The sequence below is a fragment of the Sphaerodactylus townsendi genome, linkage group LG12, assembly GCF_021028975.2.
Source record: "Sphaerodactylus townsendi isolate TG3544 linkage group LG12, MPM_Stown_v2.3, whole genome shotgun sequence".
NCBI lineage: Eukaryota > Metazoa > Chordata > Lepidosauria > Squamata > Sphaerodactylidae > Sphaerodactylus > Sphaerodactylus townsendi.
Genome location: NC_059436.1, coordinates 5,837,054 through 6,109,786, shown reverse-complemented (window position 1 = coordinate 6,109,786; position 272,733 = coordinate 5,837,054). Strand labels below are relative to the sequence as shown.

Genomic DNA, 272,733 nt, shown 5'->3' with positions numbered 1-272,733 from the left:
TCCCTTTGAACTGCTATGTGAGTCTGAGAGAACCTTCTAGTTTTTGGAAAGGCCTAAAGTGACTTAGCCAGGTACTTCGTCTGAAAAGTGGTCAGATATGAATCCTTCCCATAGCACCTTTTTCTGTAGCGTAGCCTGCTATCAAATGGCTGTGCATTAGAAGTCCCAAAGAAGAAAGATGAAGGGAGCATACGATCTCTTCCTCAGCATTTCATATTCTAAAATGATGGATGCTTGGTCTTTGGCTTGTGTAGAAGCCTCTTCCTGGCTGTAGTTTCAAACTGCAGCTACTTGGCACTGAAGCCTCACGCCCAGCTTCAAGTAGGTGTCGTGACTGTAATATAGAGTGTGATTTGCAGTCTTTTGCTTGCCTTCACAACAGTCTTGAGAGATCGGATGCTTTTAATAGACAGGAGAATGAGAGCTTGGGTTACCAACTCTGGGTTGGGAAATTTTTGGTGATTTGGGGGTGGAGCCTGAACAGGGCTGGGTTTGGGGAGGGTGTGGTATACTGAGTCTTCCTCCAAAGCCGCCATGATTTCCAGAGGAGATGATCTCTGCAGTCAGATCCCACCTGGTGTTTGTCAACCCTAACTAGATGGAGCATACAGACTTACTCAATATCCCAAAATGTATGCCAGTGGTGGAGCTGGAGCCAAGAAGGCAAACCAAACGCACATAGGAAGTTATTTTTGTGAAGTAGTTCTGATGTTTGGCCCAATTCTAACCATGGTTAGAATTGGGCGGTATATAAGTGGAACAAATAAATAAATAATAAATAAATAAATGGTGGTGAAACCACTATTATTCAGTTCCAACCATGTGAGAATCTCCTCTTGCAACCATGCCATCCATGGCCTGACCATTTAGACCACAAATTCACCAGCCACATAATATGTGCAGAGAGCTAATTGAGCCACTGGTGGAGATGGGGATTCTTTAATCTGCCTTTGGGGCAGGGCTACGTTTTTCCTGCCACCCCTTTTGTTTTCTGTCAGGTTTGGATCTATGACACAACCAAGCCTCTTTCTGACCAGAGAATCCCAACGCCTTTTTTTAATTATTCATAAGAGCTTTCTCAGACAGTTCAAGGGGAGCTGGTGTACCATGTGTGCAAACTGATGGGATTTCATGTCCATGTAGGAGGGAGAAAATCGTTTGGTTTAGTATGGTCACAAACATCGAAAGCAGCTGTATCTTTTTCATCCTTCTGTATCAAAGCCAGTTTAAGAGTTGCAAGCTGATTGCAGGTTAGGGCATATGCCTTTTTTAATATAGTTTTGAGCTTTTCTAGTCCAAGAGGATTTTTTAAAAAAAAAAACTGATAATCTACATTAAAAAGTCCTGGGAGGTAAAAAAGAAAAAGAAAAACAAACTAAAACATCTGTTTCTTAGATAACTGGAACTGTAATATTCTGTTTTGGACAAGCACAGTGGGTATTGAACTGACTGAACAAGCTAACGAAGAATTCTGTTTGCAAAGAGGGAAGAATTTGATGCTTTAGGAGGGGTATCCCTGGCTCCATTAGTCTTGCATACAAAAGACAAGTTTATGGAGTGACTAGGAAGATTCAGGAGGCAAATCTAGGCATGGTTACTTGGCAATGAGTCACTTTGAATTCAGGGGGGCCTACTTCTGAGTAAATTTGCCCAACACTGGACTGTCCAATTGCCTTTTTTCTGACTGGTTTATCCCTTGTGCACATTTTCTGCTTCGTTGATCTAGATGCCAAGACTACATCAGTGACTATAAGTGATCTTTGCAATTGCTTCATTCCAATTTGCACTGTGTGTGTTTTATCTCTAGCACACCATAAAGCAATCAAAATAAGTGGTCTGTTGACCATCAAGCGAGAAATAATATCTGGGAATATTTTTTTCTGTAACAAGCATCTGTTGTAGTCGCATCTGATACGATGTTCAAAAGGGGACACTAGTCTGTCTTCCCCCAAGATGCAAACTACACATCTGTTGTTCAAGCCCTCTTTGTAGATGTTATTCAAGGGCAAATAGGAGAAGACAAATGAATCTCTGGTGCTTCTGCTGTTACCACTTTTTGTGTCAAAAGCCAGTTTTACACCTTAGGCTACATATGTAAAATAATGAAGGGGCAGAGCCCCAAAAGCGGCTTGTTTCCTTAATTTTCTCCCGCTGGGGACTCAAAGTGGCTTACAGCATTTTCCCCTCTTCCATTTTATCCTCTCAACAGCCCTGTGAGGTAGGTTAGTGTGGCTGGCCCAAGGCTACCCAGCAAGCTTGCATGGCAAAGTGGGGATCTGAATATCTCCAGAGCCGTTTGTTAAGGAGAGGGTATGGGTTATAAATCAAATAAATAAACCTGGGTCTCTTGGATCCTCGTCCTATATATTAGCAACCACACCACTTGATTGTTTCCTGTTTTGGATGCTCTGTTGCATTAAAAAAACCTCCCTGTAAAGAAGAAAGGGTCTATCCTCCCCCTTTGCTTGCTGTGCTGGTTTTTTCTATTCACAAATATTTTTTAACGTTGGCAAGGCTTTCCTACACTGTGGTTCTCCGTGTGCAATTAGAAGTAGGGCTGTTCATTATTCGTCACCTGATGCTGCCAGCTACTCTGCAGTTTGTGAACCAGGCGTAAAGCTAGCCCCTTTATGATGTCATTCTACATGGGAGAAACCTCTTCAAAATACATACACTGGCCAAGTGAAGAACACGTGTCTTATTTTATCACGCATGCTGCACTACAAAATTCCTACACTTGCCGCTTAGCTTCCTGACAGATGTTCTCTTGCATCTTGGTTTCCTGATATGGCTACCCATGGCAAAACAGATATGTTCTTCCACACTACACACCTATATGTTTCAGCCACAAAGTAGTCTGTGCAGAGGCTGAGATCAATGACATTTGTCTCAAGTGCTAATTATTCGGTGCTCTTCTAGGTTGTCTTGTTTTCAGGGAGACTTCGTGCCAAAAGTCTCAAGGACAGGTTTAACCCCGTGCGCTGAATTTGTTTTTACTTCCAAATGCTTTTATGTGGTCTAAGTAGCTTTTGCTACACTGTATATCATCCACACTTTCTTGAACAGGGAGCTAGCCAAGTGAAACTCGGTATGCAGGCACAGGATACAATCCTACATTTCAGATCTGAAACACGTCCTGATCCACCAACCCATTCTCAAGTGGTGGGTAGAAGTAGGGCTGGCAATAAGTCTGGAGGGAAATGCTGTGTCCCTTTCACAGAGGGTTAATGTGGTATAGTGTTCTAGGCAATATTTCTGCCATGCCATGAAAAGCTTCAACTCCGTTTCCACACATTTTTCTCCAAGCATGTTGACAAACCTAGAGAAAGGAAATGCATCAAACATATTTACTATTAGTGCACATGCAGAAAAAGTGTGGAATGCAGAGAGAATGTGGTTCAGTTATTTTATACTGAAGACATTTGCAAATCCTGTTAATTGCCAGCCATAGTCTTTGATTATCCAGGTGGTTCTTGTGGTAAGTATCTACTTTGGGGGCGGGGGGAATCTAAAATAATTTATGAAATGACGCTTCAGGAGCCAAGTCTATAGAGCTATCGTGCAAAGTTGAGATTGCAAGCAAAAATAAGCAGTAACTGCTATAGCCGAGCATGATGTTAGAGAGTTCAAGCTGCTTTATATGTTACCCAGAGGAAAACTTGGGTTTACTGTCAACCTCCAGAGAGCTGTGCCTGGAGGTGAGTTGGTACAGGGAGGTCTCAGTTCAAATCACTGTCTTCCAGCCTTCTGTGCAAAGTTGTTGTAGGTGTAACATCATGCAGAGCCCAATATATGTCGCTTTCTGTTACAGAACATAAGCTGTAGGATACAAATATCTAGTTTAGTTTGCTTTATTTGAGGCCTGTGCATTGGTAGTACATTGGTCCACCTCAGAGATGGATCTTCCAGTCTTCCTGGTATTAATCAAGTAGATGTTTTTAGAACAAAACCTAGTTACTCTTGGGCTAAACCAGTGCTACTTCTTAGTCATCCAAGATAACATGATCATTTCATACATTAGATATGCAGAAATTTTATTATAAAATATTCTATAAATGTTCTCTTGTCTGATAACAAAGTTAACAAGTTGGGCCAGTGTGGTGTAAGTACTTGGAATACGAGGAGTCCTGGTTTCAAATCCCCTCTCAGCTGCGAAGCTCAATGGATGATCCTGGATGAGTCACCCTCTGATATTCTAAACCTACCTCACAGGGTTGTTGTGAGGATAACAGGGGGAGGGACAAACCATGTCACCTTGAAAGAAAGGTGAGATACAAATGTGATAATGTAAATGATGCTTCATAGAGGCGGCCACAGCATGCATATTGGGCAATCTATCTCCTCGCAGCTGCGGACTTGCCAAAAATCAGTTTTCTCGTGGGTGGAGGCAACCACTTGCATGGAGGCAGTTGCCACACAGTGTGTCTAAATGCAATGGCTGTAGGGTGGCCATTTTGTGGCTCTCAATGAGACATATCTGGGGGAGCACCATTTATCTGATCAAACATTACCCCTTTTCTTGTCTTCCCCTTGAGTCTGGTGCTTCCTGGGCACTTGTGTAAAACGTAACCATGAGCAAAAGCATCTGTTTAGCCTGAATAACATTTAAAGTCTCAGCCACCGCAGACAACAGCTTCACTCCTTAAGTCCTTGTTTCACCCAGACAAATCCCAGGTTGCAATTCCTTTTCCAGCATCACAAAGCAAAGAATGTGCTCCCGCTGCCGCCAAGCATTATTTGGAAACCTGCAATTTGATCTGCTGCCAAGCGATCGGGCCGCCAATGCATTCAAGAAGTCCCTGTCAGAAATGTGCCTTGATTACTGCTGAATTCATCTTCTAATAAGAGCTCCGGGATGTACTTTATTAATCATCCTGTCTAACAGCCCACACTTGAGAGTTTTCAACATGATTTGATTTCTCCCTGTCTTTCTGAAAAGAAAAAAATATATATACAGCCAGGCGCACTGGGTAATATATGGCTTAATTTAGGAGTTCTGTGCTTTTGAATTACCATTTTCACAAATGTGACGGGCGTGTAATGCGCTCGCAGCATTTAGGGAGGGAAATCTCTGGGGTTTTGTGTTTGCCTGAAAGCAAAGACTTGGCTAAAGGCAAGGGGTTTATATATATACATATATATATGTATAAGTGTGTGTGTGTGTGTGTTTTCTGAGCCAGCTGCAAGTGGTCCCTTTGCCCAGTGGGGGCAGTTGTTCAAATGACACAGGGTGGGAGCTGGGCCACAGCAAAGGACGTGTTCCAATTCCTATTGACAGTAAACTGCTGTTCCCCTTATTGCATAACAAGAAGTTTCCTAGCTCTAGCCCAGGACTCTGAAAGACCTTTAGCGGTTGACTCCCGGCTGACCCCGATCCCCACACTCCCCCATGAATGCTTGCAATAACACCAGCTGTCCATTACTCAAACTCTAACTGAGGAGGAAAAAGCACTGATTATCCAAATACAGTCATTAAAGGGGAAATGTGTTTTTAGGGCTGTCAGAGTGATTAATGAGGGTTAGCGAGCTTCACAAATGCACTTGTTTAGTCTAACTGGCAGCCTCTATTTTTCTATTGATTTATTGCAGCAGTTGTGTGTATGTGTGTGTTTCGTGGGGGGGGGGAGGGAAGAGTCAGGACAGTTTGCAACTGTTTGCTGCTTAAACAGAAATCATGCAAAGATTTTTTTGTTTGTTTGGTTTGCAGGGATTGCTTTAAAAGACAGGAGGCCTCTCTTTTTTTTTTTCCTTTTTGGCTTCCTTGCAGCCGAAACTTAACAAAGGCCATGTTATCCTTTTGGGTTAGAGAAAAGAATGAGTTGGATGCTGTAGCCTGCAAGCTGTTCCCTCAAGGTGCAAGATCCTTGCTAAATATCTCAGTTAATTCATCATGAAGGGAGTCTGGCTGCAGAGGAGGTGTCTGCCACCAAACTCATGAATGAGAGCATCAAAAGTCTATTGTCTGCTAATGATGAATACTGCTCTGGTCTTTGTTACTTTTATTTAAAAGAGATGGATTCCTGTGGAAACAAATAGTGAAAGAAGACCAAGGAAAAGAGGTTCCAGCTAAGGGGGTTGGACTATCGCCATATGCGAGCAAGAACTTTAATAGACCATAGCAGCTGGCCTCTAGAAATCTGCGGGGAACAACTGGTTGACTGTGGAGGCTTTTGACAGTCATGCTTGACAAGAGTAAGCAAGTTGCTAGCCCTCATGGGTGAGAAACATGTTTTAACACAGTGAACAACAGTAGGCATTGAACAGAGACTACATTTTTTCATCACACCTGTCTAGAAGTTTTGGGAGGCACTCCAAGGCCATTTTATTCATGAGGGTGTTTAATGAGTTGTAGGCTACTGGCATTTTTAGATGGGATTATTTGGGGCTTCATTATATTTTATATGTTTTAAATTTCGACTTGTATGTTGCCTTGAACCACAGGTAGGTGGGGGTGTAGCATAAAGATTTTAATTAATAAATAACAATGGAAATTAAGGTGGCTGAGTCTGGCTTGAGATATACCTGGAACCTGAAGAAGGCAAGGTTTGGGAAGGGAGAGACCTCAACAAGGTACAATGCTATACAGTCCACACGCCAAAGCTGCCATTTTCCCCCCAAGGCAACTGATCTCTGGAGATCAGCTGTAATAATGGAAGATCTCTAGGCTCCACCTGGAGGTTTGCAACTCTAATACAACCCCTAAAGCATTTCAGTTCTAAATGACACTAAACATAAATTTCAAAGCCCAAATAACAGTACAGAGCAGCACAAGTGAAAAGGGTGGAAAAAAAACTCTCAAAACTGCATCTCAACTGCTAATTTTTATTGTAATGGAGTTTCTGAAAGACTGTCTTGCAACAGCCCTTGACTCTGACTAAGAACAGTTGCCTTTTTCTCAGAGGAGAAAAGCAGGCGGGGGGGGGGGGGGGGAGAAATGAGGACACCAAACTGCGGCCAGGAACGGGCCAGTGAAACCTGAAAGGACACCAGTGAAGACTGCCGAAGTTGAAGTCAAGCATCTCTGGGAGTCATGCTATAAGACTGACGCTCAAGGTCAAGACTTCATTCAAAATTGATTGTGTGAGGAGAAAAAGTTGTTCAGCTGTACAGGTACAAGCAACATCTAAAAATGAGAACAAAATATGTGAATACCTTTTATGAGGACCAAGCAACTTGGCATATAACACTCTGCAAGCTTTGGAGCTCAACAAAACTCTTAATCAGGCTGACTGTTGCAAAAATTTTAAAGGGCCATACTAGAAGCAGTGAAGTTTAGCTAAACCTGCCAGGTCTTCTGCCAGCAACTCTTACTGTGTGCTGCCACTCCCAGCGGTGATGGGAGAAGAAAACTGAAACGGTTTCATGAATGCTGTGACATCTTTTCTGGAGGTTACTAGAAGTTCTGCCATGTTACTCTGGGAATCAATGAAGACTCTATAGTTTTGCCACAGTTTCTGTCTATTCCTAGAGCAATGTTATGACATCACTTCCTGTTTTTCCTGAAAGTGACTTTAAAGTACAGGCGCCACCCCATGTCTCTGCCCCCCCCCCCCCCAGCTCCCACTGGTTGCTAGGCACCACCTGTCTGCCTCATGTGCTACTTAACAGGCAAGCACATCCTTAGAACTCATCATTTCTTGCCCCCCTTTATTGTATTATATTATATATTTAAGGCAGCAAGCAGTCAAAAACATTAAAGCAACATAAAACACACCCACACATGCATACACATAGATAAAAAATAAATGCAAATTATTTTTCCCTATTTATAGTTATACTGCCCCATGAGAGCTCTTTTATCTCATCAAAGGAGTCTCTCTGAAAATAGTTCTAATTTGTGACATTTCAGTTATTAGTTAAACAATGAGAGTTTGTTTTTGAAAGAGAAGCATTCCTGTTTCATAGTTGCCATGAGCAACTGTGATGGTCATGCTGGCAGGGGCTGATGGGAATTGCAGTCCATGAACATCTGGAGTGCCACCGGTTGGCCACCTCTGGGATAGAAGGCTGCAGCAGTAATTTAGAGCAGAGTTGACCAAGGTCAAGGTGTTGGAATGGATGAGGAGTGACAGGAGTTTGGGACCTGGTCAATTAGGGAAAAAGTGGAATAAGTGGATACTACATAGGTTTGCAAAATTATAGATGGAAAAATATGAAAGATACGCTTTTGTCAATATTTAGTTGGAGGCTTCCACAGCTGTAATCAACTAGCTGTTGTGGGTATTTGGGCCCAGAAAAGTCACAACAGCCAGATATTTTTTTCTGCTTTTCCCAAAGTACTAGAACTTAAACAGCACCCCATAAAGTTTGTGGTCAGTAAACTCAAAACAGATCAAATACTTCTTCCTAGGCTACATCATTAACTTAGGGAATTCACTGCCACGGGATGCATGATGTCGTGGTAAAGAACAGTGGACTCTAATCTGGAGAACTGGGTTTGATTCCCCACTCCTCCACATGAAGGCTGTTGGATGGAAACCTGCTGGATGACTTGGGCTAGTCACAGTTCTTCTTCGGGACTCTCTCAGCCCCACCTGCCTCACAAGCTGTCTGCTGTGAGGAGAAGATAAGGGAGTTTACAAGTTGCTTTGAAATTCCTTACAGTTGAGAAAAACAGGATATGAATCCAAACCCTTCTTTTTCTTCACTGATGGCCACTAGCTTTGATTGCTTTAAAAGGGGGTAAGACAAATCCATGGAAGAGAGGCCCAATGATGGCTATTAGTCCTGAATATGAAACTTCCATATGCAGGAGCACTGTACCTCTAAATAACAGTTGCAACATCAGGGGAAGACACTGGCAACAGTACCCTCCTTGAGGGTTTTCTAGAGGCATGTTGTTGGCTACCGAGGACAACCAGATGTGCCATTAGTCTGATGATCGAGCAAGACTCCTGTTTGCATCATCGTTGGTGTAGATAGGTACATTGGATGGGTATATATTACAAATTGGCTGAGGAACATCTGGAAGTGTGGCAACCCGCCAAGTGAGGAAGACTTGCTATGACTCTCTTCCCACTTCTAACCTGAGTCTGCAGATGTGTCTAAGACTGAACCCTTTGGGCAGTCCTTCCCTATTTGATGTCCCATTTATAAGCTCCAGATGCGTTGCCTTCCCCTTTGCAGGATTGAAGAAAATCTCTCTTTTTTTTCAAACTGTTAGTCTAAGACAATGCACAGAGCAGCACTGAGTTACAGTGATTCTGTGCAGGCAGAGTGACGTGAGCTTTTCAGACAGATATCCAGGCATTAGTGTTTGGAAGAGATGTTATTTACAATCATGATGATGTATGGGGCAGCTATTTGCTCTCTGTTTATTATCATGGTGAATAACTGAGGAGACGTAATTCTCTGCTTACTAGAGAACTTCTCAACGAAACATTTAGCAGGCCACTTCACTTAGAAAGGATATTTCTTTAACTTGATTCACAATAACAGCCTTCCATAGCTTGTAATGCTTTCTGTAAGAGGTCACTGCCAAAAGCTGGAAAGAGAAGCTGAACTGTGACTTCTCATACTGAAAGCTGACAGAGTGCAAGTGGTGCAGTGGTTAGTGCATTGAACTGGGACTGGGGAGCTCTGGGTTCAAATCTCCATTCAGGCTCAAAGCTCAGGGAGTGGCTCCAGGGGCTTTTTGACACAATCCATTCAGTACGTCTTGAGGCAAGAAATGAAATATTTCCTCCATGGAGTTTCACATTGTTTTCATCCCCAAAGTTTTCTTTTTGGCCTCAAAACGTTTCAACGAATCCCCTTTTAAAGCAGCCTTTCCTGCACAGTTCAAATAAAACATTTTCAGAATGGAGAAAAAAAGTTTTGAGGTGGAATTCCACACAGTTCTCCCCCAAAACGTTTTATTTTCAGCCTCAAAATGTTTTAAATGAATCCCCCTTTCTAGCGAGTCTTTGGGCTGAAACCTTTTTTAAAAGGCTTCATTTGTGTGCTGTCTCTTAAGATGCCGTTTTGTTAGATCACTCTTAGCCTGCAGAAGCTCCTTGCCTTGTTTTTGGAGCATCTCAAGAGCATTTTTGATATTTTGGGGGGCTTAATCTTCACAGCAATGACTACAGAGGACTCAGGGAACTGCAGAATGAACTGAGGTCGATTCCCCACCCATCATTTGATGAGCGCTCCTCAGGGCAAATACCCCGGGGTCCTGCAGCACTCCCCACTGCACCAGCAGTGACAACACAGCAACAACGCAGTCACCCCGATTCTGCCGCTCCTCCCACCCCTCAGCACGTGTCATTTCGGATCCTGGTCGGAAGTACACCTTTTTGAAACCGCACACCGAACATGGAGCAGGGGGCCCCTCCAGTTTCACTTTTGAAGTGGGGAAAGGCCCTGAAATGTTTTGAAAACGTCTTCAGTTGCTGTACAACCTATTGACTACGTTTCCCACGCTTCTTTCCTTTCCTGAACTTTCTCCTCAGCACCATCTTCTGAGTTCACTCGGTTCCCCTTCGCCTGTTTATTTGCAGCATTTAGCTATTTGTTCTTCTATTTCCAGAGGGCCGGTCTTCAAAGCATCGAGTATGCAAGGAACGGAGAATGCGGCATGAGGCTGTGAAGCATAATTGAAGCATCGATTAGAACCCAGAGCCCAGATGAGCGTGTGAAAACCTGACATTTTAAATCAAATGAATTTCAAATTACATAAAGTTGCTTTAAGCGTATCTATTATATTTTCATCCCGGTTTTCAGCCCATGTTTTCTCCCAAAGCAATAGACAAGAAATAGACAAAATCTAATACTATGTAATCATTAAAGTTCAATCTAAAAATTCTCAGCTGAGCTGGATTCAGACCCCAAAGTGTCTGGCTGCTATGTTTTGTCAGCAGCAATTGGAAGCTGGAGGAAGAAGAGTCTCAGCTGGATCCTGGGATGGTGGAGAGGGACTGGCTACTTCTTGCCCTCCCTCTGAAGAATGTACCTATATTTAGATTTTCCTTCCCAAATTCACATTCAACGTACTCATATTGCAGAATTGCTGGCTGTTCGATCCTTGTAATATAGAATTCCTTCCCAGCATGAGAATCCCAGCCCATGCCAAGCCTATATTCTTACAGTCTCAAGACACCATCCTAAGCAGGTTTATTTGGGCTTTCTCCCAGGGAATTGTTGTTAGGATTTCAACCTTAACAACCCAATCCACAGTCCCAGGCAGACAGGGACAGGGCCATGGCTGCAGCACCCCACCACCTCCAGAGGACTTTCCAGTGGGGAGGCAGAAAATCCACACACACACACACACCCATCCATAGAACTTTGGGAGGTGTAAATCCAAGCCCTGGGCCACGACGTAACTGCCCACAAAGCCAGGAGTTCTGCAAGCCCCCTTCCCCCAGCGCGCCTCTAGCATGCCCCCACTGCATCAACGGGGCCAGTGGCATCTTCCCACAGGCTTGTTTGCTCCTCCACCAGGGAAAGTGCCCTGGAGGTTTGCTCCTCCGCCAGGGAGGGCAAATCTGCTGGTATGGACCCGCATCGCTTCCACAAGTCGTTTCCCCTTTCCCAGGATCGGGCTGTTAATTCCCCCATCCTTAAACCCAGCTAATAACATTGATCGGGGATTTTAAAATGTCAATGAATACAGCTGACATTTGTAAGTGTACAGTGAAAATGAAAAAAAAAAGTTTGCATCTTTGCAGCCACCAAAGAACTGAAAGAACTGAGCTGATGGTGACATCTTTTTCGCCACATGGGGGTGCATTCATCCAGATGTGAGCCTCAGCAGAACTGCAGATATTTCTAGCCGTGCAACTGCAGATCTTTTCGATAAACACTCACAAACGCACGCACACAAAGGACAAAGGACATTCATTCTTAAATGCTTTACTACCTGAGCTGAACCTTCCCCAAAACAAAGAGAAGAGGACCCCCAAACAGGTAGTGTTTAAAAGTGATTGGTGTGTAGACAATCATAGGTCAGCCTCTGTCTTTCAAACAGCTAGATGTGTCGGAGCTTGCACACCGCAAAAGGAACATATCTTTGATCTACAGAGAATTACCGTCCTTAAGATGCCCATTTACTTGTTTACTGGGATCTGCAGAATTGATAATCGTTAAATACAAGGGGGTTTCTATGCATGCGTGACATTTGCTGAATGCAGTTAAGCCATTTCTCAAAGGGAGGATTAAACAGGGACCAGTAGGGGCCACATTCTTATCCGTATCCCTGCCAAATGTAAAGCTCCGGTTCTGCCTACCTGTGTCAGTCAGATACTCTTTTCTAATCTAGGGAAACATTGTGGCTAAGCTAAATGCCATTGCAGTTCTGCAATTAGATATACGTATTTATTTTTCGGGGGGGGGGGATTTTCAATCATGGAAATGACACAGGGGCAGGAGAGTTAACCTCTGACCCTGTGACTGATCCAGACGTGGGAGGAAGGATGGGGGGGGGGGGTTATGGCGACACCCCATTTGGAGTTCCAATCAGTGAACTCCAGCACATATGAAACTGCCTTGCACTATCAAGCCATTGGTCCATCAAGGTGAGTACTGTCTGCTCTGATTGGTTGCAGGTCTCAAGTAGATATTTTTTACCTAATAGGTCTACTATCTGATCCTTTTTACCAGCAATGCCAAGCACTGAACCTGGTACCTCTGCATGCAAAGGAGATGCTCTGCAAATGGGCCACACCCTCTTTGTGTGTCATTTGTCCCCAAGAAGCACTGTTATTGCAATCATTGAGATGCTTTCAGTCCTACCCTGTTACCCAGAGAGCTCCACCCTGTTACCCAGATTGCTCCAGACCATGTTCTAGAATTTTGAATTTCAAACAATGACAACCTCTTACCAAAATGGCCACTTACAAGTGGTCTCTGGATCAGCCTGTAGAAACAGGATTTCTCCTTTCCCTTTCCTACCTGTGCACAGGCAGATACAGTGGCCGAAGCATACTGTCGCTAATAATACCACTTCAAGGTTCTGTGTATTGTGCTTTTATATCTCCAGTCATCCCTGGATGACCCCATTTTGCATTTTTTTGCATTACTGTTTCATGCTAATATTCCATAGGTTCTAACCCTATTCCCGCTGTATTTCCAGTCTCTAATGAAAATCCACTTTTGTTCCAACGCTTCCCCCCATCCAACTGTAACACAGCAGAACAGTGGCTGCATAGATCTCTATTGGAAAGTTGGGTGGTGGATTCAAAATCAATATAATGACAGCACTCTCATGGCCTGGTAAACAAAAAGGAAAACAATATTCAAGGAGCAAACAACATTCAAAAAGGAAAACAATATTCAAGGAGCAAACAACATTCAAGGCAAGGAGCAAACCGCACAAGATGGAACCTCTCAATTAATAGAGACCATTGTGGTCTTGCATCTATAGTGAGGTAGGTACCAGGAAAGCCTAAAGAGAGAAGGCATTTCAAAAGCAAGATGCTACCACTGAAAAGGCCCTGTTTCTAGTCACCCCCTGCTTCCTCCCTGCAAGTGGAGTCACACAGAACAGGGATAGTGAGGAGGATCTTCACTGATAAGCTAGACTAGGGGTAGGGAACCTGCGGCTCTCCAGATGTTCAGGAACTACAATTCCCATCAGCCTCTATCAGCATGGCCAATTGGCCATGCTGGTAGGGGCTGATGGGAATTGTAGTTCCTGAACATCTGGAGAGCCGCAAGTTCCCTACCCCTGAGCTAGACAGTTTGTGGGGAGGTAGTCCTTAAAGTACCCTGGCCACAAGCTATTAGGGCCTTGAAGTTAAGAGCCAGCGTTTTGAATTGTTCTCAGAAACATAGGCCCCTTCCGCACACGCAAAATAATGCGTTTTCAAACCACTTTCACAACTGTTTGCAAGGGAATTTTGCTATTCCGCACAGCTTCAAAGAGCACTGAAAGCAGTTTGAAAGTGCCTTATTCTGCATGTGCGGAATGAGCCCCAGATTCAGTTTCTGTACTAAAAGTGCACTCCTACAATCCCACCAGTCAGCTTTTCTCTGATGAGGAAAAAGCAGCCATAACATGGCTTCCTGTTCTTGTCCCTGTTGAGGCTTAAATGGGGGGGAGGGGAGGGCAGAGCAGGGCAGGGCAGGTCCTATCAGGGAAGATGCAGGAGAGGAAGGGTTAACTTTCTCGTCACCTGCTTCTTGGTGCTGATTCATCCCCTGCTTTTTGGTAGCTTTTTTAATGTAGGTCCTCTCATCCCCTGCTTCTGGGTGGTTTTTATTAGTAGCACCTAAAAAACTCATCTGGATATCCTAGCTAGAACTGTTTGGTTCTTAATTATTCCTGCTAATGCTTGCCTCCCAAGCTCTTCATTCTGGATTTCTGCAGAGTTTCAAGGAGGGATGTGTGAACCTGTAGAAGAAAAATGATCCTGTTTTTTAATTGGGGGGGGGGAGCAGAAAGAGCATCTTCAGCATGAACCAAGTAAGTTCCACATTTCCTGGCCACATGCTAATTTGTCCCAGGCACAAGCTGAACTCGCAGCAGAAGTGTCACTGGCACAGCAGAAAGGAATTGAAAAGCATTCTTCTGCTGGAATGGCTGAGCCCAGAGGAGGAGCAAAGGGAAGTATTTATTACTGCAGCGTTTCAAAAAGTGCCCTAGAAAGAGTACCAATTGCTGGTAAGCTTTAAATCTTCTCCTGGATGCTGACTGAGCTGCAGATTGGAATGGGCTCCTTCGGAATTGTTTGCTTAGCAGGAGTCTTTTAGCTCCGCTCCCCAACAAAACCTGCTTTCTTATTTTGTGCTGTGTCATTACCTTTCTTCACTCATTTTCTCCTGCTTAAATTTACCCATTGAGAGAGCTTCTGGAGACCCAAACATTACAGAGAACACAGGTTGGGTCCAAATAACATGTGGCTTGTGGGTTCTGCTCAATTCCCCCACATTTAATATCTGACTCAATCCACAACTGCAGCACATGTGGCTTCAGCCTTCCCCTCCACACCATTTTTCTGACCTGAAACAATCCATGGGGGTACCAAAGGTTTCCAGTGGTTGGCAGTGGTAAAGGCTGTTGGAAGTAGGCTGGCCAGGTCTTCCACTTAGGTGGGGCACTTTTTGCCAACAGCCCTCCCCTGCTTTTGTAGGCAGTGGGAGGAAATGCCAACATTCCCCTGGCTTCATAAACTGGAAATGCCATCAGTACATAGGGCAATAGTCTGTCATGCAACAAAAATTCTATGGTAAAACCATAGTTACGAAACACGCTAGAGTGTTGCCTCAATAAATTAGTATAGTTTCCAGTTCATATTGGAAGTGACTTCACAATGCCAGGGGACATTTGCAGGGCAACCACACAGTGCTCACTGGAATCCTCCTTTCAACACTATTTCAGTGTTGCAATGGGCTCCTGCAAGGAGGCTGCAGTGGGCTAAGCACTTCTGCAGACATTAGGCAATGCCCATTTGCTAGTCTCCCAATGTGGGGCTGCACAGAATAACCACAAATATAAAATACAGTGTCGCATTTACATGTGTAACTAGTTCATTGAGTGGGTTTCTGTGCAGACACGCATCTCTACCTCCTACCTTGCTATGTACTGCTACTTTTTACCTGTTTTTTCAGGTCCTCCTTGTCTAGCTATGGTGGTGGTAGAAGAATGAAGAGAATAGCACTCCTCCCCCTTCCATCATGTGACTATTTGGGTGGGAACCTTCCCCACCAAGGGGTGGAGGAATGAATGCTCTTCAGAGCAGAGTGAAAGCTTGTAAATCTTTCCGTGGCAGGCCTGTGCAAGCACAATCCCAATGTGGGGCTGCACAGAAACCCACTTGATGAAGTACAGTTGCACAGGTAAGTGCAATGCAGTATTTTCCAGCAATCAAATCACATAACTACAGCTAGTAGGAAATTGGTTGACCCAACCCCAATGCAAATGATGACATCACAGTTGAGGTACATGGTACGTGAACACTCCGGGTAAACATAATTTGTAAATTAATCAATTTGTAATTAATCAAAAGCTGTGAAAGGCATTTTGAACAAACCGTCTGATGAAGACTGGTTATGCTTCAGGAGGCACAGAATGCAGAGAGCAGCTGAGAGTTAGTTAAAGAAGAGCAACTGGAAAGGAAAACTAGCCTGTTCGGGCTAATGAGAGCTTAGAGAATCCCGGAAGGGTAGAATTAGGATTTTGAAATTGTTCCCCCTCCTCTGAAATTTCTCACAGGCCCCAGCATCTGTCTGCTTTACATAAAATGCAAGAATTGTTGTTAACACTCCTATCTGTATCACATCTCCTAGGATCTATGATGAGTTGCAGATTATGACTCCATAAATTCTGACATGTGAATCATGCGTTCTCCTTGGGATGCTTCCCCATGCAGAGGTAGTTCTATGCCAAAGACAATCCTTCCATTGTTCTCTGTCCTTCCATCCTGTCCCAGCCCCTGAAATCGTCTCAAGTACAGACTGTATTTTTCTCCTCCTGCTCATCCAGATTGGCAGTCATATTTTCTCCCGCTGGGATAATGCCTGCGGATCCCTAATTCATAATAAGAGAGGCCTCATAGCAGTTTACAGCTGCAAAGAAAATAAAAATAACCCAAGGCAAGCAAGTCAGATCCATAAGGCATGTACCTACAAGATGTCACACATGAAACCGGGAGATGTTTGCAATACCCCTCACTCTCTGAGCTCTTCCATGTTACATATTGCCAAAGGATCTCCTCCACCTGCATATAAAGCTGTATTATACCAAGTCATACCACTGAATGCATGAAGCTGTTTTATACTGAATCAGACCACTGGTCCATCAAAGTCAGTACTGTCTATTCAGACTGCCACAGAGGCATAGCTCTGGCGGGGGGGTGCACGACGCACTGGGCAAGTGCCCCTGTGGGGGCGTGGTGGGGGTGTGGCATGGCGGGGGCATTCCAGGGCAGGAGCGGGAGGAGGATGCATCAATGCACTGGACACTTTTGTCCCTTGCTACACCTCTGGACTGTCAGCAGCTTTCCAGAGACTCAGGCAGAAATCTTTCACATCAGCCTACTGTCAGATCCTTTAACTGGAGATGCTGAGGATTGAACCTGGGACCTTCTGCATGCCAAGGAGATCTTCTACCACTGCACCACAGCTCCTCCTCATTGGTCTATCAGAGTCAGTATTGGCTTTGCTAGCTTGCAGCAGCTCTCCAGAGTGTCAGCTAGAGGTCTTTCATATCACCTGCTTTGTGACCTTTTCAACTGCAGATTCTGAGGGCTGAACCTGGCCTTCATGTAATGGAGATAGTCTCCTGCTGAACCACAGCCTCATCACAATCATGACTGAGCAGAAACTGGTACCAGAAAGTAAGAACTATTCCTGGTAAATAGGGACAGTTGGATCATATACTGAGTCTACAGTGCATAGGAATAGGATCTATCTTGGAAATGAAGTTGGTGGTCAACCAACTCAAACAAAATGCAGACATAGCCATGGGCAGCCGTGTCTTCGCAGGCGCTGATCCAGGAGGAGGAGACTATGAGGTTACAGCAGCAGGATCAAAGCAATCCTCCCCGCCTGCGCAACAGTTCATACTATTGTATTGTCGAAGGCTTTCACGGCCGGAATCACTTTGGTGCTGTGTGGTTTCCGGGCTGTATGGCCGTGTTCTAGCAGCATTCTCTCCTGATGTTTCGCCTGCATCTGTGGCTGGCATCTTCAGATGATCCTCTGAAGATGCCAGCCACAGATGCAGGCGAAACGTCAGGAGAGAATGCTGCTAGAACACGGCCATACAGCCCGGAAACCACACAGCACCAAAGTTCATACTATTGTTTTTTCAAGAAAATAAAGGCCTACTCATAAGCAAAAGCTCATTTGAGGAGCATTATACATAATCTCAGACACCTCTGTGCTTAATTGCCAACACTTTTCAGAAATTTTCTAGAAAATCCAGGGTGAAACTACTGCTATCAAATACAAAACATCTTATTCCATCTGATTGAGTCTCTCCAGTTATCTACAGATGAAAACAGTTGGTGACTGTCTCAAGGTAGTATGGAAACTGCTAGGGTTGCCAGCATTGGGGTTGGGAAATAGCTGGAGATCTGGTGGTAGAGTCTGAGGAGGGCAAGGTTTGCAGAGGGGAGGAACTTCAATGGGGTATAATGCCGTAGAGTCCACTTTCCAAAGCGACCATTTTCTCCAGGTGAACTGATCTCTGTTGCCTGGAGATCAGTTGCAATCTCAACAGAATTGTTGGGAGGAAAGGCCTTTTTACACGGTCCTGAATAAACTGTGACTGGTTGGTAATGTCTCTACATCTATCAAACCTTGATTTTCAAAACACAGTCATCAAAATTTAGTGCCTCAGTGAGATAGAGTCACATCATGCCAGCCATTATAAGTTACTATTTACAAGTACAGTTTTACATGAGTGCTCAAAATGTTTATGGGTTTGTGTCTTGTACACACAGGGCAAGAGAGGGTTCTTATCATATGTGTCGCAGTCAACTTATAGCGACCCCTGGTGGGATTTTCAAGGCACGTGATTAAGCAGAGCTCGTTTGCCATTGCCTTCCTCTACAGAGTATTCCTTGAAGGTCTCCCTTCCAAGTACTGATCCTGCTTATAAGAACTAGTGATATTGGGCTATACTATACTATTCTACGTCCCAGATGGTTATTATGCTTCTTAAATATCACTGGAGAATTTGTGAGAGAGAGCCAGAGGAACAGAAAGTATGGCATGTGGGGTTCTAGAATACTGATCAGCCCAAGACTCCAACCACTCTTTAATCCTGCCCCACACCAGACTCCGTTCCTTGCCCTGTTTCCTCCTGCAGGGAGGCTCCTGTTTTGCTTCCCCCCCTCCTCCGCCACTCCATTTGTTTCAATGAACAGCCCTTTTATCTATTCTGTAGGTACAAATGAAGCTGTCCAATTTGATCAGGTCTTTGATATGACAGGTTGAGGGAGTCGGGGCCCCTTGAACAGAGCGAGCCTTGTCTGTCAGGGCTGCCTGACACTCCCCATAATAGCCAGATTGATGAGGTTCTGAAAGTAAGGCCCGGCACGTTTTCAACTCTATTTTGGGTGAAAACACTTCTTGAAAGATCTTGAAAGGAGCTGGCAGTTTAGTAGTTCAAATGATTAATGAGTGCTGGCTCTGCTGGGTGGATTTTCTTGGCCATGCTAGCAACAGTGGGCCTGTTCCAGCAGGCCAGAACATGAAGCTCCCTCTCCGCCCCGCTTCCAAATAACTCTCTCTCTCTCTCCTTTATGCACACCCCCTCCATGTTTTCCCGGAAATGACACTAAGGCAACAGGCAACGCATATGGAAAAAGTTAAATATAAATAATTGCTGAAAGAGAAGCCTTGCTAAGCGAAGTCAGTGAAAGAGGTTTATGGATTCAGAAACATGGGCCTGCATATGTAGAATGTATTTAAAGATGATGAATGTGATTCCCGTCAGTCAAGATCTTTTTCCCCCTTTCTAGGCCCGGGCAGGAGATTCCAAAGCCCTTCCCTTGCTTAAATTCTCTAAAACTACAACTCTGTACATTTTGGGAGATGAGTTGGTCAAAGCTTGGGTTTTATGGTCTCCCTTTGAGGTAGGCCTAGTATGGACTGCAGAAACTCACTAGCTTCCCAAAATCTGTCGCCGGGAGATCAGCTGTAATCCCAGGAGATCTCCAGCCACCACCTGGAGATTGGGGATCCTATTCAGCATATGTTTACCTTCAATGACAAGTTGTGCTACAAAGTACTGTACCTTATTCATCTACATGCATTCACAGGTCATGATACCTGGTGCCTTAAGAGGCAATCCTAAACTGTCTGCTCAGAAGTAAGCCCCACATTTTTCAGAGGAGCTTACTCCCAGTAAAGTCTCCTTAGAATTGCAGCCTTTACGTGCACAGAAACTAAAGACAAGATGAACCCCTCCTTATGCAGTCTCTGATGACGTGAAGTCAGGCTGTCAACATTCCAGTAAGGCATCTTCAGGAGATAAAACTGGGTCAAAGCAGAGGCTGTCTCTTGCCAGTGAAAAATACTAGACACACTGAATTGTCAGTAGTAAATATTTAGGACTTATGAATGGTTACCACTTGTCCAGTCCAGGGTCATCAATCTACGCACCACCAATTACAGGTCTTTCTGTTTGGCCACTCCTTTATTTGCAAGGGTGCCTCTTTATTTCAAACTTGTACAACCAACCTGTACACCACAAATCCAATTGTAGCTTACCAGCCATGTCTTTAAGCCCTCCTGAGTGCTTGACAATTTGAGTGTTCCATTTAGCAACCCAAAATTCTATTTTCCTCTGTAGTTGCTGGCAGCTGATTACAATCAGCATCTGGGCCTAAGTAAACAGTGTCACAAAAATACTTTCATAATTACTTCTTAGGGGGCCTTGAGTTCCACCAACACTCCCATTTTACAAAGGAAGTGCTGCTAATAGTCACAGTTTACTTCTTTTAAAAATAAACACAAACAAAACAAGCATCCAGCTCTCCTAGATTTGAGGAACTATTTAACAATGTGCAAGAAGCATTTTGATAGGATTGTCAGGTCTGCGTTGAGAAATTCAGGGAGATTTGGGGGTAGAACTTGGGCAGGGGAAGATTTGGAGAGGGAAGAATCTTGGCAAGATATAATGCTATAGTGTTCGCCTTCCAAAGCATCCATTTTCTCCTGGGATCTGATATCTGTTGCCTAGAGGTCAGTTGTAATTCTGGTATATATTCAGCCACCACCCAGAGGTTGGCAACCCTAAAGACCACGATGGCATGCTTCAAACTTGTGGACTGCCAAGCTAAGTGCTATCCAACAGCTAGTTCTTGTGGCCTGCGGAGTGTTTGACATTTGGAGTACTACATCACTGAGTAAAAATTCAGTTTTCTGCTGGAGAGATTGCCTGGTGATTGTAAACAATCTGAGCTATGTACTTCGTTCTAACCGTTATATAAGTACCATGACTTTTTAGGTAGCCTTGAGTACTCCAATTTCACAAAAAAAAGTATTGTAAAAATGTATAATTTACTTTTTTTAAAAAAAAAAAGTTGCCACTCGTGATTTTAAGGGAATATTGGACAATGGTAGGAAATTAGCAGTTTCAGGGCCATTAGACTCCCATGACTTTGGGCATGGCAACCACTGCTGTCATAAAGAATGTATAAGGTCTAATCCCATCCTAAACTATGGCGGATTCCGCACAGGCGGGGACAGCGGCATTCCACCGGCATTGAACCCCAGGGCGGTTCGCGCATTGAGGTGCAAGCAGCCTCAGAGTGCCGCTGCCCGCGGGGGTCGAAGGGCAGCATGGACATGCCTCCCTGTCCTTGCAGAGCTCATCAAAGAGAGAAGATGAGTGTAGGGAAAAATTGAGGCGCTGAAAGTGGTGCCTCCAAGGCGGCGCTGTTTGCACAGTGCTGGCAGGGAAATGCTATTTCCCAAATGCCTCGCTCAATGACAGCGTTACCCCGGGAAAAGCACAGCCCTGCCTCGATTCAGAGGTGGCAGCTGTGCAAACAGCACCCCTGGAATGGTGTTTTTACCGTTCCTGGGGTGCTGTTTTTTGCCCATGCGGAATCCATCTTTATTTTTCCATACCATTACAAATATTACCTATTTCTCAATAAATGTATCTGATTGTAAATTAACACTATCTGATTGTACACTAATGTTTTCAAGATTTCTATGCTGGTATGTTAACTTAGACATAAATGCTTTGTCCCAAATTCTCAAAATCCAGTCATGCAGGATGTGCTTCTTCTAATTTCCATTGGGAAGTGATACATTGCTGTGTTGATGTGAATAAACTAATGATTACTTCCCTATCTATGACTAAGATACATTCTTTAAGATAACAAAGCTATAAAAATGTCAGGGGCAATAAACGAAACAGCATGACTAAAAGTTCTAGAGAAAAACTGTATCCTGTGAGAGCATAAGTAATACTTAGAATGGGTTGCCAAAAAGATTGGATAACAGGTCACATCCAGAAAATTTGTATATTGTTTTATTCCTGTATTCATTTCTGTGGCTCCAGTCTGAAAGCAGTAGTGCCATAGCAGAAAAGGCACTACTTTTTTGGCTGCCTTATTTAAAAAAAGAGGCATACAGAACTTCTGAGAATGAGCTCAATTAAAAAGAAAGTGTGTATAGGAACAGGTAGATCTTTTAGTATTCTCATCCAGGAGACCTGTAGAAAGCAATTTGTCCACAAATTAGACTATTGCAGATTAGGCTGCCTTATTTAAAAAAAGGGGCATACAGAACTTCTGAGAATGAGCTCAATTAAAAAGGAAGTGTGTATAGGAACAGGTAGACCTTTAAGTATCCTCATCCAGGAGACCTGTAGAAAGCAATTTGTCCACAAATTAGACTATTAGACTATTAACAAAATAAGGGCTTTTTCAGGGGGGGTTGGTGATTCAGATTTACCAAATCACCAATCCACGTTTTAATCAGATGTGTGTTTATTCAGATAAATCAAACAGAAGTCTTTAATCAGAACTGCAGGCCAGAGGAGAGTGGGCATGCGGTTAATCCAACCTTGTTTGCCACAAACTGTGTCTTATCATTACAGTTAGGCTTGGAGATTTGGGTAAACAAATACCAGATTCGGCCTGAATCTGGGTGAATTCAGGAATATTTGGGCAAAAATCGGCCAAATATGTCCTGCCCAAATGAACGAATCAAATGCAAGGTATTCAGGCTTTGGGGGGGGGGGGGTATTTTTGGTGTTTTGTGTTTTGACCTGCAGGGGGCGCATGTTTAAAGCTATCAGCACCAAAATTTCAGAGTATCATCTGGAGACTGTCCTAAAAGTGCGTGCCCCATCCCCCATTGTTTCCAATGGGAGCTAACATGAGGTGGGGGCTAAAAATAAAAAAATCAAACGAACCCAAATTTTTCAGATATACCCGAATATTTGGGTATATCCGAATATGTTATTTGTCTTATTCTGGCATACAGATAATTTTATGCCCGAATAAATCCAAATCTGAATTTTACCAAAGTTTTAGGGTATTTACCAAGCCTAATTACAGTCAAACATATGAAGTAGCCATATACTGGGTCTGACCACTGATTTTTCTAGCTTAGTGTTCTGCTGTAGCTGGTAGTGACTCTTTAGGTTCTTAGGCAAAGATAACCTCAGCCCCTGAGATGCCGGGAATTGAGTTTGGAACTCTCTGCATGCAAAGACAATGCTCTGCCATTCCTATACTGTTGAACCATGCCCCTAGATGGAACATGCTCTTCATCAGTAGGAAGTCCTGTGAGCCACTTTTTCATGCACGCAGGAGCAATTTGATCCTGCTATTTTCATGCTGCTGGAAAAGGAGTTCTCTGCCCTTTCCTTTCTTCCCTTCTTATCTTCAGACGGATTTTCTTTGGGTTCTTTGATTTACTTACAGACATTGGACTCATTATTCCAGAAAATGCTTGCTCCAGTTTTGGGTTCTGCCATCTGCATCTCCTAACACCTGGGTCTTTACATGGCCCTGACAGATCTATCACTGAAGAGAGGCTTTTCACTGACCTGCTGAAATGGAAACATCCAAAGAAATGTTTTCTCTGTGCGTACACGTGCAGGCATGTAGAGATCAAGCTAAGCCTGGCTTGCCTTTGATCCGTATCCAGATCCCATTAGTCATCTTCATCGGGACATCTCTAGCCTAGTGTGCCTCAGAACGGCAGGGAGCACCCAGGGAAGGAAAGCTCTTCCCGCTGCTGCCTCCATGCAGAGTGGCTTATTCATTCATTCATGTCTGGCTTTCTACTTGAGTCTGCTCAGCCATTACCAGCTTAATCTATGGCTCACAGGGGAAGATTGTCTCCAAAGGGAACTAACTGCTATTTGGTACAGAATTCTAGCAGGAATCTGATAGAACAGGCCAGGTCTGGGAGATCTGGCACACACTGACAATCTTGAAAACAATTTTGTGTAGGGATTTCTGCTCAGCAGATGGAACAATGGTGGCATTTCTAAACACAGTTCATATTAAGTACCAGCATAGTATAAGGAATAATAGATTGAGTTGGGCTACCTGGGTTCAAAGTCTGTTCAGGCATAGGGCCTGAGGGTATACCCCACCCACCCCCAAAAGCAGCAGCACCATTTAAATTTAGGTTGCAGTGCTAGGAAAAAGGGTTGATACAATTCTTTGCCCTGGTCTGTTTCCCTGATCAAACCCCCCTCCCTCCGTGTACTTTAAGAATCAGTAGGAAAATAACTACAATAAATAGGCTCCACGTGTGTACCAGTCCCTAGAATGTGAGTCCCATGATAAAAAAATGCCCTGTTCGTTCTTATAAGGGCTAAGTTTGGGAATTATTATACCAACAAAATTGTGGATAATTAATCTAGATGTGAGACAGTGAAACTTATCTTTCTCTGTCTTATTTTGTAGATCATGGCCTGGCAATGATGTCTATGTAATGTTTTTAATTATTGAAATTTATTTTTTTGAAGCTGCCCAAGTAATATTGTGTTGTGATTTTTAGGAATTGGTTTTAAGATTTATTTTATAAATGTTTTTAAGCATCTGTTTATGAGAAGTCCAAGTCAAGCATCTGTTTATGAGAAGTCCAAGCCATGAGAAGTCCAAGTCATGCAAATAAACAACAACAACAGTAACAATAAAAAACAATAATATAGTGACAGGCACTATATTAATTGTACATTTCCCTTATTAAATTTTAAGGCAGCTGCAGGGGGTATGTTCAAGTCAGTAATTTGCATGGGGGTAAAGATTTAACTTTCTCTTTTAACTCAAATTATTACCGGTACTTCTTCTTATAGCTAAACTATATGTTTGAGGTCACGAATCTCCCCTGTCCCATATTCTTTGCCCCATACACTTGAAACCAATTCAAACACAGAAACAAACTGAATTGTAGGTAATGACCAAGTATGAGGAGTGGCATACTAATCATATCTTTTTTAAAATTCTTGCTCATGTTCACTGGAGACTCCTACCTCAGGAGCTGGTTACTGGCACTGCAGGAAAATTCCATTAGGGAAAATAAGGTTTTCGGGACCCTTAACATTCCCTTCATTCATGAGAGTCTATGTTGTGTGGTGGTTAGTGGGGTAGCCCAATTCAGATGGGGTGAAGCTCCGTGGCAGCTGAGGACTGCACAGCAAAGGCAGCGGCATGCCACCTCCAAAAGGACTTTGGGCAGTGCTGAAAGGAGGGAAAGTCACAAACTGTCCGGCCACCCAAATAGCCCCATAGGCTACACAGGCTTGCTCCACAATTTCTGGTGGTGTAATGGGGTGGGTTGTTCCTGGAGATGAACTCAACTTAAATTGCCTTCCACCAGACTGGCCACACCCTGGCCACAGACTTGCGTGCTCAGCCTAGCGTATCTCACAGGGCTGTTGAGAGGAGAATGATGAAAGCTGCTTTAAATCCCCATGGGGGAGAAAGGCAGGTATAAATGAAGTAAATATGAATGAATGAATGAATGAATGAATGAATGAATGAATGAATGAATGAATGAATGAATGAATGAATGAATGAATGAATGAATGAATGAATGTATTCACAAGTCAACAGTTTAAGAAGCAGTGGAAATGAAAATTTTATCAACATACGAAGGAAATAATAGCGAGAAGAGTGACTTGTAGCCCTGTTACCACTCTGTCTCTGATCCATGCCTTGCAGCACAATCATCATTTTAACTGGAAGTGCTGATGAACTCAAAAGGACTTACTCCCAAGTAAATGTGCCTAGGATTGCAGCCTTAAATAGAAAGTGCTCCAAGTCGACATTGCAAGTCCCTGTTGACCTATCAACTTTTGGCAGCTCTGGATATGACCACATTAGGAAAGCAGTGCTCAGTTGGGCATCTTGGTTGAGAAGGGGTGTTGTTGACAAGCCAAGAAGGGATTCAGAGGAGAGCTGCAAAGATGATAAAGGATTTCAGGCAAATCCTATGATGAAAGGCTAAAGGGAATGGATATATGTGAGCCGAAGGGGAGGAGATTAAGAGAAAACATGTTGACAGTCTTCTAATTTTTCAATGGACACCAGAAGGACGGGTGGAGGACAACTATTATCCATGCTTCCCATCAAAGACCAGTCAGGAACCAGTAGTTAGAAACTTCAGGGAGGATGCATTAGCTTGTGTGTTAGGAAGAACATCCTGGCTGAACTATGGAAGAAGTTTGTACTATCTTCTCTTTCAGAGGTCTACAAAAAGTGTTATATAAGGAATGCTATCAGGAAGATGGAAGGCTTTTTGAATAAACTCTCTCAATGAATTCACTAGGACTGCTAGGCTCAGTATCTGATACTCAGTCCCACTCTGAACCTTTTGAGTTGTCAACCTCCAAGCGGGGCCTGAAGTTTTCTCAGAATTACAGCCAATCTCAAGACTAGAGAGAGCAGACCCCCCTGCAGAAAATGGCACCTGTAGAGGCGCTAGACTCTATGGCAGTGGTGGCGAACCTTTGGCACTCCAGATGTTATGGACTACAATTCCCATCAGCCCCTACCAGCATGGCCAATTGGCCATGCTGGAAGGGGCTGATGGGAATTGTAGTCCATAACATCTGGAGTGCCAAAGGTTCGCCACCACGGCTCTATGGTATCACAACCCTGCTGAGCATTTCAAGACTTCACCTTGCACAGACTCCACCTCAGATCTCCAGGAATTCCCCAACCTAGAGCTGAAAACCCATGTTTCCTCTTAGGGTTGGCCACATTGCTGCAAAGCTAGCAGAAGCCCAAACCAGCAGGATTCTCTTCAGGGTCTAGACCAGTGGTGGCTACAATTCCCTGAGAATCTGGAGTGCCATAGGTTCGCCACCACGGATCTAGACTGTATACGGCAATGCAGTTTCCTCTGGACTTTTTGACAGGGCTGATTCAAGGCTGCCATCCCAAGCAAAATACACCCATCACCTCCTGGACCTATGCCACAACTGACTTGGAGTAGTGTTGCCAACTTTGAACTGGAATATTCTGTGAGATTTGGAGGCAGAACCTGGGAAGGGGAGGGACCCCAGCAGAATATAATGCCATAAAGTCCACCCAGAAGTTAGCAACCCTAATTTGAGCAAGTTGGCAGCAGCATGGGCCCAGGAGCTATTCAGGCTGCAGTTCTGTGTGCACTTATCTGACAGTAAACTCCATTGAACATACTGAGACTTACTTCTGAGTAGGCATGCATAGGATTGTGCTGGCAGTCACATCCCCTGCTGCTAAAGACTGGAAGTGACCTCTGCAGTGTATTGACATCTTCTTTGTTGGCTGGAGAATAAAAAGTAAAAATGCACAATTCATTTTGTTGCTCTGTCAAATCTGCACCGTGGTTGCATTGTGTCTTACTGTATTTTTCAGCAATGCACTTTATGGCAGCTTTACAGCACTTTTCAGCCTTAATGATGCAGAAATACATACATTGCTTTCAGGCTGTGGCTAGTTGCAGCCTTTAATTTAAAGGATATGGGAAGAGCTCATTCCCCAAAGCAGAAATGTAGGTATAGATTTTTTATGGGGGGGTTCAGAGGCAGGCCCCCACCCACCCCTGGGGGTGTGGCCACACCTCCCCAATCCCCGCCCCTGGCCTCATTGCTTATAAAGGCAGCTCTTTGAGGCCAGGAATGGCAGACTCCCCTGCCCCCCCTCCCCTGCCCCCCCCACCAGCTGGGCTCCCAGCCAGCAGCTCCTTCTGCCCTCCCCTCTGGACAGAGGCATAGCTAGGGAAAATTGAGCCTGGTGCAAAATCTGAATTTTGCGCCCTCCCCCCCCCCCCTGATGCTGGAATCCACCCCCAAACAGCATCACTTTCAATGGTTTTTATACAAGAGACCCCAGATTCTCCTTTTAAATCCACCTTAAAGGGAGAATCTGGGGTCCACAGTTAAAACAACATTGAAAGTGATGCTGTTTTGGGGTGGGTTATCCCCCACCCCAAAACAGCATCACTTTCAATGTTTATGCTGGGGACCTCAGATTCTCCCTTTAAATCCATGCTGAAGGGGGTGGATTTAAAAGGAGAATCTGGGGAAAATTGGGGGGTGCCTGCTGCCAGGGGTGCAATTGTTAAACTAGCAGCACCAAACTTTCAGGGTATCTTTAGGAGACTCTCCTAATGTACCACCCAGGTTTGGTGAAGTTTGGTTCAGGGGGTCCAAAGTTATGGACCCTCGAAGGTGTAGCCCCCATCTTCTATTAGCTCCCATTGGAAACAACGGGGGATGAAGGCACCCCCTTTGGGAGTCCATAGCTTTGGACCCCCTGGACCAAACTTCACAAAGCCTGAGTGGTACCAGTAAGAGACTATCCTGATGATACCTCCCTGGTTTGGTGAAGTTTGGTTCATGGGGTCCAAGGTTATGGACCCTCAAAGGAGTAGGCCCATCTTCTATTAGCTCCCATTGGAAACAATGGGAGATGGGACACCCCTTTTGGGAGTCCATAACTTTGGACCCCCTGACCCAAACCTCACCAAACCTGGGTAGTATCATCAGGAGAGTCTCCCAACAAACCCTTGAAATTTTGGTGTTGCTAGTCTAAAAATGTACCCCCTGAAGGCCAAAAACCAAAAAACCCCACTAAAAATACAAAAAACACACAAACGGGGGCGGAGCTTTGGACATGCAATGTGGGGGTTTGAACCCGAGAACCCCCCCCCCCCTTACCTACATCCTTGCCTGAAAGGGAGGATAATTTGATTGCTTTTCATATATGCTCCGGTTTTCCATTTGACTCATGGTAGATATTTATGGGGAGCTAAGTTGGGCCTGGGGACTCATTGCCTAGGAAGGTTCCCCTGCACCAGTTTCACATTAGCTGTGATTTCCCCGTTCCTGTGTACCTCATTCTATCCACTTACGTCTGGAGAAGGATCATACTGGGACAAGTACAGTGGACAAGGGTACATATGCTTTGCAGGACATGGCCAGGTTGGTTGATGCTGAACATAGAAGGCCACTTGAAGGAGATTGGCTCTTCACTTACTTTTCCCCAGACAGCTGAACTCTTCAGAGTGACTGGCCCTGTCAGGATTGTCAGTGAGTGATTAATGGCCAACAACCTTGAAATTGTCCTCATTGACACTTTGGGTATTGTTTGGCCTGATGCTTAATGAGTTCAGACATACTTTTGCAAAGCTCTTTACTGAGGCAGCTGTTTATTCTCATGTCTTCATGTGCTGATTGAGTGGTGCATGTTGTGTGTTTGAGAAAGAGAGCATGAGAGAGGGGGGAGGGAGAGGGGGGAGGGAGGAAAGGAGGAAAGGAGGGGCAGAGAAGACGAAGAAGATGTATATAATACAGCCTCCATTACACCAATCCACCTGTCCAGTTGTTAGGATCTGATCCTGGCTCATTGCACAAGGAACCTCATCCGGCCCTTTCTCTAGATGCAGATACTGAACAGGTGGTATCTGTTAGAGAGGTTCCTGAATTTTCCTCATCTGAATTTCTTCTCTGCTTTTGAAGCACTTTTGTTTTTGTTTCCATAACAGAGCTGATCTGTAGGGAGGTACATATGGATAATAGCAAATCAAATGTTGGGAACCAAAACTGCTGTTTTCATTCATATTGTGATATGTTTGCTATTGACAAAGTAATGGCATCCATATAAGTGAGTGTGCCTTATTCTGAGGCCTTTCTAGGTGGAGTCTGCCCCAGCAGGGACGGCTCCCCTTTTCTTTGCAAATAAAGCTATTAGAAAATCTCTTCTCTTGGCTGGCTATTCAATAAAAGGAATTCTGGGTATCACAATGGTAAAGTGTCTCTGTACCTCCCTCTTCCAGCCTTGGAAAAGACTCGGGGCATCTGAAAGGTGGTGATGAATGTGCTCCTCCTCTTCTTTGAGAACAAGATCAATGGATGGTATTTGTTCCTTTCAGGATCATTCTTTACTGGCCTGCAGAACCTGGCATCTTTCATGGATCCACTCTGAATGATTGCGCAATCCTAACCAAACTTACATTCTTCTCAATCCATTGAAGTCAGTGGGCTTTGAAAGGTTTATGTGTGCTACTAAATATTGTGCCAAGTCATATTCCAAAAATATATGGTGAATTATTCAAGTACATGGTGATGGCAGCAAGAGTAACGTATACAGCAAAACGGAAAGCAGAGAAATATCCAGATTTAAATAAACGGATGAGTAAATTTAGTGCATATGGCAAAAGTAACATCCTTTATAATAGTTCAATTCCAGAATTTCAAAAAAAATAGAAGGGAGGGAGGGAGAGAGAGAGAGAGAGAGAGAAAGAGAGTGAGAGAGAAAGAAAGAAAGAAAGAAAGAAAGAAAGAAAGAAAGAAAGAAAGAAAGAAAGAAAGAAAGAAAGAAAGAAAGAAAGAAAGAAAGAAAGAAAGAAAGAAAGAAAGAACGAACTCTTTTTTGGACTGCACCCAAGTCAACACCAGCACCATTCCATTAATTCAGATGGCCCCAAAAAAGCACACAAATGAGATCTGTGGTTCTGTCCATGAGGCGGATCAGTTCCTTTCACATGTTTCTGTTTCCACTGCAGCCCTTTGCTCTGGTGGCATCTGCCAGCAGTATGTTGGAACAACCCTCTGGCAAGGGCTGAGTTTATTGCAGTTTGATTTCTCTGTTAAAACAATACCATGAAACAAATGCATTTGGAAATCTGGGATGTGTTTGTACATTGGAGATTTATTACTCCGGTGGCTTCCAGGGGGACATGGCCTTTCATTCCCTTCCTTATTGGAACAGATCCGATTGCAGAGTTGAAAGAGATCAGCAGTTCTGATTTATTTGAAGGAGGAAGCTGGGGAAATGCAGCTTTCTGTGTTTCTGGCTTGGACGGTGCAGACACTCTCTGCCAGGAAATGCAGTGATGCTTTGTCTGCGTTTGTTTGGCCCTGGCTGGGCCCTAGACCCTGTGCCGGACATTTTAAAGGAAACCTGCCTTGCTTAACTGGTTGCAAGCTTTCCCAGTTTGCCTTCCCAGTTGACACTGCTTGTTCTTGATTCTCAAGTCTTCCTTTCTCATTTTGCTGGCTGCTCTTTGTGTATGTGTGTGTGTGTGTGTGTGTGTGTGTGTGCGCGCGTGCGCGTGCGTGTGCGCGCGCCCGCTTTTGCCTTGAGATGCATTATAAGGTTCAGTGGCCTGATTAGGAGCAGACAGCCTCATTTTTTATCTCTCCGCTTGTGATGAATCCTCCCCACTCGCCTTTTCCAAGCCCAGAAATTACACAAGGGCCCCAGATGCCAAAGCAGAGAGAACACAGCTGCTTGGATTAGAGTCAGAGATCGTGCTTGAGGACTCTCTTTATGCTTTTCCAACCTAGCCCACTCCTGCTTTTTCTCAGCTCTTCCCGCTCAACAATCTGACAAGGAGGATTAGGAAGCTCCGAAACCAGAACCGAGAAGAGAGCTGATTTTGGCTTCAACCAGCTGCATGCTGGTGATAGTCATCTTGACTGTTACTAGGCCCCTTCCGCACATGCGGAAGAATGCACTTTCTATCCACTTTCACAATTGTTTGCAAGTGGGTTTTGCTATCTAGCAAATTTTTGTAGCTGGATTTTTGTAGCTAGATTTTTCCAATCTAGCTACAAAGTGCATTGAAAGTGGTTTGAAAGTGCATTATTCTGCATGTGCGTTAGGAACCCTAGAGTTGCCAGCTCTGGATTGGGAAATTCTAGGAGATTTGGGGGTGGAGCCTAAGGAGGGTGGGATTTGGGGAAAGGAGGGACTTCAGCAGGATATGATGCCATAGAGTCCACCGTTCAAAGCAGCCATCTTCTCCAGGGGAACTGATCTTGATCACCTGGAGATCAATTGCAATTACAGGAGATCACCAGGTGCTATCTGGAAGTTGGCAACCCTACTCTTACCCAGTCCTTGCTAAAATTCATTTCCGGCTACATTATTCCACTCTGTAGGCTGACCTGGAAAACTGTTGGCAAGGCAGATGATGTTGAGATAGTGTTCCATTCCCTGTAACTTCAGAAATCTGTGACCTTTATGGGATAATGTGTGATCCAGCCTTTGTGTTCATTTTCCTTATGGTGTGGAGTTCTAATTCAACTCTCTAGAAAATGCTGCCGTGTTTCCAGAATTCATACAACTGTTTCCAGAAAACACCGAATTTATTTGATGACTCTTCAACAGTGTCGTTTGTTTCTCGCACGGATTTCTGGAATAGGCCTTCTTTTCTTTTAGTTCAGGAATAGGCCTTCTTTTCTTTTAGTTCACTGCCACTAATATTCTGAGATATATTGCCTCTGATCATGGAGATTCCATTAACCATCATCGTTAATGATCAATGATAACGCAAACTACCTTTATTTTAAGAACTTAAGAAGAGTCCTGCTGGATCAGATCAGCGGTCCATCTAGTCCAGCATCCTGTCTCACACAGTGGCCAACCAGTTCCTTTGGAGGGCCAACAACCAGGCGTAAAGGCCCAGGCCATCCGCTGATCTGGCATTCAGAGGTTTACTGCCTCTGAATGTGGTGTTACCTTTAGTCACTGACCGACATATGCTGCATGCATCTCAATTCTCTTTTAAAGCTATCTATGCCTTTTTCTACATTCTCTAGCAGTGAATTCCACATTTTCATCATTCACTGTGTAAAGAAATATTTCATCTTGTCTGCCTTGAGTCTACAGGCCATGAGCTTTATTTGATGTCCCCAAGTTCTAGTACAGTATTTTGGGAGAGAGAGAAAGTTCTCTTTGTTTACTCACTCCTGTGCATAATTTTACAAACCTCTGCATGTCTTCCCATAGTTGTGTCTTTTCTAAACAGAAAAGTCCCAGATTCTTCAGCCATAGAGAAGGTGCCCCAACCCTCTTCTATCCCTTTTCCAGCTCCAGGGTGCCCTTTTTGAGATACACTGACTAGACGTGCTCATCGTTTTCCAAATGAGGCCACACCATAGATCTATCCAGGGGCATTATAATATGGGCCATTTTATTTTCAACCTCAGCCCTGCCTCCAAGTAACTTGTTGCAATTTGTCTCCCTCCATTTTATCTCCCCAGCCTAAACTGAGACCGAGAACTACCATTGTCCTACTGCAGTAGTCTACTTATTACACTATCTTCTGGAGTCTTCTCCAACCCCCTTTTCTATGGCCACATCTCCCAAGCAGTTTTTGTTTCTCTTATGCTTCCCCTCTCCGTCTCTACACAGATGGGTTCTGTTTGCTATTAACTTCCCTCGCCTGCCCCCAGGAGCAAGTTGGAGCACTAATTCTCATGTGTTTTTTGGGCAAACCTACTTTCGTTCCCTGGATGAATTGTGGTTTCTCAGTGCCATTAATCATTTTCCCTGTACAAATGGGATCTGGAGCTGGAAACATTGCTCCTTTATTTACTGACAAGATGACCTGGCATCCTGGCAGCTGTCCACTGGACTGGCGTCTGGAAGATTAAGTGAAGGGAAAGCCTCAGGGCAAATTCCCCACAGCAATTTCCAAATCCTCCCCCCACCCTTCCCTTTCTAAGCACTGGGCTCATCCGGGAGGGCTTCCGCCAAGACCCCAAAGGCTCAGCAAGCCCCAGAGTACAGCTGAATCCCCAGCCAAGAGCTGGAAGTGCTCCACCAATCTGCCAATGTTCAGTCCAGGCACACTGCTGGAGAGATCTCTTGGATGGGAGGCCGACCTAATTCTGGCAGATTTATTCATCCAGGAGGCAGGTTGAGTGCTGGAGATATAGAAATCAGCAGTGGTGAGCTAGAGCAGTGATTCCCTGACAGAATACTTCTGCCCCTAGGTATTACTGAATGAGGGGAGAGATCTGAGACCCTTGTCAGAGAGAATCAGGGCTATGGACTCTTGAACACCTACCTGGCTCGATTCAAGAGTCAGTTGTTAAAGGGACTGTTAGCCTGTTCGTCAACCCATTTTTGCCTGCGGCAGCCATTTTGTGCCTGAATCCACCAGCCTATATCAGAATCCCAGAGATCCTTGCAGGCTCACAAAGAAGAAGAGGAAGAGAAGAAGAATTTGGATTTATAACCTACCTTTCTCTCCTCTAAGGAGACTTAAGGTGGCTTACAAGCTCCTTTCCCTTCCTCTCCCCACAACAGACACCTTGTGAGGTAGGCGGGGCTGAGAGTGTTCCAAAGAACTGTGATTAGCCCAAGGTCACCCAGCAGAAATGTAGGCATGTGGAAACACATCTGGTTCACCAGATAAGCCTCTGCCACTCAGGTGGGAGTGGGGAATCAAACTCGGTTCTCCAGTTTAGAATCCACCTGCTCTTAACCACTCATGACCCCCTCCCCATGATTTGCTGCATATTCAGTTGCTCCAGGTATCCTGACCCCCTCCTGCCCATCTTATAAGGGCTGGATGGCATCTCATCCCCACTGAGCGCCCTCCCTTCCTGTAACACCTCAGGTGCTGCCCTACATTTCCAGGAATTTCCTGAGCCAGAGATGGCCACCCTGTCACAAAAGGTTGCCAATCACTAGGTGGGGCCTGGAGATCGTCTGCTATTACAACCAATATTCAGTAGGCTATAGAAATTAGTTCCCTTAGAGAAAATGGCTGCTTTGGAGGGTGGACTCTGTGGCATTGTAGCCTGCTGAAGTTCCTCCCCTTCCTAAACCCTACCCTCCCAAGGATCCACCCCCAAATCCCCAGGTATTTCCCAACCCAAAGCTGGCAACCCCACTACCCTATGCTATGGAACCTGTGGTACACAAGAAATCTGAATTACAAGCTGTGCATTTATATTGCATCTCCACCTTTAGCTCCCGGAAAATAGCTCCGGTGGGATGAAGTAAGGGCCCTTTCTCCCTATCACCCTGGTTAGGAGCAAGTCAACACAAACCGCTCGTGCCATGCTTGCCGCAACAGCAAGTAAATAGGTACACAGCACACATGTGAGCAGTTTCTTAGTTTCCACTTCAGGCCTGTCAGAGGGTGATTAATGACTAACAGCCAGAGAGCTGCCTTGATTGCCAAATGCTGTATTGTTAATGCTGACATTTAATGAGTCTGGACATCCTTGAACACAAATCGGCACCATCATCCACAAATAATGTTTGATAGGCTTAATTTGTTAAGGTTCCCCCCCCCCTCCCCTTTCCCACTTCCTTCTCAAAATGGTGTCAGGGAAAGTATCCAAGGTTCAGACTCACCATCTTGTCAGAAGGAATAATAGCCCTTCTGTCCAAGCAGTCCGGTGGAAGGGACTGCGGTGAATTGGGGCTCGTGGCTTTCTCCTGAGGCCTCTGCAGAAACACAGAATGTTTCTTTGCAAATGGCAAAAGTCCCTTTCCAGGAATGGAGAGCTGTATTTGTGTCTGTTTCGTGTGAATCCGAGCAATGTGGGGGCACTAGATGCAACCATTGCTTTTGGCACTATAACCAGAGACCAGTAGGGAAGACAGTGACGCTTTTGCTAGGAATGTATGAAGAGATCATTTTTCATTTCTTTTCGGTTTTGCAGATGGTTGTTGGCCCTGACCTGGGTAGACCCCCCGGCTAGCCAGATCTCATCAGATCTCAGAAGCTAAGAAAGGTGGGCCCTGACTAGTTCTTTGATGGGAGACCTCCAAGGGATACCAAAGGACAGGCAATGGCAAACAACTTCTGAACATCTCTTGCCTTGAAGGTCCTATGGCCATGGTGGTGAACCTATGGCACTCCAGATGTTCATGAACTACAATTCCCATCAGCCCCTACCAGCATGGTCAATTGGCCATTCTGGTAGAGGCTGATGGGAATTGTAGTCCATGAACATCTGGAGTGCCATAGGTTCGCTACCACTGTCCTATGGGGTCTCCATGAGCCAGCTGTGACTTGATAGCACTTCCCAACAGCAGTCTAAATTTGAGTATCATCATTCAAAGCATTATCATCTGTCTCACTGAAACTAAGGCTTGAGGCAACATAGAGTGTCATAAAAACAGCATGTTTCCTCCTTATTTCTAATTGATAGTTGTGACCCCTTTTTATAAAATAAAAAGATCATTATCCATGTGCGTACATCCTCACTTACTGCGTCACCTCCAAATTAGTATAAGGACGTCCAAGAATTCAAGACCCTTGCTAAAACTCTTGAAATTCTGTCTTACCGGCACAAGTGGGAACCTAACGGTTGGCAGAAGGGCGGGGGGCCCCCCAAGAATTCAGCCCAGCCTGTCCCAAAGCCTGAAACCCTTCCTGCCCACAGCATGTGCATTTATGCTTTGTGTAATTCTACAAGCAATTGGGCTGCCAAGGAAGCATGGAGGCAAACTCCTGTTGCTGTTTTAGAGCCGAAAAATGTGTAGATGCAGCTGTTGTTGGGTTTGACGAATGCTCTTGGGAAGGCAGGATCAGGCCTGGCAGTTAATATGAAGGTGGGATGTGAATGCAGAAACACAATTTATCTTTTCCAGCCTTTTGCCCCACCCTGAGTTCTTCTGTTCTATAGTGCTTTGATTTTCTTGGTTCGCCAGGTGTTCCCTTTCTGTGCCAGCTCCCAAAGCCAAGAAGTCAGGCTAGCCTCATGGATTCCATTCAGGAATAAGCTTTTTAGTCAAGTTTGACTTTCCTCTTTTGCCTGTAAAACAGTAACTAACCTGCAGTTGTGCTCAATTTTATTTATTTATTTTTAAATGTATGCCACATGAAAATAGAGTATCAGATTCTTAGAAGGGGGAGTCCTGCTAAAAGATAGAATTGGGACTTGTTTTGATGGTTCTCAACGATTGTATCTCTAAGGAGGAGATTCCGAGTGGCTAGGATTGTCAGATCCCCCCTGGCTACTGGCAGACAATGGGGTGGGGAGGTAGAGTTGCCAGATCTGAGCTGGGAAACTCCTAGAGATCTGGGGATAGAGCCTGGGTAGGACATGGACCTCAGTGGGGTACAATGCCATCTAGTCCACCCTCCAAAGCAACCATTTTCTCCAGAGGAGCTGATCTCTGTAGTCTGGAGATGTGGTGTAATTCCTGGTGGGATCCCCAGGTCCCACATGAAAGCTGACATCCCTAAATGTCAGTGATTGCAAACCTATGGCACGGGTGCCAGAGGTGGCACTCAGAGCCCTCTCTGTGTGCACGCGCAAATAGAGTTCGTCATGTGGGGGGGCTCGATTATTAGCATTAAACCTAAGACATAGTTTTGGGGAAGCAGTATAGGTAACTCTGTTAAGCACTGTTAAACCCCACTGATTTTCATGCGAAGAACTAAAGTGCGATCCTTTACCTGGGAGTAAGCTTGGTTGCTGGCAATGGGGCTTGCTTCTGAGTAAACCCTCCTAGGGTCGTGATTCACCCATTGGAAGAGTTGCATGGCTGCTTCAAAGCAAAGCCAATAACTACCACCAAGCTTACTCCCGAGTAACGCACACCTTGGACCCAACCATTTTTTTTAAAACTGAAACCTCAGAATTCAGGTTAAATTGCCATGTTGGCACTTTGCGATAAATAAGTGGGTTTTGAGTTGCAGTTTGGGCACTTGGTCTCAAAAAGGGTTGCCATCACTGCTATATGTGGCTGTTCTGCCCAGCACAGGAGTGCCTGGCTGTTCTGCCCAGCACAGTTCCAGCCCCTATAACAATGATGGCGAACCTTTTTGAGACCGAGTGCCCAAATTCCAACCCAAACCCCACTTATTTATCGCAAAGTGCCAACCCGGCAATTTAACCTGAATGCTGAGGTTTTAGTTTAGAAAAAACCGGTTGGCTCCTTCTTCCTCTGCCCCACCCACTCGAGCAGGGGCCAGCCTGCTCTAGCCTCCAGCAAGTCCTGCATTCACCACTCTGTGCCTCTCTAGCATCTCTGCCTCCTCTGCGCCCCCCCCCCCCCTCGGGCAGCAGCCAGCCAGAGCACAGGCACGCCAGCTGAGTTCTCCCTGCTCACCATGGTGTGCGCACGTCGTGCTCAGTGGCCCAGGCCAGCCTAGTTGTGTGTGTGTGTGTGGGGGGGGTGATTTTCCGTCCCACACATGACGAACTCTGTGTGTGCGTGCCCACAGAGAGGGATCCGAGTGCCACCTCTGGCACCCGTGCCATAGGTTCGCCATCACTGCCCTATAAGGATATGAACACTGAATGTCCCATTTGCCCGGAGGGGGGCGGGAGGGGTTGGTAGCATCTCCAATACAATGAACAGTCTCAGAGGACATTAGAAGTTCCACATCACTTCTGTAGTTCGAGTGTTTTTAGTATTCTGGCTTTGAATGGCAACTGTTTGGAATGTATTGCTGGCTATTTTAAAGCTTAGTATTGCTGGTAAGTCTTTGAAGCTTTGATGCTGTATTCGTTTTACTGCTTTTACCCATAAAAGGGGAAAACGAAAACACTGGGCTAAAAATATTATTTATGTACTCAATAAAACCAGGCTTAAGTGCACATAATCATTACAACTCTGTGTGTATTAACCACAAGTGACACAATAACAAAAACAGAATATTATATTCCTTCAAGAACTCATATACAAATCAGAGCAGAAGCTCCATGAAATTGCAATGTACAGATACAATTAAACTGCCCACTTTGAAATAATATCAATACCTATTTACAAAAACTGTTTGATATGCTTCCGATATGCTTCCATTGCAAATACACTTTACAAGGGACTGGTGTGAAAAGGCTAGTTTCATGTTTAACACTTCATCGGAAGCTATTAATGGAGATCTCTGTCTTCATTCCGGTCATCACTTCTTGTGCAATCCTTGCATAACCTTCTCTGCTCCTGTACAACTAAATATAAAGTATAAAACAATCCCTCCAATCTGCTATAACTGTTGGACTACATTATTGAGATTCTCCGATCTGCTGAAGCTCTTGGGCTGCAATGTATACTGTACATTTGTTATCGAGCATATAAATAATATTTTCAGTCCAGTGTCACAGTTTTCCTCTACTTTGTATAATTCTATACTTTAACCCTCTATTTACATATTGTATATTTATTGTTACCTGACTTGGCTACCAGTTTTCTGGGAGAAGGGAGGCCTTACAAATGCTTTAAATGCATTGACAATCATTACAACTCTGGATCATATGGAACAATCCCGACATCAATAGCTGAACTCTGAATCATTCACTTTCAGCATTGTTCACACATTTTTTTCCCAACATTCCCAGCTGAGCATACGTACTCTCAGTTTCCACATTATACTGGAATGAAGTACCAGTAGCCACTACTGACTAAAAGGTTTGAGGCAACATAGATTGTATTGCACTTCTGATGAAAAAGTCTTGAATTCATTGAGCTGGCTTAGCAGCTGGAAATGTTCGAATGAAAATAACTGAATCATTTGTAATCCAATGTCGGTAAGAGAAGGAGAATTTATCAGTAGGGGTCAGCATTTGGTAAACCCAAACCAGAAAAAAAACCCACAAAAATATTTGGTTGATATTTTTTGAGGGGTGCGGAGGAAGTAACCAAAATAAAGGTGACAATTAAAGGGAGTCAAAAAATGGATCTTGAAAAATGCCAATTTGGGTGTGGGGTTGGCATTTTTTTTCAGGGCATTTGGCCTGCCACCTTAAAAAAAAGAAAGGAAGAAAACCCCTCTCCCATCTTGACTTACCTGCAACCTGGCTGGGTCCAACGTTGAACTGCGTGACATTTTCAAAGTCCACATGGACTTCAGAAACGGAGACTACAATTCAATGCTGCACCTGGGCAGGCCAAACCTGCAGTTCAACATTGGGCTTAGCCTGATTGGGTTCAGGGATGGCCTTTTCCACCCAGACACTTTAAAACAATCTGGGGCAGGAAATAAGGAGTTCTGCATTGTCATCATCCCTGAATGTTTTATTTGCAGCCTCAAAACGTTTTAAATGCATCCTCTTTTCTAGTGATCCTTTTAGCTGAAAACGTTTTTTAAAGGGCTTCATTTCTGTGCTGTCCCTTTACGAAGCTCTTTTGTGAGTTCATTGCTTGCCTGCAGAAGTCCTCTGCCCTGTTTTGGGAGCATTTCTTTGCTAAGAAGGGGAGAAACAGAGAACACTATGAAAGCTGGTTATGAAAGATGGGAGCTAAGTAGGCAGTGATTTGAAAAACAGAAACTTAATAGGTGTTGAAGACACAAACTGGGGGTGCGGGAGCCAAAGAGAAAGTGCAAGTACCTAAGCCATACTAGTCCCATTCCAGTTGGGTGACCTTGGGCTAGTCACAGTCCTTCAGAACTCTCTCAGCCCCACCTACCTCACAAGGTGTCTGTTATAGGAAGAGGAAGGAAAGGAGTTTGTAAGCTCCTTTGAGTCTCCTTCCAGGAGAGAAAGGAGCTATAAATCCAAACTCTTCTTCTTCCCTTAATCACCCTCTGTCTTAACGGCTTTTCAAGCGCAGCAACATAGTTACATGTGTTTGCTTCTGCATAGATTGGACTAGACTTTTGTTGTTTCTAAAGTCACTTATCACCAGATGAATCCAAGGCTCCTGGGAAAAGAGACTGGCTTTTCCCCTTTGCATTCTGCTTGTTCAGCAACTTATTAGTCTTTTGGATAGGTCCATAAATTGAAGGCTGAAGCAACTTCTATCTCAAATGATCATATAAACAAATGTATATAATTTGTCTGTGCTCAAGAAATGACAGTTTGCAGTTCAGTGTGATTCCCATGCAGGAAGTGTTTCAGTAACTTGCAGTTGGCTGCTTGTAAGTCATGTGTGTCCCACCGCAGTAGACTAGGTCTGCTTGATTTTCAGCCTGACTTGTCAAAGCAAATTAAACAAAGCTGATACAGCTCAGCCAAGTGATCCAGAATCCTTGAAGCATGCAAACTGAAATTCCATATTTGGCAAAGGAATCATATATTCCTCAACTTGGTGGGCCTTGGCACATCATGTGGGTAAAAAGGGAGGGAAAGAGGGCAGCATTTCCTGTTTCTGGGCAGCAGGTGGCCTTTCTCCGTGATTGCCCCCAGGCTCTGGAATAGTCTCTGCTCAGAGATCCACCATTCACCTACTCTTTATTGGTTTAGGCACATGACAAAGACCTTTCTCTTCACCCAGGCATTTGACTAACCTCCCTGGAAATCCCTTCTTCAGCTGCTGGTTTGGGAGGTGGCAGAGGTCTGGGGGAGTGGGGGGTGGGGTTAATTTTTGCAGTTTGTATTGTTTTGTTTTAATAGTCATAATGTATTTATGATGTTTTAGTGTGATCTTTTATTGTTTTGACCTATGTAAGCTGCCTAGAGACTATGGTATCCACTGGAACATCTCCCCTCCCCAGCCAGCTTTTATTAGCAAGGATGGACAAGGATCCAGGGGATTAGTACTAGGCTGCATCCTTGCAAGCAACTTGTCTACATTCTCGGACCTCAAAAACTGAAACTGATTCAATATGACCAGGACGCTGTTGAATGGTGGAATCCAATCCTGTGTGGATCTGAGTGACTTTATCCCAAATGCTTGCAGCAAAATCATCACAGCAGATCCCAGGGAAATGTTTCCAAAACCAAAGGGAGGAAAAAACAATGCGGAACTCTACAGAGAAAATATAGTATTTCCATCCTGAAAACATCGTAAATGGCATATGCAGAAATGTCTCAATTCGCTCAGCACAGCTATATCCCCAGAATGCATAATCCCTGTTTCTCTAGTAAACAGGCTCTGAAAGGAGTGTGATCCCTACCCATTTCTTGCATGGTGATGATGCCACTGATAAGTACAGCTAGCCAACAGGCCAATCAAAAGGTTTGAGAAGGTAGTAGTAAATTATTTTGATACAGAAGTCAGATAAATTCATGGGAGCTGTGCTCCGGAGCCTTCGTTCTTCCCCTCCCTCCGTTGTGATTGGATCATACATCCTGCTTCTTGTAGTCAAACAATACTCCTTCACGCCACTCCTCTTTATTAGGTTATTCTCTAACTCTAATCCCTACTGTCATTTCGTCAGGTTTTTGCCTGGAGCTTCTCTTCTGGATCATAATCCCTTCTGTCAGCAGCACCCCTTTGATCAGGGTGTTCTGGCTTCAGGCTTCTTCCCCGCCCAGGACACCTGCGGGGCTGCAAGCTCTCTTTGCAACATTCTCTCTTTAAGGATGGGCTCATTTTATAAACATCCACACTGAGTTACTGCTCACCTGTGGTCTTCTTAGTTGGCAGCCAATCATCACTGGGGCTAAAGGTTAAGCCCCATAATAGGCCGAAAACCAAGGGGAAGGTGGATCCTTAGAGAGCACTGCTGGTCAAAACCAACACTGTTGGAGTGAAATTTGAGTACAAGTCGTTTTCATTCAAAGGGATCCTAGATGGTAATAAGTTGTAAGCAATTTGAGAGTTGGGCCCTGAGCTGAATGGCCCAGGCTCGACTGATTCTGTCAGATCTCTGAAGCTATGCAGAACTGGCCCTGGTTAGTACTCGGATGGCAGACCACCAAGTAAATCCAGGGTTGCTGCACAGAGGCAGGGAATGGAAAGCCAATTCTGATCATATCTTGCCTTGAAAACCCTGCTAGGTGGCTGTGACTTGGTAGCACTTTCTTGGTAGCCACCACATGGAATGAACTGGGACTCCCAAGAGGTAAGTTCAGGTGTCTTATCTCCTTCACCACCATTATACTGTTGCTGCCCCGAGCCTGTAGACTTAATCCTGCTTCAAGAGCACCACCTTGGCTTTCAGTACCAGTCCAGCCACTTGACAGAGCATCAGCCAATTTCAAGAACCAGTCCCTGTGAACCATCCAGGCCTTATAAAGGTCTAGCCTGGTCCTCAGTCTGATAAACTTGCCTCTTCTGGCAATCAGGTTTAAAAAGAGGAAGCCACGTGGCAGAGTTAGAAGACATCAAGAGAAAGAAGGACCAAAGTAAAAGGTCGACCATCAAATTCAGAACATGGTATATTGCAAGCTGAGACAGAAGGCTGAAAATTGCCTAGGAGCTATTCTCTCTGATGTTAAAAATAACCCAAGGAAAAGTCTTGGATAACCTTAAAGACATCAAGACGCTATAACTTCTTCTTTTTTGGCTGCAGCAAACTAACAAGAACTTTTCCACTGGAATTTGGAAACTTCTGAGGTAGAATCCCTTCCCGGTTGTCATAATTCTAGAGGCTTCTCTGCATTTTAAACTTTTTTGATTGGAAAAAAGTTATCCAAAGAAACATAATGCAGGTCTGTGAAATGATGCATGGTGTAGACAAAGTGGGTCCATGCAGCTTCAGAACATTTCACTATCAATGCTAATAGTCATTTAAACAGATCAGCCCTCCAGACCATGAATTGTCCTATTCCCCGCCATTTATGGCTATCAGCATATCTTGTGACATTGATGTTGGAGATTACTGCACACAGAAGTGGCTAACACACTGATCAAAAAGGTAAAAGGTAAATGTTTATTAGGAACTACATTGAGGACAAATAGTGAAAGATAGCATGCTGCTGTCTTGCTAGCTAGAACAGTCTCTGCTACTAACTTCCAAGAAGAAGCAGGACCCCAATGAAGAGATGGTTTAACATTGCCTGTTTCTGTGTCCTGACTCTGGTATTCCCTGGAGATCTCCCATCCAAATATGGACCAGGGCCAACCTTGCGCAGCTCCCAAGATCAGATGAGATCGGGCTACCCTTGTTAGGGCGTATGTTCTTAGAAGCATTGATTTAACAATCATTCCACTGAACTCACTCTGGCCCCTTCCGCACACGCAAAATAATGCATTTTCAAACCACTTTCACAACTGTTTGCAAGTGGATTTTGCCATTCCACACAGCTTCAAAGAGCACTGAAAGCAGTTTGAAAGTGCATTATTCTGCATGTGCGGAATGAGCCTTTGTGTCAATAAAAAGGCAACAATAATTGGACTCCTGCAAACCAAACGCAAGCTGTTCAGTTGAGATTGTAAACCTTTATCAATCATTACAGTTTTGTCACTCCACACAATGGCAGAATGCACTATCCACAATCCTCCTGATACATACCATCACCATTTTAGGCATGTTTCACCTTCGGGACACTGGACTCACCCCCTCAAAAGTTTGGGTTTTTGAAAGTACGCACTGAAGCTGAAATATGCCCATTGTCCTAAAACAGAGAATTAGGGAACAATGTAAGCCACGTTGGTTTCCCAAGGGGTAAACTGCAGTCAAAAGCTCTGCTCATGACCTGAATTCAATCCTGACAGAAGTCAATTTCAAGTAGCAGGCTCAAGGTAGTTTTTTAATGTTTTTAGCAGGGGTTTTTTTTCAATGAGCAACAAAGAATGGGAGGGGGGAGAGAACACAAGAAAGAGAATTACAGTATACAAGCACATAAGATGAATCTTCATGAAATATCAATAATACTGAAGGAATTTTAAAAAACAATTTAGGGCAAGAAATAATAATATTTTGATGTAAGAGTTGGCAGCTCTTTTCTATAATCTTATTATAAGTTGATTTAAAATTTGCTTATCGATATTAGTATCTGTAAACTTAAAAATATGCCTGTGTTTATTCATTTATATATATTGAAATCATGCCAGCTGTATTTGAAGTTAAATAACACTTTACATGTTATTATACTTAAAACAAGATTCCCATTTCTCTTTAAATTCATATATAAGTCTTCTGTTTACAAAATTGGTTAGTTTCACCATGCAGTAATACTACCTTGTTTTGTCCTCCCAAAATGTTTTCCATTTTCCAAGGAGAAACAAGTAGTTCTTGCTGTGGTTATTAAGTAAAAGAATAGTTCGATGCTTTTTTGGTAGATTTTTGAGTAAAATACCCGACAACATGAAATTTAATCCTTAAGATTTTTTGCATTTCTGTGTGGATTAGTATCCAGAACTTTTTTTGGTCTTATTGCAAGTCCTCCGCATATGAAAAAAGAACCAGATTTTTGAGGCATTTCTAGCAAGTAGCCTTATATTTTTTTGCCCTTTCAAAAATATCTTCTGGGGTTATATACCATATGTAAAATATCTTTTACCAATTTTCTCTCAGCTGTTGACTAGTAGGAAATTTAATATTTTTTTGTCCATGATGATTCCCACTGCTGAAAGTCAATCTCCTCGTGAAGATTTTGCGTCCATTTTATCATGCAGTTCTTAATCTGTTCAGTTTTTTGAGTCATATTTAAGTAATAACTTATAGATTCTCCCTATTAAATGTTGTTTTTGTTGATAAATTTATCTTTCAAATTTTGACACTTTTCTTATGACACCTTCTGCTATCTTTAAATTTCTCCTTAATTTTGAGGCGATTTGGAAGTATATCATCCATTGAATACTTTTCCCTTCTTTAACTTCTTGCCATGGTTTGATTTTTCCATAGTTGTTATCATATCTTTGTATAATATGAAATCATTGTTCTTTCGGGTATTCATATCATAATAGGCTTCCATGGGAGACATTAAAGGTGAAGTTGGCATGAAGTAGTAGTTGGCTTCGGGTTGATTCAGCCTTCCATCCTTCTGAGGTTGGTAAAATGTGTACCCAGCTTGCTGGGTAGACAGCTGGGGAAGACAATGGCAAACCACCCCATAAACATAGTCTGCCTAGTAATCATTACAATGTGACTCCCTAGAATAGTAGTAACGACCCGGTGCTTGCACAAGGAACTACCTTTACCTTATGGGGAAGAAAGGCAAAGTGTAAATGAAGCAGAATAAATAACTTACATAAATATACACAACAAAGTGGCAATCACACATATTAAGAAGATCGCTTAAAGGTTCATCTCTTCTTGCATGTGCTTTGAGCACCCACATTATAATGACTGAACATTGCATATGTGAAGTTCAGACCCCCACAATCTGTTTCTTGGCCTTTGTTGCTGGTTTAGAACAATCATCTTTCCGCACATGCAGAATAATGCACTTTCAAACTGCTTTCAGTGCTCTTTGAAGCTGTGCGGAACAGCAAAATCCACTTGCAAACAGTTGCGAAAGTGGTTTGAAAACGCATTATTTTGCATGTGCGGAAAGGGCCAGAATTACTCAGTGTTGTAGTGACAGTAAAAGCCGCAACAGGCAGAATTCTTTTTAGGCTCTGTATTTTCCACTTTTCAGATTTCTACTAGTCTCTTGCCATGAATATAGACAGAGAGAAGGATGTTCTTTAATCCAGTGTAATGTTAAATTCTGTGTGAGATAGAAAAACACAAGCAATTGTTTGAAGTTTTCTAGTTAACAATGAACTAATTAGCATGCAGATAAAGCATGAAGAAAGAGAAGCAGGGGGCTGGTTAAAATCTGAAAAATTAAAAGAGCACCAATACATTTATTTATTTATTCATTCGTTCGTTTGTTTGTTTGTTTGCATTATTTATAGTCCACCTTTTTCAGACACAGAGCGGATTATACAAGGAAAAGCAATCTTTAGGATGATACGTTTAATAAGCTATATGATCGATGCTGGCTCAAGCTCCTTGGAAGAAGAGCAGGATATGTGGAGCAGCAGTGGCGTAGGAGGTTAACAGCTCGTGTATCTAATCTGGAGGAACCGGGTTTGATTCCCAGCTCTGCCGCCTGAGCAGTGGAGGCTTATCTGGGGAATTCAGATTAGCCTGTACTCTCCCACACACGCCAGCTGGGTGACCTTGGGCTAGTCACAGCTTCTCGGAGCTCTCTCAGCCCCACCTACCTCACAGGGTGTTTGTTGTGGGGGGGGGGGGGAAGGGCAAGGAGATTGTAAGCCCCTTTGAGTCTCCTGCAGGAGAGAAAGGGGGGATATAAATCCAAACTCTTCTTCTTCTATGTCAGGTAATTCCAAAAAATAATATGGCACAGTTCTGCCCTGCTTTTTTCTGTGGGACCCAGTGCACATCATTATATGACTAAGAACATTAACTGTGTGGTAGGATGGTTATAACAAGATTCAAAAGAGAAGCTATAAAAGGAGTGTGAATATTTCAAGATACAAAGAGCAGCCTAGATAGGTATTCATAACCTTTTCCTCTGATGGAAATTTGGCAAGCCGATGCATATCCGTGCATACACAAGATGATTACCACCTTTCTATACTCCCCAGACACATTTCTATTTTGATTACAAAGGGATAGCTGTGTTAGTTCCGTATAATAAAGTAAAACAAAAGTCCATGCTGGCACCTTAAAGATTAATAACATCTATTTCAATATGATAGATGTGACAGTTTCCTTCCCATACAGTAGTAGTAGTAGTAGTAGTAGTAGTAGTAGTAGTAAAGTCCAATGGAATTCAGTGGTATTTCTGAACTGAATAAATTGTATTTCTCCAGCTATCCCTACTTACCAGCACGGTCCCCTTCCTAGTATGTCACTGTTGCCTGTTTAAAGTGTTTGTTACTGTTAAATACTCAAATTCTCTGGGGTTTATCTCTCTCTCTCGAATCTCTAGACATTATACTGCTAAGTGGTGAACAGAACCTGTGTGATATGAACAGAGTCAGAAGGATTAGGAAGACCCAGATTCAAATTGTTGCTCACTTTTGATGCTCACTGAGGCTCATTCCGCACATGCAGAATAATGCACTTTCAAACTGCTTTCAATGCTCTTTGAAGCTGTGCGGAATGGCAAAATCCACTTGCAAACAGTTGTGAAAGTGGTTTGAAAACGCATTATTTTGCGTGTGCGGAAGGGGCCTTAGTGACTTTAGACTAGACACCATCTTTCATTCAAAGTTACATCACAGGGTTGTTGAGGATAAAATGGAGGGAGGAAAACGTGTATGCTGCTCAATGGAGAAAGATTATGGCTCATTCCGCACATGCAGAATAATGCACTTTCAAACTGCTTTCAGTGCTCTTTGAAGCTGTGCGGAATGGCAAAATCCACTTGCAAGCAGTTGTGAAAGTGGTTTGAAAACGCATTATTTTGCGTGTGTGGAAGGGGCCTTAGATTGTAAAAGGTTGAATCCTATCAGCTTTTCCAGTGCCAGAGGAGGCTTTTTCAGTGGCCAGTGAAAAGGCTATGCTGACAATCATTGGATCCACATGAACAAAAGCCATGTAGGACAGAGAATCAGGACACAGTGAGTGGAAATCCTGATAGGATGCAACAACTTATCTGTAGTTCATGTGCATAAAAATGCAAATGCATAAGCACTAAAGCATCTGTCTCATACACATGCTTCCTTTTTTCACATCTTGCTACAGCCTGAAAGGCAGTCTGATAAGCGGTTAAGGTCTCAGATTAGGACTAGGAAGACACAGGTTGAAATCCACACTCGACCGTGGTCCTTCCTGGGAGATTCTGGCCAGTCATGCACTCTCAACCTAACTTGCTGAATAGGGCTGTTGCAAACATAAAATAGAGGACTATTTACGACACCCAGGAGTTCTTTGGAGAAAGAGCAGGATGTAAATAATATAGGGTAGATGAAAATAGCCAAGTGGGAATAGAATCTTAATGGTAATAGGCTTTGGGTTGTGGCCCTTTGTTTTCAAATTAGGGTGTTTTGTCTATTTTCAGCCCATGATACAGGTAGGATCATCCTGTCAGTCATGTTTTTCAGTCAGCCTAAGGCTCAGGGCTGCCTTTCCCTTTGAATTGCAGAAAACTTACCCTTCCCTCATAAATTTTCTTTTTAAAAAATCCCCCTAAAATGTTCTTAAAATATTTTCAGAAGATAAGGGAGATAAAAGGAGCCCTCCTTCCCCCCTGCACCTGTCAAAAGAGCCCCTTTTCAACTCCATTTGATCAGGGTGCAGCGCACAGCGAAGCCACCTGTAAATAATGACTGTTTCCACAACACGTTTCATCTTCAGGGCGTTTTACAAACAACATATTAAATAATGATTAGGCACAGTGATTAGGGAAGATTAGAAGCGCGTCGTCTCCTGATTCCAGTAATTGGCCCAAACCCATTGGAATTGAAACCTGGCAGGAGACAGGAAGTGAAGGGCCTTTCCAGAAAAATGGGGCAATGAGGAGGAGGAGGAGGAGGAGGAGGAGGAGGAGGGAGGATTATTCCTACCACTTCTGCAGCTGTGGGCTCTGATACAGGATCCGTGAAGCAATATGCAAGGGAGGGATACTGGAAATACAGCAGGAGGGAAAATCAAGAGGGTTCATCATCCAAAATGAAGGGGGGGGGGGTTAGGAACAGAATGAGCCCCTTAGAGAACTGGGGAAGGTGGGAAGCTAGATGCGAGAGTGATATGGGAGCCAATATAGTGGTTGCAGAGCTCTGTTAGCATGGTGTAGTGGTTAAGAGCAGGTGGATTCTAATCTGGAGAACCGAGTTTGATTCCCCACTCCTCCACCTGAGTGGCGGAGGCTTCTCTGGTGAGCCAGATGTGTTTCCGCATTCCTACATTCCTGCTGGGTGACCTTGGGCTAGTCACAGTTCTTCAGAACTCTCTCAGCCCCACCGACCTCACAAGGTGTATGTTATGAGGAGAGGAAGGGAAAGGAGCTTGTAAGCCACCTTGAGTCTTCTTACAGGAGAGAAAGGTGGGATATAAATCCAAACTACTGCTACTGCTACTGCTGCTACTCTTCTTCTTCTTCTTCTTCTTCTTCTTCTTCTTCTTCTTCTTCTTCTTCTTCTTCTTCTTCTTCTTCTTCTTCTTCGAGTTTAGGAGAACGGGTCTCATATCTCCATGCAGACTTGAAGCTTGCTAAGTCTTAGCAGAGATGTGATCTTACATTATCCGCCCTCCGAAGCCATTTTCTTCAAGAGAACTGATCTCTGTAGTCTGGAGATGAGCTGTAATTTCAGGAGGTCTCCAGGTCCCACCTGGAGGCTGGCATCAGTAAATCTGCAAGAGAGGCCAAACATTTGGGGTTCAGGAGGAAGACAGAGGGGGCAGGCCAAGGTCTTTCGGTGATGCTGCCAGCTGGGTTTTAAAAATATTCAGCGAACTTGCTATTATCTGTAGGCTTTTTTTCACTGCTATTAAGATGTACTCATTTGTTTTATTTTTTAAAATTTATTGTTGCATTTTTATGGTTATCTTCTGTCATTAGTTGCCTGGGGAATTCAGCCAAATGAGCCTGCGGGACTGTAAATTGAGTCAATAAATAAATAATAAGTCAATAAATAAGTAATATTATGTGGGAACAGCCTTTCAGCAGAGGAGATGGATTTCTGTCCATCAGCAGCCCCTCGTGTGGAAGGGAAATATGTTTATCTCCTCACTTTTAATAGAGTGGGAAAGCAGATGGAAGAACAAAGATGACAACAGGGCAGGGTGTGTGAGATGCACAGGGAAACATAGATGTTTTCCAATTCCACCTTCATATGTGCAAATGGAATACTGGCTTTTGAAGGTACATATTTGTCACTGTAGGACATGGAGACTTAGGGAGGTACTGATGCCATCATCATGCCAGTTCTCTTATTATTAGGTCTTCAAAGCAGGTGACAATATCTCAACATACAATGTTAACCTCTTCTCTCCACCCTCTGCATCCATTCCCGGTATCTGAGCTCTCTACTGGGACATGGTCTTCCGGATCTCATCCCTTCTCCATATGTTAGAACGTTTGTTTCTCCAACTTTTGGTAACTGGCTAAAGAAGGGCCATTCAACATACCTCTAAGCAGGATGATTATGAGAGGACAGGCACTGAAAAATGGTCCCTGGAGCTCCCCCACCCCCAGCTGCTACAGACAGATTGCAAGACAATGAAGCAGCCTTCACCAGGCACCAGCCAGCCTCTCCCATCTTCACCACAGTATATTCAGCTCCCAATGGTGAGGCAACTGCTACTGGGCTCTAGGCAGCCACGTCATGGCCAGATAAAAGCAGGGAGGCCTGCCCAGAAGAACTCGACTCCACCCTGAGAAGATGCCGATCCAGGAAGAGAACAGACACGGTGGGTTAAATAACAGGCAAACAAAGAGTGTTGGCTCCCTGGCCCCTACCACTGTTTCCAGTGTTGGTGCCCCTCCAGCCCCGACTCTCTGCCTCCCTGCCAGGCCAGACTCTCTGAGGCCCCTTCTGCACATGCAGAATAATGAACTTTCAATCCACTTTCAATGCACTTTGCAGCTGTGCAAAATCCACTTTCAAATAATTGTGAAAGTAGATTGAAAGTGTATTATTCTGCATGTGTGGAAGGGGCCTGAGTTTGGAAGGCGGGGGGACATGTCTGCAACCAAGCCTCTGCTCCCAAGGGAATGTACGTTCACTGCAAGGCAGACCAAAAATGCATAACAGGCCCATGTTTTAAGGAACAAATGATGGCACCATGTAAATGTCCTAAAGGGACCTCTATGACATAAGGGCTCATTCACAGTTCCAAATTAAACACTGCTGTTTGACCTCTGTGCCCCTGCTCTAAGAAAACAGCAAATCCATGTAGGGAGGAACGGCTATGGAAACTGTTCTATGACATGTCAGTGGCACGACTGAAGAAGCAAGCTGGCTTTTCAGTTTTAAAACCCAAAGCTGAAAAGTGGCTTGCCTTTTCAGCATGTAATTAAAATCTTAAGACAACCTTTGGTTCTTCAATGGTATTTCTCCCCTTATTCTCTTCATTGGGGTCCTAAAATTCATCTGAAAATTCCCCAGAAACCAATGTTGGTCCCCAAACCTCAGCTGAAGAATCACAGGTCTAGTTGTGATATCTTATTCTTTTCTTTTGCATGAGGTGTATGTTGTTAGTAACAGCTACTAATTCTCCTTTTCCAACCCACCTCACTAGCACGGCCTTCATGAGCACATACCGATCCTCACAGAGGTAACCTTAAACTCCAAAGCAACGGGTGGGAGGAATGGTTTTTCCACCCCTATTTATGACTGTCAAGCAGTGATTAATGACCAACAGGCTGAAAATTGCCTTTAATGCCAGCTCCGTATTGTTGCTTGTGACAGTTAATGAGGTTGGACAGATTTTTAAACAGCACTTTATGCGGGGTGGGGGTGGGGGGAGAGTTGTCTCCTGCCGAGTTTAACACTGCCACCCGATTTCCTACACAAAGGGCAAAGAATGTTTGATTTCCCCCTTAAGACAATAGACAAAGAAACCAACTCACTGCCTAAGGTGATGTTTGTCCACCTGTTAGAATCTATTATCCGTCACACCTTTTTCATGTGCTCATAAAAGGCTCCAGAAAGGTAATGAAATAAAATATTGCATCTCTATTGAAAGTAGGGAGGGCAATTGTTTACAGGCCCTCCCTCTTCAGACAGGCTGGAGACAATGGTGTTAACAAGAATATTTCAAAGACTTTCTAACCTGGCTGGGTTCAGTCGCTAGTAAAAAGGGCCTGGTAGTTTCTCACTGGCTCCAATAGAACAAGGTGTGCATGTGCGTGTACGGGTTGGGTATGTGGGAGTGTTGATGCCGGGGGGTGGGGTAACACTGGGTTTTGAAGCCACAGCAGTAAAACCATGATTCATGGGGTTTAATCCAGGCTGTTGAAAGTTTTACAGATCTGCAGATGTTGTGGAAGCCACCCCCTCCCTTCAAGTTGCCAGGGCTGAGACTCAGGTTTGGAGGCTGATGGGCGACAGGTTGAAGTCTCAGAGCCATCAGCTGGCCCACACCCTTGATGCTTCTTTGATGACTTCTGTGCATATCTGCTTGTGGCGATCAGCAATCGGAGATGGGAGGCAATTATCCAGCACCAGCAGCTCACCAATATTTTACATGGATCGTATCATATAGTTTCTGCTGTTTGGGGTGTGTGTGGTGAACAGTCCATCACTTCAAAACCACACGATTGTGACAATGCACATTCGCAGATGCCATGATGTGCTACAATTCCCAGCAGCCTGTGAAAGCATCCTGAGGCAATAATCTGGCACTAGCAGCTCACCTACATTTTACATAGATCATGTCATATAATTTCTGCTGTTTGGGTGTGTGTGGTGAGCAGTACATCACTTCAAGACCACACAGTGGTGACAATGCACATTCGCAGATGCCATGTGCTACAATTTCTAGCAGCTTGTGGAAATTCTGCCCTTAACACTGAGACATCACCAGGCCATGATCCCTTTGTGTTGTCAGGACCCATAACGTGTGCTTCAGAATTTGGAATGTTGGAGACCTGGCAGCCCTACTGTCCTTCAGACAGTGCCTCAGATTGTGAGGAACCCAGTTTGGGACTGGGGCCACAGCAAGATGAAGAAGGGGTTAACTTTTTCCCTGTGTGGTTTTGTGAGCCAAAACTGACACTCCTCCTGTTTTTGCGAGGAAAGAGAGGGTGCCTGTCCTGTTGACCCCTTTAGGGCCAATACGAACCCTTGGAGGGCAGTCAATTACCACTGGCAAACACCACACTGGGAAGAATCCTTACCTTCACTTTGCAGCTACAATGTATTTGAGTAGACCTATTCATGAATCTTCCAGTGTCTCATCAGGTTTAGCCTTTAGACCAGATTCTCACTTAGTTGGAAACGTGCCATTGGGAAACAAGATGTGCCTATAATATTCCTATCTGCAAATCAAGAGTTCTTTTGCAAGCTGTACTCTCTGTACTATTGCATATTAAAACAAAAGCTCTTCACTATCTATTACTGACTCATCAAAGGCCTGCCTTTCACTCTTAAAGGTCAGGTCCCTTTGGTTGTGTGTGTGTAAAGTTTCACCAAATTGTAGCCAACTTAAGGTGACCTCAGTCAGGAGCTTTCAAGGCACGTGAGAGGCAGAGGTAGTTTGCCATTGCCTTCCTCTGCAGAGTCTTTCTTGGTGGTCTCCTTTCCAAGTTCTGTCACTACTTAGCTTCCAAAATCTGACAGGATTGGGCAATACCACGCAACCTTCCCTCCGCATTTTGGTCACAAAAATACAATTGTCCTACTATATGTTATGAAGAATTCAAAACACACCCCAGCAACTGCCATTCATGGAAAATGGCAGCCAATACATTGCAAGGTGCCTTAGTATTTATGAACCTGTAGTTAGATCCATGTGCAATACTGACAAGACGCACTCATCAGTCATTCAGAGACTGAACTTCTAGAGTACTGAAAGGGGCATCTGATCCCTGAAGAATGACAGTGCTAGCATATCAGCCACACTGCTGGAACAAATATGGTTGCAAGCTAGCAGCTGGTGGATGTCCAGAAGGTTGGGACACGGGTACCATCAGGGAAAACACTAAACTGACATCATGCTTCTCTAGCAATTGCAGGGAACTCTATGGTTTTACCACTGAATTTACAGCAATTCCCATGTGATGTCACTTCTGGGTTTTTCTTGGAAGTGACATCATGCCTCTGCTCAACAGCCATGTGCCAGTGGGTAGCAGGAACTGGGAGAGGCAACTTTCCACCCCAGCCCAGGAGTTAGCAAACCTGGGAATAATGACTCCCCCCCCCCCCACACACACACATGTTCAGATGAGGACAGCGGTGAAGATCCATCCTTCCTCTAAGGTGGCTTCCTCCACTCTAAGGAGCCTTCCTCCAACTTCAGTGGTTCTCCTGTGGGAGGAAGTGCCACTTAAATTGGAGGATGTGTCCTTAGGCTTGTGCAACTTTGCTCATGGGAGTGGCAGGATGGGCTAGATCCAGCCCACAATTAACAGGGGCAGGAATCAGGAAAAAGGAACTGTCCTTAATGGTAAATAGGGAAAGTTGGAGGATATGTGGTTAACAGTCATCAGGTTTAAAATAGAGATTGGGGGGAGAGGGGTATGAATGTGTCAGGTGAAAAAAAATAGCTTTCCTGTCCCAGGTTTTGACACACTAAGAAGGAGGCTAACTCTCTACAGTACCTAAAGGGAATGCTTGTTCCCATATGAGTTAGCCCAACAGCTCTGGTCATATATCAAAGCCCTATGGGGTTGGACCCATGCAGCATTTCTACTGGTAAAAAGGGGAGGACAAGCCTTCTTTGACTACTCAAAAAGGCTATGATGAAAATTGTGGTCACCGCATGTTCCAAAGCCATGTGGCATAAGAGCTATGGTATGGAGGGGAACCGAATGACATCGAGTGGAAAAGCTTGCTGGATCTAACCCTCTGTGTATCCCCATCTTCATTTGTAGGGTGAATGTCTACCAATGGTGGCAGCTTATATATGAAAGCCCTTCCAACTGCCTAATTGGCATCAGATATTTTCAGTTTTAGGTGCTGGGTCAAATTTTTCTTCTTCGCTCAGGCACTTGACTGCTTGATTTGCTTCATTTTATTTGTTATTTTTTCCTCCACTCCTCTTTCTCCAAAGGGATTGCATTTTATTTTCAAATTTAATATCTGTTGATTGCAGTACCCAGGAGCCTGATGGTTGACAGCGGTGCATAAATCTATCAAATAAAATCAATATTTTGAAAAACCACATACAACTCTAAAACTTGGGATCAAATCTTAAGATCTGGCAAGGCTAGCAACAGCTACCCTGGGTTGACTTCCAGATAAATGTCCCCAGTGTTCAAGGGATGGCCCCACACTTCTAACGGCGCCTTGTCAATTTAATTTCTCCCCTTGAATTATTACTAATGATATTTACCTTTGGACCAGGTCACATCTTGATATGATTAACCATAGATCCACAGATGGAGACAGATTTACAGTAATGAAAGTAGCCGAGGCCAGCCCCAGCTGTGAGCCAAATTTTTTTTCAAAACCTCTCTTTGCTCTCACGATTATAGGAATGCATTTTGCCTGAGCTCAGAGCAATTTCCTAGTTTACCCTTATTAAAACGCGGAGAGGCCGAGCCAAGCACTGTGATTTATGAAACACGTGCTAGATTCATTAAAAACCTTAAAAGATTTAATACATTTTTATCAAGGCTTTAAATCTGGGCGAGGGTTTAAAAACTTAATGCAGGGTGTATTTCATCCCCGGCATCTTTTTAAATACTTATTTAAAAGCTGTAAAATTTGCATTGACAAATATTGCTGATATTTCATTGCTTACTGTTATAGATTAGAACAGAATTCTTCTGACAGGTTTGGAGTGTGTGAGTAATAGCTATCTGTCTGTCTATCTAGCTGTCTGTCTATCTCTACAAGGATATGTATATTGTATGAGGATCAAATTATTCTCTTTATTGCCATTTTAAACATCTTTTTGTTATAATGCATTCAAACATTACATACATGGACCAACTCACTAATATATTTCTATAGTCAGTTGCTGATTTTGCTCCTTCATTTAGTCAAGCATGCAGCTTAATAGAAAGATCTTTTTTTAAAAAAATTGCCTACATATTTGTTAGCAAAAAAGCCTACAGATTTGTTAGCAAAAAAAAGATCTTTGTGCCAAGATCTTCCTGTGGCATGGTGGCATCTCCATTCTGATATCAAATCAGTATCACTGCTTGGATCTGGCTGCTTACAAATGCACCCCCCTCTTACAGTTAAGCTAAAATTTGGAAGAAATTTGAAATCTACTGATCTTTATCCGGGTCCCTAGCTCAGGATCTCAGTCTGAATTTGCTGCATCTTTTGATAGCTCAGGAGCTAGGGACACTCCAGGAACTTAATTTCTAAACTAGCATGGCAAGAACAAAACCCAGCCGGCCTATGAGAGTTGTGAGTTGAATCCTGAAGAAGCTTTGGTTGACAATATAGGATAGCTCATTATGGCCTTTATAGCTGACTGTTTGTTCCTGTTTAAGAATCAAGATCTTTCAGCTGACTGGACCAACATCTGCCAAACAAATTAATGTGTCCCTGGACTCCCTGCCAATATTTCCATGGAAGCTACTGATGTGATGTGATATACTTGATTCATCCTGCTCTGACAGTACTTCAGCAGTTGGGATTGGATCACATTAGCTCAGATTGGATCTTTTCCTCTTGCAAATGGATCTCAGGTCCATTTGTGTTGTGCCATCGCGATGTCGTTGCAATTCCTTTTGCCAAAACATTCCCTCATTCCGTGGTCTTCTTCTGCCAAACCATAAATGCCATAGGAGATTTGTAAGCAGGTCACCTGATCACACATGGGAATGGAACTGCTGTATAATAAGCCAGACTTATCAAGGTCAGTACTGTTTACTTTGACTGGCAGTGGTCTGCAGGAACTCAAGGTAAAAGTGGGTCACATCGCCTGCTACGTGATCTCTTTAAATGGAGATGTCAGGGTTGCTGTAGTGTGAAGGTGGTCTGGAAGTGTGTCATGTTCTAAGCCATGGTGATCCCTACTTCCCAGGGCTTCCTACTCTCTTTGGACTGGTTTGGTGACCCTGGTTGGCGTGCGTGGGGGATGATCCCTAGGTTCAGGTGGCCCCAGTTGGGGTGCGCTCCTCCATGCTGGGGACCCACCAGAACTGTCCCAGGAAGCCGTAATGGATAACCAGCTGCTGCTCTTGCTCTATGGAACAGACTCCCTGATAGGGATGAGAAAGTACCATCCCTTGAAACTTTTTGGAGGCAAAGTAAGCTGCTTTATTCACCATAACTTTTAATGAAGGGTTGCTGAAGACATTTAATGGGGGGGGGGGGGGAGGGAGAGAGAGACACGGACTTTTGTTTGTTATTGTATTAATTGTATATTGTATTGGGAACCACTGGGTAAGATAAAAGGTTTTTAATAAACGCACAACATAGAATGGTAAGCTGCAGTACTGCAGTCAAAGCTCTGCCCGCGACCTGAATTTGATCCCAATGGCTCAGGTAGCTAACTCCAGGTTGACTCAGCCTTCCACCCTCCCAAGCTCAGCAAAATAGCCCCAAAAGTATTTCCTAAATTCTTTTCTACAGTGTGTGTCCTCAGTTCACACGTTACCGCGCACACAGAAAGGAAATTAACAACTTTCGCGTCGGGATGGCGGCTGGTGCGCGAGGCTAAAACCGTACCACCAGGGCCAGCTCCTTAGCGACCTCTGCTGGAGGCAACGCAGGAACTGCAAGGCGAAAAAGCGGAGGGCGGGGAGGGCGGGACCATTTAGCTTGAAGGCGGCGAGTCGTGATGACGTTGATAGAGCGACACCCGGAAGTGGCGGGAGCAGTAGGAGAAGGAGGTGGTGGTGAGTGCGAGAGGCGGAGGCGCTTCCTTCCTGCCTCACTCGTGGCTGTTAGACTCCCCAGGCGAAGTTCGCGTTTTTCTCCCGTTTGTATTCCTCCTGTTATTCCCCCACCCCGCCTCTGTCAAATGTGTGCCTTGTGATGCTTCTCGTGTGGAGCCATGCCTTCCCGTGCAGTCTTAGGCGCTAAGCCTGTTTAATTATCTTATTCACTTCGTGCCTCTTTGAGACTCAAAACCACGTGCCTCGTTTATGGCGTAGCCAGGCAGGCTTATTTTCATGCTTCCTTGTGCCTTTTGCTAGTCGCCTTCTGTTCCTGAAAGGAGGTGAACCGTACATGGAACCCTACATGGAAGATGTACATCGGTCTTATCTGTTTTACCCATACAACAGATGAGGCTTGGAGACTCAAGGACATTTAGCGAGCTTAATGGCAGGTTGGAGATTCGAACTTATACCCTGTCCTTGCCCAGCAGCCTAACCACTGTACAATATTATACTGGCTGTTGTCAAGCCTGCTTTAAAAATAAAAAAGGTCTTCCTTCCTTGTCCCAAGCCCCTTTTGTTCATCAAGGTGCATAGCCCTAAATTAGGCTTTTTGTGCATAGCTTAGCTGTCTGCCTGCTGTATTTTCCTCCCAAGTGTTCAGGAGTTCATGGTGGTGTATCTTGTTCTGTCTCAGTCCTCACAACAACCCTGTAAAGCAGGTGAGTCTGAGAGCAGGGTGCTGGCCCAAGATCAGCAGCAGAATGAAGCCATTTTCAAGGTTCTTAAATGGCAGTCCCCTCAATTAAACATTTAGAAGCTTCAAATATGCTTCAATGTATGATAATGATAGCAAGGCAGTTTTTTGTAGGAGCACATATCTGAGCATGTTGGAAAGATGTTACAAAGCTGTGATGGACTGCAGGTGTGCTGTAGCAAAACCCATTTTATTTTGCATGTCCTTCTGCCCTGTGTGCTTTCCTTTCTCAGTTTGTTTGTGGAACTGTCAAGCCTATTTTGTTTTTATTTTGTGTACTTTAATGCCCTGTTTCCTGGTATTCTCTTTTTATATTCTCCAGTGTTTCTTAAATGAAAATAGGGATGTGGATGTGCTTGTAAAACCAGTTTTGAAACTAAAGATAAGGCCTCTCACCCCCTAAAATATATTGTTCTAAGCAGTTCTCTGCTTGCTGTATACTGTATTCATTCCTTCAGCAAAAGTCTGTCCTTTGGTAGCTTCTGAAACAGGGTGTGGCCTTAAATGGATTATAAACAATTTCATTTAGCTCTTTATCTCTTCCAAGGATCTCATTGTTTCTATTATAAAACAGCTGCAGTCAGGCACTTGCAGTTGCATCCAAGGGGAGGGGTGGCATAGAAATCTAATTAAATACTATCTGAAGAACTCACTTTTAATTGCTTACTATCCGGAGAGGTGGTTATGTGTGGGGAATAAAAGGAAACTATTGTACTTGGGTTTAAGAACAAGAATTGGTTTTTTGTACCCAGTTGTTCTCTACCAAAAGGAGTCTCAAAGCGGCTTACAATCACCTTTCCCATAACAGACAACTTGTGAGGTAGGTGGGGCTGAGAGAGTTCTAAGAGAACTGTGACTAGCCCAAAGTCACCCAACAGGGTCCATGTGGCGGAGTGAGGAATCAAACCCAGTTCTCCAGATCAAAGTCCGCTGGTCTTAATCACTATACTGGCTCCTGTGTACCTGAGTGCATATATTATAATGTGTATTAGCTTTAGTGTAAATTAAATTGCTGTCCTCTGTCCTGTGATGTTCAATATAAAGTAGTTCTCACCTGTCCCCCGTAGTTGCTCTGTGCTGTTCAGAAATGTGTAGGCCAGTCTGTGGTTTGTTTGGTGTTGAGGAGAAAGTTGCTAAAATCTTGAGTGGAATCTTTTAAAAGCTTCCCCCACACCCATGTATCCAGGTGATGAAAACATCTCTGATAGGTCTTAAGTAGAGTTGAGGTGTTAGTGGCTAGGAACTGAGGAAGTGCTGTTCTAAGTCAGCCATTAATATATTGCATATTAGGGAACCACTTGGCTGCTCGTGGCTTGACTTTCAACCCAAAGCTACAAGATGTTTCCAAATCTGAAGCAGTTGTAGGTGAGGACAGAGTAACAAAGCTTGATAGCAAGGTGTGCTATGTTATTAAAACATTTCACTTCAATCATACACACAAATACTGCTTTACTGCCGACGGAAACCCACAGCATCCTGTGTCCTCTATTTAATCACTGCAGCAACCCTGTGAGGCAGGTCATATTTAGGGAGAGAATCTGGACTGAGGTCATCCTGCAAGCATCATAGCTCAGTGGCAATTTGAAACTGAGCCTCCCAGATCCTGGTCCAACACTCTGACCTCTATACCATGGAGGCTTCCATTGAACAAAATTGATGTAACGTATATAACAAAACATTTAACATAAATGCTTATTTCTCAGTTTCAGCCAAACCGTGTCATTTAAACAGCCCAGACTTGGCCTTTGGCATTTCGGTATCTTTCCATAATTAACTGTTTCTAATCAATACTAAACAAAATAATCTTCATTTTCAAACAATTCTTGAGGGAAATGCTGCAGGCTTTTTTATTGATGATAAAGCTGGGGTTTTTTTTAATTTCTGTGGCTTGGTCTAAGAGCAGTGTTGCTTTTTTTATTGGATCAACATATTTACAAGCCATAGAAAGCCCGGTAGGTTATTGACTCCTTGTGCGTTAAGAGTCTGTTTTCTGAAATGGCTGTTGCAAAACAGCCAGCTCTTAGTTCTCTTCAGACTCGAGACCACAGTCTTATTTAGTGGATTAGTTACACCCTGTGATTCTCCCCAGTGGGAAATCCAAAGTACCTTACAATGTTGTTCTCCCTCCCTCCATTTTATCCCTCCTTGTGGAGGAGGTTAGGCTGAAAGAGAGGGACTGTCTGACAATATCCCCGCAAGCTTTGCTGGCAAAGTGGGGATTTGAACTTTGGTCTCGCAGATCCTGGACCAACATTCAACTCACTGCTGTCACTGCCTCTCAGTTGTGAAGCACCAGACACTTGCTGTTTCCAAAGCTGCTACAACTTGCTGAAATGGATGTGAGCTGTTAGGCAATAACTGTAGCAGATATGTATTAGGTCAGCTGTCTGAAACTGCTGGCACTGTGAGTAAAGCTCTTTTGAGATCACTGTATGTGCCAGCAAAGGTAACTGATTTTTCTGTGGGTTGTGTGAATTGGCGACAGGAGAAGAGTGGTTTTCACCCTTTGGGGACATGGAATTCCCTTTTGACCCCAAGCAGATGTTTGTAGCCTTTTTTGAGTTTTCAGTGGGAAGTCACTTGAATTTACAGTCATAAAGCCACAGTCTCTAAACCTTCCTGTGCTTCCAAGACATGCTCTCCATTGATTTAAGTACTCTTGCTTTATCGTTCTGCTGTACCTCTCAGTGTGAAGGCAAGAAGTACATGACACCCTTATTCTCTGCATGTGATCATTAGCAGGTCCTTTAAAAAAAAAGGGGGGGGGGACAGCAACTATATGGGGGCTTGCAACCTAGGAGGTAGGGATGCAAGATCTACCCGAGGGCAGCAGCATAAGGTCTGATGGCCACGTCTCCAGAAGACGAGTTGCTGAAGGCAAGGAAAGTGTCTTTCATGCTGTACAAACTTCCAGAAAGTTTGGGTTGGCGTTCACTGGATGCACAGTGCCAGCCTAGATTATATGAGTCTAATCTGGGAATTAAGGGGCATTCTTGCATATAATTTCTTCCTCCTTTATCGAACCCCTGCACCCAAGCCAACCCCCACAAGAACAACAGGTTTGGTGTTGTCACAGCATGCCAGAGCACTCCAGAACTAACCAGTGTTCCCTCTCCCATTTTTTTTTGTTTCCTAGGAGGTGTTCTCAGGGATGAGTCAACTGGGTGCCATAGCAGCTCTAGCTGCCAGCTTGGTGGCTGCTTCTCTCTTTTCTGCAATACACAAGATCGAAGAAGGGCACATTGGCGTTTACTACCGGTACGTGCACAGGCTGGGTAGAAGCGCTGCCATACGGGTGTGGTGAGCCAGTGCATGGTAGCAGCTACCTTGTCAGCCCAGGTCCTGGGTCCAAAGTTTGCTTGCCCTTGTGAATCACTGGGTGGCCTCATGCCAGTTACCTGTCAGGTTTGTGAAGATGAGTGCTGCAACCCTGAACTTGGAGGAAGGGCAAGATGAAAGTGTTACACCTGTTTAATACACAGGCAGAGGATTCATGAGGACTGAGGAGATGATGGTAAGGGCAGCCCCATAGTGGATACATTGTGGTAGTCCAGCTTTGACTTTATAGCTGCATTAACAATAGTTGGTAAGTTCAGATCCAATCCAAGTTTGCAGAAATCCCATCAGGACACAAAGTATATATCATGATGGTGAGTAGTAAGTCATAATTAAATAATTCAGTTCAAATGTAATTAATGAAAAATGTAGTAAGGATTATAATTAATGAAATAATTTACTTCAAACTTAATACAGAGCACAAACAGATTGGAGATTCTGAAGACTGAGAATGGGGCAATCTTTATGATACTGCAAATAATCTGAAAAGGGCAGATGGATGTTGTATCACATACATTATTACTGATGGAAAACTGTGACGAGAGGGACTATTATACGGCGCTGCCACCAAAATATAATTTTTTTCCTTATAGCCCACAAAAACTGATTTTCACGGCCACCACCTCCCTTTCGTTTGGGGGAACACAGACACAAACAAAACAATAATAGACTGGAGCAGTTTTTAAAGATGAACAAAACTTAAAACTTTTATTGCTGGCTTAACAGAGGCTTCTCAGGTAACTTTGAGAGGTTATTAGCGTGATGGTTTCAGAGAAACATTGCTTTAGCTTGAAGGTTGCAGATATGTTACTGGCTTAACGGTTGCAGGCACTTCACTTAAGTTTCACAATAAACATGAACACTCGCAGGTGTCACTTTGCTTAAGATTTCACTTCCTAAAAGATGTTTCAGGAATGATGTTGCTTTGGAGGTTTTACTCTCCCTCTTAAAATAAGAAGACTTCAGTCCACTGTACCTCACCACAGAAATAAAACACCAAGTCTACGCCCTGTGGGATTCAGGCATAACAGCCTCCCTCTCCCACAATCCTAAAATTTGGCCTCTCTGCCTCAGGACTGGGCCTCCCAAGACTGGTGCTATCTGTGGAGGACAGACTGTTAGACTTTTAAGAGGTTTCCCTGAGGGCGGTCTCTCTCCTCCAACTCAGGGTTTCAGATGTTTCAAATAGCTTCCTCAGCTATTACTAAATAACAGCAGTGAGAGATCTGAGCGGATTCTCCTCACTCTGTTCACAAAAAGCACCCGAGGGCACACAAGCTCACACAGAGCCACAAAGTCAAAAAGACTCCAAGAACGTACCCCTCAGCACTGTTGCTGACTGTATTTATAGTACCTGCCTTTTTCTCTCTGGCCAATCAGGGCTGGCCAGGGCTTAACTCTTTCAGGGGCGGCTCCACCCTGTAACCTGAATGCAGGATAAATGCATTCGTCACAAAAACATACATGAGTGAGCTGTTAAAGCAATTGCATTGAATTCCTGGTGTGTGACACCGGGCCAAGCATTGTAACATTCTCTCATTTAAAATATGCACATCTCTCTCTTCTCTCTCTTTTTTTTCCCTACAGAGGAGGAGCTCTCTTGACGTCCACCAGTGGGCCTGGCTTCCACCTCATGCTCCCCTTCATCACCTCTTATAAATCAGTGCAGGTACCTTTCTCAGTGATCTTCCTGGAGGAGCGCAGCACACCCACACTGGTTCTCAATAAGTCATTGTGGTTCCCATCCCCTTCTGTCCCATCTAACTCGCCTGACTGCTGTCAACTGGGTGATCAGTTACTAGAGATGTGCATCCTTTATTTCTGTTCCAGGAAACAAGGTGTTCACACTGTCTTAGGGCAGAGAGGGAATGTTGTTTAATATAAAGGTAAAGGCTGTCCCTTGTGCAAGCTCTGGGTCATTACTGACCCATTGGGTGATGTCACATCATGGCAAGAACTAGGAAGACTATGCCTGCCCAAAATGTATCTGGCACCCATACTGTCTTTTCACATCTGAATAGGAGCCAAACCTTTCCAAACAAAGCTTTGTGCATTTTCCCAAGGCAGTTTATCTTCTAGATTCAGCATCTGTTGAGCCTGCTGAACGGGTTTGGCCCGTGGTTTTTTGTTGTTGTTGAGCAGTCTTTGGATGGAGGCTTCAGGCTGCTCTCTTGGCTCTGCCAAGGGCCAGATAAGGGCCAAAGGAGGGGGTAGCAGCAGAGTTAGTTAGTTTGTGGCTGAGCAAGAATGATCAAGAGGAGGGAGAGCTGGCTGGCCCGGATATTTGATGTATCCTTCTTGCACAAAACACAAGAAAGTATCAGAAGGCAGCCATGCTGGTCTGCAGTAGAGCAGTTAGATTCAAGTCCAGTAGCACTTTAGAGACCAACAAGCCTATAATTTTAGCCTTTATGACATTGTAAGCTGCCCTGAGCCCTAAATAAATAAGTATGGCCCCTTCTGCATATGCAGAATAATTCACTTTGCAGCTGAATTTTACTGTGCAAAATAACAAAATCCGCTTGCAAACAATTTTGAAAGTGCATTATTCTGCATGTGCGAAAGGGACCTAAGAGTTTCTGGATGTAAACCTTTGGAATCAATGCTCCCTTTGTAGCTTTCAACACCCTTTCTACCTTCTGACTGGGACAAAAGGACTCTCATCCCCATTTCTATTCCATGTCTGATGAAGGGAGCTTTGACTTTTGGAAGCTTATACCCTGAAACTCTATTTGGCCTCTACCGGACTCCAGTCTAAGCACAGAAGAAATGCTGCTTAGCTGAGTAGAAGCAAAACTCGCCAGTTCCTTTCTAATCCTTTTGCTTTCTCTTCCAGACAACATTGCAAACAGATGAAGTGAAGAATGTTCCATGTGGTACTAGGTGAGCCAAGACTTGGCAGTCTGTCCACAACCTACCTTTGTCCTCTCACAAACAAAGGCTGGCTTTGCATTCAAAATCTTGGTCTATTTCTCCTCACTTTCAGGATCTGGCTCAGCTCCGCAAAGCCTGTGGTTAGGAAACCAGCAGGGTTTGGAGGGATTTCCCCCCTGCATGTTCCCACTTATAAGAACGTGAAAAGGAGAAGAGCGAAATTAGGCCATTAAGCCATCTAGGCTAGCTTCCTGTTTCCCATAGCAGCTTGCCAGATGCCCACAAGCAAGGTCACAAAGCATCCCCTGGTTGAAAAAAAAATCCAAGAAGAGAAATGGCATAATGCCTCTAGGCTTCTTTGGAACAATACACTGGTATATCATCTCATGGTTCCAAAAGTTCCTGCTTTTTACAAAGGAAACTGAAGATCCCCATATCTGCCACTAGGTGGCATCCTCTCCTTTACTTAGGCACCCATCCAGGAGGTACTAATTGTTCTTGCGCAGACTTTAGCCTGCTGAGTAGCTGACAAAGGTAACTTGCTTTTAAGAATGACTGAAGAATCTAAATGACTTCTGAAGTTGCTGTGTTGTAATTTTTTCTAAATTATAGATTGATGGGTCAAATATCTAACTGCAAATTCATATAAGCGTAAGATGAAATGATCTGTTATTTTGGCCATAGGCCACTTCAAAGCCTTTCTACGTGGTCTGCAGGAAATGTTTGAAGCGGCTTGTGACTGAAGTAATTGATTTATTCCCATTGTTTTTCTATTTGCAACATTTTCAGAATCTAGCAGCATGTCATCTTATTGCTAATAAGAGACACCAAATTTTCATGTGGAATTTGTGTGTAAACAGTTTTCTTTGTTTTCAGTGGAACAAGCTTTGAAATGCTGGAGATAGACAACAGGTTGATTTTTAGAGGTGTTCTGATCACTCGGGTCTTATAACAGTTCCGCAGATTGAAATGACTGAAATGGGTGTCATAAGACCAATGGGAGTCATAAGGCCTGTTGCATCTTTTGAGAGCCCATCCATGCAGGGCCCATTAATTTCCAAACCTGGCTCTTGCTCTGTTCCAATCAAAGTGTCTGATTTAGTGCTCATCCCTTTTCTCCTTTTTTTGCAGTGGGGGAGTAATGATCTATTTTGACAGAATTGAAGTGGTGAATTTCCTGATCCAAAGTGCTGGTGAGTTAATGATGCCAGATTGTGCTTCCCCTCCTTCCTAGCCTGTGGCACAAAGACATGCGAATGAATTATTTGGGGTTTGAGTTACCACATTAGTGGGTAGTGACTGATGTTCCCGCTGATATTCCAGTACCCTTGTTGTGACTCCCACTTCTTCGCTTGCCCTTTAATCAGCACATTGGAATGCATGAAGGCTGTATTCAGCCATCTTAGATGAGCCATATTTTGTAACGAGAATGAGCCAAGAAGTCGTGGGCTCCCATCTTCTCCTCTTTTTGCATTGTGCCATGATTACAAACTTCTTGATTTGTGACACATCCCAGTGTATTGCTGAACAAACATAAAGTGGTGTTTATACCAAGTCAAACCCCTGGTCTATCAAGCTTTGACGCAGCAGGTCCCAGGGTCTCATACAGAGGTCTGGCCTCACTTGCTACCCACTGGAGATGCTTGTGATTTATTGGGGAGGGGCTCTGGCTCTTTAGCAAAGCATCTCTCTGCATGCAGAAATTCCCAGGTTCAAACCCAGGCATCAGCTGTTAAAAGGGTCAAGCAGGAGACAACCTGCCTCTTGGGGTGAGAAGGATTTGATGCTGTGTTCTCTGTTACCTGGCCCCAAATATATTCACATTTTTGTCATCTGCCACCTAGTGGCACAGAGAATAGAATGCAAGGAACCACCATCCCTGCAACATCTGACATTGGCAAATCTGTGGCAGGTGATATGAACCCCCTAACTCACTGTCCCCTTTCCCCCCTATAGTATATGATATAGTGAAGAACTACACTGCAGACTATGACAAAGCCCTCATCTTCAACAAGATTCACCACGAACTCAATCAGTTCTGCAGCGTTCACACTCTCCAGGAGGTCTATATCGAGTTATTCGGTGAGTGACTTGTTGCAGAGGAGGTTTGCTTACCAGTGGCATGTTGTAAGCAACTCATTATCTGACCCTGTGTTTCTTGCTAATCTGTTCAAACCCATTTGGCACCTTTATACTCTCTTTATCAAACAATATGGAAGGGAACATGCTCCATACTAGAGTCTGCTGCTCATGTGGAGAAGTGGGGAATCAAACCTGGTGCTTCAGATGAGAGTCAATTGCTATTAACAGTACATTGAGGATGTTCATGTTGGTGAAAAAAGCCTGATTTAGAGGCATGTGAAATCTCAGCCTGTGTTGCTAGCTTCACATAATCCTTGTTAAATCATGTAACTCTTTGTTCACTACTTCATCCAGATCAGATTGATGAAAATCTGAAGTTGGCTCTCCAGCAGGATCTGACAACCATGGCACCTGGCCTCATCATTCAAGTAAGTCAAAGTCATGGGAAGAGACTCTTGTCTAAAACTGGGCAGAAGATCAGAAAGCTGCAAGTTAGACTTCCTGTTGGCCTCCTTGCTTCTTTCATAGTACAGCTTTCTGTTTGCTTGGTGTTAAGGTCTGACCCAGAGGAGGGAATTTTAATGTTTTGTTTTGTACTGTTTGCAAACTTGGGTTCCTCTTTGCCCATCCTGGCAGTGCATATTTTGGGTGGGCTGTGGGTGCCCTTGTGCCTTACCTTTCATCAATAGCATTCTCAGTTCCTTGGTTACTCTCTTTGATAAGCTGGGGAAATCTTGGTGGTTGTTTCCAAGAATTGTGCCCTGCAGTGTCTACCCAAATAGCTAGCCCATTGAAGGGAAATCTGTGTGGCCTTCGACTTTCAAGAGCAGGTGTCTAAAAGAATTAATGTTTTTTGGTGCTTAAAACCTGATCAGCCTTATCAGCTGCCACTTGGAAGAGGGATTGTAGCCCTGATACAGTGGTAGATGTGGGTTAGAAAGTTGGATCTTGAAGGCACAGGGATCCTTCCTGCAATTGCTCATCCTCTGCTTTTATCTATTCAGGCAGTGCGAGTCACTAAGCCAAATATCCCTGAATCGATTCGGAAAAATTATGAACTTATGTAAGTATTAAGAATTCTCTTTGGCTGCTAGAATGGTGATAGCTGCTACAGTAGTGTAACTGAGTTGAAATGAATTACGTTGTGTATGCAAACTTGCAAGAAATCTCCTTTTCAGTTCCAAGTATGACATCCAAGTTGGTCTCCTGAGAGCCTCAGTTTATTTTTTAATGAAGTCAACAATGTGGGTTGTTGTTCGTGTTCTAGAATTCAGCTGGCTTATTTCTACATTGATGTTTCCAGTCGTGTCTTCCCTGTGTCTCCCTGAAATTCCAGAGGTTCATGTTGGTGTTCACAATAAAATGTTCAGATGCATAGCTATTTGCATAAATGCTATTTGCTTAATTATTTTGTGTGCAACATTTGAATTTTGGTTTGTTAGCAAATATTAAGAATTGTTCCTGAAGGAGAGGGGAATGCTGTTTTCTCTCTTAACTAAGATAGCTGTAGATTGCATAGTCATAGTTGAAGTATCCTTGAGCCTTAAGCTATCAGTCACAATCTGTGACCCACATGGACCAAAGTACATTACTAATCCTTTTTTGAACATGTGGCATTGGCTTCCACCTGAGATGAGAAATGTGCTTAGATGTCCCATTGTTTTGATCCAGTAAGATTGTTCTTAAGATCTTGGGCTAGATTTATTTGTCAATTTCCACCTGAATGTCAGCCCCATATATTAATCAATCCCAGTGAGTGCTTAGAACTTTATAGCCCCCTGCTTTAGTTTTAATGCTGCTGTATTAATGTGATACCCAAACAACAGGTAACGCTGTATGGAGCCTTAGGAGGCATGGGCTGGGCTGCTGATCTCTTTGGCCCTTAAGATTCTCCAGCATCCCACTTAGACTTGAGCATCCTTCGCATCTAATCCTGCGTCAGCAATTTACCTTTGGACCCACTTTGATCCCTCTAGGGAAAGCGAGAAAACAAAGCTGTTGATCTCAGCTCAGAAGCAGAAGGTGGTGGAGAAGGAGGCAGAAACGGAGCGCAAGAAGGCTATCATTGGTCTGTGTATATATATATATATATATATAAAAGCTCCTTATTTACAGCCAGCCACGTGTGACAGGTAGGGCATAACTTCAGGAGGTCTGAAGTCAGGCCCACTGGAGTCGAATGGTTAGGAAGAGGTGATAGGAAGGCTGGGTCACAAAAGGCTTTATGAAGGATTCCAGTTAAAAGGTATGGGTATCCATTGATGATTTTCTCCCATGGATTGTAGCCTGAGGCCAGGATCCTGTCACTTGCAATCCATCAAGCTCAGTTCATCCCACCAGGAAAGAAACGTGATTGATATAGAATACATAAAACTGACTTCTACTGACTCTGGCCACCTAGCTCCATACTTTCCTGGTTATTTGGTAGAGAAGAGCTTTTTCCCTGCACTGAACCCAGGACCTTCTGTATCCAAAATTCTAACACCGGGCCACAATTCCTCCTTAAGAGAATTGCTATGTTTTGGGATTATAGTTGTTAATATAAGGCAAATGGTTGGGAGCTCAAGAGCTCTCCCATAGGCAGTTGAGAAGTGCCGTCAACTCTGTACTAAAGCTTCAGTCTTATGGCAAGGCTAGATCAACCTCCACATGAAGCAGGACTTTCTCTTTCTCAGTCCCAGAGCTTTGGACTGCCTTCCTTTGCAGAAGTTGAGGTGGGCCTTCATCTCAACTTGTTCGTTCTGCCTTTTGGTTGCTGATCTGTTTCGAACTGGCTTATCCTGCTTCATTTTTGTCAATTCATATTTGAATTTTGAGCTGCTTTGGGATTTTGAGAAGCAGTAAAAATGTTTCAAAGAACAAAAAGTAATCTTTTCATCGGAGAGCTGTGGAAACGACTGGGTATAGAGATTGAACGTAGTTAGAAATATGGATTCACCCTTATAAAGAGAGAAGTGACTTAGACACGGAAGACGGGCAGGCAGTTTGCAATCTGTTTCTTTCTACTGGGAAGCTGGGCAGGTTCGTAAAAGCTTTTCAGCGGTCTTCCATTAGAAACATGCATGTGTGCAGCAGTTGCTTTAGTTTTGTCGGGTGTCTTATAGTAGCAAGAGATCTTTACAAAGACTGGAAGATCTGCCACCTCTTTACACGGAGCTGTTCTCTTCCTTTGCAGAGGCTGAAAAAATTGCACAGGTGGCTGAGATCACATATGGGCAAAAGGTGATGGAAAAAGAAACCGAGAAGCGCATCTCTGAGATTGAAGGTGAGCAGCTGCCCAGCTGGGGATTGCAAAACACAAATCAGTTCTTGGCTGCACATTGGGAAGAACAAAGTGGAAGGATTCACTGGGCCACTTCAGACTGCTGGTGGGAGAATCGTATTTTTTAATGTTTCCTTGTCTAGGAAATTTCCTGTAAGTTTTAAAAAAAATCAAGAGCATCAGGACCATCTTTCTCTTTGCTGTGCTGGTTTGTCTTGGGGGGGTGGGGGTGGGGGTGGCGGCATAGGGAAGCATTGAAGAATGTCATCCTGCTGTGATCTAAGTTTGTGTCTGGAAGAGGCTCTCTGTGTTTACAGGGAAGTAGTCTGGACCTGAGGGAAGGAGATTAGTCCGGCTTGCTTCCAGACATGGGATGGCTGATATAAAACAGGCAAAGTGTAGGTCTGTGCAGGTGATGCCAGGTTGCACCTTTGGTGACTCAAGTGATCTCTGCAATTAGCGTCTTTTTGAAAGCAGCAGCTGCATTTATGCGAATTGGTTCTTTCTCCCTCCTCACATTCTGGTATTGGGGGCTACAATCAGGAAGGGTGTCAGTCTGGTGGAAGGCAGTTGTACCTCCCAAAAAGAGGGAACCTCTGACAGGGGAGATGTTAGGCAGATTTGGTCTCGTGCACAAATACAGCAACTGCAGTGGTGTTTGGGAATGGCTAGTTATGTCAGCTTCCTGTCACTGTCCACTTGCAAGGAAAAACAGCATTCAGCAGTTTGTTCTGTGTGTCCAAATTCTTGGAGAAATCCTCCACTCTGTCTCCCTCTTAGGTAGCTCTGCTACCTTTACCTCTTGCAAGCATCCAGAACAGCCCAGAGTGTGGAAACTGGAACTTTGCATCCATCTGCATCACATGGACTTTCCTTCTCTGCCATTAAGATCACCAAGAACTTTGTGACTGTGACTTAGAGAGTTTCCTTTCTTGTTTTTGTTATTCTTGTTGTCATGCAAGTTCCCAGACATGGGTAAGGCCCTGCCGGGCAGCCTCCAAGCTGCGTGTCTCTAGATCCAATTAGGTTCATTAAGAGTCTTGTCAAGCTTTGCGGTGGCTCTGCTGGCGGGCCAATTAGTGGTTTACAGATCAGTGCTCTCTCATTAGGCAGTCCCCAGTAGAGCTCTGCTGGTTTTCTTTCTCGTAAAGGCACGTTGCCAGGTACCAGGTCCTTGATGCAGCTCCATAGGAGCTGGAGGCCCAGCCATACCCGCTAGACGAGGAACATTGGCTCTGTCCCAAACCATTCCAGCTGCCTTAACGAGCTGGCTGCGACTTGCTCAGCTGTCGGGGTTGGTTGCAGCTGCCCTCCCAGGATGCATGAACAGAAATGACCATCCTAATGGACTGATGTGTTTTGAAACAGCCAGACACCAAAGGACAATATCAGGCTGGATATTTTTAGAAAGGCAGTTATTGTAAGGATTGCTTTAACGATTGGGCTTTCTCAGCTCAGAGTTCTCAACGCAGTAGTTTGCAGCATCACTGAGTGACAGCAGCATTTCATGGCAGGAGCTTTACAATTTTGTGAATCGAGTTGGAATTAATCTGTTCCTGAAAAGCACCAACTGGCGCAGCATGATAGAGATGTTATGTTTTAGAGGGAGAGTCGGCATGATGCCCCTTCATGCTGTCCATTGGTGATTGATCCCCCGAGACATTTGAGAACAGTTACTTTTTTAACTGTAGAAGAAATTGACTTTGTTCTATAAAAACAATTCAAAGGAAAAATCCTGCAACGGATGAGTCTCTGCCCCTGGCCTAAACAGAGACTTGGGTCTTCTCGATCATATAATCACTAATGGCATAGCCGGATGCATTTCCCCTTGCAGAAGTCAAGTTGATTCTTTTGAATGTTCTGATTCCATGTTGTAGTCCTTCACAAATGGTGGTTCTGGGTTTTCCAGGCTTTGTGGCCACGGTCGGGTGACTAGCACCAAGCAGGCTATCCTGGCATTTTGCTTCCTTTCCTCTTTCACCTTCTCTGCCAACTATTGCCCATCAATATCCTACTATTCCCATCTTTTCCTCTTTTGGTGAATCAGAATTATTCCAGAGAGGGCGGAGGGCTGGAGTTTACAGTCAGGAGTTGCCAATCATGAAAATACTAATTTTTGAAAGTGCAGGCAGATTTTAGAAGCGAGATTCCTGGTCTCGCTTTGACCTCCCTATGTTTAAAAAATGTATTCTCTCCTGACAGATGCTGCTTTTCTTGCCAGAGAGAGGGCAAGAGCTGATGCTGAATGTTACACTGCCATGAAGGTAGCAGAGGCCAACAGGGTAAGAAACCCAGTTGTCTTGGAGTGCCAGGTGACCCACAAGCGAGTCTAGTTCTCACTGAGGTGGTGAACCTGTGTCTGGGCTAATTTGCATAATTGAATTGCACCTCCAAATAAGTAAATTTCCTGTTGATAGAAAACTTCCATGGCATGAAGATAGCCGAGCTAGAGATGTTCTTCTGATAACTAAATTTCAATGTGCGGGGTTTTTTCTTCCTGTATGGAGTTAAAAAGTTCTCTGGTAACAGACACTGAGAAGGACACCTGAGGCCACAGCAGTGGAGATCTAGTGCCAGACAGTGAAGACTATTCTAGGCTAGAAGGATTAATGATCTGATTCAGCAGTATATTTTGAATGCTGTGTGGGGTGTAGCAGAGGAAAGTAAAGCCCATATTCTGTTTCCTGGCTCAGTCAACACTTGCAGCTTTATCATAGTTGTAATTGAATTTTCCCATTCATGTTACTAGTTGCACCTTGTTATAGGGCACCCAAGCTTAACGAAAGTGGAGCTGGAAAGATTTTCTGCTGTGGATTACACTACAGTGTCCTCTACTAGTGATTGAGGCAGTGGGCAAGAGGGCAGAACTGGTGGGCAACTCTGAGAACCTTGCAGTCTTCTGAGGGCACCAGCTGCCACTACCTTCCAGTATATCTCATTTTTCTTGCACCTTGCCTGTTAGTTATCTATGCCACATGTTGTGACCCGACTTGACCTCTTGAAGTGATGAGAAAAGCAATCCAGGTGAAGGAATTCCTACTACACTTCTCTGGTTGAGAATGTCCGTTGCTGTCACAATACCATGGGCTCCTGACATGCTCTTTCCTTCCTCTCCTCTCCCTGCAGCTGAAACTGACCCCAGAATACCTGCAGCTGATGAAATACAAGGCTGTCGCCTCCAACAGCAAGATCTATTTCGGCAAAGACATTCCCAACATGTTCATGGACCACTCCGGGACCCCCTCCAAACCTTCTGAAAAGCAGTCCGAAGAACTGAGGGACGAAAACTGGCTCGGAGCGGGAGACAATCTGTGAGTCCAAAGCCGGCCAAAAGGAAAAGCTTGGCCTCAGTTTGACTGGACGTCGCAGACTCTTTGACAGTCTCCTTGGTGTGATTTCTCGGTCTTTTGGGGATGCTGGAGAGAACAAGCAGGCAAAACCTTCTTTGTCCTCCGGAGGCTGGCTGGTAGTGCACAAAAGGGTTTGACTTCCCCTGGGATTTCCAAAATTCTTCTTTCTCAGCAGTCAGATTCACTGTTGTGTTTCTCCTCATGCAGGCTGAGAAGGTGACCCCGTAGGCCACTTGAGGGTCTTCAGTGTTCCTCTTCTTTGGTTGTCTCTGCAGTCTGCTTCAATCAAATGAGCACCTTCGGTTTCATTTGGGGGGGGGGGTGTTTCAGGGGGAGGGTTAGGGTTTTGGAGCTGGAGAAACCATCCCTAGTCGCCAGCTATGGTGTCCCTTTGCATGCCACAGACGTGGTCCCAATAGGCAGGTAATTATGTTTCTGGTAAGTTCAGGCATTTTCTATCTCTGCTTGACTGGGCTGAGAGGGCTTTGCAGCTCATTTTGTACCATTTATGCACCAGACTGTAAGCTTAACAGTCAGGTGCTATTCTTTGAATGATCTGAATGATTGAACACTTGAATTTCGCCTGTAGTGTATGTTGCCGACGTACACACCCATCTCCCGGAAGGTGCTATGTGTCGAATTTAAAACACAGCTACACTACAAAGTCCAGACTTGGCACAGAAGCTCCTAGCATTAAATTGCCACACACTAAGAGCTCGTCCAAATGGTGCTTATTTTCAGATGCATCCATGTAGTGTGTCTGAAGTCCAAAGGCTTTCTGTCCGCTTCCAATTTCCACCTCCTTCTCCTAGCACGCACAACCAATGAGGGACAATTGCAAAAATCAGCTTCAAGGGCAGAGACCATTGCCTCTAACATAATGATTTTCGTCTCTAAAGGTGGGGGGGCTGCCATTTTTTTCCAAGAATAGAAATTCTGCATTGGGACACATAAATCTGCATACCTAGGAAGCTGGATGTGCCCTTTGAGGCTCACCACGCATTGCATGTATCCTGGGTTGTCCTGGGTTGCTTTTCTTTCAAGATGGAGGCTGCCTGATTTTTACCCTCCCAAGCAAAATTCATCGCATTAGTTGTTCACAGTGGTTTGGCTGGTAACTTGACAACAACATGCTCCTTTTGAAAAAAGCAATCAGCTAGCAAAATCTTGGAGACCCAGTTAGGACCATTGTTAGCCACATACATAGCTGGCATGCCATAAGTTGTCCTTGCATCCTCTAGGTAATCAACCAGCAATCAAATCCTGTGTTTCTTCCATCCCACGAAGGTCAACGAAAGCTAGCTTATTGCAGTGTTGGGGTCTCAGATTCTGCTTTTTTACAAAAGTTGCAGTGCTTTCCACCCATTCTGAGATAGTTTTGATTTCTATGGGGTGACTTTTTGAAGCGGTCCTTGAGCAGTGTCTTTGAAAGGAAACCTTTTGGACTGATCAGGATGCTTTTCTGGGAGCAGTCCTGTCAACAGGATTCAAATCACGGCGTCATTTTCATGTCTATTTCATCAGTAGTAAAAACATCTCGTGTGACACCCTTGTTGGACTGGCAGTTCTAAGCTGCATACTCTGGGATTACCGTCATTGGTAGAGTCTGCTTTTCAATTAGTTATTTTTAAATTGGTGGACCTGGAGATTTAGAAGCCTTCTCTGTATCTCCAACTACCTTATGTCAACCTGTGATTTGAGCAAATTCTGTGTCATACAGTCGATATAGCTCTCCCATGTTAAATGCATGCATTTGGTAGACTTCATCTCCAATCCTCAGAACATTTGAACACAGGTACTTTCAGGTGAAGACCCGTTGAAGCAAACAGACATAGCCTTGGTCATCCTTACTAAAGAGTTACACAGTTGGCTTGGCTTTAGCCAAGTGCTTCATTCTTGTGGCATTCCTCAAGTGGCTGACAGTGTTGGAATTGGGGTGGGTAGTGGTGGTGGTTCGCAGTTTTCCCTGTCAGCAACCTGAGTGCAAGCTTTTAAATTATGGACATATTAATTGTATGATGCAGCTTTTGGCATTAATGACAATGGTCATCGTCTCTTACTGCTTAAACAGTGCTGAAATGCCAAGGAGCCATAAACAGTTTAAGGTTTTAAGTTTCTGTCATTTCAAACTGTGGCCTAATTGGTCTGCCATCTGGAAAGAGCTACAAAAGACAGGCATCACCTGACTTGAGTCTGTTGCTTTCTCTTTTGCTGATTGGTGGGACTTCAGCATCAGTTTTCTACATTGTTGTTGGTTTAAACCACATTCTGTAGCTGCTTTAAATTCATGCAAAGTAAGTGACATTTTTCCCCTTAATTTTTGCTCAAGTGAAGGGTTATATTGGTTTGCAGGACCCTTTGGTTTGAAGATCTGAACTCTTTTCTAGCGTGGTTGCCACATCTTCTGGGCAAAGGAATTCTCACAGGTGGCTGGCTCTTCAGTCATTCAGCCAATCTGATAGGAGGTGACGGTAACATGCACTCCCCCCTACAGTGCTTTGCGGAGTGTGAGGGCACTGGTTGTGCTACCTTTGCCAAAGTTTTCCATCTTGCCATTTTGTAAAGGCCCAAGTTTGGCAGAAAATGGCCACAGGCAGGATGCATCTTTGTAACATGGAACTTTGCGGGGGGGAGCGGGGGGAGACCTGCTTGAAAATGTCCCAGAAACTTTTCCAGATGTAGAAATCAATTTATTACAAAGCTGCATCTCTTCAATAACTTTTTTTTTTGGTTTGGTATTCACAATTCAAGTGGGACATGCCAAATTCCTCCAAAGTTAAATCAAATCATGGATTGACGATGCTTGCCACTTTAAGAATGAATGTAGATGTCTGTCAGTATGCCATGAACAAATCATACGTGACTAAGTCCAAGAATCCCTCGTTTTGCAGCTGAGGTACAGTTCTTTATCCTTTAGTATTAGAACTTGGACCACACTGTTTGACTGAATGCTTAATTTTTAAAAAAAAAATCCTTGCTCCTAGAAAACTAGCAAGTCAGAGGAAATACCAGTCTAGAATGGAGAAATATTCAGTCAAGTTCCCACCTGCACCATAAAGGGATATAGCCTAGATACAAGTTTGCCATAATGACCCAGTTATGTATGAAGTTCAAATGAAGTTCATACACAACAGAGTGAATGAGAAGGAAAACCATATTGGTATAGCACAGCCATTTCTAAGCAAATAGAAGATTGTTTTCCTTTGCTATTGAGAAGTATGAACCTTGTTGAGTAATAATATTGCTGTGGACAATTAGCTTCACGTCCCTTGAGGTGTGTGTATTAAGAGCTGCCACGAGGCATTGCGGAGTGCATGGTAAACAGCACGCACCTCTTCAGAGAAATCTCATTGAAAATTTTGCAGGGTCAGTGGCTTGAGGATTGGAATGGTATGATTTTTCTGGTATAAGTTGGCACAGGAATACTTTTAATAACTCCATATGATTTCAGATCTTCATTCCTTACAAAAATAAGAAGGCACTCCCAATAACATAAGAGAATGCCATTTTTGACTGAATTGGAGTTTGATCCAGTTGTCAGGATGTCGCCTAGCCTTTATGCCTGTGTATGTGAATCTTCAGTGAACATTTCCTTCTTAAATCTAATCTGATATGAAGTGGGTACACATTAATTTCTTCTGTGAAACAACCCCAAAGGCATAGAGATGGGTTTGAAAAGGCGACAGTAACCATATATCTCTTATATCTTTGTATAGACAGAGGATGTACTTGTGTGCTGAATTAATGTATATGTGGGAGGGGTTGGTATGCAAGAAGAGACTTGGATCTATTTTGCTTTGCTTCCCTACCTAGTCTTCATCTGCTAGGCAAGACCCATTGCCTAGCAGCAAAATGCAAGAGGGTGTTAGCATAGCCACACATTTGGTCATCTGGGAACAAGGCATCAAATGCTAAGTAGGCCTTTGGGATCTTATCAGAACATTCATATTTCTCTTGTGACCTTCCTCTCCCCTTCCTGCGTAGTTTTTTTTTCTCTAGATGTTTCATTCATATCTATCAAAACACATCAGTAGTTGTCTGACTGCACTTCATTGGTACGAAACGTTCTTGGCCTGGAATGAAAAGTCTGGCATAATTTAAGCACTAAAAATTGCTCTATAGCTATCGATTGTGTCTTCTTTCTGAACTTTTTACTCTGACTTCCATACTGTAGATTGATGTCTAATACTGCAATAGAAGAAGCCACTTTTCACACCAAGATTATGCATGTACAAAAAACGTGAAATGTCCTGGGAAAACATTTAAACTTGGAGATTGTGGGATGTTGCTTAATAGTGGGTATTTCTTACTTAAAGCTTTTTTCTACTAGCCGAAACTAAATTCCAGCAAGCCAAAATGGGTTTTTTAATTAAAGTTTGTTAAACTGAACTTAAACCACTGTTCAATGAGAGGCAGCGAATAATAATGTGAAAAAATATTGGCCTATGTGGGTTCTGGAGAAAACTAAATATTGTCCGACCTGTTAGGTACTGAGAATGCAGAATTTTTATAAAGCCGAGCATTCTAGCATGACCACTGCTTTATTAAGAAGAGGAATCCTTCTACTTAGAGCTAACAGTGGGGTTCTGGGTAGTTCTTTATAATTCTTTGTGTATATCCATTAATTATGTTTGAACAAAACACTGAATTCCCTGCCCCCCTTTTTTTGTATGCGAGTTTTTCTAAGAAAAATTGAATGAATGTCAGTGAGAATCGATCCAGCAAATACGCTGCTATGTACTGATCTTTGGATTGTTCCTTTTTTGTTAAACTGTAGTATCTGATTAAACCACCCTATCAGTTTTGATTATTTATTGTAATGACCGAATAAAACGTTCTACACTTTTTAGTACCAACATTATTGTGTAGTCCTGTGGAAATGGGAAATGATGCAGGAAACTTAGCTATTTACTTCATCAGTTGCCTTTCTTGTTGAGACAAAAGGCAGATTATAAAACATAAAAATCATGCAGTCAGACAGCATAAAACAACCTATAAACTGTGCAGAAAGAACCAGTGGTGCTTAATTAAAGTTGATGTAAACAAGAAGTATACAACATGACAATGCAGAAGGTAGATTAGAAAAGTAGACAATTTAGTAAGAAGAAACATACACTAAACAGTGGAACACAAAACACAATCCCAGAAATGTACCTTCTTTAACCATTCTATTACAACACATTTCCTCTGTAGAAGTGGGTGTTTGGAGGTATTTCAGGGCACACAGGGTGTAGCTTTGAAACTGTTATCTAAAAATGGGCATCTGAGGTTTATGGGGGAGGTATAATTTTAATTCTTGCCCCAGGTGCCATTTTCTGTAGCTACACCATTGCACCAAACAACCCCCCATAGTGACATGTGAGGATTGTCTGTAATAAAAGCACTGGAACTATAAATGTAGTTTCCCTTTTATGGTAGATAAGTGTGCATGATTCCACATCAAAATAATCCTTCTCCGTTCGAAAGGATTTATTTTCCATGAATTCTGCACTGCGGCTTTGCACATTGTTTCTTTCTTTAGCAGGAGTATTCCTACAGCATTCCATGGGCTTACTCCTACGTAAGCGCGTAGAGTACATATGTGGAGGAGTCCCACTTTTGTTGTTCTTTTGCTTTTTGAAAATTTTTAATTGATCTTGGCAACACACTCCGAAATTTGGGATCTGCTAAACCTATCACAACGCCACCGGGCACCGCGACGCTTGCAATTCATCCTCACTGATTCTTCAGTGTTATTTTTGCTTTCCGCAGCTCACGCGCATGCGCCCGTCTCCCCCACTTTTCCTTAGCCTCTCCCGACCTCTCCAAAATGGCCGCCCGCTCCATTCAATTCCGTAGGCCTAGGCCCGCCCCCTCTAGGTTCCACCTCCCATTCTCATTGGCCAGTAGAACTCAAGTCGGAATGATGATTGGACGCTACTGAAAGCGTAGATGTGTGGCGGAAGCCGCCTCAGGGGGAGAGTGGCGAGCCCCCTCCCAAATTAATCGGCCTGTCTGGGAATGTGGAGAGGAGGGATGGCTGCTGGGGAAGGCCTGGGACTGGCACTCAGGACCGTGAAGGAGCAGGTGCAGCAGGCAGCGGCCCGCAGGCCCCAGGTGAGGGCAAGAGCCCAGGCCTCCCTTGCTGGGAGCCATTGCATTGAATGTGGCGTGAGTGGGTGGGGGTCTCTCAGGCAGCAGGTTTTCGGGATGAGGAATTTGGGCTTTTCAGGTGGGATTGGGAGTCCAGGATAGTGGTTTTGAGCGACATCGTCCTTTTCTTCCTGAGCAAGGCCAATCCCCATGTTCTGTCTTCTTGTACCTTCCTCTCCCTTTTAGGTCCTGGCTCTTGGGGATTCTGGTGCATCAAAGGCAAATAAGGTTTTGTGCAAATGCATGCCTCAGTCCTGCTTGCCTTGAGTCTGACTGTAGGCGAGATAGAAATGTTTCAAACTAATAAATAGGCTCTAATCCTCAAAAGTTCAGGCTAGAATTTATGTGTTCATTTTGTGTGAATTGTTGGAAGTTGCTTCTTCTCAGGGTTTTCTGCAGGGTCTTGAAGTTTAGTCACTGAGTAGAAACATGGCTGCTTCCCCCCATGCGCATGTAAAGGAAGATCAATAAAAGCTGATTCTTTTTTAAAAAATGCTAAGCATTTAAATTGTAGGCCACTGAAGGCTACCAGCTGATTTGGGGATAGCAAACTCTTTTCGTCTCACACTGTGTTGAATGGATTTTTTTTCTTTGCTTCTACTTGGGAGTGCTGCCCTACAGAATGAAGGCTTGTCTTGTAGTCGCTATATAGCCAGCAGTTAAATATATTTGGTCTAAACTCCTGGGCTGTTATATTATGTCCATATCTACAGGTTCAATAAAGCTTCTCTGGAAGAATGCTGGTTTATGTGCAGCTTGTAATTCCTTGGAGTTAAGGTCCAGCTTCAGGCTAAAACAACAAAGTTTCATGCCACCTTAAAAGTCCAGAACGTTTATTGTAGCACAAGCTTTTATAAGCCTATGTTACCTGATACTCACCAAAGCTTCTGCTACAGTAAATTTGTTGGCTGTTAAGGTGTCACAAGACTTTTTTTTAATTGGCTGCAACATATTTAATGCAGCTACATGAGTACATTCATTGCTTGATAATTCATCAGTGAATGACTCAAAATAGTGTGTGAACCTGTGAACTTGCCTTCATAGAGAAGAACAAGATGGAATGAGGTAATCTGAAAACATATCAGTCATCCCCTGACATTGGCAATCAATAGGGGATGAGCTGGGCTGTGTGAACTAGTCCACAGAGCTGATCTTGGGTTCTTTGTCCTGTTTGCTTGCTGATCACTTTTTGCTGTTGCCAACAGAGCTTGCCTGCACTTCAGCCTCGACTTGTAGCTGTTAGTAAAACAAAACCTGCTGAAATGGTGATAGAGGCCTACAACCATGGACAGCGTAGCTTTGGGGAAAACTACGTGAGTACAGCTTGCGTTTTCTGTGGGAAAGAAAAGGTGTTTTGGCTCGTCCCATCCCATTTTGACCTCAGTTCTTTCCATTGCTGAATGATTGCCACACCGTTGTTCAAATTCTTCTGTGCCTAATACAGAGCTCTGGCATCCTTGTGGCATCTCTCTGTGACTGCTGCTCCGTTTTCATGAGGTTTCTAGGTTTCCTCCCAACCCATGGAGCTAACAGCTGGTATTTCAGGGAACAACCCACATTTGCTCAATATATTCTGGGACATCTCTCACTGTTCTTATCTTTTGAATAGGCTTTTGTCTGCCTTATGAATCAATTTTGCGTGCTTTGGATCTAATAGTGGCTGGGAGTTTGGGTATCCCACGGTATGATAATTCAGTTTATTAGATTTAATGGATGAGCCCTTACCTTCCGGGGTATAAATATTTATAAGTGAATAATTATATGCACAAATTTGGCAGTAAGCAACTTCTTGTGCAAAGTGACATTCGGTGTAGTTTGCAGTTCAATTTGTGTCTTTGTGCGTAAATACAGTATGGGTTAGCAGCATTGAAGAGGTTAGTTAGCGTTGAAGAGGTTATGACTGAGAGGATGTATCCTATTTTGGACTGTTCTACTGAGGCTTCTCATAAGTTAGTTCCCCTATGTTGCTTTGAATACTTTAAGTTCACTCTGCAGTTCAGTGTGCGTACAGATCAAAATGCATGAGATTCTGTGCAGAAGGGAAAGCCTTCCAAATCTTAACCTGATCTCTGTTCTCTAGGTTCAAGAATTGCTAGAAAAAGCATCAGACTCTAAAGTAAGTATACTGCATTTTAAAAGCTTTTTTTTTGCCTGCAGAAGTCTGCATTTGCAGACAAGTTCTCCAGTATGCCAGCGTGGTGTAGTGGCGTAGCGCAGGTGGACTTTAATCTAGAGAACCAAGTTTGATTCCCCACTCCTCCACACAAGTGGCTGACTCTTATCTGGTGAACTGGATTTGTTTCCCTACTCTTCCACATGAAGCTGTTGAGTGACCTTAGCCAGAAACAGTTCTCTCAGCCCCACCTACCTCACTAAATCTCTGTTGTGGGGAGAGGCAGGGAAGGAGTTTGTAAGCCACTTTGAGACTCCTTATAGAAGAGAAAAGCAGGGTATAAATCCAAATTTTTCTTCTTCCTCTTAACTGCACTGGAAAAGCAGCTATCTTTCTGAATGCTACTGCCAAGCTTAGATCCTAGAAGTTGACAAAACTATGTTAATCAAACATTCCCAATTTTTATGTTATGTTTTAATGGGTATATTGTCAAGAGGTCTGTTGACCATGTAATAAAGCTGTAAGTTAACTGCATGTGTTTCAACAAGCACTTATCTTTTAATGTATAAATGATAGACAATCTTGGTCTAGAACAGAAAGTTCAACAGAACCTTCTTGTTACATTGCTGCATTTCTCTGTTGCTGTCTATTGGACAATCAGAAAAGACCAAGCAACTGTTGTTTAATATTTTCTGCCTTTCCCTGGAGAGTCAACAGTTTATGTGCATTAACTCACACTGTATAAATCACCTTGGGTCTCTGTGAGAAAGGCAGATATCAGTCAATGAAAATAAATGAACAACAGAGGAAAACAATTAAAATACTATCTAAATCCCCCCAAGTCACAGACTTGGTTTAAATAGCAATCCTTTCATGACTCCAAACAATTGCAAAACTCCCTCCCAAAAATATGGAGAGAAGGGAATGAAACATCCCCTTTCCACTTGTAGAGAAGGGAGGAGGAATGATTCCCACACCTCCTGGTATCTTCTCACTCCAACCTCCTGACTCAGGGGCTATTCCTCTGTGACCCTAGGAATAATCTTTCTGAGAGCTGAAAGGGGCGCCAGGAATTGTATTGTCAAAGGCTTTCATGGCCAGAATCACCTAGCTGGTGTGGATTTTCTGGGCTGGATGGCCGTGGTCTGGTAGTTTTTCTCCTAACGTTTAGCCTGCATCTTCAGAGGCATTCATGGTGAGATACGAGAAACACATTTTACTGTGACATACTGCTGAGGAAGCCAGTCATAGGTGTGGACGAAACATCAGGAGCAAAAACTACCAGAACACGGCCACACAGCCTGGGAAAAGCCACAAAAGCCAGCTGCAGGAATCTCCACGTGTGGATGGTGGGGCACTGGCCAGTGTCTCAAAACCATGATATTTAAATAGAACATCTCTGTTCATAAACTGTTTCTTATTGAACACCAGTTGTTGCAGACAAATGACATGCAGAGAATTGTTGCCATTTTGCTGCACATGCAGCCTTCCTGGAAGCATGTGACTGTTCACGGTTGGGCACAGGATACTGGACTAGGTGGACCACTGCACTAGATGTAACAGCAGCCCATCTTGTTGTAGATATAACTTGATCAGAGATTCAGTCATGAAGTAATGATTAATTCTCTGGTCTTCGTGGGAAAAATGCCAGGTTTTGGATCATGCATGTACTTAACAATTAGCTGCTGATGTCTAGGAATTTGCAACTGTCCATTCTGTCCATTGCTGGCTCATTTACAGAACTGATCTTAGCTGCAAAATATTTGACTCGAGAGGCAGGGCTAGAAGCTTGATTGTTTTCCAGTTCTGGCTGGGGCCAAGTCACAAAATCTGTCCCAGCAGATTTGTCACAGATTTGTCACAATCTGTCACAAGCAGATTTCCAGTCCTTGGCTGGGGCCAAGTCACAAAATCTGTCCCTTTGCAGCATTGAGTTAACTACTTTCAAAACTGGTCGTGCGACTGAGGCCCCCAATGGGTTTGCGCAGGAGTACGCTTCAAAAGAGAGGTCTAGTGGCTAAGAACAGCAGACCCTAATCTGGCGAACCAGGTTCTATTCCCACTCCTCCACATGAAGCCTGCTGGGTGATCGTGGGCCAGTCACAGCTCTCTCAGAACTCTTTTAGCCCACACAGAGGCAGGCAGTGACAAACCACCTCTCGACGTCTCTTGCCTTGAGAAGTTTACAGGATCGCCATAAGACAGCTATGGCTTGACGGCACTTTTCACCATCACTACACTTCAAACCAGCTCATGGTCTCTCTCTCTCTTTAGATCTTGTCATCGTGTCCAGAGATCAAATGGCATTTCATAGGCCACCTTCAGAAAGGCAATGTCAACAAGCTGATTGGTAATCTTAATTTATTTCTATACGATTGTCAAGGGAATGTACTGATCTTCATTTGCAGAGGCGGTGGGTGGGGAGGGGGAAGGAAGGGGACTTCTGTAATAGGCTTACCGGGACACACCAGCAGTACTAACTCTGACTCAGCCAGATTAATACTAATTTTGGAATGCAGTGGAATTGCACAATGCAAGATGTTAGCAGAGCTGGTATGGTGTTGGACACTCATAACGTTTCTCATAGGAGGTCTTGGCAACGAGCTTTGTTCATGCTTAATGTCTGGCCAGTGGAAATCTTTTTGAGATGAGAAGGAAGTTTTCCCATGGGTCTGACTGAATAGAAACCCTGTGTTATTGTGTTCATGTTTGACATGCTTCTCTGAGCCATCTGGAAACCATACCCCTGCAGACACCTTTCTCCGATTCTTCCTGGCTTGGGCACGCTGATTGTTAAACCGGCGATTCTTAACCCTTAATCCACCACCACCCACCAAGTATCAAAAGTTTCCCAAACCACAAATGGAAAAATTAGGACATAAAAGCAGCTCTTCGGACAAGTCCACTTTATTTATATATGTATATTTATGAGATATGTATATGGTTCATAGATTTCAGGTGGGCATTCAATGAGACCTTTGTGCCTGATGGCCATCAGCCAACACTGTAATGTTCGGTTTCATTCCTGTTTGCCATGTTCCACTTCAAAAAGGAGGGGGATACAGGGAGTAGTCTGGGGTTCTATACTCAGAAAGGGGCAAAAAAGCATTAAAGAGTTCTTTCACTGGTTGTGTAAGCCACTGCAAGTGAAGAGAGGCATTATTCTAACCCCTGCATGCTTCCCATATCCCCCCAGAAGTTCTGAATATCGCCTGCGGTTTATAGAACAATGTTCAACTCCAGTACCATCTTAAAGGCCAACGAGACTTCCGGGGTATAAACGTTCAGCAAAGCATCTGACAAGACAGCTATGATTCTTGAAAGCTTATACCCTGGGAAATGGTATTGGGCTTTAAGGTGCTACTAAAGTCAAATTTTGTTCTCCTGCTACTTAGTAAGGTGGCTACCCACCTGAAACTGTTCGCTAGCTTTGTACATCATGCCTGGGGAACTGTGTGGGCCTCAATAAGAATTGCTAGTTTAGGCTCGTGAGAGACTGACCCTTCGTTGAAACAAGGGTGATTTCCTTGCTGCTTTCTAATTGTTTATGGCTTTTAAAAGATTAGTTGCCATTTAGCCAGCTTGGAATTGGAAAGAAGGAAAATGGCTTTCAAGGCAAATCTCTTATTCGAAAGCAAAGCTAACCTCTCCAGTATGAAAAAAATAAACACGTAAGGTGTCTCTTTAGAGCAGTGGTGGCACCCCCTTGTTGGGGAGAGAGGGGATTCAAAACATACTCTTGAAATGGGAAAGGTAGCTGAGTTTGACAAGATAACCCATGTTTTTGGCTTAGTGAGTTAAGAGCTTTTAACTCTCCAAGACAGCAGTTTCATGTCTTTGTCTCGGTTGCTTCAGCAGTTTCATGTCGTTGTCTCGGTACAACTGCAGTTGACTGATCTCCCAAAAGGTCATTTGGGGTGTGGTCGGTCTGTATAATTCTTTCCTCTGTGTGTGTGTATCACCAAAGTAAAATTTTCATCCATCTGTCCCTTTCCTACGTACTGTATAACTGTTATTAGTGCCAGCAATTTTCAGCTTATGGGTTTGTATTGTCCGCGGTGTTTAATGGTCAAACTACACATGGCAATGACTGCTTTGCTGCTATGGCCAAAGGCCATTGCATAACATCGGTGAAAATCAAGAGCACCACATACAGACAAACACATGAGTACAATAGAGAAATCATGTACACATTAGTCAGGGCATCACTTGCATGAAAAGAAAATAGCATATTTAGATCTGTTTTCTCACATTATTTTTTCAGGGGGGTTTTAATGCAATCACAGACAATGCAACCCACTGAGATATAGTTTTATCTTTATCAGACAGCAAATGACTTTATCCTTTGATGATCAACCAATAATTAGAGAAAGGTGAAAAGACAAAAAAAATCTTCTTGGGCGATCATACTATGGGCAATAGCGTTCTTTCTGTTGAGCTTTGTGTTTTGCAAAACCTTTCTCCTGCAACACACAGGCGAGCAGTGATGAGAGCGGTATGAAAAGATCTTTTTGTGGCCATCTTTCAAACGGTCACCTTCCTAACAGCTTTGTCCAAAGCATGTGCTTCTTTCAGGTGTGGCGGGTGTTGCTATGATGTTTCTTTTATTTGTCTAGCTGTACCCAACCTGTTTATGCTGGAAACGGTGGATTCTGTGAAACTGGCGGACAGAGTGAACAGTTCTTGGCAGAAGAAAGGCTCTTTAGAGAGGCTGAAGATCATGGTGCAAGTGAACACCAGTGGGGAGGACAGTAAGTAGCCTGAATGCTTACTGGTTCACCGGCATTTTGATCATGTTCAAGTGCCCAAGAGCTCATGAACCACATTATCACTCTGTCATTTGGATCCAAGGTTCTGTTTGTTCTGGATACATATATGAGGAATAACATCTGGCCTAGATGTAATCTCTTAAACTTGCTTAGAAGGAGAAATCCCACCAACGGAAGCCTTTGTCACATACACAACACACCCCTGGTATCATTTTCTCTATTGGCGAGCATTGGTTATCACAAAGGCCAGTGCTTCAAATTATGCCAAACGATTCTGGTTTGCAAGTATTGAACCGGCAGAGCTGTTAAGGCTGAACAATTTAGTAATTTGTATCTAAAATATGGGGCTGTTCAATCAAAGAGAGATATTTGTCTCTTTTTCCACACATAATTATTCCACGAAGTCATTTGCTGCAAGTTTCAGTCATTAATGCTGTCTTAGGGGACTTTAAAAAGGAGTGAGACAAATTCATGGATGGGTTTGTCGATGGCTCTTATGGTTCTTAAGTGTGATGGTCAAAGGAAGCATCTGTGTTCAGAAAGAACATGCACTTCTGAGTACCACCTTGCCTTCATGCCTCTGCTTACGGATTCCCTGGAGGCATCTGGCCACTGATTGGAACTAGATTCTGGACTAGATCAGCCTTTGGGTTTGATCCCGCAGAAGTTGTCATATGGGGGAGGGGGCAAAGTATACTTTCCAGTTGGAGTCCAGATTTCAGAACTGTTCAAATTCTCAGGAAAGTTCACCAAGAAGGGGAAAACGGGCACATTTCTACTTCCTTCTCCATTTTGCTTGCTGTTGAGCTTTTTAGCTGAAGGGATTTTGAGATGGGTCTAATAGACAGGGGAAGTAGAGGCTGCTCATCTCTTGGGTGAAGAGTGCCCATTTGTCTTCCCTCTGTGATGCCAGACTTCTCTTTCCAGGTAAGCATGGCCTGCCACCTGGTGATACAGTGACAACCGTAGCCCATATCATGCAGAAGTGTCCAAATCTGGAATTTGTGGGCTTGATGACAATTGGCAGCTTTGGCCATGATGTCAGTCAGGGACCCAATCCTGACTTCCAGGTATGTCTGATCTTATACACACACAAGCCCAGCTTTAAGGAACTGGGAGGCAAAATTTTAGTTGTGCTTTCTCTTTCCCTGCAGATGTTGATCTCCTTGCGTCAGGAGGTGTGTGAAAAGCTCCATATCCCAATTGAGAAGGTTGAGCTGAGCATGGGGATGTCGACAGACTTTCAGCATGCAGTAAGACTGGCTTCTTTCTTGCCTTAGGGTCCCCTTCAGGAGAGGCTGTGGCTCAGGGGTAGAGCTTACCCATTGCATACTGATTGAATCCCTGGAAATTGCCACTTGAGGTCTTAAGTGGCAGGTGCCAAGAAAGCCCTCTCTTTTCTGAAACGCTAGAGAGTCCCTGGAGGTTGGCATGGTATCCATTGCAACCGGGGCCATGTCTCTAGAGCAGATCATGTATCATGTACTTTGGGAATCAGAACAGGATTTTTTCTAAAAGCATAGAAAGAGAATTGTGTTCTTCTTCTGGTGGGTGCATCAGTTGTCCACATCACTGGTTCTTTAGCAGCTGGATTGGGATCTGTGAACCAAGGTGGGTACCAGTAGTACTGCCACTTCGTATTTTTAGGGTGCCTTTCTTTAAAAAAAAGGGGGGGGGGAGAAACTGCCACTCTCTCTTTTCATGTACAATAAGTCAAACCAACTCAAGTCTAAAGTGTGACCCTTGATTCTGTGCCTGAAATTATGGAAGGGCTGATAAGTGGAGGATGTAGTCATAGTAGTGGGTTGAATGTGATAACCTTCTGACTCAATTAGCATTAGGATTTTTCCAAGCTTGGGGGCTGCAAGGAACGGTGGAGGTTTGGAATCCCAGCAAAATCCATGCACACACGCACACATACCAGATTCTTCAGCAAGCTCAAGCTCCTGAGACATTAATTCCTCTAACCCCTCTTTTTTACTCCTTTAATTGACAGTTTGGGTTCTCTTGACATCTTTCCCCCCTCCCTTCTAAAACCTTTCTAGTATTAGGTGTCTTTCCCCAGGTTTCTTTCTGCTTAACAGAGATGTTTTCCCCCCTAGAAAAATAGGTCACCCTCAAGTAGGCGGAGCCCCCTGCCATCTCTGTCATTAGCTACCCTGTATAGTTTCTGTCATCTGCACAGGGACCAGCCCATTTGCTATTAGGTATAGAGATTAGGCCCTGACCTGGATGGCCCGGGTTAGCCTGATCTCATCAGATCTCAGTAACTAAGCAGGATTGGCCCTGGTTAGTTGGATGAGAGGCTACGAATGAAGTCCAGGGGTGCTGTGCAAAGGCAGGCAATGGCAAACTGCCTCTGAACATCTGTTGCCTTTAAAGGCCTGTAGGGTTGTCAAAAGATGGCTAAGACCTAAAGGCAAAGAGAGAAAGAGACCTTTCAAGTCCTCCCTGTGCAGGAGGCTGTTGCTGTTCCATTTTACAGATGAGAGAACTGAGGTCTTAGGATCAAAGAGCCTCAACCCACCAGCCTTGGAACAACAGTTCCTGTGGACAATGCCCCATGTGCCCTCCTGAAACTGGTGTTGTCTGGGAACAGCGATCCCGTGTTGTCTAACAACAAGCCAAACATCACTGCGTCCTTTTTCCTGCTTTTACCTCTGTGCAGATTGAAGTTGGATCCACCAACGTCAGAATTGGAAGTACAATCTTCGGCGAACGCGATTACCCCAACAAGACTTCCGGCGACAAGGCCCTAGGAGAAATTAAAGGAAAACTGGAGAATTTGGCAGTGCAGGAGCACTAATGCAAGAAGGCTCAGAATATTCCCTCCCAGCGGAGGGAATACACTCAAATAGACCTTACTATGCACTTGAATTTCTCCCTTTGTGCTGACCGATGTGGGGCGCGATCAGGTAACGGGAAGGTGTCACACGCGCCTCAGTTACCTGTAACTTTGTTATTGTGTATCCATAGAAATTGGATTTTTTTAACCAGCAAATGAACACCTGTGATTGACAAGTGACTTTTGGTACCTTAGCTACAGTGACTTTAGATAGCTGTACTGGATAACCAGCTGACTTAAGCCCTACTACGTCTGGGCATAAAACCATTTCCAGCCACGATCATCATGCATTTCTAATCAGAGAAGTGGGTTTTCTCCTTTCCTAGAGGCTGAAATCCCTCCTTCGCAGGGCAGGGATGCCTCTGACATGCCTCATCACATTCCCCCACAAGATGCTATCTGTGTAAACTTGTGGCATCCTTGCAGCAGTCTCTCGTAGTCCCTTCAGAACACTAAAGAAGTTCAATAGCTGCTCAGTGGGGATGGTACCATTGAGGCGAGATGGGAAAGGATCCACTTGCACGCGCAAGCGAACAGTAGGGTTTTTGATTAATTTTTGAGCCACAGAGTAGAAATAATGTAAAGCGTCTCTAAGGTTGAAGTTGTCCTCCAAAGACTGGCTATGCCAGCTCCTGTCACCTAGCTACATATCATGTACTTTTCTTCTGCTAGGAAACTGCTCCCTCCCCTCCCCTCCTGGGTGCATGTAATTCTGCTAGGTAGCAGTACATTTTCCACTTGCCAAAGCAGGGAATCCCTGACTCTGCAGCTTGACTTGCTGTGAAAATCTTGGCCAAGTCATTCAACCATACTGTGCCTGCGTCCCCTGTATGAGAAATGGGGCTCACCTACCTCACGTGGGAGACTGCGAGGCTGCCGCGTCTGGAAAGTTTGTCTGAAATGCCTCCCCCAGGTCCACTTCCCCCACCCAGGAGGAAAGGCACCGATTGTGGTATAAAGCAGGCTTGTGCATCAATCCAAAATAAAATCTAGCAGCCCTAATTTTTAAAATTATTATTTTGGCACACTTGTCTGCACGCGTGTGTGTCGCGGGACAGCTTGTGTGGTGCGTTTGCAAGGGGCTCGTAGGTAAGGGACGGTTACCCTGGGCGACAGGTCAGTGCCCTCCGTAGGCCCTCTTTGTGGGAGGAACGACGAGTTGGACTGCCACTGTACATATTGCTCCAAGATCTTAAGAAATCAATTTGTAGCAGCCGTGCCTGCTGCTTCACGAAGACTTCACACAAGCACTCATCTCCGTCATTGCGGCACCCCCACTCAGTGAAAATGTTTACAGTGGATTCTGTTTTGTATCTCACCTGTTGACAATCTATTCCGAAGCCCAGCCTGCTGCTAAAACGACTCTAGTTCTCGGTAGAAAATACCCCTTCTGTCCTCTTCCCTGTAGCCCAAAGCTTTGAGCCTGGTGTGTCCTTTTGGTTTAATGTAGCTGTGGGGCTTGTGTTACTTCCTGGAAGGAACTGAATGTAACTGCAAACGATGAACGTCCGGTCGGATCCCCACTGTGTAGGTCCTATGCTGACTGCAGTCTAAACTGTCCCGCAGTTCAACAGTATAGTGTTTTCATTGTGTTAACAATAAATCCAATTGTGGATCGGAATACTGTACCATCCGTGCCAGTTGCAGAGATATTAAAGATGTTATTTTTATGGTCCCTGTGTTGTGGATGATTGGCAAAGGCATGAATGAAGGTTGCCAATTTGCATTCAGATTTTGCAGCTGTCTTGGGCACAAATAGCTACAGTTTTATCACTCAGTTTTATCCTGCTGTTCCTCAAAGAGGTTGGGGCAGTGTATATGGTTCTCCTCTGTCATCTTTACAACAACCTTGTGAAGTAGGCTGAGAGGTACTGATCCAGGGGCATCCAGCAGGTTTTATGATGGAGTAGGAACTTGAACCTGCCCCTCAAGTCCTAGGCCACTGCCCTGATCCTTAGTGCCCACTGTCTTTCCCATTCTGAAGGGCTTGCTTGTATGTGACTCCCGAAATACCCATCTCTAGCTGAGAAATGTCAAGACTTGCTTGCTGTGACAGTGGTGTTAGGAAACTGGAAAGCAAATTTTGCAACGTGGTTTTCTACACAGTGTGGTTTTCCTGGCCTGAATTTTGCACATGCTCATATTGGAGTAGATCAAAAGAGTTTGATCTTCAGTTTGTGACTCATCCTGCAATGGAAGGCACACTTGATTTTGAGGAAAGCTTCAAATCTGAGCCAAAAAGAAAGGCAGGGTGGGACTATTTAAATGAAGTTTGCTCCTTGAACTGGTAGGAGTCAGCCCAGTAGTATCACAATGGATAGCTGTGTTACAGCCCAATCCAGAGGCCAAAGCAGTTGTGATCTGTGCCACTGCCATGCCGTAGCTTCCAGGAGGCGTAGGAAGGCAGCAAAACCTGGAGAATTCCCAACCACCTGAACAGTAGAAGAAGAGGGGGAGTTTGGATTTATACCCCACCTTTCTCTCCTGTAAGATTAGAATCCACGTACTCCTAACTACTGCACCACACTGGATGTAACCACTATGCTGCTGTACTGGTTGCCCCTTGAATCTCCCTCTCTCCAGCTTTCAAGACTCATGGATCAGTAGAGCAGTTATTTGGACCTCTCTCAGCCCCACCTACCTCACTAGGTGTCTGTTGTGGGGAGAAGAAGGGAAAGGAGCTTGTGACTAGCCCAAGGCCACCTGGCAGGAATGTAGGAGTGCGGATACACATCTGGTTCACCAGATAAGCCTTTGCCACTCAGGTGGAGAAGTGGGGAATCGAACCCGGCTCTCCAGATTAGAATCCTGTTGTCGAAAATGGACTTATCAGGCATACAATAAACAGACATCATGATTTGTTTACTGCCCTGGTGTGGAGGAGGAGAAGGAAGTGCCTTGATAAATATTTGAGGGCACACTGCAGAGGTGGAAGAGGTCCGCTGTGGGTAAGAAGACAATGGAGAGCTGTTGTCAGGTGAGTCTATAGGGAGCTCAGAAAGTGAAAAGAGGTGCAAAGAGAAATTGTCTGGTTTGGGCTCTTTCAGCGGTGGATGCATTTTGGAGAAAGACCTTGATGCTGAAGTTCCAAGGGAAGCTGAGATGTACTTCGATTGGGCACTAGGTGACAGTGTTGTGTATCTTTCGGGGAGATGAGAAGTCTGACCATGGAGCTTAGATAAGGAGAGATGTGCCTGAATATCAGTGTTTGCAGAAGCCAGGGCCTGTCACCTTCATAAATAGTTCAATCTGTGCACTGGGGGTAGCTCCAGTTATTATTCAAGGCTTTTGCAAACCCTGGGGAATCCCCAGACACACAGAACAACATTAGTTTATATGGAGAATCAGCGCTGAATGCAGAAGTGCACACAGATTCTTATTTAGCCCGCTCATTGATCTCTTAGCACCTACCAACAGGAAAGCTTGCCCATGCATCACAGTTATTCATCAATGGTTTTCTAAGGCTTATATAGTTATGCTGTATTCACGGTGGCTTAAAACTGCCATTAAGACAGTTAAAAGTGTGTTTAAAAAGCCAAAATACTTGAAAGAGTGGGTCAACTAGATCATTTGGCTTACCTTTTATGACAGCCGTGATCAGCTGTATGTTTGACTACTAGGGGTGTTTGCTGTGAAACTTGCAGGAGTCTTGGTGGGACACAGAGTCGTCATAACAAGGAAGAATTCCTTTTTTCCTCAAGATGAGACCCATGTCCACCTGCACAGCTGATGGACCTGCCCTTGCCGATCCTACCTGCCACTGATTACCCATCTGTCACCTTTTGGCATGCCAATAGTAAAATCCCTGGCCTCCCTCCTTAACCCCCTATTCTCCCTGCCCGTCGGCAAATGTATTGGATGTGCCACTTGCTGCCAACCCTGCCCACCAGGGATTATCTGCGGAGTTTCTGCCTATTCTCCATTTCCCTGTAAATTATGAAAGGTATTAACAGGATGCCTGTAAGCATAGACATGTCCTTCTCAGAAAGTGTAAGCTTCTTCTTTCCATCATGGAGGCACCTAGGTTCTTCAGCAGAGACCATAAGATGTGAAATGTTTAGAATTGCTGCTCTAGATGACAAGGCAGCATTACTGGTAGAGAGTCTCCAGGTCAGAGGCAGCATTAAACTGCTTCTGCTATATATTAGTGTTTTTGCCTGCAGATGTAAGGCTCTCAGCCTTTTCTTATCCCCCCCCCCCAAAAAAAGCCCCATACGCATAAGCATTGCATGTGAATCCCTGTTAAGATTGCTAGAAAATTGGCCTTAGTGGCAACCATACCTCCTTTGGGGTCACCACCCTGGCAAGGCATGGAAAAATCCAAACTGGAACACTAGAACACTAGGCTTAAAAATAGTTTTATATATTATATTACTGAATGCAACAAATAATTGCAGAAGAGCGTAACAACCCTGTGTATATTAAGCACAGCTTTCACAATGCTAATAGCAAACAGGGATGTGTCCCTTTAAACATTAATAATTGTAGCAGAGCAATATAGCTCTTGCAGTTATACAAACTGTGAGGCTACATGCCCACAATTAAACTGCCAATTCAAACAAAAGCCAATATGTTCTGACAAACTGTTAAGCCCAAAATGAGCTTGTAAAACATAGTTGTGTTTGAAACGGATTGATTGTCAAAGTGTGTTATTTTCAACCATGTTTAAAGAGACACGTTCCTGTTTGCTATTAACATTGCAAACACTGCGTTAACAACACAGAATTGCTAATTTCCTCTGCAACTATTTGTTGTGTTAGGGGTATAAAATATAAAACTATTTTAAGTCCATTGTTGAGCAGTTTTTGTGTACATTGTATACTGTAACCCCCTATTTTGGTAAATCAGAAAAGTTACCTTCAGCTCTGTAAGGAAGCAAGCTAATAAATGTTTTCAATATTTTTTAAAGGCTCAATTCCCCATCTGGATCATTGTTCAAAAGGTCCTGCATTGGATCGAGAACAGGTGACGGGATGTCGTTGCTGGATTAGAGGAGGAGGAAATTCCTTTTGAACTGTGCATTGAAGCTGAGTCCTTTCCTATTTCAAGAGAGCCTTGTCTCCCTCAAGTGTTGTTTATACAGTGGCGATAGGATTTCTTTGAGAGCGGTGCTGAAATTGTTTTTATTGGCCTCCGTAAAGGAGACCCTTGATTCTCACTGAGGTAGTCCACCTGCGTCTGAAATGTAGTCACTTCAGACTGCTAGGAGAAAGGGGCTCGCATGTTGAGATGCTTCTCCCCCCATTGGGAGGAGGGGAGAAGAGATTTCCCCCCGCCCCCAGGAAAAAAATAAATATCTCAGGGAAGAGAGTAAAATAGAATTTTTATTCTTGATGTCTAGTTCTTTTTTTTTTATGGAGGAAAAAAATTGTATGACAATGTACTGAATCATATCCCAGGGTGTGCATGCGTTTCAGCAAAGTGTTGATACTGCCTGCTGGGTCATTTCAGATCAATGAATAGAGAACGGGTGGAGGCTGAACACTCTTCTACATGAAACCACAATCCGGATCCACACAGGGCACTGTTTGCACAGAAACTGAGGACCTGCAGCCCACTTCGGACTGTGATACAGGGTAGGGAGTCCAGACCCAACCTGGGTGAAGAAGAGGCAGCATTTGGATTAATACCCTGCTTTTCTCAATGGTAACAAGTCTCTAAATTCTTTCCCTGGCTCTCCCTAAAATAGATACCTTGTGAGGTAAGTGGGACTGAGCAAATTCAGAGAGAACTGTGACTCGCCCAAGATCTCCCAGCAGGCTTCATGTGTAGGAGTGGGGAAACAAACCCAGTTCATCAGATTAGAGTCTACCGCCCTTAACCACTATACCACGCTGGCTCTTGCGCAGTGCTCTGTAATTATGAAATTCCACTTCAAGGCAGAAATAAAAAAAGGCTTTGTTGGTTGAAAGACCGTTTATTCAGACATCTTAGAAAGCTCCGTGCTGCGGCGTGGCAGGAATGAGAGTCTTCCCGCCAGACCCACAGGTTATAACTTTCTCCATCCATCCCCACCAGTTTCCCCAGTCCCATTCTCATGGGAACGTTCTCATCTCTCTCTGGCAGATGAGCCTCTACCGAGTAATGCGCTGCGGTCTGGCCCATAAGCCGAGGCCTGGAATCTACTCAAGGCCAGCATTGTGCGCTTTTTTTTTGAGAATCAACACCATTAAAACCTTTACCTCTGCTTCCTCTAAAATACTTCTCCCCGGTTTGTGTGTGGGAAGAATGCGATGGAAAGCAAATAAGGGAGGCAGTCAATATTTTCACCAAGATACACCCGTGATTATAACCAGAGGAATACCCCACCCAGGAAACCAAATTATTGCTGGCGTTTGCGATTAAAGCGAGAGTCAGGATGGCGTCAATTTCATGTAATGCTTGTATTGCATCAATTATAGTCGTGAAGTATCGAGGAGGGTCGTGCCAGGCATGGAGCGGGGAGCCTCATGAGCAAACTGGAATGAAAGACAGGATGGATATTACTTAAAATTAGGCAGATCCTAACAGACAGTAACATCATTAATCACTTTTGCATTAAATTCTAAAAGGTCCCACGAACTTTTGCCCAGTTTTGAAAATTTATGCGTCTCTGAGATTTTAGTAGACAAATAGACCCAAGCCCCAACTGCATAAAAGGAAAGTCAGACCCGATGTTTATCCGCCTGGGAACTTTTGGGAATCTTTAGCTTGCTGCAAGGCAGTCTGAACCGTTTTCCACCCCTCAGCCAGAGATGAAATCCACTGCTGGAATTCTGGAGGATGCAGCCTCGAATTAGTTGGGAGCAATGGCGGAAGGAGCGACCAGATACAATTTGAAGGGGTCTTTTGTATGAGCGGCATTGTTATAGGCATATTCATAAGCGAGATTAAATGTACCAGTTGTCTTATTGTGATAGTTGGTGTCTTTCAATACTGTTCAAGAGTTCTGTTAGTTCTCTCCGACTCACATGCTTTGAGCGTGGTAGGGAGGCAACTGCGAGGTAGCCCCAACAAGCCCAGAAACTTTCAAAATTTGAAATGAATTAGGGCCAGCGGGTGGGCACCACGTGAGGAGGAGTGTAAGACGATATACATGTTGAATGAACAGTCGTACCAATTTAGGAAGCGGAAGGGAATGGAGGTGCAGGAGGGATGAAATGGGCTTGTTTGGAGAATAGGTCCACCACCACCACCCACAAGAGCTGGCTGTTTCCACTGGCTCTCTGGTAAAATCCGTAATAAAATCCCATTGGAGGAATAACTTCCCAGGAGCGGGAGGCAACGGGGAGAGGTTTTAACAGTCCATGGGAGCTTTTCCCGGAATGGATTTGCAGCCTCTACGCGACAAACAGAGCACCCGCTTCGATATAAGCCTCAATGTCTTTCGCGATGGCTACCACCAGTATTGGCCCGGGCGTATAAGTGCAGTGTCTTGAGAAAGCCAAAATGTCCAGCTGGCGCGGCATCGCTGACGAGCTCTCGGTGAACCTGCTTCGTCGATGGAGAGCGCATTACTCAACAATTTCCCCCGCTTCCAAGCACCATTCTAAAGCGCAGCTGGGTGTCGCCTTCCTCCGCCCGGCAGCTGGCGAGGGCATCCGCCTCCTCAGGGAGTTCCCCGCGGAAAGGGGAGACAAGGCTGGGAGCAGCTGAGTTGGAGCTGATGCCGGAATCGAATGGCGTGGCCCAGCGCCCCCCGGTGGGAGGGGAGAAGATAGCGCGCGGAATGTCACCGTCAAAGCAGCTCCACCCCCCCCTCCCGGGGAAGGCGCTGACGGCGCATCAGCCAGTTTGCTTTGGTTTTCTCTAGGAAAAAAATGGACGGTGAAAGAAAAGCGGGAAGAAATCAGCCTCCAACGTGGTTGTTTTGCGAACATTCTGAGGGGGGTGAAGGCGTGCTAAGTTCTTGTGATCCGGACCAAACTCTGGAAGGGAGTGTTTAGCCTCAAGCCAAAGTGGCGCCAGAAGTGATAGTGCTGCCTTGATGGCAGCAGTCTCTTTATCCCCTACGGTCCAGTTGAGTTCTCTGCGCCGGAGAATTTTTTGGATAAATAAGCTACACGCGAACAAATCTACCATCTTGCTTTCTCTGCAATAGGGCTGCCTGCCAAAGCGCCTTGTCGAAGGCGTAATCCACAGTAGAACCACGAAAAGGATAGGTCTGGGTGGGGTGTTTTAGGGCAGGCTTTCATTGGTGAAAGCCGATTTCAAAGCTGGAAGGCTGTTTGACATTCGACTGGAACAGGGAGGGGAGCCCCGGGCTTGGCAGCTTGTGAGTCTTTACCCTTGATGCGTATGGAGTCTGTGAGTGGAAGAGATCTAATTCAGCAAGCGGGGTATAAAGTCCACGATAAAAAATTAGCAAACCTTAGGAAAGATTGGCGGCGTTCTTTCGGGTTGGAGGGCTTCAGCCGTTTAGGACTGCTTCAATTTTGCAGGGATCCATTTATGTGGCAACCTTCGGATGAGATCCTGTAGCCCAAATGAATTATATGGAGGATTGATGAAAGCAGCACTTAGACAGTTTTGGCGAAGAGGGAGTTGTCGGTAAGCTGTTGTAATACTTCCTCAACCAAAGCCTCATGCTCCTCCATGGTTTTGGCGTCAATTCTAAAACATCATCTACAAGTACACAACTACTCAACTGTATATAAATCATGCAAAACTTCATTTATTCAGAGGGCTATACAGTGCTCGGGTGCCCCAGCTAAGCGAATGGCATAATTGGCAGAGTATTCGCTCGTCCGAATTTAGTGACTAAATAACATCAAATGCTCGTAGCCTTCTGCAAAATCCTGGCTCTGTAGTATCATGCTTCTCTCAGATCCAACTTAGTAAAAATCGTCCCTTGCCCAATGCATCCTAAAGCGTGTGATTGAGGGCAAGGGGTATTTATTGGACATGGAAGCAACACATTTAATCCTCGGTAATCAATTACAAAGTCTTGGAATACAAAATCCTTTTCTTTACAAATAGGACAGATGATGCGGCGTGTGTTTAGTAGCCACGGGTCGTATGGTCCGCTGAAAGCAAGGTTTTTATCTAAGAAGCCTGCCACGGAGTTCTTTCTCCTCGTTGGGGAGCTCATCACGATAGAAATTCTACCCTTTAGGCAGCGTTGAGCCTCCTCGGGCTGTAATATGATTTTGCAGTCCAGTGTCTCTACTGGGGGGGGGGGGGGTAATTGATCACATTCCTGATGTTCTTGGGAAACTTACTCTGGCATAAGTCCATTGGTAAAGCTGGAGAAGGGATGCCTGTGGAATTGAAAGCCATTGGGATGTGCACAGCTGAAGAAACCAAGGGATTTATGTCATTGGATGGTATGGGTTCTCCCTCAATTCCATATGCTCTCCTGAGGGGGATCAGTGAATTCAAGAATCCGTTCCAGCTTCAAGTATAATATTTGGTTCATGTAGCAAATAACCATGGCATGCCCAGGACGAAATAGAATGTTTGGCCACTGGAGCAAGTATGAAACTAATCTTCTCCCAATGGTCAGCCTTAGCGAAGGAGAACAGGTTAGATTTTGAATCGAGCGGGCCCTTGGCTCGGTGGGCTACCGTCCATTTGTTATTGAGCGGTATGGAGCTTTGCTAGAAGGAATTTCGGTCTAAACCCGAGCTCTTCAGCCACTTAGGGAGCCGCATTAACGGCAATAGGAGCAGCCAGAATCTCGAGGGGCAAGAGGCTAAAATACGTGTATGCTTAGTAGGGTTAAATGGCCAGAATAATCCAGCGAAGACAATGTAGAGGTGCCTTCACTCGCGCATCTGGAGTAGGTCCACATCGCAGAAGCCGATGAGAGGCAAACCGCCACTTCCCTCCACCGGGGTCACCGCTTGGTAACCAGCTTTAAGCGAGCCACTGGTTGGAGGACGGATCCATGTTGATGGCAGCAGAGAGAGTGCGTGGAATTACGGTCGCGGTGGGCTTCTGTTTTTTAAGACGGTTAGCGCGTAGATGGCCTGGTCCCCACTTAATAAAGAGCACAATCACCTAAGCGTGTGGTAAACGTTCCAGACGGCACTGGTTCAGTAAGAGGCGGTGGGCTTTGGCTTGCGAGTCGCAGAAGGTGGAGGTAAAGTAGTAAGCGGGTTTGATGGACGCCCCCTAAGCGGCGTAGTCCAGCGAACCTTCCGCCTTGCGATCCCAATTCGATCCCACTCTCAGCGATGGTGGCAGGATACGGATGAAAACTTACCATTTCTGCTCGAAGTTTTCGTCGATGGCATCGGAGAAGTATTCACATTATCATGCGTTCAGGCCACTCAGGAGGAAGTCGAGGCATACGCCGCCGCGACCTCCGCAGAAACCAAATTCCGGCAAAACTTTGCAGTTTGCCCTGCTGAATAGATTTTACCTGAATGCGGATGGCTTCATTTTCAGCGTCAGGATCGCGGAAGCCAGGCTGCCAGGGAAGCGAAAATGCAGCCACTGTCGCGAAGTATCATCGCCCTACACAGCTCAAAGGTCACAGCAGTCAGCAAGCACCCCAGCATCCAGGACAGACCGATATCCCGGTATTTTTTCATGTTCAGATCGTCTGCAGTCGCTCTACTCCTCCATATGTGCATCGAGTTGCAAGATGAAGTAGGGGAGTTGCGGCGGGATCCCATCCCGAAAGCGGGCAGGGATGTCGAGGGGGGCTGTGGCCATCCTCCACGGCCCTTGGAACCGCTGCGCCAGGCACTGGGGAGGCGGTGGGAGCGGGAAGGAGCAGGCTCGGTGGAAGCCTGCGGGGCCTGGCGCCCGCTGAGCCCGTTGAATGGACCTTAGGAGGCAGCTTGGGAGGCCTTGAAGTAGCAGGACCCAGAAAGCGATAAGCCCGATAGGGCGGGCAGTAGGTATTCGGCATCAAGGCCAGCGGTGGCGCCAACTTTCGAGGTCATCCTGTCCGCTGCTTCTAATCAGCTCCTGTTCTAAGACGGCTAACTCCCTCTTCTTTGCGAGAGTCAAAGAGCATCTTGATCGCATGCAAAGGCTTTTTCCTCACGCTCCAGTTTGTCGTAAGTTAGATCCGTTGCGTCGCTGCAGTCAATTCACGCCTTGCGTCCGGATGGCGCTTAATGCCTTGATTGTTGGCGTTCCAGAGTCCATTCTAGAGTGTTCCAGGACCTTATCATGGATCGATGCAATCCTGCATATATTGCCGTTTACCGTAGCGTCTTTAGCTCGGTCTAATTCAGAGTTGGGCGTCGATCTTGCGCTGTTGTTCCGCGGTCTCTTTGCGGGTTTTCCGTTCTGCAGCTGTTCGTTTCACTCCTACATAGCTGGCGTTCACGAATTACTAACTTCTTAGGCATCTTCGCGAAATCCGGAGCCCTTCCTGCGTTCCAGATTTTCTTTGGGCCGGGAGGGAAACAAATCCGGATAGGAGCGCAGACTTTCTCGTTACTCATGAGGAGAGCAGCACCAGTCGATGCATTACAGAGCGCCTCTTGATATCAACTACCCCACGTCCAGGATCACATGGCCCACGACTGGGTGGCGAAGCGCAACCCCTCCCAATCATACGGTCCGATCTCGACGAATACGATTGACGCTTTCTGCGGTTTTCGGGGCGGGCTTTGACGGTGCTGCTCTGCACTGTGGATTCTTAGGAGACATCAAATCGAAATACGAGTCAAGGAATACGTTCATTGATTTCTAGATTTTGCCGCATGGAAAAGTGGGTCAGAACCCATCTCCTCTCCGAGACAAGGAATTGCCTCTGAGGTTTATAATCCTGCAGCGGGTAGAGTCCGATCCACGAAGCGCGATCCATAGACAGCGCCCCAAAAGCGACTCATGCAACTCCGCGCCCAATTAAGCTTCAGTCCCCTCGTCCCCAGCGAAGTAAGGAAGACTCGTGTCGGCGAGGGCGGAGAGTTGCTTCAGCGGAACCGTTCTCCCGCGCCGGTTTCTCCAAAGTCAGGAAGGAAGTGGAGCCTCTATGGGGCTACCGTTAGCAGCTTCCACAGTTCAGGAATATTCAACCTCTGCATGCCGGAACACCCAGAGGTCCACTGATGTTACAGAAGTATAAATGAAGATGGATTCCTGCCACAATGTAAAGAATTCCATAGAGCAAAGAAATAAAAAGGCTTTGTTGGATTTGAAAGACCCGTTTTATTCAAGACATCTTAAGCCATTGCGGCGTGGCGGAATGAAGTCTTCCGCTTCAGACCCACAGGTTGCGCTTTCTCCATATTATCCCCTCCCGGTTTCCCCAGTCCCCATTTCTCATGCGTAAGGAGGCGGCGAACTTCTCATCTCTCCTGGCGGAATGAGATACCAGAGTAATAGCTGCCCGATTCACGTATAAGCCGGCCGGGCAACTGGAGATCTACTCCAGAAGATAGCGGCTGTGCTGAGAATCAACACCATTAAAACCTTTACAGTAATGAGTGTACTGGCGATAAGACAGACTATGTATATCATAATTGGAAATCCAGAGATGTTTGGCCCTAAAATGTAACTGTGGAGATGGGGTCAGAGTCCTAGCACTTAGACTCATTTCCTTGATCAAGAATTCCACCCTCCCCTGTGCTGCTTTAAGTCTTTATAGGAGAAAAGACAGATATTCATGTTAATAGTTTTCCTCACTGGATCTTCAAGGAGTCCCAAGACCAGTTTAGATCAAGAAAGAGGCACAAGTGCAAGGAAGACAAGAGTTAACTGTCTCTTTCTCCAGGGTACTGTTTTCAACAATAAGTTGAAAAAGAGATGCTTATGATACTTCGTCCGACGTAAATCACTAAGAGAACTCTAGAAGTCTGTGGTAGGCAGTTTGGCCGGTGGACAAGCTGATCACTGAAATCCTACATAATACATTTTTCAGGCTTTATTTATTGTTTCATTTCCTAGAGCCCCTTCTGCTTTAACAAGATACTTGCAGCCACTTACACTTTATATTGCTTTTAAAGAATTCACGTATGTCAAAGGCACCTTTGCAAGCAATATTGGAATGAAGTACTTGCCATAAAAAGTACTGGCAATAGAGCCAATCAGGGAGAAAACCGGAAAGGACGCATAACTGGGAAGCTCAATAAAAAAGAATGGCCCGGTGGGCTGGGGCAACAGAGCGGGGAGAACATCAGCATTTCAAAGGTAATTGTAGAAAAGAAGGGAAGGAAGGTAAAAGGAAGGGGAGGCAGGCCAGCTAGATGTCCTCAACCATAGCCCTGACAGAACATCTCAGTCTTACAGGCCTGCAGAACTGAAGAGACACCATCCCCGGAGGGCCCAGGTTTCCAGTTCAGAGAGGCGTCCCAACAGCGCTGAGGGAGCCAGTGCTGAAGAGCCCTGTTGAGGGAGGGGAAGCGCATATAGATCTGTGCCAGGGACCAATATGCGGCTCCATGGCATAGCATTTACTCTGGAGGTATGCCATCAGAAGAAGACCTACCAAAGGACTCAACAATGCATAATATTTTGAGGTCATTAGAATTTTTCATCAGGCTGGATGTTACAATAAGTTGAAAAGAAACGTTGGGGAACTGCCCCTGCTGTTTTAAAACATGTTTAATTTTTTTGTAACATTCAGCCAGATGAAGTGTTCCAGTAAACATGAAATCTAGTGTACTGGTATGTGTCCCTAGGTTGGTCCTAACAATTATCTGTGGGCTGTGTTCTAGACCGTTTTTTTAGTTTTCCTTGCGGATGAAGGTGGCCACTATACCACTTGCCTTTCAGAGAAGCAGGCGCCATTAAGCCCGAGGTGCTCAATGACGGCATTTAGAACAATGAAACCTTTGAGGATGCCTTCGTGGCATATGAAAGTGACCAGCTTGGAGTGCCCTGCTTTGAGAAGCTTAAACCCGTCTTAAAAGCAGGGAGTTGATTGTTATTACAGGATGAAATAAGTCACCTTTTTATTTGCCTTTGCCGGAGAACAGCTCCAGTGGATCAGAGCTGGTGTTTATTTGGGAAGGGGTTTGGAAAGAGTTGAAAGAAACCTGGAAGACATGGTTCTCAAGCCCTTCGGGGAAGCTGTGTTTGAACTGTAGGCCTTTTGCAGGACAGGCTCCGGGTTTCACATTTCTGCTCGTTTTGGATGTGGAACCGACTGTTTTGAGAGGTAACTTTACAGGAAATGGTGGAGGGAAAGCTGAGAGGAGCTCATATGGTGGCATGCTCGCTTCGGTTGCTCTGGAGTCGACATCTGCCAGCTGACAAGCATCCTCCGGGTCTTGGAGCCAGTAAAAGCCATCTTGTTTGGCTCTCGGAGAATGCGCCGACTGTTTTGGGGGCATTACATCAGAGGAAAAGAGCAGGGAAGTGTTAATGGCAACTCAGACCAAGTTTAGAAGGGCTCCAGAACAGATCAGAATAGGTCAGTGGCTCTTGGTCTTTCATCTACAAAACTCTGCATTTATGCACGATCCACCCAGATGGTATTCCTTCTGTGGTTAACAAGGTTGGGCTATTAGTCATCTAGCCAGTCATCCTCAATCCCACTTTCCAGGTAAACTTGGCTGTAAAGCAGAAAGCAGAACATGAGACTGAATTAAACCCAATGCAAATAACTTTTTATATGGATCTTGCGTTATCCTGCTCTTGCTCCAAAAATTTCAGAGCGATGTGTCTGTTTCTCCTATTTTGTCCCTCCAGCAACCCTGTGAGGTAGATGAGACTGAAAGAATTAAAAACAGGGACGTCACCATCCCCTGCCTGCTCAAGATAGAGAGATACACTGATCTGATATAAGTGCTTTAATTAAAATTCAAAGTGCAAAAAAAATGACAAAGTTGAAAATGTGCAATACAAAACATACATACAATATGTACAAAACAATAGCCTGCAAGTCCAGAAATAAATAATTGATTATTGATACATACATAAATAAATATAGTCTTTTAGAGAGGGATCATCAGCCAAGCTGTGAACTAAGTCCATTTTAAAGTGCAAAGGTGTGAGGGAACCCATCTAGCTGTATTGTGGTAGAATCAAACTATTTTTGACAGTCAATAAACCACTGTTGTTCACCACTGGACTATTGACCAGCGAAATCAAAACATCATTCATTTAGCCGTGATCGCCGGAGATTGAGTGGTATCCACACGCACAAGCCAAATCATATAACTGGTTTCCCGGTCAAGTGGTATCCAATTCCATCAAGCAAGCAGCAATAGAACGCCTTCCGCTGTAAAGTGATGTTTTTGTATTGCCCTCTTCAGTGTTAATGAAGGCATTCCTTGCTGTCTTAATCCAGGGTTAAAGTCAGAACATCAATCTCACATCCCTGACATGGCTAAAGAGTTACCGCCGGCGCTTTGAGAGCTGTTTGCGTTTCTCTATAGGACCTCTTATTTATTTATGGTGGTGTAACCTTAATAGCCTTGTTATTCCCAGCCTTGCAGGAGGAGTGGGGAATCAAATCCAGTTCTCCAGATTAGAGTCCGTCTGTTCTTAACCACTATAATAGGAGGTGGAGGAGGAGTTTGGATTTATACCCCACCTTTCTCTCCTGTAAGGAGACTCAAGGTGGCTTACAGGCTTCTTTCTGTTCCTCTCCCCACACCAGACACTTTGTGAGGTAGATGGGGCTGAGAGAGTTCAGGAGAACTGTGACTGGCCCAAGGTCACCCAGCAGGAATATAGCAGTGTAGAAACACATCTGGTTCACCTGATAAGCCTCCGCCACTCAGGTGGAGGAGTGGGGAATCAAACCTGGTTCTCCTGATTAGAATCCATCTGCTCTTAACCACTACACCCTTGCTGGCTCCCAGATTATCATTCAGTCATGAAGTATCATGTAAGTATTCCTGGGGGACTTTGGCTGGACTAAATCCTGGCATGGTGGAAATCTGCTTCCTGCCTTTTTCTCATGAAGCAGGGGGCAGGGGACATTTGGCTGGAACTAGAACATAGAAGGAGGATCTGGGAATCTAAATTAGAGTTTAGGGTCTGAAGACTCTCAGGTGTCCTTTTCCAAAGCAAGTTGCTAGCTCTCGTGTTGCAAAGGTGCATTTGAAGATCTACAGAAAGCGTCTGGAGAAATTACAGCAGAGGGAGGAGGAGCAGAAGGCTAGGTGGTGATTTTTTAAAAAACCACTCATGGATTTCTGCCCCTTGTCATGGCTAAGAAAAATGGAAGGCCTTGAAGTAGAGCTTACAGTGATTGTCCCAGCAGACCCCTGGGCCAGATAATATGACAATGGAGTAGGGAAGGATCAGGATGCCCTGCAAATGTAGGGTCATTCAGGAAATATTTTGTTCAAGAGTTGGGTCCTGCAGGGGAAGAGGAAATGGTCTGAGGGACAGACAAACGGGGCCTCTTCCAAGCAGAGGAAGTTGAAGGCCAGACAGCAGCGCACTTTTGAGGAGAGAGGGAAGAAAGCTTGCTGAAGCTGGCCTGGCTTTAGCTTGGGTTGGGAGCCTGATGTGTGGAGATAATGGTTGGGGAGACAAAAGGCAAAAAGGGGGTTGAGTTCCAGAGAGATCATTGTTTGAAAAAGAAGTAAATTACAACAATGCCAGCTGCTGAGCACTTTGGTTAAAATGGCTGGAAAACGTCTGCAACACCACCAGCACCCTGGGGTCATGCACATGCAGATGTCCATTTCAACCACCTATGCAAGTGAGTGCACTTCACTGTCCTGGCAGTGATGCTATGATATCCATGTTTTCCAAAAGGATCTAAACGTGCTGAATCTGTAGCCTCAGTGGGAGTGGTCTGCTTGGCTGTTACTGCAATTCTGTTTCTAGAGACTGTGAAGCCAGATGGATATGCTTGCCAACCTCCAGGTTGTGGCTGGAGATCTCCTTGATTACAACCGATCTTCAGGCAGTAGAGATCAATCCCCCTGGAGAAAATGGCTGCTTTGGCCAGGGGAGATCTATGCATCATGCCCCACTGAAGTCCCTCCTCTCCCCAAACCCAGCCCCCGCCCCCAGATTCCAACCCTACTTTCCGGGAATTTCCCAACATGGAGCTCCCTGGAAGCAGTGAAGCTGGCTAGCAGGTGAACTACCTGGAAGAAAGGTGGGAAAAATAATGAAAGGGATTCTGCTTCAAACCACAGTGACCAAAACTCCAGGTCTTGTTCTGAAACATTCATGGAATGGCTACATAAAGAGTAATTGAGAGATTCATGGCTGAGCCAGAATTTGAACACAGATCTTCCAAGTCTGCCCTTCTGATCCCCACAGGGCTCTTTGCCTTGTTTTGAGTGTATTTTCATTTGTTTTAAGAGTTCTGGGTGTGGTTCTTCTTTCTCCACTTTTTTTCACAACAGAAATCACCTACCCTGTGAGGTAGGTGAGGCTGAGAAAGAAGGGGGATGTCCCAATATCACTCAATGAGCTCCATGATTTGAACCCAGGGCTCCCAGATACTAGTAACTAGCCCAACCGATGCACATGTCCTCCACTACCTCCTCACAAATACTGTTGCCAGTTCTTGGAATATAAACATCTGGTGTCTAGCTAGGACTGAGATGGTCCATTTTGCATCCAGGGCACAGTCTGCAAATTTCAGGTCTAACTGGGACCAGTGCTGTGCTACAAACCTCTCTACGGCCCTGAAATCTTCTATAACATTAATAATGGTACAGTGGGGTGGGCCCCTTCTTTTTCTAGCAACTGAGTCTTAAAAAGTCCAAATAGAAAGGGCCCCCACATGGACTGGTTCCAAAACTTACTGACATAGTAGAAACTGCCTGGGTTCCATTTGCACGAAAGAAGAGGTAGTTTTAGCCGGGCGATTCTCTGCAGAGTTCCTGCAGTCTAAACCTGTTGATTTCAATTAGTAATTCTGCAAAGGAATGCATCGTTAATGCAATTTCCTCCCGAGCAAATGAGAAGCCAAAGGAATCCAGTTAAAACGGGGCTTCCTCCGTTTTTATTACCAGTCAGCAGGACATTCCGCAAACTTGCTGCAAAGAAGGAATACTTGTGAAATGCAAGCGTGCCTTCAGACTGGTGTGGCCAGTCTGAAGGTGCTTTCCCCCTCCTCAGCTTTGCAACTGACCTGTTATCAGTAAACAGACCCTCCCCCCCCCCCAACTTCTTTGCTGTCTCACAGGGTCAAATTACACATTAAGTGGCAGATCCATTATAGGATTTATCCAGTTGTTTTGCCATGTTAAAAAAAAAAAGCAGTCTGGGGAGGGGAGAGAGGGAAATTAGCTTGCATCAGACCAGAGTCTCACTTTTGAAGGAGAGGGTTTTAACCCCCCCCCCCCCACACACACACATGCTAGAAAACAGTTCATAGTGATAGAAAATGCAATACAATATCAGCAAAAGTAAGTAAATACGATTACCATGGGCGGCCAAAAAAAACACCCAAACACAAATGGATCAAATCAAGCCTGAACTGTCAGAGAAGCTAAAATGATTACAAGGTTTTAATGCTTATAATGTTTATATTTTTATATTATATTATGTATTGTTTTGATATGTTTTTTTACTTGTAAGCTGCCGTGCCTTCGGGAGATTGGTGGCGTAAGAATAGATGACAGATAGTCAGAAGACAATAATGCTCGGAGAAAGTTGCAAGTAGCAGGAAAAGAGGAAACAACAGCACGGACTCTATGAAGGCAGTTTGCAAGACCTGAGCGAGGCTGTTAACGACAGGACGTTTTGGAGGACATTATTGATCCTTCGCCCCTCAACATCCAAGGAACCGGCTGAGGCGCAGGCAGCTTTCCGGACGGCGAGCCGGGAAGAGGGAGGCGCTAGGGCCGGCCAGGGAAGCCCGCCCGCCTGTGCAGGCAGTCGAGGGGCGGGACCCGAATCACAGCACCCCAGACCGCTACTTTCCAACCCATCCCGTGGAGGACCTTCCCTGCTGGCGCCGCCGCTGCCAAGCCCCGCGCTCCCGGCCGGCCATGCAGGCGCTGGGGGCAGCCGAGGGGCTGGCGCGCCCCTCCTCGTCCTGGTAGCCGTCGCTGGGGCCGGGAGGAGCCCTCGGCCCGGCTGCGCTGCCCGCTACATGTGAGCGAGCGAGTGTCCGGCCGGTCGGCGGGCGGACTGGGTGGCGCAGCGGAGCGCGGAGGCGCCGGGGCTCCGAGGATGGGCTGATGGGCTGCGTTCCGCCTGGCCGGGAGGCGCCGTCGAGGATGCGTTGGGCGGGCGCGCTGCTCCTTTTGGCGGCGCTGGGCAGCTCCGGGGGGACGCGCGGCTGCCCGCTGCAGCTCCGCGGCTGCAAGTGCGTGGACGACCGGCCGAAGGGGCTGGCCATGCCCGGCGCGGCCAGGAAGAGGGTCAGCTGCAGCGGACAGGACCTGGGCGAGCCGCCGGCGCCTCGCTTCTTACCCAACGGCACCGTCACCCTGTGAGTAGCGCTTATCCGGAGACGGTGGCACCCCTCCAACCCTAAATGTGGGGTGGCCTCTCTGTGCATGCTCATAAGCCTTTTCCTCACCGTGTCAAACGTGTGAGCTGGATTCAGATGCTTTTGGTAACCTGCTTACTTAGATTAGATCATGTGCATGCAAAGTGGCCAGCTAATTAATAAAATCAATGTACTTGTATTCTGGCTTGCTGCTGTGGATCTCCACTGAGGTAGGCACATCTCATTGGTTTTATTCAGCGATATATTTGCAGCCCAATTCTTGGCATGTCTGTTCAGAAGTAAATCCCCCTGTGTTCAGTGGACTTTACTCCCAAGTAAGCGTGCATCCACAAAGTGTGCAGAGCTGTTTAGCCAGATGCCCTATTCACTCCCTCTCTTCCAGTCTTCTTTGCTATCTGCAGAGGCATAGCTATATTTACTAAGTCTTGAGAGAAGTACACTTTGTATATGATCAGAGGCATGCTTCTTCCCGGACATCTAGATACACAGAATGATATCTAAATGGAGATGCCTAGGCCAAAAAGTCACTTTGATTACCAGTGGAACTCAGCACATGTGCAGAGAGATGCCTTCCACTAACTGACTATTGTACCGTAGGTGTTCATCAAAAGTGCTTAACTTCTAACATGAAATGTATTGTTGGCCCTTGCTTGGATCCCTCCCACTAATATAACACTGGAAGATACTTTTCCTCTTTTGCATTTACTAACCTAGGGAATCTGTAGTGGTGGGGCCAGCCATCCAGTTCCAGGTATGAACTCTGATTCTTTTTAACATCAGCATAGGATCTCATGTCATTCCTGGCTCCTTTCCGCTTTTTTTGCTGTGGTTGCACTTTCCATTTCCTGTTGCTGATTGGCTTGCGGGTGCTGCATGTGAAAGACGCACGCTTGTAACTCAATCTGAAAGTGTGCCCACTTGGAAGTAAATCCAAGCGATTTCAGGAAGAAGAGCAAAATCTGAGTCCTGCAGCACTGTAAAGACCAACAAACATTCCAGGATACGAGCTTTCGTGACTCAGAGCTCATTCTCTGGGACATTTTGTTGATCTGTAAGATGCTCCTGGATTCAAATTCTGTTGGTCTTTAAGATGTTACTGGATTTGAATTTTGTTCTGCTGCTACAGATTAATATGGCTACCCACCTGCATTTTCTTGTATTTGTTTGCTTCGTTTATACTCTGTCTTTCTTCACAGTGTGAACAGAAAGCATTTTCTGCTACTTTTGTTTCTTCCATTTTATCCTAATACAGCCCTGTACAGAAGTTGGGCTGAGGCTGCGTGACCTGCCCAACGTCACAGTGAGAGATTCCAGTGCAGAGTAGGAATTCGAACCTGGGTCTCCAGGATCCTAGTCTAAAACGCTAACCGTTACACTGCGCTCGTTGTCAGTTTTCTAGCTTTGGCACATAAGGTGCGTCGGAGAATTGCTGAGACCTTCCTCGTGTTAAAAATATCAGATGTTTAGCCTGCCTTTTCTCCAAGGAAGTCAGGGGGCATAAATTCACATCCTGCATGTGAGCTCCCAAAGGCACCTGGTGGGCCACTGCGAGTACAGAGAGCTGGACTAGATGGACCCTGGTCTGATCCAGCAGGCTAGTTCTTATGTTCTTATGTTCTTATGCTCTCTGTCTCAATTCCACTCCTCTTTTATTCCCACAGCATACCAGAGAGGTCAGTTAGGCAAGGATACAGCAACTGTGCTAAGATTGGGGATTTGAACCTGGTTCTCCTTAGTCCTAATTGGGACACTTTGACCACTAGAATGATAAAATAAGCACAAAGCTGTAAATGCATTTCTGTATTGCTGCAGAGTATGGGAAGGTATGCATGTGCCAACCTGTAGTATGCTTATGCACTAGATCCAGGATCAAGGGGCTGCTCCTTAGACAGCCCATATGGTATTGGACAAAAAAAACCAGACAACACACACAGGGGATTTGCATACCAAATGTAACTGGTAGTAACGGATCATCTTGTGTCAGGACATTCTGGTCAATCATTTGATGTAAACGTGGAATAATAGGAACTACAGTTTTTGGGCAGTGAGGCTGAAAACCCCACCCGCACGAACATGCCTAGGTTGGTGTTTAGATGTTACCCTTTCCCTGCTTAAAATATTTTCCCTATTTGAAACATGATAACCAAATGTAATGAAAGGGGGGATTGGGGTCCAAAGAAAGCAGCGGCTTCCTCTCGCACAGATCGGGAGATGGGGCAGCCTTCTTTCATGCGAGCCAAACTTTGATGCCAATTTTCCTCAAATGGAGGAAGGAAATTTATGCCCGCAAGCTTCTTAGGTGCTTATTTCCAATGCGTTTGCAATCTGCAAGGAAACTGCAAAGCTGAATTTTGCCTGAAAGACTATGAACTCCTGTGTGTTTCTTAGAATGTTATTTCTTTGCATTAAAAACATACAGTCTTGGAGAAGGGATAAAATACACTTTTCTGCTTTGCTGGCGAGTCTTCAGAATGGGCAACCCAACCCTGTGCATATATCCTTGGAGCCAAATCCTGTTGTGTTCAGTGGGGCTGAGGATTGCAGTGTTAAATAAGTTTGCTGTGTATAAAGGGCTTACACCAGAATATCCCAGGGACTGTCTTCACTCATCTGGACCCACTTACACTTTGCTTCACATCCTTACACTCAGCGAAGAGAAGTTAGTGAGCAAGCGGGGCTGGGGCTTTTTTTAGACTCTGGAACTCCCTGCCCCAGGGAAGACTGACTGGCCCCTTCTCCCTCGCCCTTTCAGTGATTGGTGAAGGCTTGGGAGGGGAGAGTTTTTGGTAGAGTCTTCATCAAGCCGGGCTTCACCAGTCTTTTCCTGTTAATGGACAACTTTTACCTCTGCTGTTTTGATCATCTGAATGAGTCCGCTTATTTGTTTTGTGATCCTGGTTTTTATTGCTGCTTTTGTCTTTTTTTGTCTTTTTTCAGTCATTTGGATGCTGCTTCTTGTCATCTGGGTTTTTGAGAATGAGACATGGTTTTTGTAACTGATTTGAACCTTGGAAGCGGCTCCCAGTGTTGTTTTGGTAGAAGATAGGCTGAAATAGGAAAGGGGCCGTGGGTCGGTGGTGGAGCGTCTGTTCCGTTTGCAGGAGGTCCCGGGCTCAGCCCCTCAGCATCTTCAGTTGAAAGGACCTGGCACTAGGTGATGTGAAAGACGTTCATCTGAAACCCTGGAGAGCTGCTCCCAGTTAAAGTGGAGAATACTGACCTTGTTAGACATGTTAACTCAGGCCCCTTCCACACATGCAGAATAATGCACTTTCAATCCACTTTCAAGGCACTTTGAAGTTTACTGTGCGGAATAGCAAAATCCACCTCCAAACAATTGTGAAAGTGGATTGAAAGTGCATTATTCTGCACGTGCGGAAAGGGCCTCAGTTACACAGTTTAGCTGAATATGTGAAGCTGCATCATCACTTGTATAGAGACAAGTTCAGACTCATCCTGCAAGCTTCAAGGTCCTTGTTGAGTGATGCTCAGCTTCAGATGAGATGTGGAATGGGCCAGTGGTACCTGATGTGTGATTCAGGTTCTCTAAAGTCTTTCTGAAATGATTCTATTTGGAGCCATGAGCCAATTGACCTTCTTCTCCCTGGACATAGTATCTGTGCTTGATCAAAGCACAGCTATTCAAAAACTACGACATTTCCTTGTTGCATGTGCTTATCTTGGAATTAAGTTCGCTTCTGATCCCTATTTTTTACTTTTCTCAATTCCCTTTGGCTTTCCAAAGGGGTTTTTTTTTTTTTGGTTCGGAATAGTTAACTTTTGCTCAGCCAAGAAATGACTCAACGTGTGCAACAGTATGATTTGTGGCTTTGCCTTCCACAGCGCGTTGGTGTTAATTAACCTCAGTGGATGTCCGAATGTGTGATTGCGTGGTGAATAGCTGTGCTGCATGCAGGAAACTGGACTGCATTTGAAATGTCTCTCAGAGCGGTTTGTGACGTTTTTTGCGGATTGTTTTCTGGACCATTTAGATGGCTCTTTTAAATGTGAGTCTCTTTCTCTTTCATTCGTATGGTGCCACTGCACCCACCCACTCCCCGGTCACTGTTTTGGAACACTACTGGGTTCATATCCTTCGCTGCACTCAGTCCAGAGAAATTTGCATCTAAAGGCCATTGCGGGTAACTAGAGCTCAGCGCAGTGCTCTGACGCAAATGAGCTTTTGACACAGAGGAGACAGCCTGGCTCTATGCACTGAAAGGCCACCATTTATGTGCACGCAGACGCTGTACCATTATACATGGGATCAGAGCCGTGGACCTACTGTTGCATCATGTACAAGAAATAAACTGAAAACTTGGGACTAACATGTTTTTGTTCTTGTGTAAGATTTCATGGAGGATGGGTATAGCCCAATCTTGTCAGATCTCGGAAGCTAAGTGGGGTCAGTACTTGAACGGGAGACCTTCAAGGAAGACTCTGCAGAGGAAGGCCCTGGCAAACCACCTCTGCTTAATCACTTGCCTTGAAAACCCACCAGGGGTCGCGCTTAATGGCACTTTACACACACACCAGATTTCATGGATTAGGGAACATCTCATCATGTACAAAGACAAGAAGTTGTCTTATGTGGAGTTAGACCATTGGTCTCTCGAGGTCCGTATTGTTTCCATTGACTGGAAGGATCTCAGGTAGAGGTATTTGACATCACTGACTTCCTCACCCCTTTCACTAGAGGTGCTGGGAACTGAGCTTGAGACTGTCTACCTCACAGGTGTCAAACTCGCGGCCCTCCAGATGTCATGACTACAGTTCCCATCATCCCCTGCTAGCCAGCAGATGCTTTGCCGCTGAGTCACAATCCTGCCAACATGCATGGAAAGTTACCACAGGAGGATGTGTGTGTGTGTGTGAAGGGCTGTCAAGTTGCAGCCAGCTCATGGCAACCCTGTAGGGTTTTCACAGCAAGAGACATTTTGGAGGTGGTTTGCCACTGTGTGGGCTGAGAGAGTTCTATGAGCACTGTGACTGGCCCAGGGTCGCCCAGCAGGCTTTTTGTGAAGTGGGGAATTGAACGCAGTTCTGTCAGCAGTTGTTTTTCTTTGTATGGCGGAAAATATCTGGCCTGGGATGCTAATTTATTTCTGCAAGACGTGCAGTGAGGAGTTCCTCCCCAGGGGAAAAAATTGGATCCTGATAATGAGCATCATTATAACCAGTTTTCATAAAAGATGCTGAGGGGTGCCATTCTGAGCAGAGCCCGTGCCCCTCTAAACTCATTGTTTTCTATGGGACCTGGCAATGGAAAGTGCCACAAACTCACAGCTTTTCAAAGTTAGAGACGTTTGGAGGTGGTTTGCCGCTGCCTGCCTCTGCGTGGCTGAGAGAGTTCTGAGAGAACTGTGACTGACCCAAGGTCACCCAGCAGACATCAGGTGGACGAGTGGGGAAATTGAACCCGGTTCGCCAGATGACAGTCCACTCCTCTTAACCACGACACCACGCTCACTCTGTTTGGGATTGTACTGGGGGCAAAGTTCGCATAGCTCGGATGGCTGAATCTTGGGCAGCCCCACCTGAGAACAGCTGTTCAGAGATGTGTTCGGCTTCTTTCAAGGTGCACCCTTCACATCTCCAGAGCTGTCACAACCACCTCGCTTTCTCCAGGCCCGGCCTTGTTGCCCAAGGGGTTTGGCAGCTGTTTCTAATTTCTAAAATCAGCTGCACATCTGCAGGTACAAGAGATTGGCTTGATAGCCTGTGCATTGTGTTGTAAAAAAAAAGGGAGGGGGGATCTTTCCCTGTCCAAACACATGGCACTTGGAAACCTGCCTGTAGTATGAAACTGCTTTTGACTGTTGATGATCAGGAAGGCATGGCTGAGACCTGGAAAAGGTTTGCAGATGTTGGGTTAGATCCAAGGGGTTTGTTCTTCTCATGGTGAAGCTTTCTGCAAAGCGGCTGGTTTTTTTGCTGTGGAAGGCTGCTAGGACTTGTGGAAGGCTGGAGGAATGGAAGCTTTGAATTCAGCTCTACAGATCTGGCATCTCAGTGAATGGAAGATAAGCAAATTGGTGTCGGCTGAGAAGGGCCTTTTCACCCTATTGATTTTGCCCTTGACTTTCTCTTCATCTGTAATGAACACAGACACATACTTGCACATGCATGCTCTCCCTGACCTGGATGGTTCAGCTTGGTTAGATCTCATCAGATCTTGGAAGTTAAGGTGAGCACATGGAGCAGCCACAGTGAGCAAAAAGTGTGCCCATTGGCCATTTCAGGTCAGGAAAATGATGCTTTGATGGTGTGTTCCTGCATGGCAGGGGGTTGGACTTGATGGCCCTTGTGGTCTCTTCCAACTCTATGATTCTACAACGTGCGGCTGAGGGGAGGCTAAATCCTCTCTCCTTGCATACCACAGCTCCTTTCAGATTGTTCCTTGGTGTGACTGGGTGAGGTTCCCAATACAGAAATCACAATGGCCCCTTCCGCACACGCAAAATAATGTGTTTTCAAACCACTTTCAAAACTGTTTGCAAGTGGATTTTGCTATTCCGCACAGCTTCAAAGAGCACTGAAAGCAGTTTGAAAGTGCATTATTCTGCATGTGCGGAATGAGCCAATATGTATTTGATAGGGTGGACCCAGGGGAAAACGTAGGACGTAAATGTGCCCTTGAGGACTAGCTTCTTAGGGAGCTGAGCTGATCCTTTTTTAAGGGCCAGGCTGCCATTCTTGCCATTCTTTGTCATCTCCATGACCTCCCAGTATGGCTATGAAAAGCAGCTATGTGAAGGGATGATTCAGACCACAAATTCACGTAATGTGGACAGTTAACTCTTTTCCTTCATTTGCACACTTTGTCGGAACAGAAGGAGGAGGGAAAGAGGGGTATTGAAGCTTGAAGCAGAGCAGGGAGGGGTGGCGGGGATTTGGAATAAGGAGTTGGCATAAAAGGAAGATAAACCCTCCCTGTGCTGTGGACCCTATCCAAATTGTGTCCTCATCCTTGCTGATTTGAGGGGACCAAAATACACATCTAGAGTTTAAGTCACGGAATGCCTGTGTTATTTGGTTTGTCCCTTAACCTAGTTAGATTGCAAATGCCTTAGCAGACCAGGTACTCGGGAGCAAGAGCAGCAGAAGGCCATTGCTTTCACATCCTGCATGTGAGCTCCCGAAGGCACCTGGTGGACCACTGTGAGTAGCAGAGTGCTGGACTAGATGGACTCTGGTCTGATCCAGGAGGCTTGTTCTTCTTAGTTTACAGCCCCTATACAGAGAGGTTTGCTGAAAAGGGTGCTGTAGGGTCCCTTTGGCTCAGTGCTGGGTTTTCCATCTTTGGGGGATTGCTCCATTTCCCCAGTGTCTGGAGAATGGCTTGCAAGCTTAAAAGGTTTAGCTGTACTTCTCTTTTCTCACGAGAAGATCCCTGTAGCATCCTGTAGGTCAGGTTTAGCAGCCTGTTGTCACAACAGCCAACCAGATGTCTCAGGGAGGCCCATAAGCAGGGCAACAACCTATGAGCTTGATGACCAAGTGAGGATTTGAGCTGGACCTCTGCAGGCACTATCCAACCACATCAGACCCCAGGTGCTGTGCTGTACTCATTTTAAAGAGGAAGGTGCTAATTTGGTAGCCTTTGGTACTTCAATCATCAGGAGACAGAAGTAGACATGGAAACCATCTCAGTGCAGCAAATCTTCGGGCGTGCCCAGATCTGGAGCGCAGCACCTTCTGTTGTCCCCCAGGCAGCCTGCGATGCCGGCCTGGAGCTGCTGCAAGGTGGCAGGAACTATCTGGGCCTGTATTAACAAGGTTTTAATTCCCTCCTTCACAAGCTGACCTCTCTGCTAATAGCTTAATGGAAAAAGTACGGTCTTCCTAACAAGATAGCTGTAGAAGGTCATAGCCAGCCGTGATGTCTCTCATGCAGGACTTCAAACCTCTTCCAGATGTGGAGTTCTTGAGCGAGGCTTCATTTATGCACACAGCATGATTGCTCTGAAATTGCATATTGTCTAGGAGGGGAGGGCGAGGTAATATAAAGTTTCAGCTTAGGACTGGTTTCCAGGTCTGTTGGAGAGCCCTTCTCCGAGGCTGGGTTTTGTTCTGTAGCTTTCTCACGCCCCACATCTGGGGCATTCTTGACAAAATTTCAGTCTTCTGTTATATAGTTTATTAAGTTGTTACCTTGCCCTTTGGGGGCGGCGGCAGGGGGAAGACACATAATAGGATTTTGCAAAAACTGAGGCTGCAGAGCTACCTCAGTTATGGCCGGGACAGGGGAGAAGCTAACTTCTTGCATGCCAGAGAATGTTTATTTTGGAAGCCTTTCTCCATGAAGCTGTTATAGGCTGGGTTCCAAGTGGCATTTGGCGCCAGCTCAGAGTTAAAACTAGGACTGTGGCTCAGTGGTAGGCAACCTGCTTTATATACCAGAAGGTGCCCAGTTCAGTCTCTCTTGCAGCTCTAGGGACTTCAGGTATCAGCAGTGCTGAATTTAGATTAAGAGAGGCCTTAGGCTATTCTATTTGGAAGGTCCCTCCCAGTCCTCCGCTCTCAAAACTGGTGGAAGATGGAAAGTATTTTAAACAAAATTGAATAAATCCAAGGATGATGACAGGTGATTAAAATTCAGCAGTTGACAGTTCGTCCTCTAAAGGATGTAAGATGTTACAGTTAAATACTGTCGTGTTTGAAAAAAACGCATAAGTATCATGCATACACCTATAACAGTGTCAAAAATATTATACACCTTGGCTGGAGGGCCTCTAGATTTTGAGGCCCTAGGCTTCAGTCTGCCAAGCCTATGGGTTAATCCGGCACTGGGTATCAGATATGGGGTAAGACTTTTCTCTGCCCCAGATCCTAAAGAACTGATGTGAGTTAGAATATTGAATTAGTATTGGTATAAGGCATCCTCACCTGTACAATTTGGTATAAGGCATCCTCACCTGTACTAACTTGGTATAAGGCATCCTCACCTGTACAATTGGTAGAGGGAGAGAGAGGTTGCCTCCTCCTGACCATATTGGACACAAGTTGGGGAAACACGTTTTGTACCTCATCAGAAGGTTGGTGAAAAAAGAAGAGTAGAAGAGTTTGGATTTACACCTCGCTTTTCTCAAGTGTAGGTAGTCTCAAAGTGGCTTGCAAGCTCCTTTCCCTTCCTCTCCCCATGACTTGTGAGGTAGGTGGGCTGAAAGAGTTTTGAGAGAACCAAGACTAGCCCAAGGTCACCCAGCAGGCTTCATGTGTAGGAGCAGGGCAACAAAGCCAGATTAGAGTCCACTACTCTTAATCACTACACCACACTGGCTCCTAGTCAGTTTCCTTGTCAGTTTCATCGGCGTCATCCCTTTCCCCCTTTTTCCACTGAAGTGCTGCTTTGCAGAACAAAATGCATTCTTGGGACGAAAAAGAGGAAATGCCATCGCATTAATAAGGCTTTCTTCTGACCGTGCAAGTTTCCTCAGGTCTCCGAGAGAATTTTCTCCTGGAATGTGTGCTGTGTAGTTAGGTAGGATCTCCAGTAGCAAATGTTGGGAAAGGCTTGAGACCCCGGAACACATCTTCCTGTCAGTTGCTTGTATGAAATGGGTGAGTTGGTGCAGGTAAAGTATTGAAGGAGCCATTGGCCCACAATCATTCAGAGGATGTAATGTCCCAAATGGGGATTCGAACCCCAGAAATTCCTGACTTACATCTAGTACAGTATACTGACTCATCTGCTGCAGTATACTGGCTCGCTGTAGCAATCTGCACAGTCAGTTCCCTTGCTACAGATGGTCACAGACACGCATGACTTGTGGTCAAAACTAGTGTGTCCCGACTCAAAAGTGGGTTGCAAAGCCTATGAAGGTAAGTCACAGGCTTTTACAACTTTACTGATTTGTGCATATCTTTTTTTTAAAGAAGGTCACCATGCCAATGAGATTTAGGCATATGGTTCACCATACCCAAAAGTCTGGGAACCACTGGTCTACACACTGTGGCCAGTAGTTGCTTTATTCTATCTTAACAGAGTATGAAACCATTATACATGAAGCTACTGAGTCAAACCATTGGTCTCAAAGTCAGTGTTGTCTACTCAGGCTCTCCACAATCAGGTATTGGTCTTTCACATCACTTCTTGCCCGATCCTTTTAACTGGAGATGTCAAGGATTGAACCTGGGACTTTCCACATGGAGCACAGATGCTCTGCCCGTGAGCCATAGCCCCTTACAAACATCTCTTCTGTCCATTGTGGATTAATTGTTCTGTTTCCTACTCCTGTCCATTGTGAGCAGCACAGGGGTGATGATTCCCGTGTCAAGGGCAATGCCTAGACATCCGTGATCGAGGTCTGTGGAAATGACAGGCTTGAAGCACTGTCGGAGTTTCTGCTCCTAGTTTGTATTGAGGGGGAAGAGTTTTGTGGCGCGTCGCTGGTGTGTGGGTGGGGTGGAGAAAGGAGGGAGTTTTTGAGGATTGTGCCAACATTTCTAGCTTTGCAACTGTTGCTCAGTTTAAAATATGTTCCTTATTAAAAGTCAGATGCTGACCAGAAACGGTCTGTACGGAGTTTCCTGTTCAGCCGTGAGCACAGTCAGCCTGTAATATGCTTGACGTCTGAACTGACCCTGTGCTGATCCTCATGAAGTCCACATGGCAGATCTATTGGGTTAGTAAAATCCTACAGGTAGGATAGTAAATTCCTACAGGTAGGAAAGATCCCTGCTTCACTCAGAACCCTGTTAAGTGTTCACCTTACAATGTGTACACATATGTCAATTCCCTGTGGATTTCCCTAACCTGATCATTTGTCTTCTTTTTCCTTGTGGGCTGTATTGTTCTGTTCCCTCCTCTTCTGCTGTCATTCAGCTTCCTGTTTCACTATTTATATTATGTATTAACCTTTTTCCCAGGTTCTCATGTTCATTTTTCCTTGGTCCAGTTTAAGGAGGTCTGTATAATTTTAAGGGTTGGACACAGCAATCTGTCAGTGAAAAGTGCTGGTGCTTATAGATCCTTCTTCACGTTCTCCTCCTCTCCCAAGAAGCCATTTTCAGCCCCTAGGAAGTTGAGTCTCAAACCTGAAGACCTGTATGGAGCCATACTGGTGGGTTCCAATATAAGAGAACTGATTTTGCCTTGGACTGATGGAAGAGGCAGGAGGGAGCATATTCCACAACAGAAACCGTCTGAAGTAGGTGGAGCTGAGAGAGTTATGAGAGAACTGTGACTAGCCCAAGGTCACCCACCAGTCTTCTTGTGGAGGAGTGGGGAAACAAACCATGTTCTCCAGAGTAGAGTCCACCACTCTTAACCACTACTCCACACTGACTCCTTATAGCAAAAATGGTTGTTCCTCCGCTTGTCGATCAAGTCTGTGAAAAAGGAAGGATTACATTTCCATTCTAGAGCTTTCTTATCACTTAGGAAGGCTCCTTCTTACTTCAGGTAGCTGTGGATCACTTTAAAATTAAAACTACAGTGGAAGCAGCAAATGTCATAGTTTTCTTATATCGTCAGTTTTCTTATAGAGGCAGACTCCATAGTCTGAAGCAGAGAAATACTTTCCCCAAGGGATTCAAATTATGACCTTACATGCAAAGTGTGAGGTCTTCTGCATGGTTTGTGTTCAGTGAAGTCTGAATCCCACCCCTTTGGTTATTTTGTCAGTCATCCTTATTGTCCAGTTTCTGAGAAGCAATTGCATCAAGCTGGGTCCAGTTTTACCTCACAAGGACAGACCATATATGCCACCCTGAGTTCTTTGACTGAAGGGTACATTTAAAAGATATGGAAGTTATCTTACTACTAGACTGGAAACTGCTGAATTTGAAACCTGAGGCCTCTTCTTTTGGGTCTAACAACGCACCTTTCTCCAGGGCCCACCCTGACCCAGCCAGCAAAAACATGAATGTATTGTCTACGGCTTTCACAGCCGGAATCACTGGAGCGTTGTGGGATTTCCAGACTGTATGGCTGTGTTCCAGTAGCATTTTCTCCTCACGTTTTGCCTGCATCTGTGGCTGGCATCTTCAGAGGATCATCTTCAGAACACGACCATACAGCCTGGATATCCCACAACACTCCAAAAACATGAATCTTTGTTCCAGCTGTCTTCCCCTCCATTCCTTCAGTGTCAGTAAGACCCCATGTATCCTAACCGGTCCCCTTTCTGTGGCATAGCAAGGGCAGATATTCCAGGAAGGCCGGCAGCTGCAGGAGCCACCTGCCTCTCATCTTTCTCCTCATTGTAACTCCCTCCCCACTCGCCCTGCACGTGCGAAAGCTCTTCCCTTTGCAATGACATCCGCAGGGTGTTGCCGCCGGGCTATTTTAGTCAGCTGCAAATCATTGTTCCAACCTGTCAGTCCACATTTGTTGGAGCAGGAAGAATAAATCCCAGGGAGAGTGCAAAGTCTCCAGTTCTACTATGGCTCTGGCAACAAGAGCTCAGGAATTGCTTGGCCATTGGGAGCCTCTTCCTACTTCCTCTCAAAGGGGAGGGGATTCTCTGCTGGCGCAGATCACGATCCTGGCTATTGGAACAGCACGAGGAATTTTCTTGCACTTTATATATTTGTCTTTTCTTTTCTTTTTTTCTTAATTATTTAAATGTGGTTTTTTGTGGGGGGGTTGTTGGGGTTGTATACATTTTCACATTGTCTCTGCTATAACTCCTTAAATTCCAGCCTTGCTTTATTTATGACTTCTCCACAAATATTCTAGAAAGAAAATGTACAGCTAAGTTGAAACTTTGAAATGTGGAATCTATATCAATCTGAATATGCAAATTTAATTAAAAAATTATATTAAAAAAAGGAACAGCACGAGGAATTCATGCCAGATCTTTCCACAGTCAGTGCCTCAGTCTCTGCTGTTTCTAATGGCCGTGAGCCATGCGCCGAGCCTCTGTGATCACTTCTAATGTTGCAGGTTTACAATGAGCAGGGCATTATTTTGAGGGGGAAAAAGATTCCTGTGGCGTTTGTATGTGATGGTGGCAGTAACATATTCATATTTGCATGGAAGAACTCTCTGTTTAGCCTCTTCCGCACATGCAGAATAATGCACATTCAATCCACTTTCACAGTGGTTTGAAAGTGGATTTTGCTATTCCGCACAGTAAAATCCAGCTGCAAAGTGCATTGGAAGTGCATTATTCTGCATATGCAGAAGGGGCCTTTGTCCTTGTACCTGCATGTTCAGAGTTCTAAGGAACATAATACCAGTGAGAATCAGTATGGTAAATGGTTACAGGGTTGGATAAAGGGTTTGGTGACCCATCTCCACATTCCGACTCTGCCATGGAAGCTCATGGGATGACCTTGACCCAGCCACTCTCTGTAGGCCTCACCTACTCTGCATGGTTGTCGTAAAGATGGAAGGGAGGACCAGAGATGTGCCCTGAGCTCTCTAGAGGAAGGGGAAGATTTAAGGGGGAAAAAGATATGACATGATTGAAATGCAGAAAGAACCAAGTTTGAGCTTAAGATGCAAAGCTGGGTGAAACGGTATCCATGAAAACAAACTCTTGCAGATGCTGGTTTTAACACATTCTGACCTTCTCCAGCATTCTTCTTCCTCTATTTGTGGGCCAGACCCAGTGGCGTAGTGCCAAGGGGATGGGGGGTGCACAACGCACCAGACATTCGCTAGTGTGGGGGTGTAAAGGGGGCATTCTGGGGTGTGGTGCGGGCGTGGCAGGGGTGCAAGGCACACGCGTGTCCAGGGCGCAGCTCCCCCTCGCTTTGGCCCTGGCCAGACCAACATACATTTCCAACATGTAAATAGCCCAATATGGCTGATTATCTTCCAATTTCCTGTTGTCTTCTCTGGTTAAGTAGACGACAGGCAGATCATTTATAATTTTTCCCTCTGTCTTGTGTATTTGTTTATTTAGATAGATTTTTGTACCTCACCTTTCTTTTCAATTGGGACCAAAAGCAGCTTAGAGCATCTTTGTCCTTTCCACTATTCTCACATCAGTTCTGTGAGGTCGGTTAGGCTTTGAGCGAGTGATTACCTCTGGGTCATCCAGCAAGCTTCCATGAGAGAGTAAGGATTCTAACCTGGGTTTCCCCAATCATCGTCAGATACTCTAGCCACCACACAGTGCTGGTTTTTTATTATACTCATCTCTCCATCTAGCCAGCATAAGTGAGGGTCCCAGAAGGACTCCCCACCTGACCGGGCCTCGACCTGGTGACTATATTGCATGATATGTGACTTTTGTCCACAACCTGGGACCCAGGTAATAGCACTTGATAGATAGCTTTTTAAGTGTCTTTGGCTCATTCCGCACATGCAGAATAATGCACTTTCAAACTGCTTTCAGTGCTCTTTGAAGCTGTGCAGAATAGCAAAATCCACTTGCAAACAGTTGTGAAAGTGGTTTGAAAATGCATTATTTTGCGTGTGCGGAAGGGGCATATAAGTGCTAGTCCAATCTGGTCATATCTCAGAAACTGAGCAGAGTCAGAACTGGTTAGTATTGGATGGGAGACTACTGAGAAAGTCCAAGGTCACAACATGGAGGCAGGCAATGACAAACCATCTCTGAATCTCTCTTGCCTTGAAAACCCTACAGCGTTGCCCTAAGAGTCAACTGTAACTTGATACCACTTCACCCCACCACCAGACAAATTCTTGGAGGATAGATCTGTCCAGGTTGTTATCTGTAATAGCTAAATGAAGCCTCCATGTTCAGTTCCAGTGTACCACTGAACCAGCTGTGAAAGGAAGAGCAGGGGAAAGCTGTTCCCTTCCTGCTATGGGGCTTTCTGCTTTGGGGTTTTCTGAAGGCCTCTTGGCTGGCTTCTTTTGAAGCAGAAAGCTGGCCAAGATGGTTCTTTGCTTTAACTTAGCTGGAAGTTTTTGGCTTGCACCAATCGCAGATTTTTTGTCCTGATTGCTGTTGCTAGCCAGTTGGATCAGAGGAGAAATCCTTTTTTCCAGCTATAGAAGAGGGAGTCAAGGTTGGTCCTGAGAAAGAAGCCAGACCATCCACGGCACCTTCCCCAAGGAGACATTTTCTGGCTTTCTCGTGCATAATCCACCCCACTGCAAAGAAAGTCCCCTGCACAGTATGCCTACCCGCGCTCTCCCCGCAGTTTGCAAAAAGGTCTGTCTCTTGTTAGCCTTTAAGCATGTGCTTTTAATTACCACAGTCTTGAAAACAGCCAAAAGAGCTCTGACAGAGAGAGAGAGAGAAAAGCATAAAGCCTCCCTCTTATTTTCAGCTCCATCTTCGGCTGTTGAGTGGGGAGGGCCCGGAGAACTTCCCTGCCTTTGCGCTGCCCCTTCGCCGGCTGCTTTCTGACCAAGGGGGGCTAGCATCACTCCACGTCCTTTTTTGGTTGGGGCTGAGGAAGTTTATTGTTTTAGCATCCCCGGTTCTGGAGCTTCTATTTATCCAAGTGGATTCCAGCATGCTTGAGAAAATAATCCCGTGTTTTCCTTTTCATCTCCTCATTCGAGGATTTCAGGGTGTGTTTTTTTTAAGTCTAGCAAAAGCCCCAGTACCCCCCTCCCATATGAATAGCCCATCATGTACAACTGCCCTAGTGCAACCACAAGAGACTTTGTGTCTAGCAATTAAGTAGCATTAGCTTCAAACTGCTGGAAACTCTTGCTGACCCGACGGGGGGAACTACAGAATTGGCTCCAAGTGGTAAATGGCACTGGATCAAGGTTCAGCCTGGTTGGGGTTAGAGAAACCCATTTGTCGATCAAGGGAGCCACGTTTGCCCTTGGCGGGGCTGAAGGGCAGCTCCCCCGCAGCCAGCCGTGCCTGCCCAGAGTCCCACTGTGCTGGAGATTTCAAATTTGACAGGGCCCTTTTCTGCTTAATCCTTGCATTGTCTGGAGGGATATTTCCAGTCCTCGCTCAATTAGGCAATGACTGGGCTGTTGGGCTCCGTTGTGTTGGCGAGGGGTTAGCGGAGGAAGGCAGTTGGAGGGGATCCTGCCGTGTTGCATGCAGCAATGCTCGGAAACGGGCTTCCTCCCTACTGTTGTGGAATGCTGTCCGTGCACAAAAAAGTGCTTTTGCCGGGTTGTAGCGAGAAGACCTGAACACACACGTGAAGCTGCCTTATATTGAGGCGGACCACTGGTAGGTCAAGGCGAGTATTGTCTACCCTAATTGGCTCTCAGAGGTCTGTCACATACATGATCACACATGAATTTGCGGTATACTGAATCGGCCATTGGTCAATCAAGGTCTGCTCAGACTGTCAGTGGCTCTGTAGGGTCTCAGGGGGAGGTCTTTTTAACTGGAGATTCCGGTTAAAACATCTGGACAGCAGTTCCTTTTAACTGGAGGTTCTGGGGACTGAACTTGGGAAGTTCTGTACGCAAAATGAACGTTCTTTCACTGAGCCACAGCTTCTCCCCAGGTATTGCCTGCCACCTGATCCTTGTCACTAGAGAAGTCTGGAGTCTGAACTGAGGCCTTCTGCATGCATGGCTTGGGGGAACTTGCAGACAGAACAGAGACCAAGACAAGGCAGGAGTTGAATAGGAGGCATCTTTATTATGTGTACTTAGGCTTTGTTTCAGTATGTAAGGAAGACTATGAGTTTGTACTCTGGGCTTTGCAGCAAAGATGGTGTTTGACATTTGAAGGAACAACATCTACATTGATTGTTTGCCCCAGAAACTGTCCCCAAACCACTTGGAATTACAATCAACACCAATAAGTAGGTAAAGTGCAGTCACATAGTCAAGTAAACCAAAAACACTAAACCCTGGCTCTGCAATAATCACAATTGAAATTCAAAGTGTTAATATATTGTCAAATCATGTAAACGTTCATAGTGAACCAAAAAGGGGCAAAGCTGGCAACAAGCGTAAACCCTTCCCAGTATCCAAACCGGGAGTCACAAAGTCGGGAGGGTGCAATAGTCCCAAATTTGCAGTGTTAAAAATGTCCAATCCAGAATCTCCATCTAACCCAGGTTAGAGTCCACTGTTCTTAACCGCTACACCACACTGACCGTCTGAGGTTATTAAAGAGAAATGTTATGGTGAAGTACATGGGGACACAAACATGGGAAGGGGACTTCTTGTACCTGATGTTCTATCAGGTAAACTTGAGAGATATGTGTGATGTTCGTGCAAACTTCAAAAGGTTCTTGGCCCAACCAAATGTCCTTCTAGTCCAGCATCTTGTATCCTACGGTGGTCAGCCAGATGCCTCTAAAAAGTCCCCAATAGGTCGCAAAGGCAATTGTCCTTTCTTGTTGTTTGCTCTCAACCTCTGGTAGAAAGAGATACTGGTATACTGCACTGGAACATGGAGGTTCCATGTAGCTGTTTTGTCTAGAAGCTGTTGTTAGGCCTGTCCTTTTAAAGCGGGAGACCATAGTTATATCTGGTTGGACAAAGGATGCCCTAAATTGCATGCTGTGTTAAGAAGTACTTTCTTTGGAAGAATCTACTGTTCATTCAGAGACCCTCCACAGCGCCTCCTGCCTACAGCTGATTCTGAAAGCCTAGACTGAAGTAGAGGCGGGGATTACATTTTCCCATCAATGATGGTATTGCGGTTCAAATGCCTAGAAAAGAAGACCTCCCAACTACAGAAGTGCTATCTTGAGGAAGCACATCTGGATGTCCTACAAAAACAAAGTAATAACTGAGGATAATTTGTGACAAAAGCCGGGGAGAGAAGGGGGGGGGGGTTGGATCCTTTCAAGAGGCCCTGGGGATTATGTAGCACTTCTTTGCTAGTGTTCCTGCCCTGTTTTAAGGATCCAGTTTTTAACCATTCCTTCATCCTTGGGTGAAAATCACAGCATGCTTTTCCTTGTGGCCTTTTCGGTTTGGGAATGGCTGTGCATTTCAGTCGGACTATTCTTAGCGTGCCTAATCATTTCACCCCAGAATTAGTGGCCATCTGATTTCACCACATCTAAAACAGGCTCCATTCCCAACAAGGGATATGCTATTTTCATAACTAGATGCACCGTGTGTGCTGGGCCTGAAGGGAAAACCACAGCGAAGAACACAGACCAAAGGGCCTTCTAGTTCAGTATTTTTCTGCCAGCTGTAGACACAGAGGCCCCTTCTGCCCATGCAGAATAATGCATTTTCAATCCACTTTCACAATTGTTTGCAAGTGGATTTTGCTTTTCCGCACAGTAAAATCCATCTGCAAAGTGCCTTGAAAATGGATTGAAAGTGCATCATTCTGCATGTGCGGAAAGGGCCAGAGATGTGTGAATAAGAAGGAAAGGCAAAAATGTTTGGGGCTGTTCAGATTAGAGGGAAAAAGATGTTTAAGAGGAAGCATGATAGGTGTGTACAAAATACATTGCGGGGTGTAGCTGGACTTCTTTCTGCATGTCCTGTAATCCCTCCAGTTAGGGAAGGTGTTGGCTGTGTGAATCTGTAAGGCAATCCTCAGTGGTTGCAAATCTACCTCAGCATCTGCTGATAACAACTAAAGGTGACAGACACTAATACATCATCAGTGATGTCTCTTCCAAAGGGACATCCCAGAAAAAAGCCCCCTAGGGCCATTTCAGAATAGGAAACAGCACAGCAGAGGAACTGAAGCCCTTCCTCCCTGGTGCTATGGTTCTGATCTAACCTGAGCACCTGCAGCGCTTCAGAATTGAGCTCCCACAAGGAAATTGCAGCTGATGTCTGGTTGAAAGTCCGAATGCTGATCACGGGTTACACCTAACATCCAGTTCGGATCTGATTCATACAGCGAGGCTCAGAAAGATCTCTGCCAGAGGACTTTGAGGGGTGCTGTCAATCAGAACAGATCTCCATCCAAACATGGGTGTTTTCCAGATGGACAAAACATCTCAGGGGAAAACCAGGATCATACATACCGGGATGTTTCCATCTCGGTTCCTCCCTCTGCACGGCAGCCCAGCAGCATGTTCACGCCGGGAGGAAGTACTCCAGGTGATTATTCATGGCCCCCAGTTTACTTTCATTTTTCTTGCTGGCGATGCCGCACATGTGCGAACTGTCCCGTTTTTCCGGCGTTCTGATTGGCTGCAGCCGGCGAGGTGGGAAAAATAAGCCAGCCCGTCTCCTGCAGTGTTTGCATGGGCATGGCATCGGCGCACGCTTTTTCAAAAGAACCACCAATTTCATCTTTTTTGAAAGGTGCAGGATAAGGCAAATCTCGTGAGGTGGGCCCAATTTAGGCCCAGAAGTCATGCGTAATTCATGGCCAAACCGGGATGGTTCACTTCCTTATCCCAGGATATATTGGCCATGGGGAAAACGCCATGGATTCTTTCCCCTGGGCTGTATAGAGCAATGACCTGGCTTAGTAGAAGGGCAGTTTTGCATACGCAAGGAGTAGGAGTAGGAGTTTGGATATAGCCCAAGGTCACTCAGGAGGAATGTAGGAGTGTGGAAACACATCTGGTTCACCAGAGAAGCCTCTGCCACTCAGGTAGAGGTATGCGGAATCAAGCCCAGTTCTCCAGATTAGAATCCACCTGCTCTTAACCATTAGACCACACTGGATGTAACCACTGTTCTGCTGTCCTGGTTGCCCCTTGCATCTCCCTCTCTCCAGCTTTCAAGACTCATGGGGCAGTAGAGCAAGATGGCTCCTCTCTCCCTGGGGCCTTCAAGTAATCTCCTCTCTCCCTGGGGCCTTCTGAAGAGGCAGGTAGGATCTCTTGTGTCAGGCCTTGGCTTTCCCTTTCCTTGCTTTGAGACCCAACCCCTCCTCTTCCCGGTCTCTTCTTGCTTCTGGCAGCATCTCACTGACGTGTCGGAATCTCTGCCGAAAGTGGGACTTGGAGGGCCTCTTAATTGTTTAGGCGTCTTAGAGAAGAAACGTTTTCTGTTCCCCATCCCTGCTATCTTTTTTTCTCATCCATGTTCTTTTCATTAACATAGTTTCCCTTTTAAACAAACGAGCCAAACTCCGGAGGGTTTTATGCACACGCAGCTGCCCCACCCGCTTTGGCAGATGCTAAAAGCAGACGGGGAGCAAAGAGGACGATTCTGTGCAACTCATCTTGCTCTGTGCTCTTTGCAGCCTGTTCCTCCTCTGACTTACGCGCAGGGCCTAGTAGAGCCGCCTCCCCTGTTATCTGGGTTTCTCTCCCTACTTGACTCTTCGTCCTCATAAATGTTGCTTGGGCGAGTTTATTGATGGAAGCGCAAGAATGTTGGTGTGGTCCTGCTAGTCGGGAAACAGGGAGCAGCTGCCTCTGTAGGGTAATTCCATAGGGCTATTTCTGTTCATCTCTGCCAGGCTTCATCTACATTCATGAACTTACATCTGACACAGGGGATTTGTGTTTGGATCCCCAGTTTTGTAACTGAGCTACAAAATCCAGCAGTGTGTGTGTGTTGGAATGTTTGTGTGATAAGGATAGCGTCGTGGCATTAGGAAAAGGGGATTCTCTTTTCCCTACCCTGCTGTTTCCCCAGTATGGAAGTCCAGCAGCTGACTTGACTTGTGACTTTGTTTGTTCCTAAAATTTGTTCCTAAAATCTGAATGGACACTTGGAACCTCAACTGATCTGGAAAACAGGTGGGGCAAGCAGTTCTTCAGGAGGCAACAAATTTACCTTCCCAGACTTAAAGGTTTGTCCATTAACTGATTATCCTGACAGATGAAAAGGCAGGGAGGGGGTCTGTGGAAGCACACAGAGCCACACTGCAGACCTGAGCTATAACTTGGAACTGGTACAGCCATGTCGGAAAGGGGGTGGTTAAGGATCTGTTTTTCAGGCCATCAAGACATGGATTCTTTCTCCTGGCCGCTGGCTGCAGATCAGTCAGGATGCTGATTGCATCTTGGCCTGCCGTATCCTTGCCTTTTAGGGAGGCAGTCTGGATTTTACGGCAGAAACTTGGATGGACCCCAGTTGTCTAAAGATGAAGCAAAGCCTTCTCTTCTCTTGGTCCTCCCACATTCGTGTGTGCAAGCTCCAGGGTGTAGACCTGGGAGGTCGTCTCTCTGCAGACCCAGCTAAATGGCTCAAGTTTGTGAGCAGCCGTGACCTATCTATGATCCTTTTTCCACAGTGACCAGAGTGGGGCTCTTCCGAGTTGAATGTTAGGTGCTGATAACCCTGCTTTGCAAAACTGCTCTCTGCATGCAAAATTGCTTTCCATCAGCTCGGCTTCCTTTGCAATTTAAGCAGGCAAGGCAGAGCATTTGTTTGTTTAGAAAAACTATATGCCCTTCTCTTTAAAGGCCTGCTTGAGGTAGCTCCCAACTAAAACAAACAAACAGCGAGGGCATAAAAATGCATAAAGCAAACTTTGAACAGTCTAAAATAATATTGATAAAACTGTCTTCAGTTTAGAAGCTGACCATAAAATCAGCTAGGAAGACAACCCCTCGGTTAAGTGTTAAAATAAATGGTTTGTCTGGTGCCTGATGGAAAGTAGAGTCCAGGCCAGCCTCAAGGGGGAGAACATTCCAAAGTAGAGGCACCACCACTGAAAAGATCCTGTCAGGAGTCACCCCCCTATCTCTGGTCTACAAACATAGTCAAATAAAGATGGCCTTGTCAGGAAGGATTTAACTCATGGACTAGCCGTTGTTCAGTTACTCCCAGCTGTTTAGTGGCGTAGGAGGTTAAGAGCTTGTGTATCTAATCTGGAGGAACCGGGTTTGATTCCCCGCTCTGCCGCCTGAGCTGTGGAGGCTTATCTGGGGAATTCAGATTAGCCTGTACACTCCCACACACGCCAGCTGGGTGACCTTGGGCTAGTCACAGCTTCTCGGAGCTCTCTCAGCCCCACCTACCTCACAGGGTGTTTGTTGTGAGGGGGAAAGGGCAAGGAGATTGTAAGCCCCTTTGAATCTCCTACAGGAGAGAAAGGGGGGATATAAATCCAAACTCCTCCTCCTCCTCCTCCTCCTCCTCTTCTTCTTCTTCTTCTTCTTCTTCTTCTTCTTCTTCTTCTTCTTCTTCTTCTTAATTGAACTTTGAATTGAGTTTAGAGCTCTGAATTGTCATGCAGAATAGCTTTTCCATTCTTTGTTTTGTCTTGGAAATAGTTTGTCTCCCCTCCTATTTCCATTGGTAATGTCCATCTGTAGTGATACTTTATGGAATGAGACTTTCGTGTGTAATAAATACAGTCGTTAATCGTTTGCAGCCAGCACTGAACTGTCACTGAAGAAATTGTGGTTCCTGTTAGAGCATGTAACAGTTCAAAGTGTTGTATGTGTGTGTTTCTTTGACTGAGAGCTAAGTCATAGATGGAGCGGGAAAGTGAGTGAGGGAGAAGTGATTGGTTGGCAATAGAAAGAGAGAGTAGAGGGTTGCAGCTTAAGAAAAGATAACTCTCAAGCAGAGAGAGTCTGGCAGTGAAAGAGAACAGTGAGAAAAATGGGGCGGGGGGTGGGGGAGGGAGATGTGACCAGTCCAGACCGCAGTATAACGTTAACAGTTTAGACAATCTGGAGAGCAGATTTTTTTGAGCCATACCCTGTGTGACATAAAGCCTTCACTTGTCCAAAGGGAAAGTAGAATGCATGTAGAAGACACTGGGGACCAAAAAGGGAGTCAAATCTGTAGTTGGTTACAGTAGTATAAGAAATGCCTATTATCCACAAAGTATCTCTGCGCAGCAGGTCCAAATGGCCGCCACACTGAGATTTCTTGTACGAATGTAATTCCTCGTGCTGACTGAATTTTTTTCACCAGTATTCTTTTTGAGAGTAAGGTTTTTAGACGTCGCATTCCACTGCAACTTCTTCAATAAGGAGAAGAAACCTCCTGTTCCTTGTGTGATCAGTTGATAGGGCCTCGGTAGACAATTTCAAGCTTGATTTCTCCAATTAGCAGGTGATTTGCATAATATACAAAGAATCTTCCCACTAGAAGACAACCCTCCCTCGCTCCCACTCTGCAAAACCCACAACTGCTGCCACCAGCTGCCCCTTCCACATCTCAACTCCTCTCTAGGCAGGCTAGCTCTTCTGACAGCAGAGAAAGAGAGATTCTGGTCTGTTCAGCCAACAGACCTCCACTTTGCTTATCATTTGACTTCCTACAGGCCTCTTTTCCAAACCCTACGTGCCTTGGAGCTGATGCAAAAGCTCAAGTAACCCTGAAGAAAGGTCTTCTTCCAAACTAGGCAGTCTTTCTCTCTAGAAGTCTAGAAGAGCACCCAATCCATTGCCCAATGTTTACTGTTTTCTAACACATCTGCTCCCTCCATGTTTGGATTGCTTTCTTTCCCGCACCAATTTGTGGAGTCAGATTGTTGCTGGTTGTCTGTCTGTTTCCCTCTTTCTGTCTCTCTCTGTGAGTGAGTGTGAGGGAGGGATGGAGAGGGCTCAATTTCAACAGGCACACTTCCTAGCAATGCCTACAAATTGCACAATTGCATTCAGGCACTGTTGCAATGTCAAATAGCAAACTGGCTGGCCCCTCTACAGTTGAAACAAACTGCACAATGGCACCACCCTTGGTATGGACTCCCTACCCGTACCATGTACATAGGTGAGTTCCTGCTATGGGTTGCCAACCCCCAAGTGGGGACTGTAGATCTCCTAGAACAGTGGTGGCGAACCTTTGGCACTCCAGATGTTATGGACTGCAATTCCCATCAGCCCCTGCCAGGCAGGGGCTGATGGGAATTGTAGTCCATAACATCTGGAGTGCCAAAGGTTCGCCATCACGGTCCTAGAATTACAGTTTAGTCCAGACTACAAAGATCAGTAATGCTGGAGAAGATGGCTGCTTTGGAGGGTGGAGAAGGTTCCTTTCCAACATCTGCTGCCCACCAGAGATAAATTAAGCGGCGGGAGTTACTTAAGGTATATTGAGGGTTAGCAGGAATTTGACTAGAGGTAAAAAAAAAACCTGCAAACTTATCAATCTACCAGCATGCATTTGCAACTAACAATTAGTCACATTTCATGATGTCTTTGCAGATCAGAAGCCTAAACTATTTCAGAGAACTTATGGGGCAGCTTTTGCAAGTTCTGGCTCACCTGTTTTTATAATCCATTTTAATGATGTGTTTTAGTGCTTTGTTTTTATTATTGTAGTGGATCATTGTTTGTGTATTGTTTCTATTGTCACCTGCCATGGGTACAAGCTCTGGCTTGTATATAAACATTCTAAATACATCAGCAAAAAACAACAACAAATTGCTACTATTGCTGGTTGCAAGCACCTGAAGATTATGATGCATGAACCAAGCTATGGCTTCATCTGCACACTATTGGATGTTGCACTATTGTTGCGTTGTAGCAAGTGTTGACAACTGGGTTGTCTTATCAGCATAGGAAAACAGGATTACCATCCAGGAAAGAAAAAGAAGAAGTTTGGATTTATGTCCTGCCTTTGTCTCCTGTAAGGAGTCTCAAAGAGGCTTAAACACTCCCTTCCCTTCCTTTCCCCACAATAGACACTTTGTGAGCTAGGTGGGGTAGAGAGAGTTCCGAGACAACCGTGACTAGTCCAAGGTCACCCTGCAGGCTTTATGTGGAGGAGCAGAGAAACAAATCCAGTTCACCAGATAAGAGTCTGCCCCTTGTGGGGAGAAATAGGGAATCAAACCCAGTTCTCCAGATTAGAGTCCACCTGCTCTTAACCAGTACACCATGCTGAGGGGTGCAAGTTTGATTCCTTTTTTACAGCCACAAGGGAGTTTACATCTCGTTGCAAGCCTCCCAGTGTAATCTCAAATGTCGGCTGTGCTGTGAGTTGACGGGAGCTCCCCTTGTTCCCTCGAGGTGGCCTGAGGCTTTTCATTTTCTCTGCGAAGCATCCCGGAGGACTGTTGGGCCAGTGTGGCTGCTAAAGGGTCGACTGAGTGCTCTTGTTTGAAAAGCTGAAGTCTCGAGTGGATTCTGACTAGAAGCCATTAAAAGACTGGTGCTACTTGGTGGCCCTTCAGGCAGAAGGCTGTGCCTGCGAGCGCTAATTGCTTGTTAAAAAGGGTTTAATGAAAAGCTAGGAGAATGGGTGGGGACTTGTTTTTCTCCCCTTCTTTTCAGCACAGCTGGCTTTCTCCTCCTTGGGTTGAGCCCTACAGAAGGCCCCTTTTGTGGTCAACTAAAACTGTTAACTTTGGGATAAAGATGCTTGAAAGACCCTCATCCCTGAGGGGCGGAAGCCCTGACTTGGCTGGAAACACTTGAACTACATGTCTGGAAAAGAAAGAGAACCTCTCAGGCAGAGATTTGTGATTTTTTCTCTCGTTCTAATGGTAACTGTGGGAGAGAAGATAGTGTGGTATAGCTTAATCTTGTCAGATCTCGGAAGTTAGGCAGGATTGGTACTTGGATGGGAGAACACTAAGAAAGGCTCTGCAGAAAAACTACCTCTGATTTTCACTTGCCTTGAAAGCCTCTTTCTTTGGTTTCCATAAGTGAATTCCGACTTGATGTCACTTTACATATACACACATAACTATGACTATCTTAGCAAAATCTGTGACTCCCCATCCATTACTGGTGTTAACTAGCTTAGCTATTTTTCTTGATTAGATTTGAATTTTACATCACTACATTTCACTCTGTTACTCCATATGTTTCACAGCCCATTGACTCTGCTGCTTGTTTTTTCTAAAACTCTCCTGTAAAATTGGTTCTGGTGGGTTTTCCAGGCTGTGTGGCTGTGGTCTGGTGGATCTTGTTCCTAACGTTTTGCCTGCATCTGTGGCTGGCATCTTCAGAGGTGTATCACAGAGAGAAGTCACAGTGTGTAACAGACTTCCCTCTGTGATACTCCTCTGAAGATGCCAGCCACAGATGCAGGCGAAACAAGATCCAACAGACCACTGCCACACAGCCCGGAAAACCCACCAGAACCAGTTGAATCCGGCTGTGAAAGCCTTCGACAATACATTCTCCTGTAAAATGATTGCCCAGTGAGGATCCACTCATTGCTGCTGAAGAGGTGGATGCGAATCTGTTAAAGTTTATGCTGGCATACAGTGTTGTGTTTTAAGGGACTTCAAGAATCCAGTTATCAGACAAAGAGCATCTTTTAGCTGTAAGGTTGCCAGCTCCAGGTTGAGAAATTCATGGAGATTTGGGAGTGGTCCTTGGAGAGGGTGGGTTTGTGGAAGGGGAAACCCCATCAGGGTATCATAACATGTCAATGTTAGCATCATATCTACTTCTGAACCTGCCCCTAGAGTGTGGATTAAAAAATCTACACAGTGGGGCCTGGTTCGAACAGGGGGTATTTTTCTCGAAACCTGGTAGAAGCTATTTCTTTTGACTTAAGAGGTGAATTCCCACTGAAATCTCACAATATTATGTTTTCAGGTCCAGTAGCCATGGGTGTGTGTGTGTGTGTGTGTGTGTGTATGTGTGTTAGTGTACAAAGTAACAATATTGCTGAGGCCTCCAAGTCTCGTTTTCTGTCAGTTGAATGTTGGAAGAAGGAGAATGAAGAGGGCAAATTATGGAAGGGAAGGAAGGAAGCGGGAAAGGGAGAGAACAACAAAAGGTAATTAGTTGAGTAGGAGAAGAGAAAAGAGGGGAAGTTGCCAGATGGGGGAAAAAAAGCTGAAGAATGGAGTGGTCAAATAAAGGAAGGTTCATAGGTGGGTGGGGAGAAGAAAGCATGGATGGGAGAGGCTATAGTGGCTGCTAGGGAGAAGGAAAGCATACTTAGTGTGTTGAAGAGGATACAGGAGGGAAACAAGATGCAGCCTGCAAATGTTCGCACACCCCTTTTTTGTAAATAAATACACAAATGCCTCAAAGAGCGAGTGAGATCCAGCCTTTCACAGGGAATGCCGCTGGAGGTGCACATCTGGGTTCGTGCTCATGGTCTGTGTTGCAGTGTTCATCCAAGAGGTTTCTTTTGACATGAACACAAATGTGCATCCACTTTCAGAGCTGTAACATAGGAACAGTCACTTGCAATGACAGTGGGAAGGAGCAGAAACCGTAGAAATATGTGAAAAATCTAAAGAACCCATTTATATGTTGCGGCAACTGGTTACCTAGGCACGCTGTACATTCTTCCAAGTGCAGTGTTTACTTTTGTCAATCTGTTTCCATTTTGCACTGCTTTTGCAAGTTTGCACGATAGTTTGCATGATGAATGTTTTTTTTTCAAAACCCCATAAACATTCTCCAGAGATGATGGTGTTTGTTATCACAGTGTTCTTGGTGAAAGTGGGGGTGGGATATGTGGGTAGGCAGTAAAAATTCTAGTGGGGTGTTGTAGGGTTTCTGAAGATGCCAGCCACAGATGCAGGCAAAACGTCAGGAGAAAATGCTACTGGAACACGGCCATACAACCCGGAAACCCCACAACAGCCCAGTGATTCTGGTTGTGAAAGCCTTCGACAAAAAATACTAGTCTTGTGTAACATGAGGGACCAGCACATTTTTATTCTTATGTATGTCGTGGACTAGATCTGGAGATTCTCCTGTTTACAATTTTTGTGTGATGTCTGTCTGTCTGTCTGTCTGTCTGTCTGTCTGTCTGTCTGTCTGTCTGTCTGTCTGTCTGTCTGTCTGTCTTCAGATGTTTTTTGCAGCAATAGACTTAACATAACTGGCTCCATTACCTCTTCGGAATGCATAGTTTATGGAAGTGGTCTCCGTTAGACATACTGTTCAATTTGACTCTGGAGATCCCACATTTGCCATAGGCTCGTCATCAACCATGGGCCAACCTCAGTTCCCCATCTGTAAAATGGGTTCATGTGAAGCTGCATTATCCAGCCACTGGCCCATCTAGCCTAACCTGAGTCCTGTGACTGGCTGCCGCTCTCCAACATTTGAGCCGGGGGTCTTTCCCATCCTCACTACCTGAGATCTTTTTCAGGGGTTATACTGAGAATTGAACCAGGAACCTCCTGCATCTAAAGCTGGTGCTCTGCCTCTGAGCTATGGCTTCTACCATGATATAGAAGCAAAGATGTTCAGAGTTCGGAAACACTTTGCAGATGGGACTAAATACGTGAGGACTCTCTGGTCATGGCTGGGGGAGGCATCTTCATCTTATGCGTCTGTACATTCATCCTACCACCTTTATATTGTTCCCTGCACAGTCCCTCTACCCCAAAGCCTGACTGTGACTAATTAAGCTAGTGTTGTGGTCCACACACCTAGCCCCTGCAGGTCATTTAAGTCCTAATTGCTACGCTAAAAGTGATTTGAATAATTCTCTTTCTCTTTCTGTCCATCTCTCCCCCTCTAGGATTTTGAGCAACAACAAGATAGCTGCCCTGAAGAACGGCTCTTTCTTTGGACTGGGGGCTCTCGAGAAGCTGTAAGTGTCAATTGCACCGTTGTTGTTTCTGCACAGCTTTGCAGTTCCTAATGAAGGACCAGGGTATTAGCAAAATTCAGTCAAAGCAAAACTGACATCTGGGGTGGGGGTGGGTAAAGGCCTTTAATTGTCACTGTAAAAACTGCAGAGGGATAGAAGGAAAATTTAAATTCCTGGATTCTTGGTGAATCAAATGAAGGGGTGCCTCATTTCAAACACTGAAGTAGTTTATTGCATGGTTGAATTTGCTTCCTGGTGCTCAGTTCCTTGTTCAATAAAGAGGTTCCATTCTGTATTCTTGCTCTTGCTCTTCCTCTGCTTGTAGCATGAAATCACATTATGGTTATAAATCTCGATAATTCAATGCAAGTATATGTGTGAACTTGAATCCTGCATATGCACTAGCTTCAGTGGTTGCTACTTTGGTGGATCCTGTCTCCTAAAAATGCTCTCTACTGCCATGTGGTCTAGAAACTTGCAGGAAAAGAGGATTCTACTCAGGAAGGTGATAGACTGTGGGAAAGGAACACAAAATCCCATAACTGACTCTCAGCTTAAGCAAGTGTTACGCCTGTACCAGCACTGAGTGGTTGGTTCCCACAGTCTAAGAATAGATTGAGTGGATTTTTTTTCTGGTAGCATTCAAGGTAAAAGATGGAAAACAACACATGTGCGAACAATTAAATGATAACGATCTGTTTACCATTTATTTATACCATTTAAAAGTTACCTGCACATTCTAGGATGACATGCCCAAGTAGAATGTGCATTTTTCAGTCTGTCCTGACCGAGGCTGCCACTGAAGCGTGTTAATTTGCATCAACAAAAATGGCAGCAGAGCTGTGTAAAATATTTATCTGGGCTAGATCTACGATGAGTGTGTCAATGTTTGAATGATAAAAATGGTGCTAGTGTAAACAGTTGCTTCATTAAATTATCTTTACATTCCTAGTTTGCATGAATCAACAATTCAATCCCTCTGAAAAGTATTTTGTTTGACTTGGGGCCAAGCTACATATTTACATGGCGTTTTGTTTATCTTTTCCCAACTTTGTTTTCAAATCAAGAGATGACCCATTTATTTATATACTTCATTCATGCCCAGCCTTTCTCCCCTTTCCCCCTCCTCCCTTTTAGTTTAGGCTAAGAGGGTATTACTTGGCCAAGGTCAACCAGCAAGCTTTCATAACAGAGCCATACCTGGGTCTCCCAGATTCTAGTCTCGTGGTGGCGAACCAATTGGCCATGCTGGCAAGGGCTGATGGGAATTGTAGTCCATAACATCTGGAGTGCCAAAGGTTCGCCACCACTGTTCTAGTCTGAAACTCTGGCCACAGCACCATACTGGCTGTTACTACTACACAACGTTGCTAGACCAGTTTTCATAGTGCGGCACACACAGGCATCTGGCTCCTACCAATGTGTTTCTTGGTACTGTCCTGCTTCTTGGGTCTCTGAGGTAAAATAAAAGGGGTGTTGAATGGCACATCCAAAAAACTGGGAATGTCAAGTCACCATGTATAATCCAATCAGGTGCACCTTTGGCTTGGCCATAGACACAGATTGTCTTGTTTCTCTGGCCTGGAGAGTCTGCCCCTGAGGCTGTACAGGAACCAAACTCATTCCTTCTAGAAAATGAACTGATCCCCAGTGGTAGACCATTCCTGGCGTGCCACATCTCTTACTGCTGCCATTTGTGCACCATTTTGTAGTGGTGCACATTACCCTATCTCACAATCCCCAAAATACTTTACTGGCTCAGAAATGGGAGAATGCCCTCATCAGCACAGGAACAGAGGAAGGGGGAGAGGGGAGTGATAGCTTTAACCAATTTCCTGCCAACTGTTTGACCTTTAAAATGGGCTCCCCTAAGCTGTTGATCCTTCTGCTGAAGAAAAGGCACAGGTTCCTCTGTTGTGCAGATGTAGGAAGATACAGATAGATCTTGGGGTGGAGTGACTCTGGGAGATCTGCTTGCAGTCTATCCACGCCATTCTGCACTAGTTGCATCTTCTGAACACTATTCCAGTGTAGCCCCAAGTAGAGTGCATTGCAGTGATCCAATCTAGATGCTTAAAGCTTTCTTGGTGCAGAGATAATGTGGAAAAAGGTCTCCCTCTCTGGGTTTAGGTTCCATTGTGGCTTTCAAATGAATTCACAGTAATTAGGGGAAGACCTGCTTCCAGACCAAGCATCTGCAGTCCCACATTAATGATCTGAATGGGCCTTCTGATGTACGGAATTAATCAAGCAGAACATGGGCAGGACAGTGAATGTCCTGACCTTGAGAGAAGAGATGACACTGCCCTTCTGGCAGGGCAACCAGTGTGAGCAAAGGAGCATTATGGGAAGATCAGTCTGCAGGGCCTGGGGTGAAAAGCAACATTGTCCCCCTCAAACAAAGTCAACTTTCTTATCTCTTTATGAAAGGCATCTCTATAGCCCAGGGCTTTCATAAGGGGAGATTTATGCCCCCATATGGATTTGATCGGTAGGTATGTGCATTCGGAGGGAAAGGGACTGGCGCACTGAAGAGGGTTTGTTCTGAGATGCTGTGCTTAGGCAAACCTCTCACATTCCACCAGCAAATGTGAAACGATGCATTAGATGAGGCTGGGAAATACAGCTTCTGTGGATTGCGGGGGGGGGGGGGCGGTTCTGACATGGAGCAAGGCTCTTTGATGGCCTCTAGGGAGGCTCAACCAGTGGTGTGCAAACATCTTTAAAAAAAAAAATCTTGAATCCGCAATTTAAATGTTTTTTGGGATGTGGTTGTGTTGGCCACATGCAAGATGGGGGCATGCCACCCATTTTCTTACACTGAGACCTTCTCCAGAGAACTAGTGAATATGTGGCCCAGTCACATGTTATCTTTTGTGTGGTAGTCCCCCAAATCCCCATTCATTCCATCACGCCACTCAAGGAATGTGCTAGAAAAAGTGAATGGCCAATGGAATTCTGTGGCTCCTTCTGAATATCTATATGACTACCCTTCATCTCTGAACGGCTATAGAATTCACTCATAGAAGACTGATTGGTTGCTTATGCAGTGGTGTTTGGTGAGAGGAGGGGGGCTCTCCCCAGTTGGCCAGATAGGAAAGCATATCTCCCCATTGCCCATGCTTAGGGGGCACTCGGCAGGCACTCGGATGATTGAGGGACTGGAGCTCCTTCCCTATGAGGAGAGGCTGCAGCGTTTGGGACTCTTTAGTTGGGAGAGGAAGTGGCTGAGGGGGGATATGATTGAAGTCTACAAAATTATGCATGGGGTAGAAAATGTTGACAGAGAGAAATTTTTCTCTCTTTCTCACAATACTAGAACCAGGGGGCATTCATTGAAAATGCTGGGGGGAAGAATTAGGACTAATAAAAGGAAACACTTCTTCACGCAACGTGTGATTGGTATTTGGAATATGCTGCCACAGGAGGTGGTGATGGCCACTAACCTGGATAGCTTTAAAAGGGGCTTGGACAGATTTATGGAGGAGAAGTCGATTTATGGCTACCAATCTTGATCCTCTTTGATCTGAGATTGCAAATGCCTTAACAGACCAGGTGATCGGGAGCAACAGCCGCAGAAGGCCATTGCGTTCACATCCTACATGTGAGCTCCCAAAGGCACCTGGTGGGCCACTGCGAGTAGCAGAGAGCTGGACTAGATGGACTTTGGTCTGATCCAGCTGGCTTGTTCTTATGTTCTTATGTTCTTATTGTGTTCCAATGGTCATTTGGTATCACTGTTTTGAGGATGTCCCCATTAACATTTCTCCAGTCCATGCAAGCCAGGTGGAGGAGAGAAGGGAAGACACTTTTACTGAATTGAAAGCCCTACAGCTGATTCTCCTCTTCTTATTTTTTTTAAAGAAAACAAAACCAAGAATAGCGAATATAGCAAGCCCAGCTGCAAGGCAAAGACTGGAGAAGTCTCTCGTTTCACTAGTCTTCTGTGGCTACCTGGTGGAACAGGCTTCCAAGGGAGATCAGGGTCCTGCAGGACCTGCAGAGTTTCCGCAGGGCCTGTAAGACGGACCTGTTCTGCCAGGCATTTGGCCAGCCTGGTTAAATACATCGATGCCATTTCATCTGGCCTCCCGTGGGCATAATGGTAGGGAGGGTGGGAGGGTGGAACGCCATCTGATGCTGTCTGGTTCTGGATTTTATTGCTGCTAATCAGTTTTATGTTACGTTTTAAGCTGTTTTTTTCATTGTTGTTCACTGCCCTGAGCCCCTAGGGGCAGGGCAGTTTAGAAATGAAATCAATCAATCAATCAATCAATCAATCAATCAATCAATCAATCAATCAATCAATCAATCAATCAAATACATAAATACATAAATAAATCTCAAAACATGGGTATAAATCTCAATAATCCTGGAGCCCATATGCTCCTTCCACATTTTTCCTTTCTGCCTGCCTTAGGAACCAAAGACTCCCTAGTTCGAAAACAACCAAACCATGGTTTGCCATTGTGCAAATGAGCCTGCAGGGATCCTCAAAGTTGTTTGTTCCCTTACTGTCCTCTCTTCGCACAAAGCAACCTCAGATAAGCACAATGTATTGCTGTACAGTGTGTTGCTGTTGATAAACTAGGGCTGACTTCTTGCCTACAAACCAGGCTTCTTTGTGTGGCTTCATGTATGATTGAGATGTAATGGCAAGCTGTGGTTTGTCATGAACCAGGAAAGCTTCAATCATGCTGGGGGGGGGGGGAGAGGTGTGTGTGGAGACAATGAGTGGTGAGCCCAAATATTTCCGAGGTTCATTCTCAAAATGTTCTTTCCTCTTGATGCAACCTGCTGCAGAGAAGAGCTCTGCAGAATTTCAAGAATTTTTGCCTTCAGGTGGTTGTATTTGCAGTAATCTGAAAAGGAGGAAGGGGGGATCTGTGTACGGGAGTGGGAGGGGCTGGTGGAGGGTGGAGGGAAGATGTTTGTGGCAAAGCTATGCTCACTGGCAAATCTCCCCCCGCTCCTGCAGCGAAAAGAATGAAAGGCACGCTTAAAGTGGTGGCACTTGGCGCGAAGAGAATGGACACTGAAAACAGAGCTTGGGGAAATACATCCGTACAAGAAATCCTGCTGTGACGGACATTCTCCCCTGCCGTGCAGCAGACCCCTTGTACATAATGGGCCTTATTGACAACTCACAATGGTGAGAATTGAGTTCCTCAACAGCATGGTTATATTTCCCAAGCAGGAAGATTTGCAAATGGAATTTCATGCATTCGATGTGTCATGTCCCTGCAGAAGACCTTTTGCTCAACTGCCATGGTCTGTGGTGGGCAAAATGGGGCCCAGATCCCTGTAACTAGAGCAGTCTAGGCCTGCCCTTAGATTGCTCTCTTTTTGCATTGTGAGGACTTGAAGGCCTGGCTGTTTCTTGATTGCCTGATGGATGCTGCTGCTTTAATGCCTATTTGTTTGATTCTCTTTCCCCTCTTTATTTTTGAAGTTTGGGGTCATCCCCACTCCTTGATCCTGGCACAAAGCTCTCATTAATGGCAAAGGATTACAGCTCACCCAAGGGGCAGGCAGCAGCTGGGTTGCCATTCAGAGTTGCTCCCACTGGAGAGCTGTCTGCCCAGGGTTTTCAAGGAGAAAGCCCAGCAAGTCTGTGCTCTGGATACCTTTTTTCTCTCCCCCCCTCCCGCTCAACAGAAATTCCCACTTTTGCTTAGCCTCCCCCCATCCAGCTTTATGTTTGCTAGGCAACCCTTGAACTTGACTTCTAAGCATCTCTCTTCCCCCACCCCCACCCCCCAAATGTCCTGGTTTCCTCCTCCCACTTTTGACTGGAAAACTGTGTCTAATTGGTTTGGACCCCAGGGTGCTGAAAATCTCTTTAAAGTCTCATTGTTCGGCGAGTCCTGAACAAACAGCCAGTCCTGATCCCAGCGCGCACAAGGCAGCATTAACCCCACGGTCAACTCTGGAATGTTCAAATTATGCTGGGAGACCAGAGCTGTCAATCAGAGGGAGCCGTGCCCGCCCTAGCGCCCTCTGCTCCAGATTGTGGCTTATACATTCCCAACGGCAGTCCGCTGTGCTGATCTGGGGTGGGGGGGTTATTGCACAAAACAAGAGCTGGGATTGTTTCCCTGCCTTTTGAGCTACAAAGAGACAAGCATGCTGGGGTGAATTGATTTTTTAAAATAGAGAGATAAAGGCCTTCTGGGGCTGAGGGACGTCCTAGAAGCAGGGTTTGATTTCAGCCAAAAATTACCAGTGTTCAAACACCAGAATCTCTCGTCAGGGAAAATGTTCAGAGCTGGGAGATGGACATCTATTTCATAGGGTCCAAGACTGAACCCTGGCGCTGGGATAGACCTCCTTCCCTGTGATTTTACCTGGAGTCATAGAATCAAAAAGTTGGAAGAGACCACAAGGGCCATCAAGTCCAACCCCCTGCCATGCAAGAACACACAAAAGAATATTGATACAGCCATAAACAAAGTTGCACATGAACTGTCTTATCCTGAATCAGACTAGTGGGTCTGAATTGTTATTATGAACATAAAACAGAGGTGGGGAGAACAATGTAAGCTTCTTTTGGTTCCTTTTGGGGAGAAAAGCGGGGTATGAAGATCTGGATAAGTAAATGTTCCATCAAACTCATTGTACTCTACTCTGCATGTCAGCTCTCCAGAATGTCAGGTAGGGAAAGATATTAGGGTGTTGTGGGTTTTTCGGGTTGTATGGCCATGTTCCAGTAGCATTTTCTCTGAAGATGCCAGTCACTGAGGCAGGCGAAACGTCAGGAGAAAATGCTACTGGAACTCGGCATACAACCCGAAAAACCCACAACACCCTAGTGATTCCAGCCATGAAAGCCTTCGACAGTACAGAGAAATATATTGTTCAGCACTGCTGCATGCTGACTTTTTAAATGGGAGTACTAAAGACTGAGCATCCAAACCTGCAAACATTTTTAAAAATGTGCTTTCCCACTGAGCCATAGTCCCATCTCAGTAGCATTCACATTTTCAGGGCATCTGTGAGGTATTAACAGAAGCAGGTGTAACAAAATAGCGAGGAATTGCTTCCCTTTTTTATGGCTTTCGCTGTAAGAGTTCTGGAGAAGTTGCTTCTCTGTGGCTTATTCATCCGTCACTTGGCCTCTCTGCAATGGCACCGGCAGAGAGAGTCCATTAGTGTCAATTGAGATGATGCCTTTTGTATCCATGACAGGCCTGTGTCTGGTAGCTTGCTCTACTACTGCGACTCGACAAGCAATGGGTGGGTGGGAACAGCACCTTCCTCCATCACTGCAAACCTGAGCTGGGCTTGAACCTCTGACCCAGTGAAGGGCAGGAGTTGTCCCTCAGGGACTGAGTAGCATTTTGTGGGTCCTCGTTGCACCTCCCAACAGAACAGTGGAAAGGATTCGAAAAGACTCTGCTTTTAGCCCTTTTTGCCCAACTAAACCACCTATCTGATGGAATGGGGAGTGGCTTGGAATTTGCACCTATCTGATGGAATGGGGAGTGGCTTGGAATTTGCAACTTGCTTGCTGTTGCCCCCTGGTTCTGATATTCTGAATGTGAAGGTTTCATAGGGATGGATACGTTGCACTGTGTTGGGGTCTGTAATCAAATCCCCCTTCCCATGTAGTTTATCCACAAAAACAATTAGGGTAAGCTGATATACATCAAGTTTGCAGTGTGGGGTAAGATAGGTTTAACTCTGCCCTTGTACCATTTCCCTGAGTGAAACTGCTTCTCCTAGTTGCCATTGTTCCTAGTGAATAAAAAGACAGGTATCTTCCTTTTGCCTGTCTTTTTCCACTATAGATTTTGATCAAGGAAACAGTACATTTGGACAGGAGTGATAAACTACACTTTTCATAGCTAATCTACCTGCAGCTGATTTATTAATGGAGACTACGTGAGTGAGGGTCCTCATGGGACAGAATAGGGTCTTTTTTCCCTCTACCAGGAGTGATGGACCTCAAGGCTCAATTGTGCTAGCAGAGCAATGGTGTGTCCATTTTCTTTTCCACTAAACATTTTCTTTTCCACTATCAGACAGGGACACACTATTTAGCCTGCCATCGTCACGGGGGAAAAATATATCCTAGTGTCAAGAATGCAGTTTTGAAATACAGAAGAGCATGGGATGAACATGACCTCCTCATGCTTTCAAGCGGACAGCCAGTTTTAGCAAGGTTCCCAGTTCCCACAGAATATTTGAAAACTGGAATGTCAAAGATAATTTCTTAGGGTAGCAGAACAGAGGTCTACTGTATACATGTACTCTATACAGAGTGAGTCCGTATTTGGATATTTACATCCTTTTTCTCCATGGAAACCCCAAGCAGTTTACAACATTGTTTTTACCTGCACTATCTTATACTCACAACAACCCTATGAGGAAGGCAAGGCTGAGAGAGAATGAGCTTCATTGGCAGAGGGGGAGGTTCTGGATCCCCCAGATCCTAGCACTATACTCTAACCAACACCATACAGTAGGATGCTGAGATGGTGGATTGTTGGTGAGAGAAGCAAAGATTGGAGATGTAGCTTTCGAGAGGACAGAAGGAATTTCTCTGGAATTGGGCCCCTGCAATGTTTCTAAATGGAGTTGCCACTGGGAAATTGCCAATGCAATGTGACTGCTAGTTTCTGTGGCAAGCTCATTTAACTTGCGATGTGTAGTTTGGTCTTTATACACCAGAGCTTTGTAAATTGTTCAGTGCATTTGAACAGGGGTGTTGCATTACACCGGGGCTCCGTTCTGCCATCTTTTGAGCTTTTGTGGCTGTTCCTGGACAATGTAATACAGAAATACCCTTCTAGTGCGCTTCCCTAAATAAACATTCCTGAAGTTCCTCTTTTGCAGCACGTACGTGAATTTGTGAAGCTGCCTTAGATTGAGTCAGATCACTGTCCTGTGAAGGTCTACTCTGACTGGCAACAGCTGTCCGGTGTCTCGGGCAGAGGTCTTTCGCATTACCTACTGCATGATCTTCTTGTAACTGGAGATGCAGAGAATTGAACCAGGGGACCTCCCGCATGCAAAACAGGTGCTCTACCACTGAGCCACTCTCCCATCAACTGTGCATGTTTTAATGATAATAAAAAATTAAACCTGAAAGTTAGTTTGTAAGTTACATGGCAACCAGCAGGGTTTTAATATTACAGTCACAGCTGGGGCAAATTCAATTCCTGGCAAGGGAGCAAAATCAAGGGGCAGTTTTGAGATTGGAACGTAGTTGCTGCCTTTGTGCCTTGTTTGGGGGTTTCTTAGTGGTATCTGGCTGCCTGTTGTTGGGTGCAGAATACTGGCCGAGACAGACCTCTTGTTCTGATCCAGCAGCACACGTTGAAGTGGGTGAAGTCCCTGAGAACCACTCTTCTAAACATCTGTTCTCTTCGAGACTGACGCTTGATTTTGTTTGCTCGGCAATGAGCTCATGGCTCTCTGTAGGCTTGCTCCACAGTATATTTGGTTTTCTCATGATCAGTCAATTCAGCTCCAAGTGAAACATGATGTATTTCAGCCTCTGAGACCTTGCATGTGTTTACGCGCATGTGCGCATGAGACAGAGGTGCCCTGGCAAGAGCAAACTGTGCCTCATTTTGAGAACCTCATGAGTCCATCAAGGCAAAGCTGTTTTTCCCCCCGGATATTTTTTTTTCCATTGCAAACATCCCGTGGACTTTGGCCACCTGCTGCCGTGGAAGAGACTAGAGTGAGGATACACACTCCAAATGCCAAGATCAACAAGCCCTTTGGGTTGGGATGAAGTGGAGACTTGGCGTCGTGTGGTCCTTGTTTCTTGGCTCGGCTCTTGCAGTGGCTAGAAGGCTGTTGCCATGTGGAATACACAGTGATCACCCTCTGTGTATACCTGGTGCTAAGCTGGCAAAGGGCTGAGCACAGCTGGCCCACTGAGTGGGAAGTATGGAAGTTAATTGGCGCACTTTGAAATACAGGGGGGAAATGGTCGCACTGGACCACTTGGAGGTGCATCCAGACAGAACTTAAGCGCAAAACTGACCTTTTAAAAGGAAGCTTGCAATCTGTAAACTAAACATTCAGCAGTTTGAGATTTGCAAACATTTAATTGAATTAAGATGTGGATTGAGGAAAGTATTGTTGGTTTTGCCGCTAGAAAAAAAAAAGCATGATAATTGAGTTTGATAATATTTCCAAGAAGCGAAAAGGAGCTTTCTAGAGAGAAAGACATGAGTCCACAATTATACTCCTAACAAGTACAGTATATATAAACCTATAATGGTGCCTGATGAGACCTGTGATCTTTTGATCTTAGTATTGTCGGAAGCAGTGCTTTAAATACTCACAGAGTTGTTCCCAATACCTCAACATGTCAGGCATCTTCTGCATTCAAAATGTCTGCTCTTCCACTGAGCCCCAAGTTTCTCCCCAAGAAGATCACTTATGAACTTTTGCTCCATTATCAGTGTTCTGAGCAGTTTCCCCAGAAACATCTTCAGGCTCTCTGGGTGGTAGTTTTCACTCTTTCTATTCCCCTCCCCCAATACTTGCCATTTTAAACAAACCCCTAAACCCAAATTATATGTTAATGTAACCTGTACTTGGGAAAGCATTTAACTGATTGAAACAGTTTAGATCAGTGTACACAAACTGTCTCCTATTCATCCAAACTCAGCATTTAATCTGATCCCTCACAAGTTTTCATTTGGAGTAATAGGGGAGGAGGGAAAACTAAAACGGATAAGATAAAACACACCAATCAATACATACAACAACAATAAATGCCAAAATAAGAGACCAGATCTGACTTTGGAAGTCCAACTTCACATGCTTCAGCTCTCTGCAGGGCATGCAACTAATGTGCAGGAGCCAGTAAAGAAAAATATGTTGTGTTTTTATGATGACTTATTTTTTAATACGTAGAGCCTATTTAGAAACAATGGCAGATCTTCAGAACTCTCTCAGCCCCACCTACCTCATAGGGTGTCTGTTGTGGGGAGAGGAAGGGAAAGGAGTTTGTAAGCCACCTTGAGACTCCTTACAGGACAGATAGGTGGGATATAAATCCAAGCTACTACTCCTCCTCCCTCCTCCTCCTCCTTCCGCTTCTGTTCTCAGGGCAAGACACAAACAGAGGTGCTTTGCCATTGTCTGCCTCTACTTACCCACTGTAGATTTCCTTGGTGGTCTCGCATCCAACTACTAACCATATCCAACCCTGTGTAGCTTCTGGGATCTGATGATTGGGTCAGCCTCAGCCATCCAGATCAGGACAGCTTTAAACATGTGTATAAAGTACCGTCAAGACACTCCTAACATATGGCGACCCCCAGCAAGGGGCTTTCAAGGCAAGCGAGAAGCAGAGGTGGTTTTACCATTGCCTTCCTCTGCAGTCTTCCTTGGTGGTCTCTCATCTAAGTAGCAACCCTACTTAGCTCCTGAGATCTGATAAGATCAAGTTGCACCATAGTATCTTCCCTCCCTGCCTTTAAACATACTTGAAGCTAAACAATAAGGGACTTGATAGCCATGCAGGAAGGTGCATTTACAACTGCATTTTCATGTTTTTTGTCTCTCCCCCCCGCCCCATAAAGTTTCACATATTTGGCAATTGTCTGTTCATATTTTTTGCCTCTACTCTCCACATGTGAACAAGTGAATGGGATGAGCCCTTATACCCCTTTGGACCCAGCCAGAGGGAAGAGGGTCATCTTCATTGACTGGCTGGCTGGTGGTTCATTTGCCTTTTTTTCTCCAGAGAATCACGATCCTCCTTTTTCTGCCTTTGATCTGCAGGTGCTTCCTGCCTCCTCCGGCTTCCTTACAAGTCGAGGTTTCCTCCCACGTGGGCTCTCTGCTCTCCCGCTCACAGAAACTAACTAACTAAAGATGGAGCCGAGTCTTTAGTTAGCAGGGATCTTGCTTCCCACTAGGCCCCACTGCTTCTCTGTCCATTTTGGGGGGCTTTTTTTTTAGCAAAGTTAGGTTGTCTCCTAAAACCTTGCAGCCCCTTACCTTCACTTTCTCTATTATCTGGTGAAAATCGAGATTCACAACTATGGCTCTAAACCAGCGGAGGTCATCCCACTGGTAATCCACACCCTGAGCACCACTCTGAAAACCCTGTGACTGCACTTAAAACATCTTCAAATCGACAAAATAATTTCAATCATATTTTTTTCTTTCCTCCTGTTTGGTTCTCTGGACTTTCAGCAAAGTCCTATTCGTCACTTCAATCAATGCTTGTTCTTGACTTTCATTTACATAATCGACCGGCACATGTTTCTCTGGCTCCACTGTTTGCTTTACTTGCAGTAACCCTCTGCCACCAGATCTGGGGCAAAACCTGAAAAAGCCCAGACCTGCCCATCCACGCTGGTGCAAATCTACTTTGGCTATAATCTTTCAAAACAGATCCTGCCAAAGCGATTTAAGAAAGATCAGCACATTTTGGAGGTAAAGCTGAAAGGTACACAAATGCACAGTGATGCCACGTGGACACTAAGAGAAGGACTATTCCTATCTGGCAGCCACTGTGGAGTAAAGCCAAGCCATGGGGAGGTAGCCTGAACCTCAGTTGCTGAAATGACCTTATTACAAGGCAGGAAGTTATTTGGTTTACAATTTCACTGCAGTTTTTGTAAAGCAGATCCCAGTGCAATCACTGGGTGTGGTCATCTTCACAATCACTTGGACATTTTCATGAATGTGCGCGAACCATCACTTGTGACATGTGGGCATCCGTCTTCAGACTGCACTGCCTGTCCTGCTGCCAGGTCTGGAATCTCAAAGGCGAGGACAGACAGCAGTTTCTGTTCCACTGCAAAATAAATGGCACTGCCTGTCTGCTAATTGCTGCTTTCCAAACGATAAGCCCATTGTTCTCCCAATAATTACGGCATGTTTCCAAGTGAGATTCCAGAGAGTCCTTACTCTCTGTCAGCTAGGATTTCCCAGGCAGTTTCCCTCAGAAGCTAGCCCTACTTCCTTTGTATTTTTTTTCTTTTTGGCACAGAAATGTGTTGGGCCCCACCAGCATGCCCTCTTTGCTATAAACCAGCTAGAGGTCAGTTGACTGCTGCCCAGCTCCCATGGAACTCCCCCCCCCACCCTGGCCATATAGCCAATAAACAACTGGTTTACGCCAACTCCTTGCGTCAATAGATGCCCACCTTTCTGTGCATGCTATGTTGTATACTGCCATTCACCACATCAGAAGGTGCAACAGTAATGTTTTTCTGAAGCTTTTAGAAAGTGTCTGAAGTCAGGCCCCACAACCTGTTCAGTTGCCTGTGCTAAATCATGCCCACATTCTGCCTTGGTTCCCAGTTTGGTTTTATTAGTCTCAGCTGCAATTCTAATGATAATTTAAAACCATTGTTCATCCCAGTCGCTACAAAAGCCAATGGAATCCTGTGCAAGAATTCTATTCGCTACCAAAGTCAGGCCACATTCTAGTGCAGCCTGTCCCTAGAGTGGAAACAGATACCACGAGCTACAGGACACCTGTTTTGAAAACTTACCATGTGGCGCCTGTAGTCCTGTACTGAGGTAGTTGTCGCCAACTGTGCAGAAAGCTGAGCATTACCACCAGTGGTGGGTATACTCTCGCCTTGAACCATGAAGGAATTATTTCAAGCCACATCCTTGAACACACAGGGGCAAAAATCACTTTATCAAGAACTCAATGTGGTTCTAAATTGTATTGCCAGTGGTTTGTACCTGCGGGTCTGTAGACTACTTTCCTGACCTTGTTCCCCTCTAGCTGCCCAGTCAAGAAAAGGAAACAGGTTACCGAGGAAGTATTTCCTTTAGTTGTCAGGTCCGGGATGGAGGCTGGGATGGAGGCTGGGTAGTGGGGGGAAGTTGGGCAGCTTCTGCCTCTGATATTTGACTCTTGCTCATTTTGCCTGCCTGGCTTCCAGTGCTGAATGAAACTTATTAGTCAAGTGTTCTAAGCTCAGTTCTGTCAGTTCTGAACATGCTGCAATATGAGGAATGCTGATGACAGACAAATGCCATCTGCTGTGCTGTGAGAAAAGCAGCGCATTTCCTCTGATTCTAATTGACACAGGATCTTTCTCTTTTTTTGGGGGGGGGGGGGGGGGGCATCAAGTCACAGCTAACATATGGCTGCCCCAGAGGGTTTTCCAGGCAAGAGACATTCAGTGGTGGTTTCCCATTGCCACCCTCTGTGCCAACCCCAAGTACACCTCGGAGATCTCCATCCAAATATTTGCCAGGGTCGAGGCTTGAGACTGTGTGACCAGCCCAAGGTCACCCAGCAAGTTCCCATGACAGACTGGGGATTTGAACTTGAATTTCACAGCTCCTAGTCCAATCCCGTAACTGCTACAAGATGCTGGCTCTAATGATAACTCTACAGCGTACCTATTCCCAGCAAACCAGTGAATTGTGAGTGTGATGGCCAGCCGTCATGCTGAATGCCACCAAACTATGGAAACTCGGACTACTCTTTATGAAATGATCAGTGTGATGATGTGGGGAGGTCTGCTGAAGAAAATGGTCATTAAATATTTCCCACACAATTTAGAATCCTTTTTTTTTTGAGTGCTTGACTGAAAAGAAAACCAGTATGCACATGTGTCAAAATAAAATAAAATATTATTCAAAAAATGCACTTAATGCAATCCTACACAGGGTAGTCTCAAGATGTTTTTTTCAGATGCTCTGATTTTTTCCACCCCACCAGGTGATATTCAGAGATATGTTGCCCCTGTACATGGATGCTCTTCTGAACTACTGTGAAGAATAGCCACTGATAAATCACGAACAAATGTATTTTTAGAGCCATCACCACACTGGTGGGCAGTGAATCCCACAAGTTATCTATTTGCTCTGTGACCTGCTTGCTTCTGACTGTCCCGAATTTTGTCATTTTTCTCTTTTGCCATTTTTGTTTAACAGGCACTGGGGGTGTGGCAGTACTGGAAAAGGAGGAAGAGACTTCCCTTGAGTGGATTGCTTTTGCAACTGCTTAGGATGACCTTGTATGTCCAGTGTCTGGTGACTGAGGCCTCTGTGCCCTTCCCTTCACCTCCGCTATCTCAGGGCAACTCCCTCATCCAGAGAACATTTAGAAGAATAGCAGGGGTCTGATTATCGACCCTGCAACCTGATGCCCTTTTGGCTCTCCAGGGGCTGTGACCCTCTTTCCTGCCAAATAGCATCCAGCCGCAGTCCTGCTTCCTCCTTAGCTCCTCCTCCTCTTGGCATTCCTTTTCTCCTGCTTCTGAGCCCACTGCCTGTTTTTCCCCCATTGCCTTCAGTCTCTTGGCCAGCTTCCATCACGTTTCCCTCCTTCCTTCCCAGTCATGCTACCACTCCCGACTTTAAGTATGGTGAGGTTTCTTCAGAGTTCCTTCACACCCCCACTAGCCTGTCAGTTTCCTGTCAGGTCATCATTGGTTCAGACAGTCCAGCTTCCTGTTTTCACACTGGCCAAACAGCAATGGTGTATCTTGGGAGGGTAGGGGGAACAGCTGACCCACGTACCATTTTCCCTGACCCCATGGGGGGAGCATTTGGCTGCCGACCGCCACTCACCTACTCCATTCTCTCGCTGGCCCGCCCACCACTACCTAGCCCACCTCACTCTATACTATTTCTGAACACGGAAATTCTATTTACTCATTATAATGTGTGTAATGGACTAACAGGGACCCCAGCAAAGGGATTTTAAGGCAAATGAGAATCACAGGTGGATTGCCTTCCATTGTCTTTAGACTCCTGCTCTTCCTCTGCAGAGTCTTCCTTGGTGCTCTCCCTTCAAAGTACTGACCCTGGTTAGCATCTGAGATCTGACAAGATCAGTCTATACTATGCTGCCTTTCCTTCCCTATAGTTACTGGTAAACCTATCATATTTACCTAAAAGAAAGGTGTCCTTGACAGAGTGGGGATTCAAACCTGGTTCTTTAACCACTGGATCTCCACCCAGTGTAAATACTTGTAACTTAAGTGAATGTAAGATGACCCCATCTTTGTCTTGATGGCACACTTTTTACTACAGAAAAGGCTATGCTGCAATCAGGTGACCAGCAGGGATCTGGATGAAAGAATAAACTGTCTGGATCCAACCCATTCATCCATTTTTCTGCACAGGGCATATGTTCATAAACCCTAAACATCTATAGGTTTTCTCTGTAAGATATGTGGAAGACACAAATGTCTGTGCATGTAGGTTTTGAGTAAATACTCAGAGGCACCTGTGGAGCTCAGGGGTGGGGCCCGGGTGTGATCTCACACCACCCACATACAATATTTCTCCTTGGACTGTTCACTGAACTATCATCATACAGCATTTCTTCATCATTTTTAACACTGTTATGCCAATGCTGGTCATTTAATTCCCACTTTTCAGCTGGTGAACTAGATTTGAATGGCAGCTCAGACATGAACTTCAGCAGGCAACCTTGGTCTGGTCACTGTCTTTCTTTGCCTACCTAGCAGGATTGTTGCGTGTTGAAGCAGAGGAGGGGAGACCCCTGCATGTCACTCTGAGTGCCTTGGAGGAAGGTTGGGGCAAGGTTGTGATAGAACCGAGGGTGAGATCGCTGCTTGCTGAACTCCAGCAATAAATCCATGACCATTGTGCCACTTCAAAGTCTCCCAGATGCTCAGGCATTCACCTACCCACTAGCTAGTGTTGCTTCTTTGTCTAACTCCACCTGTTCCTGTTCAGACATGCAGTGTGATGCCCACAACCTTCTTCACTATACAGCAGAGCATAAGCTAACAAGCTAGCGCGGCTTTTGGTTTTACATTGTTATCATATCTGGTCCAGATGCTTGGCGTCATCCTCTCCCAAGCCGCCGGGGTGTGCCAGCTTACATCAGCTGTGGGTCCCACCTGCTGTTGCTTCCTTTTGCAGCTGGCCTCATCACGGCATTTGCCCTTCTGAATGAAGCCCCTTGTGTGCGCCAATAGCAAGTCCCTTCATTTCTGGCTCCAAAAAATCCACGCCTGCCCCTGGCGTTCCCAGGAATTCAGGAAGCGAGGGGCTGTTCGGACACAGAGCCTGTGCTTTGTGTGCCCGCCCCTTTGGCTGTCCCTTGTTTATGCTCTGGGTGGAATGTTGGGTTAAAGTCCCAGAGACGCAGATGTCCTGCAGGAAGCTGGGCAGAGGGAGTTTATATTATCTCAGGCTGTTTATGTTCAGACTATGAAAGTCTCTGGTTTGTCTCCAAGTTGCATTCACTGCAGAGCCAGAGTCTTTCTGAGAGTGCCATGCCAAGACGTCTTGTCTGAAAAGGAGAAAGGGTAGATTGGAGTGTCTTCCCTCAAAAAAGAAGGTGCCTCCCCCTCTCTCTGGAAACTGGAGGAAACTTGGCAAGGAGAAGACAAAGCAAGCACATTAATTTCCCAGTTTAATTTTACATTGTGCAGCAGTGAGGCTAGCCAGCCTGAGATGTAAGTGGATTTATGACTCACAGCTCCTCTCTGTTTATGGGTCCAAGGCATGGCTGGCAGGCCCAGGATCCAGCCACAGTCCTGAATCTAAACAGGTCTGAACCTGGTCTCTGCCTAATGAGGAGACCTGTTAGGACCTCCTTATACAGCAGCTTGTGTTCTACAACAGAAGAAAAGTTGGGTATAAACAAAATTAATATAGACTTGTGGTGTGGGAAATGGTAGAATTGCATTCCAGAGAACTATGGATCCAACTGAATTATGGACTGGGCCCATGTGCAAAGGATAGGTGGATCAAGAACAAGAATTCAAGGCAATATATAAACCCCTGGGTCCTGATTCTAGTGCAGCAGCACCTAACAGCATGAGCACTGCTTATTTCTTTATTTCAGGATGCCAATAAGGAGTTGAATCCTGACTCTCAGAAGCAAATATCCTAGCTTCAGGGCATTAGAGAGCCACAGAAATATCCCAGTGGTGTTTACAAAGAAAGGTGATATTGATATTGTAATACAGGGATGAGTGGAAGCCTCAATTCTGTTTGGGGTTGAGAACAGAAATCAGAGCACAGGATTAGGTCCTGCAGATTTGTGTCATGAATGGCTCTTGTCAAATCATTGTTACCGTCAGGAACTTGATGCCCTTCTGAAATCCACTCTCCTGTAACAGAAGTCTGTTAAATTCTAGTTTTGCCTTCTAGATCAGCAGAGAACAACACGTGGATGACCCTACTAGTGTATGAAGTATCCCCCTCAATCTTCTGTTCTCCTGGCTAAACATACCAAAGCCCTTTGACCGTGTCTCATTGCACTTGTCTTCATTGCTCTCTCTTTCCTGTATATATCCCAGTCTAGACACAGTATCCAAAATAAAGTTTAAATAACTCAGCATTCAGAGGATGGACACCCCTTCGTTACCCCCCATGGCCATATATCTGGAGAGAGAGCAGAGAGATGGGTAGCTATTGTAGCTGGCTCTGTCCTGCCAGGTTTATCCACTCAGACTGCCCAGGTGAATAGGAGCTGTCCTTTCAGCACCATTTCCCACCTGGCCGCCAGCACAGTCGGTTAAAGGTGCTGAAAATCACCTGGGGACAAACCTTGCCATTAGCTCTATCCATTTCTCTGTCCATTCCTCAAATGGCATTAGTTGGCACTCACATATTCCAGGAGAGGCCCTTTAGATGGTTCTAATTCTACACGAAGGAATAAATAACAAAATAAGACATTTAAAATGAGAGCGTGCATTGAGAAGCAGCATGGTGTTTCAATCGATATGAAGCTCCGGTTGATTACTACAAGGTATGATCTTGCCAGTATTTCTCAAGACAGGTTCTTTCTGTCAGGTGCTGTCAAAGTGTCAGACTAGACAACAACCCTCTCTTGTTGCCAAGAACTGAGAAATGCATGATTTCCATGAAAGCTTGGTAGGTGATCTTGGCCAAATCCCGCTCTCTCAGCCTAGCCTACTTCACAGATTACTTACTGTGAGGTTAAAATGGAGGAAGGGAGAACAATGGTGTAAGCTGCTTTGAGTCCACACTGGGAAGAAAGGAGGGTGTAAATAAATAGACCAGCATAGTGTTGCAGTTAGACTAGGATCTGGAACACCCAGGTTTGAGTCCCTTCTCAGCCATGGAACTCACTGAGTGATCTCGGCCTAGTCACAGACTCTCACCCCAACCTACCTACAAAGTTGTCGTGAAGATAAAATGGAGGAGAGGAGAAACTGATATAAATAAGTACCATACTGGCTTTCCAAGGATCGTGATTGGAATGTTCTGTGACCATATGAAGGTGCCCATGTGTCTAGTTCAGAGAGCCAGCGTGGTGTAGTGGTTAAGAGCAGGTAGATTCTAATCTGGAGAACAGGGTTTGATTCCCCATTCCTTCACCTGGCAGAGCCTTATCTAGTGAACCAGATGTGTTTCCACACTCCTACATTCCTCCTGTATGACCTTGAGATAGCCACAGTTCTTCGGAACTCTCTCAGCCCCACGTGCCACACAAGGTGTCTGTTGTGGGGAGAGGAAGGGAAAGGAGCTTGCAAGCCACCTTGAGTCTTCTTACAGGAGAAAAAGGTGGGATATAAATCCAGACCTCCTCCTCCTCCTCCGGCAAGTGTTACAACAGTTATATGACACAGAACTGCTATACTTATTTACTCTTCACAACCTGTCCTGTGCTTACTTGAAAGCAAAGCAGATATTTATTATTTTGGCTGAGGGATACATTAGGATACATTAGGAAGACATACCTCACAAGGGGTCTATTGTGGGGAGAAGAAGGGAAAGGAGTTTGTAGACCACTTTGAGTCTTCTTACAGGACAGAAAGATAGGGTATAAATCCAAACTCTTACTCTGCTTCTTGGTGGACCACAACTCTCCAGGGTCCCAGGTAGAGAAATGCTCCTCTCAGAAACACTCCTAAGCAGAAGCATCAGGGATTAGGCTGGGCTCTTTTGCAAGAAGAACAGGTGCTCTGTCACACTGAGCTGCCCTGCCTCTCCATGTGCTGGATAATTGCCTCAGTTCCTTTGTACTTAAACTGCACATCTAAATACATCTATAAATACACCCATAATTTTTGCCTCTGAAAACGTGTGCAACAATAAATCAGTTAATAATCTTTCTGGTGCCAGGGGGCTCCTGGCTTTCTTTTCCTGCTGTAACAGCTGCTCTTTGGGAACTGAGCGCAACATCTGTGAGCTCTGGGTCTTTGCGCTGTCTTGCCAGTTCTCCTCGAGAGGTGCTGCACTTCAATGACAGCAGAAACTTCATTACTGTACATCATTGTGCAGCTTTTTTTTTAAAAAAAGGAAATCTCTTATAAAATGTGTCAATACAAAGAGATGAATTGTTCCCTTTTCTTTGACCAATGAATATTTCAGGCATCTTCTTACTCAGATGTCATCAGCTTGGAACGAACATAGAAGCATTCTTGCTGTGGAGATCACTTTACAACATGCTGTGGAATCAATCAGGAATTTGTTATTGACAATTCAGGAGTTTTTGAAGTATCTGGGGCTATGATTAACAAACAGAAATCTGATCCCTTGGTGGTTGGTGTTGCCCAGAATATAATGCAATTTCAAAAGGTTTCAAAAGAAGGAATTAAGAAGGAATCTCTTGGGTGATTTCTCTCAGGTAGCATGAATTGTGAATGTACTGATTGCTAAACTTTAAGAAGACAAGCTGAATTCTGGGAGTCACCGTCTGTTGACTTGGTCAGTGGCATCAGAGTTTTCTGACAGGAACTTCCTGACATGCATTTCTTTTCCTGGAAATGGCTGTTAGGGTAGGGGAGTGCAGATTGGGGTGACGTTGAGCTTTGGTACAGGGGAAGAGAGGACTTACTTCCACCTCTACAGCTGTTTTCCCAAGCAAAAGTGTACCTTCTTTGTGTGAGGGTGGCTTCATAATGACCACTAGAGGGGTGAAGGTGGTCGAGGGAGACTTTCTTGCCTCCCTTCTCCTACTGCAGCCCACTGTATTTTGGCCAAGCCATGTGTGATTTCCAGGAACTGACTTTGTCTGAAGGAAGACTGGTGAGGACTCATCTCAGGGTCTTTCTTTCTTCTGCCCCAGATTATGGAATTCTTGGGTTGAGGTTAGCATTATCTCTGCAGGCCTTCTGGAGAAAACCAAAGACCTTGTTCTTCTAGAAAGCCTTTGAACTGGCAGATTGTTTGATGGCCCCACGTCTTCTTTCTTTGCGCTTTCTATTATGTTCTCTGTGGTTTTATGATGCTGGTTTCATGGTTTAATGATGCTTTTTAATTGGATTTCAAGTTGTGTTGATCTTTTATGTGTGTCACGAACCCTCTCAGACAAGGTCCAGAAACACAGGAATTCAATCCAAAGCAGAGTCACACCCTTTTTAAGACCACTGAAGGCTTGAAAGTGTATAACTGTGTTTAGGGCTATGCTGTACATAAAATAAAATGGACTGCTGTAATGTTTCTGAGCAGGGAGGATAGGTCTGCTGGATACTCAGGTTTCTGAGTTCAGTCCCCAGCATCTGCAACTAGAAGGATCGAGTAGTAAATGACATGAGAGATCCCTGCCTGGAGAGCTGCTGCCAGTCAAAGTAGAGATCACGGAACACGACAGGCCAATAGTCTGACTCCCTATAAGGCAGTTTCATGTGGGTGTATCTGAAGAGCAGAGTCAAGTAGCCCTTGGTGGTGGAAAGTGCCAGCAGATCATAGCTGACTGGAGCTTTCAAAACAAGAGAGGTTCACAGGTGGTTTGCCATTGCCTGCTTCTGTGTGACTGAGAAAGTTTGAGAGATCTGTGACTAGCCCAAGGTCACCTAGCAGGCTTCATGTGGAAGAGTTCTCCAGCTTTCAGTCTGCTGCTCTTAACCACTGTGGCTCTTGCGTTCTCTACACAAATGTAAAACTGATTGGCCACTGTGTGAGACAGGATGTTGGACTGGGTGGACCACTGGTCTGATCTTGCAAGGCTCTTTTTATGTTCTTAAAAGCAACACTGCCTCCTTTGCTTTCTCTGGCAAAACATTCCAGAGGGTTGATGCCATAGTCTAGAAGGTCCCAATGGTCACACTTAATGAAGTCGCTTCCCAAAGCTAACTATATATCTAATTCCCATATGTCCCCCCTGCCTGTGGATATTTAAATCTGCAGATAAAGGGCACACTTACCCCCAACAGGTTTGCAAAAAAAATAATAATCTGAAAACTTAGAACAAAACAAAACCCCAGGGGGTTAATCCTCCAATTTTTAAAACAGTGTGGTTCACACATGTGCAGACAACACCCTTACTTGAAGTGGTGACAACACAGGCATCCACGTAGGGCTGGGACAGCATAGGGTTCCCCTGAAACTTCCAGTTCACCTGAAATTTCCTAATTCACCTGAAATTCCTAGTTCACCTAAAATTTCCAAGTGGGCAAGTAAGACCCCTGCCCCTGTTTGCAAGCTTGCAGGAAACCACTCCGAGAGGGTGAGCAAGCAGCTGGATGAGGACTCCCAACCCCTCCCTCTGACTCCCCCAAAGCTACTCCAGATGAGCTAGACAAGCCTGCCCTCCCCCGCCCCCCATCATGTCAAGGCACTCAGAGTGGGCAGGTGAGGACGTCCCCTCCCCCTTCCACAGTCCTGTTCTTTTTTGTTCAAGGTACATTGTTGTTTTGCAGGTTCCCACTTATACAGTTAAATCACTAAGCATGAAAATTCATACATAAACATGGCAATTGCTAACTGATGTGAGACTCCTGAATTTTAGGTTGGGGAGTGGGAAAAGCAGAGCAGGTTTAGCAGTGGATCCTGCTTCAAAAAGTCTGACATTGGATGCTTGGGGATGTCACTTTCTTGAGTATGAAAACTCCCCTGTAGGAAGGGTGGGCCAGTGCAAATGCCCTGGCCCTCAAAAGAACCCTGGGGGCTATTGAGGCCTGGAGGACCACCAAGAAGCTGATTGCCGAGCGGGTAGTGGCTCTTATTCTACAATTGGCCTTTTGCCGGTCTCTAAATTGGAGTCCTATTTTATTTGAGGCCTTCTAGGTGGCTTGGCTCTTTCATGAGCCCCGCCATGTCTGCTGTGCTCCTTAGAGACTAGTAACCTAACTTGTAAAAGCCACCTCCTGTGGAAAAACGGCTCCTTTGCCGGCCGCTGCAGCTGGGGTAAGTCAATGAGCAACAGTCCCCCCAGGAGACAAAGGAGGCCTTCAACTAGGAGAAGTCCACCATGCGACATCACGCAGGAGAAAGGTGGGAGGAGAAGCCTTTTATTGTCTCAAAGGAAATGAATCTTGCTCTGTAGAGAACAAGCTGGGCTTTGTTCCAGGCAGCTCTGGGTGGCTTCTGGTGGAACATATGTGCAGTGCTGGGTCTCGCTGTGTATATGGCAAAGAAAAGGAGTCTTCCTTCATGGTTTTTGTGTGTGTGTGTGTGTGTGTAGAGAAAGGGATGTCCTCATACCTCCCCAGCAATTCTCAAGACAGATCGTAACCCTTGTTTGAAACACGGGCTGTTTCCACGAGAGAATTCTATATGAAGCTCTTGTTGCCGCTGCAGATGCAGAGGTGTTCACCGTGGCAACAGGGCATCCGGAAAGCAATTTTCCCTGCACTTTTCTTGCCTAACCCCCGCATTGCTGAACCCCTCCCACACCAAGACAAGGCTTTTATGTGATCTGCCTTCAATATTGTAGTCAAAGCTCTGCTCACAACCTGAGTTCAATCCCAACAGAAGTTGGTTTCAGTAACTGCCTCAAAGTTGACTCAGCCTTCCATCTTTCTGAGGCTGATAAAAACGATGCCCAGATTGCAAGGAGTAAAGTGTAGATGGCTGGGGAAGGCAAAATAGTAAAAATAGGCTGCCTAGTAATTGTGATGTGACATCACCCCATGGGTTAGTAATGACCTGGTGCTTGCACAGGGGACTACGTTTATCTTTGACAATAAATGTAGCACAATAACTTCCTATCTGTTTCTTTTTGCCATTATGACACAGCTGACATGTGGCGGCCCCATAGGGTTTTCAAGATAAGAGACGTTCAGAGGTGATGCCATTACCTGCCTCCACATACCACATCATACATCATACCACATCATCCTTGGACGTCTCTCATCCAAATACTTGCCAGGGTCAAGGCTGAGAGTGTGTGGCCGGCTTGAGGTCACCTCAGCAAGCTTTCCTGGTGTGAATGGGGATTCAAACCTGGATTTTTCAGATCCTAATCAGATACCTTAACCACTACACTATGCTGGCTTTCACACCTTACACTTCCAAAGCAAATATAAAATAGCTGCTTTTAATCTTTCACTCTTGTTTAACAGTCCTTCTCCCATATCACAGAGTAGAGCTAGTGCTTTAATGGGAACAGTTGCCTCTTGCCTTGACAGATGTTGAGGCTTTGTAGTCAAGAATGGCTCTTGATTTAATGACGTTTTGTGTTGCCAGCTGCATACGCAGAGCTGTGCGCTTCCATTCATACACACATGTTGCCGATCACGGCTTTCGCAACAGCGCACAGCTGCAGTGATCTGTAGGATGACATGTGGCAGCTGTTTGACAGGAGTCAGGGAAGGAAACAAAGAGGGACGAGGCAGAAAGGAGGGAGAAACTTTTTACGTTGTATTTGGTTACAGATGGGGATCTGGTGACTCAACTGCAAAACAGATTAGAGCTTCCCTATAGAATTGTCACCCCGCGAGCTGTCGCCACTTGGATATTATTTTTGTTCAATTTATTTCTTACATTAGTGGCTTGCCTTTCTTCTATCATGGAACTTAAGGGAGTTTATATAGGATTCCCAGGTCTCCCACCCAGATTCAGACTTGCTTCTTTTGAAGCCTGTAGCAAGAAAATTTTCATAGCAGGGGGCTGGGAAGTGGCAAGTGAGTACAATGGTGGTCCATCATTTTTTAAAAATCATAGATTTATTTGTGCTTTATTATTTATTAACCAATTTTGTCCTTGAAACTCAAGGTGTCTACATGGCATAAAGCAATGTCATTGAACACCACAAGGGATCTAATAAGCAATGCAATAGAGTTAAGATTACAAAAAGTAGAAAAGTGCAATATTTCAGACATCTTAGGTCACACACACACGCACACACCGCCCTTGCCCAGGCTCTTTAAATTAGGACAATTCAGCCCTGCTAACTGCTAATTCTGTGCCAGCCAATTCCCCCTCCATCCTTTTCTGTGTGATTGGTGTTTGGAATATGATTGGTGTGATTGGTGTTTGGAATATGCTGCCAAAGGAGGTGGTGATGGCCACTAACCTTGATAGCTTTAAAAGGGGCTTGGGCAGATTTATGGAGGAGAAGTCGATTTATGGCTACCAATCTTGATCCTCTTTGATCTGAGATTGTAAATGCCTTAACAGACCAGGTGATCAGGAGCAACAGCCGCAGAAGGCCATTGCTTTCACATCCTGCATGTGAGCTCCCAAAGGCACCTGGTGGGCCACTGCGAGTAGCAGAGAGCTGGACTAGATGGCTTCTGATCTGATCCAGCTGGCTTGTTCTTATGTTCTTATGAGAGTTACCAGATTAAGGTGTCTTTTTCTCTGTTCTAGTGGTGATGGAAGAGAGGCCAGATTTTTAAAAATAGTTTACTGTTTTAAGGCCAAGGAACTTGTCATGCTGTGTGAGGGTAGGGAACCCTGAAGAATGACTTGTGTGTGTGTGGGGGGGGGGGGGTTTCCCCTCAAAGTGATTAGGGATTTGGCCAGTTTAGTCTGGATCCAGCCCATTGGCTCTGACAGTTCCACATCTGAGAATGAGACACCAGATTGTGTAGAGTGGAGCTGATTGCTGTGACTGAGCTTCATCCAAGATAGAGGCCTTTTGTGGCCTTCACCCCATAAGTCATCACATGCTTGGTAGATGGGCCAGCTGCAGAAACAACTTTGCCTCAAGGCTTTTCTAGCAATGGCTCACTCCTTGTTCCCCTGGCACCGAATAAAGGAATGCATGAATAGGATGGTGTGTGCTTCATCCATACAGTTGGGATGCTTCTTTCTGGTGCCCTTCTGGGCTTGTTTTGACTTGACTGCTCTGGACGAATGGAAGGAGATGGCTGGAAATTCTTTTCAGCAGGTTCATCATTCTGAGATTCTTTCGCGTGCTGTAAAACTACATTTGCATTTCAAGAAGAATCTCTCATAATGTACTTTGGGATGGGAAACCAGAGTTTTCTGAAGACATAGGTGAAGACCTAGGAAGCTGCTTTATAATGTATCAGATCATTGGTTCAGCAGGGTCAATAATATCTGCTCAAACTGGCAGCTGATCTCCAGGGTCTCAGACAGAGGTCTTCCACATCACCTGATCCTTTTAGTCCAAGATGCCAGAGATTGAACCTGGGACTTTCTGCATGGCGAAGAGATGCTCTACACTGAGACACAGCACTTCCCTTAAAAGTGCACTTACAGAGTTGTACCATTCTGGTTCTCCAGTCTCGTGGTCTTCTGCATACATAAAGCTTCTGAATCAGACCATTGGTCCATCAAAGTCAACACTCTCTACTCGAACTGGCTGCAGCTCTCCAGGGTTTCAGGTAGAGGTCTTTCACATCACTCGCCACCCAATTCTTTTAACTGGATATGCCTGGGATTGAACCTGGGACCTTCTGCATGCAAAGCCAGTGCTCTACTACTGAGCCACATTTCCTTCTTGTGGCAAAGAGAAAGACAAAGTAGACAGAGAGCACGTTTTCTCCTTCTGCCCAAATAACTAAGAACTTGAAAATGCCAATAAAGTTGATGAGCAATCAGTTCAGGATTGAGAGAGGATGGTGCTTTCATGGAAGTACATGTTTGGACACCTGCAGAAAAATCCTGGGGCATGATTCATTTTGGAGAATCCTGAAGACCAACTTTACTGAGGCATTCCTTAAAGCAGTGATGGCGAACCTTTTCGAGACCGAGTGCCCAAACTGCAACCCAAAACTCACTTATTTATCGCAAAGTGCCAGCACGGCAATTTAACCTGAATACTGAGGTTTTAGTTTAGAAAAAAGGTTGGCTCCATGGTGCACGTTACTTGGGAGTAAGCTTAGTGGTAGTCGGTGGCCTTGCTTTGAAGCACTGTGCAACACTTTGAACGGGTGAATCACGACCCTAGGAGGGTTTACTCAGAAGCAACCCCAAATGCCAGCAACCGAGCTTACTGCCAGGTAAAGGATCGTGCTTTAGTTCTTCCCATGAAAATCAGTGGGGTTTAACAGCCCTTAACAGGTTTACCTACACTGCTTCCCCAAAACTAGGTCTTAGGTTTAATGCTAATAATCTCCCTGAAATAATTACACTCTTATCACACTGGGGGCTTGGTGGGGGAAGGGGGAGGGGCGTGGGGGGAGAGGGAAGTAAAACTTTCACTTTCCGAAACCCAATTAAACCCCCCCCCCCCACAAAATAGAAGTAAAAAGGCATGTCCCTCCTTCAAATATTGAAGCTCAGCAGAGGCGGGGGTGGGGGAGTACATCTCCTCACCTTAGGCCCCTTCCACACATGCAGAATAATGCACTTTCAATTCACTTTCACAACTGTTTGCAAGTGGATTTTGTTATTCCGCACAGTTGCAAAGTGCACTGAAAGTGGATTGAAAGTGCACTAGAACGGGCCTTAGCCATGCAGGCACAGTGTGCCAGACCTTTGACTGAGTGGCTCCTTGGTGGCAGCTTCAGAGCTTCTGTATGCTCAGCTGATCTCATCATAGGGTTCCTTCGCCAGTCATTTACGTAACCATGCCTAATGTTAAAAGTTGTCAATAATAATAATAATATTAATTGTAACAGTTCAAATTAATTGAACGTTTTAAAAGTTCTGTCCTTCACAATAACTGGTGACTAACCTTTTTTAGTTAATAAGTATCAGGAACAATGATTATCAGTACAATCCTAAGCAAAATTACACCCTTCTAAATTTATTGAAGACCATTTAGGATTGCAAAATCCTGTGCCACTGTGAATGACTTGTATTGCTGTGAATTTCTTGTTTTGTTCTGTGGTTGTTGTGAGGAAGCTGATGCTCTAAAATGTTTGACCAGTCAGTGGACACAATCTGTTTTTGATCAATCAACTGGCCAACTCTGCCATCACAGATTTAATATCTTTGTACGACAGGGGTTCCCAACAGCACCTTTTCTGGTTCCCAGCAGGTGTTTTTACAAAGTGTGTGGGGCCAGGAAGAGCTTTTGCCCAATAAGGCTTCTGATTGACTTTTGAAGATTTGATTGGCTGTGCAGATTTTTAAAAAAATGTTACTTTGGCAGCAGCTACCACCACAGCATCACGATTTATGTTACTGAAGCTAAGCTGTGGAAATCATTTTGTGGCTGGCTCCGCCTCCTCTGGCAGTCATTTGGTTCCTTTGTTTGCCATGCTGGGTCAGAATTCCAAATGTGCCAACAGGTTCAATAAGGTTGGGAACCCCTGTTGTACACAATGTTGAAGGCTGGAAACTTACTTCAAAAAACAATGAAAACTGATCATCAGGTAGTGAAGCTGTTCAGGTGTATGGAATATATGCATCTGTGGGGTTTGTTTCAACCACACCCTCAAGTGGCAATGAAAATTGTTCAACATCATTAAGGAATGTATGACTTAGATCTATCTTCTGTATTATTTATTTACTTACTGCTGCCAGTGTGACTCATTTTACTGTCGACAAGTGACAGTTTAGTTATAGAATTCTGTACCTCTAGGGTCTGGCCATTGTCTCTCACCTATTAATGCCTGGTAGGGTTGCCAGGTTCCTCACTGACCACCAGTGTGGGATGGGGGGGTACGATGACCAGTTTCAGATTGGGGAACTCCTGAGGATTTGGGTGTGGAGCCTGGGGAGGACAGGGACCTCAGGGATATAACACCATAGAGTTCACCCTCCAAAGCATCCATTTTCTCCTGGAGGACTCATCTCTGTAGATTGGAGATGAGCTAAAATTCCGGAAAATCTCCAGGTTCTACCTGTAGTCTGGCATCCTTAATGCTTGGCCCTGTGTGCAGGCTGGGTGGGGCTGGTGTGCTGCCACAGTGACATGCAGTACTGATGAAGCTCAGGGCTGGGCTGCTGGCAGTTCAACAAAGAATAAAGTCCAAGGTTACCAAGTCTGTGGGAGAGTCCAAAGAGAAGTCAATCAGGCCAGGAGTCAACTGCCAGGAATACATACAGCAACCAGGAGAATCCAGGAATCAAGGTCAGAAGCCGGTGCATTGTCAGGTCTGAAGACAGCAGTGGTGTACAGACAAGGTCAGGTGGAATCTACTTTGCAACCCACAACTGCAGTTTCTGCCAAAGGCCCTTTATTCCTCAGAACTACTCGCCTGGGACTGCTCCTGCAAAGACTCTGGGTAATGCCTAGCCTGCAATCTTGCTGAGCGGCACCTCTCCTTTAAGGCCACTCTCAATCTCTGTCCTCAACCCCAACTTACATCTGGAGACCCAGAGCTGCTAGAATCTTCCTTAGCCCTGCTAATTAGCTCTGAGCCAGAAGCCTGAGCTGGTTCAGGCTCTGCTGATTCAGCTGGCATCTCTCTGCAAGGCTCAGTTCACTCTTCCTCGGATGAGCTGTTAGTTACAGCAGAAGGGGCCATGACACCCTGTGTCAGACTGAGGCCTTCTGTCCTTCTTCCCCCATACACCACACCCTTCCCATGATGATATTTCCCTTGTTCCTTAGAGACTCTTCCTATGCTTTCTGTAGAGAGTGATTATTGTCCCCAAAGTATATCTCCTCTTTGGCAACATGCCAGCAATGGTGGAGAAAGTAGCCCTGAGAAAAAAGCCGGCCTTTGCTGCTCAAGGGCAGTTTGGACTAGAGATGAAGTCTGTATGTACCTTTTGACTGTCCCTGTTTACTAGAAACAGCTGTTCTCTCATTTCTTTCCATTGGAAGCCCACGTCCCTGTTTGTTTCTCTCTCTTGTTGTGAAGATGTTGTGGAGAATTGTGAGTCATGTGTGCTTTTATTCTCTTGTAATGTACCTCAGTTGAAACACCATGATCCAGACCTGTTTGTGTCTTTTTTTTTTTTAGCAATGGCACACTTGACTGTTTGCATTTCTCTCTCTTGTTGTGAAGATGTTGCGGAGAATTGTGAGTCATGTGTGCTTCCTTGTCAGATTTGCCTCAGTGGGGAAGATATGAAGGCTCCCTGTACGTTGCCTGTCTCCGTGTTTATTTATTTAGGACATTTTAATGCTCGCTCCCTTTAAAACGTTCAGAACAGTGTACACTATTCTCCCCTTACATTTTATCATCACAAAGACAACCCTGGGAGGTCGGTTAAGTTGAGAGAGGTGTAGGTTTGCTGCCCTAGATTCAATGTTGCTGGGATTTCAAGCACCTCCGTGGGTTCCCCAGCTTTTCTCAGACCTGCTTTGATGCACAGTTTTGGAGAAAATGGCAATAAACCTGGAAAGGGGCGGGGGGAGGCTGCCATGTGAATGGGAAAATCCAGATGTTCTCACCTACCTGGCAGCCATTTTCCTTGACCCTGTCTGTCTGACAGCCATTTCCACCCCCTATCACTGAGGACTTTTTAAAAATCAGCAAGACCCTAGTCTGACACTGCAACCCCTGTCCCCACTGACTCTAGAGCAGCTCTGTGGAGCTATTCCAGGTTAGGGAAACCATGCCAGATGAAGGGACCAGCAACCCTTCCCAGGCCTTCACAGTCCCAATCCAAAGCTGAGAGTCAAGCAGTTGCTGTTTACCAAGGAAAACTGCTTAGGAGCTCCAACCATGGACTTCCAGTGCCTTGCCTGGCTTAACTGTGGGGCAGCTGCCTTGTTCTAAGTTGAGTCAGTGTCCTGCCATGCGTAGTAAATCAGTCCTGACTGGCAACAGCTCTTTGTGGTATGTGGAAGAGGTCTTCCTCAGTGCTGGCACTACATCTGTGGTGGCGAACCTTTGGCACTCCAGATGTTATGGACTACAATTCCCATCAGCCCCTGCCAGCATGGCCAATTGCCCGTGCTGGCAGGGGCTGATGGGAATTGTAGTCCATAACATCTGGAGTGCCAAAGGTTCGCCACCACTGCACTACATGCATCAACATTTCAAGAAGAGGGTTGTGACTTTTTTTGTTAATGCTCACCAATCCTAATTCCAGCTGTCTTTTTGGGACTGTGAAAATTGTTCTTCCTGTTCCTCTTGTTCTTCTATAGTGTGATTTAGGGTAGCAGCTGCCTTCAGTGCCGTCTGTACGGTCAGCTCTTCTTTCTCAAGTCTGTAGAGATGTGGGGAGGAGGCAGAGGGAACAGCGGGAGGGCTGTGTTTCCCAGTTTTCAGATTCTTATCTTGTTGCTAGCAAATTTCTGCAATTAGCAACACCCAGGGCGAAACTGGGCGGGGGGATAGCGTTGGTCAGCATAGAACCCACAAGGAAAAGTTTGCCTTATGAATACATATCTTCTAGCTGATGGGAATGTACCATAACCTTGGCATTGTTTATAACAACATTATGTTGTTGTAACATTATTATCGATTTTGATTCATCTTTACATGGAAAAAAATGAATAAAGCACAAATGTACTCATTGTAGTCTGGCATTTATTCAGACCATGATGAGTTAATTCGTTCTTTATTCATTTTTTCTCCTGTAACGATGAATCAAATTTGATAATAACCGTGACACCGGTTTACCGTCAGTGTGAGCATTCCCAACCCTTTGGATGGCACAAACAGCTTGAAAAATTACCAAAGAGTTCTCATGGCTCCTTGAATAGTTTTGTTATGGCACAAATTTCTAAGAGGAAATGTTGCAATCGTAGACATTGTTGACATCCATGATTGTGCTGTATGGTTGTTTAAATGTATAATCGCATCAACTGAATTTGTATGATCTAACACAAAACAAAAGGCATATTACCCACCAGAAGCCATTTGGGAGGATGGGGCGGGGAGAAGATGGATCAACCAGCAAAGTTTGAAAAGTGATGATTTGGGAAGGTATTTTTAATTGCATTGTCCATTATGAAAGAGAGGGGAAGTCATATATACAGTGTCATAATATCTTGCAAAAAATGCTGTTCCAATATGGTATGGTATGGTATGGTAATTTAATTTATATACCGCTCTCCCCCGAATTGCTCAGGGCGGTGTACAACAACCATGATAAAAGCAACAATAAGCAACATTACAGGATATCAAAACATCAGTAGTCATCATACAACAATACAACATTTATAAACAATAATCAGATATTAGGCCACAACAACAATAAACAATATTTCAGATATCAAAATATCAATAATCAAAATGATATAAATTCCTTTTGGCAACTTGGTAAAATGACCTTTTGTTATGGGTCTTCTTTTATTCTCTTGTAATGTGCTCCAGTTGAAACACCATGATACAGATCTGTTTGTGTCTTATATTTTTTTTAAAACAATGGCACACTTGACTGTTTGCATTGAAAACTGATACTGGTTTTTGCTGATGTCAGCGAAAAAGAGCTCCTGTTTTGATGTTCGCTTGCACTCACAGCATCCACCCTGATCTTGACCTTCATTTGACTTGGGTTTTTTTCTTTTCAAGCATTTTTCCTTCACAGTTTCAGATCTGTCTTTGCCCATGAGATCTAGAAAAGTGCTCTTAAAAAAATATAACCCGGAAACCTGGGTTCCCAAGATTATAATGACCATGTGGACAACATATGTCTACGGGACACTAGGGTAGCTTTATTTCTGCTACCCTCAAACTGTCTGACTAGACTCCTGAAACACATGGGTGGCCTGGTGTCTCTCTATGTGTTGTGCCCAAACAACTTGAAAAATTATTATGTTGTGTAAACAGGGTGGGAGGGAGAATCACCAGTTGCCAGGGAGGGTTTCATCTTCGGGTTCTTAATGAATTACAGAACAATATCCTATCTCCTGCAGCTACAAACACTCTTTGATCTGAGGTTAATGGGAATTCATGCCCTGGGGTTGAAGGGAAATGATGTCAAACTCCTGCCTGTCTTGGATGGAAATCGGTCACTATGAGCAGAAGTAAGTTATGGAGCATTATGCACTACTCTGAAGCATAAATTCAGTGCCAATAAATTGCACCCAACCTACAGCAACTTTGGAGGTTTTCAAGGCAAGTGAGAAACAGGTCTTCCTTTGCCATGGCCTTTCTCTGCACAGCTTTCCTTGGTGGTGTCCCATCCAAGTACTAACCCAGGCTGACCATCCTTAGATTCTGAGTTTTGATGGAATCGGGTTAGCCTGGGCTATACACATCAGCACACACATTATAATAGACCTTGCAAAATTGCTGCTGGAAAATCAGTGGAGTAGTCCCCCTCTTCAATGTGGCAAAATGTATGCATGTTCTGATGTCATCAGATCATGCATTGAGTGTGGAGAAAACCGTAAGTTAACTGGGTAGCTTCAGGATAGGGTTATGTTTCAGACTGGGGTGCTCCAGTTAACTTTATGGCATTCACTGCCACAAGATATGACAGTGGTAATGGGCTTAGATGCCTTTGGAAGGAGATTAGGCACTCTTCTGAAAGGTAGGTTTTCCAACAACTGTTAGCCATAATAGTTCAGGGAAACCTCCAGATTCAGAGGCATTATGAATGGCAGTAAAAGAGCTAACCACTAGGGAAGGCTGTTGCTAGTGCCCAACTTGTGGGCTCCCTGAAAGCATCTGGCTGACCACTGAGTGCTGAGCTTGCACAGAACTCTTCCTCAGGGAAAGCAAAAATGACGTATGGGTGTTATTCCCAGGGCACAAAGTTATTTGCCTGGAGGTCCCTATTCACATTCTCCATTTGAGACTAACTGCTATCATCTCAGCTTCCCTTAACTTTAGTCAGAGAAGTTCTCCATAAGGATAAATACATAAACGCTCATGCAATTATAAAAACAGGATTTCACAATACCTTTAGTGAGCAAACAATGTTTCTATACTCTCTATGGATAAATGCACCTAAGGCAATGCCCTGACCCAGATGACCCAGTTTAGCCTAATTTTGGCAGATCTCAGAATCTAAGCAGGGCTGGCATTTGTTTGTACTTGGATGGAAGACCACGAAGGAACTCCAGGGCTGCTACAACACAGGCAGGCAACGGCAAACCCCCTCTGTAGTCTCTTGCTTGGGGAAACTCGTTAGGGGGTCACAATAAGTCAGTTGTGACTTGATGGCACTTCCCACCATGAGACAGAAGCTTTACTGCTGCTGCTTTGGTACTGCGTGGCTGGAGTCATTCCAAGAAGGGAGCTTTGTCCTTTTCCCAGTCTAAAGAGATGCAGGACCTCTCCTAAGGGTAAATATCACCCCCATGTCATCGCAGGACAAATCACTTGTGTGTTCTTTTCTCCTTTCTTAGAGACCTAAAGAATAACTTGATCAGCACCATCCAGCCTGGAGCTTTCCTTGGCCTCTCAAACCTGAAGCGTTTGTAAGTACGACCCGTCTTCTGAATCAGACAAACCGCTTTCTGGCTTTCCCTTCCTGACCCCATTCCAGCCCTCAGATTCACCCATTGTTTGGTCACCTTTATGAACCCAGTCTGTTTTTTCTCAGGGCTGGATCTCACCAGACCTAGTTCATTAATGTAGACTCTGTGTGTAGACTTCAGAAGATGTGCCTTCTCCCCCCTACCCCCATAGCATATGGACTACAAGTTGATTTTTTTTCACCAGTGTCTATTTTCACCCTATCCAGGTCTATATGTCCTAAAAGAGAAATGCTGAGGGGAAGTGTAGTTCTTCCCTCACTTCCCCTCAGCATTCTAGCACCTTTTGGGTTTCCACTCAGTTTTTCTTTAATTTTACACATATTTCTTTAATTTTACACATATTTTGCTGTGAAACTCTCCCACCTGCCATCTAGGTGGGAGAGTTTGTATTTTCCAAATCCTGTCCACATGGCAGCATCCATTCCTTTGTTTATCATTTTAGCTTCAGAGACCTGCACAGGGTTCAAAATCTAGACGAGTGTGCAATGAATGGCCTTCACTTTGGTTCTGGCATCTGCCCGTGGGTGAATTTTTTCCACATTCTTCCCCATTTGGTCTTGCAGTTTCTTCTTGGTTGACCTAGCACAGCTGTCTGTGACTTCTCAGATGGCTCTTGCATCTTCTATTTATTCCCAGGGACCTCTCCAGCAACCGCATTGGCTGTATCAGCGAAGGCATCTTCCAGGGATTGACCAACCTCATCCGCTTGTGAGTATTTGGGCAAGGGCCCTGGTGGTATTCTGGGTTGTGGGTTGTCAGCTTCATCTCTTCCCACAAGGGGAATCCTATTGCTGTCAAGACTCTGTTCTGTGTCCAATTTTATAAAATTGTACGGAGCATTATGTTCCTTTCATTCAAAATGGAATTCAGTTAGGATATCCTGAATTCCTTCTGATGTATTTCCTTCCAAGGAGATGATAGTCGATGTCCCTCAATCCAGGTCATATTCCTCATGTAAGGTTAAAACACACATTTCAGCATCCCAATTTGGCAAATCACCTTTTAGGACCAAACCAAAAAGTGAACACCAATCTCGAAATCACAGTTCTGGCCAATTGCTTGTCAGCAGTTCTTCTGGCCAGCAGTTTCCAGTTACCACTTATGGCTAGGCCTTCAGGCTCTGCAAACAGGCCATGTCTCTGGGTGACAATACAAGGACTTCAAAGCAGATGTCCAATGGGAGTTTGGCACCTCCCAAGACTTGCTCGTGCCCTTTTCTCCTCACAACTGTAGTTCACAGGCAGAAGCAGCTGCAGCTTCCCCCTCTGTACTTCTTTCTGCTCTTTAAACTGCCTTGTGGAGCTGTGATGGACTCCATTTGTGAAATCACATTACTTACCTGGCAGTGCATCAATTTTGCGGTGGAGCAAACAGTAGCTCCCCAGGTGGTTTCAGGGGGAGAAATCAGTATGGGAAAGAAAGCTCCCTGTAAACATCAGTATAATTACTTTAAATAACTAAAATAGACCAACAGGGAGCTGGGGAGGGAGGCGAAAATGCAAATAGACCTGCCCTCAGTGATGGATAATCTGGCCAGCCTTGACTAAGTGAAGTTACCTATACATTCTACACTTTGACAGGAATGTGTCGGGCAATATCTTCTCCAGTCTCCAGTTTGGGGTCTTTGACCACCTGCTATCTCTGAAAGTCATGTGAGTATTTTCCCCCTCGCGTTGCAAATGAAAATGGGTATGCATGGCAGAGGTCACAGAACTGAAACCTGGAAGTGGAACAGTGCCAGGATTAGTCCACATCTGGATACCATCCAATGCTAGGAGCAGGACGGAGACACCCCATGTAGACTGAGACAGTTGCACGGAAAATTTCCTTCCTCCACCCCAAGTCTTTGAAGGCTGTAGGTGTGTTCTAAGCATGCATAGGGCCAGTTCATCCTAGGCACAATGCTTGATTCATTACAGGTGCTGGCATGGTAGGCATGCTTTGGATTGGGTTACAGTTGTATATACAGAGCAGTGGGATATTTATTTAATATTTATTTGCTTAGTACATTCTTGCCCCATGATCACTATGACAGGACTTTTCACAGACAATACAAGGATTTCTACATATCCAGAGATTCCCCTGAGAGGTTGTAGAATCCCGAAGAGGGGGGTAGTTTCATTTCTACTTACTTATTTTATTCGATTTCTGGACTGCCCCTCCCCTCTCAGACCTGGGACGGTTTCCAACATTAAATGTCAATACAATAATTATAACAATATGCTTGGAGCCCTGCCTTCAGCTCTGCTAACGTATCAATTTCCTCTGCCCCATGTTTGGTACTGGATTAGAAGAGTCCTCGGAATTTGCTCTGTCTTGATCTCTCCTGCAAATCTTTCCTCCCCGTCACCTCCAGCTGACCAACTTGTGGCTCTATCCCTCCCTCCAGTGACTTTGCCACAGAATACCTGACATGTGACTGCAATATGCGCTGGGTCCTGTCGTGGTCCAAGAACCAGTCCATCCAGATATCGGACAAGACGCTGTGCATCTACCCCAGCACCTTGCATGGGAAGCCTGTGCGGAATGTCCGGGAGAATCAGATGCGCTGTGGTGAGGCTTCCAATAGCTTGAGGAAACCTGCAGAATGAGGGCTGTTTAGGGAAGCAGTCCCTTAATATCCCGTTACTACTCCTGCAAAGGAGGAATGCAAATGTTGAAGTGTGGGTCCATTGCAGACCCATCTATGAGTGTTCCACAGTTACAAACACAGGTTTGGTTGTTACTTGTAGAATGTTGGTAGCCTTCCTGGGGGCAGAGGGAGTTTTTGCAAAAGGGTAACTTTTTAGCATGAAGACAGCTTTGCAATTCATTGTATGAAAACTCTTGGTTCTTTTCCTTTTAAAAAATTCAAGTTCATAGACGTAACGGTATTTAAAGAGCTTTGTGATGTATTTGGATGTAAGAACACAAGAAGAGATGTAATAGTAAAGATAACACCTGACCTGGGAGTGGCAAGTACAAATGAGATACAAATGCAATAGGAGGGATGACATTCAGTCTTTCCTCACATGTCCTTGTTATCTTCCTTGTTATCTATATGCTTACTCACTTTCTCAAGGAACTCTAGAAGGTTGGTGAGGCAGGATTTGCAAATCCTGTCAAAAATACATTATTATGCCACCTTGGTGACTCCATTTGAGTGAAAAGGCGGCACTGAAATGTTTTAAAAGAAATAAGATAAATGTGTGCAGAGTTCCTGATTTGCTATCCTCTCTGCAGAAGGTGCCCCAGAGCTGCACACCCACCAGTTGATCCCTTCATTGCGGCAAGTTGTCTTCCAAGGCGACCGCCTCCCTTTCCAGTGCACAGCCACCTACCTGGACAACAGCACACACATCTTATGGCATCACAACCATGCCTTGGTCCAGGGAGATGAACGCAGCGGCATCATCCTGGAGGAGAGCCTGATCCATGACTGCACCTTCATCACCAGGTATAAGACCTGGGTTTCTCAGGAGGTTTCTCCGCAAGACCTCCCCTCTTCCTGTTTTGGCCAAGGACACCAAGTTACAGTGTATGCAATTGCTTCTTTTCTGTGCTCAGAGAAGTCACAGAAAGGCCCTTTCATCAGGGAGTGAGAATATAGGATGGGTGACACCTGGCTTGACAACAATACATGTGAAAGGGATCTGGGAGTCTTAGTAGACCACAAACTGAACATGAGTCAGCAGTGTGATATGGCAGCCAAGAAAGCCAATGCAATTCTGGGATGCATCAATAAGAGTATAGTGTCTAGATCGAGGGAAGTAATTGTACCACTCTACTCTGCATTGGTCAGACCTCACCTAGAGTACTGTGTTCAGTTCTGGGCACCGCAATTTAAAAAGGATATTGACAAGCTAGAATGTGTCCAGAGGAGGGCAACCAAAATGGTAAAAGGTCTGGAATCCATGCCCTATGAAGAGAGACTTAGGGAGCTGGGGATGTTTAGTCTGGGGAAGCGAAGGTTAAGGAGGGACATGATAGCTATGTTTAAATATTTGAAGGGATGCCATGTTGAAGAGGGAGCAAGCTTGTTTTCTCCTGCCTCAGAGACTAGAACACAGAGTAATGGATTCAAGGGGCAGGAAAAGAGATTCCAACTAACCATTAGGAAGAACTTTCTGAATGTCAGGGCTGTTTGACAGTGGATTTCACTGCCTCGGAGAGTGGTGGAGTCTCCTTCTTTTGAGGTTTTTAAACAGAGGTTGGATGAACATATATCAGGAGTGTTTTGATTGTGTGTTCCTGCATGGCAGGAGGTTGGACTTGATGGCCTCTTCCAACTTGTGGCCCCTTCCAACTCTATGATTGTTTCAGCCAGATAATTGCATGCCATCTTCACAGCTCAAAATAGTTCTCCAATCAAACAAGTGACCCACTAGTTACCTGGCTTCTAAAAACACTGTCTGTCCCCAGCGAGCTCATCCTGTCCAACATCCATGTCTCAGCCAGTGGCGAATGGGAGTGCACCCTCTCCACCGCTCAGGGCAACGTTAGCAAGAAGGTGGAGATCGTTGTGTTGGAGACATCTGCGTCCTACTGCCCAGCCGAGCGGGTGACCAACAACCGCGGAGACTTCAGGTAGGAGCTGGTGCAGCTGTGGACACACCAACTCAGGGCAGGTGGTACGTGCAATAGACTTCCAAGAGGACCACGAGTATGCTGTGAACTGGTCTCTTTCCAAGTGTCCACGCATAAGGGATGCAGTTTCTGTAATGTCAAGTTTTTGGATCTCATTGTTGCATGAGCATGGCTGATTTCACAGGTGTGTCTCAGGAATCTGTCATATGTCATTCAGGTATGATCTAAACAGGTGTGGCAGGCACCACTGCTTAAACCACCCCCCAAATGCAGGGACGTGTGTGTGTGTGTGTGTGTGTGTGTGTGTGTGTGTGTTTTAAATCTCCTTTCTGTGTATCAAAATGTGCACTCCTTCCCATCCTTCCCAGCTTCAGACTCCTTTAGATACTGGCTTCTGATCTCTATATGGAGTATCATGAATGCTGGCAAAGCAAGGACCCTCGGCTTGATATGAGAAGAGTTATTTTCGTGAGATTGCAGTGTATTTTCTAAGAACGCCTGTTTTCTAAGAACACCGAGGACTAGAAATGTCTAAAAATTAGACCAACTTCTGTCTTTACATTGCGAGTCCAGTGCAAAATCTCGTTCAACAGCTGGGAAGAAAGAGCTAGTATGGGTGATGGAGCTTGATTCGCCCCCTGTGGGTGCCGCCGGGCAGCAATTTGTTCAGTCTTCTCCCTTCTGACCTCTGCTGGCTTTCTGGTGGAATTGCATGGAAGGCATTGGCTCATCCAGGGCTGGTCTGTTTCTCTGGCTGTGGAAGGAATGATGGAGAACTGTGGCTTGTTCTGCACCAGCAGCTGTCAGAGAGGGGCTGGGAATCCCTTGCAACCCCCATCAGGGCACACAAAAATCTCACAAACAGCTGGAAAGCTGTGCAGCTGCTGTCCAGAGGTTTCCTGTCTCATTTTTAAAAAATGCTTCATTTTCAATCTAGAGGGAGCCCTCTTGCCAACTCCCTCTTTGCAGAGAGGTTTTTAAGAGGCTTTCTTGAGGGCTGGAGAGCTGGCTTTGGGCTCCTGGCCCCCTGCCCCTCTTATGCGAAAGGAGGGGTGACTTAGGATCGCGCTGGCAGTCGGGGTCTGGGAATGATTAAGCAACCATTGAAAGGGAGGCGGCGGGAGAGGCCCAGCTCTGGCCGGGTAGACAGGCTCCAGAAGGAGAGGTGTTGGAATTTCTCTGGCAAGAGAAAAAAGGCTTATGGAGCCAGCCGTAACCTCGGCAGGGTCTTTATGGAATATAAATTACTGTGCAGTCAATGTGGCTTGAATTAACAGCGGGCTCGGCTTCCCCCACCCCCCACCCCTTTCCGCCTCCACTCTCTGTGTGAGCAGGATATGGCATGCAGTTAGATGCAGGCAGAACAGCACCAGCGTCCCTGGGGAGGGTGCAGAGCTCCCCACCATGAGACCAGACTGGGACCCTGTGGGGGGGGGGGGCATAGAGGCCTGACCCACTGCAGGCACAAGGGGGACTGGATTGCTCAGCAAACAGCCTCCCAGGCCAAAACTTTGCTGAAGGCTGGAAGGGGAGAGAGATGTTCTAGATAGCCTTGTTGTTCCACATCCAAAACGGCCGTTTCTGTCTGCTCTGCTTTATAATCTGATTGGACATTTTTGCATTTCCCTGAGAAAGATGTTTGATTTAGCTGACAGATGGAAGATTGTTCTGAACTGGAGCGAGGGGGGCAGGCAGAGTTTCCTTCCTGGTTTGATACAGGAGGAGTATGGATCCCGAGGACTTTTGGTCTGACCTGCCTGCCAGACCCCACCCCAATTTTAGCCTCCGGAACCGCTTTGCGGAGGAGCAAAGACCACTGGGAGCCATGAAGAGGACTGTCGGATTGTCTTTGCAAGGAACAGCCTGTGGCAGTGAGATCCATGGGTCTGCGTAGGCCTGGGAGGGACCATGTGACCTCAATACGCCTTCTTCCGATCCATCCAGCTGTTGCTGCTGGCGCAGGGGGAGGGGACATAGGAAGAGTCTCATGCACCAGATGTTGAAGCAACTGGGCCAGGCAGAGAGTTCCAGGGCAAATAAATTACTCCATAAAACTCTTGGCGTATGAAGTTTGTTGCAAATCCCATGGCACAGCATGAAAGCTTTCCTCTCCATGGTGGAGCCACTTCCTAGACAGACGTAGCCCTTCCCATTCACTGCCTTCCCAACCCGCTTGTACATTCCCACTTAGGGTCTCTGTCCCCAACACGTAACTGTCTGGGAAGCCTTAATTTCACTCTGCTTGCTTAATACTGCATCATCTTGGACCAGTAAACCTGCAATCCAGATGCAGAAGAGGATGGAGAATCTTTTAAAAGGGTGGCTTGATTTAGGCATGTTGGCAAACTATGGTTAGCTATAGCTGTGATCTTAAACCCAAACCATGATTTCATGTACAGAACACTGGTTGTGGGGAGGTTGCCTGCCTGCATTTTCTTTTGGCTTAGTGGCCCTTAGAGCTATTGGCCCCCTTCTGGGCCCTTTGGGAGCATAGTGGTGCCAATTCAGACATCACAAGCAGAGGGAAGAAAAAGGCCTCTGAGAAACAAAAATTAAGAAGTACAGAGTACTAGGAAGCCTCCACAGAACAGTATGTGTTGTTAATACACTACATTTCCAGATACTGTTACATTTCCAACATCAAAAGACAGAGAGCACATATATCAATAACATGCCTATCAATGATTATGAAAAGACAATCTCTCAGAAGGAAAAAACCTTTTATCCAGAGCAGCTGTCATTGCATTGATGGAACAGCTCCTTAGGATCCAAGCTGTGGTGTTGTTGAATAAGTGGTTGATTCTTCTTAGACTCTGAATTGTAAAAAGCCCAAAGTACAAGATTGCCTAGCATAAACTGGGCCCCAAACTAAGAAAGTGGCAGATGGTTCCCATCAGTATCCACCCCAAGGCAGTTCCTATTTTCACTGGTTGCCCTTCTCTCTGTAAACAGATGGCCACGGACTTTGGCTGGCATCACTGCTTACCAGTCGTGCTTGCAGTACCCCTTCACCTCTGGGAACGGGGGGCCTGGTATGGAGAAACAAGCTTGGCGGCGCTGTGACCGCACAGGTCACTGGGAGGAAGGAGACTATTCCCACTGCCTGTACACCAACGATATCACACGCGTTCTCTACACCTTCGTGCTGGTGAGTTGGAGAAATGGGGGAGAGTATCCCTTTCTATTTGTCAACAGCAGTGTCCATATGATGCGCTGTCCCCACCCTGGTATCCCTCCCTGGATGTGGAAGTGCTGTGGCTACACTGATTGAGCGAAGTGGCTTGCGAGAAAAAGTTTGCACATTCCAGTTAATGTGATCTGGTGGATCTATGAGTAACGGGGGTGGGGTGGGGTGGGGTGGGGGGATGGTATTGGAACCCCAACCAGTCATGTAGGAAATAACCAAATACAAATCTCACAGATTCACACAGATTCCTGTATGTTTTAACCTCTAGTGATGGTAAGGTGCCTGTGGCACAGAGTGGTAGACTGCAGTACTGCAGCCAAAGCTCTGCTCATGGCCTGAGTTCAATTCCAACAGAAGTCGGTTTCAGGTAGCCGGCTCAAGGTTGACTCAGCCTTACAAACTTCCAAGGTCAGCGAAATGAGTACCCAGTTTGCTGGGGGTAAAGTGTAGATGACTGGGGAGGATAATGGCAAACCACCTTGTAAACGAAGTCTGCCTAATAAACGTCATAATGTGACATCACTCCATGGGTCGGTGATGACCTGGTGCTTGTACAGGGGACATTCTTTACCGTTACCTAGTGGGAGTGGGGGTGGGGAACTATTGAGATCTGGAGATTGGGATGGGGAGTTAAATCCACCCCCTCTTGCATTTGGGTCCCAATCCAAATGCCTGCTGTCCCATTCTTGTTTTTTAAAGAAACCTGTGGAAATTCCTAAGTGCAGATCTGCTGGGTCACATCTGTGTTGGCCTTGAGCCTTAGCTTTTCTATCCTTCAGCCCACGAACCTGATTTCCATGCCATCCCAAGCACATGTGCTTTGGAGCATGTGCCACATTGAGAAGTGACTTTTATGAACCTGAGATTAGGACAAAAACTATGAGCAAGCAGGTAGGCTTCAGCTTAGGTTTTATACATAAAGCACCGCTGGCCCAACTTTGATCTCGGGTGGCTGTGACTCTCTTCTGTGCTCCCAGATGCCCATCAATGCCTCCAATGCGCTGACCCTGGCCCACCAACTGCGCGTCTACACAGCAGAAGCTGCCAACTTCTCCGACATGATGGACGTCATCTACGTGTCTCAGATGATTGAGAAGTTCACCGGTTACGTGGATCAGATTAAGCAGGTAATAGCATTGCACTCTCCACCTCCCCAAACTCCAGTGCACAGGGAAGGGTTTCTCCACATACCCCTCTGCATTCTCCCAGTGCCCTCAAAACACTCTGGATTGAGAATTGTGGGGAGTGGGGGAGGATGCTCCGATTTCTGTGATTTGAACCGTATGTGGAAATGGAGATGATTTCCACAAGGGTGGCTTCATTTGCAGCTCTTGCTCTGCAGCAGTTTTACAGGTTGGGCCAGGGGTGTTGTTTTAGCTGGAAGTGTTTCCCGTGCCACGTTGGGCACATCCAGGGAAATAAAAGAACAGACATGTAAAGGAGTCCTATTTAACCTTTGTAACTGAAGACCTTTCTCTTTTTTAAAAAAAACGTGTATGCTTTAGAAAGACCAGATGCAAACATCTACTGTGTTTTTAAACATTGTATTGAAGAAGGAATTTTGACAGGTTCAGCATGCCGTGCATGAGTAGAAAAAGACACACCCAGGCTGAATGGAAACAGACCCCCCCCCCCCCCCCCCCCACTTCACAAATCTATTGACAGGTTACCAAAAGGGGCTCATGCTTTTTTGAGTTCTTTTACAGACCGAAGCTCTTGAAATGTGAGAAATCGATGATCAGACCTCTCTGTTATTTTAATTGAGAGCCAGCATGATTAGGAGCGGTGGGCTGTAATCTGGAGAACTGGGTTTGATTCCCTACTCTTCCCAATGAGAGTGGACTTTAATCTGGAGAACTGGATTTGTTTCCCCACTCCTCCACAAGAAGCCTGCTGTATGACCTTGGGCTAGTCACAGTTCTGTCCGAGCTCTCTCAGCCCACCTGTTGTGGGTTGGGGAGTGGAAGGTGTTTGTAAGCCACTTTGAGATTCCATATAGTAGGGAAAACCGGGGTATGATAACCAATTCTTCTTCATCTGCCATTTCAGTACATTGAAGAACAATTGCAATAACTGGGCACTGTGTGAGACAGGATGCTGGACTAGATGGGCCACTAGTCTGATCCAGCAGGGCTGTTCTTATGTTAATATGGTAGAGCTGCTAACTGGAGAGCACTGGGGGAGATGGTATTTAGCCGTCTTCTCCTGCTGTGTTTCCCCTGTTTGACCCCCCCCCCCCCCCCTGATTTTGTACTGGCTTGTTTTCTGCTTCTGTGTCACGTGCCTAGCATATCTTCTGCATGTGCTCCACACTTGAACCCCCCCCCCCCAGGTTTTCTAATTCTTCACCTCCTCAGTCTTCAATCTCTCCCAAGCTCACAGATGTCATTGTGGAGATGGCCAGCAACATGATGCTGGTGGACGACCATGTCTTATGGATGGCGCAGATCGAGGACAAGGCCTGCACCAGCATTGTCCATTCACTGGAGAGGATCGCAGGCTACACACTCAGCACCGACTCGCAGCACGTTGCCGTGGTAAGGGTACGGGCTCTTCAGGATGGCAAGCTGGGCGGGATGGCAGGGAGCAAGAGCCCAGGGATGAGTCTGAGATAGGGACCGTGGATCGAGAGTGGAAGTTGCCAGCAAAACTAGTTATTCCTGTCGGGGAGCACTGAGGAAGCAGAATAGTTCAGAGCTAAAATGGCAAGGGAAGGAGAGTGGGTTAAGGCCCAGATCTCCCATCATATAAAAAGGTGATCCCAAAAAATGAATTTAAAAGCACTAGCAGTCATTTTGCCTAATCAGTTAGTAAGAAGCAAGTCCAATGAGGGAAGGCGTGGCTATGATTGACTGGTGTCTGGTGTCTGAGAAGACAGTATGTTGTGACCCCGATCTTAGTCTGTTCAAATGCCCAGGTTAAAAAAAACTGACTCTTATTGAGAAATATTGACAACTTTTATTTTTCTCCATTTTTCTTTCTTCTCTCTTTTTAATTTTGTAACTTCTGTCTTTTTTTAAACAATAAAGATATTTTTTAAAAAAGAAACTGACTCTTGTTGGGGCGCAGACAATTCAAACAGTTGCTTAGGATGCCAGATGTTTTTTTTGGGTGTAAATGGTTGACATGGGCAGAGGAAACAGGTATAGCACACCTGTCCTGACGTCCTGCCTGGTTGCTACTGCCACGAGGGATCCAGGGTGGGCTGCAGAAGCGTTTGGTCTGTATTCCACTCTGGCTCCTACCCAGGCATGTGCACCCACGATCAATCCAAGGTGGAGAGGAGTCATGCTTCTCCTGCATCTCGCCTTGGAGCCTGCTGGGGCAGCCAAGTGGCATGCCCTTGAGCCAATGCAGCCTGTGGTCTTTGACTAGCTCTTTGTGATAGTTGCCAGGAGCAAGAACAAAGCAACAGGTAGCTTTTGTCAACAAGGTGAGTTGAGTGCATTTCTCCTCTGCACTCAACTCACCTTGTTGACAAATTTGGGGAATCTGTCAAGCCTGAAGTTGGGCAGACCTATTGCGGGGATGAGGGAAGGTGTGATAAGCATAAGCATAAGCATAAGCATTTTATTGTCATTGTGCACGCACAACGAAATTTACAGCAGCATTCCTCGATGCACACAATTTCAGACTCATACAATTTCAGACTCATGCATACGAACTGGTCCTCACTAGTCTTGCACCAGTTTTTCCAATTGTATCTTTGCTTGGGAGGCAACCTTGGGTCCTAATCCCTGTGGCTTTACCCTGGCAGAACTCCAGGAATATTGCCTTTGAAGCCTACTTGATCAAGCCAGAAAGCTACACAGGCCTTAGCTGCACAGCCTTCCAGAAGCACGAGGTGATGCTCGGTGGGCGGACGCCACGGCAGGAGCGATACAGCGAGCCCCTGGCAGACCAGCAGCTGAAGTTCCGCTGCACCACAGGACGACCCAACATCTCTCTGGCCAGCTTCCATGTCAAGGTGAGGGAAGTGGGAAGTAGGGTTGCCAGGTCTCCCCAGCCACCAGCAGGGGATGGAGATCCAAGGTGGGAAATTCCTGGGGATCGAACCTGGGGAGGATACTGACTTCGGTGGGGTACAATGCTGTCGAGTTCACCCCCTAAAACAGCCATTTTCTCTGGGGGAACTGATCTCTGGAGTCTGGAGATGAGCTGTGATTCTGGGGTTCCACCAGGAGGCTGGCATCCCTGGTGGGAAAGAAGGGTGGATCCTGGAAGATCATGACAGGAGGATGGGGCAAGGGGACAAGACAGATGCAAATTGACTCTGAGCTGCAGGTGGAAGATAAGGATGGAAGGAAAGCAAGATACCCAGTTTTTAATGGGTACATCTTTTTTTATGATGTATAATACAAATACTTGCAGAAGTTTAGAGTGACAGCCTGGTGTCACTTTAGACATAGCGGTTCCAGGGTGTTTGTTGTGAGGGGGGAAGGGCAAGGAGATTGTAAGCCCCTTTGAGTCTCCTATATAGAGAAAGGGGGATATAAATCCAAACTCCTCCTCCTCCTCCTCCTCCTCCTCCTCCTCCTCCTCCTCCTCCTCCTCCTCTTTTTCTTTTTCTTTTTCTTTTTCTTTTTCTTTTTCTTTTTCTTTTTCTTTTTCTTTTTCTTTTTCTTTTTCTTTTTCTTTTTCTTTTTTTTCTTCTTTTTCTTTTTCTTTTTCTTCTTCTTCTTCTTCTTCTTCTTCTTTTTCTTTCTCTTTCTCTTTCTTCTTCTTTTTCTTTTTTTTTTTCTTCTTCTTCTTCTTCTTCTTCTTCTTCTTCTTCTTCTTCTTCTTCTTCTTCTTCTTCTTCTTCTTCTTCTTCTTCTTCTTCTTCTTCTTCTTCTTCCACCAGGAGGAATGCCTCTTCTGGTCTTTTGTGACAAGTGCATGCATTCCCTGAACCTAAAAATAAGTGGGGTGTAGAGGTTAAAAGCGATGGATTCTAACCTGGGGAACTGGGTTCGATTCCCCAATCCTCCATGTGAAGCCTGCTGGGTGGCCTTGAGCCAGTCACAATTCTCAGCCCCACCTACCTCACTAGGGGTCTGTTGTGGGGAGAGGAAGGGAAGGAGTTTGTAAGCCACTTTGAGACTCCTCGTAGTTGAGAAAAGCAGGGTATACATTCAAACTCTGCTTTATATGCATTCCTAAAATAAGTAATGGCTCTGGCCTCCTGTTTAATTGACACCTATAGTTTTAAAAAGGTAGATTTTGGATGGGTTCATTGTATGAGATGAAGGGGCCATTAAGACACAAGAGGGGAGGTATGTATGTGCCTGTCATGCCAGGGTAAAGGATAGTTAGGTGTGGCTTGGCTTGGTGAGGTTCTGCTCACCTCTTGTTCCCTGTCCCATCAGAACAGCATTGCTCTGGCCTCCATTCAGCTACCTCCAGGCCTCTTCTCTTCGCCGGCACACCCTCATCTCTCTTCCACCAAATGCAAGCTCCAGCTCCTGGCGTTCCGCAACGGCAAGCTCTTCTGCAGCACTGGAAATTCATCTCACCTTGCCGACGACGGCAAGCGGCGCAGCGTGGCCACACCAGTGATTTATTCAGGCACACGTAAGGACCGATAGCTGGGGCAGGGACAGGTGGATGGGATCAGCACGAGCATTATGTGAACACCAAATCAGGTTCTTCACCTTGCTCAATGGTAGAGACTGTGCTTTGGGTTATATTGGTGAACGATCGAGTTGGGTCCTTACGTTGACACTCGTGCAGCCCTTTTGCCAAACCCTCTGTCTCCCTCCCCAGATGGATGTGGAGTGAACAACCTCACGGAGCCCGCCGTCCTCTCGCTGCGGCATTTGGGTGAGGGGACTGACCGCATGGCCGCTTACTGGGATTTTGACGTTCTGGCTGGCTACGGCGGCTGGAGAGCAGAAGGTTGTCAGCTGGTTGGCCTTGAGCTCAACGTCACCACCGTCAGCTGCCGGCACCTCAACAACGTTGCTGTCCTGATGGTAGGTGGTCATGGATGGTGGCAGCTAGTTACCAGGAACCCTTCCTCTAAGGTAGTTTCCCTGTGAGGAAAGACACAATTTCCCCCTTCCTACTGTAACAATAGGCATGAGGTAGAACTGGGCTGGGAATAGGTGACGGTGCACAGGCATACTCAAATGTTTCTTGTTGAGGTTAGAACAGCAAGGGACCTGCTGTGACCCATGACCACAAGGTTGCTCCCAACTAACTGGAGAAGCGTGGCCAGGAAATAGGAGAATGTCTCAGAGGCCTCTGCAACATTCCAGAGGCCTTCAGGGCAATTTCCAGTGTCTTGATGGGACAAATTCTGGAGAAAGTGTATTACTGACACTCCGGTTCCTTGTAGCCCCATTTCATTCACCCAAAAGAACTTGGTAGGGTGTGTGTGCATGTGAAGGAAACTCATGGAGCTGGTCCTGTTGAGGGCAGGCTGTCTTGTTCTTGTAATAAATTGTCCCGCCCTAGGATCCATTATTGGTTGATTGCTATGTTTATTGACAGTATCTATAGACAGACTTTTAGTTGTCGTTTCCAAGGCACTGCAGTATGGTAGTTAAACAACAAGGATGTCCTGGAAACTAAATAGAATAAAATCAGAAAGCTTAACCCGTTGTCACTCAAACAAGAATTGCATAAAATGAGACAGCAGCAGGAACTTAAAGGGCTTGATGGAACACGAACGTCTTCACTTGCCTCCAAAAGGATGCAGGAGAAGGAGGCAAATGAACTCCCCAAAGGGGAACATGCCACAGTGATACAGAAAGGTGCTTGTTTCCATGGTGCTTTCTTCATCCATCCATCCATCCATCCATCCATCCATCCATCCATCCATCCATCCATCCATCCATCCATCCATTCATTCATTCAATGTAAAATATTTATTCCCAGCTTTCTGACTGCTTAGACTCTCACTCCAGATGCTTGAGGACTGCAGTGATCTCTTCCCGGGGGCAGGGGGGCAACAAGGACCTCCTGCCCAACCTTTGGGCTCCCTGAATCCCTGACCCTCTCCCATCAGTTAATCATATTCTCCAATGCAGGAACTCAGCAATTTCCCACGAGAGTCACAGAGCCCAACGGAGGTGCTTCATCCTGTCATTTACACCTGCACGGCCATCCTCCTCCTCTGCCTGTTTGCCACCATCATCACCTATATCGTCAACCACAGGTGAACAGCCTTCCGATGTCAGCTGGATTCATGTTGCTGAGACCCCCTTGGTTGGAAGGGGTTGGGTCCCAATGTTCAAGCCCACCGTTTGCACTTTTTAAACTTATTTAGCACGTGTTTTTCATCCCAAAGGGGGTACGATAATAATAAAAATCACAACTAAATGCAGCAGAAGAAAATAATGCAATATAAATCAATTGTATCTTGAGCTGGTCCTGGATCCAGTGGGCTAGCTCATCCATGTCCAAGGCCACAGGGCACAAGCTGTAGACTAAGAGCTCTTTGGTTTGTGCCCAAGGGCTCGTGCCTTTTGCCAAGCTGGAACTTTGTAGGCAGAGACAGGAAAAGCAAACTAAAGCAAATCTCAGATGTTTCAGCTGGCAGCCATCTGCCTTGCCTGTTTGTCTGCAATTAAGGAATCTCAGGTAGGAAGGAACTTTCCGTTGACTGAGATCCTGTAGACCAAATTGTCCATCATTTTGGACAGTACTGGATAAAGTGCACCAGTGGCTGGAAAGGAAGAATAGACAGCACACATTACAGAACTGTACATGAGGTGCAGTTCAGCCTTCAGTGTGGTGGTACCAAGCTGTTTTTCTTACTTGGGGCTAGGAAGCTCTGTGCAGTTTGGGTATTCTTGCTTATCATTCCAGGCTACCAAAGCCCATGTTTCTCTGGGGTCTTGTTTTTCAGCGCCATCCATATCTCGCGGAAATGCTGGCACATGCTGCTCAACCTCTGCTTCCACATTGCCATGACGTCCGCTGTGTTTGCAGGCGGCATCACCCTGACCAACTACCTGGTCATCTGCCAAGCAGTGAGTATGATTGGCCTTGGCGTGATGCTCTTTGTAACAGCATCACTAATGACTCCTGCAGATGCACATTGTAACAGCGGTACACTACTGATTTCCACAGCCGACACATAAAGGAATGGAGGGCAGGTGTCTTTAAAGCAGTGGTGTGGCTTCCACGGGGCAGGGCGGGGACAAATGCCCCAGGTGGACCCCTGAGCAGGTGCTCATGGGAATTGTAGTCCATGAACATCTGAAGCGCCAGAATTAGACATCCGTGGTCTGGACTATGTTGCAACCTGTGCATCATTCCTGAACAAGCCACTCCAGCAGATGTCTGTGTCCTCCAATAAGACTGTTTCCCTGCAGGTTGGCATCATTCTGCACTACTCTTCTTTGTCGACCCTCCTCTGGATGGCGGTGATGGCTCGGGTGATCTACAAGGAAGCCATGTGGAAAGCTCCACAACAGCAGGAAGGGGAAGCGCCTCTGCCGGCTCCACGCCCAATGCTCCGGTACAGAGAAAGAAGGAAGACAGAGGGCTGCAAGAGATTATCAAATTCAGTACAGGCTGCAGTTCCTGGGTTTTCTTAAAAAACTAGTGGACTGCCATTTAAAATGCCCTGAGTAGACCGCTGATGTGGATTAGGGGTTGGGTACTCAGACTGAAACAGGGGGCACCTGGGTTCAAATTCCCACTTAACCATAATGCTTACTGGATGACATTAGAAGTGATAACATAGAAATCAGGAAAACCCACCTCTGCCTTTCAAACTCCTTGGAGGAAGCAACATGTGATAGAAATAGTGGTTTCTTTCCCCATTGCCTCCGTGCCTTAGTATATTCAAGAGAGCAGATCTGCTAATGGTGGTTTCTTTTGTGCTTCAGATTCTACCTGATCGCTGGCGGGATCCCCCTCATCATCTGTGGGATTACAGCAGCTGTCAATATTCACAATTACAGGGACCACGACTCCTAGTAAGCAACCCCAACACTCACTATGCATGCTTAATCTTCACACATATTTGTAGCCTCATCTTTGGTTGCTGGTGACAGGGCCTTGTGGCTGGTGACCTTGCTTTTATCCCGTTTGGGAGTGTCAGTGTGGCCAAGCATAGTGGGAGTTATGACTGCTGCCAATTTGACCGAGGGAATGTGCATGCACATGATTTGTTGCACGTATCACTGGTGGAATGCAAGCAGCAGCATCCACACAAGTAGTTACAATTCGCAGTCTGCGCTGGGCTGTCAACTGGTCAAAAGATTTTGTTCATTAGGCTTGTAATCTATTTGTTAATATATAATAAAAATCTATATTACCAAGTATAAATCCATATTATCAAATATATAAAAAGAAGAAGAGTTTGGATTTATACCCCACTTTCTCTACTGTAAGGAGTCTCAGTCACCTTGTGAGGTAAGAAGGGATGAGAGAGCTCAGAGAGAACTGTGACTAATCCAAGGTCACCCAGCAGGCTTCATGTGAAGGAGTGAGGAAACAAACCCAGTTCTCTAGATTAGAGTCCACCTCTCATAAACACTATATCATGCTGGCTCCCAATGTTACCAGCAGAACATTTTGTTTAAAGACAGGGCTACCGCCTGTCAGCACAAGGTGGGGATTCTAATTTTGTAAAGGAAGAGATACATGGATGACAGGAGCTGAACCATTCCCATGTTTGTCTGTTAAGGATGATTAGCCCAAGGCCAGGCACTGAGCTTTACAGCTGAATAAAAATTTGATCTTAGGTTTCCCCAGGTTTGGTCCAATGCTCTAGCCATGGACACCAGCCTGAACTTTTTAGCAGCAGCTGAATGGAAAAAAATGTCTGTTCTGACCTGCATTTTTAGTGCGTGTGGGGAAAGAAAGAAAGAGAGAGAGAGAGAGAGAGAGAGAGAGAATGTCATTTTCCCCCAAAAGATCACAGTATAATCCCTTATACTTATAGATGCTGACCACTGGGCATGGCTCACTCACTGATTGCTTGATCCCCCCCCCCTTTTTTTTTCTCTCCGTCTCCTCTTATGCAGCTGCTGGCTGGCCTGTAGGCCAAGCATTGGGGCATTCTACGTCCCTATGGCTTTCATCTTGCTCATCACCTGGATCTACTTTCTGTGTGCCGGCATCAGTTTGCAGGGCCAAGCCAAGAACCTCAAGGAGATGCCCAGATCTCTGGAGACCCCACCACGCCTGGGTGGCAGCAGCAACCTTTTGAGTGACTCAGGATCCATCTCGGTCACACTGAACTCTGGCCCAAACAGCGCCGAAGCTGACGGGGTCTACTCTGTGGGGGTGCAGTTCTGGGCACTGATGATCACCCATTTCCTGTACATCACGCTGTGGGCCTTTGGAGCCACAGCAGTTTCTCAGCGCTGGTTTCTCTTGAAGGTCGTTTTCAGCTGCCTCTACGGAGTCACTGCTATTGTGTTGGGGCTCTTTATCTTTGTCCACCACTGCGGGCGGCGCAGGGACGTGCAGAGTTCCTGGTTTGCCTGCTGCCCGTCTTATAGGAATGCTTTGCCCATGCAAGCCTATGTGCACCCAGGGGTGGGGGTGGAGGACGGTTCGCAGGTCTTCATTGGCTGCAGCCCAGAAGCAGCTCACTCCGTTAAGTCTTCATCCTCCCCCAGCAGCACAAATTCGGCCCCAGGTTCCTGCAAGCTCAACAATTTGCAGGTGGCTCTCGGGCAGGCAGAGAGCAACCCTCTGCCGACCCCCAGCTACGAGGATCCGGAGCCGCCCAGCAGCAAGAGTGTCCCCACCCCCAGGTACGCCAACAACCTCCACGGGCGCAACAGGCACCACAAAAGCAGGACTAAGCAGTACCGAGAAGGGAAGCACCAGCGGCTCAAAGCACTTCGGGGGCCTTCCTCGGAGCACCCTGCCAGCGAGAGTGGGAGCTTCCACAACAGCCTTTCGGAGAGCTACCAAAGCAGCCGGAACAGCCCGCTGAACAATCGGCACCAGGGCCTGCTTCCCAACCTGGACTCAGCCCTGACACAGTCGGACTTGAGCGACGGGGGTGGCAGCAGCAGTCACCAGGCAGCAGACGTTGGCCGAGCCCAGCGCCGGAGCACCAGCAGAGACAACCTCAGGCACCAGGGCAACACTGTGGACAAAGAGACTAAGAGGAGGTCTTTCCCGCTCAACGTGGCCAACCAGAACGGGGGCCTGAAGGGCAGCAAGTACGATATCAACCTCGCCAGCGCTGATAGCACGGCAGGCATGAGAACAGGTCTCTGGAAGAGTGAGACAACAGTATAGGAAAGGTTGCCTTAACAGGTAGGAAACTGCGAGCCATAGGTTATCTCGGAGCCTGCCAAAGCGAGCTGCAGAGATAATTGTTGTGCACTAAAGTTGGGCGGCATTGGCAAGAGCTCATATGCTCTGCTTGCCTGCTTGCAGGACCAAGGAAGGTTCGACTGGTATTAGAGCAGCAGGGGCAGCTTGCATGTGCCTTGTCTTAAGAAGCAAGACACCCTTCCCCACACCTGACTTTCTAAATACCAGGTAATGTTGATCAAGGAATCTTCCCTCTCTTTGAATAGAATCAGGTTTTCCTAGATACCAGGAATTACATTCTATCAGCCCCTACCAGCATGGCCAATTGGCCATGCTGACAGAGGCTGATGGGAATTGTAGTTCCTGAACATCTGGAGAGCCGCAGGTTCCCTACCCCTGCCCTAGAACAAGCAGGAGACTCCTCCCTCTCCAAGGCACCAAGGAAGTCATGTGAAAGACAATCATTGTGCTTGAGCATCCTGGAGAATTGCAATCTAGCTTAATCCTTCCTGCATGTCACTTAGCCCTAGATGCTTTTGTATATCGTCCAGAGGGAAGGCAGTGTTTTTAAGCTGAAATCTCAAATGTTGTATGTACATATGTATAGGAAAATTGTTATTCAGTGGAAGTGCCTTCACTTTATGATAAGCAATCACATAAAGGAGCTCTCCCCTCCTGCTTTAGCACTTAGCTCAGGGTCCATTCAAACAACTCCTTTCCAGCTCAGCTTTGATGCAATGAGGGGATTGCTTCAACACCGCTCCAAAGCAGTAGATGGGTGGTTTTCTTTGAGAGAACTGAAGATGTACAATGACTGCAGAATATGTACTCGTTTCTTTTGTCTGCTTTTTTTTCTGGCTCCAACAGGTTTTGTAGGTTTCTGGACATAAACCTACAGAACCTGGGAGCAAGAATGATCATGTAATGACCGAACATCAGCTAGAAGTAGAAGTCTCCATAAAAACCTGGGTTACCTCCAGTCTTAGAGTCAAAATCCCCCCCCCCCCAAAAAAAAAAGTCTTACTAGCAATGAGGACATGAGCCCAAACTTATGTTTAGAATATCACTTAGGAAGTTGAGTGACTGGAAAGAGAACCAGAAAAAATGTTTCTAGAATTTTGCAAGGAAGAGCCCCTGGTGGCTTAAAACTCAATATCTTTGAAGGATTGTTTTGCATTGGACACTTTCATCTCCTTGTGTGTTTGTGTGTGTGTGTTGTAAGATGCAGCCCTTGGTGTTGCAGGACTTTTGCTAAACTGTTAAGGGAATCATATGTGCATAGCAGTGCTGAATGCATAGCATCAAAAATGATCCGGAAGAGGCCAGATCAGTGTGCCATGAGAATGTCTCAAAGGCAACTTCCCAAAGTAGTGGGTCACCAGTCCTACTGTCTGCACAAGCAAGAGACCTGGTCCTTGCCTAGCAGCAATAAGCAACGACTCTCTTTTCACTTTACATTTCGCAACCTGATGCGAATCGTTGCATGCATAAAACTGAAGGCCTGAAAGGGAGGGATGTTCTCTGCAAATAGGTAAACAGGATAGGAAGCAAAGAAAGGCCCCCCGAAGCTTTTCCTCCTGTTGTGCTAGTTGTGTGTGGAGGTTGCTTTGGTTTTATGTGACAGAATATTCAAAGCTAGGACCATGCCACCTGCAATTGGCAGCAGAACTGTTCCTTTTGGCACCAGACCTTCCAACCTGAGAGACTTGTGCTTTCGTTATGAGGATGTTTCCCAGTCTGCCTTCGCAAGTTTGTACTGCTTCTTCCAAAGATTTCAGAACATAAGGACATGGAGGCAGGGCTGCAGTTTAACATCAGAGAATCTGGTCTTAGATTCTGTTCCCAGACCTGCTACAGGTAATGTGAAAGACTCCAGTCCAAGCAGACAGTACTGGCTGTGAAAGACTAGTGGTCAGTATAAATAATCTTCATGTTGGGTTTTAGGACATCTGGGCAATTTGGCCCCCCAATATGTGGTTAAAATAAAGAGACCCCTGGCCTCTCCATTCCCCCTCCATTGTGCATGGTTGCACATGTGTTCAAGGAGCAATGTGAAGTGGCAAGAGGCTCTTACAGTGAAGTGTCACAATGAAGATTTTTTTGTATTGTCGAAGGCTTTCATGGCCAGAATCACTAGGGTGTTGTGGGTTTTCCAGGTTGTATGGCCGTGTTCCAGTAGCATTTTCTCCTGACGTTTTGCCTGCATTTGTGGCTGGCACCTTCAGAGGATCTGATGGTAGTAAAGCAAGTAGAGTATATATACCTGTGGAATGTTCAGGGTGGTTTCACAGGTATATAAACTCCACTTGCTATACTACCATCAGAGCCTCTGAAGATGCCAGCCACAGATGCAGGCGAAACGTCAGGAAAAAATGCTACTAGAACATGGCCATACAACCCGGAAAACCCTGAAGATTTTTTTCTTCCCCAAGGAAAAAAACCCTTCAGGTTTGTTGCCTCTATTTTTTACAAAAAACATTAGCCCTATGGGCTACCAAAGTGTAAAAGCCATATCTCTACCCAGTCAAAAAACATACCAGCTATGAATGACTTGGTTTGAAAGATTTTTTTTTAAAAAGAATTTATTTTATCTGAACTGGATTTATCTCTCCTCCATGGCATGTACTATGCAAAGATTGTCTGGTCTGGGGGAAAAGGAGCTGTTTGTATGAAACATTTTGTCGAGACTTTTCTAATCTTTTTCTCGTGTGTGGAACCATCACCGCAAGAACTGTGAGGAACCAAAGGAGGGAGAGGTAAATGCCTGTATTCAACCTGCCCCCTAGTATCCAGAAAACAAACTCCCTTTTTCCCTTTTCTCTCCCCCCGCATTACTGATTAACAAATGGACGTCCAAGTTTCCAGAGAAAATGGTTCTGGAAAAGATGTGGCGGTAATTTAAAACAATGCTGTGTAATGAACTGTGCAATTGACTCACCCACCAGCAAACACACAAGCGTTAGAAACAATCAAAGGCTGTTGATTGAGCATGTGACTCACACAAACAGCACACCCATTTTGTTTGCCTTTTTGTACTGGAAAACAAGTCCATGCAGCATAAACACTGACCAGGCTTCAAGCCTATTGCTTTGAAACATTTAGCAAGAGAATTTTTCACACCCTCACGCTGAGACAACGCTACAATGAGCAGTCTGGGATGGTTGTAGCATTATAAGCTGTGTCAAGCAAGCACAAAGAGGTTCAGGAAGTGGCTGTGTATTCTTGATAGCTGTCAGAACTGATAGAGTGCAGGATGGGAGGAGACTTCCGGAAACACGTGGTGGTGCTTCCCATCTCCTCCCCCACAAACACCTCATGTTGGGGTGTGTGGATGTGTGTCTGTGCAGTACTGCAGATGTGCATTAGTTTTAGACAAAAAAAAGTCTGTGAAGTTGCACAAGTCATTACTTGTGCTGGTCCGCAACAGTCTGCTAATTGTCATTTTTAAAAAACATTCAGTGTTTAAGAAATGTCCTTGTGTTTGGGCAGACCTGACAGACTGCAGCCACTTTAGGCCTCCTTGCTGGTGCAAAACCTACCTCTGAGGAACTGTGGGGGCCATTTGGTCATGGCACCACATAACTCAGGACAGATCAAACGGACAGCCCATTCAGCCATAAGTCAGCACTGGGATCCGCACTGGCTCCAAGAGCAGGTATGGACAGGTGTAGCCATTAAGGTGTTACAAGGTCCTTACAGTGCAATGCAATTGGGGGAGCGGGGTCACTGGCAGCCAGAGGTGGCATGATAAAGGCAGTGCCAGGCTGTCTCCAAAGGGGCTTTGGGTGGCACAGAAGGGTGGGAAACTTGAAATTCCTCCTACTGCCCAAATTGCCCCATTGCCACCAACAGCTTATGCCACACAAGTGTGGCATAAATCTGAAGGGCTGGTGTTCCCTAAGTGGAATGCCAGTGAAATGACTAATGTCAGCTGGGAACAGCCCAGCCCACTCCCCTCCATGCCAGCATCTGAGCAGATGCTGGCATTGGTCCACGTCACCCTGGACTTCAGGGTTTTACAGCTGCAGAGCTAAGGGGTGGCCAGCTACAGGCATCTCCACCAGTGGGGGTGCTCCTTTCAGTGTAGGGGGCAAACACATTGGGGCAGCCCTCAGTCACTCCCTATGAGTGTTTCCCGCCACCCATCTGGACTGGGCTGCTTTCCACCTTCCCTAGAACTTCATTTTCCAAAAACTGATCCTTTCCTCTCCATCTGACAAGTATTTACTGCTGACTCTCTAGAAGTCATCCTTTAAAAAAAAATCCTTTCCCCTGCATCTTTTTTTGAAGATTCCTTCTTGGGTTTATACGTTTTATATTTAATAAAGCCTATGTCATTATACGTCCACGCGGCAACCCACATGATATTGGCGACGCTGAACTTGTTATATATGCTTGCTACACCAAAACAGTATTAATCAGGAAAGCTTTGTGTTATTACCTTTCTTTTTTTTCTGTTTACATTGCTGAGCATACGACATATCAAACAGAGAGCTTTAGGAAACAACTGTGCCAAAGAAAGCATTTAAAGGGGTTTTTTTTTGTTGTGGTGTGTGTTTGCATTTTATATAAATGAAACTGTTTCTAGCAGATGTTTCTTGTTTAATATATTAAAAGATTTGCAACATCCAATACATGGGCTCTTGCTTTCTCATGCCTCTGACGAAAGACAACCCAAACAATTCAATATTAGTTAAATCAGAGTCGAGCTTTTATTCAGTCTGGCTGCGAGACCCACTCCAGAGGGGTTTTTTTTTTAATAAATTAATTTATACAGCCTTCAAAATTCCAAACACTGAACATGGAATCAAATGTGTCACAGGTGACAACTGCAAAGACTGAATCCAGGTTTCCAAGCCACACTAAGGGGTGAGACCAGTGTCCTCCTTCCAGAAAATCCAGTTTCCAGGATTTTTAAAAATCCTGGTAAGTTGGCAACAGTGTAAATATCCAATTCTGGGTTCCCCAATATACAAGTCCCTTACAAGCTCAACCCAATGATGTTTTGAGGACCCTGATTTCCAAACCACACTAAGAAGATAGGTAGGTGTCCTCCCAGAAAACCTGGTATGCAGGATTTTATATTCTGTGGACCCCAGAATTGGATATCTACCCTGTATTTATTCAGTATTCCCTAAAATGTAGTGCTGTCTGCTGTCTGTATATAATGTTTTGCGCTCTTTGCACTGTATAGCATCAGCTTGCCCTTTTTTCCCCTTGATTAAAAAGCCACTTGTGTTAAGATCTAAATCTTGTTTGTACACTGAAAGCAGCCAGAGATGCGGTGCCTTGTTAACTGATTGCGCTTATATACTGTACTTAATTTCTCTGTGTTTTCTGTGAAGTCAACTGCAAATATCCCGCTTCTTAAAAATATGAGGATGAGCAATGCAACAAATGACATAACAGACCAATTCAACACTTATTTTGGGCTGTTGCTACAACACATAGAGAGCAAGGGGCCAAGTATGACAAGAAGGAAATCCCTGTGATATCCAGAGGTCACCAGAATACAGGGTCTGTGCAAACGTTAAGCACATATACCGTTTCCCCGAAAATAAGACAGTGTCTTATATTAATTTTTGCTCCCAAAGATGCGCTATGTCTTATTTTCAGGGGATGCCTTACCACTCCACAGCTGCATGCTCTGTTCGACGGGCATGCTTCCAAACAAAACATAAAGAACATAAGAACAAAAACTTCGCTACGTCTTACTTTCGGGGGATGCTTTATATTTAGCACTTCAGCAAAACCTCTACTACGTCTTATTTTCAGGGGATGTCTTATTTTGGGGGAAACAGGGTACCAAGGGAAAGAAACAGAAGTGCTCAAAGCAAACTCTTTCCAAAAAAAAGGAAGGTTCTACTTTTTCTCAGGTTACATTTCCCTCTCTGTTGAAGAGCTAAGTAATTGGGGGTGGGCTGAACTTTCACTGACTGCTTCATCTTACCGACAGGTACATGCATTGCTTCATCAGTCTCAGAACTGCTTGACCACGGCTTCATCACATGCTAACCTTGCAGGGACTGAGTATATGCCCAGGCCAATGATGTGGTTACTTCTCCTACCAGCATCATTACTTGCAGTTGGCGGTCAACTGCTGCCAATCAAGCTATGCACCTGATCACTTGTTTTCAAATGTTATGGGTACAGCTTGGGGAGAAGCCAGAGTGCAGCAGCTTGCCCACCTTGAGGGCAGGAAGTAATCTATGAGTGGCTGGGATGCTCAGCTTCAAAAAGGAAGTGAAGAGTGTCAAAAGCTCTTTGACTGTATAAAGATAGCCCCAATCCTGGCTTTGAAAAAGAATTGAACTGAAAACATTTTCGGCGCCTGCTTTCTCCCACCCATCATCTATTTCCTGCCTTCCAGCATGGGAAAGTGGAGCACACTAAATCCAGATTCAACAGCAATTTTATAAAATAAGCTGCACATCTCAACAGACATGGACTAACAAAAAGTTCTTTTGTTGTCATGGATCTTTCTGGGTGATATGTCTTTAAATGTTACACAGACACACCCCGCACATACACGCCTACAGTCAAGTGATCCCTACAATGGGAATGGAAACAACTCCGGAACTTTAAACGTCAGACTGGATGAACCACACTCGGGGCAGTGGCTGCACAGCATCACAGGGAGGCTTGGGCCTTGCAGAACCTCTCCTTTTCTTCCGGGGTCCGAAGATATTGCTGTATTTCACTGTCCAAAATGGGCTCGTCTCCAATGATTGAGAGCTGTGGGGAAGGAACGTCCCTTCGCTGCTTCTTCCTGGGGTTAAGCATGGAGGGTGGGAGCAAAGGGGGCTGCTGGCTGCTGCACTGGAGCTTCTCTTCTGAAGCCAAAGCCCTTTCCGCCTTGACATTTGTCTCTGTATCAAGAGCCTCCAGTGGTTCTGCTGCCAAATCTCCCAAACAGTCATCTGCAGCAGAGTCTCCTGTGTCAAAGGCAGCTCGCAGGAGCCGGCAACGATACTGCAGCAGGTCTGCAATGTATTTTACCACGCTCTTCTTGTTCACCTTGAGAACTCGCAACCAGGCTAGTTCAGATGCCATCTTGAGGAGGATGTTACGAAGCTCCTTCAACCGCTGATAAGCTGGTGGCGGCAGGTCCGTACCAGCAAGCATGCAGAACTGGGGAAGGGTGCGAGTGACGCGACCAGCAGGGCGTAAAGACTGCCAAGCCAGGTAGGCTGCTGCTATGATTATGGGGATAGGGTGCCGGCCTGTCACCAGCCATGTCTCGCTGGCAAGCTCCACCAGCTCGACTGTCCTAGTCTCCAGTTTCTTCCTATCCTCCACAAATTCACTTGGGATATTGGATGAGTTCTGGAATAGCTGAAAGCTGCAAGGAGGAAAAACAAAGCCAGAAATGCCATTAGACCTAAAGGAGAGAAAGGTGGGAAGGCGGAATGATCGGAGAGGGCTGAGTTTTCTAGTGTGCCAATAGCAAAGGAATGCAACCATATGGACAGATATAAGTCCTATTTTATTATTCACTTGCAGGCAGGGACTGGTTTTGCATTCTGTTTGGGCACTGTGTCTTGCACACTGCTCAAACCCAGAAGGATATGATGAAAAAGAGGAAGATGAGGAGCAGGAGTTTGGATTTATACCCCACCTTTCTCTCCTGTAAGGAGACTCAAGGTGGCTTACAAGCTCTTTTCCCTTCCTCTCCTCTCAACAGGCACCTCGTGAGGTAGGTGGAGTTGAGAGACTTCTGAAGAACTGTGACTAGCCCAAGGTCACCCAGCAGGAATGTAGGAATGCGGAAACACATCTGGTTCACCAGATAAGCCTCTGCCACTCAGGTGGAGGAGTGGGGAATCAAACCCAGTTCTCCAGATTAGAATCCACCTGCTCTCAACCACTTACACCACACTGGCTCTGGTGGCAGGCTTTACCATTTTGAGAATCTCCATTTTGGAAAGTTCTCTGCTATGCCTGGCTATCTGCAGTGCCCAAAGGCAACTTCTGAGCAATTAGCCAGCTAGGCTAATTTACCTAGGAAAGGGCCACTTATGGTTGCAAATTTCATCTCCAAAACAACTACACAACAAGTTAGAGAAGCACACCGGCAAAAGCGGGGGGAGGGGGGGAGATCTGCAATACCTGCCAAGCTGAGTTTTCACCAGGTCTACCAAACTCAGAGCTGGCACATCTAGTTCCAGTTCCTTCAAGAAGCTGAAGTAGGTCGTGGCAAACACCTCCTTGTCTGCATAGAGAAGTGAGCAGATGGACCCCATGGTAATGGGCCAGTTGTGCTGCCGGCAGGTTGCAAAGATACAACAGCCCACCAAAATCTCTTTCTTATTCAAGCGGACCCAGTGGAAAGTGGAGTGTTTGATTGCCCGTTCATAATAAGCCACGGCTGTATCTTTGAACTCAGAGGGAAGGCGAAGAACTTCACACAGGTGCCGGACACGCCTTGTACCTGAAGGGAAAATACCATGCCTGCATTTTTAAAGAAATATTGGTGTACACAAATAGATTTTTCCATCAACAGCATTTCATTTTTTAAAATCCAATTTAAATTTAAAAATCCATTTTAAATTTTAAAAACCATTGATTTTTATCCACCTGAGGTTATGTGAAATAAAATCCAATAATACAATGAAATATATAAACTGCACAGGGGCTGCATCTTGTCTCCCGGAAAAAGGGAAAGGCACATTAAAGACACAGCAGCTTCTTTGCTTCTAGAAAGGCAGAAAAAGTATAACCCATATAGATGGCAGGCACACTTGAATCAAAGAGGCAGACGGAAAACAGCAAATGCTTACCTCTTAGTACACTTCGGCTCTTCTGTTCATTTTGACCACTACTTTGCAAATAAGTCACCGCTGGCAGAAAAAAAAAATATTGCATCAGACAAAGCAACCTTGTTCCAAGATTACAAAGAAGCGCTGGTTTGTAAAAGTGGTGTAGGATTATATATTATATCACTATATTAGAGATCTGCTCTTCAGTACTTTCCCTTAAAGCTTTCTTGGCTCAGCCACCATCCACTGATAGAGCATCCCATCTTCTCCCTGGATGGTTAGGCTCTTGCTGTGATGATCCCACAGTATCCTCCAGATACTGCTCCTACAACCCAATCCAGAGAGTTCTGGTGGCCGAAGGCCACACTACCTCCAGGGAATTTCTAAGCAGTGAAGGCAGCGAGCTGCAGAAACTCCCTGGCTGCCTGAAAGTTCTCCATAGGGCTAAAAAGGAGGCCTGCACCAGGTGCATTGCCAGCTCCAAAGCCTGGTAAAAGCCAACTAAAGTTTGTTCCATTCCCAAGAATGCCCCTGCCCATTTCCAGCTGCACTGGTCCGCAGCTTTAGGCTGATGCAGCTCTGCAAGGGGCAGGCTCTTCCAGATCGGGCGCCTGAAGCTCTGTAGTGCCGACCTAACTACCAGCTGCCCTCTCTGCCAGCATATATGCCACCTACATCAGTGGAGTGGGCAAATGTGCCAGTAGTGCCTTACACCAGCTCTAAGAGTCCATTACATCCCCCATCCCCACCTTTCCCAGACTGAGCTGTTAGCTTTTTCTTTCCAAAACACCTAAGAACAGATAGTTCTCAATACAGTGTCAGTGACCCTCACTGGTTTCCTTTCCCTACACATCTAGAAATGTACTGTGCTTCAAAAACTGGATCAAACAGGCAGGAATATATGACCTGTAGTGTAACATGAGTTTTTTTTCTACATGGGCAAGTCTGATATCCCTTAAATTACAGCAAGATTCATAAGTTCCCACGTGTCTAGAATAAACATGGTTTAGAGTGAAGTTTTGTTTCTCTGTATATATGCTAACAGATTTGAACTCACGTTGCAGATACGATTCATCAGTGTAAGTGGTCGTGAGGGATCCTTCAATCAGAATATAGCCACAGTCCACACACACCAGATGGTCCTGAGAATAGTGAGAATCCTCTGCTATTCTTGAACTGCCACAGTTTGGACACTTCCTTTGACCTGACATATCTGCAAACTGAAAGCATAACCATTATAAAATGCTTATATTTGGCATGTTAACCATGATTTACAGCACTAGACTTACCAACACTGATTTTCTAGTTGACCTCTGTAGCAGATACATTCCAGCACTAGCTGCCTACCTTTATCTGCTAGAAATAAATAGTCACAGGAAGGCTTATTTACTTGCTAGATGAAGAAGAAAAGTTTGGATTTATACCCCACCCCCCTCTCTTATATAAGGAGACTGAAAGGGGCTTACAAACTCCTTTCCCTTCCTCTCCCCACAATAGACATTGTGGGGAGGAGGGGCTTAGAGAGTTCTGAAGAACGGTGACTAGCCCAAGGTTACCCAGCTGAATGTAGCAGTGGGGAAACAAAGTTCACCCGATAAGACTCTGCCATTCATGTAGAGGAGTGGGGAATTGAACCCGGTTTCCCATATTAGAGACCACCTGCTCTCAACCACTAAGCCATGCTGGCTCTAGAGATGTTCCATCTTACTTTCCACCATTTTAGAAGGAAAATGTAATAAGATTCCTATGGTGGAGAGATTTTGTCCTTGCAAGTCTGGGGAGTTGGAAACTACTGAACATGTCTTTTTTTTTAAAATGCCATTTTTATAAGACCACCTGCTCAAAGACCATTGAGCCTTTGATTGAAAGACTGTATATTTGCAATGAAGAGGGATTGATTTAAAAGTTTCTTACGATAACTCCCCAATGATTTTCCAGGTTGCAAAATATTGTGAAATACTATTTAAGACCCAACAACTTACTGTATCCTCAACTAATTAATCTTGTAAATTTTGTGTTTTACTTGTTTTAACTTTATTGGAACTTATTTTACATGGTTTAATTTTATTATGTTTTTAATTGGTGAAAAGCCATAAATAAATCTTACATATACAGTTGACCCCTGAGGAGGAAAAGCCACCATCTCTTTTTAAAACTCTAGCTCCAACAAACAGGATTGAGTAACACAAACATGTTATCAATGTTCACAGTTTCGAGAACATTTCAATATACTGATCTCCATTTGAAAGCAACCCAGCAATTGCAGTGATTCATCCAAAATACTGCTAGGAAAATGTACAAGTGAAAATTCAGGGAGAGGAAAAGACAACAAATCCAGCCTGTGCTTCATGGCAAATTAGATTCCTATAAGTCTGAATATCATTTCACAGTTCACTAAAATTAGAGTTCTTTACCACTTGGGACAAGTCTTAACAAGTCTTCAACATTTACAAAAATACTGACATGTCACAACAAGAAGGCAGAAGAGGCAAAAACACAGGTCAAGGACACCATGCTATCAGTTCTTGAAGAGCCAACAAACACTGAGAGTATTCTACTGTTTTCCCATGATGAAAAGCTACAAATCATCTTGAGTGCACTGGAACAAAGGCATTCTATAAATACCCAAAATAAATATTTCTGGAGAAAGATATCAAGGACAAGCATGTGTTCTGACCTGTAAGACTAGCCATTTTAGAGCAGACGTCTGACTAACATTAGTATTGCTAACATTTTTCCTCTTCGGGGATCCTTTTACAGCAGCAAAATTTAGTTAGTAAAATTAATCTGGGCAGCAAAGTTAGACGATGGGGGGAAACTTCATCAGGCATCTGCACAGCTGCTCATACCCCATATCGATTCATTAGCAGAACTGCCTGCCTCAGACAGCTCCGGAAACTTCAGATGGGCCAGAATCCAGCTGCATGGGTTTTTTACAGGGACACCACAGAGAGCTACATTCAACCAGTGCTCCCTCAGCTGCATTGGTTGCAAGTGGATTACTGGATCAGGTTCACGTTTTTGGTGTTAATTTTTTAAAGCCATAAACAGTCTGGGTCTTCCTTAAATTACAGAAAGATTCGTAAGTTCCAATGTGCCTGGAATAAACTGTTAAAATTTTTAAAGTCATAAACAGTTCCTATCTGCAGGATCACCTCTCCCAATACACCCCGACCCCCCCGCCCCGCGCGCGAGAAAGAGCGTTGCGTGCAGCCAGTAACAACTTCCTGGTGGTCCACAGCCTGAAAAAAGTCCAGCTTTCCTCAACCACAGTCAGAACCTTTTCCAGTGCTGGAGCACTTTAAATGAGATCGGGGCCCTGCGGTATTTACTTCAAGATGGGGATGTTTTGCCAAGCCTGGGTTCAGAGATTGACCCATATTACAACCCCCAGCAGACAATAATGCCCCCCACACTGCCAGCGCTTACTTATCCACAATACGTACAGGAACATTCTGGCTTAGCATCCAAAGTGGCAGAAGGCATGCAACATCCCGCACCCAACTTCACCCCCTCTCTAAAACTATCCGTAGATGCCGCAGTTCCTCTATTGCACCTACTCACCCCACAATGCGCCCTTTTAATGCCGGGATAACAATATTGGGAGGGGACTTTTTTGAGCTAGGAACACGCGGTCCGTGCAAAATTGTGTCCGTCCAGAACGCAAGGGAGGAAATGAATCGTTCCGGGGTGGACCCTCGAAAAGTGCTTGGAAATAGCTCCCCAAACTTGCGGGGGAGGGGAGGGGGTCATTTGTGGCTTTTCGCCTGCAGGTTTGGAGCGATCACATGCCACTTGTGCTTTTTATGAATGCCTTTTTTTATTCTGTTCAGTTAATGTATTTCTATATTTATCTTTCAGCATGCTTAACCATACTTTAAATTTCTCTTTGAGTTCTTGGATCTTGTGAAACAGATCTCTCGTTCTTCCTTTTTTGTTACTCTCTTCTATTTGCTTACACTGGTTCTTATGATAGTTCTGTTTGTGTCTGCACACAAGTCACTGAAATTATGCATTTAGACTTTTGATTTTGTTTCTGTCACCTTTTTATTTTGTTTCTTGTCAGGCTTTAGCTTTTTAAAGAGTTTCCTCAGTTATCCATCAAGGTTTTTCCTTTCTTTTGGATAAATACCTTTTAGATGCATATCTTAGCATAGCGAGGGGATTTTTTTGTGAGAGTGAAGCTGACAGCAATACCATAAAAGGCCTAGTTCTAGCAGAGTCACTCAAGGTGGAATGGTCACACCTGAAACACCTGGCTAAGATTCTTCCAACCCCTTCAGGAATCAACGGCCACATCAGCAGAAGAGAAAAGTCTGTTCCGAGGATGATAGGGGCAGGAGCCCTTGAAAGGTAGCTAGTGAGCAGCAGCAGCAGTAATGGAAGGTGACACTGGCAGATGATCTTTCGCAGATTACAGCAGTGATACAATATAGGTATAAAATCCATTTACTTTTAAATATGGGAAGAAGGGAGTATTCTGCATTGGTGGTCTGCTGAAGGAGTCTCTCTCTCTCTCTTTTCACTCAGTCACTCTCATAGGATCTTCTGGTTGCTCTGACAGGCACTGGCCCTGTAAGTCTAGAAAGGACTTTTTGTTTTTGTGTTCTAACACCTTCTGCCTATTCTGAGCTTGGAACTCAGCTCCTGGATGAACAAAAACCCAAATCAGATTGAGACAGCAGCATGTGTGGAGAAACCCCATGTGTGGAGTCGCCCCACCCTCCAGCCTGAAATACTGTGAAGAAGTACCAGTTTAGCAGCATTCTGGTCCCTACACTACAGCTCTTGTAACTGCAAATATAGCTATCTTGAGTGTTTTACTGCAGGTAATGAGGCTGTACAGCTACCACAAGCAACACTGGATGGTACCAGTGACATCCCAGTGAATTATAAGCCTCATCTTTTCTGCCAAACTGGCTCTAACCTCTAGTCCTGCATTCTCAACTCTTGATCTCACAGGTTACATACACAAACACACATAAAGAGCTGAGCATACAATCAGATGAAATGACCCTTCCTAAGAACTGAGGGACCGGCAGATGGCGGCTGTGCTTCACACTTCTCCCTCTCTTTAACCCAAACTGGCCAGCCAAAATAGCTGCATCAGATTTCTATACAATTGGAAGGTGAATGTTAGCAAAGAGTATGGCATATGGTGACAACCCAGCCCGAAACTCCAAAACAAGCTGGGCCAGAGGGAGCACATAGATTTTACAGAGCATTGGGGAAAGGATTGCTCCTTAGGGAACCCCATACACCAAAGAATGGTGAAATGAAGTCCTCTGACCCCAATGCCACCTTCTGACCCCAACCCTGCAGGAAGGAGGTTAGCAACTATAAGGCTGTTCCCCCTATACTTGCTTCTATCAAAGGATCATGGTTGACCAGAAGAAGAGTTTGAATTTATTCCTTACTTTTCTCAACCATAAGAAGCCTCAAAGCTGCTTACACTCACCTTCCCTTTCCCCACAACAGATACTCTGTAAGGTAGGTGGGATTGAGAGAGTTCTGATGTGATTATGACTAGCCTAAGGTCACCCAGCAGGCTTCATGTAAAGGAGTGGGGAAACAAACCTAGGTCACCCGATTAAAGTGCTGCTAATGTGGAGAATCAAACCCAGTTCTCCAGATCAGAGTTCACTGCTCTTAACCACTACACCATGCTACTTAAACACTGCTGCGGTTCAAAAAGAACAAGCAGCACCGAACCACTTTGATCCAGTTCTCTCCAGAGATCATTTGTGAGAGCAACCAAAGCTGTTTCCATTCCATGACCAGGCTGGAAAACAGACTGGAAGGAATCCAAAGCTGATGAGTCATCCGGGAACGCCTGTAGCTGCTAGGCTGCTGCTTTCTCAATTACCTTACTCAGAAATGGCAAATGCAAAACTGGGCTGTAATTGGCTAGATCCAGATGATCCAGTGATGGTTTCTTTAAGAGTGGATGCCTCATTGCTTGTGTCATGGAGAGACATTTTGACATGACATGCCTCTGAAGATTCCATTCATAGATGCGGGCAAAATATTAGGAGAAAAACTATCAGATCACTGCCACACAGCCCGGAAAACCCACACCAACCAGTTGATTCTGGCCCTGAAAGCCTTCGACATTTCACCACCTCTTTGCAATCCACCGGAAAAACCCATGAACTCAGGGGCAGATTTAAAATATCTTTCAGGGAAGCCCACATGCTGTCAGCGTGGTGTAGTGGTTAAGATCAGGTGGATTCTAATCTGGAGAACCAGGTTTGATTCCCCACTCCTCCACATGAGTGGCAGAGGCTTATCTGTGTTTCCGCACTCCTACATTCCTGCTGGGTGACCTTGCGCCAGTCACAATTCTTCGGAACTCTCTCAGCTGCACCTACCTCACCAGGTGTCTGTTGTGGGAAGAGGAAGGGAAAGGAGCTTGTAAGCCATCTTGAGTCTCCTTACAGGAGAGAAAGGTGGTGTATAAATCCAACCTCAGTCACTCTCTTCACCAGCCATGATGGACTTGGTCCAAGGGGCAGGTGGTTGGCCTCATAGCTGCCAGAGTTCTGTCAACATCAACTTGGCAGAAATGGCTGAAGTGTTCCAAAACTGGACCAGGAGACAGCCTACGGGCCTCCAGTTCCTTAACTATATTAAGACTGGCTGAAAGGTCATGGTAGAGGGACAAGATTTTATCTGCAAAGTCCTCTATTAGCTCACCCAACGAGTCACTGGAAAGCAATGAACCCTACAGAGCATTCTGGGTACCATTAGGATCCATCAGTCTCTGCGGCTGGACATAAATTAAGCCTCCACCAAAGACACAAAGGAGGGCTGTCCAGTAATAAGGGACTTATAATTAGTGACAATTGCTTTTGTGCATTAATTTATGATCTTAAAATTTATTAAATTATTTAAAATTATCTGTTGGTTGATAATGAATTGTGAGTAAGGAATGCCTCAATGAAATGGATATGGGGGGAGGTGTGTGTGTGCGTGTGTGCGTGCATGCGTGCGTGCAGCAAGTTGAAAGAAAGGGGAGGGTTTGTTCCCTGTGTGGCACAGGGAGAGATTGCCAAGCTGTGAGACAGTTAAAAAGGTTGTGGCCAAGTCAAGGATGTGACAAGTCTACCTGGAATGAAGTCAGCATTAGCTGGCAAGGAATGGCCTGATGTTCCCTGTGTTTTCCCCCCTGTTCCATGCAACATCATTTGGATTTTATCCCCAGGAAGCGAGTGGGCTTCATTAGCAGGCAGCACAATAAGGTCACATTACATTTAGTAATAAGGTCCCATTGAAAGTAAAGGTTGCATCACAACCAAAAAAATGAGTAGTGGCCTATTGAAATAAAAAAGGATATTCCTCCACATTCAGACTGGTTGAATCCAAACCATGATGGAGGAGTGGGGAATCAAACCTGGTTCTCCAAATTAGAGTCCAACACTTTTAACAGCTACACCTCACTTCTTCAGTATAAAACGTGTATGTGATATGTTTAATGGGCTTTCATATTGTTTGCTTCACTGACAATCCCGTGGACAGTGCAATCTGCAGGCTGGATGCCAAAAAAGGAGTGCTGCTTGGCAGGAACTGAGGATGCTCCGTCAAAATCTGTCACAGAACAACGTCATCAGCGTTCAAACCCTTGATCTCTGATTCATTGAGAAACCCTGTACTTGATGACTGCCCAGAATGAATTGTCACTGGTGACAACTCTCCCAAAGGTCTGTTTGCAACCATGCATTTGTTGACTGTTGTTCCAGCCTCTCCTTCTACATGCTTGTTAAATAGGCATTTGTATGACTAACTCGGCTATGTTGCCGAGTGCATTTACAAACCCAGCTTGCTGGAAGTAAAGTGTAGATGATTAGGGAAAGCAACAGCAAATCACCCCACGGGTCTGTATTGACTGGTGTAAGGCTGTGAAAGAAGCCAACGAATTAGGAATCTCAGCGATGAAAACAGGCAAACTGCGGCAGTTCTGAATAGCGTATGAAACAAAATGAGAAAAGGCAGGCTTGTATTGCCGAGCAGCAGAACAACCAGAAGCCACGTGTGCATCCTGGTCTCCCAGAGCTTTTAATTTTACTTAAAAGCAGGCACAAGCAAAGGTGAACAGGTGGGGCTTGGTTGAGCAGTGCAGGCTGGGGTTTCCCAGTGCCCTTGTGTGATCTGCATCACCTCCTCTCATCCCTGTTATTTATTTGATAAACCCTTGACTCAGGACAAAAAGCCATATATCCATGTGTGTCATCCAAGAGCAGATTAAAAAAACAAGGATCCACATTGAGCCACAGCATCAAAACGGTTTCCAAGGGATGCTCCAGGTTGAGGGCTTTGCAGCTGTCAAGTTGGGAAGGTACAGGTGTGTGGCTCTACCAAGCAAAATTAAAATGGCCTGGAAGGGTTGCGATACTACACCCTCAATTCTGGTAATAAAGACCACTATCAGCAGCAAGTAACCTTTTTAAAAAGTAGATTTGGGATTCAGGAGCCTTCTTTGGCTATTCACCATATAGAATACCCTAAGCAGCGACCTTCTGACCACAAACCCCTCACCAGTTGGCAGGCAGAACTCAGTCCTGTGCCCAACTTCCATCTCCCACCTGCCTTCACCATAATGAAGCAGTAAAGGTTCAATCATGTTATGCCGTATTTGGGGGGCTGGGAAGAAATTTCCTTGCCAAATAAACCTAATGTTGATCACTGTCAGTTGGGATATTTTAAGCAGGCAGTGAAAAGTCAGCAGCAACACACATTTAAATAGCCTGTGGGCATGATCAACAGCTGGTTTGACAACCGAAAGTCTCAAGAGAGTTATGTGGCATAAAATGATTTCCCTTTTGTCAGTTTGAAGATGGGTTATTTTCCTGTAGATTCATCATGATGGGAACCCTGGAGACAGACCAACAAATAAATCTCCAGTATGGCCCACAGGTGTATCAATAGACCCAAGTGTACTGGTTTCAAGTGGTTCAAGTTCATTCACAAACTGACAAATAAGATCAACCTGTGATGCTTAACAATTATTTTGAATTATCTTGAAGGTGATTATCTAGGTGCAATAGGTTCCTGCACAGAAAACTTTGGCTCAATGTCAAACCTGCTTTATCTTCTACAACTAAGGACTGATGGATTAATCTTAGACAAGGCTGGAAGATAAATTGATGGAGATGCTTCAATGGTTGGAGTGGCAGACTCTAAATCTGGAGAACTGGGTTTCATTCCTCACTCTTCCACATGAAGCCTGCTGGGTGACCTTGGGCAAAAAATAGCCTATTCAAGCCCCTGAGAACTTACAAAATCCTGGGGAAAAAAGACCTTCAAAAAGGAAACGGAATTTTTAAAGATAGCAAATTATTTGCCTATTTCACAAAGCCCTTGTCATTTCTTTTTGTTTCAGAAAATGGATAAGTGTTCACACAAATTTAAAATAACTTTATTTTAACAGTCCATGAGGCTGAAGGTCTTCGTTTAAAAACCAAAGAACTAGAAGTACCAGGAGTAACAAGGCAGAAAATAAATAACATACATTCAGATCCTTCAATATAAGCAATGAGCAAATGACCAGGAAAAAGAAGCTGTGGTTATATGGCTCATTAAGTCAGAACATACTTTTAACAATGCAGAGCACATTTATGTCGATTGTATTCAGAATTCTAAGTCATAAGCACTCATTAGAAGGTAGACTGCAAGGAATTGTTTTCATTACCTGTTGTTCAGAACTCACAAGAACTATACAACGGATCAAATCTTTACATGAAGGAGAAGTCTACTGCTTACTACAAGTGGTATCGCTTTTCCTGCATGCGATTCCCACAATCAACAGGCAATTGCTCTGGGACAAACATTATTAAAATAGCAGGTACATTCAACAGCCCCAGTTGTGTTTTAGATGCAGCCTTCCGCTTGCTGAAAGAGACTTGCTTGGCATGTGTTTCATTAAGGAAATGGGCAGTGCTGCAGGAACACGACCATACCAGGCATTACCTTTTCCAGTACAAACCTCTTCATTAAACACCTCTTGCCAAAAGCAGCAGATATGCAGGAGGGTGTCACAGCTCAAGCTGGCACTATGAAGGAAACAGTGAATCACTTTAAATAAAAAGCTAGAAGGAAAAAGTAATTTGATCTATTTAAACAAACTAGGGAGACCTCACATAGAGGCCCAGACACCTGAAGCTGTGTAACATGGTTGGTGTGTCTGGGCATTAAAATTTTTCCCATTTTCATGGAGCCACAGGAATGCAGGAAGATCATTATCAGACACAACAGCTCCTCTCCTATCAGTGTTCATAATCACCTCGCAAACACTCTCTGCAATGAAGAGGAGGCAAAACGAATGCTTCAGCCAGTGAATTCCACAGTGAAAATTACCAAAAAGATAAGTCAGTCTACTCCACAGGCGTCAATCATCATTTACAGGAAGAACAGAACAGAAATCCACACGCTTGGAATCATATCTTCATACTATGTTTTGTGCCAACCCTTAAGGTGCATAGATAGGCTATCGTTTACACAAACAGCATCATCTGACTGATTATCACGAAAGTATTACCATTCAGTAAAAATCAGCTTTGATTTTAGCTGACCAGTTTATAACCAAGTTTTCAAAGTACATGGAAATGCGAGATCTCAAAAGTTATTTAGTACTAACTTCAGCCCCAAGTGCAGTAATATACAGGAAAAAATGATACAGTAGTTATCCATACAGAGAGAGGGTGGGTCAAAATGGATCAAAAGACTTGACAAACAACACTAGTGCCAGGATGTAGGCAAGTTAAGATTTTCATCAGTTTTCTGAAAGTAGATCTGATTTAGCTTCAACTGCAACCAACTGATCTATAAGTACAACAGCTAGAAATCTGTCAGTCATATCACACCATTTGCAGTCTGGACTAAACAATCACACTTCAATTTTCCTCATTACTGTACCTCAAAGTGTAATAATGTTGAATACTCTGCTATGAGATCTACTGAACTGATCCTTTGCAAGTTGTTCAGTCCGTACAGTGAGCAACTGCCCAGCCCGCAAGCAAACAGAAATGTAAAAGGCAAACCATCAATTTTTCTCTTATAAAGTTTAAAATAAAAAGCTTTACTGGAATGTTTCCATTAACTGTAATCTATTCAGGGCACAATCCAAAATAAATGCTGTAAACAAAGGAAAGATATTTGTTGAAACACTTCTGCCCCGCCTTTCCCTTGCGGCCGTTCACGTTGCACAAGAATGCAGGCTATCAGCATTCTTGAAGCGATATACAGACAGCTGTATTTTATTGCTGCTATGAAAGGAATCTAATTTAGACAAACGGAAAGAATCTTCGTATCAAGTATGCAAGGAACGCTTAAGTATTTGGGAGTCTCATCCGTTATTAATTGTGTGTAATTTTATAAACAGTAACATTAGGGCAAGTAAGATCTGCTTGAAAACAGCAGCACCGCTGCATTTCACTTTGGAGGGCAAATAAACAACTTTGCAGAGTCCACTGCAAGACTGTACAACACAAGCCAACCCCACCCAAAGCAAATGAAAACTGAAGAGCCCAGCTGTGCTTTTAATATTTCTTTCTCCATTTAAGAGGGTTGACAGATATTCCAAATGCTTTGCGTTCAACCGTTTTAAGTAAAAGCACATCCAGGTTTTGATGGAAGAGTCCATTTTCAAGCAACTCAAGCAAAATAAGGCACTTTGTGATAATGCAACAATGCTTTTTACTCACATTCCTTTCAATCTCTTGAATATAATTAGCATATAAACGCTATATTGCACTAAAAATCAGCTAAAAGGTCAAAGAGTGTTTGCTTCTGTAAACTATTGCAAAAGCATCCATTTTTAAATCAAACACGTTAAAATATTCCAGTTACAGAATTATTCACAGATACAAACTGGCTCATAACTCCTTCCACAAGTCATGATCTCAGGCAGTTAACCTTAACGCAGCAGCAAAACAGGTATAGTGAATACACAGCATGGGGGGGTTGCACCCCCCCCCCAGTATTTCATTTGGAATTATAGAATTATTAGGGAGTCTCCAAAAATAAGGCAAGTCAAAAAAGGGAAAACATCGTTTGCTTTGGTACAAGAAGCAATTAATTTTCAAGGTCAACATTTTCACACTCTCCGCTTCTGAAATTTTAGTAAAAGAGAAGTCTTTAGTCAGGCATCACTGCCACTCTACATCCTTCCGGCTTTTTTGTTCATCTGAAGTTGTACCCGGAGAATATTTGGGGTTTCTTCCATGACTCGGACCAGTAGATTATCAATGTAGTCTTCCAGTTCCTGCACATGGCTATCTCGCTTTGCGATCATATCTTTCTGTTTTAAGACCAGCTGGATCAGCTCATCATGTGTTAGCTGAGCGTAAGCATAAGCAGGATCAGAAGGGTCATATTTCTTTAAGGAGGAAGAAGAAAAGTGGTTAGTCGTTTTGGTAGTGAGAGAAGTTACAAATATATACCCAAATTATCAGGCATAAGGTGTTTAGAGGCCTTTGCTCTCAGGGACTGCTAAAAGATGTGGTGACTGTACAAAGAAATTCCTCTACCCCACCCAGCAGGAAAGCCTTGTTAAAAATTCACAAACAGGAATTTCAGGATCTGGGTAAGCATTTTTATGAGGGGTACGAAGATAAGATTTTCTGCCCCTGTTGTCTGACTGGAAGCACCAAGCGATTACATTAAACCCATTGCAAGAACAAAGTCTTTCATACTAAAGATCTATGGAACAGGTAGCAAATTCTGAACCTGTCAAAATCACATTTACACCCCAACACATCACACCAAATAGTCCCAGAATCAGCCAGAGGGAGGACAATAAGACAAGAACATTCAATACCATGACCTAAAGAGATCTATAAATTCCACTGAATCACACCTATTTCTACATTAATGTGTCCCTTCACTGTATGCCTAATCAAGCCACATATTAATAGAATACTTTTATGTCCTTTTACATCTACCCAAGTTTCAGGTGATATTTGTTTCAAGAAGCTAAGACACAGATGCAGGCGAAACGTCAGGAGAGAATGCTGCTAGAACACGGCCATACAGCCCGGAAACCACACAGCACCCAAGTCAGGAGAGAATGCTGCTAGAAGAACACAGCCATACAGCCCGGAAACCACACAGCACCCTAAGACATTACTGTCTTTCAAGTTTCAAGAAGCTAAGACATTACTGTACATCAGCCATCTTTTTAAAATTAATATTTTCCTACTTGCCACTATTAATAGCATAAATAGCATATTAATAGCATAAAATGTGGCTTAAAATATACCATGTCTTAAGTACCTTTAGATTGGTTTCATTTTGGTTATCCAGGATCCTTGTGTTCAAGGTTTTTGCAGGTGTTTTATTTGTTGTAGTATTCATTGGCTTCACAGGATGAAGTCTGAAAGAGAGATCAAGTTATTTTAGGCAACTGTTTATTACCACACCAGTGTGTAATCAAACACTTCTGTCACCTTAAGAAGAACTGCACATGAAGTACAGTGTACATATGAAGTGTTTTCAAAAAAAAAATCACTGAAGTTTTCTTCACACGCACACATATTCTTTCATTCTAAGATTAAATTTCATACCTACAGCTAGCCTTTGAGGCTGACATGTTGCTATCTTTTCTAAACAGTTTCACACTTTTTACAAGGTATTATAAGGGCTCTCCAAAATACATCTTTAGTTCTGAGTTTAACAGTATTAGCCATGGAAAGTTATTGCATATTTATCATACTCATCCTCCAAGATGCTCACGACAGCCTATACCTCTTCATTTTATCCTTACAACAACTCTGTGAGGTAGGTTAGGCTTAGGGAAAGAGCAACTAGCTCAAGGTTACCCAGTAGTTAGCTGGCTATTTGCGTTGCCGTTTTCTATCCCGGCATTCAATAGGTCTTTCACATGCAAGTTCTTCAGTGAAGGTTAAAGTCAGAGGTCATATTGGCACACAATGTTCTCAACTTAATCAGTACCTGTCAACAACTTCAGGTACGGAGATATCCAACTTATAAGCAATATGCCACAAGGAACTACAGTTTAGTTACGACCTGCAACTGCAAGCTTTCCCCAAAACAATTCACCATGTATTTGAACATTGCTACCTCTAATTTTGGCAGATCAATGAGTCAAAAAGCCATCATTTTAATAAATCAAAGCCACATAATGGCACTCAGACTGTCCACATAAGCCCCCAACTCCTCTCACCTGAGCTTAGCAGGCACAGTTGCACCACTCTGCTGAGTTTGACTGGAATGTGTTTCAGAGGGTGAAACCCGTGCCTGAAGCAGCAGCTTCTTGTCAGACCTGTCCACTTTGACATCCAAGCCCTCCGCTGCAGATTTTTTCAGAGATTCTGCTTTATCAGAGCTGAGAACATCAGATTGGAAAGAACGAGCAGAATAAGGCTGAGAAGGACGGGACAGAGAGGAAAGAGAAACAGACTTAGCAGAGAATTCAGGGCATTCACCTGTTCTACTTTCCTTCACACTGTCAATGTCCTTCAGTTCTGACCTCTTTATGTCCTCGTCTCCATTCTCAAGTCCTACTGCTGAAGGACAGACTGGCGACTGGTTCAATTTAAAATCGTCATCAAAACAAGTCTTTTTCACAAGCAGTGATACAGCCTGTCTCTCATCAGTAGATTTTTTGTCTGGGGCCTGCTCCCTTTCCTCAATAGAAGCCCCTAACTTTGAAGAACCATCTCTGGTGCTTGACAGGTCTTTACAAACTGCCATCTTTTCACTGTCACTTTGGACGTCACTTAGCTGCTCATCGTCGGATCGCGCTTCAGGAATAACCGGAAGGGCAGTTGGTTTTAGATGCAATTCTCCAACAGCTAAGGTATTCAGCGCCTTGCTTGTGGGAGTGTCAGAGTGACTGTTATTCATGGTCTGAGCAAGTTCATCTCTTTTAGGATTAAGTGTAGTTGCAAATAAGTTTACAGTTGTTGGATTTTCATTGGAGAATAGAGAAGTGCCTGCAGGCAACTCTGTCTCTGAAGAACTCATATCTTCCAGCTTTGGTTCAGGCACAGGAAAAAGATCCTTTTTTAGCTTTAAAACACTTCTTGGAGCTGGCTTTGGTGGCAATATAGAGGAGGAACTACTATTCAGTGCTGTCCTTGATATGTCATTTTCCTTAACCAACAGTCCGAGGTCTTGAGGGATTGGTACAGGTGGCTCTCCTTTAATTGAGATGATTTCATTCTCTCTTTCTGAGATGCTCCCACTGCTATGAACTGCAGTGAGTTTGGCATCATCAGGCACAGATGAAGAGCAATCCTCTATATTCAGTTCACATCTTAATGCCCCTTCCCTTCCAGTGGGATCTACAGTATTCTCACTTTTCCCATGAGGCCAGCTCTCGACTGAATCTTCATCTGAAATTTCATCACTGCTATTTATTCTATCGTTAGCTCCCAGGTCACAGACTTCTTCATGAGCAAAGGTCACAGACTTCTTCATCCTTCCACTATTTTCTTTAAATGGTGTCACCACTTGCACTTCTTTGTCATCTTGTTGTGTCTTTAAGATGAGCCCAATTCGGTCATAAAAACGTACAGGTTGACTTCCAGAAAGAGATCCAGGAACCATCCCCACAGGGTCTATCTGACATTCACTCTGAGGCTTCTCTGAAGGTACAATGGGAAGGAGCTCTGAGTTAGCAAAGCTGTCTGATGGAGTGTTAGGCTCGGAAGCAGTGGTAGGAAAGGCAACAGACATGGGAGGACTGTTATTACATTCAGAACTCTTTTCCAGAGTTGATACAACAGTATCTCCATGAACAGGATCTGGAGGAGGATGGGAGAGATACACTGGAGATTTAGACAAGCTTTCAGAATTCTCTGGCTGAGACTCCTGCCTCCAGTTAGAAGCAAAAGGATTGTTTTCACTGCCAGCAACTGGAGATAGCTGGGAGAAAGAAGCAGCTGTAAAGCATTCTGGATCATCTTCTTTGGATTGCTGTTCCCATTTGAGAGTGAAAGGGTTATTGCCCTGCTGTGTAGAAAGTTTTAATGTAGAACTAGCACAACTATTGGAGGCTTCAGTTCTCTGTTCTGGATCAAGTTTAGAGGTAAAAGGGTTGTTTTCATTAATAGAGGGATGGGAAAGACAGAGAGGAGAAAGAGTGGGAGGTACACAAACAGTAGAAGTGGCTTTGGTTTCATCCTCTGAAGACACGCCCAGTCTGCAGAAAGGGACAAAATAAAACCTGCATGTCAGTTGCAGATGCAACATGAGACAAGCAGAAACATTCTGAAGGCAGGTTTCATTAAGCTGCTACATGCTAAAAACATACAGCAGAGATCAAGAGCTTTTAAGCCAACCAAATTAACTTGCATGTCATCACGATCCTTTAACAATAGAAATTTGAAGCCCAGCACCATGTTCCATGAACATTTTTTCCACATTTAAAAAACAAAGTTTTTCAAGACAACAAGTTCTATTTGCAATAAATCACACTGCCAATTCTTTTCAGGCAAATTCAATAACAGGTTGCTATGTATATTAGTCATTTAAGCATAAAAAGCACACAAAATGCAAAGGCTGCAGACAGGAAAATACAGAAGTGTATCTATTACGTGGTTCCCACACAATAAAGTTTTGTCCAAAAAAAGTCATTCACCAAGCCAAGTATCATGCTTAGCTGTAAAGTCTGAGCAAAAGGAAAGGTTGTGGATTTCTGTAAAAACTGGAAGGAAAAGGAGAAGTTATTTTACTCCAGTTTCAAATTTTTGTTAGGCTGCAAAGGAGGAAGAATTAGTTTCATAAGGTAGGACAGCAAGCGAACTATTTTACACACGGAATGAATTTAAGCCTCCATTAGCATTCACAGCAGGGATACATACACATTAAATACATAAACTTGTAGGGGGCGGGGAACAGTGAAGGCTCTGCAAAATCTTAATATGCAACATACAACAGTGCAAGTAGTTAGAGGGTAGGACACAACCACACAATGATTCACTTGCCCAAACTGTTTCCATTTCACCCCAGTGTTCCTTCCCTTCCTATTTCCAGAACACAGGAAGGGAAGGAACTACCATACCCTCCCACACATCACTCACTTCACTCCCTAATTCCTGTAACACAGGGAGGAGACAGGACAGATAAGTGTTATTTGAGTCAGACTATTTCTCCACTGCTCAGTGTCTACAATGATTACCTTTTGCCTTCTCAAATCTAGAAATAAAAGCCAAGTCTATGAAGGCAGAAGAACTTCAGCCAATGCATTAGGTGGCAAACAAACCAGCAGACTGGCCACCTATCTTTTTTGTCCTTATCCCTAACTGAGGAAAAGAAACAAAACTAAAGGACAGCTTTGCCCAGCCAGACAAACAGGACTCTGCCCTTATGTGCTCTGGAAAGAAATAGACAGAAACCTAAAACAGAAAATATGTCCAGCCAGCTGATTCTCTGGTTATCCAACTAGACTCCATCCTGGAGATAAACCACAGGACTTTATTCCACTCTCTGCCACCCAGGAAAGGGGGGGGGGCAGGCTTTAGAATATATGTAACAGAAGTGTTAACTATTAAGTTTCTCTGGTTGTGGTGGGTTTTCGGGGCTGTGTGGCCGAAAACCCACTACAACCAGTTGAATCTGCCCGTGAAAGCCTTCGACAATATATTAGTTTCTCCTTTCCAGAGAGACATAGGGACAGATGCCCACCCACATAAGCCCTGAAGGATTACTATACAGCACAAAATCTACTCCAATAGTACCTGTAGGCTCTTTTTTGCCTCCATTAAAACATGTATTAAAACTTTAAGTGCTGTCTTTCACACCTGATGATATCTGAACACTAACCTGGGCTTGATGGCTTTGGCTTGGGATGGTTTCACAGAAGCTGAACTTTTTTCTGGTTTCTCTTCTTCGAAGTTTTCAGTAAAAGGATTAAGGGCTGCCTTCGGAACAGGGGCATTTGTAGATTTTCTCTTATCTGGGCCTTGGTCTCTTCTGCAATCTACAGGGACTTCAAATGGGTTTGCCTCTTTTCCTGCCAATTCTCTTTCATTACGTTTCACTTCCTTTACTTTCACAGAAATCTCAGAACTGTTTTCGGCTTCTTTTTTTCCTGTTACAAGGGATAGCAAGGAAGACTTCATGTTTTCTTGCTTTTTGATCTCCTTTGTGATGCATTCTTTTGAAGCGTCTGAAATCACTGGAACGCTACTTTCTAGCATGTCCCCAGCACTAAGCAGTTTGTATGACGGCAGAGTCATGGCTTTAAAGGACTCCAGTGAGGAAGACCCAGGCACTCCGCTGTCAAGAGACCGTCTACCAGCCACTTCAGGGTCCTTACTGGAAATGGAAGTCAAATTCTCTTGAGAAGAAAAGAAATGCCTTTGTCGGGATGTCTGAGGGGAAGGGAAAGGGGAAGATGGAGTGTTCTCTTTTGGAACAGTTTCACCTTTCGGGTCACACTCTTCCACGTAAACATGACTGCCATTGATACATACATTGGAACGGGAAACTGGGTCATTTTTAGACTTGAGACCACCAAACAAAGAATGCCCATCTTTCTTGGTGCTGCTTGGTGCAATCTGGCTCAACTGCTTGGAATCTGCACTACCTGTTCTCTTATGAGATCTTGCAGGAGGAGGATACAGGAAGTTATCTTCAACTCTACTGGCAGGAGGTTCTGCAAAGATAAAAACAAAATACTATCAGAATTCTGAAAGCACTTTTGAAAACGTATGCATGTTCAGATCAGCTGATGGTTCTTCGCAACCACAGCACACCAGTTTTAAATAGACTTCAGTCTAGGAATTAACACCCATAAAGTTACAACATCCATTTCTTCACAGTATAATTTGCAACGCTCTCAAGCAGTGGTCTCTAAAAACAAGTACATTCAACAGGCCCAGTTGTAGCAAGTATAAAGAACAAAAAATATTCTACAAAAATATTCTATATTTCATGCCAACTTGGAAATCAGGTTTTCTTATGAAAACACCTACTTTCTGAAACTGGAGTTAAAGTGTCATCGTCATCATCATCGTCCCACTGTGACTGGAAGTCACTTGGTCTAAGCCTGACTCTCTCTGAAACTGGTTGGAGAGTAGGTAGCACAGACATGGACTGGGAGATGTTGCTTTTCTGCAAGCCAGGTTTGGAAAATAGTGTCTTGAACTTTGATTTTTTCTTTTCTTTCTCTTTCTCATTTGACTCTTCATCACTGCCAGCTGGTGAGTGAGTTATGCTGGGAATAATCGCAGAAGCTGTATCTGGCAATCCATTCCCCCGTTTCCCCTTCAGTTTATCTTTCAGCTTGCCAAATGGATTCCGGGACTTGTCTTTCATGGACAGGTCAAACATGCTGGCTGTCATGTTGCTTCTCATGAACTGGATGTCCACCTCTATCTCACCCCTCTCTTTCTCTTTTTTCCCTGGTTTGGAGTGCAGCTTATACCATCTGTTCAAATAAAACAAGGACACATCAGTGATACGAACTTAAAACTATGCAACAAGTAGGGTGCTGCAGACAGCTTTTTGTTCAAGGGAGAAAACTGAGATTCTTAAGAGAGATGTGCTATATCTGCAGTTTGAGATGTGACGTCACAACATGACATGGTGAGGACTATTGCCAATAGTTAACAGCACAGATAATGTTTGGACATCAAGACAGTGGTATAAAAAGCTATTTTGGCACAAAGAACCGAACAGACTATGCTAGAGCTTTCAATGGATCCCATCTGAGTTTGTCTAACCTGTTTGCTCTCTCAAGATCAGTGGTGTAGGCCAGTCTTGAAAAGAGCTGGATACAGAAGAAGATATAGTAGAACTGGAAAGAGAGAAAAGGAGAGAACTATTACAAGAAGTTTCAGAATAGAAAGGAAGGGAACATAAACATATGCAGCTTCTTTCGAAGTATGAACTATTAGATTTTCAGAAAGTTGCATGCCAATAGTAAACCAGAAAAGAAACAGAACTAGAAACAAAAGAGACAACAATATCTAAATATTGTTATATTGAATCATGCTCTGCGCATAACTTGGCTTCATTCACGCAAACAGAAGATAAGTAATTAAAATGCTTCTGTATTTCACCACTGGTGGATGCATGTGGGAGATTGCCAGGATGAATGGAAAAAAGTTCCTTGAACATACAAAAACTAGCAGAGTGAAAGCTAGGTACGGTCAGTGTAGGAGACTCTGCAATCCATCTTAAGTGGTACAGTTCACTCTTTAGACCAGATACACACCAAATATTAGACCAAATAAAAGATTTGAAAGTTGATGATTCATCTTTTCAGTGACCACCTGACAAATGTAACGTATTTGTATACTATCAAAACATCAAAATATCTAATTCTCAACACAGCCAAATCTGTGGATCATTAAACCTGGAGGTTGGAGCCATAAACAGGCATGTTTTTTCTCAATCAGGTCATAGCTGACTTATAGCAACCCGGTGGCATTTTCAAAGCATGAGATGTTCAGAGGTGGTTTGCCATTACCCGCCTCTGCATCACTACTTGCTCAGCTTCTGAGATCTGACAAGATCGGGCTAGCATGGGCTCCTTTTCTACAAACCTGAAAAATACGCGAAGCTTGCAGAAAGATCTGAAACCTAAACCCATCCTAAACAATAAAACGCTAAGAAATCGAATGTCGCGATGACGAACACTCCACCAATGGGAGAACAGGTGAGTCCTGCGGGATGTTTGAGTTTTTCCCTGCCCGCAGAGTGGCAGCGCCTTGGCACCGCTGCTCTGCAGGCCTGTAGAAGCCCACTGCCTGTCCCCCACCCCCAAACAGCCAGCCTGGACCAGTATTTTAGTAGTCAAAATTCAAGCTGGGGATCCATCCATAACATAGAGAATTCCATACAGGTTCTGCCCCCCACCCCCCCCCCCCCCCCGATTCCGCCTTGAATTCGTTCCTTTCCCTCAGCTCCAAGCTTCAACTGAACTCTGGTTCATGTACAAGGGATTTTAAAATATAAAATCCAGTCATCAGTTATAATACACAGAACAGTTTTTGCAAATTAGTTTTAAGTGCAAATTAGGGGGAAAGACTCTTTCTGGACACTCTAGCCACAGTTTCCACCAGTGTCAAGGTTTCAATAAAAAAAACTGAAATGCAGCCACAGCATGACACACCCAACTGTCTTTCATATAGTATTTCTCTTCCTTCCGCAAAAATCCTTCCCCCAAAAGATCTATTCCTGTGAAGCCACTGACACAACCCATGAACCTTCACTGTTTACTTAAAAGGTTCTTCCTCATTCTGCTTCTGACTAATTCTTTGATCTGCCTGATTTTTGCCCCACTTAAAATGTGAGACTGAATCCTCTGCAGCGGCACAAGACCTGTACAAGTTGTGTATTGGGCCTTATCAGGCTAGTCATCACCTATTTACCACTGCCCTCCTACAGAGTGGCACTCTTGCTCATGAACCCACACTTTATCCTGACAATCACCCCAGCAAGGTAGGTCAACCTGAGGAGTGACTAGCCCAATAATATATAGCGAATTTCTGCTGGACCACCTGGGCACCCCTTTTAATATCATCTCTGACCCTCGCCTGGGTGTGACATGCATGTCTGTTCCCTTATACTGTTAGGTAATTTTACGCCACTTTGTAATTTTAATGTTTCTACTGTTTTGATATTATTGTATTTTTATTATGTACTGACATGAGTCCCTTTGGGAGACTGGCGGTATAAATGCAATAAATAAATGTCAAGGGCGTGGATTTACAGGTGACTCCCCCCTCATCCTCACAACAACCCCGTAAGGCAGGCCACCCAAAGACACCGAGCGAGCTTCCACGGCCTAAAAGAGGCTAGTAAGATCCAACCACTACCCCACACTGCCCCCATGCCATTTTCAGGAGAGCCCAGCGGGGCCGCCCCCCTCACCGTGTGGTCCGCCGGCCACCCTCGTCCTGCAGTTCGGCCAGGCTGATCTCGGCGCGCCCCAAGAACTTGTCGAGACCCAGCAGGGCGCGGTGGAAGACGGTGAGCTGGAGGACGGCCGGCTGCGCCCTCCTCCCGTCTTCGTCCCCAGCCAGGCTGCGGCGCGGCGGCGGAGGGAGCTCGAAGGTGGCCTCCTCCCGCCACACGGGCGAGCCCAGGCACCGCTCGGCCACCGAGGTGGCGAACTTCTCCTTGCCCAGCGCCATGACGGAGTAAGCATCGCTCCCTCCGCCGCCGCCCTTGGATCGCAGCCCCCGCGCCTTCAGCACGGTCACTTGGACGTGGGTCGGGGCCCACCGCGGCGACGCGGACATCGGCGAGCCCGGCAGCGACATGGCTCCGGCCACCTCACGCCCCACTCCGCCTTCGTCCGCGGGGCGAAACCGACTGGCCGAAACTCTCTGTCGGGAAGAGACAGAGGCGCTTCGAAATCTCGCGTGACTCGCGCGCCCGGCTGCGTCATAACCTGCCCCTTTCAAGCTTCGCGAGAACTCCCCACCTTCGCCATTTGATCAGGCGACAGAACTCGCGAGAGCTCCCCCTCCTCCGTCCCAATCATAGAAAGAAGGGGGCGGAAAGATGTATATTAGAACCAGGGGGCGGAGCTAAGAATGCCTTGCCCTGGAATTTGGGTTGGCGTTTGTTTATTTCCTCCTAGAGAGCTGTGGTATGTGCGATAACGGCTTAGGGCGGAGATACGAACGAGGTGAAGCCTTTCCATTGCTCTGGAGCATGCCAAGAAAGAGCTTAATTTTAGAAAGCACATACAGATATGTATGTATGTATACATATACACACACACACACACACACACACACATATATAAAGTAGTAATTCTAGATGGCAGGCAGAAATCCAAAGGGTGCAGCTTTTGCTGTCATTTGAAGGGTGTGCATTCGAGCAGCAAATTTATTGTCCTGTATTGTATGAATAAAAGGCAAGAGGGCGAGCATCAATTGCACTTAGCTAGTATGTCTTTTTTTGTGAACTTGGCAAGGCATCGCTTTGGGATTTCTGCCAGTTAGGTATTAACAGTATAGGAGCCTTGTGCTGCCCCCCCCCCCCCACCAAAGATGGCACCTGCATGGTGTAGGAGAGCCAGCACTGTGTAGTGGTTAAGAGCAGGTGAATTCTAATCTGGAGAGCCGTGTTTGATTCGCCACTCCTCTATCTGAGTGGCAGAGGCTTATCTGGTGAACCAGATGTGTTTCCGCACTCCTACATTCCTACTGGGTGACCTTGGGCTAGTCACAGTTCTTCAGAACAGCCCCACTTACCTCACAAGGTGTCTGTTGTGGGGAGAGGAAAGGAAAGGAGCTTGTAAACCACCTTGAGTCTCCTTACAGGAGAGAAAGGTGGAGTATAAATCTGAACTCTTCTTCTGATGTGCATGGTGTAATCAAAAATTTTATCCCATCCTCCATGGAGCTAAAGGTTGATTTATCCCAACTGTCCTCAGAACAGCCCTATGAGGTAGGATCCATTAAGAGAGGATGTCTCCCCCTGTGACTAGGGGTCTTCATTCCTAAGTAAGGATATGACCCTGACTCTCCTCAATCCTAGTCCAACACTCAAGCTGCTACAGGCAATGGTGGGATCCAAAAATTTTAGTAACAGGTTCCCATGGTGGTGGGATTCAAACTGTGGCATAGCGCCAATGGGGCTGGGCGGGGCATGACGGGGGCGTGGCAGGGCATGATGGGTGCGGGGCATTCCTGGGTGGGACTGTGGCAAGGATGCAGCCATTGTGCCGGTCCTTGAGCGGGAAACGAAATGCACGCAGGCTGCCACGCACGCCGATGCACCTCCTGCTAGACTGCTTCAAGTTCTGCACGCTACTGCTGAGAGGAGGGGCGTAACTAAGGCAAAAATCACATGGCAAAATCACCAATTAGTAACCCCCTCTCGGTACACACAAATAATTAGTAACCTACTCTCTGGAACCTGTGGGAACCTGCTGGATCCCACCTCTGGCTACAGAGTATTGGCTTTTGCCAATCTCCCACCACCAATCTCCCAGAATACCAGCAACAAAACAATAAAGCTGACTCATTATCTTTGTGGTGTCTGTTTGCTGTATAGAGTATAGAGTACCTTTCTCCTTGCTGATGAGAAAACTCTATTCTCATCTGGAACTTGGAAATAGCAGTTCCATCGATTTCCACATCCAGGCCAACCCGAATTTCTTGAATTCCTCTGTGCATAATACATACCTTCCATGCCGCCAGCGTTGTGACATATTGCAGCCCTGCCTAAGGAATAAGCCAGTACACAAACAGGTCTATCTACTTGCCTCGCAAAGGTTCTGTTTGTGAGGTTAAAAATGGACCCGGCCTTTGTCTTTAGCTTGTTTCATTCTGGGTGGACAAAAATCAGCTTGAACCTGTGTTGAATCCTACCTTGCTGTCTTTGGCTCAATTTAAACAAAATTCTGGTCAGGCAAAAGCATTCAGCCACGACTGTGCAGTCACACTGTTAACAGAATTAGAGGGGTGTAATAGCCCTTGTAACTGACCTTTAGGGTCATGGGAGCAGTCTGACCCACTAACAACACGGCTCCTCATTTAAAAGGGTTTGCTACCCATGTGACATACTCATGTGGCACGTATAGCTGCACTGCCTGGCTATCCATCCAATTTAAAGGAGGTGCCTTGCAATTAACTTGGCCCCATGGTATGTCACCAGCATCACACACAATCTTTGCCTTGGTTTCATTGGCTGACAGAATGGGATCCACTTGGGGAATGAGAACTTGCAGCATTTTGCAGAGCCTCAGTTTTGACATTCTGACCATTTTAGTGCAGTAAGTGCTTATAGCTATGCTGTAACCCACCCACATTAGATGTTGTGCTATAATGGTAATTGGCATTTTCCTGTGTGGTCAAGATTGCTTGGTTGAGAATGACTGCTATAATTCAGTGATAGTGCAATATCCTGTGATGGGTTTATGCAGCCTTTGGGCTATATCCCAGCTAATGTGGCAATGTCCACTAATTCCCCCTTCCTTCTATGCAGACTCACCTCAGGTTGCTCCTCAGTGTCTCTTATCCATCAGGATATGCAGTTTGTGGCTGCAGTGGGAGGCAGGAAAGTTGCCATTGAGAAATTCAGTCAGGATTCTACCCTTGGCCTGTAATCCATAGAATCATAGAGTTGGAAGAGACCCCGAGGGCCATCAAGTTCAACCCCCTGCAATGCAGGAACACATAATCAAAGCAACCCAATGCATATTTAGAATTAATGCAGTGGACCTTACTTCTGCTGTGTGAAGTGGGCATAGCCTAGTGGCCAATTGACCATGCTGGCAGGGGCTGATGGGAATTGTAGTCCATAACATCTGGAGTGCCAAAGGTTCGCCACCACGGGCCTAGGATCATGGCTCACATAATTTAAACAAGTTGTTTTAAACTAGGATCATGTTGACCTCCCCAGGGGTTTTCTTTTGCAATTCCTGGGGAATAATGAGAACTTTGGGGGAGGAAAAAGGAGCATTTTGGATTTTTAGTTACCCCCATTCTTCTCACTTCCAGTGGAAATTCACTCTGTAGAAGAATGTGCTGCCTCTGTGCCTAGCTGCATCTTGCAACATTCATAGGTCACAGAACAGTCAGACCCTATATATCTAGTTCAACTGAAAAAGCTGATTGGTAATGTTTCCCCTGTAGGGGGGAGGTTCATATGATGTTGATGTAACAGGATTTCTATTCTGTGGGAGGACCATAAGAAAGAACCACAACACATAATGTATGTATTTCTTTCCCAACATTCCCCTCTTAGAACATTTTTTAAACAAAACCCTAGGGGATAAAAACAAGTATTAGTATCTATAATGGCCAATAATGAGAAAAAGACTTTGAGAAAGAAAATCAGCCGAGAAAACAACTGCCCTTTGGTTAAAAACATTGCTGAATGTTACCATACCAGGGACACTTTTGGTTAGAGAACTGGCCTTGGCCAAGGGTTCAAACCTTTTATAACACCATAGCCCTGTTCCATCTATTATCTAGAAGTAAGAGCAGTAGTTTGGATTTATATCCTGCTTTTCTCAGCCATAGGGAGTCTCAAAGCAGCCTACAAACTCTTTCCTCTCCTCTTTCCCCACAAATGACACATTTGCTTCTGCTTTTTAGAAAACTGAAGGACACTGTGGGAGATCCTATCCTTAAACCCCAATGCCACGTGTCATTTGGCGCTTATAAAACAAGTCCTTTTCCTTCTCCAAATCCTCAAGAAGACATCCATGTGACACGATAAACTCTGAACTCTCTGCAGCCCGCATCGCTGCAGTTATTGCAGCACGGTTTGGAGTCTGTTTTCAAATAACTTTCCTGCCATAAACCTTGTCGTAGAACAATCTGAACGGCTATGTGGGAGAGGCTGTTTACTGGAGCAACTTGGCTTTCGGCCTGGACGGGAGATCACCTGTCAATGACGCCTGACTAATAACCACCATGGGACTCTCCACAGGCTGTCAAATCATCCAGCTTTGTCCGAAGGTGAACAGCAAATATGGGTGTATGCAGTGAAGACCAATTGCTTTCCTCCCTGCCATTGTGTGGCTGATAACCTAGCCCAGGTAAATTAGAAGCAGAGAAACTAGAGAAAAGAGCAACCAGGCGGAAAATGCTCTGTACAGTTTCGGCGTCTGGCTCATGTCTCTCGGCTATCCTCTGAAGGGCGTGGTGATGTTCCTTGACTCAAGACCTGTTACTCATTCGCACACAGATTGGTCAAAAGTGATCTCATCTCATTGCTCTTTTTTTATTAGAAGATGCCCAATAAGAAGTGCTGGGCTTGCACAGAAACAGAAAAACGCAGAGTAGCAGTACTAGAAAGGATTCAGGGCAGTGTTGTACAGTGGGCAGAGCACTGGACTGGGGAGCAGTTTCTTGTCCAGCCATTTAACTCAGTATGGAATTGCATGCTGTGTTGGCAGGCACATGAAATGCAAACACCCCCTCCAAAGACTTACAGACAGAATAAGGAACATTCTTGAAATGCCTGTATTCTTATTCCATATTCCTGAGAACCCACACAGTGTTGGGGCTAAAATGTTGCAATAGGATCTGGGAGGAATTCAGTGGAGGCAGTCATTTTCCAGGAACAGACCCTAGAAATTATTGACTCTCCCTGGACAACTTGTACAGTGATGTACAGGGGTATTTGCTGGGGAGAATCAACAGGAGGGATGCTTAAGTGGTGTAGTGGTTAAGATTCTAATCTAGAGAACAGGGTTTGATTCCCCACTCCTCCACCTGAGTGGCAGAGGCTTATCTGGTGAACCACATGTGTTTCCACACTTCTATATTCGTGCTCAGTGACCTTGGGCTAGTCACAGTTCTTCGGAACTCTCTACCTACCTCACAAGGGCGGATTCCACATGGGCCAAAAACAGTGGTGCAAAAACGGTGTAAACCTTTTTACACTGTTTTAAACAATTTTACACCGCTTTCACACTGCTGTTTTTGGCCTATGCAGAATTGGCCATGGTATCTATTGGGGGGAGAGGAAGGGAAAGGAGTTTGCCCCACGGTAGCTCCGCCTATGACTGTGTGAGAAGGGATGCTGGAAAAATGGACCACTGGTCTAATCTGGCAAGGTTCTTAGGTTTTCACCACTCTATTTTCACAAGAACCCTGTAAGGCAGGTTAGGCTGAGAGACTGAAAGAGTGACTGACTGATGCCTGAAGAGCATCATAGCAGAATAGGGATCTGAACTCGACTTTTTTTGAACACTGGTCAAAACCCAACAACACTCACTAATCACAACCACTGATTAATCATTCCTAACATGAGACAGACTGGGATTTAAGCCAATTTACAAAGCCTTACTTTGTAATATGAAAGTCCTGACTCCTAATCCCAGGTGCGTGATCTGGTTTCTGGGGAGTGATTTAACCACTCCTCAGAAGACATGTGCACAGGTGTGTGTATGCAGGCACCCAGATATTTAGGGACGCAAGGTGCTTAGTTTCTTGTGGGGTGATTAGTCAGCACTTGATAATTGGGAGCTGGATGTGGGAATTGATTGATTCAGAGGTGGCCTCAGATGATTTGATTAATCTATCTGTGGGCTTAAATCCCATGGTGACTCCCTTCATGCACAAAAGCTACCACTTGGTTTTGCCCCGTTCAAAGTGTATGTGTGTATTGGGCTGTGGGAATAAAAGTTCATTTTTGGACAATTAAGCTTTATTATATTAAAATATTGCCCCAAAGGTAAAACATATAAACAAAACAGATCCAGAGGAGTTTAGAATGTCAGACAAGGCTCTGGATAGGTTCAAATCCCCACTCGACCATGCCAGGTAAATCTCTCTCAGACTAACTTACTTCACAGGGTTCTTGTTGTGATGATAAAATGGAGAAGGAAAGAACAATTTTGAGGCAGTCCAGGAGAGTGGCAGTCCAGAAAGCTGGCAGGCGTAACTATGAATTCACTGGCCTTTTTCTTGGGGGGCAGCAACAGGGGAAGTCTGATGTCAGGCCAGCAGTTGACTGTCAGTCTAACCAGCTTCACAGGATTTTTGTGAGAATAAAATGGACAGGACTCCTTAGAGGAAAAATAAATATGAGGAATTGAATTGGGGGGGAGGGGGAGGGAGGTGTTCAGAGAGAAACAAGTTATGCTAACAGCAAATCATAAGGTCCCATACAAGGTTTGGATATAGTGATGGGAAGAGGGACCTTCAGAGAAAGGTTATCCTCTCTGGCTGGAGAAATTCCTGGAGGTTTGTGTGCTGGTGGGAGCTCAGATGGAACTTGATGCCAATAAAGTCTGCCTTCCAAAGCTGCCATTTCCTCCAGGAGAACTGATCTCTGTAGTCAGTTATCATTATAAATTTATAATCAGTTATAATTTTGGGACAACTCCAAGTCCCACATTGAGGCTGACAGCCTTAGTCAGTGGGCATCTTTGTCCTGAAAGGGAGCATGGCGCAAACCTGGGCAGCCGTACAGCAGTAGAGAGGCAAACAGATAGTGTAGATCTAGGTGTGTTCAACTAGTCAGGTATAATCACAGACCTTCATAGCCCTTGCTACTTGTGATATGGACATATAGTTTATGATGTTTTAAGCCATTGTATTTAATCATACAAGTTATATTAGAGTAATCCACTGGGTACCAAGCACTTCAAAAACTTACTTTCGTTGGAAGAAACGAAACTCATAGAGCAGCCTGACACTGAGCTTTGATTTGGGAAAACAGGGCCCCACCAAGGAGATAAGAAATTAGCAGAAGCTCGCGAATACAGATAAGGGCGAAGTAAAATCGGGTTGATATAGCAACCAAGATCTCTGAACGGGGCAAGATGACATAAAGAATACACACCCAATTGTGGAAAGCAAGGTGGGCTTTGGAGAGGAGTGGAGATTCAAATGGCAATGTGTACGTATTCCAAATCTAGCCAATGGTTAGAAGACAAGGAGGGATGTTTGTAAGAGGGTATAAATTATGTTACACAAGCAACAGCCCCTTGAACCTCCTCCCTGTTGCTAACAGAGGAGAGTTCCTTCTTCTGCGCAGAATTGAATGAAAACAATAAATCTCTGAACACTGAAGCAGCTTTTGGATGGTTATTTTTGTAACCGGTCAGAGCTTTTGCTCTGTGGACAGGGCCTTGCCCTGTGCCTATCACTTGTGGCACCCATATTGCAAGCTGCCCGCTCTTACACACTCTATTTTATTACTAATTTGCTCTAGGTTTTTTTTAACAGTATGCTGTCACATTGACTGCAGTAGTAAGAGCCAGACAAGTGTGTATTTGTGTGTGTATTTCACACACACATAGTGAACTGGTACCAGTCAGAATAGACAATCCTGAGCTATAGAGACAAGTGATCTCACTCACTGTAAGACAATTTCACATCAAGTTCATAATTTCCACACTCCTGTCATATCTTTATGGTTTATTTTCCTCTGGCAATGTGACATCTTTTCTCTTGTGTATCAATCACTGTGGATAATGCTTTAGGCTTTGTTGAATGCACCACCCAACATCTGTTTCCTGTCAAGCAGGAGTCATTTGAACCATGAAAAAAAACACCCTGTAATGATTTACAAATCCTTCATCCCAAAATCCTCACCTTGTCCTTGACATCAGATGCGCAGTTGATGCAAAGCTACTTAGGGACCTGAAAGTAAGAGACTGGCAGTCTTGTTTTGTTCCTGATGTATTTTAAAATGCTATCATCCCCACCCCCTCTATCTCTGCACAGTAGGTGCTCCCTGCCAGGAAAGACAGAGACAACAGTTTTTTTGGGGGGAGGTGGTGCTATGAGTGCAGGCAGTGTTGTGTATAAAGGGGGAACAGTGTCCAACAGTTCGCAGTGGTGTACACACACTGAATACCAGGAAGTCTCCATGGCCAACCCCTGTCCTCAGAGTGAGCTCAATGAAGTCAATGTCATTTTACAGAAAGAACTAGTGACAACCCAGAAGAATTACAAGAGATGAAGGTACAGTACTGGGACTGGACTGGAAGAAAAATGCTTTTGTGTGTCTTAATGCAAATTCAGGTTGCTTTTTGCATGGATAACTGATCGGCAGCTCTACTCAGAAATTCAGATTCATGGGCACTTATATGCATGTGGAGGAGAAGAGGACGACTTTGGATTTATACCCCACCTTTCTCTCCTGTAAGGAGACTCAAGGTGGCTTACAAGCTCCTTCCCTTTCCTCTCCCCACAACAGACACTTCGTGAGGTAGATGGGGCTGAGAGAGTACTGAGAGAACTGTGACTAGCCTAAGGTTACCCAGCAGGAATATAGGAGTGCAGAAACACATCTGGGGCCTTTCCCCACTTACCTTAAGCCCCGTGCTACTTGAGGAGAGTAGCGTGAGTAGCATGGGGTCCCCCGGCACTGCCCACGACAGTGGCGGCGACAGTGCAGCCGCCCCGACGCTGCTGCTGTTGCGCCCCCTCAGCGCGAGGCATTCCTGGCGCTCTTTCAAAGGGCACCTTTTGATGACCCCGCACAGAGCACGGGGTCGTGGGGACGCCCGGGCGCACGCCAGGGATGCCGCGCGCTGGGAATTGCGGGCAGCAACCCTCGGAAAAAGGTAAGTAGGGAAAGGGCCCAGGGCCCTTTCACTACATTAGAATCCACCTGCTCTTAACCACCTACCGGTATACCACACTGGCTGGGATCATCCCTGCTGTCTTGGCTACTCCTGGAATCTGTGTACATTCTTGAGAATAACTGCAGTAACCCTTTATATGTGAACAACCATGCACTGGGAAAAAGCTGCAAGAAGCTGGATCTCCATCATGTATTTACACATATACAAGGGTTCGAAAACAGAGTGTGCGCAAGGAGTTTGCTGCCCAGGTGGAAGACTGCAAGACAGATGCATACACTTAAGTAGCTGTAATTTCCCCAGATCTGCTGAGATTCAAACAGTAGTCCACTGAAAGAGCACAAAAGCTAGGAGAGAGATAGGCAATCCCCTTGATACAATCATTAGCTTAACCGACAGGTGGCCATAACAGCATTATAAGATGCCTTACGGACATTTAATTGTATGGAAACTGTTATGTTTAACTAATGTTCTAAGGACCATAACTCCTCATACCATAGTTAGCCCCCCCCCCCCACACACACACACACACACATACACGAGTCCGGGCTCCAAAAGGTTATGCTGGAATAAATGTTGTTCATCTTTGAAGTGCCTCTGAACTTCGGTTTTATTTTGCTATTGAACAATGCAATTAAAATTCTGAACCAAAGAAAGAATCCGTGATATGCAAATCAAGCAAATTGTCATAAAACCTTTTCTCTAGCAAGATGTAATCAGCATTGTTGGGGGGCAGATCAAAGCATATTCCTTGATATGAATTCCTTGGCCTTCCTGGGAGTAAAGTTGTTCCACATGTGCTGTGATCTTGTAGTCTTCATTTTGGACTTTCATCTAATTTGCTGGTGCTTTGGATTTCTAAACAGAACCCAGATCCTAGTCTGACACTCTAACCACTACACTTTCTTGTTCCTGAGATGTTACCCTCAAATCTAGCTGCAGTCTAAGGGCTTCTGAGGTCATGCAGAGAAGCACAGCCAAACATCTCTTTTGCAAGCAAAGGGTTTGTTCTGAGCCGTGAGGTCTGAGATGTGCCTTCTCATTCTTCATGTAAAATTCTTAGACCTGAAAAAATGCTTGACAGCCATTCACCTTCTGCAATCAAATGCTATTGTCAAGGAAGTTTTGAAAGGCCTGTCCGTGACTTAGAGGGAATTGTGAGCCTGTTACTCATCAGGATAATTCTCCATCTTCCTCCCTTTGTGTCAGGAATGGTGCTCTTTTAGGTCAGGTAAGCCACGTGACTTTCCCTTTCTCTCTGCTTAACACCTCCACCTACAAACTAGCTTCGGGGCACTTGATTATCCTTGTGGTGCCCAAAAGAATGAAGTGCTGTAAAATGGTGTCATTCTTTCCTCCGAGCCAAGAACCTTCTTTCTTCATCTGACAAGAGTGCAGGAGTCATGCAGGAGTCATGTGGTAGCCAAAATAGAACCATTCCTTTAAAAACTTTTATCAGATTTTATACAGAGAAGCTCATAGTTTAGGAAGATTCAGTGTAGTCCAGTAGGCAGAAGGTCTTCTGTGCACAATTAAAGGACTTCTAACCTCCAAAGTCTTCATGGATGTCTCTCTCTCTCTCTCTCTCTCTCTCTCTGTGTGTGTGTGTGTGTGTGTGTGTGACTTCTAAACAAGGAGGGACTGGACAGGTGGGAGAAGTGTAGGATAAATTTAGCAGAGTAGAACAGAAGAGACAGAGTCACAGTTGCTTTTTATATAAATGAATTTTACTATTAGGAAGGGTTACATGGAGAGAAAATAACAACATCTTTTTATTCTAGCACTACACTTGGTTACATACTTCTACCTCATGGTTTCACATGGTGGTGGCGAATCTCAGTCTCCTCACAAAAGAAGTTTCACAAACTTTAACTTTTACAACCTCCTGACATTTACTTTTTTTAGACTACTCTTATGTTGCAAGCAATGTCGGACTCCCACTCCCACCAATCTGGCTTTTAGCTTAATAAATAGACTGGCCATAAAACTGTGACCTCACTAACTAGTTTACATGCACACAGTTAACTCTGTCATGCGTGAGTTGTGACAGACACTTGCAAACACCAACAAGAAGTCAGAAGCAGCAGAGAGCAGGGTGAAGGTACACTGCTGAAACGATACCTGTGATCGTCAGCCTGAGACCGCTTGCTCCTCACCAGGGCATTTGGTTGCCTCTTCTTTGTGGAACTAGCCTCCATCCCACACAATCTGAAAGAGGCTGCCATTCAGTGGTAAAGTATGTGCTTTTGCAGGCTGAAGGTCATGGGATTGTTCCTACCATCCTCAGTTCAAGAATCTCAGGTGACAGGTATTGGACAAGTCTTCTCCCTGCTAGAGAGCTGTGACCAATCAGAGCAGACATTGCTGAACAAAATCGGCTGGTTATCTTTAAGAGAACTTCCTGACTTCCTGAGAGGAGAAGGGAGAGACAGCCAAGTGTTGGCACTGGGGAGGAGGAGAATTTATTAATTATTTATTTCATTTATACCCAGCCTTTCTCTCCCCACCCCAAGTGGTTTATGTTGCTCTCTTCTCCTCCATTTAGTCCTCAGAACAGCCCTGTGAGGTAGTTTAGGTGGAGAGCATGTGGATGGGCCAAGGTCATCTATCAAGCTTCCACAGCAGAGTGGGAGTTTCCCAGATCCTAATCTGATGCTCTTAACTGTTGCACCGCACTGGATCGCTAAGAAACCAACTTCCTCAGTCCCATTACCAGTCTGTTTGATTTCAGATTGCAAATGCCTTAGCAGACCAGGTGCTCAGGAGCAGCAGCAGCAGCAGGCCATTGTTTTCACATCCTGCACGTGAGCTCCCAAAGGCACCTGGTGGGCCACTGCGAGTAGCAGGGTGCTGGACTAGATGGACTCTGGTCTGATCCAGCAGGCTAGTTCTTATGTTCTTATGTTACATTGGTTGTGCAGCCCTTCCAATCCTATCTCACTTGGCTGATTTGGCAGCAAGTCCTACCAAGAGTGTGCAGTAAGGTTGCCAACTCTGGGTTGGGAAATGTCTGGAGTTCTGAGAGTGGATCCTCGCTTGCCTAAGGATGCATTTAACATTGCAAAACAAAGCAATTAGCTGGGCTACTCTAGTTAGCATGTGATGGCTGTGGTTTTAATGCAGTCTTACACTTGAGGCTCGGCTCATCCATCCGGGATCACACAGGCATCTCTCAAGCAATTAGCTTCTTTCTAAGAACAGATCATGTTTTCCTGGAATGAAGATTTGCTTCCAAGAACGAGTTGCCCCGGCCACCCTGCGGAACATAATACACAGGTACTCAAAAGGTACAAATAGCAATTAAATGAAAAAAAAGAGAGCCAAAGCTGGGCATACTGTTATGATTAACTGACTGAGTAATATTTCTAGCTCACCAGTTCCTATAGGGAAGCAATAAGAAGAGCCCTGCTGGATCAGCCAGAGAATCCCCACTCAGCAGATAGGTAGCGTGGTATAGTAGTTGAAAGCGGTGAACTCTGTTCTGGAGAACCTGGTTTGTTTCTCCACATGAAGCCTGCTGAGTGACCTTGGGCTAGTCACAGTTCTCTCAGAGCTCTCTCATCCCCACCTACCTCACAGGGTATCTGTTTTATGGGAGAGGCAGGGGAGGAGTTTGTGAGACGCTCTGAGGCTTCTTACAGTTGAGAAAAGTGGGGTATAAATCCAAAGTCATCGTCTTCTTACAAAGTCATTTTTGGTGACAACTTGAGGCCATTGTTTTCTCTGTTTGCACATCGATTGCACGGCTGTACATGAGTTTTGCAACAGAGCCAGGAGCTCCACAGGGTGGCATGAAAAAGGCTCTGGAGTGGCAGGCTGAAACCGTTTCTCCCCGTGCGCTGCGGTCACAATCAGAAAAGGGCACAGGTTGAGAGTGGGAATCACAAAACTCTCATGGGAGCCTGATGCAAACTCTTGGTGTCATCTACCAATGAGCCTCAGGACTTTGTAATGTGAGAAGTGAGTTCAGACAAGACAAAAGTTGCACAGGCAAGTAATGGTAGCCAAAACACTTTCTGGTTGTTGTATCCTGCCGCTGGTGTTCCAAGATATACTACCTCTGAACATGAAGGTTTTATTTAGTTATCATAGTTACTAGCCATAGATGAACCTTTTCTCCATGGATTTGTTTTCTTTCTTTATTATTTTCTTCATTTATAAACCCCCTTTCCACCCGATGGGAAACCAAAGCAGCTTACATCAACCTCCCCTCTTCCATTTTTTCCTCACAACAACACTGTGAGGTGGATTACGCTGAAAGTCTATGACTGGCCCGAGGTTGCCCAACAAACTCCCATGGCAGAGTGGGATTCGAACCTAGGTCTCCCAGATCGCAGTCCACTAGACTGTGCCAGCTCTTAAAGCATCCACACATCCCTACATGCCACAACACTGAGTTCTACAACTTAATTATGAATTGTGGGCTGCAGCATCTGCTTCTGAGCATTATGAACCTACAGCCTTCTCTTTGGATCCTGAGGAAAGGGACACCTTTTGCAATGGGCACACACAACGTTTGAACAAATCATGCCTCCCAAATGCAATACAGTGATTCTTTTTTTAAACTAGTGAGCAGGACCAGAAAAATAAGGAACATCCCTTGTACATGCAGACATTTGGAGCACATGAGAAGAAACAAGACAAATGCGGGGAGGGGGATTAGTTTCCCTGCTCTTGGACTTGATGGCTGTGGGATCTCTTCCAGTTCTTAGTTTCTATCTAAAACCCAGAACAATATGTCTTTATAATACCAGGCAGTAGTGAGAATTGCTGTGTTCCTTCCGGTCCGTGTGCTGGCTGCACAATAACCCCCTTTGTGGAAGCCTCTTTGGCTTCCAGCCTTAATTTGGTCTGTTTCACTACTTGTCCATAAGGGCCAGCCCAAAAAAATATAGTGCTTTCATGTCTTTGCGTCCGTGATGTTCCGTACTCAAAGCACAGAAGTGCCCGGTGCTCTATAAGCATGTTTTGCAGAAGCAAAGGTACCAGTCAATAGCAGCACAGTGTAAGCCATGATGAAAAGAGTGCTTCACAAGCAAGATATTTATCCCCCTTGCCTCAATCTCTGTAATCTCATTAAAGTGTCTGATAAGCCGTAATGGCACCCAAAGGGTAGAAAATAGAGTAAGTGTGCGAGATGTGAGAAACAGATGGCAGAATCAAAGCCTAATGATGCCTGCTGGAACTTCAAGGAGAGTGGGATTTTTTTTGTAAATGCCCCAAGATCTGGCCTGCCATCAAGACATTAGGAGGTGTCAAGAGAACCCTTTAAGGATGACATTTTTTTTCTTTGCAAAAACCCTGCTGTATGCTGTTACAGTTAAACTAAACACCCTGTAGTGAAAGTCTGAAATCTCTGGGTTTATTTGCCTTTATGCGTTCATTTGCATTTATTTTAACGTTTTCTACCTCACCGCTCAGCCAAAGGCTTTTGAATACAGCACGTAAAATCACCGATTAGAACTACTGAAAAAATGGTTAATTATAAACCAACCACATGAAAAGCAAAAGCAATACATGAATTGCTAGACCCCAAATTCACCTCATAACACAAGATGTCACACACCAGCACACATGGACATCAGCCAAACCAGAGTTAAACAAAAGCAAATTTTAAAGATGTATGTATATTTAAAATTGCTATAAAACAAGTTATAAAGCTTTGTGATATATATATATAAAGCTACATCCAGCAAAGAATGTGATCAGCAGGCGAGAAACCATATGTACCTTGCAATCCTAAACAGTGTTCCTTCAGTCTAAGCAGTAGCTCTGTTCTGGATTGGACTAATAGTTATCACTCCTAATGGCTGCAGTAGAAGGAGGAGGAGGAGGAGAAGAAGAAGAAGAAGAAGAAGAAGAAGAAGAAGAAGAAGAAGAGGAGGAGGAGGAGGAGGAGGAGTTTGGATTTATATCCCCCCTTTCTCTCCTGCAGGAGACTCAAAGGCGCTTACAATCTCCTTGCCCTTCCCCCCTCACAACAAACACCCTGTGAGGTAGGTGGGGCTGAGAGAGCTCCGAGAAGCTGTGACTAGCCCAAGGTCACCCAGCTGGCGTGTGTGGGAGTGTACAGGCTAATCTGAATTCCCCAGATAAGCCTCCACAGCTCAGGTGGCAGAGCTGGGAATTAAACCCGGTTCCTCCAGATTAGATACATGAGCTCTTAACCTCCTATGCCACTGCTGCTCCAGTTAGAGTATTGGCCAAAGATTTGAGAGCCCTGGGTTCATATTTTCCCCCAATGAAAGTTAAAGCAGTTATATAGAGTTTTTTTTCCTCCAGTGAAAAAAAACAGTTGGGGAGAAAAATATTAAAGTTTCCCTCTGTCCCTCCCTCCCTCTTTCTTACCACACCTGTTCTTCTCCATCTCAAAGAAATCCCTTCAGCTGTATTTACAAAAGGAAAAAAAAAATTATACCTGGCCAAAACCGAAACACTCACTTTAGGTCTTGGTTGGGGAGAAAGGCAGGACACAAAGGAAGTGAATAAATAACTGCCTTGAAACCTACTTAAGCCCCATCTAAAACATCTCTACGTTATGACTTTGTGAATGTGAGATTTTAAAGGCAGTATCCAGGCACCTGCACACATTTCCCACTTATTTCAATAAGATTTTGGCATAGCTGAATTTGCCCAGATTGCTCCTAGAGTCATTTGTAGCCCTAATACTAGTCTTGCTAATTCCGTACCATCAATCATTTCACCAATGAAAACAGGCTGCTGTCGCACCAAGAAGCATTGCCTGAGCAGACAGCAATGGCCCCTTCCGCACATGCAGAATAATGGACTTTCAATCCACTTTCAGTGCACTTTGCAGCTGGATTTTACTGTGTGGAACAGCAAAATCCACTTGCAAACAATTGTGAAAGTGGATTGAAAGTGCATTATTCTGCATGTGCGGAAGGGGCCATTAATTGCTGACTAGTCTTGTTGCTGGTGATACAATTGAAATCCCACATTGAGCTGCCTCTAAAATAGAGTAAACTGATGAAAGCTGTTTTCTTTTCTTTTTTATTTCTTTTTCAAAATGTAAACCCCATCAGCACAAATGTTTAACATTAAGTTTAACCTTATAGAAGACATTAGCAACATTTATTGTCTGGATAAGTAGTAATGGAAGATGGGAGGGAAGTGACCCATAAGTGGATGGCTACCTTACCCGAGGCATGGTATCATGTCATTTGTTGCAGAATTGGTTTTAGAAAGCAAGCAAGGAAAATAAAACAAATTATACAGTTCCTGTACTACTGTTTTGTATTGGTTCTGTATTAGTTTGTCGTGCCTGCTGCCAATTTTTTGGGAACTGTAGATTTATCTGATTGCTAACAATTTCCTGCGAAACTATTCAACCCCTCCTCTCCAAATGACAATTCCAAAGAGACACCTGCGACAAGTAATGATATACATTAGCATGCCTGCAGTGCAGACTATCTCCTGAGAAAGAGAGGTATTATAATAAAGAGAGGAGAGGAAAGGAAGAGGGTCATAATATGAAAATATGAAGCATTATGATAAATAGGGGAGAGGAAAGGAAGAGGGTCATGATATGAAAATATGAAAAATTATGATAAATAGAAGAGAGGAAAAGGAAGAGGGTCATAATATGAAAATAAGTATTAGATAGAGGAGAGGAAAGGAAGAGGGACATAATCACTCTGAACCTGCTACATCAGGGAGAATAGGATAATAATAGAACAGCCCAGAAACCACACAGCACCCAAATAATAGAACAAACGAGTAAATTATGGGGTGGATCTAACCACCCCCCAATGAGTCTTTCTCCTGCTCTTCCTTCAAAGGAAGAGCCCCTTAAGGTGGAGAAAAGCTCCTTAGATTGGAGGATGGCTTCAAACTCGATTCAAAAAGAAATATGGATTATGAACATTTAAAATGACTGATTAGTTGACTGATTGATTTTCTTGGTGAAATGGTAGAACAGGGGAAGGATCCAACGCAATCCATTACATTAAATTAAATTAAAACTGACTCTCATATTGCAGGTTGAGTTTTGGGTTTGTAAAGGCTGTAAAGGCTGTAAAGGCTGGAGACTGTGCCTGTAATCCTAGTAAACCTTGTTGCTAAATGACCCCTCTAATAATTTACCAAAAGACAAAACAGAGAAGTAACAGCAATAGCAGTTTATCAAGTACAAGTACCAGACAATAGGGACTGTTGTTGATACACAGGAATAATTGGAACATATCGAATTGCTGGGGGTTGTTTCTAATTTGAGACTGTTTAGATGTTACATTACATTTCTGCTTATTTGTGATAGGCACATCCGTTACTTGTTTGTTGTATTCACATCCATCTCTCTTCTCCTCCTCCCTCTAGCACAATGCCATCAAAAAGCTTCCTGGTTTTAGCAGCCTTCAGTCCAACTCCAGTTCTCTCTGACGTTTAGTGGAGGCACTTGGCAAATTGGAGTTGGTGCCCTCTCCACAAACCAAGATTTGAAACCACAGTTTAATCTTAGTTGGATCATTGGTATTTGGGGAGGAAAACTCCAATTTAACTAGGTGATGGCGTTTGGGCATCATGGAGAAACTGGAGGCTGATCAAGCACTTCAAAACTAGAAAGTCAAGCTGTATATGTGTTCTGAGGAAAGAGTACGTGAGCCCACTAACAAACTATGTGGATTCCCATGAAGGACAAGCAGAGGCGTTTCAGGAGGTCTGAAACTGGCCACATATATTTACCAAAAGACAAGTACAAGGGGAGGAAAATGAAAGCATTTCAGCAAGCTGTGTTGGGTCTTTGGTCAAGGATAGAGCTTGTCTAGGACATTTGAATGTGGCTTATTTCATGATGTTTCTTCATCCCTTTACAAAATTCCGGGCTCTTGCCTGTTTTCTGAACGGCCTACCCTGTCACCAACTAGCTGCTAGGATCTATTGTGATCCTTTCTAAACCGAAGTTTAGTAAAGTTCTAGTTCTTTAAGAGGTCACCCTTCACTAGCCATAGGGTTGCCAGCTCCCCCTGTCGACTGGCAGGGGGTGGGTGGGGTGGGGTTGGGAAACTCCTTCAGATCTGGGGATGAAACCTTAGGAGGGACCTCAATGGGATACAATGCCACAGAGTCCACCCTCCAAAGCATTCATTTTCTCCAAGGGGAACCGGTCTCTGTAGTCTGGAGATGAGCTGTAATTCAAGATTGATCCCCAGTTCCCACCTGGAGGCTGGCATCTCTAACCAGGCCTCGCCAAAGACCCCACATTTTCCAGAGAATATCACTTAGCATTCAATCAAACAAATATGTGGGAGATCTGTAATTAGGGTTTCCTGTTTTTTTAAAATATAAACTTAATCAGCAACCACAAGTAGCTGTCCTGAAGACTTCGGGACGTGATCCGGGGGAGTATTTAACCTTCTATATCACTTCCCCAAGGTATAGTCTCCTCCTGGCATTGCAATAGGTTCTAAGGTGGAGGAAGCAGACGCTATATACATCTACTCATCTATTCCAGAGGTAAATTATGTTTGGGGCTGTTATTGTTTCTGCTGAAATAGATTGAAATTTTGCCAGATAATCCTCAGTAATCCTGTTTGTTGCTTCAGTATAGCAGCAGTACGGCTGCTTCTCCTGAAAGGAAAAGAAAGAATAACTGCCACTCATCTGCACACATTTAGGTATTTAAATGTATGCAAATTTAGTCATTCATTGAGCTGTATTCATTGATCTGAAGTGAGTTGGTTGGAAGGCAAAAGAAAATGCACCACGACGCTCAGCTCAGTTAAACAGCCGCCAGATAGCATTCATGAGATAGTCAATTACAGAACACCATTGAAGTGTAACGTTTACAGTTAAGATGCCGAAAAGTCTCCAGGCTCTAAAGAATATTGAAAAGGTCCATCACAGAACTACTCAAAAATAACCAATGAACGTGTTTTTTTTAATTCACACAGTGTGATGGTTAGAGTGTCAGATTAGGTTCTAGAAGACCAGTTTCAAAGTCCCTCTCTGCTATGGAACCTTACTGGGTATATGGACTAACAACTGTTTCTCATCCAAACCTGACTTGCAAGGGGTTTCAGAGCCACAGTCATATTCTTTCAGGCAGCCTATTGATCTATCGCTGTAGAATATTTCTACTTGTTGGGTGACCTAAGAGCCCTACTACCAGGAGGAAGCAGTCTATTCCCACAACAACTCTGAGAGGATAGGCTGAAAGAAAGCATGATTAGCCCAAGACCACCAGCAAGCTTCAGGGCAGACAGGAGATTAGAACTCAAGCTTCCCAGCTTCTAGTCCAAAACTTTAACCACGACACCATGTTGGCTTTTACTGAAGATTCCACAATGATGGTAGTATCTGTAGCAGAAGATGAAGAAAAGAAGAGTTAGGATTTATACCCCCTTTCTCTCCTGTAAGGAGACTCAAAGTGGCTTACCCCTTCCTCTTCCCACAACAGATCCCTTTTGAGGTAGGTGGGGCTGAGAGAGTTGTGAGAGAACTGTGCCAAAGGTCACCTAGCAGGTGCCAAAGGTCATCTAGCCAAAGGTCACCTAGCAGGCTTCATGTAAAGGAGCAGGAAAACAAATTCAGTTCACCAGATTAGAGTCTGCCACTCATGTGGAGAAGTGGGGAATCACACCTGGTTCTTCAGATTAGCGTCCGCTGCTCTTAACCACTACACCATACTGAAGATGAGATATTGGATGAAAGCTGTTCGCCGATAGCTACAATGAAGTGACCAAAACATCTCAACCGCCACTGGCGTTTCAATCTGAGCTCTTAGAGCATCACACTAACAGCTATGCGGTTATTGGTTGGGATGATCTTCCGTTTGTAGGTGAACATCTCTTTCAGCTCACTGCGGAAGCGATCGTGCAGCCAGGCATAGAGGAATGGGTTGCAGCAGGAGGAGCTCATCGCAAACCAGTGGCAGAGCAGCTGAATCAGGAGGAAGTAATCCTTGTTGATCAGGTTGATGTCTATGTCACGGATGATGTTGAAGACGTGGATGGGGAGCCAGCAGACGCCAAAGGCAGCCACCACCAAAACGAGGAGGCGGAAGATCTTCCTCTTCCGCACACGGTCAAACTCCGTCTGGCTCTGTGTCGGGTGGCCGGGCACCACGCGGTTCTTTAATTTGATAGTGATACAGATGTATGAGAGGGAGACAGCTGAGAGGGGCAGGATGTAAGTGATAATCAAGGTGCTGTAGGCATACGCCAGGCGCTCCTTCTCTTCCTCCATCCAGAACTCCTCGCAGATGGTAAAGCCTTCCTTCTGGAACTCCACATGGTAGGTGTGGGCAATGGCCGGGGCCACCAGAGCACAGGAGACCAGCCAGATCCCTCCTATGATGTACACACAAGTACTGAACGAGATGCGCTTCTTCAGAATGCACGCAGTGGTGTAGTATCTGGGGAGGAAAGGGCAGGAGTGAGTGTGACATCTTTCAACCGTTACATTCCGTGGAAAATCTCTTCTTGTTTGGTAAGGTCCACTTTCCCGTTATCCTCCCTTTTTGCTACCTGTGTCCCCGTTATCACAATAACATTAATCAATGGTAGACGTCAAAGAAGCAGCCTAGGCTTTTGCCACCCGGCTCACATGGGTTCTTGAGAATAAGTGGACACACAGCAGACCAAACCATTTTTTAAAATTTTATAAAAAGACAGACAATAAAAAAGTCAACATGAAAAGTCCTTCAGCAAGAATAATAACCCCTGCATAAATAGCAGAAGATTAGTTGAAACATAAGACAGGATAAAGCTCTCACAAATATGCAAATATTAGCACAGTCCTTGAAATCTATTTAGTGTTGGCCTTAGTTTCTTCTAGCAAGCATAAGTCAAAGAAAAGTTACAGCATTTCAGATAGGTTCATAAGAACATAAGAAAGAGCCTGCTGGATCAGACCAGAGTCCATCTAGTCCAGCACTCTGCTACTCGCAGTGGCCCACCAGGTGCCTTTTGGGAGCTAGCCACTCTAGCCCCATAGTAAGGTTTTTTAAAATAAGGATTCATCAATCATGGTTGGGTGAATCTAATTCAACCAATTAAAGCCAAATTTGAGTGGAACTTCCCAGAGCCACACTTCTAGTCATACTTACACGTCAGCCAATTAGCGACTTGGGCCATCCTGGCATAAATAATCACAACACCTCTTTAATGTTTTGAGAGACTGAGATGCGTAGCCATAGGAATACCACCCACGGGGAAAGGAGGGGTCCAATGATCCCGGGTGCAATGGCAGGGGGTGAAAAATCGGAAGAGCTGGGTCAGTGCAGGGGAGGCGACTAAATAAAGAGCTGGCCTGCTACCATGGTGCCTGTCCAAGCCACCTCCTTCCCTCCCCAGACCCTCAGGGGTGGGGGGTGGGAGTAGCTTGGATGGGTGCTGTGGTAGCAGGACAGCTCCTGGGTTGCCCACCACTGCGCCATGCCCCACACCCTGCTGGCCAGCTCCTGCCATCCTCAGGGCCTGAGGAGGGCAAAAGCTAGCCTGCAGGGAGGCGGGATGTTTGGCTTGGTGGTGGGCAGCCCCACCCCTGAGGCCTGTCCCCCAGCCTCCATGCAGACTGGCTTTTGACCTTCTCAGGCCCTGGGGACGGTAGAAGATGGCCTGCAGGGAGGCGGGGCTCGGCACCCCAAGCCATGCCCCTGAGCATGGGGGGGGGGCAGGGGGGAGCCCAGAGAAGGTGTTGTCCCCTGATGCCATTTTCCCCTGATACACCTCTGCATGTAGCTCATACTCCCCGCTCATTCTCACAACATCAAATAGGTGAAACAAAATCTAATCAGGACAAGGCCTTCCAATTAAAGTAGACAGAAAAAAATTCACATGTTTGTTTTAATTCCCTTTCACAGCCTGAGCAACTTGACCAACATTCTGACAGTGATTGAATTTCTTGACAGTAGAAGTGAAATCTGGTCTCTGTCACTGATTTGGAGATCAGATTTGAGTTTTATATGGCTGTATTTGTGTGTTTATATACCGTGGTGGGATCCAAAAATTTTAATAACAGGTTCCGATGGTGGTGGAATTCAAACAGTGGCGCCACCGCACACACGCACCTCCAGTCCCTATTGGGCAGGGAGGTTGCTTTAGTAACCCCTTCTCAGCACTCAGAAAAAATTAGTAACCACTTCTAGAGAAGTGGTGAGAATTGGTTGGATCCCACCTCTGTTTATATAGCGTGGTGTCTATGTAATCATAACTCATGATTTGTTTTTTGCTTTTTTCACATATCAGATACCAGGCTAAGGCCTTAAAACACTTTTCAGCCCCCAGTCAGTGATCATATAAAAAGCCCTAAAAGGTGCATCTGGAAATGTGTAATATATGCCTTCCTGTTGGCTAAGCCCAACTGGCTCAAAATGGTATTAGGAAAGGATGGACTCTATGGCATTAAACCCCATTGAAATCCCTCCCTTCCCCAAACTCTGCCACCCTCAGGCTCCATCCCCAAAATCTCTAGCTAACCTGCATCCATCACACTTACCATATGCATAGGATGAGCTTCCCCTTCCCACGTGCATCTTGTGAAGCATTCATAAGTTTCCTCATTGACCCTCATCTCCGAAACTGTTCATTTGCCTCTGACAAGGCAAACATTTGAAATCTCCACAGGACTGAAGACGTGGCAAAATTCTTGGTGCTAGCCAAGTCATGCCTTGGTCATGCCTGCTCTTATTTATTGCTATTTATTATCTGTCAATGCCAATAAAGGTTGATGATGATGATGAGAAAAGTTCATTTTTCAGGGGTCAAAGTACTCACAAAATACTTCTCATAAAATGCATGCACTACAACCAACCACTAGAGGTCGCATTGTATTAGTATATGCATATTGGGACATTTCTGTCTGTTGCTATTTCCATGCTTCCTGGCAGTCCACTGACTCATCTTATGCTTATGTTAAAGGTAGGACTACCTTCATCACTGCACAGACACAAAAAGCTTACAAGGGTTCATGGAAATTACTGTGCTTTTTACAGGTGTATAATAATTGAAAGTATTCAGTGGTAGGCAGTTACAACCTACACATGAGTCTTAAAACAGGACTACTTGGGAAGGAAGCCCACACACACACGCGCACACGCACACGCACACGCGCACCCCCCCCCCCCCGGGACTGGGCTGTTAGTCTAACTTTTCTGCCTATCAACACTTTAAATTGTGATTTTACTTTATGGTCATTTACGTTAATATATTTTTATGTTTTAGGGGTTCTCTAAGGTAGAAAGGTGGTTAGCTAAGGTTGTAAACAAACCAACAAACAAACATTGAAGGGCAGCAGAGGGAGCATGCACTGCAGTGGAGGAAAGCTTCCACAGCTGCCAGAAAGAAGCATGAAGGGGACAAGAATTCTTCTTTATCTGATGAAGAATTAAACTGAGGAATTCATTGCCAGAGGACACGGCGATGGTCATGAGCACAGGTTGATTTAAAAGAGGTTAGACACATTCATGGAGGTCTATCAGCAGTTGCTAGCTACTGCAGCTGAAGGCAGGAAACCTCTGAATACTAGTTCTAGGAAGCAGCATCATAGAGAAGTCTTGGCCTCTATGCCCTGTTAGTTCGCCTTTGGTGCAGCTGGTTGACTGCTGTGAGAAAGAAGATGCTGGATTAGATGGACCACTAGTCTGATCCGGCAGGGCTCTTTTAATATGATAGAATCCAAGCCATAATTTTAAAGGACAACCTCCATCCTAAAGCCGTACAAGGGGACATGCCTATACATGCCTTCATAATATGCAACACTATAAGGGGTCCTCAGACAGCCCTACTGGATCATACATTATACATATTCAAAGCAGCAAATGTGTTGGGTGAGCTCAAAATATCAATTTGAACCTCTCTGAACTCTTTGATATCATGAGAGATGTGATTCCACCCTTCTTTTGCTCTGATAGGGTTGGTTTCTATAGATGGCACAGCCTGTAGATCACAGTTCATCCAGTTAACAGTTGATGAAGTACAGTTTCAATGAAATAAGAAAATTTGGAGACGCAAATTAACAATCGACCCCCAGCAAATTCTGGGGCTAAATGCAAAGGCAGCTAAAGGTGCCTAGGGAGCATTAAATAATTTATTAAATCAACCATTCTGACTGCCTGCTTTAATTTAATTAGTTCCATTTCTATACCATTTAATTCAACACAAAGGGCTTGTCACATGTTGAAGCTGTGGGAATAAATTATACCCTTTCACCCCGGAACAGCCCCAATCCCTAGGAACTGCAATTATCACATCAGAAGCTGAGTCACAGAATTAAGTGACATGGCAAGGATGTAGTGTGGGAGAATGCAATAACAGAAATGTTTCTTTTTCTTCATCCTGACAACTGATATTATACAGTGGATTCTTGCTGGCCTCTTCAGAAATTCACCAGTCAATCAGACTGCGCTTTTGAGCTGACTTGAAAAGAAGTTGTCTTGGAAGGATGGTAGGGCAGAGTTTTAACAAAGTTCTACATCAGCCATCCAAACCCTTTCTTTGCCTTCAGCACATGCCTTTGTGGGGAAAGAAGAAAAGCTTGATTCTATTTGCTGTGTCTGCTGGACTCCACACTTGCTAAAGGACCTCTTTCCACCTGGATTCATCTGCTGCAGAGCATGAGCACATTGTGGAGAATAGTCAGACAGCGAATAGTGGCTTAAGTGTCTTTGGGATCCAGTCAGCCTTGACCGATCTTCCCATTGCAGGAAGCTTGCTGGCTAACCTTGGCCCAGGCATTCACTTTCAGCTTAAATTAAAACAAAGGATGTATCTGACATTAAGATAAATGAAATAAGATGTACTTTGCATGCATTTCAAAAAGAGGATGCAGTATCTGGGGCAGGATTTGATAATCACGAAAGAAGTGCTACAGGAGAAATTGGTGCAGAGGAAGGAATACAGGTTCATCACAGAGGCATTGAAGAAGAAAAACATTCCTTTTAGATCCAATGCCCTGCTCTCTGATTTCGTCTTGGTGAACCCATTTGCAGAACAATGGCTGATATGAATTGAGATCTCCATGGATCCAAGCCTGCCAGCCTCTGATTATTGTTTTGCAATTGCTGTGATTTTTTTTCTTTAGCAACCACAAAGGGGGCCTGGTTCAAAAGTAGAAACTATGTTGTGTGCAAAAAGGACCAGGCATAATCTCTGGCGCCTCCAGTTAGGCTACCATAATTAGCTCCATGGAGAGGGGAGAGGTTTGGTACCTGTTATCACACACACAGACACACACACAGAGAGAGACAGACACATGCAGCCCCTAATCAACGCTTTGGAGGAGTATTTTAAATTCTGAAGAAGCAAGAAAGAAAAAGGTAAGACATCTCATTCTGCAGCCTTTCCTTGATCTTCAAAGCTTTAGCTTTCTGAAAATTGCAGAAGATCCCAGCCATTAAACTTCTTGCATCATGTTTATTTTGACCCCTAATAACCCATGCAGCTCAATGCTGCAAGCCATACACTTGGTTGGATCCAGAGTACATTGACCTGAATCAGAGCAGCATTTTCCTGCCTCCCAGCTTTCAGTGCAGCCCACTGACCCTATGAAATGCTTCTCCTGGGGGAGAGGGGGCTCAGAGGATGTTGTTAGCAGTCTTTGCAGCAGGGAGGGTGAACAAGAGGAGACAGTCAGGTTAGTATGGAACCATGCCAAGGTGCCCAATCTCCCTTCTGAGTGCAAGGGATGGATGACAGCTGCCATAGAGTCCAAACTGAGCTGGCACAAGAAGGTCCTTGATTAGATCTTTCCAGCATTTACCCAAACTCAGTTTCAGATGGTGTGACAGTTAAAGCCAGGTAGGAATGGAAGAGGCCTTTCAATCCACTCTGCATAGTTTTGTCTACTGAAACCATCCCCCCGTATTTGGAAAGAAAGAAGATGGTGAAAGAAATATGCTTATCTTCTACTCCTTCATAAGGCTGAAAGGAGTGTGGAAGAGGTTTTGACTGGAGGAACTGGGCAAAAGTGGAAGAATGAAAATCTTCTACCTTCTCATGTGGCCTCTGCCAAATCAAGAATTGGGGTTGCCAGGTCCCCACTGGCAGAGGTGTAGTGCCAATGGGGCGGGGTGGGGCGTGATGCCCCAGGCGGAGCTGCGGCGGAGGAGTGGCCAGGCCACTGAGGGGATGAGGTGGGGGCGGGGAAAAGGCACTTGGCTACTAGAATTATGCTGTCATGGAAACACATTATCATCCCCCCCTCAAATTTCTGCATTTGTGTGTAGCTTGTCAAAGAAAACAACTGCATTCAGATACAAGGACTGGAACATAAATACACAGAACTGAATGGACATATAACCTTTTTAAAAAAACTTAATTTCTTCCTCTGATTAACAGGTAGAAGGGCATGAAAGTGTTCCCTTCAAAGAAGCTTGGTGAACTACGTTTGCACTTATTAACAGCTGCAAGGGTAATAGTTGCATCCCTCTAGAAAACTGAAAGCCATTTAAACACAGAACTCTGGGAAGACAAAGTTAGAGAATATATTAAAATGGACAAAATAACAAATTTTGTAAATAGATGATCAAAACAAGAGTTTGATGAGAAATGGGAACCGTATTTTTTATTTGAGGCTGAATTGATTATGGGGAGTGCAGAAGCCGGCCTGCAGGGAGGTGGGGGGACAGGACGCCATGGCAGATACTCAGTGAGGGAGAGGCCTCCCGGCCACACAGCTGGACCCAGCCTTGGGAACCAGCATGATCCCCTGCGTGGGAGAGGCCTCCCCACCGCGCAGCTGTGCCCAGCCTCACATGGTGACGTGATCCCTTTGTGGGAGAGAGGCCTCCCAGCCATGAGGCTCAGCCCAGCTTTGGGCACCGGCAAGTGGTGTCCTGACCCTGGGGGAGCTGTTGGGTGCCAGCTGGGTCGCCGTGCCACAGGAGAGGCCAGGCGTGGGAACCAGGCTGGCACCCGGTGCCCCCACACACATTACTCAAAGGCGTGCGCCCCGGGGACGTGGGTTACCCCATGTTCCTATGGGTAATATGTCACCCGGAAGCGGCTGAAAGGCCTTGTGAATACCGTCCTATATTATCTCTTATCTTCAAAGGATAAGACCAAAACATCTCTCTATATATTTCTTTTGTGATGGATGGAGGGGCAATCAGGTTATTTCAGCACAACACAATGTATTCACAGTGTTCCCAAAAGACTTGAATTCATTCATTACCATGAAACCAGGCTGATCGTCACCAGTTTGCCTAACGTTAGCAAGAGCTTTTTCCATTTCCAGCCTTTTCCGTTTCCTTTGAAAGCCTATTGTACCTTGCTATTGTGAAAAGCAGGTAATGATGCTAATAATGAAATCAAATGAGGCTTCCCTCGCTCCCTCTAATGATGAGTATGTATTTGAATTTCCTAAAAACAGCAGGGCTTCAGATACTGTTGACAATTCAGAAAAGACAGATAGTGGTGGGTGATGCCGCTGCATGGCTAATGCTCAAAGTGGTTGATGGCGCTGTCCATGAAATCAGAATCTGATTCAAAATCTTGGCTCCGTGTGCATCACCCAGAGAGGCAAACATCAGAGAAAGGCCTTCTTCGCCTATGGAAAACTCTTCCTCCAAGAAGACTAGGTTTCAGATTCTGTTTTGTTTCACTCTCTCCTCCTTTAACTGGTTGTCTCCAACCCACAAATATCCCTGGGATGGCCTTGAATTACACTGCTGCACTCTGCTAATTGTTCAGAATAATATCGTTTATTTGAAAGACTGGCTGGCGTAAGAGTTAACAGACAGTGGACTCTCTATGCCAGGGTTTAGTTTCCTTCATTAAGGGGAAGCTCGCTCGGGCAACATTGGGCTAGTCACAGTTCTCTCAGAACTCTTTCAGCTCCACTTATCACACTGGTTATCTGTTGTGAGGAGGGGAAGGGAAGGCAACTGTAAGCTGCTTTGAGACTCCTTAAAGGTAGAGGAAAGCAATGTACAAAAACCAACTCTTTTTCTTTATGTCATATTGTTGTTTTTGCTAATTACCTTATCATAATTGTACTTTAATAATAATCTGCTCCTGATGTATAGAAGCTGGCGTGAGTGAAGCAGAGGCTGCAGGGTATAAATGTTTCAAATATTTTAAGTATGGCATGCTCTCAAAAATCTTTTTCTGTGCCCCATCTGTCACACCTATTGATTTATTGAAAATATTTACAATCTGCCCCCTTGATCAGCTCAATCTAGTACTTCTATCTCCATGCTAATTTTCACAATCTGCACCCAAACTCTGCCCCAAACTTCAAAGCCATCTGTCACTGGCAGTAGCCAGGTTGATCGGCATAGATGCTGGCACCTCCTCTGAAGGAATTACGCTTTCCATGATAGTTTCTTTGGTATGTTTTTGAGACAAAATGCAGCAGAACGTGTTCTGGTCTCTACCACCAACTTAAGTGGTCACCCAAAGCCCACCTGTCTCTATTAGGGTTAACCTGGATGAGTTATGATTTAAGCAGGTCAGGAGGCTGATGGGAAGAGGAGAAATAAGGTGCATGATGAGGAGCAGAAGATGGATGGGAAGGGAACTGGATGGATGACAGTAGGAACTTATATTCATGTTGGGGACTTGGGAGTGGAGGGAAAAGATGTACAAAACACTCACTCCAAATGTAGGAGTCTAGTAACTGGGGACCCCAAACTTTCTCCCTTAGTGAAGAGGTAAGTGAAGCTTTTGGGTCTGGGTCAATCATGGAGGGGAGACAGTCAGCTCTTACCTGTCCACAGCGATAGCTGTGAGGGTGAAGACAGACACATACACTGTCATAGGCTGCATCAGGAATACAAAATAGCACAGGAACTTGCCAAAGATCCAGCCCTGGGGGTTGAAGGCATATGCCAGGGTAAAGGGAACGCAGGTAGTACACATCAGCATGTCTGAGAAGGCCAGGTTCCCAATGAAGAAGTTGGTAACGTTGTGCATTTTCTTGGTCTTGCAAATGACGTAAAGGAGGAGATAGTTGCCAAAGATTCCCACCAGCAACACTAAGGTATAGCAGGGGATCAGAAGGGGTTTGAAAGACTGGATCAGTTGCACACCTGTAAACTGATTACTGAAACTGGAGCTATTCTGAAGCACAGTTTCATAGGTACTGCCATTGAATGGTCCATTTTCCCAATGGCCAGTGGTTTCCATGAGTCAAAGGCCACAGAGACCGATAGTAAATGCAGATGCCAGTGTTTGCAGTAGAACAAGTCTTCTGGATTCTATTCCGGAATCATGGTCACATCATCAAAATTTTGGAATCTGGCTTTCCTGTACAAGAAACATGACAAATCCATTTCTTTCATTCAGTGAGTTAGAAGGCCAATAAAACAAGGGAGGTTGTTTAAAGCCTAGGTCAGTTTGGGGAGAGAGTCTAAATTTCCCATGGTAATGTATAATCATGGGTCATCTTGTTTCTCTGGTGTTCACAGATCAAATGTACATCACTACGATAACATGTTTTTCAAGGACCATTTGTTTCGCTCCCTGATACTCTTGCCGCTATAACACATCCCTTTTCGGATGCCTTTCCATTTTCATACGTTCTGCATCGGAAGCCTCGTCCTAATTTTGGTTTTCCATCCAAAACTGTTGTTGCACATCTTGCTGGGAAGGTATAAAAAATTGAGGGAATGAATTGTTTCACAGATGCCTGAGAAAAAAGATGAAAAGGGAGCATTAGAATGACAGAGACTTTGGTAAACAGTTTTTCCCCGAAGACCAGCAACACAGAAAACAAGTTATGATGAGGCCAAATTCAGAGAAGACACATTCTGCTGTGAGATTTGGGATTTGCTGAAAGCAATTGCAGTTGTGGAGGACAACTTTCCAGATTGCTGTAAAGGCTGTCAAAGAACAGTGTCTGCTAAAAAGAACCAGATTAAAAACAAAAACATGCAATTATAAAAGAATTGTGACAAGTACACAGGTTTTCTAGCATATGTAAGAAACAAACATTGTCTGATCCATTATGGGGTCCAGAGGGGCACCTTCTGGGGTTGCTCCCTCTCTGTTTTACCTGATTCCTTACATTGAGAATAATTGAGGCATGGAAGTATTTTGATCTGTTCCAAGCCCTCTGCCACAGTATGAACTTGGGTGAGAGACCCCACCCCCGCCCAAGGAAGATGTGGGTTGCTATGCTGAGGAAGACAATGGCAAGCCACTTTTGTTAATCTCTTGTCTTGGAAACCGCATGGCCTTGAGACGGCCATGAGACAGATATAACTTGATGACACTCAATTATTATTATGTAGCCAAATATAGCTCTTATGAAATATTGACATTAAAGCCTATTGAGGGTTACTAAATTAATCCTTATGAGAAGGGAATGGCAGGCAAAGGTTTTTCTTGGTCTTTTGGATACCTTAGCAGCATTGACTGTATAGGTAGGGAACTAGAGTGGTGCTGGACTTCTTCTTAGAAATGTGTTCAGCAGAAGGCCATTCTATCTATAATGCTGTTCCCGATAGCCAAGCATTTTCATAGGTTACTTCCTCAGTAGATCTAAAGGTCATAGAATCATAGAGTTGGAAGAGACCCCAAGGGCCACCAAGTCCAACCCCCTGCAATAGAGGAACACACAATCAAAGCACTCCTGACAGATGGCCATCCAGCCTCTCTTTAAAAACCTCCAAAGAAGGAGACTCCACTACACTCCAAAGTAGTGCATTCTACTGTCGAACAGCTGTCAGGAGGTTTTTCCTGATGTTTAGGTGGAATCTCTTTTCCTTCACCTTGAACCCATTACTCCTGGTCCTAGTCTCTAAAGCAGCAGAAAACAAGCCTGCTCCCTCACCAACATGACATCCCTTCAAATATCTAAACATGGCTATCATGTCACCTCTTAACCTACTTTTCACCAAACTGAAAAGGGAATGGCAGGCAAAGGTTTGGATTAGTTTGGGATCAGGGTGGGGGTGGCTTCCTGGACAGGTGAGCCCACAGAAGCCACCCAAGCCCAGATCAGGAGTGGGGAGTGGCCCTTTCCCCACTTACCTTAAGACCCGCGCTACTCTCCGCAAGTAGAGCAGGGTCCCACTGCACTCCCCACGTCAGGGGCGGCAACAGCGCAGCCGCCCCGACGCTGCCGCTTTTGCGCCCGCTCAGCGCGCGGCATCCCTGGTGCTGGTGAAAACGGCGCCTTTGAATGACCCCGCACAGAGCACGGGGTCGTGGGGACGCCCAGACGCGCGCCAGGGATGCCGCGCGCTCAGAGCAGCGCGCAGCGACGGCGGCAGCAGAAGAAGTGGGGAAAGGCCCAGTGTTGGTGGGGATGTGTCTGCAGCAGACTTATCAAACCAGATGATGGGCGCGGGGAGAGAAATGCCTCAGCTAGCTTGCAGGCTGTATAAGCTCTCTCAAGGGGGGCTGGATCTGGCACCCAACTTGTGTGTTTGACACCCCTGGCTCTACCTTCTGAAGCTGCTATTTCCTCCAGGGCAACTGATTTCTGTTGTCTAGGGATCAGCTATAATACTGGACATCACCAGCCCCCACTTCCTGGTTGGCAACCTACTGCCAGGTCTGAATCTCTCTTTCTCCTTGTTATGCAGCACAAGTTGTCGGCTCTACAATCCCCCAAAGCCTGCGAACAGAGTCACATCCATATTGTGTAGTTTCAAATTACCATCTGGTCTCCAGATAAAGAAAATCATATCTACAGGCAGGCTCACAAAGAAGGCACAGGAGGAGGGAAATGATGAACCTTGTCGGAGAAAAGAATTATGTATTAGGAGACTCCAGTTTGATTGCAGTAGGATTCTGTTTAAAAAACACATTATCAGTCATTTATAGATATGAACCAAATTGTTCAATGCAGAAGGTGCTATATTAGCCTAACTTTTTGGTCATAGCTATTCATTCAGCTATTTTTTTTCATACTGTTAAACTCTTTGGCAAAACACATGAAGTAATAAGCGAGAAAATAATGGCTTTTTCCAGCACTCTGTAGACTTGATTATCAGCTGAAGCACAACTGAGGCCAAGCTACAGACAACATTTGAAACGATATGAACCCCTGGGAAACCTGTTTATCAGGGACAGGAGTCACAAGCAACCATCAGTCTTTCAATCTGCTTTTGGCTCTCCGAAAATAATGTTTTCCCCCCTGCGATAACAATCACATTGCCCAGTTGTTACTGATGCTGCGATCCTTGTAAATTACTAACTCAAAAACCAAATGTGTCCTGCTTGTAATGCCTAGGGTTGCCAACTACAGCTGGAGAAATTCCTGGAGATTTGGGGGAAGTGCCTGGGTGGGGATAAAGTTTGGAGAGGTGAGGGAACTCAATGGGAATGTAATGCCAAAGTCTGTTGTCCAAATAGGGTTGCCAACTCCGTACAGTGATGTTACTTCCCAGAAGTGATGTCAGTGCGTTGGCGATGGTTTAGGAGTTCCCTCTGCTGGGAGGCCACCTCCAAAGTTGCCACATTCTCCAGGGGGACTGATCTCTAGTCTAGAGATCAATGGTAATTCTGCCTTAATGTTGATAACTGGAGCAATGTCTAGAATCAATGCTTCAATACACCAGAGTAGTGGTAGGATCCAAAAATGTTAGTAATAGGTTCTGATGGTGGTGGGATTCAAACAGTGGCGCCGCCACACACGCACCTCCAGTCCCTATTGGGCAGGGAGGTTGCTTTAGTAACCCCTTCTCGGTACTCAGAAAAAATTAGTAACCACTTCTAAAGAAGTGGTGAGAACTGGTTGGATCCCACCTCTGCACCAGAGGCATATTGGGGGTGGGGGGTGGGGCAGGGGCAGGGGCAGAAATGGAGACCAGAGACAACTCCTTCTCTGGGTGCCCAACTGGGCACCAGCCTCCCATGCTTGGGGCCGGGGCTCGGGGCTCCCCTAGCTTACCAGCTAGCTATTAGTTTGAAGTTGCTGGGTTTTCTCATGTTTCAACAGCTTGCTAGAGGTGACGGCAGTGTCTTTTTTCAGGGTGCTCCTGGCTTGGAATCTACTTTGCAGGGTTGCCAACCTCCAGGTGATGGCTGGAGAACCCTTGGGGTTACAGCTGTCCAGGCAACAGAAATCAGTTCCCCTACTTTGGAAGGTAGACTCTTTGGCATTATAAATCACTGAAGTCCCTCCCTTCCGCAAACCCTCCCCCCAATTTTGCAGAAAAATGTGAAAAATTGAAAAGAGAGGGAGGGTTTAAATTCCTTTCCAACAAATAGATGTCAGTTGTTTGAGCCAAACTACCCATTTAGGTTTTTAATGAGTTGAGTCTATGTTCTCTGGGATCCACAGATCCAACTTGGCCACACAGAAGTTCTGAGTTCTTTATTTCTCTGTTTTAAGATTAAGTTCTTCATCTCTTCATGATGAGATGGAGAGCCAGCATGGAGTAGTGGTTAAGAGCAGGTGCACTCTAATCTGGAGAACCAGGTTTGATTCCCCGCTCTGCCACTTGAGCTGTGGAGGCTTATCTGGGGAACTAGATTAGTTTGTGTACTCCAACACATGCCTGCTGGGTGACCTTGGGCTAGTCACAATTCTTCGGAGCTCTCTCGGCCCCACCCACCTCACAGGTGGAGCCCAGAGACAACTAGGTCTCTGGGCCCCCCTGCCCCCGCTCAGGGGCATGGCTCAGGGTTGGAATGCTGTCACAGGGGCAAAAGTAGCACCCCCCCCCCCCGAGTCAATTTCCATGTTGAAAGAGCACTGGGAAGTGGGAGATATTTTTGCCGCTCCATCGGGAATATTCTGTGCTCAGGGAGCAGGAAAACAAATCAAAACTGCAATATTAGGAAGAGGAAGTGTGAACATGCTGAATGACAGTGAAAATAAGAAACGGAAATGGTGGATGGGGGGGGGGGGGTAATCAAAATTTGCCAGCAGTTGGATTGATCTTAAATTTAATACTTAGCATGTATTTATCAGTGTTCAAAACACTTAAGACCATAAGAGATGTCCTGCTGGATCAGACCAGTGGCTCATAAAGGTCACTTCTGCACAGAATTTTTGCTCCTGATTTTATTCCTAACTACGGCTTTTTTTTTTTGCTTCCACTCATTCTGAGCACAACATGTACTGCTCCCAAGGCTTTCCATTTAGACCATTTTTTTAAAAAAAAGCTTAACTTTCCACTGTTTTTACCTCTTTCAGACTTTTAAGTACTTAAAAAAAATAGCCCCCTTCAAGGGGGCTGAGGGAAAATTGCTAGGCAGCATTTTGGTGTTGGTGCTTCTGTGCTGATGTGACCCTCCAAAGCGGTTATTTTCTCCAGGAGAATTGTTATCTGTATTCTAGAAATGAATTGTAATTCTGGGAGATAGCCAGGCCTTACCTTGAGGTTGGCAACTCTATAAAGCAACATGTCTCACACATTAGTCTGCCAACTGGGCTCAGAGGCCACGGCTTCCAGCACTAGTATTCAGAAGTCCTTTGCCCCTGTCCTCTTGATGAAATAGATTCCCTAGAGCATGTTTTTTAGATGCCCTATTCACAAAAAGTCTTGTAAGGGAATCCTTAGTCCCGTGCTGGCAGACGTGATTGGCTTGAATGTCAAAGATATGTTGGACTATATGGTAATGGGCGGTGACCACAGAATCACACATATAATGGCTCACTTTTGTACATCAATTTGTAAATATAGGAAGAGACATCTGGTGGTCAGATGGTAAGGGATGGGACATCTTTTAAACATGATACAGTTTTAATGCCCAGATTAATTTGTTGGAAATTACAGTTAGGGATTTACAGGTACCTCTTACAATAGTGGCCAACTTTTAATTTATGTACTAATTAATGTAAATATCGTACTGATGTTGATGAATGACTGTAAGGTGGGTTTTTATACCGGTTGTTGACCGTAAATAAATATTGATTGATTAGTATTCAGAAGTTTACTGCCTCTAGGTGTGGTAGTTCCCTTTAACCTACCTCATGACTAGCAGTTCTTGATGGACTTCTCCACAAATCCATCTTTTAAAGTGGGCCTGTCACAGTTCTCTGAGAATTCTCTCAGCACACAGAGGCAGGCAGTGGCAAACCACCTCCAAGTGTTTCTTGCCTTGAACAGCCTACAGGGTTGCCATAAGTCAGCTGTGTCTTGACGGCACTTTCCACCATCGTAACTTGTGCTCGTCACTACATCCCCTGCTAATGAATTCTACAATTTAAAGCACAAAAGTTACACCCTTCCAACTCTATGAATGTCAATGGTTTTAGGATTGCACTGTTTATCACTCACTGAAGAAGGATGCATTTTCTTTTGTTCATCTTGAGTGTACTGCCCATCAGCTTCCTCAGGTGTCCCCGAGGTCTAATATTATGGGAGCTGGAGAAAAAGGTCTCTCTCCCCATTCTCGGTACACCATGCATAATTTTATAAGCCTCTATCATGATCCCCTTCTTGCCCTCAGTCATCTTTTTTTCTAAACTGAAAAGCCCCAGACTCTTTAGTTTTTTCTTCATATATAAGGTGTTCCAACCTGTTAATCTCTGCGGTTGCCCAATTCGCACCCAGCAACCAGAACTGTACATAGTCGTCCAAATAAGTCACACAAAAGCTCTATAAAAGCATTACACTGCTTTATTTTTATTCCTTGTTTCAATAATCCCCAGCATGAAATATGCCTTTTTCACTGATGCCACGCCGAGTGGACAATTTTCAGCAGGCTATTTACTACAATGCTCAGACTCCAATCACACAATTTGAAAGTCAGATTTTTCTCTCGCTGTTGTGCATCACCTTGCATTTATGCATACATTTTCCATGTTGTTGTTCTCATTTGGAGAGATCAAGGACCCCTCCATAATCTGCTGTGGTTTTTGCCATTCTCAATAGTGCATTACATAGGTTATTGTGTGGAAATCCTTACGACAGCTCTTGTTACCATCCCTATATTGCTGCTGGAATCAGACTGCAACTAATTCCCAGGCTACAGCTAATTCTTTTAACCACTCAGTGCCATCAGCCCCAGTGGTGTAGGGATCTGTGTTCAAAATCCCCACTGATCCATAAAGATCACTGGATAACCTTGGTCCATTTTCTCTTTCTCTTAGCCTTTCTCTTAGCCTGACCTATCTCACATGATAGTTGTCAGGATAAATTGGAGGACAGGAGAACTATGTACATTATCCTCAGATCCTGGAAAGAAGTGAAGGGTAAAATATTTATTTTTATTTTATCTTATATACATAATTTAGCTTGTATTTCTCACTAAGCTCAAGACAAATCCCACAGTGTGAGACAACACAATCAACAGCACGGGTTAAAAGGTTAGACAAATAGAAAACTCTAGTTTGGCAATTTGCACATTATTTTTCCTGCAATATGCTAAAGTGTAAATACATTTTGACCTAACAAATTGTTTAATATTTAGTCTTTGACTAAATGAAATGTGGACCACTATTAGATTTTGTAACCTATACAAACATCATGCAAAAGCCAGTCTGTGTTTAGTTACAGAAAGCAAGATCATCTAACTGTGCTACGGATTTTTGGATTCAATTCTTTAAAACAGATTTTGCTTTTGTTGTACATTTTTCTGGGAGACAGTTTCCAAAATCTCTGTTCTATCATGCAATTGAACTGTGCTTTTTCTTCCCCATTAAACCTGGACCAGTGGTGGGATCCAAAAATTTTAGTAACAGGTTCCCTTGCCAGCCCCCCCCCCCCGCCCCAGCAAAGGGGGCAGAGGCATACCTAGGCAAACCTGAGCCCTGGGCAAAACCTGAGTTGGATGCCCCCCCATGGGCAGCCACCCCACCATGACCCCCCAAATTTTTTTTGCACCAGGTCATTTCTAAATCATCATCACATTATAGAAAATGCCCCAACTCACAAATCTGAACACAGCAATGGTGAAACACACAGGTTCTTTGATAGAGACTGGTGAGATAAAAGGTACGAAAGGCTGAGAATCAATGAATTGTAGTACCTGAAAGGGATTAACCCAGTTCAGGGAGTTACATTATTAGTCGCAATTGCTATATGGAACCTTCACTTTCAAAGGCAGTATGCCTCTCGGGGAGGCAAGGGCATGGAGATGGAAAAGCGGACCCAATTAGTAACCCCCTCTCGGCACACACAAATAATTAGTAACCCACTCTTGGGAACTGGTGAGAACCTGCTGGATCCCACCTCTGACCTGGACACAGACCTCTTTCCAAAGAAAGCACCAGGGGATAGACAAGCTTACTCGGTCTCGGTGTCAAGAAGCTGCTTCACATATATTATCTCATTGTAATCTTGACAATGGCCCATAAGATTGGCCTGGATCATTCACAGGCAGGCTTCCCTAACATTATTTAGTTTCTGCTTTACTTACTCAGAAGCAGAGTCCCACTGAAGTCAGTGAGACTTATTTTATCCTTCACCCCTCATTCCTGACACAAAACATCTTTCCAAGTTATGCCCCATCCAGTCTCCAAGGAGGGGAACCAGCTGGGAAAATGAGGCGAACACATGCAAACACCTGCTTGCCATTTTGTCGCCCCCCCCCCCCATCGAATTCAGAGCTTCTCTTTGAGATGGTGTCAAGCATTCACAGCATGGTTTTTCTGTACTTCACTCTGCCAGGACTTTGGGAATACTTTTACAGATATGATTTAGCTGAGACGCTCTACTCCACCCCACTCTACTACCAAACTTAGCATCTTTTTAAGCACACCATCCTTAGCACTGCTACCAAACTGCTGGGGAGGGAGTGAGAGACAGTTTTCACTATTCTGGGATCAATTTGACATTTGGACATGCAAATAGAAATCATACATTCTTTACTGACCTGAAGTTCAGCCAAGTCAGGTTGAGAAAGCAGCAAGGTACCTCTTAATTCGCAGGAGTTGCAGGAAGGAAGTTGTACATCTGTGTGTGTGCATGCACACACATAAAACAGAGAGAGAGGGAGAGAGACAGAGACAGAGACAGAGAGAGAGAAGAAATGATAGTATGAGAGAGAGAATCCAAGCTGGATCATGTTCTGCCCCTTATTTTTTCTGATTGCTAAATGCTATTTCTCTTTCAGGCATGCTTCCAACTCACCAGCACCCTCTACTGATTGCTTGCTCTCTCTCTCTCTCTCTCTCTCTCTCTCTTCCCAAGGGCATCCTTCACAGACATTTCACGAATAGGATGGATGTGCATCTCATGTCCATCACGCGCAATCTGGCCGATTTCACTCTGCCAGCTCAAAAAGACAGGGCTTTTGTTATCAGCAGCCGCTTCTACTGCAAGAGCCATGCAGCCAGTCCACTACAGTGAGCACTCTTACCATTTATAACATGCTTTGCGATTCAAAGCTTTTTTTCCCTTTGCATTATTTTTGTTATCGTCTGCACAGCAACCCCGTAAAATAGGCTGGTATTAAGGGCCCCATTTGCAGGTGAGATGCTGAGAATGACAGAGAGACAGCTACGATAGTTTGTGGTAGACGTGAGATTTTTTCACCCAAGACTGTGGCACACACAGCTTGTTCTCCTAGCCTCTAAGTAACACTAATTCCTATACCGATGCTTTAAAAATGTATATATAGAGTTCTAGTTCTGCTTCTTCAATCAGCCCTAGAATTTTTTCAAGAAAGTCGAGCAAAAAACTTGCAACTTTCAGCAGGAGCATGCTCAGCTCTGTAATATTTTGTGCCTGCTTGCTGTCCCTCCAAGATCCTAGAGCAAAGGGAAAGGTCAACTAGAAATCCTGTTGGGACTAGAACTCAGGCCAGTAGACCTTTCAATTATTGGGTGCCACCTTCCAGGTGGGGCCTGGAGATCATTCATGTCTGCTATTTTCCCTGTCTAAATGCCCCTATTTTCACTGGGGGAGGGGAGGGGAACGAACATATAACTTTTAATAAGCAGGTTGCTGAGGTATTGTAGATTTTTGGGAACAGGTAACAGATGATGGGAAAGGTAAAACCCTTTCTCCCAGTGCTACTTTCTTGATCTAACTCCTGACTTTTTACTCAGCTGCTTTGAAAGAAAGAAAAAGTATATTTGGTGATCCAGTCACAAACCTCTCATCATGCCCACCAATGACTGGAAACCATTGGAAAATCAGGAGGGCATCACATCATGACGTCAAGGTAACACTCTAGCATTCACTCAAAACTTGGTTTAACCACAGAGTTTTGGGCAACTGCTAAAGCACTGCCTGACATGATGGCATCTCTTCCAGGTGGGGTTGACAAACTCTAGGTGAGGTTTGGAAATCTCCTGGAATTACAACTGATCTCCAGATCAATTCCCCTGGAGAAAATGACTCCGTTGGAGGGTGGGCTTTATGGCATTATACCCTCCTGAGGTCCCTCCCCTTCCCAACCCCCCCCCCATCCCTAGGCTCCTCCACCCAAATTTCCAGGAAGATCACAACAAAGAGTTGGCCACCCCATGTACTATGGGCCCTCCACATCTGTCTGACAATCCTAAGAGTCATCATAGCCAGCTAGGTAACATTCTCAGTGTATTTATTTTCCACACCTGGCAGCTTAACACACAGAAGCTGAACCGGCTGGTCCTGTCAATGATGATGGATGGCCGGTCCACCTCATGCACACCTGAATGTCCAGACTGCTTGCTTGCTGTCCAAGCTGAACATTTGCTCAATGTGAACTGTAACCCAAGAACTTTGCTCTGCCAATACATGAGAAATGAAGGTAAAGCTTCCAAAAGCCTTGTGGCTTTCATTATCTCTGCATTAGTTTCGCACCAGTATGGTATAGTGGTTGAGAACGGTGGACTCTAATCTGGTTTGATTCCCTTCTCTTCCACAGCAGTGGCAGACTCTAATCTGGTGTACCAGGTTTGTTTCCCCATTGCTCCAAGTGGGTGACCTATTGGGTGACCTTGAGCAAGTGAGACATCCTCAGGTTTCTTTTGAATAGGGAAAGGGGAGCAAAGGGCTATGGCAAATATAGATTTTTAGATGGGATCTGAAGAAAGATGGCATTGTATGGAGGTATCCAGGGAAGTGATTTTAGGAATATGGGGCAGCAGGGGAGAAATCTTTTGACTGGCCTTCTTCAACCTACAGTCCTTATAAGTGACTTTTCTGCACTGAATTTTTGATTGCAACTTGGCATGTTAAGAAGAAGAGGAGTTTGGATTTATATCCCCCCTTTCTCTCCTGTAAGGATAGTCAAAGGGGCTTACAGTCTCCTTTCCCTCCCTATCCCCCCACCCCAACAAACATCCTGCGAGGTGGGTGGGACTGGGAGAGCTCCGAAGAACTGTGACTAGCCCAAGGTCACCCAACTGGCATGTGTTGGGGTGCGCAAGCTAATCTAGTTCACCGCAGATGTCTCCGCAGCTCATGTAGCAGAGTGGGGAATCAAACCCAGTTCTCCAGATTAGAGTGCACCTGCTCGTAACCACTACACCATGCTGGCTCTTCCGAAAGTGGCTTTCCCCCTCCCTTACACACAGTATCAAGAGGGAGAGTGGCACAGTACTGCCCAATTTTGCCAGATGTTGGAAGCTAAGCAGGCCCAGTACTAGGAAGAAGTGTTGCCAGCCTCCAGGTAGTGTCTGGAGAGCACCTGCTGCTGCTGTTACAATTGAACTCCAGGTGACAGAGATCAGCTCACCTGATCAGTTCTGAAAATGGCTGCTTTGGAAGGTGGTCTCTCTGTCATCATACCCCAATGAAATCCCTCTCCTCTACAAATCCCTCCCTCCTCAGGCTCCGTTCCCAAAATCTCCAGGTATTGCTCAACCCAGAGCTGGCAATCCTACTTGGAAGGGAGACTGCCAAGAAAGACTCTGCAGAGGAGGGCATTGGCAAACCACCTCTGCCTCTCACTTGCCTTCAAAGTCCCTTGCTCACGTTGCCAAAAGTTGTTTGTGACTTGCTAGCACTTTACGCACACACACATTATCAGTTATCTCTCTCCTGATGGTGTGTGTGTGTGTGTGGGGGGGGGGGGGACGGGACCAGGGAACATTCAAAGAAAAACCAGCAAAGGAAGGACTGAATTGACTCTAAGCTACAGCAAAAACACGGTTCCAGGAAGAGACGTTTAGAGCAAAATCTATGGCAAGATGCACTTCAGGAGAGAGAATGCGCCCAGAAGAAAAGTTGCCAGCTCTTTCTGTCTTACTGCAGAGTGTCGTCTTAATTAACACTGCCTTTGAATCCATTTCTGTGCTGAAGGCAAAATGTTTGTATTGCCTAACTCATCAAATAGCTACAGTGATGCAGTGAATACATTCAGCATACGGCGACATACGATCTTGCATTATTTATGCTTGCAAAGTCCTTGAGGATTCCTCTTCTCAGGGCAAATGGCACTTCATTAATTTCATTGCCATCTTCCGACTCTTAAAAATCCGGAGGGTTTCCGAGAAGGAGCTGAACATTGACGCCATACAAAAGCTATTTATAGCACAGTGCAAAGATAGCCATGGAATGGCAGGAGAATGTTGACCTGCCACTCATAGGTCCTAGGACGAAGGACAGGTTAAGAAGGTGGAGGGGGAATGGCCATCAAGTCACCACTGACATATGGCAACCTGGTAGAGTTTTCAAGGCAAGAGACATTTGGAGGTGGTTTGCCATTGCCCGTCTCCATATCACGACCCTCATGTTCCTTGGAGGTCTCCCTTTCAAAAACTAGCCAGGGTCAGGGCTGAGAGTGTGTGACTAGCCCAAGGTCACCCGGAAGGCTTTCATGGCATGAGTGGGGATTTGGACTTGGGTTTCCCATGTCCTAGGCCCCTTCCACACAGCACAGACAGAGTGGGTTGCAGTCAGAATAAAGCACCCCGCTCTCCTGTTTTTGCGTTCGCGTGCCTCCGTACAGGCAGCAAACGGAGCCCGTGGAAGCAATGCGAGTTGCCATTGTGCCTTCACATGGAGGTATGGGGGTTGTTTGACATTCACCTCCCTCTGCTGCATAGCTATGCAGGCAGGCAGGCAGGCAGGCAGGCATGGACCTCCACAGCCATGCCGACGTCCCTGTGCCCCTGTGTGGCTATGCGGCATGGGGAACTGAACCCGGTTTCCCAGATCCTTCTCCAACACACTAAACACAGTGATTCTTAGACCTGGCAACAGGGTTTCAGAAGCTAATGAGGAAAACCAAGAAATAAATGGAGTGCCATTGAATTATCGATGCCCCAAAAGGCAAGCCAGATTGCTGATGGGTCTAGTTGACATTTCAACATTGCTTTTATGAAGCAATCATTCTTAGTGACAAACTGAACAGTCAGGCCATGCACAAACTCACACATTCAGTCTTTGCACAACTTTGTTACTGCTCCTGTGTTACCCTGCTGGGTACCAGCTATTCTTGGCATGTAAACATTATCTGATAATAGGTTTCATTTTCTGGAAATATCTGACATTTACTCCAGAAATGGCTTTAAATTTGCCACAACAATGTAGGGGGAAGACGCTCCCAAGCTCTTAGAAAAATAATGGGTGTTTTTTTTGGTGTGTGCTCAATAGTGAAAGAGTAGAGCAATAATGGGGGTAGAGGTAAAGTATTTAAAACACAGTAGCAGATATCAGACAGTTCTATGGTGCTTCTATATTTCTTACCATATATTGATCACCATATACGCCTGTTATTATTTGATAAATTACTTCAAGGGTATTGGTACAAGATCCCAGACTTGGTAGTTCAGTAGGGTCTTAACTGCTAAAAGAGCGGCCAGGAATCATCACAGCCGCAGTTGCTGCCCAGAAAGGGCAGGAGGAAGCCCCTGGGATCCGCCCTAGTAAGGGCAAATAGGGGCCTCTCCGCCATGCCCCTTAAGTGCAGGTGCAGCGTCACCTAAGGGAGGGAGGCCGGCCAGAGCCTACAAAAGGCCAGCCCGGCATTTGTGCTGACCATGTGCTCCCTATGATTGTTGAAACTTGGCTTAAATCGCAAGCTTGGAAAATGTTAAACTTGCGTGCTAGTTAGAACTGGATTCAGGGGGCAAACAGGGAAGTGCTGGCAATTTCCTTCCAGGCCCAAATCTCCACCCCCACCACCGCCCACCAGGAAGCTAAACTAATGGGAGCATGAGAAGACCAATTTCTCCATCTTCCTCTGAGTGCCGCCCCCGCAACTGATGATTTGCCTTGAACACAACACAAACAATGAGCATTTTCTAATACTGTATTTAGTTCTGATATTTGCCTTGTGGGATGCCTCGTTCACATCTTGTTAGTGTGCAGGGCTAGAAGTGACATTTGTCCCTGTTTGGTTCCCTCCTGAAGTCGCTCGAAGTTAAATCGCTGAGTAAAGGTAGCGGTGGAAGTTTCTGGTACACTCATTTGAATGATGATTAGTAAATCAACAATTTCATAGTTTCAGACCCCAGTTTGAACTTGACTCATCATATGGCCTTTCCCCACTTACCTTAAGCCCCGTGCTACTCTCTTCAAGTAGCGCGGGGTCCCCAGGCACTCCCCACGACAGGGGCGGCGACAGCAAAGCTGCCCCAACCCTGCTGCAGTTGCGCCCCCTCAGCGCGCGGCATCCCTGGCGTTGGAGAAAACGGCGCCTTTTGATGACCCCGTGGGGTCGTGGGGATGCCCAGGCACGCGCCAGGGATGCTGTGCGCTGAGAGCAGCGCGTCGCATGGGGGGATCGCTTCAAGTGGGGAAAGGCCCATAGTCGGTAGAGTGCTCCACATTCAAATGCTCTCACTATTGTAATTAAACCAGGATTTTGTTGGAGTAAAGAGACTCAGCATGCTTAGACACTGAAGGGGTAAGGGGTCATTGTTCTAGATGTGTACAGGTGTTATCTTCTCAATAAATTAGATGCCTCTCTGCCTTAACCTGGGAGCTTCTTTCTGACTCCTTCTTTTCTTGTACTCCTTTGTCTCTCTCCTTGTGGCAATCCTTGTAGCTCTGCATGTCTCCCTTGGAGAAACGATGCTTTCTTATCTTCATGTAAATGCTGCTGGAGTGGCTGGCCATTTGTGATAGGAATAGCTTTCTTTAGATTAGGGTTCTCTCCTCCCCACCCCCCACCTTTGATTGCAACATGGATGTGCATGGAATCTACCTCAATAAATGTAAGTTCTCTTGTTTATGTCACACAGTATTATGCTTCTATGATGGTGCAACTTTGCTATATTAATTGATAACCCTGATATCTGAACCAGGAAAGAAAAAAGCAGAGACAAAACAAAACCTCCCACACCTTAACACAAATCAAGAAGGATATTGGCAAACTAGAAAGGATTTGAAGAAAAACTATGAGGGTAATTATGAGTCATCCATTGGTCTATCAAGTTCAGTATTTCCTACTCGGACTGATAGCAACTCACCTGAAGCAGGGTCACAAGCAGGGTCTTATGTCACCTCCTTATGGACTATGACTGGGGCTTTCTGCGTGCCAAGTAGGACTGTACCACTTAGCCTGCCCCCACATTCTGAAGGCAGATTGTATGAGGAAAGGCGACAGGAAATTGAAGACCAGACTACAATCTGGCAAAGTACCCAGGTCTGAGAACTTAGAACATCTGCTTTATCTCTGAGGAGACCTGGATGTTTGACTAGAAGATGAACAGTTGGTGTGATCGTGGGGGTTTTTCCTTTGAGGTTTTTGCACAAAGTTTGGACATACATCTGATAGGGGAATGATTTATTTAAAGAGTCTGCTCCTGGGGAGGTTGGACTAAATGATTAATTGGATTGCTATTGAGGGCATCTGAAATGGTCATCACAGGGCCTGTTCTTCCGGTTTAATTTAGGGTCTTGGATAAATAAGATTTTCTGTCCTTGCAGTGTGGCACAACCAGCCCGCACTTTGCTTCCAACAGCCCTTACAGCTGACAGAGATCATTGGAACACCAGCAAGAAAAGTTTTATCCATCAAAACCAGCCTCCGATGTGCGCAGCTGGTTTTGGAAAATTGAGATTGTGCAATTATTAAGTTAAAATTTTATTTTGATCCTTTGTGTATTTAAAATTCAGTATACTCAGATAGATCCTTTGTGTATTTAAAATTCAGTATACTCAGCACATACCCCAGTACAATCCACAAACATGCAAATTAGAGGCATGCCTATAAGGTTCATGGAGCCCACCTTCTGAAATTCATTTGCATTGAGTTATTCATTCTAGTCCTCCAGTCAAGCAGAAATGAGTACTTGGAGAAAACTCATTGCATACTTTTTGTGCCCGTGAGGAGTTTAAGTTCCAGGAAAGGTTTTTTGTGTGAGTGTGATCCTGCCTGGTCTTTACAGCATTGCTCATATATATTTTTCTCCCCCTTCCCACCACCCAGTAGGTCTGATCATGGATCTTCCATATCAAATCTCTTTGATCTGGTACAGAGATCCTGCCTTTTAAAATGCATTTCCCCACCTGCAGCTCCTTTGTTTCTTTTTTCTTTTTTTGCATTCTAAAAGGAAACTGTACAAATAGTTCCTTATTCACTAAAACACTGAGATCTTGAGCTGAGAGTGTACATTGTATTGCAGCGACTTCTGATCTGTTCGGGCATGAAGACAGGGTCTCAATGGTGACAGCATCTAACATGGCATGCAAGCTGAAAGCATCTATCTGTTTTCACATGCTACCAACTTCTCCCAGTAGTAAGAGGCTCCTGCCAGGTTGAATTTTGCCAGGTTAAATTTTCATTGGAGGAGACAGAACTACAGTCTTAAGGTGTCATGTATCGTCGAAGGCTTTCATGGCCAAAATCAACGGGCTGTTCTGGGTTTTCTGTGGCCATGTTCTGGTAGTTTTTGCTCCTAATGTTTTGCTTGTATCTATGGCTGGCATCTTCAGAGGCATGTCACTGTGAGATGTGTTTTTCTCCGTGGCGCAGTTGGAAACACAGCTCACTGTAACATGCACAGTTGTTTTGGAGTACAGAAAAAGAAGCCATTGGGTCTGATCATGGATCTTCCATATCAAATCCGGTTTGGCCCTGAGGAAGAAAGGTCAAACAGCTAAACTTCAGAAGCTTTTCTATGTCTTCATCTGATCATCCTAACTCAGCTTGTTAGACTTTTATGCCTTGATATTCACCTCCCACCCTCCACCTCAGCTTCTCAGCCCTATTTGGAAATCAATTAAGGGGTGAGAATTTGTTCTTCAACCTCACACTGACTAGTGGGGGAAACGCATGGAAATTAAAACCATGTGCAACTTTACAGTCATCCTTCACCATAGGAACAGACTGAAATCATTAAAATGTGAGAGGCCCTTCCTGGCTAGAATTCCACTGAAACAATCAAACTGCTTAAGTACTCATTCACGGATACATTCCTATTTTAAATTTAAAAAAAAACTGATATCACAGTGCAGACAGTTTTGAATAGTAGTTGTATAGCAGGGTTGAGTCTGCAGGTACTTTGGAATTTTGAGAAAGAATAGGGAACACCACCACAAAATGGCTTCCATGGAGGTAGAGCCAGTCACAAAATGGCTGCCATGGGGAAGAGATACTGGCCCTTTCTGCACAGCACAAATAAAGGGACCTTTATCTCTGTCACTGATAGAAGTTTGATTTAGTTTTATTCCTGTTTTATTGCTGATTCTTTGTATTGTTTTATTGAAGGTAAGCTGCCCTGAGCATGGTCATGGCTAGGGATGGGCAGGATATAAGCATAATAAAATGAATAAATAAATAAATTCTGTGTAGTCACTCCTTGTCCTGAATATCCTCCCCTCAGGCATCCACCTAGGGCCTGAGCAGCTAAGTGAAATTGTTTGCATTTATCCAGACACTGGGCTTTTTATGTATTTATGTTTATCTTTCCATAAGGGTAGAATGTATGGTTCTTCCTTCTCCATTTTATCTTCACAACAATACTGTGTGATAGGTTAGTTTGAGAGGGTGTGAATGGCCCCAGCTCACTAAGTACATGGCAAATGGGCATTTAAACCTGGATGTTTCCAGCCTTAGTCAATACTCTGACCACCATACCATGCTAGAATTGTTGGATGTAGCAATGTTTAATGTGCAAAGGAACTGAGAGGAAGACCCAACAGGGGATGGACAAGAGGTCAGCTAGAGCAGCTGTAAAGTTAGTGACCCCTTCATCCTTTTGTGTCACCTCCTGTCTGTTCTTAGACTGATACTCAGGTCTAATATCTTGCTTCTTCTTGAAAGTTTGTTGCAGAGACTCTTCCTACCTAACAAGGTAGCGATATGCTATCTTTCTTTCCTGTTCCAAAGTTCCAAAGTTCCTGTTCCATAGTTCCAAAAAAACCATTTACATTTTACCCTTTTAATTAGTGTGTTAGCTGCTTCTCTGTGCAGAAAACTCCAACAGGTATTACTGGAGGGGGGTAATTTTAAAGTTGTTTTTACTAGTTATATTTGTTGAATGTTTAGTATTAAAAATCTGGCATCAGTCTTTATGGCTTGTAATAATTTGCTACATGTGTAATCTTTAGCAGGAAGTTTCATGGCTCTACCTGCACGGAAGCCATTTCGTGGGATCATGGCTGCTCAGAGGGAAGAGAAAGTTGTCCTTTCTTGACTCACCCTCATCCAGTTCCCTCCATAAAATATTTCCTACCCCACATGGCTTTTCGACCTGCAGATCTGAGGATTCTCAGCTTAGCCTTTTTTGAGTGGTCAAAGAGAATGCCCCTTTCCTTTTCCATCTGCAAAACAGACAGTCGGATCCACCCACTCACACTTTTGCAATATTATTTTAGAGCACATGAGAGTTTCGTATGTCTGCAGTCTAAAATCTGCTTATGGGAGAGTGGGAAGGGGAGCCTCTTCATGTGCAGATGTGGTTCTGTGTATTAATTCCTTCCATTGTGAACACAATGGATGTTATAATTAAGTTGCATTGCATTAACAGCTATCTTTTGTCTATCATCCAAAGCTGCTCTCAATGGACTATAGGCACAGGCTAATGGATAACTAGAACCCATCTTGTTCTTTCCCCTAGCTTTTCAGAAATGGACTGCCATATTGCAACTGCAATCATAACCAAAGTGCCACTATTCTAGTATTCCACAGCAGTGGCGTAGTGCCAAGGGGATGGGGGGTGATGCACCAGTGCAGGGGCATTCCGGGGGTGTGGCAGGGGCACAAGTCATATGCGTGCCCTGGGCACAGTTCTCCCTCGCTCCAGCCCTGTTCCACAGTCAACAGACTTTCGACACCAAATAGTAAAAAAAGATCTCACTGTAACCTATGTTAGACATGAATGGATGGGCACATTCATAAAAGCCCACCTGTTATAATGTTACAGCACAATGCCTGTAAGGATGCTTGAGAAGGGCAAATCTCATTTCCTCTTCTTCTGCCCCTCTTCCCCCAATTCCTCATGGCTACCATTTCCTTGAGCCACCTCCATTTCTTTTCACCTGCCACACACTTTCCTCCTATACCTTATCCTCACAATCTTTTACTCCTCCCAGTCTCCCCTTGTCCAACCATCTGGCTGCACACGCTACCTGCCCCTCCCTCCTTGCCCCTCCCATAAGTTCCATTCTCTACTATTGCCCCGCCACTTAACCCCTTCTGTTTGCAGGCTTCATTTTAGGTTGCCATCCAAGATGCCACCTGATGTTCTTTCTTAAGCCCTTCTTTAAAAAACAAATCACATTTTTCTACCCAGAACCCTGGTTGGCCCCTTTGTCTGGATGGTGAGGCTATATTGTAGAATTAGCAGTATGATTTGTATCCAGTGCCTGCATTCTTGTTGTTAAGTTAGTAAGCAAACAATTGCCTATAAACAGAGAAGCTGTTCACAGCCACGGTGTAAAAGCAAAAGCCAAGAACACAATTAATGTAATGCCTTTTATTAGCACCAGCCCAGTGACGCTTAACAGCATGCAAGCTTTTGAGTTCTCCGGAGTCCTTCATCAGGACAGGACAGGACTGCCAACCTCCAGGTGGTTCCTGGAAATCTCCTAGAATTACAACTGACCTTTGGATGAAAATGATCATTTCCCCTGGTAAAAAAATGACTCCTTTGGAGGGTAGCCTCTATGGCTGAGTCTCTCCGCTCTCTAGTCCCTGCCCTCCCTAAGATTCCTTAGCAACATGTCTTGCTAATGTTTTTGAGGGAATTTAGAGATATTGGAGGAACTTGTTGCCATATGCTAGCATGCCATGGTCATAATGACCTGAAAAACTTTTTTTCCTTTCTTTCTGTTTTAAAACCAGGTCAATGAATAGTTCTGGGTGACTCAGACACTTGCACACTGCTATGAGTTATTGATGTGGACCTAATAAAAAGGTATTTCATTGATTGCGTTCTTGGCTATAAAACAGTCAGCCATTCTCCTAAGTGCCTGAAATTTGGCAAGCAGAGTACCAAGGGAGGATACAATTCCTAAATATTTCATCCTAATTACATAGGAAACAGCCAAGTCACCCCTGGAAAGAAAGAATGAAAAAATTAGACTAAAATGAACAAAACTCCAGAATAATTTCTCCATCAGAATGTGTTTGCACTGTTATACTTTGTCTGAGATACCAGAGCCCTCCTGCCAGTCAAAGGGAAGTGAAAAGCTTGAAACTAAGATGGACAATGGGTCAGAAAATAGCACCTGTCTATATTTAAAGCTGTGCTGTAAGTTTGCCAGTTCTTATAACACCCAAGTGGCGAAGCTGTGTTTTGTACATTCAGTAAGAACATTCAATTTTATGCATAATTACAAATTACGAATAATTGCAGTTTATGACCATATGAATAAAATATGCAAATTAGACATTTTATCTAATTTACTGTTAGATTAGTATTGTCTGTCTTTGGAGACAAACAAAATACTAAGCAGAAAGGTTACAATGAATGGAATGAATATTAAAAAGGTATCGGGGTGGGGGCGGGGAAATGTGCAGTGTGAATAAAATGAAAAGGACATCCAGTGTGGTGTAGAAGTTAATACTATTGAACTAAACTGTGGGAGACCGGGAGGTCTGACTTCAAATTTGTGCTCTCCTATGAAGGGCACTGGGAGACTCTTGGCCAGTCACTTTCTCTCGACCCAAACAGCTTCAGAAGGCTGTTGTGATCGGGTTGCCAGCTCTGTGCTGAGAAAGGATTAGAGATTTTGAGGGTGGAGCCTGTGAAGGACAGGGTTTGGGGACGGGGGGGACTTCAGCCATACAGTCCACCTTTCAAGGTCTCCATTTTATCTAAGGGAACTGATCTTGATAATCTGGAAATTAATTGTAATAGCAGGAGATTTCCAGGTGTCACCTGCACTTTGGCAGCCCTACTGTAGGGTTACTAAGTGCTGCTTGGGAAATTGTTGGAGATTTGGCAGTGGTGACTGGAGTGGGCAGAGTGTGGGGAGGAAACACAGCAGGAATGTGATGCCATAGAGTAGGGGTGGTCAACCTATGGTGCTCCAGATGTTCATGGACTACAATTCCTATCAGCCCCTGCCAGCATGGCCAATTGGGCTGATGGGAATTGTAGCCCATGAACATCTGGAGCATAATAGGTTGGCCACCCCTGCCATAGTGTGTTCCCACTGATGCTGCCATTTTCTCTAGGGAAGCTGATCTTGGTAGTCTAAAGCTCAGTTATATTTCAGGAGAACTCCAGACCCCTGTAGGAGGTTGGTAACCACGTGGGCAAAGGGCTACATTAAAATGTGCTTGATAGATGCTGAAGAAGCAGGGTTGTCAGCTTTGGGTTGGGAAATTCCTAAATATTTTTGGGGCAGAGGCAGGGAAGGGTGAGGTTTGAGGAGGGGAGGGAGATAATGCCATAAACTGCACCTTCCAAGACTGCCATCTTCTCCAGGGGATTAGATCTCTGTCATCTGGAGACCAGTTGTAATCACCACCTAGAGCTTCCACCCAGAGGCTGGCAACCCTGTGAAGCAATAATAAGGGGTGTACAGGAGAAAAATGGAATCTACCTGAAGTTTTAGGCTTCATTAGGTATTCAGTTGTTCTTCATTAGTTTCACATATTTGTGTTTGGAGTGAAGAATGAAAACGATATTTACCATTCCCTCCATATCATATCAGTTATGGAAGCCAATGGCTTTTTTCTTTACCTGTAACAGTATGAAGGGACACTCTTTGGCCTCGGTTACACAGTCAGAGATTTATTTCAAGTCATCTTCAAGGAAAAAAGTCCCTCCGTGCTCTGTACCTCAGAACAATGTGTGCCTGCAGAGACTTCTGGACGTCAGAAAGCTGAGGTGGATAACAAGATATAACACCCTATTTGCAAGAACATTTTCCCTGGATGACAGAAACAAAAGTCAGGAGACTTTTTTTTGTCAGAGAAATATGTCTTGAAGGTATAAACACATCTGCGTGGGAGATCAGGCGGTGGGAGATTGCCTGAGGAAAAGGCATTGAACAGTTAAGGGCTCACAACACAATACTACAGGACGGACAGTCCATTTAACTGTTTCCTATCCAAAATTGCCACCTTCCTAAACTGTTTTTTCCTTTACTGGGGAAAAATGAAGACTATTCATATGCTTTCCCCAGCTTTTATAAAATAGCTTGGGGTAGCTATTTCCAGCAGGAAAATGGCATTTTCTCATAATTTGAAAAGCAAATCACAACTTCATGTGCCCCTGATGCAAACAGAATTGCCATCAGGCCTAGAAAAAAATGCCATGTCCCTTTAACAGATCCTTAACATATGGAAATGAATATTTGAAACTTTACAGGGCAGGGAGGAAATAAAATTACCTGGTAAATATCATCACATCAAACCTATATTAAATATTGAATCTCCCAGGTCCTAGTCCAACACTCTAACCACTTCATCACATTAGCTCTTGTTATTTGTGACAGCATCAGTCTATTTCAAGATTCAGTCCAGCAACTAACACATTAAGAAGCTGCTGAGTTTTAAACAAAATGATTAGTACTAAAAGAACACAGTAAAACGTATGCATCCAATTTTGGAGAACATCCCGGACATCTGCCACGATCTGAAAAACCAATTAGTCTGCAAAAGCCAATTACTGAGCACCACAAGCAAAAAGTGAAGGAGACTGTTTTGCACAGAAGACACACAGAGATATTCAGAGAAGAAATTGATGGGGCATGCATAGACCTGCTTGAAAATCAGCCTTCTGTATGTAAAAGAAGACTATTTTGCTTACTAGTCAGGGTTCTTGGACTTTGCCAAATTAAGCTAGTTCAGTAAATTAGTGGCATAAGGCAGAATATAAATTTTAACACCTGTGGCACTGTCATCCTAATAACAAGATTCACCCCAATTTAGAGACCATATTGACCTTTTATACTGAAAAATGTTTTGTGCCTTGAACAGCTGCATGACAGGGTGAAATCCAAACTGGCGCAGCTTTGCTCCGCATAGGGATGCAAAGCTGGTAAAAAGATAGTCACGGGAATGCTTGCCCATCAGTTGGCTGTTAAAGGCCAAGATTCCCTA

At 45.0% G+C, this 272,733-nt stretch overlaps 6 protein-coding genes across 12 annotated transcripts; 3 read left to right on the top strand and 3 right to left on the bottom strand.

Moving 5' to 3' along the window:
* Positions 1-57,520: 57,520 nt before the first annotated feature.
* On the top strand, positions 57,521-78,081 carry ERLIN2 (ER lipid raft associated 2). Of its 2 annotated transcripts, none has more exons than XM_048512819.1 (12): positions 57,521-57,580; positions 61,456-61,577; positions 63,243-63,324; positions 64,492-64,538; positions 65,661-65,722; positions 66,486-66,611; positions 66,966-67,039; positions 67,616-67,674; positions 68,588-68,679; positions 69,787-69,876; positions 72,076-72,155; positions 73,000-78,081. In XM_048512819.1, exons 2-12 carry the CDS (start codon positions 61,471-61,473, stop codon positions 73,186-73,188), a joined length of 1,008 nt encoding a protein of 335 aa, XP_048368776.1. In that variant the 5' UTR covers positions 57,521-57,580; positions 61,456-61,470; the 3' UTR covers positions 73,189-78,081. The 2 variants fall into 2 exon arrangements, with proteins under 2 accessions (XP_048368776.1, XP_048368777.1); XM_048512820.1 differs by having other exon boundaries at positions 57,552-57,663.
* A 1,084-nt stretch (positions 78,082-79,165) lies between these two features.
* LOC125442202 (pyridoxal phosphate binding protein) lies at positions 79,166-90,757 on the top strand. The gene is made up of 8 exons (XM_048513411.1): positions 79,166-79,319; positions 80,561-80,668; positions 81,436-81,471; positions 83,743-83,818; positions 86,085-86,219; positions 87,165-87,307; positions 87,392-87,490; positions 88,906-90,757. Exons 1-8 carry the CDS (start codon positions 79,224-79,226, stop codon positions 89,041-89,043), a joined length of 831 nt encoding a protein of 276 aa, XP_048369368.1. The 5' UTR covers positions 79,166-79,223; the 3' UTR covers positions 89,044-90,757.
* Positions 90,758-107,816: 17,059 nt separating this feature from the next.
* On the top strand, positions 107,817-190,060 carry ADGRA2 (adhesion G protein-coupled receptor A2). 2 transcript variants are annotated; one of them, XM_048512618.1, is made up of 19 exons: positions 107,817-108,328; positions 136,443-136,514; positions 170,707-170,778; positions 171,475-171,546; positions 172,419-172,490; positions 173,228-173,391; positions 174,061-174,274; positions 175,240-175,404; positions 178,357-178,552; positions 179,569-179,718; positions 180,967-181,128; positions 182,349-182,558; positions 183,940-184,144; positions 184,337-184,545; positions 185,605-185,732; positions 186,426-186,549; positions 186,895-187,040; positions 187,414-187,503; positions 188,557-190,060. In XM_048512618.1, the coding sequence occupies exons 1-19, from the start codon at positions 108,075-108,077 to the stop codon at positions 189,788-189,790; spliced, it is 3,939 nt and encodes a 1,312-aa protein (XP_048368575.1). In that variant the 5' UTR covers positions 107,817-108,074; the 3' UTR covers positions 189,791-190,060. The 2 variants fall into 2 exon arrangements, with proteins under 2 accessions (XP_048368575.1, XP_048368574.1); XM_048512617.1 differs by having other exon boundaries at positions 180,949-181,128.
* Positions 190,061-195,517: 5,457 nt separating this feature from the next.
* Positions 195,518-202,219, bottom strand: BRF2 (BRF2 RNA polymerase III transcription initiation factor subunit). 3 transcript variants are annotated; one of them, XM_048512620.1, is made up of 5 exons: positions 202,132-202,219; positions 199,625-199,787; positions 198,589-198,648; positions 197,918-198,239; positions 195,518-197,150 (listed from the first exon to the last, which is right to left on the bottom strand). In XM_048512620.1, the coding sequence occupies exons 2-5, from the start codon at positions 199,776-199,778 to the stop codon at positions 196,439-196,441; spliced, it is 1,248 nt and encodes a 415-aa protein (XP_048368577.1). In that variant the 5' UTR covers positions 199,779-199,787; positions 202,132-202,219; the 3' UTR covers positions 195,518-196,438. The 3 variants fall into 3 exon arrangements, with proteins under 3 accessions (XP_048368577.1, XP_048368576.1, XP_048368578.1); XM_048512619.1 differs by having other exon boundaries at positions 202,014-202,139; XM_048512621.1 differs by lacking the exon at positions 202,132-202,219 and adding an exon at positions 201,997-202,071.
* Positions 202,220-207,966: 5,747 nt separating this feature from the next.
* On the bottom strand, positions 207,967-220,898 carry RAB11FIP1 (RAB11 family interacting protein 1). Of its 3 annotated transcripts, XM_048512831.1 has the most exons (7): positions 220,720-220,898; positions 220,411-220,575; positions 217,506-217,960; positions 216,352-217,186; positions 212,747-214,729; positions 211,837-211,936; positions 207,967-210,940 (listed from the first exon to the last, which is right to left on the bottom strand). In XM_048512831.1, the coding sequence occupies exons 1-7, from the start codon at positions 220,800-220,802 to the stop codon at positions 210,722-210,724; spliced, it is 3,840 nt and encodes a 1,279-aa protein (XP_048368788.1). In that variant the 5' UTR covers positions 220,803-220,898; the 3' UTR covers positions 207,967-210,721. The 3 variants fall into 3 exon arrangements, with proteins under 3 accessions (XP_048368788.1, XP_048368787.1, XP_048368789.1); XM_048512830.1 differs by having other exon boundaries at positions 220,411-220,898; XM_048512832.1 differs by lacking the exons at positions 220,411-220,575; positions 220,720-220,898 and adding an exon at positions 218,256-218,319.
* A 19,388-nt stretch (positions 220,899-240,286) lies between these two features.
* Positions 240,287-249,633, bottom strand: LOC125442240 (prolactin-releasing peptide receptor-like). Its single transcript, XM_048513486.1, has 2 exons — positions 249,215-249,633; positions 240,287-240,920 (listed from the first exon to the last, which is right to left on the bottom strand). The coding sequence occupies exons 1-2, from the start codon at positions 249,631-249,633 to the stop codon at positions 240,287-240,289; spliced, it is 1,053 nt and encodes a 350-aa protein (XP_048369443.1).
* Positions 249,634-272,733: the final 23,100 nt, after the last annotated feature.

Bases quoted from the DNA above. Each gene is read 5' to 3' on its own strand.
- ERLIN2 (XM_048512819.1), top strand. From the start codon at position 61,471: ATGAGTCAACTGGGTGCCATAGCAGCTCTAGCTGCCAGCTTGGTGGCT. The intron at 63,325-64,491 runs GTACCTTTCTCA...TTTCTCTTCCAG, and splicing joins CCTCTTATAAATCAGTGCAG to ACAACATTGCAAACAGATGA. The intron at 66,612-66,965 runs GTGAGTGACTTG...TACTTCATCCAG, and splicing joins GGTCTATATCGAGTTATTCG to ATCAGATTGATGAAAATCTG.
- LOC125442202 (XM_048513411.1), top strand. From the start codon at position 79,224: ATGTGGAGAGGAGGGATGGCTGCTGGGGAAGGCCTGGGACTGGCACTC. The intron at 80,669-81,435 runs GTGAGTACAGCT...TCTGTTCTCTAG, and splicing joins GTAGCTTTGGGGAAAACTAC to GTTCAAGAATTGCTAGAAAA. The intron at 87,308-87,391 runs GTATGTCTGATC...CTTTCCCTGCAG, and splicing joins GACCCAATCCTGACTTCCAG to ATGTTGATCTCCTTGCGTCA.
- ADGRA2 (XM_048512617.1), top strand. From the start codon at position 108,075: ATGGGCTGCGTTCCGCCTGGCCGGGAGGCGCCGTCGAGGATGCGTTGG. The intron at 172,491-173,227 runs GTGAGTATTTTC...CCCTCCCTCCAG, and splicing joins CTGCTATCTCTGAAAGTCAT to TGACTTTGCCACAGAATACC. The intron at 184,546-185,604 runs GTAGGTGGTCAT...TCTCCAATGCAG, and splicing joins ACAACGTTGCTGTCCTGATG to GAACTCAGCAATTTCCCACG.
- BRF2 (XM_048512619.1), bottom strand. From the start codon at position 202,034: ATGCTAAGCCAGAATGTTCCT. The intron at 198,649-199,624 runs GTGAGTTCAAAT...TTTTTCTGCCAG, and splicing joins TGATGAATCGTATCTGCAAC to CGGTGACTTATTTGCAAAGT. The intron at 198,240-198,588 runs GTAAGCATTTGC...TTTTCCCTTCAG, and splicing joins GAGCCGAAGTGTACTAAGAG to GTACAAGGCGTGTCCGGCAC.
- RAB11FIP1 (XM_048512830.1), bottom strand. From the start codon at position 220,802: ATGTCGCTGCCGGGCTCGCCGATGTCCGCGTCGCCGCGGTGGGCCCCG. The intron at 217,187-217,505 runs GTAGGTGTTTTC...TTATCTTTGCAG, and splicing joins TTTAACTCCAGTTTCAGAAA to AACCTCCTGCCAGTAGAGTT. The intron at 211,937-212,746 runs GTGAGAGGAGTT...TCTCTCTTTCAG, and splicing joins ACTGTGCCTGCTAAGCTCAG to ACTTCATCCTGTGAAGCCAA.
- LOC125442240 (XM_048513486.1), bottom strand. From the start codon at position 249,633: ATGGAAACCACTGGCCATTGGGAAAATGGACCATTCAATGGCAGTACC. The intron at 240,921-249,214 runs GTAAGAGCTGAC...TTTCCTCCCCAG, and splicing joins ACAGCTATCGCTGTGGACAG to ATACTACACCACTGCGTGCA.